Below are 242,133 nucleotides of genomic sequence, written 5' to 3' on the forward strand. Positions count from 1 at the left end.
AAGTTATACAAAAAAAACCCTACCAAGATTTTAATTGGAATTGATTTATATTTAGAGATTAATTACATTTCTTTATTAGATTTATTCCTAGGTACCTTATATTCTCTGTGCCAAGTATTTTTTATTTAAAGATTTGTTTTTAAGATAAACAGTGCCTTTTTAAAAATTCATCTTCTAGCTATTTGTTGCTATTTATTACTGATATTATTTCCACAGGTTCTTTTTTATATACTAAGTATGTTACACTCACATTGTTCAAAAGTTAATAGATATATAATGACATACAGTGAAAGTCTTCCTCTAACCCTGGAGGTAGCTATTCAGTTCTTTCCCAGAGGCAACCAATATAACTAATTTCTTACTCACTCTCCAGGAACTATTTTATACAGATACAGTAATTGTGTGCATGTATTTATATACATGGTATGTTACTATTAAATAAATGGCAGGGCTACTAACAGAAATAAAAGCCAGAGAGAAGGCCTATTGTAGAAGGTTTGGTTTGGTTTTTTAATTTGATGTTTGCAATGATATAAAGCTTCCCAAACACTCTGGAAAAAGCAAATGATTGAATGGAAAATTCCAAAATACACAACAGCCATTTCTGTTCAGTATGCTTTGCCACAATGATTCCATGTGCTTAGAAAAAGGAAATAGGGCTCTTTAAAAACAGCAGATCATAGGCCTTCATTGTGAAGCCCTTCTTCACTCTTCTTTCAGCGCATATAGAACATCATCTTGGCTGACATTGAGCCGCACACGAAGAAGCAGGTCATTCCTGCTGGGCTCTACAAGGAGGAGGCGGCAGGAGCCCAGGTGAAAGCAGACCGCCATGGTCTCTGACATGGTGGGGTATGGGAGTCCCTCCATCCTGCACAGTGCCACGTGTTGACTGTATACCTAGAAACAAAAATCAAACCTGAGGTCAGCTGCCAGAAGGGTAGTCCTGGGTCTGTATCTGATCATTTATTTCTTCATTTGGGAAAATGAGACACTTCTTTTCCAGGGTACTCAGTATCAAGGGGTACCCACTGGAGCACAAACAGGGGCAGAATGTAGTACTGGCCTTGGAATCGGACAACAGTAGGTCTGAACCTTGGTTCTACCAATTACCTAAATAAGCAACCCAGGCCAGTTATTTCACTTTTTGAGCTTCAGTTTTATCTATTAAATATACTACAATACCCCTCATGAGTTAATAGATATAATATTCCTAGTAACTGTCACAGTTATACAAACAGTCCTCATCTCCAGGGGCTGGGCATTCCTATTGAGATTGTCATAATTCAAATTGTCATAAGTCAAATTTTGCTATAAGGGCATTTTCCTTGGCAGAAACAGTTAGCAGGTGCCAAGGCATGACCCTTGGGAAAGTACAAAGGTCCAGAGAGAATACTGGTCATTCTCTGCAAAAGAGCTGTCTCAGGCTTTAGGAAAACAATAACGGGTAAAATACAACTAGCAACTAAATGTTTAAAAAAGAATTTAAAGAAGGAAAGCTAAAAGGAAATAAGTAGACAGAAGGAAAATGTTTTCCTGACCTATTTGTCTAAAACATACTCATACACACACGCATACAAACTCCCAGGTATATACTCAAAACACCTTTAATAATTCATCTTCGAAGGCAGCCCAGTACCTATGGACACCAGTTTTAAATAAACCAGTAAGGCACAAGCCCTAATGATTCCTTTTACTTGATATAATTTATTTTTTAATATAAATTTATTTATTTATTGGCTCTATTGGGTCTTAGTTACTGCATGCAGGCTTTCTCTAGTTGCGGCGAGCAGGGGCCACTCTTCACTGTGGTACACAGGCTTCTCAGTGTGGTGTCTTTTCTTGTTGGGGAGATCCAGCTCTAGAAGAACAGGCTTCAGTAGTTCCAGACTCAGTAGTTGTGACTCACAGGCTTGAGAGCACAGGCTCAGCAGTTGTGACACATGGGCTTAGCTCCTCTGTGGCATGTGGGATCTTCCTGGGCCAGGGATGGAACCTGTGTCCCCTGCATTGGCAGGTGGGTTCTTAACCACTATGCTACCAGGGAAGCCCATTTGATATAATTTAAATTATACTCAGAGTGTTTGGATTGACCTTTGTGATTTGTCTGTATTTATTTATTTATTTGGTTGTGCCAGGTCTTAGTTGTGGCAGGCAGGCTCCTTAGTTGCAGCATGTGAACTCTTAGTTGCAGCATGCATGTGGGATCTCATTCCCTGACCAGGGCTTGAACCTGGGGCCCCTGCATTGGGAGCATGGAGTCTTAACCACTGCACGACCAGGGAAGTCCCTGTGATTTGTTTTTAAACGAGGCTTGTTGTGAAAGCCTTGCCCCCCACTACATCATAAGCTGTATCAGGGCAGTAACTTTTGTCCTGTTTACCTCTGAATCTCCCACTCTCAGAATAGTATCTGGCACATAGTAATGCTTCAATCTAATATGCAGAAACCATTTGCTAAAGGTCTTTTCTCATGCAACTCAATAAAAAAATCACATTAAAAACAGGTGCTGGTTGCTGGTTTGATATTCTTTAGCATAATTAGGTTGGCACAAAATAGAGACAGACTATTACACGGTGGTTAAAATTTCCACATATTTTAAAGGCACCTGACCAAAATATAGGATTTTTTAAAAAGTAGATCAATCACCTGTTGAAATGTTGCTTCCTCCAGTCCTGATCGACGGAACTCTGCAAGGATGGCTCTCAGGAAGCTCTGTTCCAGAACGGAGGAATTTCTTAAAGAAAATGAGATGTGAATTCTCATAAGTAGCTGTACCACCAACTCAGAGGAAAGCCAAATAAAGCTCCTCTGTGTCTTTAGAGAAGAGAAAATAACTTGGGACTACTTCCTCCTATATTCCTATATTATTTGGCAAGGACTCCCCTTCCCCTTGAATTCTCAAAATGATATGAAAAATACCACTTTGGAAGTGTGGGAACACAACAGCTCTATCTGGACATGTACCAAAACCCCCATTTCATGGCTGAGTATAACACTCAAAGTGAGACAAGTAGCTACTTCCTTCTTGTTTCCACAGCACTTTACTTCATAAACACCTACAGTGTAAGTCAATACATGGTAGTTATTCTTCTATTATACCAGGATTACATTTCTGTCTCTCTAACTAGACTATGCCTCTTAAGAAAAAGGGCAGCACTGTCAGTAAATGCAGGTTGAATGAGTAAGAGCTCTGAAAGGGAAACATGCTTCCATGGCCTTCTCCAGTGGTCTTCCAAGGGAAATTCAGGGGCAGGAGGCAGAAGCGTCTTACTTGATGGCAGTGATGTATGACGATGAAAACATCTCATCTACTGCTTCCAGTAAGTGGGCTGTAGTGACCAGGCCTGGGGAGTCAGGCTTCTGGCAGGAGAACTCACAAATCTCTGTGGCACGCCTACAAATGTCCAGGCAGCGTCGTGCATCTCCAGAGAGGGCTGCTACCTACAAGAGGGAACATTTTACTCCTTGAGATCCCCTTGCCATCTAAACCCAACAGAACTGATTCGGTGTTCAGCTAAAATGGAAGGGCAAGGCTGGGAATGGATTTGAGCCTGAAATTAGGTACTTAGCCCTGGCTGGGAACCTGGTGGGAGCCCAGATATAAATTATTATACTGTGTCTGGGACTCTTCCCCAAGTTCACACCTTTGTCTTGGCTTTACCGATAATTCCAGAATGGAAAAGACAGATGTTCTCAGTTTTATTTAATATTAGAGAAATGAAGAAATCTAAAAGAAGAGACCCTTGGCCTAAGATCATTATTGAACCATCTGGAAACACAAGGGTCCTGTTCCTTGCACGAAGATTAAAAGCCAAGAGGCTGAGGTGGAGCCTATTTTGGAGATAAAACCACAGCCTAAGCCTCCCTAAAAGCATGTGGTGAATTTTGGAATCCACCTAGTCAATGGCTAAATGAACCAGAATCAAGAGGGAAGGAAGCCATAAAGCTGGAAGACCCAGAGGAATCTGTGTTTAAATGAATCAGACCAACCCCCATGCCAAGGGCTCTGCTTTTGTGTCCTCCTTTCCGTGTGCACAGAGGCTGAGGGGCTCCTGGACTCCTTTCATGGGGAATCCTATACTCTCTTTCAAGATGATATAGATCTTTCCTTGCCTGTAAGGATCTCTGTTTCTATATTCCCAGTGCTTGCCAGCAACCCCATTATTCGACTGACAACCATCGCAGGCGATGACATCCTGCCTGATGGCATCCCAAAATAACTATTTTCTTCCAAAATTTATACAGCATTAAGTTTCAAAAAGCAAATTGTGCAGGCACGTGCAGGCACGCGCGCACGCGTGCGCGCACACACACACACACCAAACTAAGACATTAAAAGGAGTCATTTCTGGGAAGTGGGATTATAGGAGGTTTCTTTTGTTTTTTTGGGAGTTTTTGTTTGTTTTTCCTTTTTTTTTTTTATATTGGGGTATAGTTGCTTTACAATGTTGTGTTAGTTTCTGCTGTACAATGAAGTGAATCAGCTGTATGTATACATATATCCCCTCCCTTTCAGACCTCCCTCCCACACCTTCCCTCCATCACACCCATCTAGAGCACCAAGCTGAGATCCTTGCGCTATACAGCAGTTTCCCACTAGCTATCTGTTTTACACGTGGTAGTGTACACATGTCAATCCCAATCTCCCAATTCATCCCACTCCCAATGTCCCCCCATGGTGTCCACACATCTTTTCTCTATGTCTGTGTCTCTATTCCTGCCCTGTAAAAAGGTTCACCTGTACCATTTTTCTGGAGTCCACACATAGGCGTTAATATATGATATTTGTTTTTCTCTTTCTGACTTACTTCACTAAGTATGACAGATGGGATTATAGGAATTTTTAAATGTTTTGTGTCTATTTCTGTTTTCAGAATTCAAATATAAGACATTCAAAACAAAAATCACTTTTCCAGTAACCCAAGACAGAAACGAGCACCAGTGTACATTAGTCCCTCCCTCTAATCTTGTATGTTCAGGGATTTCCCTGGTGGCACAGTGGTGAAGAACCTGCCTGCCAATGCAAGGGACACGCGTGCGATCCCTTGTCCAGGAAGATCCCACATACCGCGGAGCCACTAAGTCTGTGTGCCGCAACTCCTGAGCCTGCGCTCTAGAGCTCGTGAGCCACAACTGCTGACGCCTGTGCTCCCTAGGGCCTGTATGTCACAACGACGGAGCCCACGCACCTCAACTACTGAAGCCTGCGTGCCTATAGCCCGTGCTCCACAATAAGAGAAGCCACCACGATGAAAAGACGACACACTGCAGCAGAGTAGCCCCCCACGCGCCACAACTAGAGAAAGCCCTTGCGCAGCAACGAAGACCACACGCAGCCAAAAATAAATAAATAAATCTTAAAAAAAAAAGAAAAGAAAGAAAAGAGAGGCTTGAAATTACAGGCAAGCGTTCTGGGTAAAAAGAGCAGCCAAATGTGAAGTCTTCTGCAACCTTATTTAAAGACCAAGAACCCTAAATAAGAAAAGGAGGCAACGGGAGAGCAGTAAACAATATAATTCTGAAAGCTGGAAAGAGGTGGCAGGGAGGCGGGTGACTGAGCAGACTGCAGAAAGCCCATTCCTAAGCCAGCAGTGCGGAATCCAAGAACAAACCTAAGTTACCCTAAAGAGTTTCAAAATGCTCAGGAGTGAGTGGTACTGGAACTGGAGATAAAGGGGGGAAGTTTGGCTAAAATGAGGTGGACTGGTTGAAAGTTAAGAAACTGATGCTGATGCTCTAGAATAGAAGTCAGCAAACGATGGCCTGCCACATGTTTCTGTAAATAAAGTTTATTGGAACACAGCTATGTGCATTTGTTTACGTATTCTAATACTACATGGCTGCTTTCACAATGCAAAGGTAGAGTTGAATAGTGGTAACAGACCATTATGGCCCACAAAGCCTAAAACATTTACTACTGGCCCTTCACAGAAAAAGTTTGCTGACCCTTGCCTTAGACTCTCCCCCATTTCATGCTGTTGGGTGAACATTAAGGCCACTGAGAGAGGGTTTAGGGCTCTGTGAGAAAATTTTGTGCCTTGATAGTTTGTACTGTTTCCATAAAACTTTGCCCCAGAGATTATCCCTCTTATACCATGGCAGGAGACCAGAAACTTATTCTCAAGCAAGGATAAACAAAGTCTCTGGACCAGTAACACTAGGTATTGTTGCAGAGGAGGGGATGTCCCGTACTAAATATAGATGGTTACCGTTTGCAGGCTGAATTTGAAGACTTCCACCCTCCCTGACTCCAGCCCACCTCCCCTGATCCTAGAACACTGCCCTCCAGGCAGGACAAGGGAAGCCTACTCTGACTATCCTAGAAAATATGGGAAAGAACTGAAAATACTGAAATTGGCCCTATCAGATTACTGCACAGTGAAGCTCTCAGTGAACAAGCCCCACTCATATACTCAGAGCTCCCAATCAGCACTGTAACCTCCAGCCTTAGACCTCAGTGGACCACAAAGACAGTTGAGGAATGTCTAATAATGCAAGATGGAGACCAAAACCAACAGACAAAGCATGTTAGAGGAAAAGGGAGAAAACAACCTCAAATAAATAGCATGGTATATAAAAGGACCATTAGGAGGAAAAAAAGAACTTTTAGAAATTGCATGATTGCAGAGGTGGAAAAACTCTACTCAACAGTAGTAAGTTTAAGGATCTCCCTCCTAGAGAGCAAAGCTTGGAGATAAACACCGTAAATGGCTCACCTCTGACCCTAATACTCAATATAGTACCCAGCTTTAGTAAGTTTAAGGATCTCCCTCCTAGAAAGCAAAGCTTGGAGATAAACACCATAAATGGCTCACCTCTGACCCTAATACTCAATATAGTCCTCAGCTTTAAGCAGGTGTTACAGACGTGTGTTGCTGCTATAGGCATTCAGAGTTCACATCGTTTCCAATAAGAAACTAGAAATTTGTTTATAATAGTTTTAAGTGTTGAAATATTATGGATGTGTGGTTTCTTTCATTCAGCTCAAGGTGGATATTTAACCTGCTCTGTATCTCAGCAGCCTCAGAGAAGTCTTAGTGGAATCTCATTTGGCATTCTCCCAGTGAGCCTGGAAGGGGGAGGCATCCCACGCTCCATACCTACTACGGATGCACTCTGCTAGGCACATTACAGACACGGTCTCATTGAATTCTCACAATGACCCTACGAGGTAGCTATTATTATTCCCGTTTTTCAGAGAAGAAAACTGAAGCCCAGCAAGTTTTTAAGTAACTTTTCTATAACCTGCCACATGCTTATTAAAGTGTTAGAGCCAGAATTCAAACCAGGTTTGTCTACCTCACTGCCTATGTTGCCCTTTTGATTATACAAAGCTCCCTGAATCAAGTAATCTTCATTTGTATTATAAGCCCACCACGCTCAGAGCCTTCTAATTAATTATACAATAAGACGGTTAAGGAATATTTCAGAATTTTGTTCCTATTTTTTGGTATTTGTTTTTACAGGACATCCTAATTTTTTCCTCATCTCCAGAGCACCCAGCATAGGGCCTTACATGGTCAGGTACTCGGCAAAGACTGTCAGTGTAGCTAGGAGCTCCCTGAAGGCAACTTACCTTCCTGGCTACCAACTGGATGGCATCATCCTCAAAGGCCTTTAAATGTGTGAGTCGGGACACTAGGATCTGTTGCAGCTGGCTGTGAGTATAGGGCTGGAAGGACATCCTGGTTAGACCCTAGGGAGTCAAGACAACAGAGAACAAGTTCAGGGATTTCCCACTCTGAGAGTGCTGGCAGAAAGCCCCAAACCTGATTTCCAAGTCCCATGTAACAACTTACACGTTTCATCCCAGGCCTATCACTGCTTCCAGCTCCTTTCTATACTGATAATGGCCTGTAGGATCCTGTAGGGCAGTAGTTCTCAACTATTTTTTCATTTAGTTTAAAAGAACCTTTTAGCTACCGGAATCATTTACAAGTAGATCCGGGCAGAGGTGTTCTCACTAGTGGGTGGGAGGATCTTCGGCTCTATAACGTGCGCAGGCTCGGCTCCCGGCTTCACTCTGCTGAACCACAAGGTCCACGAGGGCAGAGACCACGTCTGCCCTGTTCATGGCCAGACTCCGTGCATCTAACACTGCCTGACAAGGGCAGGCACTTAAATATTTTTTTAAATAATTAAACCTTTAGGGCTCTGTGCAGTTTAAGAGTGCAAAGGTAGCAGAACATCAAGAGGATATATGTGCAGAAAGCCATATAATGGTGACCTGTTTAATTCCAACTGAGAAATTATAATTATTTCAGAAATCACATTTCTTACTTTGCCTATTTATTTTAGATTCCAACGTATTCATTTTTGCAGAACTCCTTGGCCCAACTTATGGGTCTGTAAAAACAGCTTGAGAATGGCCCTACCAGTCGGCTGGACACGCGGTTCATCATGATGCGCTCCGGCAAGTCCATGGTGTTGGCGATGGTCAGGACCACAAGCTGGGCCTCCTTGTGAGTGGGCCAGTCAAAAAGACTGTACATTACGTCTTGTCTCTGAGTCCACAGAAGGTCAAGCTGCCAGGAAATGGAGAGAGACGTAGGGTCAACCACAGAGACCGAGCCGGGGCCCTGGAGTGAAGCCTGTTACCACTGCTTTAGCTGCATGTGCTCTCAGGTCACACCACCAAAGTGGCAAGGACATCAGTGGACATATGCCTCTCACCACCAGAGAATGGGACCAAGTGAAGGAAGAAGGGCGCCAGGACATTCCTCCCACCTGGTATTTGCTCCCAGAACACTGCAGTCAAGAGCCATGCCACTTCTTCTCCAGTCCTCTCCTACCTCATCCACAAGCAGCACAGTGGTTTCCTGAGAGGACCCTTGCTTGCGAAATCGCTTAGCTAGCAGTTCTGCCGCATGGTGAGCTGTTGCCCTTTGACCTGTCAGCTTCTGCATTGGGGGTTAAGAAAACAGCTGTGGTAAACAGTAAGGATTTTACTCCCCTGGATTTAAAGTTAAATCTGCATATAGAGGAAGCTATTTAGCCTGAGGACTTCAGTATCCTACCCTCTGCCTTCCACTGGAAGGAGAAGAAAAGGCAAGGAGACAATAGATCCTATTTGAAATGCAAATAAGCCACAGGCTGGTCCCAGAAGCCCCTCCAAAATCCTTACTGCAGGATGCTCTACCTGGACATTACTTGTTCCACGATAATAGCTAAAAAATGAGAAAGTGAGATTCAAACTCCCTTTTCCAGTTTGCCACAGTGCCTGCTGTGTACAAGCGATTTCACCGTGTTGCTAAGTACTAGCTTCCAGAAATTCCTATCCAGCTCCTAGACTTCAAGATCCTTGAGGGTAGGAAGTATGCCTTCTTTGCCCTTGCTACTGCTACACAAAGGATAATGCTTGGCAAGTTGTAAACATGTATTATGCACAAAATTAAGTATACCTCTCCTTTTTCATGTGCCACCCAGAAACTGTATTTTTCAAAAGCCCAAACAGGGGAATTCCCTGGGCAGTCCAGTGCCTGGGCCTCTGCACTTTCACTGCCGAGGGCCTGAGTTTGATCCCTGGTTGGGAAACTAGGATCCTGCAAGCCGCGTGGCCAAAAAACAAACTAAAAAGAAAAACCAAAAAACCACCAAACAAACCAAAAAAAAGTCCAATCAGCTTTGCTTACCTGCAAGATTTGCACATAGACTTGGTGGGGCTCTGTCAGCTTCATGCCATTGACCTCAATGTATTGAAAGGGAGGAACATCATTTGCTTGGGCTGCCTGCTGCAGGCAGTGTATCACCTCGTGCACGGTGGCAGTCTTCCCTGTCCCAGGGACCCCGGAGATGTACATGCACCTGGAGCAAAAAGAGAAGACCCCAGGCTAGGTCTGTGCAGCTGCCTCACACTGCCATCGGTTCTGAGTGTGAGAGTGTGCGCTGAAGGAAGGACAGAAGCCCCTGAAATGTGGAGGTGGGCGCAGTAAGGACCATCCTTGGAAGCTGATCAGAGCAGGACCTGTTTATATGGAATCATTCATTCTATAAGAAATGCTGTATGCAAAGTGCCCACTCAAAAAAGGCCAGTGTCATTTTCTTTGTAAGAGAATTTCTATAGAATTACTTTGACTACAAAAGCTGCTTCAGAAGTTTTAGGCTTCAGCAATGACCTTGCCCATTCTCTTGATTCTAGGGAAAGACCACTTGGTTGAACTACAGCACCTGAGGTGGTACACTAGCAAGGGCCTTCTGCCCTGACCATCCTGCCTCCTTCAACATGACTCACCCTCCAGTATGGTCAAGGAGTTTGCTCTCCACAAAGTTGTAGATGTCTTGGAATTCCTGTTCCCGACAGGGAAGAAAGTCAGGTACAGCAGAAACATGCAGCCTACAGTTCATGGTAAATGAGGGAAAAGGAGGATGTTAGAAGCATTTTACTATCTACTCAACAAACAGAAAAGACTTATCTATAGTTTCTATTTGAAACCTTAATCACGCATCCAAGGGAATGCCTTCATTCTCAAACCTCTTCATTTGGCCTTCCTCCACCCAGACAAATCACCCAACTCAGAGGTTCTAACCAAGAGTACATATCACCTGGCGAGCTTTCCCCAAATCCCATGGGTGGCTCATCCCACATGAGATTCTGATTCAACTGATTTCTGGCAGGATCTAGGCTTAAGTATTTTGAAAAAGTCCCCATATAGTTCTAAAGGGTACCAAACTGAGAACTATTGTCCTGACTAATCACCTTTCAATCCTAAGAAAGCAGTGGCAGTGGACTCCAGACTCCTCCCAGAGCCTGTCCCCAGTAGCTCACCCAGACACTGCTTGAGAGGTTTCTTCTTTCTAAACACACACGTTCATTTTACTTTCTACCTTTATTATGTACGCCAGTGACTATAAAGTACTCCCAGTTTATGTGAATGAAAGTGGAGGCCCACTTCTGCCTATCTGAAAGGGGTCCCCCCCGAGTGGCGTCACCTCAGCCGGGCCTCCTCCAGCACGTTGGCGGGCTCCTGGGCAGCCAGGTTTCGGCTGCGGATCTGGGGAGTGGCATGACGTGGTGTTCTGGGCTCGGGCTGTATTCGAAAGAGAGAACATATAATCAGCAAGGACCTACTATATAGCAAAGGGAACTCTACCCAATATTCTGTAATAACCTATATGGTAAAAGAATCTGAAAAAGAATGGATATATGTATGTGTATAACTGAATCACTTTGCTGTACAGCTGAAACTAACACAATGTTATCAATCATCTATTCTCCAAAATAAAATAAAAATTAAAAAAAGAAAGAGAGAGAGAGAGAACACATATTTCAGAAGGGAAAAACAAAGCAAAACTCCATTCAGGACATATTAGCAAAACTGATTCATAATGATCTGATAAAAGTAAGAGTGAATTCTTAGTTCCTTCCTGTATAAAGTACCAAGATTCTCCCTTTCTCTCCTCACATTACACATAAACTTTGTTCATAATCCAAACACAATTTCTTATTCCTAATTTACATATAGTATTAGGATTTGAAAACAACGTTAGCCTGAGGAAAGAATGAATAAAAGTATGGATTAAATACTTTTTTCAGAGTAAAATACTACTTGCAAGAAAGGCAAATTATTAAAAAATCCTAAATACTCTGCCCAAATATAGGGTACAGTAGCAGGCATAAACTGGGTTTGATTCATAAGATCCTCCTCTATTCCGCCCCTGTGAGTTGCATTCACTGATTAAAATAAAAAAGCATCTTTAAAAAAGAAAAAGAAAAAAGATCTTCCTCTAGCCTTCTTTGAAAATATGGTCAACCTTTAGCTCAGAACTTCCACAATCCACTACACAGTACTCGGAGAAACTTCCCAAGATTCTTTCACTCCAAACCACAGGGTCGCTGTTCAATTTAGGCCAACAGACCGATTTTACAATTCTCTTTTTTTCCCTTGCTAATGGCTCACTAGAGCAAGCCTGCTACCCAGTAGTAATCATGGTGTTTCTACAATGCAATCCCTTTTGCAGGGGCATTTCACCTACCCAAGCTCTGCTTCTAGCCAAGCTATAAAGTGATAATCTCTGTACCTCTCCCCCAAAGCAGAAAAGCATTTAGACCCTGCCTAATAACTTTACATCTATTAACTCTGGAGAAAACAGGAAAATAATAACAAAACCTTGCTGAGGAGGTATTTAAAAAAAAAAAAAGAGGTGGACTTCTGACCTTTTTTATTATGACCCCCACATACCCTAAATCCCTGGTCTCACCCAGAAGATGCAATCAAACCAGATCACTGGTGAGTTGTTCCATAATAAGACTGCCTCGAGTCCAAAGGTGATCTACTGGATTTTCTTCCCCAAAGGCCTTTCTTTGACTTCAACCCATGCCCATTCACATTTTTCTTGATATGCAAAAATCGAGATCAGCTTTAGAAAGTCTCCTAATTAGGCATTTCTAAATTGTTCTAAAGAACAAGATGCTCCACAAAAAAAGTTTCTTAATATACTAATGCTCTCACAGTAACATTAATAAGTTAATGGCCTTCAGAAGTCATGTGATAATGAAACCAATTTAACTGTTTAATCCAAACATTTCTCAAACATATTTGAACACAGTAAGACCCCCTTTTTAAGACCCACTTTTCTTAATAGCTTTCAATGTTCTGCTAAAGTTCCACAGAAAGCAAAGAGACATCCATTTATCTCTTCCATCTTTCTGTTACACAATTCATTACCAACACCTAGTAGCGCTCACTATTCCTCAAGTGTATTGAGTGGCACAACAAAACCAACCACACAGCTCAGCAGCCCTGGACTCAATACCCACTGAGCACTGACTATGCACAAAGCCTTCTGCCAGCTTTCATGGGAAATGCAAAGACAAGGATTCAGTTCTGATAGTTCTTGTCCTTCCCTCAGGCAGTTTGGCTCTTGGCCATTCAATTCTGTATCTTGAAAGGAACTTGGACTCAAAAATCACTGTCTACTGGGTTTATTTTCAGTCCTAGGGTTCAGTTAGAGCTTTTCTTCCATGAATACACAAGGAACTCTACTCAGTATTCTGTAATAACCTATATGGGAAAAGAATCTGAAAAAAGAATGGATATATGTATATATATAACTGAACCACTTTGCTGTACACCTGAAACATAACATTGTAAATCAACTATACCCCAATATACAGTAAAAATTAAAAAAAAAAAAGAAAAACCTTTCCTCCATGAATATTCCAAGTCGCATAGCTTTGAGTATGACAGACCTGTGCTCAAAATCCAGCTGTTACTAGTTGTGTGAACTCGGTCATCACAGTTTCTAATTAAGAGAAGGATGCTTCACTGGAAATAAACCTAAAAGAATCTTACGATTTTCTTTGGTGTCTTGGAGGGGGTCTGTAAGGATGACTTCATGGAAGAGCGTAGATTTCTGGACACACTGCTGGGTGTTCTTCTTGGAAGAGGGGGTGTGGAAGTCTCTTCCTCCTCACTGTGAGAGTCTGAAATCTCAGCTGCCGGCAGAAACTCTTCCTCTTCTTGGTCACTTTTATCATTACCTAAAAACCTGAATGGTAGGACACATTATTTTCTGATATTCAATGTCTGAAGTCTACATAAGAGGCTCCTAACAGATCAGTGTGGATTCGAGGTATTGCAGGGTCTCTCCTGCAATCAAGCAAGATCGGATGTGCTCCACTTCTTGGGCCCTTGCTACTGAGAAGCTCTACTAAGGGCTCTAGTCATATTATTTCATTAAACCCTTCAACAACTTTGTGACTTGTTTATTATTATTTCCATTTTACAGATGAGGAATCCAAGGCTTAGAAAGGTTAAGTATCCTTTCCAATGTTACACAGATAGTAAATGACAAAGCCCAGATTCAAATTCAAGTCTATTAGAATCACAGTTCATGTCCTTAGGCACCCCACTAACAGTCTTGCTGGGTGTGATGATTATGGGACCCTGGAAGCCACCTAAGGCCAGGGTAGTGTTTCTCGTCCCTTTCAAGCTATGACGTTTATGTGAAATCACCATAATTCTAGACATACTAGGTAAAGGTGAATTTCAATGCGTTAGCAAATAACAAACAAGAAATAAAAAGAGGATTTAGGAAATAGGATTATAGATTTCACATATGGCAGGAAGTTTTTCTGCCTGCCAAGGAGCAGTCTTACCTAAGCTGCTGCCTAATCCGATTCAAAGTCAAGAGAGAACTCTTCCTGCGGTTACGATGGGGAGTAGAGGTAGTTTCATTCTGAACTGATTCTTTGGCCTCCCTGCAAGATATCACAGCAAGGTTATGGAAAGCAGTTTTGGGCGCCAGGGATCAGTAGCGGGACTAAAAGATAGTCAGGTGGCCTGACTGGCTCCTATTCTTTCTGCAGTTACTTTGGAAGGAGCTAATCACAGTTTGCTAAAAAGTTTGTAACTGAAGTTTGACTCAAACCCAGAGATTAAAGTTTGCCAAAAGCTTCTCATTTAAATCAGACTCATCACTTCCCCAACTAGAGATCAGAATATACTAATTCTAGGCAGAGTTTCTTATCGTTTTTTAATTTCTGACAAATCCATGGACATACTGTCCACTCAAGATTAGCAGAAATGCAGCAATATTTTCAATACAAAGCATTTATCAAGCAAACTAGGTAGGCCAGGTTCTAGAGTTTCTGAGCAGGAAACATTGAAATTTCAGGCTTGTCACGTTATCTGTGCAGCCCATTATTTATAAACATTGTCCAATGTCAAACTGCAGAGTTTGTTCTAGATGCATTATCTTCTTGTACTTTATGTATTTGAAAACGGTTTCCAGTTTAAAAGAAAAAAAAAGAAAAACTGACTAAGAAAATCACTGTTAAAATGTGGCAAAGAGCCACAGCAAGTAATGAAATCCAGGATTGTGAAGTAATTCAGGTTTGGGAAATTATCTTCTGGAGCAGTGATCCCCAAAGGACAGCTGGGTATATCAGAATCATCCAAAGAGCATCTCAAAAATGCAGATTCCTGGGCCCAACACTTAGAGATTGATTTGCTACATCTAGGAAGAGGCTCAGAAATCTGTATTTTGGAAAAGCTGGTGATTCTGTGACACAGGCAGATTTACTGGCTGTGACCCACACATTTCATATCATATGAAGGATCTCGATTTGTTCTGTGGGAGGCAAGGTATCATCCCCAGTCACCTGTTTTTGATATTTTCTGGTTTCAGAATCACAGAAGGCACCACCGAGGATTTCTGTCCCCCCCTAATAGGAGTAAGTGTTTTTTCTTCACTAGTCTCCGTCGTTTTTGAAGCTGGGACTCGAGTTCTCAGGATCATGCAACAATCAGGTGAAGCCTTCTTGTCATCCTTGGCACAAGACTGCTGAATCCCTCCAGTTTTCTTTGGGGCTTTCAGAGCTGGAGATGAGTTCTGAGGACCATCAGGCTGAGACCTCTTTGAAGGTGAGGTGATATCCGAGAAGGCCACTTTTCGTTTCGTTCTTCCAGGAGAACCCAGCGAGGCCCACGAAGTCTGCTGGGAAATCCTAGTGTTAGGTGTCCTAGGGGAATCTAAGTTCAAGAGAAATTGCCATAGACAATGTGTGAATTTTATAACTAGCACTATACACACCCCGAATATCTTCACAGATAAATTCATTCATTGAGTGATACAAAGACATGAGTTATCCATATTTTGAATTATTCTATGCTTTCTTTTCCTGGGCCAGGAGCTCTTATTATTTTTAGTTTCTGTCTTAAATTCTATGAGTAATTTTGCTAGCTAGAACCATAGGTCAACAATTAAGTCAGCTTTTATAGATAAATGTTCAGATCAGGTTTTCTGTGAAGTCATCTACCAGAACAGCGGTTCTCAACCAGGGTGATATTGCACATTCTCAGGCCCCATTCAACAACATCTGAAAAAATATATACCAATGGCTCTGTTGAGTAACACCAAGTCTTAGATTTTTCTTAACCCAGATTATATCTGCCAATGGAGACAAGATGGGTCTCAGGGTGGGGGGCAGAATCAACTGGGTGCTAAGAATACACAGAACCCCATTTGGATCTGCTCCTGTCTCACCGTGACCAAAGGCACCAAGAACCTGGACATTCATTCATAGATATCAACTGAGCTATTAAAAGGTATGTGCCAGGTGCTAGAAGGAAACAAAAGTTGAATGAGACTCAATCCTGGTCCTCATCCACAAGATACTCTAGTCTCACAGGGCAGATGACACACATAGCTGTCTGTAACATGCAGTTTAAAAACTGTCCTAAAGCACCTAATGGCTTTTGAGACAGACCTTGGGAAAAAGGCAAAATTTCAACAGAGTTGAAAGGGGAAGGAGGGGTATAAGTGAAGAGAATAAATGAGATTGATGTGAGCTAAGGCAATGAGGCAGGAAGGCACTGGGCAGAGGAGTTCACTTTAGTCATAGCACAGGGTGTGTATGGAATAGCTGCAGACAAGGCAAGAAGTCATCTAGTACCTGTGTGGTAATTATGAGGATAACTCATGTCTAGATTAATGTAAAAATGTCCCCAAATCCTGGTCTCCCTCATGCCTCATTTCCTCATCTTTCTGTCAAAAACAATCCAAAATATTTTCATCATATCTGCCTCATCTAATTATGTAACTGTGTCATTTAAATTTTTTACCCTAACTTTCAAGGTCCTACAAAATCAACAGTGAAAAAAATACTGCAATTATTTCTAAATGGTGATATTACAAATTATTTCTTTAGTAGTCTTCTGCTTTTCCAAAATGCTTTATACATTTATATTCACCTCCTAAACATTTATAAATAACTTATACTCAGTGAACTTGGCACACAAACAAAAAAATTAAGGACACATAATAGGATGAGGATAAGCTCTCAGAATGGCCATGGAGTAGCTTTCAGATACATTATTAGTGAAAAAACTTAAGATGAAAAGAATACATCCAGTATAATACCCTGCTGGGTAAGAAAGAATGGGAAATAAAATATATGCATGTTTGTGTATGACTGTGTGTATATGTCTGTAGTGTGTTTAGATTTATCTGTTGATTTTTGCAAAAATCAAAGGAAAAATAAACCAGAAACTAATAAAGTTGATTACCTACAAAAGATGAGGTAGAAACAGGGTGGGAGGGTAAAGAAAGGAATGGGGCTTATCAGAGTACACTTGTCTTAAATAGTTTTGACTCTTTATGCTAATGTTTCACATGTTTTAAAAATCAATCAAAGATAGGAAAATCCCTAAAATTAAACATAAATGAAAGAACCTAACTGTATATCACCAATAAAATAACCAATAGCAGAAGAAAAAAATTTAAAGTAATGTTCCTCCCTCAGTGGAATATATTCTAAAGGCATAAAGAACTGCAAATCAATTTTGATTTGGAATTATGCAATATGGGAAGGATGGGAAGAACTCCATGATATAGATTAGAAGTATCAGTATGAACTTAAGAGTTTTAACACTATATTATAACAAATATATATATTTCTTAGCTCTTCCATTAAGGATCTAAAAGCAATGTCACCTTAGTAGCTGAGCTCTTGAAGAATTAGCTGATTACAGGGCTTAACATCACTAATCATTAGGGAAATGTAACAATGACATACTACGTCACACCCATTAGCATAGCTACAATCAAAACCACAGAAAATAACAATAGAAAACAACATAATAACAAGATCTAAATAGTTGGTGACGATGTGGGGAAATGGAACTCTTGTGTGTTATTGATAGGAATGTAAAATGATGCAGCTGCTATGGAAGAGTATGATGGTTCCTCAAAAAATTAAAAATAGATTACCATATGACCCAGCAATTCCACTTCTGGGTACATACCCAAAATGAAGGCACAATCTTGAGAAAAAAGAACAAAGCTGGAGGCATCACAATCCCTGATTTCAAACTATATTACAAAGCTATGGTAATCCAAACAGTATGGTTTTGGCATTAAAAACCAGACATACAGATCAATGGAACAAAATAGGAAGCCCAGAAACAAACTCACATATATATGACCAATTAATTTACAACAAAAGAGCCAAGAACATACAATATGGACAGGACAGACTCTTTATTAAATGATGCTGGGAAAATCGGGCAGCCACATGCATAAAATGAAACTGGACTACTATCTTACATCATACACAAAAATTAATTCAAAATGGATTAAAGACTTGGATGCAAGGCTTGAAATCACAAAACTCCTGGAAGAAAACATAGGTGGTAATAAGCTCCTTGACATGGATCTTGATGATGATTTTTTGCATCTGACTCCAAAAACAAAGGCACCAATAGCAAAAACAAGTGGGACTACACCAAACTAAAAAGCTCTGGACAAGTGGGAACAAACAAGTAGGCCTACACCAAACTAAAAAGCTCTGGACAGCAAGGATCAAAATGAAAAGGCAACCTACTAAATGGGAGAAAATATTTGCAAATCAAATATCTGATAAGGGGTTAATATCCAAAATACAATAAGAACTCATACAATAGCAGAAAAACAAACAATGAGATTTAAAAATGGACAGAGGACCTAAATAGACATTATTCCAGGAAAGATATAGAGATGGTCAATAGGTACATGAAAAGGTCCTCAACATCACTAATCATCTGAGAAATGCAAATCAAGATGAAACATCACCTCACACCTGTCAGAATGGCTATCATCAAAAAGACAAGAAATAACAAGTATTGGTGAGGATATGGAGAAAAGGGAACCCTTTTGCACTATTGGTGGGAATGTAAATTGGTACAGCCACTATGGAAAACAGTATGGAGGGGCCTCAAAAAACTAAAAATAAAACTACCATATGATCCAGCAATTCCACTTTTAGGTATTTATCTGAAGAAAACAAAAACACTAACTTGAAAAGACAAATGCACCCGTATGTTTATTGCAGCATTATTTCCAATAGCATAGATATGGAAACAACCTAAGTGTCCATCAATGGATGAATGGATAAAGAAAACGTGGTATGTGGGACTTCTCTGCTGGTCCAATGGCTAAGACTCCATGCTCCCAATGCAGGGGGCCTGGGTTCAGTCTCTGGTCAGGGAACTAGATCTCACATGTTACAACCAAGAGTTAGCATGCCACAACTAAAGATCCCACATGCCACAACCTAAGATCCTGCATGCCACAACCTAAGATCCTGCATGCCACAACTAAAGATCCTGCATGCTGCAAGGACGATCCCACATGCCACAACTAAGACCCAATGAAGCCAAATAAATAAATAAATATTAAAAAAAAGAAAGAAATCAAGCCAATCTTACACAAACTTTAAAAAAAAGTGGTATGTATATACAATGGAATATTATTCAATCATTAAAAAGGAAATCCTATTATTTGGGACATGGATGGACCTCGAGGGCATTATGCTAAGTGAAATAAATCAGACAGAGAGAGACAAATACCACATGATTTCACTTATATATGGAATCTAAACTAAAAAACAAAAACCAAGCTCACAGATACAGAGAACAGATTGGTGATTGCCAGAGGTAGGTGTTGAGGTGGGCAAAATGGGACAAGGTAGCCAAAAGGTACAAACTTGCAGTTATAAAATATAAAATATAAAATAAACAAGTCACAGGGATGTAATGTACAGCATAGTGACTACAATTAACACTGTGCTGCATATTGGAAAGTTGCTAAGAGCGTAAATCTTAAAAGTTCTCACCACAAGAAAAAAATTGTAACTACATATTGTGACAGATGTTCCCTCCCTTTTTTTTTGAAGTATAGTTGATTTACATTTTTGTGTTAGTTTCTGGTGTATAGCAAAGTGATTCAGATATGTATATAAGTATATATCGTTATATATATATTCTATGGCTATATATATATTTATTATATGTAATAAACCATCCATTATGATTTATTACAAGATGTTGAATACAGTTTCCTACACTACACAATAAAACCTTGTCGTTTATTTTATATATAGTAATTTGTATCTGCTAATCTCAAAGTCCTAATTTACCCCATCTCCCACCTCCTTTCCCCTTTGGTAACCATAGGTTTGTTTTCTATGTCTGTGAATCTGTTTCCATTTTGTAAATAAGTTCATTTGTGTCATATTTTAGATTCCACATATAAGTGATATTATACGGTAGTCGTCTTTCTCTGACTTACTTCATTTAGTATGATAATCTCTAGATCTATCCATGTTTCTGCGAATGGCATTATTTCATTCTTTTTTATGGCTGAGTAGTATTCCTTTGTATACATATATACAAATATATTATATCTTCTTTATCTATTCATCTGTCAATTGACATTTAGGTTGCTTCCACGTCTTGGCTATTGTAAATAGTGCTGCTATGAACGCTGGGGTGCATGTATCTTTTCAAATTAGAGTTTTCTCCAGATATATACACAGGAGTGGGATTGCTGGATCATATGCCAATTCTATTCTTAGTTTTTTAAAGAACCTCCATACTGTTTTCCATAGTGGCTGCACATAAGGTGACAGATATTAGTTAAGCTTATTGTGGTAATCATTTCACAATATATACAAATATCAAATCATTATGTTGTATATGTGAAACAAATACAATATTATATGTCAATTATATCTCAATTTTTAAAAAAAGGAAAATTTGACACATGCTACAACATGATGAACCTTGAGGACATTATACTAACTTTAATAAACCAGTCAGAAAAGAATAAATACTGTATGATTCCACTTACATGAGAGAATCTAGAGTAGTCAAATTCAGAGACAGAAAGTAGAATGATAGTTACCAGAGGATGGGGTATGAGGGAACGGGAAATTATTGCTGAATAGTTGGAGAGATTGTTTGGAAGATGATGGAGATGGTTCAAAAACAATGCGAATGTACTCAGTGCCACTAAACTGTACACTTAAAAATGACTAAAATGGTAAATCTTACGTATACATATTTCAAGATATGTCCAATTAGCACTTGGCCCACTGCTGTACTAACTCAATACTGTAGCATGAATTAATATTTTATCATTTTCCTTTAGCCTCAATATTGCCCACTGTGACCCATTTTACACTTACTGCTGAGCTCCAGCCTCTTCCTTGCCCTTGGGGTGACAGGATGGGAAGGAGTTTGGCGAGATTTGGAGGTAGAGTGCCTTGATTCAATCCTTTTGACTGCATGTTCTGCTGTGGTCCAAGAAGGGCTTTCTGTACTCTTAGTTTTGGCTTCCATGGACTTTTGGCATCTAGGGTTGCCTTCTTGTAGCTTATCCAACTGTGCAAATAGTTCTGGAGGTAGTGGTTTGAATTTTTTCTCATTCCAAGACAGTTTCACAAAAAATGTCTTCTCATTTCTCAGATCCATAGGTATCACTTCATCTGGGGCTAAAGCTATTACCTGAATTTAGGAAGTATAGATGATAGAAAGAAATGAGGACCCAAAGAGTCAAGGAAAGCTCTATGAGAGCTATGATTAAAAAACATTTAAGTCTGCATTCTTACCTGGAACATCACTTTTCTAAACAAAACAGGCATGGACATGGCATAGCATATTTCCACAGAGTCCTCTTTCCTGATATCCATACCTCATGTCATTTTCTAGTCCATTCTATTCAGCCATGCCAAATTTCCCCACAAAAACTTCTCTAAGCACGCACCCCCCCCACTCAATAGTCTACAGTCTGCAAGATCAGATTGCTTAAATTACCTCCTGAGTGCTCGATGCTCTTCAAAATGGCTTTCCACCACTAGTTGAACTTGGCTTGTCACAGTCCTGCTCACTCCCACATTGTGCTCCTGCCTAAACACCCTCTCTGCCTTTCCAAATTCCCCCATCTTGCTGCTTCAACTTCTATATCTGCCTTTCACTTCTTCACTCATTTAACTCAGAGATAAATTATTTTGTGGCATATGATACGCTGGGCCCGTAGAGTGGAAAAATCTGACTATAGTCATGCCAAACCATGGTCTCTCTGCCCTAACAACCACCTAATCACCATGTTACCACACTTCACATCATGGTCTAATCCCATTTTGGGGGTCTGAAGTAGTTTGAGAAATAACCCATATCCTAGTCTCCAAACCAGTGTCTCAATTCAGCCTACAACTCATTAGAACCTGATTTATCATAAAATCCCATAACACACTTTTGCCTGTAGCAATTAGCACTCATTGAACTGATTTACTCAAGGTGAAGTCCTCATTTAAGCAAGCATAACCAGCCTCACAATGCTTTATGCCTGTCACAATCATAGCTAACTATAATTTCCCACTGAGATACATTTGCTAATTCCTGCTCATCCCTCAGGTCATAACCTAGATGTCACTTACGCTCTCAATAAATATTTGTTGTTGAAAGGAAGTAGGCAGGCAGGCAGAGAAGATGACAAACAGGAAAAATTCATTTCTGTGAGGTAAATTACAGCCAGTAATATCTTGGGTCATGCAGTTTAGGAATCAGCCAGAAATAAGCTTCAAGATAAACCTGAGGATCAAGGCATCACCTACCCGCACGTGGCCAATGATGGTCTCGGCATTAATGTTGCTGTTACAGGCAGGGTAATCATACCAGAATATCTCCTGTGCATCAGGCTTCCGGCCCAGCAAATGCTGTTTACAGACAGCGATTTCACAGAATCGGATAAACCATTGTACTTGAGCACGTTTCTTGGAATAAGGTTCAGAATCTAGGAGGGATAAATGGAAAAGGTAAGGTTAAAGATAATAAACACTATCTTTAATCCTTACAATAATCCTACAAGGTAAGTACTATGGCTGTCTCCCTTTTACATCTGAAGTAATCACATTTCAGGGACCTTAAATAATTTGTCAAAGGGTCACAGGACCAACCAGCAGCAATCTGACTCCACCCAGCACCCACATTCTTCTCACTTTGCTCTACTTCCTAATGGTGCCATCGGTCATCAAATAAATTGTAAAAGGCATCTGAGAGGAGTAATTCTAATCACAGACACTGAACAGATTTTGCACATCAAAACAAAACTCCTGGCAAGACTCAGAGCATCACCCACTGAGATGACTTTCAACAAACATATGCTCGCAATCTTCAGCTTTATCATCGTAATATACCATTAACATCACTCCATACCAGTGTTGGCTCCTAGTGAAAGGACATACATTCATTAGTGCCACCATCATCATTGCCTCTTCTCTTCCTTAGCTCTCTTCAGAGAAAGACTGAAGCCACCAATGTAGCACAATACACAGATTCTAAAATCTATACACAAAGGCCCAAACCTCATATACAAAAGCTCATCCTGCTGATGTGCTCCCCCTAGCGGATGTTAGTTGGATGAAGTTTTCCTCCATACTTGTCAAATATCCTCCCTATCTCTACAACGTAAAATACCTTCAGCCACTCTATCTTCCATCCTTTAGGCATACAAACTGCCACAGGACTAGGACTAACTTTCACACACTCCTCTCCTAGCTTTTGGAAGAAGCAGTTTTGTATAGTTTAAATTGCTGTTCTTCATTTTCCTTTTGGAGTTCTGCCCCACTCCTACTATTCTTTGCTCTTCTCGGCTCTGCAGAAGGTTAATAGCTGAGAAAATCGGCTGCGGCTGTGAGTGTGGCCTTGCAAGCATCAGTTAACACTACCTTCCCTTTTGCTCCTCTAGCCTTAAGGGCACTAGCGGCTTTCTGCACTTACTGATCTCTGGGAAACACCACCATTTGCTTCTCCAGACTTTTCAACACTTATACACAAGTCCCTCTGGGTAAATAAAACACATAAAGTGTTTTTGTTTTTCTGACTGAACATCAATCAACTGATACACCTTCCCAATACGACTTACCTCCTCTCTGGTAAAAATAACTTTGCATTTGCAAAATCACTAACTTCCTCATGCCAAAATTAAAGGACACATCTCTGGGACTTTCCTGGTGGCGCAGAGGTTAAGAATCTGCCTGCCAATGCAGGGGACACGGGTTCGATCCCTGGTCCAGGAAGATCCCACATGTCACGGAGCAACTAAGCCCCTGCACCATAACTACTGAGCTGATGCTCTAGAGCCTATTCTCTAGAGCCTGAGTGCCACAACTATTAAGCCCACATGCCACAACTACTGAAGCCTTCGTGCCTCGAGCCCATACTCCACAACAAGAGATGCCCCCACAATGAGAAGCCCATGCACTGCAAGGAAGAGTAGTCCCTGCTCACAACTAGAGAAAGCCCACGCATAGCAACAAAGACCCAACACAGCCGATAAATAAATAAATTTATTAAAAAAAAAAAAAAAGACACATCTCTACTAGAGTGCAAATCACCTATTTTTTCCCTTCCCCCTTCTTCCTAAATTCATCCTTTCTCTCCATGCCAACAATCCTGCCTTCATGGCGACTAAAAATAATGGAAAAGCCAAATTCTTGAGCCCCCCAATCTCATTTTTACCCAATATTGCTCTAGTGAGTAACGATATTCACTAGGTGGAAGAGGGTACAGCTGGTGCTTAAGTGACCCCTCTATGAACAGAGGAATCAGTAACCACCCCTGTTCCCCACCATGGAGCACTTCCCAATCATTCACGACAAGGAATGCTTTTCATTCCAGCCCCAAACTCACCGTCTTCAAACAACTGAACCAATTTAGCAATATATGGGTTTTCATCGTCATCCCCTTCAATCAACACAAACTGTCCAACTTGGATGTGAATCTCAGGCAAACAACCTTCTATTTTCACACTCATTTCTCTAGGAAATAACAGAGAAAGCATGTTAGGAAATCTCTTAGGGTGGGCCAAGCTCTTCAGACCCCTGGGCACAGAGGAATGTGCTCTTTAACTGGAAAATCCCCCGAATAGCTTCCCCCTGCTGACCAATTCTACTAGAAACCAATTTATCAGTAAAGCCATATGCAAGAGTAGATGAAATGAGTTGAATGAATTGTTTTAGCACGGATGATTAATCCAGAGGCCTTGGTATGAACCCTAACTTCCCTGCTATTGACAAAGAACAACAAAGGCATCCGAAGACATGAAAGTCGCCTAATAACAACATCAGTTTGTTCAGAGATCTCTCAGGCTGAGGGGATGTAGTAAGAACATTGAATCCTACCCTGTTATCATGCAGAATTACACAGAACCTATCTTAAATAGATATGACATTATCATACATATCAAATTTTATTAACCTGACATAATGTCTTCCTGTATCACTAGCTGCTATATTTATGCTACCATCTTCTTCTATCAAACAAACCCACACTCCCTTACAATCAATTCATATTTACTGTCCCTCAATCCTCAACCTATAGTAACTAGAATACCTTGGATACATGTTATTAACAGCTTAGCTTGGAGAAGCTATTAGTTCCAGGCTACCAAAGGACTCTATCACTCACTTGTAGGTTTGGTAGTGTAGTTTTCGATCCAACAATGGCTTGCCAACCCACGAATAAGTTTGTCTGGTCCTCATCCTTGTAGGACAGTACGCCATGGCTCCTGTGTAAAAGTCACTAACTCTGAGTTAACATGACATGCTCTGATGGATTCTAGGGCACAGTCCCTGCCTTCAATGGTTTCAGCCTTCTTTTCTGCCCCTGCTACATTCCCACACATTTTATTTATTTTTTTAAGCTCTTTATTAGAATATAATTGTTTTACATTGTTGTGCCAGTTTTTGCTGCACAGCAAAGTGAATCAGCTGTATTTACACATATATCCTCATATCGCCCCCACACACTTTAGACTCAGGAAAAAAAAGTTTTTTGAGGAAAAAGTCAAGCTCTATGAAGATTAAACATGGGCAACTCAATATCATCTGGTGCTATGCCTTATCTCTTCCTATCCAGGGAAACAGAAAGGTCAACATGTAAGAAACTATAGGCGTTTAGAAGTACTTACTAGGTACAAGGCATAATGATAGGTATGAAACACCTAACAACATGAAACTAAAAGACAGTGATACAGTAGTTGTAAATATCTTTATAACACCTATAATCTAGGTAGGGATAAAATATAAACACACAAAAGGACAACTAACAGTGCAAAGAGCCAAAAGAAAGAGCCAGAGAGACTACTGCAAGGTAGAGGACCAGGTCTTGCGACTGTTCAGGGAGGAATGGTTTCTTAACAGGATTTTCTAAACTGAATATTGAATAATGGGTAGCTATTGATAAGATGGATGAAACGAGGATTTCCAAGGGATGGAGGCAAAAACATGCAACGGGCATTTGGGGGAATGGCAATGGATTTTATCAAATGTATCATTCCACTTACATTAAAAACAAAACAAAACAAAACCCCAGTGTCACTAACCTGTAGTGCTCTGGCAGTTAGAAGAGGTATTTTACTTTGCAGCTGACAGGTCCTAGATATAAATATCGTGAATAGCTGAAAAGACACAATTGTATTAAAGTACATGGAAAAAAAGACAATTTTACTGACAATACTGAAAAGTGAATGAAAAATCCAAACATATTTGACAATCCTCTTTACAATTTGGAAGCTACAATCTATTAGTCCTAATAATAATGTCAATTCATCATCTTAAGTTTAAGTTATTACGAAAATAATCCTTTCCTCTAAATGTATTGCTTTTCTTATAGAGTTAACGTTTGATGAAAACGGGTTAAAAAAAAAATTTTTTTTAATCCAGTCTGACAGAATTACTCTGAATTACTGATAGAGGGACAAATAATGTCAGTCCATTTTGAAAACAACAGAGTTAGAATAGCATATTGACATCCTGATTAAACAAGCTAGTTTCCTAAAGTTCAACAGCATTATGTCCTATATTCTACTTGGGAACATTTGACCCATAAGATTTTCTGCTTTTAAAAAAGGTATTTTTTAATATACTTTGAGGAAACTAATTAGCAAAAAGAAGATATTGAGTCATTAGTAAATGCACAGCTTACAAATGATGCCTGAATAATTATTATTAAGAACATTTAGAGTACAATTGACAACAGAACTATTAAAATCAAACTAATTTTAATTACATTGTAGAAATGAACAAACAGCATACTGATGAGTTAAAACAAGTAGGAGACTTGTGCTCAAGTAAAAAATGCACTTGGATTCATTATATCCAATAATCTTTTGGTAAAAAGTTAGTCAAAGTGTTTGAATCTCAATAAATGTTCAAGGAAATTATTAACTCAAACTTACCTTCAACACATGTTCCTTTCAATGGAAGACGTAACATGGAACTATCAGAAGGTAAACCTCGAACTTTTCACCCTTCCACAATGAAATCAGGCAAAATAGGCTACTGAGATAAAGACAAAAGATGCAAGTAAATAAGCACCATCATTTAAAAAAATTGGAATATCACTGAGTGCTTTGTAGCAAAGTAGAATCTCCCAACACATTTTCTACAATTCTCAAATAATCTAACTGCAGGATAAATGCTCTGATTTGTTACATTGTCTATAATATTTAATTACACTGGCACAAGGATCTCACTTTTTCAAACTGGCCTACAGAAGGAATATCTCCATACTCCTAAGGTACTCATGTGTACCTGAGAGAATCAAATCCATGCTTTCAATGCTTTTAAACAGAAATCATATTCTAGCTTACTAAAGCAGACACCCTCCTTCAAAAACTAGGCCAAGATAAAGTTTAACACTCCTTTTCTAGATCATGAGCTATGTTCGCTGAGACCAGTATAAGCATATGTGTGCAAAGGTGGGCGATTTACCAAAGGGTTAGCAGGCAGGGGTATCAGAAGGCTTTCTGGGCCTGAATCACATAACCTGTCTCAACTCAGCCTGTCACTATGCTCCAGGCCTGCTTTTCCAAACCTCAAGCAGACCAAGGTTGTTAGTGCCCTCAGACTTATGCAGTTGCTGTTCTCTCTTTCTGCATATCTTTGCAGGGATGGCTCAGGTCTCAGCTTCAGTGAAACTTCCTCAGATAGGCCTTCATTGATACCCAATGGAAACTTACTCACCACCACCTTATACTGCCCAGGGTCATGTCCTATTGTACCAACCTATTATCAAAGCAATAACTATTATATTACTTTGTTGTACTTCCTACATCAGAATGTTAAATTCCAAAAGAACAGGGATCTTGGGACCTTGTCTATCTTGTTCATAACTGCATTCCCCAGGGCCTGGGGTAGGGCTTCGCATGTAAGAGCTGAGAAAATGAATGAACGAATGCGCTAGTTTTTTGGGGGGGTTGTTTTGTTTTGTTTTTTTTTAATTCCTTGGCCATGCCAAGCAGCATGTGGGATCTCAGTTCTCCAACCAGGGATTGAACCTGTGCCCCCTGCTTTGGAAGCATGGAATCTTAACCACTGGACCACCAGGGAAGTCCTGAATGAACTGGTTTTAAAAAACCATTAGGGTGTTCCTATTACCATTTTCTTAATTGTTTTGGGTTTGTTTTTGTAATAGGTCTTCTCCTTCTCTTGTGTTTCCTACTTAGAAAAGTTCCTTTAGCAATTCTTGTAAGGCTGGTTTGGTGGTGCTGAATTCTCTTAACTTTTGCTTAGGAACACACATGTCAATAATCACCTTAAATGTAAATGGATTAAATGCTCCAACCAAAAGACACAGACTGGCTGAATGGATACAAAAACAAGACCCTTATATATGCTGCCTACAAGAAACCCACTTCAGACGAAGGGACACATACAGACTGAAAGTAAAGGGATGGAAAAAGATATTCCATGCAAATGGAAGTCAAAAGAAAGCTGGAATAGCAATATTCATATCAGAAAAATTAGACTTTAAAGACTATTACAAGAGACAAGGAAGGACACTCCATAACGATCAAGGGATCGATCCAAGAAGAACATATCACAATGGTAAATATCTATGCACTCAACACAGGAGCACCTCAATACATAAGGCAAATGCTAACAGCCATAAAAGGGGAAATCAACAGAAACACAATAATAGTAGGAGACTTGAACACCCCACGTACATCAATGGACAGATCATCCAAACAGAAAATAAATAAGGACACACAAGCTTTAAATGACACATTAGACCATCTCGACTTAATTGACATTTATAGGACATTCCATCCAAAAATGACAGAATACACTTTCTTCTCAAGTGCACACGGAACATTCTCCAGGATAGATCACATCTTGGGTCACAAATCAAGCCTCGGCAAATTCAAAAAAATTGAAATCATATCAAGCATCTTCTCTCACCACAACACCATGAGACTAGATATCAATTACAGGGAAAAAACTGTGAAAGATACAAACACATGGAGACTAAACAATATGCTATTAAACAACCAAGAAATCACTGAAGAAATCAAAGAGGAAATCAAAAAATATCTAGAAACAAATGACAATGAAAACACAACAACCTAAAACCTATGGAACGCAGCAAAAGCAGTTCTAAGAGGGAAGTTTATAGCAATACAGTCCTACCTTAAGAAACAAGAAAAATATCAAATAAACAACCTAACCTTACACCTAAAACAATTAGAGAAAGAACAAAAAAAACCCAAAGTGAGCAGAAGGAAAGAAATCATAAAGATCAGAGCAGAAATAAATGAAAAAGAAAGAAAGGAAACAATAGCAAAGATTAATGAAAATAAAGCTAGTTCTTTGAGAAGATAAACAAAATTGATAAACCATTAGCCAGACTCATCAGGACAAAAAGGAGAAGACACAAGTCAACAGAATTAGAAATGAAAAAGGAGAAGTAACAATGGACACCACAGAAATACAAAAGATCATGAGAGACTACTACAAGCAACTATATGCCAATCAATTGGATAACCTGGAAGAAATGGATACATTCTTAGAAAAATACAATCTTCCAAAACTGAACAAGGAAGAAATAGAAAGTATGAACAGACCAATCACAAGCATTGAAATTGAGACTGTGATTAAAAATCTCCCAACAAACAAAAGCCCAGGGCCAGATGGATTCACAGGTGAATTCTATCAAACATTTAGAGACGAGCTAACACCTATCCTTCTCAAACTCTTCCAAAATATAGCAGAAGGAGGAAACTCCCAAACTCATTCTAAGAGGCCACCGTCACCCTGATACCAAAACCAGGCAAAGATGTCACACAAAAAAAGAATATTACAGGCCAATATCACTGATGAATATAGATGCAAAAATCCTCAACAAAATACTAGCTAACAGAATCCAACAGCACATTAAAAAGATCACATACTATGATCAAGTGGGGTTTATCCCTGGGATGCAAGGATTCTTCAATATATGCAAATCAATCAACATGATACATCATATCAACAAATTGAAGGATAAAAACCATATGATCATCTCAATAGATGCAGAAAAAACTTTTGACAAAACTCAACATCCATTTATGATAAAAACTCTCCAGAAAATGGGCATAGAAGGAAATTACCTCAACGTAATAAAAGCCATATATGAAAAACCAAAAGCCAACATCGTTCTAAATGGGGAAAAACTGAAAGAATTCCCTCTAAGGACAGGAACAAGACAAGGGTGTCCAGTCTCACCATTATTATTCAACATAGTTTTGGAAGTTTTAGCCACAGCAATCAGAGAAGAAAATGAAATAAAAGGAATCCAAAGTGGAAAAGAAGAAGTAAAATTGTCACTCTTTGCAGATGACATGATATTATATATAGAAAACCCTAAAGACTCTACCAGAAAACTGCTAGCACTAATCAATGAATTTAGTAAAGCAGCAGGATACAAAATTAATGCACAGAACTCTCTTCCATTCCTATACACTAACAACAAAAGAGCAGAAAGAGAAATTAAGGAAACTCTCCCATTCACCATTGCAACAAAAAGAATAAAATACCTAGGAATAAACCTGCCTAAGGAGGCAAAAGACCTGTATGCAGAAAACGATAAGACATTGATGAAAGAAATCAAAGACGACACAAACAGATGGAGAGACAAACTATGTTCTTGGATTGGAAGAATCAACATCGTGATTGCTACCCAAAGCAATTTACAGATTCAATGCAATCCCTATCAAATTACCAACAGCATTTTTCACAGAACTGGAACAAGAAATCTTACGATTTTTATGGAAATGCAAAAGACCCCAAAGAGCCAAAGCAATCTTGAGAAGGAAAGATGGAGCTGGTGGAATCAGGCTTCCTGATTTCAAACTATGCTACAAGGCCACAGTGATCAAGACTGTATGGTACTGGCATAAAAATAGAAAGGAAGATCAATGGAACAGAATAGAGAACCCAGAGGTAAGCCCAAACACATATGGGCACCTTATCTTTGACAAAGGAGGCAAGAATATACAATGGAAAAAAGACAGCCTCTTCAAGAAGTGGTGCTGGGAAAATTGGACAGCTACATGTCAAAGAATGAAATTAGAACACTTCCTAACACCATACACAAAAATAAACTCAAAATGGATTAAAGACCTACATGTAAGACCAGACTCTATAAAACTCATAGAGGAAAACATAGGCAGAACACTCTATGACATACATCAAAGCAAGATCCTTTGTGACCCACCTCCAAGAATCATGGAAATAAAATCAAGAATAAATAAATGGGACCTAATGAAACTTAAAAGCTTTTGCACAGCGAAAGAAACCATACACAAGACAAGAAGGCATTTCTCCCTCAGAATGGGAGAAAATACTTGCCAACAAAGCAACGGACAAAGGATTAACCTCCAAAATATACAAGCAGCTCATGCAGCTCAATACCAAAAAAGCAAATAACCCAATCCACAAATGGGCAGAAGACCTAAATAGACATTTCTCCAAAGAAGACATACAGATGGCCAACAGACAAATGAAACGATGCCCAACATCACTAATCATTAAAGAAATGCAAGTCAAAGCCACAATGAGGTATCACCTCACACCGATCAGAATGGCCATCATCAAAATATCTAGAAACAACAAATGTTGGAGAGGGTGTGGAGAAAAGGGAACTCTCCTGCACTGTTGGTGGGAATGTAAGTTGGTACAGCCACTATGGAAAACACTTTGGAGGTTCCTTAAAAAACTAAAAATAGAACTACCATATGATCCAGTAATCCCACTACTGGGCATATACCCAGAGAAAACCATAATCCAAAAAGAAACATGTACCGTAATGTTCATTGCAGCATTATTTACAATAGCCAGGTCATGGAAGCAACCTAAATGCCCATCAACAAATGAATGGCTAAAGAAGATGTGGCATATATATATACAATGGAATATTACTCACCTACAAAAAGGAATGAAATGGAGCTATATGTAATGAGGTGGATAGACCTAGGGTTTGTCATACAGAGCGAAGTAAGCCAGAAAGAGAAAAACAAATATTGTATGCTAACTCATATATATGGAATCTAAAAAAAAAAAGGTACTCATGAACCCAGTGACAGGGCAAGAATAAGGATGCAGATGCAGAGAATGGACTGGAGGATACGGGGTTAGGGGGGCAGGGGGCGAAGGGGAAGCTGGGACAAAGTGAGAGAGTAGCATAGACATATATATACTACCAACGGTAAAATAAAATAAAATAAAATAAAAAATTAGGGCAATACCAAGTGTGGGAAGGATGTAGATCAGCCAAAACTCTCACACACTGTTAGAGGGCATGTAAATTGGTAAAACCACTTTGGAAATTTGGCAGTATCTACTAAAGCTGATCATATGCATATCCTATGACCCAGTAATTGCAACAGAATATACCCAACAGAAAACCAAACGTATCATCAAAAGACATGAACCAGAATGTTCATAGCAGCAATATAGAGCAATGAAATGAAACCAACCACAACTGCACACACGTGGGTAAAATCTCACAAAATAACAATGAGCTAAAGAAATCAGACACCAAGAGAATACATGCTATATTGATTCCATTTATACAAAGGTCAAAAATAAGTAAAAGTAACCTATGGTGTTATAAGTGAGAATAGAGGGAAACCATGCTGACTGAAAGGAAGCATGGTGGGGGAGTGGGGTGCTTCTGGGATGCTGGTCCTGTTGTTTCTTGATCTGGATGCTGGTTACACAGGTATGTTCTCTTCAAGAAAACTCACTGAGCCATACATAACTCATGCATTTTCTGTATGTAGGTTGTTTTTCCATGAAAAGTTCAAAAAATTAATCAGGAGTCCTTCTGAAGAAGCAACATAAGGAAAGCATGTATATATCAGGCCTCTTTATACTATTACCCCACTTTCCTACCCTCGACCCAGCATTGCATCTCATCCATCATCAGCAAAGAGTTTCCCCAAAAGGGGTAATGAATGGAGTGGAAAGGCAGGCCAGACTTGGTCTAGCAAAGGCTTTGGCTTCTAGGAGATACACACCACAGGTTCTCAATGTTGCAGATACCAGAAATCTGGAACACACACACTACCCAGTCCAGGAGCCACACCCAAGGAAAATAGTTAAGGGAGTTGCGATAAAAATATTTATAGCAGATATTTATTGATTCAATAAGACAGAAGGTAGAACCAAAACTCTTGATGTGTTTATTTCGTTTAATCCTCACAATAATCCTAGTCTATACCAAGTGCAAAGTAGGCACTCAGAAATAAATATTTGCTGAATAAAAGGTAGATGCTATTAGCACTTCAAGATGGTAAGTTGTCCCAATATTATACAGAATAGCACAGCCTTAATTCAAACCCTGAGCAGCCAGATTTCAATGACTGTGCTCTTAAGCACTTCACCTTAGAATACTTTGTGTGAAAGTGGGTAGTGTTAATACATGTCTAAGAGAGCTTGCTTCTGGTATGCTTATTACAATAAGCCAGGCTTCCCAGCCACTGACTGAAAGGTCAAATGGGCCTCAATTTCCTTATACACAAAATGGGGAATGATAATGTTGGGTAGGCCAAAAAGTGCCTTAGGGAATTTCCATGTTACTGAAAACCCGAACGAACTTTTTGGCCAACCAAACAAGCCTTCTTTTATTCAACCAATATTTATTTATTAATCATCCATTCTGTGCCAGGTACTATTCTAGGATTACTGAGGATTAAGTGAGAAAATGCAAAATGGTCAATTCCCCAGTCCCTTGCATTTATTTGTAAGGAACACTGGTTCTTTTTTTTTTTTTTTTTTTGCAATTTGATGAATGTTATGAAACACATACAATTCACACAAAATTTTGCATTTAATTTCAGGGAATTCATAAACCGTTTAAAGTCCACACATTGCCCTTTGTTGCCTTAAAAACTGTTGCAGATGGACTTGATAAACATGATCTCACACCAGAAACCTCCAATGACATTCACAGGCACCCAGTACACCAGGGAAGAGAGTACCACTTTTATAGACAACTAAAATAGAAAACTGCCATATCTAATCATTGCAATTTGGCAAATAGTCCAAGATAAGAACCTCGCGTCTCATGCCTCTAAGTCCAGTGCTTTTTCCAACTGTCAAAATAGAAAGTCCTTCTATTCCGGGATTAGACTAGAGAAAGTAAAAGAGATGCCTTTACACTCCCCTCCTGGAAAGAAAGTGGATGAGAGTTAACAGCAACTCATCTGGAGAAGGAAAGACCTGGGCAGGAGCTCAGGCCGCTTAGTCACCTAAAGGGACTCTCTCTGGGAGCATTGCTACATCCATAAAATCGGGTAATAACTTCTGCTGCTCTGCTTTCCCTGTGGTGCTTGCTACACTACGCTGAAATGAGAAACAGATGCAACTGCTGCACAAGGGCCGTGCAGATAGAAGATTCATATGGTTCAGATCGTTACTGAGACTCTCAGGGCGCTGAGGACTGGAGTGTTCAAGCGTTTCTGCTGTTGGCTTCCGGTTTCCCCACTGCAAGGTCGCAGTCCCCGGCAGGTCCGGAAAGCTATTAAAAATCGCGACGCGTAAAGTAAAACGCTCCTAATGGGCTTAGAACAGTGCCTGGCACTTAACAGGCGCTTAGTACACATCTGCTGAATGAATAATGGCTGAATGAGTCCACAGAGAACAAATTCCTCAGTCCCGCGGCTCAGGTCCCCCTCCAGCCCGCGGGACGCCACACTCACCGGGCACCGAAGCTTGCTGGAGCTGGGTGCAAGCCCTCCGCTTCCCACCGTCCCCACTTCAGGAGCTCGTGGAGCTGCAACAAATCTACCTGCCCCAGGAGGACTCCTCTTATAGCTGCCAGCCGCGCACCGCAACCGAAACAGGCGCCTCGCTAGGAAAGGGGATGGAGAAAAGGAAATTTCGCGCCAAACGCCGTAGCCCCGCCCCCAGGGTGTCTCCTAGTTCCGTCAGCAGTCAGCCCTTCCGCCCCGCCCATCTAAGGAGGGGACGCATGACGTACATCCGCCAACGTGCAGCGGCCATCATTGATTCGGTCTGCGACGCCGTTGGTGGAAGAAAGTTCATGATTCGAAAACATTTCCGGGTTCAAGATGGTCGCCAAAGCTATTTAGTGAGTTTTCTTCCAACTTAACTCCATTCGTCTCCGGTTTTTTAACCTGGATGTGACGTCCTAAAGGACCCGACGGAAACAGAACGGAAGGCGTTCTAAAATGGCGAACCGTACTGTAAAAGATGCGCACAGCATCCACGGCACCAACCCTCAGTATCTGGTGGAGAAGATAATTCGGACGCGAATTTATGAGTCCAAATACTGGAAAGAGGAGTGCTTTGGCCTTACAGGTGAGCAAGAGCGCGCCGATCCCCCCGCCCCAACCCCGGCCTTCATGTGACCCACTTCTCCACACCAGTCCGATAGGACTGGCCCTCTGGGGGAGAGACTAGAGGGGAATCTGTCAATCATTCAGAAAAATCTGAGCGCCTACTCTGTGCCTAGTCTTGTGTTGGGCTTTGCGAACACACATGGATCTGATAGGACCTTTTTTCGGAAGGGTGTCACAGTTCGGTTCTTTGAGTCATTCCATGTTTAATGATAACTTGCTGGATTCTAAACAGTGTTAAGCACAGGGACCCTGAAGGTCTTAAAGGAACGTCAGTATGCCTGAAACCAAATTCATGATCTTACTGTGCTCAAATCTGGACCATTTGCAGTATTGCCACATCCCAGTCCTCATATAAATACATGCTCTTCATAGAAATCATCCAGGTAGTCTTTGATCTTTGTTGAATTCTGGCTCCTCTTTTTGGTAGCTATGTTACCCCAGTAAACCATGGCTTTCTCTACTGTAAAACGAGCATAATACCCACCTCAAAAGTCAAAGCGTTGTTCTCAGGATTAAATGAAATAATGTATAAAATGTGTTTGGTATAATTGCAGCTATATATTAATAAAAAGCACTCAGTAATCAGTGGTGGTGGTGGTGCTAATTGTTACCACTACTCCTGTGCTATTACTGCTCTGCCACCACCCTAGCTGTGTGTCCACGGACAAGTCATATTGTTTCTCTGAGTCACCATTAAATTTTGGAGCCATGTAAGATTTACTTTTGAGGGCTTTTCTCATTCCATAGTTTTCTTCTTGGATGATCTCCATACCACAGTAACATCATATGTGTAGACGCCTTTAAATTTATCTCTGCAACCCAAATCTCTCCCTGAGATCTAAGTCTGATTCCAAGGCATGCCAATTCCATATGTCCAAAAGTGAACTCATGACCTTTTTTTTCCCCCAACACTAGGTTACTTTATGTTCCCTTGTCATATATTTTCATTGCATTCTGCATCTTCTTTCAACTACTGACACACTTTCAATTATTTTTTTCAGTTCTTTCTGCCTTGCCTGACTGTCAACGCTATAAGAGTAGTCATTGTGTCCCTCTTCTTTATCTGTCTACCTGTGTCTCTAGAACTTGGCACCTAATGATAAATTGCCAACTGTAATATGGACTGAATTAATATAGAATTTACCCTAAAGGAACTTGAAGAAGTCTGATTTATAAGTAATTTCCCATTAACAGTGCCTAACATTTATTATTTGCTGTGTGTCAGGTACGTATTAGCATTTGTTTGTATTATCTCACTTGATTCTTACTATAGCCCTTAACTCTGTACCTGTTATTCAGGCTCAGAGAGAGGTGAAATGACTTGCCCTAGTTCACACAGCTAGTGTTTGCTTATTTTTTAAATATTTATTTATTTGGCTGTGCCAGGCTGTGTTGTGGCATGCAGGATTTTAGTTGCAGCATGCGAGATCTTTTTCATTGTGTCATGTGGGATCTAGTTTCCTGACCAGGGATCAAACCTGGGCCCCCTGCATTGGGAGCACGGGTCTTAACTGCTGGACCACCAGGGAAGTCCCTAGTGTTTGATTTTGACAACAATATTGGAAGGTTATTATTCCCATTGTCTATATGAAGTTTGCTCAAGGTTGTGTAGTTATTGAGGAGTTGTTTGTTTGTTATTGTTTTGTTTCTTCTCTAACTCTTAATCTGGCAGTTTTTCCCCTAACGTGATGGTGACAAGCATGGACTCTGAAGTTAGACTGCTTGTATTAAAATCCAGGCCCTGTCATTTTCTGGCTCTGGACCTTGAGCAAATCATTTAACCTTTTTTAGCCCTCATTTTCCTTAGCTGAAAACAAGGACAGTGCTAGAACTTACCTCGTGGCTTGTTGTGAAGATTAAATGAGATCATAGGAAATGCTTAGCAGAGTACCTGGCATATAATAATCTTTCAGTGTATATTGGCTGCTGCTATTATTATTATTATTAATTATTATTATTGCACACTTGTTCTCCTAATATTAAACTATTAATTCAGGAGCACCAAACGTTGAACTAACTTTAACTTCTCTCCACTTCAAACCTGAAAAAGCTTTGTCCTAATATGTCTGAGATGCCACTCTGTTTTTGTTTTTGTTTTTTAGCTGAACTTGTAGTCGATAAAGCCATGGAGTTAAGATTTGTGGGTGGTGTCTACGGTGGCAACATAAAGCCAACTCCCTTTCTGTGTTTGACCTTAAAGATGCTTCAGATTCAACCTGAGAAGGATATCATTGTAGAGTTTATCAAAAATGAAGATTTCAAGTGAGTGAAATGTTTGCTAGATAATATAAAAACTTCAATTTCATGGGCCAGAATTTGGCTTTCGTTAAGAGGAGTGAAAACAGTGTATCTCATTTCCACAGAGTTCCATTCTGGGATTTTGCTCTTGAGCCTCTTGAGTTTGTGTTTTGTCTGTTTTGATTGTATTGACCTTCTCCTTTACTTTCTCAGTCTTGATGACTTTTCCCCCCAAAAACTATTTCACAAACTCACTGAGCATATAATAAGCAGAAGTGAGTGCCTAATATGTTGCTGGCACTGAATACTTAAGGATGAAGAAAACAACATAGTGTGGTAAAGAAGAGGGAAACTTTGGTATTAAATGTAGGTTCACATCCAGATCCTATTACTTATTAACTGTGACTTTGGAGAAGTTACTTAATTTTCTAAATTTTACTTTCTTTACCTGTAAAATGGAAACAGTAATACCAACTCAGGATAGATGTAAGGATTAAGATAGAGCTGTAAATCTCAAAACACAGTGCCTGTTGCATGGTATACGGCCCCAAAATATAAGCTGCTCTTATTATTTTATTATCCATTCTCAAGGAGTTCACAGAGAAGTATAGGAACAGACATAATAATAGATTATTATGTGCCATGCCTCTATTCTAAGAAATTTACATATAATAATTTATTTAACCTTCACAATAACCCTGTGAAATTATTATCCCCATTATATAGGGGAGGAAACATAGGCACAGAGAGATTGATTTCCCTGAGGTCAAATGTTGGTAAGTAGCAAAGCTGGTTTCGGAGTCCATATCCTTTGCCACTCTATTGTTTGTCATATAAAGAAACTGTTGAGTTTCAAATGCCTATCCAAGTGGAGATTTGAGTGGGTAGTTGGAATATAGGAGAAAGGGAAAAGAAAGGAATCTTACAAACATTAATGGCTAGGAAACAGCTGACTTTTATTAGGCACTTACTATATGCTATATATGTGCTATATGCTATCGTTAGCACCTTACATACGTTTTTTACTTAATACACCATACCATCAAATTAGGGACTGTCATCTACATTTTACAAGGATTGAGAAAGCAATAAATTGCCCAGTGTTACAGAGTTAGTAAATAATGGAATCAGAATTTGAACCCAGATGACTTTGACTTTTTTCCATAACCAGCATTCTTCTTTCTAGCAACAGTTTATATATTCATGTCTATGTCAGTTAGTTGTATTGTTAGTAAATAAATCTTATACTTTCTGTTGTTAAATTCAGTGTCTCATTTGAGTCTTAAAATAATCCCATGAAGTAAATAGATGGTATCTTATTTTTACAGATGATATAATAGACTCTGAAAGTTGAGCAGCATATCCCAACTAACCACGGCCAGTAAGTGGTAGAATGAGAACTTGAACCCAGGTGTCCATATTTTAGCTATGTTTCTACTGGCCCATGCTGTCTCTAAAAATGTAGCTTTCTCATCTGCCAAAGAGAAGAAAGAACTTGTTTATCCACTAAGCCAGTTGTAAAACTCAGGAACTTTTTTTTTGTAATAAATGTATTTATTTTAATTTTTTTTTATTGGCTATGTTGGGTCTTTGTTGCTGCACACGGGCTTTCTGTAGTTGCAGCGAGCGGGGGGCTACTCATTGTGGTGGCTTCTCTTGTTGTGGAGCATAGACTCTAGGTGTGTGGGCTTCAGTAGTTGCAGCACATGGGCTCAATAGTTGTGGCTCACGGGCTTAGTTGCTCCGCGGCATGTGGGATCTTCCTGGGGCAGGGATCGAACCCATGTTCCCTGCATTGGCAGGCAGATTCTTAACCACTGCACCACCTAGGAAGTCCATCAGGAACTTTTTAGGATGGCCTGTTGTTTCACTGTCATCTATCTCTCAGGTATGTCCGCATGTTGGGAGCACTTTACATGAGGTTGACAGGCACTGCAATTGATTGCTACAAGTACTTGGAGCCTCTATATAACGACTATCGAAAAATCAAGAGCCAGAACCGAAATGGAGGTGAGTATGGTGCTGAATTACCTTTATCCCTGAGCCAGTTTTTATTTCACCAGTATCTCTAGCATCACATTGTCACATACATTGTGAGTGTTCCTCTTAATCCAGACTGTTATTGTCTTCAGTCAGGTCCTGCATCTCTCTCATGGGGAGTAGTACTCCATTAGACTAATAGCTTCCTTTAGACCTTACCCAGTCTGCCCCTGTATCCCTATCTTTCCAACTGCATCTTATGTTAATCCCTGCTTTGCATCATATGCTCCATCCAAAAGACCTAGCTCCTGAGCGACCTTGCCGTAAAATTCTTCCCCAAACCTCCCAGACAGTTATCTTTCCATATGTTATACCTTCACAGTTCTTTCTACTGGCCTCTCTTGTACGATACTTCACCCTACAGTATATAGACTGAGTGTGCTCATACTTAAGTAGTAATTCCACTGAAAAATAATAAGTGTATCCAGGAGGGGCAGCTCCATATCTTTTATAAAGAGACACATCTTGTGGTAAAATGGGATTCAGGGAATGCAATCAGAACTTTTTCTCACTTAGTATCATAACAAAAGATTAGTAACATTTGCCTTTACCCTCTACATATTACATTAAGGAGTAGAAGGTTAAGAATTTGGTATTATTCTTTAAACTTTTATTAACTTATTCATTCATTGAATGAATACATATTAGGTGACAGTGTTACAGCAGGTAATATGCTATGTACTGGAAATAATATGGTGAACAAGATGGACATGGTCATGGCCATCATGAAATTACTTATTTATGACTATATTATGTTAAACTAAGATAGGGTTTTTAAACCTAGTGATAATTTGGGCCAGATATTTCTTTGTCATGGGGAGCTGTCCAGTGCATTGTAGGATGTTTAGCAGCATCCCTGGCTTCTACCCCCAGAGGCCAATAGCACTGCATAGTTGAGGTGCTATACCCCTGGTTGAGAACCACTGAACTAAGGTAATGTTTACCATAGAAACTGTAAAAAGCTATTGCTCCACCATATAAGATACATGATTTTTTTTAAATTAATTTATTTATTTATTGGCTGCATTGGGTCTTCAATGCTGCACACGGGCTTTCTCTAGTTGCAGCAAGCAGGGGCAACTCTTCATTGTGGTGCACAGGCTCCTCATTGCAGTGGCTTCTCTTATTGCAGAGCATGGGGTTCAGTAGTTGCAGCACACAGGCTCAATAGTTGTGGTGCACAGGCTTAGTTGCTCTGCAGCATGTGGAATCTTCCTGGAACAGGGATTGAACCTGTGTCCCCTGCATTGTCAGGCAGATTCTTAAGCACTGCACCACCTAGGAAGTCCTAAGAAATCCGATTCTTAAAAATAGCAAATCACTGTGTTGTACACCTGGAACTAATAAAATGTTACAAGTCAATTATATATCAGTTTAAAAAAAAAATCTTGCTGACTCATGCAAGGGAAAAGATACATTTTCTATATTCAGGAACTTAGTGGGTTCACATGAGAAATTGCATTTGAGTTGTAAGTTTTATTCACAAATATTGCTTCTTTACAATTCAGGATTCTTTGTGCTTGTTTTTGTGTTTGTCTCTCATGCTAATTGGGACAGCTTCATTCATCCCTTTATCCGCAGCTCCTAGAAGAGGCATGGCACAAAAATGGCCTCAGTAAAGGGGAGTTGAATGAATGAAGGTAGGTGATGATGACGAGGGTATGAAAGGCTGTAGTTTGAGCCCAGGTTTGACAGTAGTCCCTTCAGTATAATTGCCACACTGCAATAGCTTTATTCGTGAATGTGTAGGCAAAGGGAAGCTGCAGAGAATTCATACTTTCTGTACCAAGTACCCTGTTAGATATCTTACATAAAGAGTCTTAACTTCTTTTACTTTTTGGCTGTTTAAATTTATTTTCAAGTTACTTGAGCTTATGATTTTTCTTTCAGAGTTTGAGCTGATGCATGTGGATGAATTTATTGATGAACTACTGCACAGTGAGAGAGTCTGTGATATCATTCTGCCTCGGCTACAGGTAAGAGATGAAAATCATACATACACAGTACACAATAAGGTATGTGTAAAGAAATCTCAGAATCTTTTCTTTAATTGAAATATAGTTAATATAGAATATTATGTAAGTTATAGGTGTACAGTATAGTGATTCACAGTTTTTAAAGGTTATACTCCATATATAGTTATTTTAAAATATTGGCTAGGACTTCCTAGGTGGTGCAGTGGTTAAAAATCCACCTGCCAATGCAGGAGACATGGGTTCAAGCCCTGGCCTGGGAAGATTCTACATGCCGTGGAGCGGCTAGGCCCGTGCGCCACAACTATTGAGCCTGTGCTCTGGAGCCCATGAGCCACAGCTATTGAGCCCGTGTGCCACAACTATTGAAACCCATGCACCTGGAGCCCGTGCTCCACAACAAGAGAAGCCACTACAATGAGGAGCCCGCACACCACAATGAAGAGTAGCCCCCACTTGCAGCAACTAGAGAAGGCCTGTGTGCAGCAACGAAGACCCAACGTAGCCAATAAATAAATTAAATAAATAAATAAGTAAATTAAAAATATATATATATATTGGCTATATTCCCTGAATTGTACAATATATTCTTATGGCTTATTTTATACCTAATAGTTTGTTCCTCTTAATTGCCTGCTCCCCTTCCCTCTCCCCTCTGGTAACCACTAGTTTGTTCTCTATATCTGTGAGTCTGCTTCTTTGTTATATTTACTAGTTTGTTGTATTTTTTAGATTCTACATATAAGTGATATCATACAGTTTTGTCTTTCTCTATCTGATTTATTTCACTTAGAATAATATCCTCCAATACTGTATAGCATAGGGAACTCTGCTTAATACTCTGTAATGACCTAAATGGGAAAAGAATTTGAAAAAGAATAGATACATGTGTATGTATAACTGAATCACTTTGCTGTACACCTGAAACTGATACAACATTGTCAATCAACTATACTCCAATATGAAATAAAACTTTTTAAAATAAATAATTGTTTATAAAAGGATAATATCCCACAAGTCCATCCATGTGGCTGCAGATATCAAAATTTCATTCTCTTTTATGGCTGAGTAGTATTCTATTGTGTGTGTGTGTGCGTGTGTGTGTATGTGTATACACACTACATTTTCTGTTTTTCCCAAATATATATGTATTATTTTATTTCTGTATGAAAATATAGCTATGGCAATATACTTTATTTTTTTAATTGCATTATAGTTGATTGATAATGTTGCATTAGCTTCAGGTGTACAGTAAGGTGAATCAGTTATACATATACATATATCCACTCCTTTTTAGATTCTTTTCCCATATAGGTCATTACAGAGTATTGACTAGAGTTCCCTGTGTTATATAGTAGGTCCTTATTAGTTATCTATTTTATATATAGTAGTGTGTATATGTCAATCCCAATCTCCCAGTTTATCGCCCTCCCGCCTTCTGCCTGGTAACCATAAGTTTGTTTTTCACATCTGACTCTATTTTTGTTTTGTAAATAAGTTCATTTTTACCATTTTTTTTTAGATTCCACATATAAGTGATATCACATATTTGTCTTTCTCTGTCTCACTTACTTCACTCAGTATGACAATCTCTAGGTCCATCCATGTTGCTGCAAATGGTATTACTTTGTTCTTTTTTATGGCTGAGTAATATTCCATTGTATATATGTATCACATCTTCTTTATCCACTTCTCTGTCTATGGACATTTAGGTTGCTTCCATGTCCTGGCTATTGTAAATAGTGCTGAGGTGAACATTGGAGTGCATGTATCTTCTCAAATTACAGTTTTTTTCAGATGTATGCCCAGGAGTGGGATTTCTGGATCAGATGGTAGTTCTATATTTAGTTTTTTAAGGAACCTCCATACTGTTCTCCGTAGTGGCTGTACCAGTGTACATTCCCAGCAACAGCGCAGGAGGGTTCCTTTTTCTCCACACCCTCTTCAGCATTTATTGTTTATAGATTTTTTGATGATGGCCATTCTGACTCATGTGAAATGATACCTCGTTGTAGTTTTGATTTGCATTTCACTATAATTAGTGATGTTGAGCATCTTTTCATGTGCTTTTTGGCCATCCATATGTCTTCTGTATACTACATTTTCTTCATCCATTCACCTGTTGATGGACACTTAGGTTGCTTCCATGTCTTGGCAATTATAAATAATGCTGTTGTGAACACTGGAGTGCATGTTTCTTTTTGAATTAGTGTTTTGGAGTTTTTTCGGTTGTATACCCAGGAGTGGAACTGCTGGGTCACATGGTAGTTCTGTTTTTAGTTTTTTTGAGAAAGTGCCATAATATTTTCCAGTGGCTTCACCAATTTACATTTCCACCAATAGTGTACAAGAGTTCCCTTTTCTCCACATCCTTGCCAACATTTGTTATTTGTGTTTTTTGTGATGACAGTCATTCTGACAAGTGTGAGGTGATATCTCATTGTGATTTTGTTTGAATTAGCATTTCCCTGATGAATAGTATTGTTGAGCATCTTTTCATGTGCCTCTTGGCCATCTGCATGTCCCCATTGGAAAAACATCTATTTAGTTCTTCTGCCCATTTTTTAAATGGGGTTGTTTGCTTTTTTCTTATGATCCTCTTAATAAGCAGTCTTCATGTCTATGAGAAAAATAGGAGATTGAGAGTGAGAAGAAAACAGATAAAGTATTTGAAGGATAGGGCTTTAAAAGTGAGTAACACAAGAAAATTTTGTTCTTTAAAATGTTATGTTAAGGAGATTTTAGTAGAGTAGGTTTTTAAGCTTTGTGAGCAGCTTTTTTCTAAGTTGATCTTCATATAAAAATCCAGGATATAAAATAGATAAAAGGAAGGTCGGGAATGGGAGACTGACCCACCTTAAATATCATCTTTATCATCTTATTTCTCTTTCCTAGTGAGAAATGATTGTTCGTGAAACACATTTCGAGTTTTACAGCGTGTGATTTTAAAACTACTATTGTGAAATACAAAGAGAAAATAGACATAGTCGGTAGCCCAAAGAGAAAGGGAATGGTCTATAGTGAAGCGGTGACTGAACAGGGAATTAGGAGACTAGTTTCTGGGTTAAAACTATCATCACAGTCAAGAATAGTAAACATATCCATCACCCCCCAAAGTTTCCTCCTTTCCTTTTGTGTAATCTCTCTCTCCCACTTCTCTCTCTCACCCCTCAACAACCACTGATACGCTATTTGTCACAATAGGTTAGTTTGCATTTTGCTGTTAATATAGTACATGCTATGTCTTTTCTCACTCAGCATAATTTTGAAATTTATCCATGTTGTTGCATGTATCAATAATTTTTTCTTTCATTTGTTGCTGAATAGTATTCCACTGTATGGATATAGCACAATTTGTTTACCCATTCATCTGTTTTTGCAGAGTTGTGGGGTACAAAGTCAGTGTACAAAAATCAGTTGTATTTCTGTACACTAGCTATGAAGAATTGGAATTTGAAATTTTATTTAAAAGATACCATTTACAACAGCATTAAAAAATATAAAATAATTAAGGGTAATTTTGTCAGAAGATGTGTAAGACATACTTAAAACTATAAAACATTGCATTACTGACAGAAGTTAAAGAAGACTTAATTAAATGGAGGCATATCATGTCCATGGTATATCTTATACCATGACTTAGAATTTGTTCTCCCAAATTCATCTATAGATTCAGTTCGGTTCTGATCAAAATCTGAATAAAACTTGATAGAACTCTCAAACTGATTCTAAAATTTATATGAATATGCAGAGGACCTAGAATATCCAAAACAACTTTGAAAACGAACAAATTAGGAAAACAAACACTACCTGATTCCAAGACAGCATTGTATTGGCATAAAGCTAGACAAGTAGATCAATGAAACAAAGTAAAGAAACTAGAAATTAGTGTACATATATATGGTCAGTTGGTTTTCTACAGAGATGTTAGGACAATACAATACAGAAAGGATAATCTTTTCCACAAATGGTACTAAAACAATTGAATAACCATATGGAAACAAATGAATCTCTACCTTTAGCTCACATTACATATAAAAATAAATTTGCAGGAGATAATAGACTCATAAAAGCTAAGAGTATAAAACTTAAAGAAGAAAAACATAGGTGAAAATCTTAATGACCTTCGGTTTGACAAATTCCTAGAAGACATAAAAACATAAATTATTTATTAAAAATTCATAAAGTGGCCTTTATAAAGATTAAAAACTTGCCTTTCAAAAGACACTATTACAGAACTAAATAGACAGGCCACAGACTGGAAGAATATATTTGTACAACATATATCCACCAAAGTTCTTGAATCTATACTATATAAAGGGCTCTTGAACTTAATGACAAGAAGACAACCCAGTGGAAAAATGAAGGAAAGATTTTAACAGACATTTTACCAGAGAAAATATATAGTTAGCCAATAGCACATAAAAAGTTGTTCCATACCATTAATCATATGGAAATGCAAATTAAAGGCACAGTAATATACACTACATACCTAGTAGAATGTATAAAATCAGACTGACCATATCAAGTGCTGGCAAGAATGTGGAGGAACTGGAAGTCTCCACATCCTATTGGTGACAATATAAAATGGTATAGCCACTTTGTAAAAGTTTGGCAGTTTCTTAAGATGTTAACCTGATAGCTTAAGATGTTAAGCTATTCCACTTCCTAGGTATTTACTGGAAAAATGAAAGCACCTGTCCACACAAAGACTTAAGCATGGATAATCATAAGTTTTATTTGTAATGGCCAGAAACTGGAAACAACCCAGATATCCATTAAGTGAATGAATAAACAAATTGTGATATGTCCATACAATGGTACTACTCAACAACAAAAAAGGAACTATTGATACACAACAGCATTGGATGAATCACAAAATAATTGTGCTGAGTGAAAAAAGACAAAAAAATATGTACTGTATAATTCCTTTCTAATAAATGTAAACTATAGTAACAGAAAAGAACAGTGGTTGCCTAGGTGCAGGGTGAGGAGTGGAGAGGAGAGGGAATGAGAAGTCACAAAGGAGCACAAGTAAACTACTGGGTGAGGTGGATATATCCATTATACTCATGTAGTGGCTTACAGTTGTATACAATACAACATAACACTCATCAAATTGTATACTTCAAAAATATACAGTTTATTGTGTATCAATTATACCTCAATGAAACTATAACATGTATTGCAAAAATCACTGGAATACCTGTAGACTAAGGGTCTTTAGCTCTTAGTGCTCTACTGTTCTCTTATTCTGATGTCTGTGTAAGAATCAGTAGCATTAATGAAAGAGTCCCAGAGATAGTATTTAAGATGGAGGATGGGAGCAAATTCTTAAGTTTGAAGCAACCACAGATATCCAAGCTGGAAGGATCCAGAACTTCAGGTCTCCGTCTTGATACTACTGCAGCTCAGTAATTCTGAAGCGATTTGCTATATCCCAGCTGCTTTGAGGTGCTTATTTCCTTGCTAGATATAAACCAAAAGGACTAATTTAAAGATCAAAGGTCACATAGTATATGATTCTTTTTATATGTTATATTCAGACTAGGCAAATACATAGAGACAAAGCAGATTAGGGGTTACCAGGGGATTCAGGGAAGGGGGAATGAGGAGTGATTACTTAATAGGTATGGGGTGTTTTTCTGGTGTGATAAGAAAGTTTTTAAACAGGTGAGAGGTGCTGATGGAATAGCACTGAATTTTACACTTTAAAATTGTCAGTTGTGTATTATGTGAATCAACGAAAAACAGATCAAAGGGATCTGAAAAACTTCAAAGTAGAGAATAGAATGGATTGCAGATATATGATAAATGGGTGAGGTAAATTTGCTCAAGGCAGCAAACCAGATGGGTAAAGGTAGTTGGTAGATGAGTGCTCACACTTAAATGAAGTGAACCAACTCTTCACAATGACTCAGTTACAGAAAATCCTAGAAAGTGATTCTGAAAATTATTTCTCCTTTTCCATATTGGCTACTGTAGTAGTGAAAAGAATGACATTTCAAATCTGAAAACCTGATTTCAGGGCCCAATTCTCACACTTATTATCCTTAGCTGCTATTATCATTTTTAGAAATACTGCAAGAAATGGAATACTCTGAAGTGCAATTGGGTTGTAACTAAGGGTTCCAAAGCTCAGTCATCTCTAAGCAAGCATACTGATACAAATGAAGTAGTCTGCCTGGAGTCTAGAAGCAAAGACCACAAAGCAAATCTCACTGAGGAGAGAGAAATTGAAATATGACTGATATATGTTATCATATCACCAAGAGCTGTGTTCTGGTATGGGCCTCTCTATGTCCTGGATGAAGTGACCCTGAAGACTACCTTTTGCTTTGATTTCTGTTCCTGTTAAGCAACCCATAGGGCATTAATTTAGCTTCTCATGTGCCCTAACATTGGCAAGAGGCTGCTCTGGAATGAATTCTAATTTTATCAAACACAAATACTGTAAGTAGTACATTGCCTTTAGTCACTTCCAAGTCTGGTGAGCATTAGGGATTCTGGATGCCCTGTCTGATGCAGTCCTAGATCCCACACTGTGGTGATCCTTTCCAAGGAGCTCTTTTTCAAGGGATTGACTTCACTGAGTGGAATCTTTGTCTCATTTCTCCTCACCTTTATAGAATTTTGTTAGGGATGAGTAAAAGCAAAATAGAGTACAAATATTACTATTTATTTTAGGGCTACCTAGTGATCTTTATGTCCTTGGCGCACACACACACAAAAAAATGTAAGAGGTCTTAAAACCCAGCCAGTCCATTTGTCAGTTTTGAACTCACTTTTGCCTTTCAGGTCCTTAGTCACTTGGTAAGGACTGCTGAGCCACATCTTAAAAGAAATGGAACCAGGAGATGGATTGTTTGTGTATATCCTGAGCCTTGTTCAAAATGCATGACTGTAGGTAGCTCCCCTAAATCCTGGATCTAGTAGAGAGTTGGTGCTACTTTAGAGCAGTACCCAAACTCCCAAACTAGGCTGAGTCTCAGTGGATCTCCTAGAGTAGATTTTGGTCTGAGCCTCTCCTGGCAGAACTACAAAGCCAATATAGTCTCGAACTATTGGCCCTTGTGTGTGAAGCCCATATTTTTTATTCAAGGCTACACCTATACTGATTGATATTCTAGTGATCTTAGAGTATAAGATCACAGGGAATAGAAGCAATAAAAAATGGTATTCTCTTCAAATTTGTATTTATCTCTTTACAGGGGAATTTAAAAAAATATATAGATTCCAGGTATGCTAAACTCCTTAGGAAAATCTTGAACTATCTAGGATGTCTTTGAAATGAAATTGCCTCAGCTGTTGCACCATAGGTTTTCTGTCACTCCCAGAAGCCCAGTGTTGGAGCTTCAGGACATAGAGGAGATAGCAAGGACCCTTAACTCTCATTGTGTTCTCTGTAGAAACGCTATGTGCTAGAGGAAGCTGAGCAACTGGAGCCTCGGGTTAGTGCTCTAGAAGAGGACATGGATGACGTGGAGTCCAGTGAAGAGGAAGAAGAAGAGGATGAGAAGGTCAGGCACCTGGAAGCCTAAGGGTTGAAGGAGGGAAAGTTATAGGGAATGGGAATGGTTTTTTTTGTTTTGTTTTCAAACTTTAATTTTTAACTTTAACCAAAAAAATACAATATTTAGTCATTAAGAGTATGGGTTTTAGAGTTAAATAGACCTTGATCCATGTCTCAACTGTGCTATTTACTAGTGATATAATCTTGTGCAAATTACATAATCACCATTTTCTCTTCTATAAAGCAAGGATTATGATACCTTTCTTTTAGGACTCTTATAAGTATTAAATGAAATGATATATACAAAGCCCTTAGCTTTGGGACATTATAATTGCCTAATAAGCAGTAGCTATTAAATACTTGGGACAAAAATAATACTGTTCATAATTGAATGTATACTAAGGAATAAGCCTAGTTTAGGAGAAAAGAAAAACCACCTACTGCATGGTCATGTTCTTTCACTATTTGTTAAAATGCTGAAAAGTTGAAAAGCAGACTGTCAGGGAGCAGTCAGGTAAACTATTATATCAGTTCAACAGACTATTAGGCCGGCATTAAAAATATTATGAAAAGTATATGATAGGGACTTCCCTGGCGGTGCAGTAGTTAAGACTCCATGCATCCGCTGCAAGGGGCGTGGGTATGATCCCTGGTTGGGGAACTAAGATTCCCCCGTGCTGTGTGGCGTGGCCAGAAAAACAAAGAAGTATATGATATTGTGGAAATGCTTATGGTAAGTTAAAAAAAAAAAAAGGATCTAAAACATTTGTGATTAAAATTGTAAGAATATGTATAGAAAAAGGCTAGAGGGAAATACAAGAAATTCTGGCCTATGGATACAGAGACAGTGCAGATGGAAGTGTAGCTCTGAGCTGGTAGGCTCCATTTAAGGTAAGTGCTAAAGGAAGCACAATCATTCATGAATTGAAAGCCAGGCAAGGCTGAGGTGCTCTTCTGTGGTGAGTAAACCAAAAGTAGGCATTCTTTTTTCTTTTTTTTAAATAGAAAATTTAATCACATACCAAAATGGAGAGAATGTGCCTCCATCTACCCATCACCTAGCTTCAACAGTGGTCAACTCAGCTGTTTTGTTTCCTCTACATCTCTACCCAACTGTGCCCCCACCAATTATCTTGAAGCAGATCACAGCTATCGTATATTTCATAATATTTCAGAAAAGACAATGGCCTCTTTTTTAAGCAAAACCATACACCATCATCACCCCTCCAAATCAACAGTGATGCCTTAATATCATTAAATATTCAGTGTTCACATTTCCCCAGCTATCCTACATTTTTAATAGTCTGAACTAGTATTCAGACAAGCTCCATAAATTGTAACTGGTTCATCTTGTAGTCTGTCAGTTCCATCCATTGTTAATTTTTCCTCTTGCAATTTTTAAATATATCAGGTCATGACATTCTATACAAATTTTCACAATCTGTATTTCTGTGATTGTGTCCCTGTGGTGTCACTTAACATGTTCATTTGTCCCTTGTATTTTCTGTAAACTAGTTCTTGAATCTAGAGGCTTTAATTGGATTTGGGGTTTTTATCCCTTTTGGAGTGGAGCAACACTACTTCATAGGTAGTAGTGTTTACTTCCCCCAGGATGAGTAGAATCTGGCTGTCTCTCTTTTTGTAATATTAGGAGCCATTGATGATCTTTACCTAAACCCATTAGGGGTTGTAAAATGGTGATATTCTGATTATTTCTTCATCATTTGTTACCTATAACGCTGCTGTGAAGAGAAACCTCCCAAATCAACATTTAGTTTTTTCATAGGTACGGTTTATATAAGAAAGGTAAGATAAATTATTTGATTATTTCCCTTTATCAGTTTTTAAAATAATGAGTTGATTTTATAGTATCTTCCCAAGGAGGAAACATTGTGAATTCATGAATTTAAGCATATTTGGTATGTTTTGGACCATTATTGTCCTTATTGATGCTCAAATTGTCCCATCTTTGGCCAGTGGGAGCCCCTCAACTTGACTTGTGAGGCTTTTTGATACAATCATAGTAGTCTCAGCCTGTTGCTTTCTGATATGATGATATGTTCTAGCCATGTCTTGTTACCTGCTAGCCTGGATCTAGAATTAGCCATTTTTCCAAGAAACCCTTTGTTCCATTAATTTGGATATGGTATTTAGAGGCCACAGTCTGGGCTCATTGCTATAGGTTTAGTGTTTCTAGGACTTCACAGTTAACAAAGCTAGGGGAAAATTTTTCTTAAGTTTAAAGTACACTATGAGTTTGTACTCTTTTTTTTTTTTTTTTAAGAGCATAGGCTCAGTATTTGTGGCACACAGGCTTAGTTGCTCCGTGGCATGTGGGATCTTCCTGGAGCAGGGATCGAACCCGTGTTCCCTGCATTGGCAGGCGGATTCTCAACCACTGCGCCACCTAGGAAGCCCCATGAGTTTGTACTCTTAACCTTATCGATCTTACATCTGTATTTCTTTTCTTTCACATTGGAAATCCAACTTTTTTTATATATATATAAATTTATTTATCTGTTGGCTGTGATGGGTCTTCGTTGCTATGTGCCAGCTTTCTCTAGTTGTGGTGAGTGGGGCTACTCTTTGTTATGATACATGGGCTTCTCATTGTGGTGGCTTCTCTTGTTGCGGAGCACGGGCTCTAGGTGCGCTGGCTTCAGTAGTTGTGGCACATGGGCTTTGTTGCTCTGTGGCTTGTGGTATCTTCCTGGACCAGGGATCGAACCTGTGTCCCCTACACTGGCAGGCAGATTCTTAACTGCTGTGCCACCAGGGAAGTCCCTGGAAATCCAGCTTCTTAAGGAGATAAGCATACTTACTTATCTCTCACTACTCTCACATATTCCCAGAATAATGGTACCAGCACTAGAACAATAATGGAGTTGGAAATATTTTAATTTTTTTATTTGGTAGATTTTTTGTCCTTAGGGTTATATCCCTGGATGTATTCGAATTACTGTGTTTTAAAGTCTCTTGGGGGGCTTCCCTGGTGGCACAGTAGTTAAGAATCCGCCTGCCAATGCAGGGGACACAGGTTCGATCCCTGGGCCGGGAAGATCCTACATGCCACGGAGCAACCGAGCCTGTGCTCTAGAGTCCACGAGCCACAACTACTGAGCCCATGTGCTGCAGCTACTGAAGCCTAAGCACCTAGAGCCCATGATCTGCAACAAGAGAAGCCACTGTAATGAGAAGCCCACACACCGTAAGGGAAGAGTAGCCCCTGCTTGCCACAACTAGAGAAAGCCCGTGCACAGCAACGAAGACCCAACACAGCCAAAAATAAAACTAAATAATAAATCTTTAAAAGCAATAAATAAATAGTCACTTGGAGGTGGAATTTGGGATGAGATGGGGAGGAGAGTGTAAACCATGTTCCTAGATGGCTCTCTATAAGCCTGTGCTCATCACTGACCCAATCTATCCCTTTTCCAGTTGGAAAGAGTGCCATCACCTGATCACCGCCGGAGAAGCTACCGAGACTTGGACAAGCCCCGTCGCTCTCCCACACTACGCTATAGGAGGAGTAGGAGTCGGTCTCCCAGAAGGTAAGGCCCTAGTCATTGGCTTCTTCCAGGGAGACTTTAAGCATTGTAGTATGTGTTTGGACTTCATGGAAGGAGAAATGCCAGCCTATGGAGAATGTTTCCTTACCAGTGTATTAGTTGCTACAAAACAACTACCCACAGAACCTCCGTGGCAGACAGCATTTATTTAGTTCATAGGTCTGTGGTCAGTGATTTAAGCTGGGCTTAGGCAGTTTTTTGAGTGTAAGCTATGGTCACTCACCTGTTTTACAATCAGCTGTCTACTGGCTAGTGTAGGATGGCCTTAGCTAGGATGACTGGAGCAGCTCATCTCATCCCTGTGTGTGTCACATTGTAGGCTGGGTTAGGCCTGTTCCCATGGCAGTGGCAGAATACAAGAGCAAACAAGCCCAACCATGCAAGTATCTTTCCAGTATCTGCATCACATGTACAAATATCCCATTGGCCAAAGCAAGTCACATGGCCAAGCCCATACTTGGAGTCAGAGGGTATTAAAGTTATATGGGAAAGGATGTGGATAAAGAATTGGGGCAATTTTTTGCAATTTACAATATCCAGTGCACCTACTAAGGTTCTTCTTTCTCTTTTTTTCTTTCCATATAGGCGGAGTCGGTCTCCCAAAAGAAGGAGGTAGGCCTTTAGTGACTTGTGATGAAGGATAGGGATTTGGGGAGGGGGATACTGTTGTGTTTATATTGTCAGACAGATACAGGAGTCTGACCAGTCATTTCCACAGTCCCTCCCCTCGCCGAGAAAGGCATCGGAGCAAGAGTCCAAGACGTCATCGCAGCAGGTCCCGAGATAGACGGCACAGATCCCGCTCCAAGTCCCCAGGTATAGCATTTGGGCCTTTTGCTATTGGTTGTCTTAAAGAAATGTAATAGGAGCAATTAGCCTCCTGCAATACAGGAGTACCTTACTTTATTATTGCCTAGAAAAAAAGAAAGTGGACGTAGGATTTGAAAATTAGAGTTCATACCTTAACTCTCACTTACCAGCTCTGCTGATAGGATGATGAGCTTGTTTTTTCATCTGATATTATAGGAGTAAGACTTAACAGAGTAGTGGTAAATACCCAATGTGATGTTTGTGAAATATAGCCATAAAGCCTTGAATGCATATGAAGTAAGTTCAGTTCTCCTCTACCAACAAGGTGTCCCTATCACAGGCCAAAAAATATGAAGCCAGTGAAAGCCATTGGGGGAAATGACAGTGAAGGAATAGGAGGGAAGAATCTCATTCATTCAATAGCCTTTTCTTCCCCAGGTCATCACCGTAGTCACAGACACAGGAGCCACTCAAAGTCTCCTGAAAGGTATGGATTAACCTCTATTTTGACTTAAGAATTTCACTCTTTATTCAGAAGTTAAAGTCCCAATTACAGCTAAGTTGGACCTGAAATTTTTCTTGTATTGATGGAGATACTTAGGAATTCTCCTTAATTACAGGACAAAGTTGAGCTGTTGCCCTGAAAATTACTTGAATTATATATATATTCTGTGTTGTTATATTTTGTTTTTCCTTGTAGGACTGCAGCTTTGGATAAAGGCATGAGCTTTAATCCCAGGAGATCTGGGGTTCAGTCCCAACTTTTAACAGTTGAGTGACATTGAACAAGTCACTTTCATTTGATAAACTTTCATTAGAAACCTCTATATGCTATTCTTCATTAGGTGCACTCAATCCCTCAGAGGTCATTTCCTCAATGGTAAGTTTTGGAGAATAATGCATAACTCAATGTTGCTCTTAAACATAAAAATACCAAGGACATTTAATGAATATTGGGTATCATCTCTGTCCCCATCAGTGTTAGCATACCCTAGTCTTTCTCAAAAGTCCTTGCCCAGCTCCCCAAACAGCTGTTAAATTTAATGATTTGTATGTGTTGCCATTTTAGATCTAAGAAAAGCCACAAGAAGAGCCGAAGGGGGAATGAGTAACGGACTCACTGAGTTTGGTTTTAGTCCAAGTGGCCTTCTGTGGAGATGAAGGCATCTGTCTTTGTGGAAGAATGAAGATCTACTCCCCAGGCAGCTATGAGAATATTTTAATTTTTTTTTTAACCAGGTTTCTTCACTTCTTTTTTTAAATGAAAGAGGTGCTGAGTTTTGTATCTTTTTTGAATAGTAATCCACATTTGAGAGATGATGCTTCCTGAGGGCTGCTTTTGACCTCTTTGTACAACCAACCTTGTTTGTACTCAAATTTATGAGGGTAGAATGGATTTGAATAGAGGATATAAAACAAGGAGAGGATGTGGCCACCTGGTGCCTCTTGTTATTAAATTTGACACCCATTTCCTGTTTTTCTGTAGTTTAGTTTTGGTTTACACTGTGATGAGAACTGCTATGAGCATCCTGAGACTTGCGCTGCTGCTTGCTGTTTCGTTAAAAAACCAAGTCAGTAAAATATATTAGCTCTAAGTTTTATTTCCAGCAGCAGCAAGTGGTAATAAAAATGAAAACTGGTTGGCAGCAGCTTTATAAAAAAAGAATGAATTCAATTGTAAGGCTTCTTCTGGATCATTCAATCCAGTTGCACTGAAGGTTCAACAAACAGTAAAGCTTAACATCTTTTATATAGCAAACTTACATAGTGTTGTTTCTTCTTCCCCACAGCCTTGAATTCCAGGTTAAGGTGCTCAGCGCCTTTATGCTATGAGCACTGACATTATCAAGTCTAGGCAGTAGCAGTATGGCAACTAGGTTAAAAAAAGTTTGATGGAGAGAGAAATATCTAATGCCACTCAGGGTTTTTAACCTGAGTTGCTAGACAACAGCACCATTCACAAAACCAGAAAATACAGCAGGAAGAGACCATGTTTTAAAGGGGCAGGTAGTGAGAGTCATGGTAGTAGTGAAAATGATGTGTTCAGTTTAACTTGAAGTTTAATTTGAGACAGCTATGGTATATCTAGATAAAGCCCAGACATTGTAAATAACTAGAGTTGAACATAGTGACCTAACCCTGAATTGACAGCGTTTAGGTAATTATGGAAGGTACAGGATTGAATGCAATGCCCACGGAGTGTGTGTATATGTAAGAAAAGCCAGTAATAGAATCATAGGCAATACCAACACTGTTGAGGAAGAAGTGCAAACATCAATTAAAAACTAAAATGAATCATTCAGAAAGGTAGGGAAAATAGGAGAGAGTGGGTTAAGAAGCCAAGGACACAGAAGCAAAGTAAGGACTGAACAGTCCCTATGGCTACTGATAATCAAGAGGGTGTTGGGATCTTTGCTAGAAGAGTTCTACCTGTACTTACCTTTCCTCCTTTAAAAAGGAAAAAAAATGATTGAATGATTTCCTGTAGCTCTGCCCCCAGCAATAATTGTGAAGACCAACCGCCTCATAGGATCCAGTTTCTTGGGAAGTTATATCTGGTCATAGGATAAACATCCTGTTGCTTGCTGTTGAACTTTTGCATCAATGTTAAAGCATTTTGGGATTGTATTTGAGATTTCATGTTCTTCACTGATTGCTCTCCTGATAATATTTGAGCTAATAAAAGTTGTCCATAAGAACTGTTATGGTTCATCACAGAACTATATATAGGGCTGCCTTTAAAAATTAAACATAAGCACCTCTGTTTGTAGCTGTTATAGAGTCCTAGCAGTTCCTTCTTTATTATAGTGTTCTAAATGGAAAGAAATGCATTCTGGCTGAATGACCTAAGGACCAATCAAGTCATCATGCAGTATATTGTTAAAATAAAATTTTAAAAGTGTATTTTTAAAGTATAAAAATTTAGAAACCGGACTTCCTAGGTGGTGCAGTGGTAAAGAATCTGCCTGCCAATGCAGGGGACACAGGTTCGAGCCCTGCCCTGGGAGGATTCCACATGCCATGGAGCAACTAAGCCCATGTGCCACAACTATAAAAAAAAAAAAAAAAAAAAAAAAAAATTTAGAAACCCACCCCCAAACCCCAATAATTTTTCATATCAGAAATAAACCTCCCCAAGCATAAACTATAAACTTAAAGCATACTTAAGAGTGGGACATGTCAAACCTCTCTCTAGAGATCATTTTGATAAATTACAGAATTGTAGAGGAGATGAATTTAGGACAGTCCTTGCTGAAGGACCATTCCTGTCATCTATGTGCTACCCTACTGGATGAGTGAGGCCTTGGAACTATAGCTTTACAATTTTGACTAACCTATGTTGAGACACATTTTACATCTTACTTCTGTACTCATACATATTCTGCGCTAAAACAAATTTCAGGAAAAAATTCTTTGTGCAAAATGCATTCTGATATTTCTTATGCAAGATCAGTTTTACTATCAGGTGCAAACCACTAAATTGATTATACTTCCCACAATCTGAATTACACTGCTTTTAAAAGTTTTGCCATAGGGCACAATGACCTCTTAATACTGAGTGAAAGGATATGTGTTCTCAGGGGCAAAGGAAATAATGGATTTGGTGAGAGGCTTCCAATATAATAATCTAACTTAAATTTCATTTCTCTAGCCCCCTTCCATTATTTTTGGTAGACTGACTTTAAGTTTAAATAAGCATTAATACGAAAAGAATGATCACAGATGCTGGCCACTCCCAGCCAAAAGTTAAAGTAACAAGTTCACAGATTCACAAAAGATAAAATGATCTGTTTTTAAAAATGCAGGAATACAAGTTCAAAGAGATTAAAAGAAAAGAGATGGAAAATAAGCATGGCAGAATTTAAGAAACAAAGATCTGAAAATTGGGAAACTGAAAGCCTTATTAGAAAACCCAAAATACAAACTAGACAAGACATAGAGAAAATAGGTTGGAGGGGAAAAAAAATGGAAAATAATAAAAGCTATAGAGATAATAAAAGACATGAAAAGAAATCCTGCATGTGTATAAAATGACATTTTATAAAAAGTTGAGCAAATCAAACTTGAAAAATTCAAACAGAATATGCAGAATATAGAAAAATGGTACAAATCAACCAGTTTGCAAGGCAGAAACAGAGAGACAGATGTAGAGAACAAACATGGACACCGAGTGGGGAAAGCGGGGAGGGTTGGGGGGGAATGAATTGGGAGACTGGGACTGCCATATACACATTACTAATAAGAAAAAAAATACCAAATTGTACACTCCAAATATATGCAGTTTACTGTATGTTAACTGTATCTCAATAAAAGTTCTTAAAAAAAAAATTCAAATAGAAAAAAAATCACCTTGATTTAAAAGATAAAGAATTATATGAGCATCCAAGCAGAAAAATCAAGTCATGTATAGTGAGGGAAAAGATCCGGATGATCTCAGGTCTTCATTAAGGCAGTGAAGCAAAAGACTCTAAACATCTCAGGAAACAAAGTGTGCCAGGGTCTTTATACCCAGCCAAAGTTGTCCTTAAAATATAAATGGGATAGACATTCTCAAGTATGCAAGTACTTAAAAGCATACAACCATGTGGGAAAAAAACTGCCTGATAATGAAATTTACTCAACAAGAAATGAATCAAATTAAGGACTCAGGAAAAAAAGAAGCAATAAAAGAAATGGTAGTAAACATTTTAGAAATTTTAAATAAAAATAATGGGAAATTATCATAAGACAAATGAAATATTTGAACGTTGTCTATATATGAATAACATAACCAGGAAATTAGGGGAACTCTTAAATGTGGTTTCATTTTTTATGACAGGAGTCATAATACTGTCTCTAAAACATACAGGAAGCTAGAAAAAACATTACACCAGCCTCTATAATGTTTTCTATAACTGTGCTTCGTTTTGAAGGAGTCTTTCAGAACTAGATTCTCTTGCAGAAAAAAATTAAGTTGAACATTTCTTCACTTTTACATTTTTTCCTTTGTTAAATCCAAGTAAAATTAATTTGCTCTGTGTACTAAATACAGTATATGAGCTCACTTTTGTAAAACTTTTCCTGTATGTGTGTATATGTGTGTATATTTTTATTATATATATATTTTAAAAGAGATGGTTTGAAGGAAGTTCACTAGATATTAATAGTATTAATTTCTGGTTTATGGATTTTTGAGTGATTTTTATACTTTGTTCTTTTATTTAATGCTTTTTTTTGGGTAATAAGCAGTTAAATTATCCTTTACAAGGAAAAATTGGGTTGTTTGGAGTTTAGAGCTTTTATAAGCTTACCAACACAGTTTATATATCGTTTCTTGGGAACTACAAATTGGTAACCACTTCCTGGCAATAGAGCCGTTTAGCAGCATATAGCAGGAAACTTAGAACTTTTATCCTTTTTATCTAATAATCCCATTTACAAGGATTCATCATAATAGAATACAGTTGACCCTGAATATTGCGGGTTTGAACTGTGTGAGTCCACTTGTATGCAGACTTTTTTCAAATAAATATTACTGTCCTACATGATCCGAAGCTGGCTGTATCTGCAGATGTGGAACCATGGATATGGAGAGCCGACTATGGGATATGAGCATCCATGGATTTTGTTATCTACCACAGATCCTGGAACCAACTCTCTGTGGATACTGAGAGATGACTATAATCAAATACAAAAATAGCCTTAACCTATCATCATTTTACATATATTTTTTATACATGAGAAGAACTGGAAATAGCAAAAATGTCCATGTGTAGGGGACTGAATAAATAAATTACATAGTATGTAATTAATATTCATATTTTTGAATAATCTTCAATGGCAAGGGAAAATATTAATCTTTCCATGTGATTAAACATTATACAAAACATTTCAAAGCAAGGTGATCTTGTGTGTGTGTTCTCTGCAGAAGATTGATAATTTTACACTTTTCAACTGATCTACAATGAATCTGAATTCATAATCAAAAACAAGTTTGTAATTTATATGAAAAGTTTGTAAACTTATAAAACTCAGCTACTATTGCATAAAGTATCAATACAAACTAAGAGTTTTCTATTTTTCAACTTGGAACAGTTTTGCAATTATTGAACACTGGCAATTACTGAAGGAGAAGTGAGATGCTGAAAATTACTATATAGAACAATCTTATATAAGTAAAACCTAGGTTACTGGGGTTTACTGCCCCATAAATACCTTTTGCCAGGTGGTATACTGCCTTCCTTTGGGAAGGAAGGCTAAACTGCGGGCGGTCTCTTGTTGCAGATTGGCAGATTGTTTTGTTTTTTGGCCATGCCCCACAGCTTGTGGGATTTTAGTTCCCCAACCAGGGAGTAAACCCACGCCCTCAGGAGTGGGAGTGTGGAGTCCTAACCATTGGACCATCAGGGAATTCCCAGACTGTTTTCTGTTTAATGAATATTTCAAATATATACAAAAGTAGAACAGTAGAATGAATATTCTCCAAGACCTGAAAGGAGAAGAAATACTTAGAAAACAGATTTTAAAAGAAAAATCTTAAATTCTCCAAGTCATAGTTTAACAGAAAAACATATGTTGGGCCAGGTGTCTCAATAACAAAACAAATAAGCTAAACTCCACCACTTAGTAGGATTCCACAGGATGCTGAATGAAGTGTTTCTTGTTTTAAATTGAAGTATAATTGACGAACAACACTGTTAGTTCCAGGTGCACAGCACAGTGATTCAGTATTTCTGTATGTCACAAAATTATCCCCATGGGATGCTGAAGCTTTAATATAAAAAACTAACAGTAAACACACTTGATCTTAACATTTAATAGATGCCTTTCCAGGGTTACAAATACAACAGGAAAGCCTTCAACCTCCTGCAGTAGATTTCAAGCATCTTCCTTCCATGTTGGAAAATATGGCAAAAGCCCAAGTGCTCTCTCCTATTTAAGGAATGCATGTGAGGAAGCAGAACAAAGATAATATACTGTTCTTAAAATACATTTTCTGTATTTACTTACTCTGCAGATTGCCAAATCTAAAGCATCATTTAGTCTAAAATCCCTGGCAAATATCTTTGAGTTGTTTACACAAGATGACCTCACCTCAATGTATAGTACCAAAAACTAGAAAATCTCCCACCAACAACACAAGTTTGAAATCCAACTATAATCACTGATCACAAGGCATTATTGGTAAACACCATCCTCAAAAGTGTACCTTCCAGGCAGTAGTACAGGACTCAGAATGGATAGTCTGGCACATATTAGTTCCTCAGTAAACAAGAATTACCTTCCCTCCACTCTGTCAGTATCAGTTTCAGTATTTAAAAACTCTACTTCAAAAGATCTGTTTCAATTCTATTTCCAACACATAACTGTACTAACTTTAGAATTCATTTTGTTTTACACCTCAGTTTTTCCAATGATAAAATGTGATAGCACCTGCTCATATGGGTGAAGATTCAATAAAATAACGAAGATTCTTAGATATTTTTCTAAAACTAAGTCTGTGATTTAGAATACTCACTGAGAGTAAAACCTCTGAACTGTTATATTCCTATCATCTATACAACCAGATGAATTAACCAAATTTGACTCTTGTCAAAAAGATTTATTAACTTAAAATAGAATTACTTCAAATACAGACAAAAGCAAATTTCTGTTCAAGTCTGAATATTTTCAATATACAAGAATGTAAAAGAAAAAATTCTAAATCTTCATGTTGAAGTTTAATTTTATTATTTTTTTTTTACCTTTTAAAAAGTTTTTGGCACTACAAGGTTCTGTAAAGAATAGAAGTGACAAATTTAAAACACATGAAAGTCTTTCCTAATTCTTAAGAACAATATATATAAAGTCTGAAGCAACCAAAGTATGAATACAGCTAATAGAAAATAAAGAATGTAATTTTTAAATTCTCTCTTTATACAATTCATCAAGGTTAAACAAAACATAAAATTCCCTTAAAAATAGGGTAATAAAATAGATGAAATTTGTATCACTCAATTTGGTGATACTAGTAAAAACTATAGTCCATATTTATATACAAATAATACAGTTTTTAAAAACAGTCTTAGAATTTAAATAAGCTATCTAAATGTGTTAAAATTTTAAATCAGGACCTGATTTGTTTTGCTTTCCATTAAATGTCACTTTTTCTGCTGAATGTAACTGACACTGAGGTACGGATACCCTTGAGACAGCAGGATTGGCTGGTTGCTGTGCATCGGTAGACCAGCTGAAAGAAAATGGACTCGCATTACTCCGACACGTTTCCTCTTGGTGGGTGGGGACAACGCTCTCTACACCGACGGGTGGCACATCTGTCTGTTGGATACAACACAGACAGGAAACTGAAAGGCTTGTGCCTATTTACCTGACAACTCCTTAGAATTAACTTGTAGCTAGTTCTCTTTTTTTCATTAATATACTAAAGAGGAGATGCAACATGTCAAAACATTTAGTGAGGGGAGAAGGAAGGAAGGAAATTGGGTATGTGAAAGAAAAGAGAGGAGACAAAAAAGAGAGATGGGAGGGGAGGAATTAGGGGAAAAAAAAAATCCACCAGGGAAGAACTTCAGACTTTCTCCCTCCCCAAAAAGGGCTTGTATGACCAACAGTAATTGCCCTCAGCCCCAGTTCTTTGCTCAGAAGAAACCAGCCATAGTCAAGGTTCTGCCATTCTATATAACACAGCAATGCCCCACCAAGTACATGGATAGTTTAGGAAGGCTTAAGTGTATCAAGCCTGATAATCATACCAGGGGCTTCCCCTTAAAAGTTATTTAGTCAAAATTCCCAGAGTGCCTTTCTTTAATTTCTTGAACTCCTAGTTTAACTGTATTAACTCTGACTCTAGTTTTTTTAACTCCTAAGTTAACCAAGAGCTGAAGGCCAGACTCAGACATTCCCTATTTGAACTGAGGCAAGTAGGCTAGATAAAATGCTATTCATTACTTAGATCAAAGCCATTATTGGTACATTAGCACCAACAGAATATAATCATTTCTAATGTCATTCAAGACTTAGTTTTACTAAACAAATCTGACGTCACTACTCAACTCAAAAACTTCTATTAGATCCCCACCACTTACTAAGTCCAAACTCCTTCATAATATGGCCTCAGCCTACCTTCTCTAGCCTCACCACCTACACATTTTCCCATTTACCTCATCTAGTCCTATTATGTTCTTTTCTCTCCTATACTTTTCACTGAGGCAAAACTCAGTGACTTTGCATATATTACTGCCTCAGCTAAGAGCACTCCTCCTCTCTAATCTCTACATAATCTCTAGGAAAAACAATCCCATTTATCTCTTTCAAGATCTAGTTCAAATGTCAAAATATTGTGTGATTTGATTCCTGGTGTCCATATCCTGCTCTCTCTGCTAGGGCAAAGTTAACTGATTCCTCTAAGCTCCTATTCTTGTCTATTTTACATGTCTGGCTTCCCTAATAAAATATACATTAAGAATAGGGGTTTTATTTAATTCTTGCTTGAGCAATAAGTACCCAGCACAATCTGACACACAGTATGCTCTCTCAATAAGTATCTACTAAATTCACAAATTTTCACTCCTAGATCCTGGCCTTTACAAAGGCTCCTTGTCCCAGAACAAAACCCACCCAGCCTGTAACAAATACATAAGCAATGGTACCTTGAGTATAGAAAGGTTTGTTGGGCTGAAATCTGGCACTTCCCTGATGCATGAAGTTCTGATGCAAACCATAAGGCCACGAAGCTGGGACAAGAGGGAAATGGGGTCGTGGTGCATGTTCCCAAGGAATTGGAGGATTTAGTCCTGGAAATCCTGGTTCTGCATTTCAACAATAAAGGAAAGACATATTTTAAAACATCACTTTGTTCATTCAAATTCCTTCATTCCACAAACACTGAGTATCTACCACTGACCAAAAAATATGTTAAAAGCAGATGATACCAAAAAAAATTTTAAGGAATAAAACACTGCAATTGTTCTCAAATTATTCATTAAAAAAACACTTAAGAAAACACACACAATAAGTGGTAATTGCTATAACAGATTGGTGGAAGATATCTAAAGAGGGGACTAACTCAAATGTTCAAGGACAGAGAGGATTTTTCTAAAATGATTGAGTTTTTTTAATTAATTAATTTTTTTTAAAAAATTTATTGGCCGAGTCGGGTCTTCGTTGCTGCATGCAGGCTTTGTGTGGTTGCGGACAGCAGGGACTACTCTTCGTTTCAGTGTGCAGACTTCTTACTGCAGTGGCTTCTCTTGTTGCAGAGCAAGGGCTCTAGGCGTGGGCTTCAGTAGTTGTGGCACATGGACTCAGTAGTTACAGCTTGTGGGCTCTAGAACACAGGCTCAGTAGTTGCGGCGCACGGGCTTAGTTGCTCTGTGGCATGCGGGATCTTCCCGGACCAGGGCTCAAACCCATGTCCCCTGAATTGGCAGGTGAATTCTTAACCACTGCGCCACCAGTGAAGCCCTAAATTGAGGAACAAGTTAGGCATAATAGGACAAGGAGGGCATTTTAGACAGAAGGAACAGTGTGTTCAAAAGCCAGGAAGCAGGAAAGTACAGCAAGTTTGGGAAGCTGCAGAACAACTGGCAATACAGAGACAGAGATAAAGGAAGGAAGCAGTAAGAGAAAAAGGCTGGGCAGGCAGGTAGGATCTATATTTCCAAGAACCTTAGTACGTCATTAAGGAGCTTACATTTTATCCTAAAGACAATGTCAACTGTCCTAGAATCAATTATATCTTGGCCTGGAAGGAGATCCTACTAGATGCTGGGGCATTGTGGTGAAATGGTTGAAATCCTGGCATTGGCGCCAAACAGGTCTAAGTTTAAACACCAGTTACAAAAATTACTAAGATTTAATTATGAACCCAGGTTGTTGTGAGGATTAAATAAGACAACAAAAATAAATTGTCTTACACAAATTCTGGCATATTAAGTAGGAGGAACTCAAAAAATATGAGTCATATTCTTTCAATGGCAAACCACCCCTAAAACACCCCCACCAATCTACTTCCCTTTAAGATCTATCTTTAAGTACGTCTTTCAAACAGCAGTCCCTGAATCTTATGGATCATTTCTGGTGGCTTTTCTCATTCAGGACCACAATGTGGCAAGAAATAACCTGAAAGACACTGCCCTTATTCACTAAACATCCTAGAAGGAAGTTAAGAGGTACAGGATAGGGAGGATACTAGCCCACAGTCCAAGCTCAGTCTTCTCAGGAGGTAACCAGGTAAACAAAGCAGCTGGTTCACTACAAGTTCAAAAAGTCAAGTTACAACTAAGAGCTGAAACTGTAGAGCTCAGAGTTTACAAAAAATAAGACTAGGTATACATTATTGAGGTCCGGACCAGTTGAGAATTGTTTTAACATAAAAGGGTATTTTTTAGAATATACTGCAACCTCTCTTGGCCACTGTTCACAACCAAATATTTTCATAATACAATTAGAGATAGTCTGAAAAAGTATCTTTAAAGATAATTTGAAAAATGGGGGGAAAAACTCACACAACCTTCTACTCTAATACAACCACTATTATCATTTTAATATATCCCCATCCACTTTCCATTTTTAACATAATGTTAACTTTAGCTGTAATATTAACTAAGAGTTGTGTACCCATCCAACAAATAATAAATATTTGCTGAGTAACAATTTATAACAATTATACATTATACAAATAATGTATCTGCCTTACACCAGGCACTATACTGGACACTAGGGAGACAAGAACAGACACGAAACAATTCATAACCACGAAAAGTTCAGTCTAATGCGTTATGCAAACAAGTAAACAGGCGATTTCAGCACAGTAAGACAAGTGTTATAAGATGGATATTAAGGAAACATGGAGGAAAGAAATGATACCTAATACAACTGGAGGACAGGATCAACAAGAATTAAATACTTCCTGAAAAAAGTAATCTAAATTGTAAAATAGAGGATGAGTAAGTTCACCAAGCTCTGGAGCAAAGCAGGAGGTGAGAGTGAAGAGGAGAGTTAATGGAGAGGACATTTCAGGTAGAGGAAACAACTCAGGTAAATAATCAAGGGTAAGAGTACCATATGTTTGGGAGGAATCAAGATGGCGGAATAGAAGGACGTGCGCTCACTCCCTCTTGCAAGAGCACCGGAATTACAACTAACTGCTGAATAATCATCGACAGAAAGACACTGAAACTCACCAAAAAAGACACCCCACATCCAGAGACAAAGGAGAGCCGCAATGAGATGGTAGGAGGGGTGCAATCGTGTTAAAATCAAATCCCATAAATGCTGGGGGGGGGGGGGTGACTCACAAGCTGGAGAGCAGTTATACCACAGAAGTCCACCCACTAAAGTGAGCGTTCTGAGCCCCACCTCAGGCGTCCTAACCTGGGGGTCCAGCAACGGAGGGAGGAAATCCCAGAGAATCAGACTTAAAAGCCAGCGGGATTTGCCTGCAGGACCTCCACAGGACTGGGGGAAATGGAGACTCCACTCTTGGAGGGCACACAAAAAAGTATGCTCACCAGGACCCAGGGGGAAGGAGCAGTGACCCCAAAGGAGGCTGAACCAGACCTACCTGCTGGTGTTGGAGGGTTGCCTGCAGAGGTGGGGGGCAGCTGTGGCTCACCGAGGAGACAGAGACACTGGCAGCAGGGGCTCTGGGAAGTGCTCACTAGCGTGAGCCTTCCATGAGTCCGCCATTAGCCCCATCAATGAGCCTGTAAGCTACAGTGCTGGGTAGCCTCAGGCCAAACAGCCAACAAGGTGGGAACACAGCCCCACCCATTTCCAGACAAGCAGATTAAAGTTTCACTGAGCTCTGCTCACCAAATAGGATTAAAGCTTTACTGAGCTCCACCCACCCAACCCAACCCATCATCACTCCCTCCCATCACAAAGCACCCACCAGTCTCCTAGATAGCTTCCTCCACAAGAGGGCAGACAGGAGAATCAAGCAGTATCAGCAGTATTTCATTTTGTGGAAATGAAAACCACAGCCACAGAAAGACAGAGAAGATGAAAAGGCAAAAGACTTTGTACCAGATGAAGGGACAAGATAAAACGCCAGAAAAACAAGTAAATGAAGAGGAGACAGGCACCCTTCCAGAAAAAGAATTCAAAATAATAAGGGTGAAGATGACCCAGGACTTTGAAAAAAGACTGGATGCAAAAATCAAAAAGTTGCAAGAAAAGTTTACCAAAGACCTAGAAGAATTAGAGAACAAACAAAGAGAGATATGCAACACAATAACTGAAATGAAAAATACACTAGAAGGAACCAATAGCAGATTCACTGAGGCAGAAGGGCGAATAAGTGACCTGGAAGACAGAATGGTGATCATCACTTATACGGAACAGAATAAAGAAAAAAGAATGAAAAGAACTGAAGACAGTCTAAAAGACCTCTGGGACAATGTTAAACACATCAACATTAGCGTTATAGGGGTCCCAGAAGGCGAAGAGAGAGAGAAAGGACCCGAGAAAATACCGGAAGAGATTCTAGTTGAAAACTTCCCTCACATGGGAAAGAAAATAGCTACCAAGTCCCAGAAGGGCAGGGAGTCCCAGGCAGGATAAACCAAGGAAAAACACGCCAAGACATATAGTAGTCAAATTGACAAAAATTAAAGACAGAGAAAAGTTATTAAAAGCAACAAGGGAAAAAGGACAAATAACATACACAGGAACTCCCATAAGGTTAACAGCTGATTTCTAAGCAGAAACTCTATAGGCCACAAGGGAGTGGCATGATATATTTAAAGTGATGACAGGGAAGAACCTACGACCAAGAATACTCTACCCAGCAAGGATCCCATTCAGATTCGATGCAGAAATCAAAAGCTTTACAGACAAGCAACAGCTAAGAGAATTCAGCACCACCAAACCAGCCCTACAACAAATGCTAACGAAACGTCTCTAAGTGGGAAACATAAGAGAAGAAAAGGACCTACAGAAACATAAACAAAAGAATTAAGAAAATGGTAATAGGAACATACATATCGATAATTACCATGAATGTAAATGGACTAAATGCCCCAACAAAAAGACACAGACTGGATGAATGGATACAAAAGCAAGACCCACATATATGCTGTCTACAAGAGACCCCCTTCAGACCTAGGGAAACATACAGACTGAAACTGAGGGGATGGAAAAAGATACTCCATGCAAATGGAAACCAAAATAAAACTGGAGTAGTGATACTCATATAAGACAAAATAGACTTTAAAATAAAAAAATGTTACAAGAGGCAAGAAGGGACACTACATAAAGATTGAGGGATCAATCCAAAAAGAAGAGATAACAATTATAAATATATATGCACCCAATATAGGAGCACCTCAATACATAAGGCAAATGCTAACAACTATGAAAGAGGAAATCGAGAGTAACACAATCATAGTGGGGGACTTTAACACCCCAGTTACACCAGTGGACAGATCATCCAGACAGAAAATTAATAAGGAAACACAAGCTTTAAATAACACAGTAAATCAGCTTGATTTAATAGATATCTATAGGACATTACATCCAAAAACAGCAGATTACACATTCTTCTCAAGTGCATGTGGAACATTCTCCACGACAGATCACATTTTGGGTCATAAGTCAAGCCTTGGTAAATTCAAGAAAATTGAAATCGTATCAAGCATCATTTCCAACCACAACACTATGAGATTAGAAATCAATTACAGGAAAAAACTGTAAAAAACACAAACATATGGAGGCTAAACAATACACTACTTAATAACCAAGAAATCACTGAAGAAATCAAAGAGGAAATCAAAATGAAAATGAAAACACAACGATCCAAACCTTATGGGATGCAGCAAAGGCAGTTCTAAGAGGGAAGATTACAACAATACAATCCTACCTCAAGAAACAAGAAACATCCCAAATAAACAATCTAACCTTACACCTAAAGAAACTAGAGAAAGAAGAGCAAACAAAACCCAAAGTTAGTAGATGGAGAAAAATCATAAAGATCAGAGCAGAAATAAATGAAATAGAGACAAAGAAAACAATAGCAAAAATCAATAAAACTAAAAGCTGGTTCTTTGAGAAGATAAATAAAATTGATAAACCTCTAGCAAGATTCATCAAGAAAAAGTGGGAGAGGACTCAAATCAATAAAATTAGAAAGGAAACAGGAGAAGTTAAAATGGACACCACAGAAATAAAAAGCACCATAAGAGACTACTACAAGCAACTATATGCCAATAAAATGGACAACCTGGATGAAATGGACAGATTCTTAGAAAGTTATAACCTTCCACAACTGAATCAGGAAGAAACAGAAAATATGAACAGACCAATCACAAGTAATGAAATTGAAATTCTGATTAAAAATCTCCCAACAAACAAAAGTCCAGCACCAGATGGATTCACAGGTGAATTTTATCAAACATTTAGAGAAGAGCTAACACCCATCCTTCTCAAACTTCCAAAACATTGCAGAGGAAGGAACACTCCCAAACTCATTTTATGAGGCCACCATCACCCTGATACCAAAACCAGAAAAAGATACTACAAAAAAAAAAAAGAAATTACAGGCCATTATCACTGATGAATATAGATGCAAAAATCCTCAACAAAATACTAGCCAACAGAATCCAACAGCACATTAAAAGGATCATACCCCATGATCAAGTGGGGTTTATCCCTGGAATGCAAGGATTCTTCAACATATGCAAATCAATCAATGTGATACACCATATTAACAAACTGAAGGATAAAAACCACATGATCATCTCAATAGATGCAGAAAAAGCTTTTGACAAAATTCAACACCCATTTATGATAAAAACTCTCCGGAAGGTGGGCATAGAGGGAACCTACCTCAACATAATAAAGGCCATATATGACAAACCCACAGCAAACATTGTTCTCAATGGTGAAAAACTGCAAGCATTCCCTCTAAGATCAGGAACAAGACAAGGATGTCCACCCTCGCCACTACTATTCAACATAGTTTTAGAATTCCTTGCCACAGCAATCAGAGGAGAAAAAGAAATAAAAGGAATCCAAATTGGAAAAGAAGAAGTAAAACTGTCACTGTTTGCAGATGACATGATACTAAACATAGAAAATCCTAAAGATGCCACCAGAAAACTACTTGAGCTAATCAATGAATCTGGTAAAGTTGCAGGATACAAAATTAACACACAGAAATCTCTTGCATTTCTATACACTAACAATGAAAGATCAGAAAGAGAAATTAAGAAAACAATCCCATTCACCTTTGCAACAAAAAGAATAAAATACCTAGGAATAAACCTAACCAAGGAGGTAAAAGACCTCTACGCAGAAAACTATAAGACACTAATGAAAGAAATCAAAGATGATACAAACAGATGGAGGGACATACCATGTTCTTGGATTGGAAGAATCAACAATGTGAAAATGACTATATTACCAAAAGCAATTTACAGATTCAGTGCAATCCCCATCAAATTACCAATGGCATTTTTCACAGAACTAGAACAAGAAATTTTACAATTTGTATGGAAACGCAAAAGACCCCGAAGAGCCAAAGCAATCTTGAGAAGGAAAGACAGAGTTGGTGGAATCAGGCTTCCTGACTTCAGGCTACTACAAGGCCACAGTGATCAAGATAGTATGGTACTGGCACAAAAATAGAAATATAGATCAGTGGAACAGCATAGAAAGCCCAGAGATAAACTATGGTCAATTAATCTATGACAAAGGAGGCAAGGATATACAATGGAGAAAAGGCAGCCTCTTCAATAAGTGGTGCTGGGAAAACTGGACAGCTACATGGAAAAGAATGAAATTAGAACACTTCCTAACACCATACACAAAAATAAACTCAAAATGGCTTAAAGACCTAAATGTAAGGCCAGACACTATAAAACTTCTAGAGGAAAACATAGGAATAACACTCTTTGACGTAAATAACAGCAAGATCTTTTTTGATCCACCCCCTAGAATAATGGAAATGAAAACAAAAATAAATAAGTGGGACCTAATGAAACTTCAAAGCTTCTGCACAGCAAAGGAAACTATAAGCAAGACGAAAAGACAACCCTCAGAATGGCAGAAAATATTTGCAAATGAATCAACAGACAAAGGATTAATCTCGAAAGTATATAAACAGTTCACGCAGCTCAATATCAAAAAAACAAACAACCCAATCAAAAAATGGGCAGAAGACCTAAATAGGCATTTCTCCAAAGAAGATATACGGATGACCAAGAGGCACATGAAAAGCTGCTCAACATCCCTAATTATTAGAGAAATGCAAATCAAAACTACAATGAGGTATCACCTCACACCGGTTAGAATGGGCATCATCAGAAAATCTACAAACAGTAAAGGCTAGACAGGGTGTGGAGAAAAGGGAACGCTCTTGCACTGTTGGTGGGAATGTAAATTGATACAGCCACTGTGGAGAACAGTATGGAGGTTCCTTGAAAAACTAAAAATAGACCTACCACATGACCCAGCAATCCCACTGCTGAGCACATACCCAGCAAACACCATAATTCAAAAAGACACACGCACTCCAATGTTCACTGCAGCACTGTATACAATAGCCAGGACATGGAAGCAACCTAGATGTCCATCAACAGATGAATGGATAAAAAAGATGTGACACATATATACAATGGAATATTACTCAGCTGTAAAAAGCAATGAAACTGGGACATTTTTAGAGACACAGATGGACCTAGAGACGGTCATACAGCGTGAAGTGAGTCAGCAAGAGAAATACAAACATCGTATATTAACACATACATGCACAATATAGAAAAATGGTACAAATCAACCGATTTGCAAGGCAGAAATAGAGACACAGATGTAGAGAACAAACATATGGACACCAAGTGGGAAAAGTGGGGAGGGATGGCGTGGGGGGAATGAATTGGCAAACTGTGATACCAAATTGTACACTCTAAATATATGCAGTTTATTGTATGTTAACTGTTCTTAATAAAAGTTCTTAAAAAAAAAAAAGAGTACCATGTGTTTGTAGGATGTTAATTACTTCATTAAAGCTGAAATAGAGATCAAGGAAGTAGGGAGAGGAAGGAGTTAAAACTGTTAAAACTGAGTCAATATATCAAAAAGCAAAGCACTGGGTCTGTCGTCATGGTTACATAACTTAGTAACTATCACAGTGCATATCGTGTGCACACAGTAATCTGTTGAATGAGAGAAGCAGAGGCTGCATTAGAATGACCGTTTATGACATATATCCTTTGATCCTGGAAATCTAAATGAGTTCCCACATTCTGGAATTTCTGCTCAGCAAAATATATTATCTGTATTATTCAAAAAGAGATCAGAGATTCCTCCTTCATCATAGTGCTTTAAGGAATAACATATTTAAACATGTTCAAAATTATCACTAAAATTATTTTGTAAACTGATAAAGGGAAAGAATCAAGCTTTTAGTCTACATTTCCTATACAAACAATATTTCAGGATAATCAAGTAGTTAATAAGGAAAAGAATCACAGTAAATTATAGAAGAATCACAAACAGTAAACAGAAAATATTGCTAAGTGTTAAATCTGGGTAATTGGGGGGGGGGGGTTCATTATACTTTATTCTCTCCTGATGACATTTCAAACTATCCATAATAACAGATTTTTTGTTTCTTTTTCCAATAAATTTATGTATTTATTTATTTATTGGCTGCATTGGGTCTTTTTTGCTGCGCACAGGCTTTCTCTAGTTGCAGCAAGCAGGGGCTACTCAGTTGTAGTGCGTGGGCTTCTCATTGCAGTGGCTTCTCATTGCGGAGCATGTGCTTCAGGCGTGCAGGCTTCAATAGTTGTGGCACATGGGCTCAACAGTTGTGGCTTGTGGGCTCTAGAGCACAGGCTCAGTAAGCATGGGCTTAGTTGCTCCACGGCATGTGGGATCTTCCAGGACCAAGGATTGAACCCATGTGTCCTGCATTGGCAGGCGGATTCTTAACCACTGAGCCACCACGGAAGTCTCCATAATAAGAGTTTTAAAAATAAAAATAATTATCACTAAAAATCTACATATAAAACTAGATTAATGCACTTATCAACTATTTTTAAATATACAAAGATAAAAAAATGACTGGATGGTAATATACCAAAGTATTTCCGAGCAGTTCTGTCTAGGAATTGAGATTATATATGATTTTCTCTCTCTTTTTTTTACATTAATTAATTGGCTGCATTGGGTCTTTGTTGCTGTGCACATGCTTTCTCTAGTTGTGGTGAATGGAGGCTACTCTTCATTGTGGTGCATGGGCTTCTCACTGCAGTGGCCTCTCTTGTTGTAGAGCACAGGCTCCAGTAGTTGTGGCACATGGACTCAACAGCTGTGGCTCGTGGGCTCTAGAGGGAAGGCTCCGTAGTTGTGGCACATGGGCCCAGCTGCTTCACAGCATGTGGGATCCTCCTGGACCAGGGATTGAACCTGTGTCCCCTGCATTGGCAGGCGGATTCCTAACCACTGTGCCACCAGGGAAGCCCCTATATATGATTTTTTCTTTTTCAAATGCTCTACAAAAAATATGCATTACTTAGATAACAGTAAAAAAACTATTCTTTCTTAAGCTACAAAGTACTACTAATCTTTTTCTTTTTAAAAGATTGCTCCTTACTAAAAGATAGTAAGAGTCTAGGGCAAAGATTACAGGTTTTGAAGAAAGAAACTGGTTTAAATCTTGGATCTACTATGATTATGATAACATGATAGTTAAGTTTTTTTTGGTTTTTGTTTTTATTTATTTATTTATTTTATTGGCTGTGTTGGGTCTTTTTTTGCCGCACGGGCTATCTTTAGTTGTGATGAGTGGGGGCTACTCTTTGTTGTGGTGCGTGGGCTCCTCATTGTTGTGGCTTCCCTTGTTGCATAGCATGGGCTCTAGGCACGTGGGCTTCAGCAGTTGCAGCACATGGGCTCAACAGTTGTGGCTCATGGGCTCTAAAGCAGCAGGCTCAATAGCTGTGGCACACGGGCTTAGTTGCTCCTTGGCACGTGGGATCTTCCTGGAGCAGGGATTGAACCCACTTCCCCCGCACAGGCAGGCGGATTCTTAACCACTGTGCCACCTAGGAAACCTGATAGTTAAGTTTTTTAACCCTTCAATTTCCTTAACTATAAAATGAGTGCTAATAATACCTACACCAAGCAAATTTAAAATAGTAATAAAATAATAACTAACATTTATGTTTCTTACCCCACTTAATATTCACAACATCCCTGTGAGTTAGGTGCTATTAATGCACCTATTTTACAGATGAAACCAATGCATGAAGAGATTAAGCAACTGCCCAATGCCACTTAATAAATGACAGAACCAGGATTCAAATCCAGGCAGTCTGAATCCACAGCCCATACTCTTTACCCTTTATCTAATGTTATACTACCCCTCCACAAATATTACTTGCCATCCTTTTCCTCACATTTACTTCCCAGGTTCAACCAATAATACCAATCATTCAACCTTTCTACAGACAGACAGATACAAAAGAAGAAAGGAAGGGTTACCCGAATTCCCCACTGTTCCATTGTTCACCAGGGAATTTGGAGCCACTGTACGAGGCCAGTGTCCATCATGAGAGGTGCTAGGGATCGCCACAGGTCTGGCAGCAGGCTGTGCAAAGATGATGCTGGGATCGTTCAGGCCAATATTGCTGGGGGCACTGCCTGGTGCAGAATGGATCACTGGGCCATGAATAGGCCAGGATGGGGCAGGGATCTGGAGGGGATGCATTGGCAACAATCCCATATTGTGCATGGGAGAATACTGAGCTGGTGGTGACTGAGGAAAGTTATACATAGGCATCTGGACCTGATGAGGGGGCTGGCCTCCCTGCTGAGGAGGACCAAGCTTGGGCTGGGATCCTGGCTGGGACGGAGGCTGGGTAATGGCAGTGGATTGGGAAGAGTTCTGAGGAAATGGCTGGGGCTGAGGAGAATAAGATGGTGAATCAGACTGCAAAGAGAAAAAAAAAAAAGATATATTTTAAAATTAATTTACAAACATCTTAATTTTATAAAAGCAGAGATTATCAAAATATAAAACTATGGAGTTATTTCATTAGACTATTATAAATAGACCTCTATGATATATATAGTAACAAATAATAACAGAACCTCCTTTTATATGAAGGTAGAGTTTTTCCCATGGTTCTCAAACCCTTTCTCACATAAATTTTATCTCATAAACCTTTTCACTCCCCAAAGAAGAGAGAGCCCAGACATCACAGCCATCATGGAGAACCCACAATTCCACTTTTAACTAGAAATTTACATTTAAATATCTCACAGTCACTTTCATTCAGCTCCTCAACAAGCACTTACTGAGTGTAAATTATGTACTGGGCATTGTTCTAGGTATTAAAAATACAATAGTAACATATGCCTTCATAAAGCTTAAAGTCAATGGGAGGAAAAGAGGAGGAACAGATAAATATTACATAAGCAGTCATAATAAAGTATAATAATTACTATGATAAAGACTGTATAGTGTATAATGAAATCCCAGAGCAGGAACACCTAAAACCCACTTTGGGAGAAGGAGGGAAGATAAGATGAAGGAAAGTGGAAATCAAGGAAATATTCCTAAAGTGACCTTTAAGCTAAGACTCAATATAAACAGAAATCTGTCTGATAAAAGAGGGTATGGAAGAAGGGAAGATTCAGTTAGAGGAAACAACATAATTAAAGGTCTACAGGTATAAAAACACATGGCCTTTCAAAGTAATTGGAACCTGAAATGATGGTTGCCTAGGCTAGGGAAGCAAATGGTTGTGAGCTATTTTCTACAGATAGAAACAACAGGACCTTGTGACTGACTGGATGTGGAGGTTTAGGGAGGAGTAGTAGTTCAGGAAGCTAGATAGATAGCAAGATCATTCAATGAGATGGAGAACACAGGAGGAAGAGGCAAACCTGGGGAGTTGGAAAGAAATATAAGCTACATTCTAGACATGTTGAAGCTGAAGTGCTTTTGTGAAACCTCCAAATAGCAATGTCCATTAGTCACTCTTACCCAAATCTCAGGTGAAAAAAAAGTGAGCACTTGGAAGCAGAGGATGAAAGTTAGGGGCACCATAAAAAAGTGGTTAGAACACAGGTTTTGGAGACAGAACCTAAGGATACAAGTTCTGGTTCCAAGTGTCTGCTGACCTCATGCAAGAAACTTAAATCTCAGTTTCTTCACCCATAAGGTATAAATAATAATAGAATCTACATCATAGGCTTTTGTGAAGATTAATTACAATACATGTCAAAAATATAAACACCAAATTCAGAACAGCAGATACATCTTAGTAGCAAGGAAGGAATGGTAGGAAGGTTTTAAGATGGGCAACAGCATCCAAGAGGAATGCATAGAGGTTGTCAACTGTGGGTAATTTTTTAATAAATCAAAAATAACAAAACATTAAGAATTGTTAAAGCCTGGTGGTAGTGCATGGATGTTTATTACTTTCTGTACTTTTTCAATATTTTTAAAAATATTTTATAATAAACGGGAAGAAAGAATGCATATATAGCACACAGCACTCAATAAATATTAGTTAATATGATTGTTATTATATAACTTTTATGAAACTGTCAGGCATATAGTACTAAATATTCAAATGTTTGAGGTAGGGTTAGTGGCCTCCTAAATGTTTTTCCAAGTCAAGCCCTACTACCGCTCTTCAAATGCTCTAAGAATTTTTCTAAAATACAGATCACATCAGATTTAGCATGTTTAACAGTGAACAGCTTTGAAGCTACATAGACCTGGGTTTGAATCTTTTAATTTCTGTTATTCTCAGCTTCCCAATTTGCAAAATTTCATCATACCAATACCTCCCACTTCACATGGCCATTCAAAGGATTAAACGTGATAATAGGTGTGAAGCCCTAAAGCACAGTATCAGATTTAGAGTAACCATTCAATTAGTATCTAACTATTAATTTAAGAAATGCAGAGAGGCCGGAGGGGGACCTGAGGCCCAAGGAGACCCCAGGAACCCCAGAGCAACTGGGTAGGACCTGGGGGAAGTCAGGGGGGTGGGGAAGGGGAAGCCTGACGGAACCGGCGCCCCTGGGGGATGGCTGGCTGAAGGGGGAGGTTCCCGCCTGGAGGGACTGTTGGGGGCTCGGGAGATCGCGAAACCACAACTGGGTTTCTCCTGCCCAGGAGGACAGGAGGCCAGGAGGCCTGCTGAGCTCCCAGGCTTGGGAGCCTGCTGGGATCCCCAGCAGGGTCCCCCACCCTCCAAGGCCCCCTCCGGGCCACCTGGGTCCTCGGAGTGTGGGAAGGAGGGAGGAGGAGCGAGGAGGTGGAGAGGCCTACAGGTGGGGGCTTTGAGATGGGGGGGCGGGGGAACAGGGAGGCATGAGGTCGTTTCGCCTGCCCTCTTGGCCAGGGAGGCCGACTGGACTCCCAGGCCCGGTCCTTCACTCTCTGGGCCCACCTCCAGCACAAGGATCCTGGGGGTGGGGGGGGGGGGGGAAGGGGGACGGGGAGGGAGAGATGCCAACAGTGGGGGTGGGAAGGGATCTCTCCAGGGCAGAATAGGGGAAGAGCCTCTGGGTATTTCTTCCGGGCGGGTCCTCCACCTTCAAGGGTCCTCCGGGCCGTTGGTCCTAGAAGTACAGGAAGGAAGCAGTGGGGGGAAAAGAAGAGAGGCAGAAAGGGGGAGGGACCCTCTGGGATCAGAGGATGGGGGAGGAGTGGAAGGCATTTCTGCTGCCCACTGGCCCAGGAAGCCTGCTGGGCTCCTGGGCCTGGTCTCCCAACTCTCCAGGGTCCCCTCCCAGACACGCTGGTCCCAGGGGCACAGGAGTGTGGCAGGGGAAAAGGAAGAGAGGCAAACGGGTGGTGGGACATTCCAGGAGCAGAGGACTGGGGAGGTGTGGAGGACCTTTCCCCTGCCCACTTGGGCCTGGCAGGCCTGCTGGGCTCCTCAGTCTGGTCCCTCGGCCTCTCCAGCTGAGTGGGTCGTACAGGCGTGGGAGCGAGGGAGGGAGGGAGGAGAGAAGAGGAAGAGAGGCAGACAGCACTGGGGGGAACCCTGCAGGACCAGAGGATGAGGGAAGACACTGTGGGAAATCTCCCTACCCATTTGGCACCAGGAGGCTTGTTGTGCCCCCAGGCCTGGTCTTCAGTCCTCCAGGGGCTCCTCTAGGTCTCACTGGTCCTAGGGGTATACAAGGAAAGCAGAGGAGAAGAGGAAAGGCGGGCAGGGGAGGGAGCCTTCTGAGATTGGAGGATCAAGCGAGGAGGAGAGGGTATTTTCCCTGCCCACTAGCCCTGGGAAGCCTGCTAGGCTCACAGACCTGGTCTTTCACACTCCAGGGCCCCCTCCAGCTGCTTGGGACCCAGAAGAGTGGGGAACAGGGGAGAGGAAGAGAGGCAGACAGGGACCCTGCAAGACTGGGAGATCTGGGGAAGTGCCGCAGGCATTACCCTAGCCCAGTTGGCCCTGGGAAGCCTGTTGGGTGTCAGAGTCTAGCCTCTTGCCTTCCAGTGCCCCTTGCAGCTGTGTGGGTCCTAGGGGAATAGGAGGGAGGAGGTGAGAAAGAAGAGAACCCAAGGGGGAGTGACCCTCGGTGACTGGAGGACTGGGAGAGGTGCCTAGCATTTCTTCCACCAACTCAAGCCCAGGGACCCTGCTGGGTACCTCAACTGGTCCTTTGCCCTCAGTACCAGAGGCATTCCTGGGCCTCTCTGCCTCAATGGGCCTAAGCCGCATTCCCCACCACCCCTAGGGTGTTTTCAAAGTGTAGGCCCTGCCCACTGCCTAACCTCTCCACCTCTTGCCTAAGCCCCACCCCCACAGCCACAGCCCTTTCTGGCTTTTTTTTTTCTTTTTCATTTTTTTTTCTTCCCACCTCCTCAATTAGGCTATTGCAGTTCTTTTAACTTCCAGTTGTTGCTCCATCTTTTTTGTTTTTTTTTTTTAATTTTTTCTAACACATCTGTTAGTTTCCTATTATTGTATTTTTTTTATCTTGCTATTGTTCTGCTGTTCTTTTTTTTTTTTTTTTTTTTAATTTTTTTTGTTTTCCTGCTCCACACAGCTTGTGGGATGTTGATTCACCAGCCCAGGGTCAGGCCTAAGCTCCTGAGGTGGGAGCTCTGAGTCCAAAACATTGGGCTAACAGGGAAACCCAGTCCCCAGGGAATATTCATCAGAGTGAGGTCTCCCAGAGGTTCTCAGCTCAACACCGAGACCCAGCTATACTCAACATCCTACAAACTCCAGTGCTTGAAACCTCAGGCCAAACACCCAGTGGGACAGGAACACAATCCCGCCCATCCAAGGGTGGCGGGGGAGAAATGAGGCGACAAAAAAAAATGTCACAGATGAAGGAACAAGGTAAAAATACACGAGAGCACATAAATGAAAAGGAAGTAGAAAAATTGCCTGAAAAAGAATTCAGAGTAATGGTAGTAAAGATGATCCAAAATCTCAATAACAAAATACAGAAAATACAAGAAACAGTTAATAAGGACTCAGAAGAAATAAAGAGCAAACAAACAGTAACAGATAACAAAATAACCGAAATTAAAAATACTCTAGATGGTATAAACAGCAGAATAACTGAGGCAGAAGAACAAATAAGTGAGGTGGAAGACAGAATGGGGGAAATAACTGCCACAGAGCAGGAAAGAGAAAAAAGAATAAAAAGAATGGAAGACAGTCTCAGAGACCTCGGTGACAACAGTAAGCGCACCAACATTCAAATCATAGGCATCCCAGAAGAAGAAGAAAAAAAGAAAGGGTCTGAGAAAATATTTGAAGAGGTTATAGTGGAAAACTTCCCCAACATGGGAAAGGAAATAATTAATCAAGTCCAAGAAGCACAGAGAGTCCCATACAGAATAAACCCAAGGAGAAATACACCAAGGCACATATTAATCATAATAACAAAAATTAAACACAAAAATATTAAAAGCAGCTAGAGAAAAAGCAAAAAATAACATATAAGGGAAAATCCATAAGGATAACAGCTGATCTTTCTGCAGAAACTCTGCAGGCAAGAAGGGAGTGGCAGGATATACTAAAAGTCCTGAAAGAGAAAAACCTACAGCCAAGAATACTCTACCCGGCACGAATCTCATTCAGACTCAACGGAGAAATCAAAAGCTTTACAGACAAGCAAAAGTTAAGAGAATTCAGCACCACCAAACCACCCTTACAACAAGTGCTAAAGGAACTTTTCTAAGCAGGAAACACAAGAGAAGGAAAGGACCTACAACAACAACCCAAGACAATTAAGAGAATGGTAATAGAAACATACATGTCAATAATCACCTTAAATGTAAATAGATTGAATGCTCCAACCAAAAGACACAGACTGGCTGAATGGATACAGAAACAAGACCCTTACATATGCTGTCTACAAGAAACCCACTTCAGACCAAGGGACACATGTAGACTGAAAGTAAGGGGATGGAAAAAGATATTCCATGCAAATGGAAGTCAAAAGAAGGCTGGAGTAGCAACACTCATATCAGAAAAATTAGACTTTAAAGACTATTACAAGAGACAACGAAGGACACTCCATAACGATCAAGGGATCAATCCAAGAAGAACATATAACAATGGTAAATATCTATGCACCCAACACAGGAGCACCTCAATACATAAGGCAAATGCTAACAGCCATAAAAGGGGAAATCAACAGAAACACAATAATAGTAGGAGACTTGAACACCCCACGTACATCAATGGACAGATCATCCAAACAGAAAATAAATAAGGACACACAAGCTTTAAATGACACATTAGACCATCTTGACTTAATTGATATTTATAGGACATTCCATCCAAAAATGACAGAATACACTTTCTTCTCAAGTGCACACGGAACATTCTCCAGGATAGATCACATCTTGGGTCACAAATCAAGCCTCGGCAAATTCAAAAAAATTGAGATCGTATCAACCATTTTCTCTGACCACAACGCCGTGAGACTAGATATCAATTACAGGGAAAAATACAAATACATGGAGACTAAACAATACGCTATTAAACGTCCAAGAAATCACTGAAGAAATCAAAGAGGAAATCAAAAAATATCTAGAAACAAATGACAACGAAAACACAACAACCTAAAACCTATGGGACGCAGCAAAAGCAGTTCTAAGAGGAAATTTTATAGCAATACAGTCCTATCTTAAGAAACAAGAAAAATATCGAATAAACAACCTAACCTTACACCTAAAACAATTAGAGAAAGAAGAACAAAAAAAACCCCAAAGTGAGCAGAAGGAAAGAAATCATAAAGATCAGATCAGAACTACATGAAAAAGAAAGGAAGGAAACATTAGCAAAGATGAAACTAAAAGCTACTTCTTTGAGAAGATAAACAAAATTGATAAACCATTAGCCAAACTTATCAGGAAACAAAGGCAGGAGATGCAAATCAACAGAATTAGAAATGAAAAAGGAGAAGTAACAATGGACACTGCAGAAATACAAAACATCATGAAAGACTACTACAAGCAACTATATGCCAATAAATTGGATAATCTGGAAGAAATGGATACATTCTTAGCAAAGTACAATCTTCCAAGATTGAACAAGGAAGAAACAGAAAGTATGAACAGACCAATCACAAGTACGGAAATTAAGACTGTGATTAAAAATCTCCCAACAAACAAAAGTCCAGAGCCAGATGACTTCACAGGCGAATTCTATCAAACATTTAGAGAAGAGCTAACACCTATCCTTCTCAAACTCTTCCAAAATATAGCAGAAGGAGGAACACTCCCAAACTCATTCTACAAGGCCACCATCACCCTGATACCAAAACCAGGCAAAGATGTCACAAAAAAGAACATTACAGGCCAATATCACTGATGAATATAGATGCAAAAATCCTCAACAAAATACTAGCTAACAGAATCTAACAGCACATTAAAAAGATCACACACCATGATCAAGTGGGGTTTATCCCTGGGATGCAAGGATTCTTCAATATATGTAAATCAATCAATGTGATACACCATATTAACAAATGAAGGATAAAAACCATATGATAATCTCAATAGATGTGGAAAAAGCTTTTGACAAAATTCAACATCCATTTACGATAAAAACTCTCCAGAAAATGGGCAGAGAAGGAAATTACCTCAACATAATAAAAGTCATATATGACAAACCAACAGCCAACATCGTTCTAAATGGTCAAAAACTGAAAGCATTCCTTCTAAGGACAGAAACAAGACAAGGGTGCCCACTCTCACCATTATTATTCAACATAGTTTTGGAAGTTTTAGCCACAGCAATCAGAGAAGAAAAAGAAATAAAAGGAATCCAAGTTGGAAAAGAAGTAAAACTGTCACTCTTTGCAGATGACATGATACTATACATAGAAAATCCTAAAGACTCTACCAGGAAACTGCTAGCACTAATCAATGAATTTAGTAAAGTAGCAGAATACAAAATTAATGCACAGAAATTTCTTGCATTCCTATACACTAACAACGGAAGAGCAGAAAGAGAAATTAAGGAAACTCTCCCATTTACCATTGCAACAAAAAGAATAAAATACCTAGGAATAAACCTGCCGAAGGAGGCAAAAGACCTGTATGCAGAAAACTATAAGACACTGATGAAAGAAATCAAAGACGATACAAATAGATGGAGGGACATACCATGTTCTTGGATTGGAAGAATCAATATTATGAAAATGACTATCTCACCCAAAGCAATTTACAGATTCAATGCAATCCCTATCAAATTACCAATGGGTTTTTCACAGAACTGGAACAAGAAATCTTACAATTTGCATGGAAACACAAAGGATCCCGAATAGCCAAAGCAATCTTGAGAAGGAAAGACAGAGTTGATGGAATCAGGCTTCCTGACTTCAAACTATACTACAAGGTTACAGTGATCAAGACAGTATGGTCCTGGCACAAAAATAGAAAGGAAGATCATTGGAACAGAATAGAGAACCCAGAGGTAAACCCAAACACATATGGGCACCTTAACTTTGACAAAGGAGGCAAGAAAATACAATGGAAAAAAGACAGCCTCTTCAATAAGTGGCGCTGGGAAAACAGGACAGCTACACGTCAAAGAATGAAATTAGAACACTTTCTAACACCATACACAAAAATAAACTCAACATGGATTAAAGACAGAAATGGAAGGCCAGACACTATAAAACTCTTAGAGGAAAACATAGGCAGAACACTCTATGACATACATCTAAGCAAGATCCTTTGTGACCCACCTCCTAGAATAATGGAAATAAAATCAAGAATAAACAAATGGGACCTAATGAAATTTAAAAGCTTTTGTACAGCGAAAAAAACCATAAACAAGACAAGAAGACAACCCTCAGAATGGGAGAAAATACTTGCCAACGAAGCAACGGACAAAGAATTAACCTCCAAAATATACAAGCAGCTCATGCAGCTCAATACCAAAAAAGCAAATAACCCAATCCACAAATGGGCAGAAGACCTAAATAGACATTTCTCCAAAGAAGATATGCAGATGGCTAACAAACACATGAAAAGATGCTCAGCATCACAATCATTAGAGAAATGCAAGTCAAAGCCACAATGAGGTTATCACCTCACTCCGGTCAGAATAGCCATCATCAAAAAATCTAGAAACAATAAATGTTGGAGAGGGTGTGGAGAAAAGGGAACGCTCCTGCACTGTTGGTGGGAATGTAAGTTGGTACAGCCACTATGGAAAACAGTTTGGAGGTTCCTTCAAAAACTAAAAATGGAACTACCATATGACCCAGTAATCCCACTACTGGGCATATACCCAGAGAACACCATAATCCAAAAAGAAACATGTACCATAATATTCACTGCAGCACTATTTACAATAGCCAGGACATGGAAGCAACCTAAATGCCCATCAAAAGATGAATGGATAAAGAAGATGTGGCACATATATACAATGCAATATTACTCAGCCATAAAAAGGAACGAAAGTGAACTATATGTAATGAGGTGGATAGACCTAGAGACTGTCATACAGAGTGAAGTAAGCCAGAAAGAGAAAAACAAATACTGTATGCTAACTCATATATATGGAATCTGAAGAAATGGTACTGATGAACCCAGTGACAGAGCAAGAGTGGAGATGCAGATGTAGAGAATGGACTTGAGGACACAGGGCTGGAGTGGGGGGCGAAGGGGAAACTGGGATGAAGTGAGAGAGTAGCATAGACATAGATACACTACCAAATGTAAAACAGACAGTTAGTGGGAAGCTGCTATATAACAAAGGGAGATCAACTTGATGATGGGTGATGCTTTAGAGGGCCAGGACAGGAAGGGTGGGAGGGAATCGTGGGAGGGAGGGGATATGGGGATATATGTATAAATACAGCTGATTCACTTTGGTGTACCTCAAAAACTGGTACAAGAGTGTAAAGCAATTATAGTCCAATAAAGATCTTAAAGAAAAAAAAAGAAATGCAAGGTGAGTACAGATTTAGACAAAGTTTAGAGCAACTCAGCAAAGTTAATATGAGACCCGTGAATCTGAATTCTAATTAATTACTGTCTTTTATAGGATATATTTCACTAGGTATCCATACCAACAATGAGAAGACACACAAAATTTCAAGCAAGTGAAGTGCCATGCATGTACTAAACCCTAACAGTACTAAACCCTTAATACACACCTCAATTTGGGGGTCTATTTTTAATTAATGGTACTCATATTCTTCTATTACACAAAACCTAAAACCTCAAAGTTATTACTTTATTTTAATCCAACAAACAACCTTATTTGGTAGTTACCTTATCTTACAAATAAGAAATAGGTTTGCTGAAGTTAAGCAGCTTGCCCATAGATACAAACCCAGATCTACATTACTCCAAAAGTAATGCTCTTTTTTAGCTGATGTGCCTAGTAAGCAATACTCTAGAAAGCACTGTGTAATCTGGAAGACTGTATTTACCAATCTGAAAGATCAGCCCTATCACCCACCAAAATCAGTGCTATCTTCCTGCCAAGACCAACCCATCTGCAGGCAGAGTACTTACACATTCTGAGGACTGTCTAGTCCTTATGGACTGATCACCTTGCTGCTGGGCTGAACCAGCCACCTGTTGGGCATTTACAAGATTGCGGACCAGCTGGGCTGCTAAGAGAGGACATCAAAAAGAAATTCAATACATAAGAGACAATAACAGAGAAATGACAATCAATAAACTCCATTCTTCAGTACAACAGTCTCAAATCTGAGATTTTATAAACTTGAACTTTCAAACTATGATTATGTTAGTGAAGGACTTTTAACAACTCTTTTTTTGTTGTTGTTGTTAAGCCATTTCTCAATCCTTAGAGCATTATAAGAAAATACAGTGATCCTGAAAACAAGAACAAATGTCATACTGCTTTTCTAAAGGAGACGATATATTTATTTAAAAAAATAACTTCTGCAACAAGAATATTTTGTTTTTTTCTTTCAATAAACTCTCATTTGGGTTTCTAATTCATAAAATTCCTTATGAAATATAACAGGAATAGAGCTCCCTCTCATAAAAGCAGTGGGAAGAGATATAATTTCTCCTATACGTTCCCAGAAAAAAAATCTCTCATTTATTTTTGAGGGGAAAGAAGGTAACTTCTGTTAACTTTTCATAGCAAGGGAAATAAAGAATATGACTCAAATCCAAAAAATACTTAGAGGTAGTTGACTGAATACAATAGACTGTACCAAAATACAATTCAAAATAAAAGCCTGTTTAAATTTTCTCTCTTTAATAAATTATAAGGTCCAAAAGCATACAGCTATGTTTAGAATAGAGAATAATCTGGGTCCTTAGAATGACATCAAGATAAATGACTTTATTTCCATCAAAAACTACTTTTGGCCTTTTCTATTTACCTGCCACACTGCTATTCCTCTGACGGGCCAGCTTGACCTCTGGGCACTCCCTTCGCACATGTCCTGCATCTCCACAGATAAAACATCTGAGGTCTCTGGGGTCTCTAAAGTCTCGAGTGTCGTGGAGGTCTCGGGGGTCAAGAAGGTCTCGGGAGTCTTTGTCCTCTTCATTACCTTCCTTTTCTTCTTCACTGTCTTTCTTCTTTAGTCTAAACAGTAAACTGCTGATACCAATAATGTGGGGCTAGGGACTTACAAACTGAGTGAGCTACAGAACAAACTAAACTATACAAGAGTCTCACATTAAAGGGACTAACATGCCCATTGTTTCATGCATCTTTTTGAAGGCAAGCATTCTCACATTTATAGCGCACCTGCTTCTATGGCAGAAACTGAATATTCTAGTAGTTTTATAATACAACATCAATCTTTAAATGTTTAATATCAAATTTTAATCTTGCTAGCAATCCTTAGAGGTTGGTATTTATTATCTCCATTTTATGGAGGAAGGCACTTGAGGCTTAGGGAAGCTAAGTATCTTCTCTAAATTTAACAAAAGCAGTGATGGAAACTAGGAGTTTATTTGGTCTGAAAAGTTCTAAGCTCTTTATATAAAGCAAGACTTGATGACTAAAGAAGGATTATAACATAGTATAAAGAACGTGGGAAAGTATGTTTCATAGATATATTTTCAGGGGGCACAGAGGATGTATACTCCTTAAGGTAAATATTATATAGATATATCTCACAGCATATACTTAAAAGATTCAGTTAATTGTATTTTAATTATTGGTTTTCATAACTGTGAGGTCCTCAACAAGAACCCCATATCTTGGTCTTTTTTTCCCCTTGGATTCTAGCACAGTTTCCAGCACACAGTAGGTGTTAATAAATGCTTCTTCAGTTAAAAAAAAAAAAAAACCCTGAATGAATTAATGAATAAATGAACAAATAAACATCATGACACCACTGTACCAGAAACAAATCTCACTCTTTCACAAAATGCTACTCAAATATACATTAACCTAAGGTTCAACTGAAAGCCCTGAACTTTCTCAACTTAAACATATCTGAACACAGTTACTGGTTCAATTTGCCTCACATTTATTTTCCCTGCAATGTTGATACATAATCATTAGCCAACCTTCTCCTTTTAGGGCAGTCTTTCATGTAGTGGCCTATTTTTCCACACACACGGCAACATCGATCATTGGGAGCCAGTTCTCCATCTGTTAGTACTCTGGAATCAAAGAAGTACTCCTAGGAAGAAAATACAACTTTACTAGAAAAAAAATCACTATAAACTTTTGAATCCAAATGGAAAGGAGACCAAGATGCAAAAGTGATTTTTTAAAAAAGGAAATAAATATCAACAAATATTTCACTGTAACTAAAACCATTATATGAAAACAAGATTCAGAATTATCGTCAGTATCACAGATGCTAACAGTACTAATGACTTCACATCCACGTTATTTTCTCATTCATCTGTAGCATCTTTGTGTAATATCTTAATGAAGTAGATACTATTTCCACGCTCATTTTAGAAATGAGGAAACTGAAGCTCAGAGGGTTCAAGACATTTGCCCACAGCAAAAAAAGCTGAGAAGCAGCAGATAAAGGATTTAAAGCTACGTCTGTCTGACTGCAAAGCTCATGTTTTCTGCCCCGCCAGCAGAAAGGAATCAGTCTCTTTACAAAAGAGCTCTGTGTAAATAAATTAATCCTCTGGTTTATTTAAAATCTCATTGGATTCGCATTCAACATTTCAAGAATATATAACATTTACTATATAAAGCAGAATATACCTATAAAGACTGTAGAGAACCAAAAAGAATTAAATCATTTTCCCAAGTCTTAGAAGACTCAGGCTCAGTTTTGCTTTATCCTAGTACCTTGCTTATCCTTCTAAGCTTTAGCTCAGTTTTGCACTACCACAAAGACTAGTTTCTCCTGGGCTTCCCTGGTGGCGCAGTGGTTAAGAACCTGCCTGCCAATACAGGGACACAGGTTTGATCCCTGGGCCGGTAAGATCCTACATGCCGCAGAGCAGCTAAGCCCATGCACCACAACTACTGAGCGTGTGCTCTAGAGTCTGCGAGCCACAGCTACTGTGCCCACGCACCGCAACTACTGAAGCCCGTGTGCCTAGAGCCTGTGATCCCCAACAAGAGAAGCCACCGCAACCGCGCACCGCAGTGAAGAGTAGCCCCTGTGCGCAGCAACGAAGACCCAATGCAACCCCCAAAAATTAAATAAACAAATAAATAATAAAATAAACCTTAAAAAAAAAAAGACTAGTTTGTCCTGACAGTACCTATATCTTTGGATGGCAAGAGAACAAGTCCACTTAGCATTCTCTGATTTCTTCTTCAAATCTATCTAATGTCAGGGATAAAAGTTTAAAAGACACACTCACTGGGATGGCTATTAAAAAAGATAAAAGACAATAACAAGTACTGGTGAGGATGTGGAAAAACTGGAACCTTCATATATTGCTGGTGGGAATATAAAACAGCTCTTTTAGCAAACAGTTTGGCAGCTCCTCAGAAAGTTAAACATAAACTGATCAAAATGACCCAGACAATTCTACTGTTATGTATATACCAAAAAAAAAAATAAAAACATACATTCACACAAAATTTTCTACACAAATATTCACAACAGCACTACTCATAAGAGCCAAAAAGTAGAAACAATCCAAATTTCCAACAAACTGATGAATGAATAAATAAAATGTAATATAACCACACAATGAAATATCATCCAACCATAAAAAAAAAAATGAAGTACTGATACACGTTACAACATGAATGAGCCCTGAAAACATTCTGCTAAAGGAAAGAAATCAGTCACAAAAGGCTACATATTCTATGATTCCATTTTTATAAAATGTCCCCAACAGGCAAATATACAGATGTGAGAGGAAAAAGGAATGAGGACTGACTGCTAATGGGGAGGAGTTTCCTTCAGAGAGGACAAAATGTTCTACACTTAGATATGGTGATGGTTGCACAATCCTGCGAATATGCTGAAGACCACTGAACTGCTCACTTTATATAGGTGACCTGTACATTATATGAATTATTTCTCAATAAAGTTGTATTTCTAAAAGAGGATGCAATATAATTCTTTACATTTACTATTGATAAAACCAATAATAATTAATTAAAATCTTTATCAGCATATTTTCTAAGTGAAGTAAATCAGAGAAAGACAAATATCAGATGATATTGCTTATATGTGGATTCTTTTTTTTTTTTTTTTTTTTTTTTATTTATTGGCTGCATTGGGTCTTCGTTGCTGCGAGCAGGGGCTACTCTTCATTGTGGTATGCAGGCTCCTCATTGTAGTGACTTCTCTTGTTGTGGAGCACAGGCCCCAGGCACATGAGCTTCAGCAGTTGCGGCATATGGGCTCAGTAGCTGTGGCTCACGGGCTCTAGAGCACAGGCTCAATAGTTGTGGCGCACGGGCTTAGTTGCTCCGTGGCGTGTGGAATCTTCCCAGGGCAGGGCTCGAACACATGTCCCCTGCATTGGCAGGCAGATTCTTTACCACTGTGCCACCCAGGAAGTCCCTATATGCGGATTCTTAAAAAAAATGATACAAATGAACTTATTTACAAAACAGAAACAGACCCACAGACTTAGAGAACAAACTTATGATTACCAGGGGGAAGGGCTGGGGGGAGAGCGAGATTGGGCATTTGGGACTGACATGTACCCACTCATATTTAAAATAGATACCCAACTGTATGTATCTGTACAAGGACCTATAGTATAGCACAGGGAACACTGCTCAATATTCTGTAATAACCTAAATGGGAAAAGAATTTGAAAAATAGACACGTGTATATGTATAACTGAATCACTTTGCTGTACACCTGAAACTAATACATTATTAATCAACTATGCTCCAAAATGAAATAAAAATTTTTAAAAAAGAGATATCTGAAGGTGCAAGCAGATTTACAGATCTGGTAGCAGAAAGTTGAAGGAATATTTATCTGATAACATCTCTGTCTCAAAGGGAAAACATCTAAGCGTGAGAAAGGCAGAGAAGAAAGATGTGACAAAGCAAAATGGGTACTGAATTTTGAGCAAAATAAATAAAATCTGAAATAGTTCTTACTGAATGGGAGACACAGGTAACTAAAGAAATGTAATAAAAATGTCAGATAGTATTGAAAGTCCAGTTGAGGCTGGTAAACATTAATTTATAGTTGTGCTGTATAAATAAAACTGCCTAGCTTTAAGACTTTTTTCCCATCAGTGTTTATTAGCCCAAGCATAGAGAGATGGTGGGTGGCTGAGTTCATGTAAGGCTGAACACATAAAGGTACAAAAGAAGGACAATGGTACAAAGGAATATAAAGTATATGCCTGAGGTAGACGAGGGAATCAAAGTTAAATGGGGAAAAAATGAAGGCCGGATATAATACACAGATTGGGAGAAAATGGGTCAGTATGTCAGAGGATCTAATGAATAGAAGAGTAGTTGAAGCGGGAATGTTTGAGTGAGCAAGAAAGGTGAAAGAACAGAAAATACACTTGTCTTCATTTTCATTAGAATCTAAGGGGATGAAACACATCTATTTTGTATGCTGTTATTATCCCAGTACATAGCAGAGAAATAGGTACAAAGCAGAAATTCAGTACATATGTATTGAAAGAATAAACTTTCCTATGGAAAATATAAGCATGAAAGACTACGTAAAAAGGTTATTTTTCTACAAAATCAGTTACAACACTGATATATCAACCTAAACGTCCATCAAAGGAGAACAGTTAAACTGGTATATCCAAGCTATAAAATATCATATATTGACTTTTAAAACAGAATAAGGCAGATTGAAAGATGACTGGCAGACTCATAGGCCCCTTGTGACAAGCTCCAAACTGATGTTTGGTTCTTACACCAAATTACATTCAAGACCAAAGACTTTGATATCTATTAGGACTACTTATAACGTTCTGAATAATTGAGTTACTATAATTTTGTATTCACAGACTAAACTTAGCACATTTCCAATTTACTGAGGACTCTACATTAGTATTTATTAAAAAGTCTGACTGCATGAAACTGCTAGGCTCCTACCAAACACATGCACATATACACACTAAGAGAATTCCAACGATTTTCAGGTAAATTGCTTTATCAGTGTATCATCAGATTTGTTGTGATCTGACTGTGCTTTTCATTTATTGCTATCTTAATTAATATGTTAGTAAAATTATTGTTGTATTTTCCTTTTTTTTAAATTTTATTTATTTATTTATTATTTTTGGGGGGGTACACCAAGTTCAATCATCTGTTTTTATACACATATCGCCGTATTCCCTCCCTCCCTTGACTCCCCCCCCATCCTCCCCGTCCCAGTCTGTATTTTCCTTTTGTTAGACATTTTGTTCCTGTAAGACTTTTGTGTTGTTTCAAACTTACTGTTATTTTATTTCCATTATAATTATTATCACCCCCACCCACTATGAGGCAGGACTATCAAAAATGCCCCAAGGGAAAAAGCTCTAGACTTTTTCTGCTTTTCTTACCCCATACCCCCAAGAAAGACTGATGAAACTGGACTGAACAAGATCAAGGATATTCATTACGCAAAAACAAAGACATGGTTTCTCTTTTGAGATTTCTTCTCATTTCTTTTTCTGTGAAACTGTGACATCCTCCCATTAGAAAGCAACCCAAAACCAGAGTAAGAGCAAGAGGAATGGGGGACACTACACCACCTTGTTCAGGCAAAAGGAATCCTCTTAGTTTCATGCCATCTAATTCAGCTTACCAAGGGGCTATACCACAATTAAAGCAGAAGCCTCAGCAAATAATAAAGTATTAATTTGGTGTTGACCTCTCTGTTTATATTTTCATCAAGATTTCTAGAGACAGAAGAGAGGCAGTGCGTAGCACCTAAAATTCAAAATGAAAAGACCTTGAGTCTTGACTATCACCCTCATTCGTTCAACAAATGCTTATTTGATGCATCCTATGTGCCAGAAATTATGATAGGCAGTGAAAATACAATGGTGAATCTTACAGACAAGGACCTTGTCCTCATGGGGCTATACAGCCTACTGGGGGATACAGAATTTAACAAATAGATTAAATGAATAAACAAAATTTAGCAAATAGATCTCACTATAGACTATGATAAGTGCAATAAGAAAAAAACAGACCCCACTGAGCCAAATAAATAAATAAATATTAAAAAAAAAAAAAAAAACAGAGGGAGTTATAACCATCTTTTTCCCTATTCCTAATACCAACTTGCAACAGGATTAGGTTTCTTGTGCCACAAAACAAAACAAAAAAAAGTTCTATTAGAAAAAAGAAAATATTCAGAATTCAAATTATGTAAACTTACAGCTTCTCTGCCAATGAGTGGATAAAAGGGGGTACCAAAAAGTTTCCTTCCATTGATAAATGCTTTCATGATGAAATTGGTCACTATTGAAGAAAGAAGAAAAACAATAAAGCTGCAGACCTTAATGTGCAAGAGCTTTAAAAGCAGGGGATTTCTATATTTAAAACTTACTTTTTCTAGAAACTCCAGCACCAAGGTTATGATTCAAATCAAAAGGGTCTAGAAAAGAAATATTTTATTTCTTAATTAAGAATCATGCTCATTGTAACATAAATATACTTACTAGCCATAACCAGTCTAATACTATATAACTCAGACCATCAAAGTCAAAAAATTATTCTTTTATAATTATAGACTAAAGGATGGAAACTGATAAAAATCAAAAGGAAGAATCTTCCAAATTCTAATTTCAGTTCTCCCCTCAATTTCACTGGCCAAATAAAACTCTGGCTTTTTGTTTTGCTTTGTTTTGTGTTGTTCCTGAATTAATATCAGCTGAATGATTACCTTCAATCGCAATGCATTTGGATGTCCACTGCTTCTCAAAAGTTGTCAATAGTTTTTTCTGCCGAATGCTAATTACATATTCTTTGAAATCAAATTCTTCAGTATAGAAGCGAAGCAGTCCCAACCAAAGCTCTCCTAATGTTTCTGTGTTCTTTCCAAGTGAAGGCAAACGTTTTTTCTACAGGTAAGAAAAAAGAAAAAAAGAGAGAGATGTCTATACTTATCCAAAATATGGACCCCCAAATCCAAGTAAAATTATTAAATTATGCAAATCCTAACATGTATCAGTGAACATTCCATAACATAAAAAAACTATGAGAAAATTACCAGTTCTTCTGTTTTATCAAAGAAAAAAGCATTCCATCCATCAACCATTCTCTGTGGAATTTGTTTTCCATCAAAGATCTGCATTAAAAAATCAATTTTATTATTAGATGTCAAGCCTTCCAACTCAAAAGCCTAAATACCCTCATACTGTTTTAGAATTCACCTATAACAGACACACTGAAATACTTATTCCAAAAGGAACATGTCAAGATGGTATAATTTGATGTCAAGTTATTAATGAATAAAATGTGTCTGAAAGACCAAAGCTGGGAAAGGATATCTTAAGAGCACCAGACTCTCCGAATGATACATGTGATATTATCTATTTGGCCTATCAAAATGAATCCAGCCCAAGTTTAATGAAGTAAAACTAAAGAAAAAACAAATGAAAATGGCATTTTCATCAAAGGATCACAGATGCAGAAATATATAAAAGATCTTATTGACTGTACACCTTAAAGGAAATCGAAGAAGCTGTTTGTTGTGGGGAAGGGCTCTAGTACCTTTAATCAGTTATCTATATCAGATGAGGCTGAAAAGGACCTGGACATTGATTTTTCTTAATAGATAATTAGGTAGCTTTCCTTGACATTTTGATAAAGATTGTGAAATCTTCATGATTGACTATGAATAGTAATTCACTAACCTAAGGAAAGGGGGGAAGCTAATGCTACTTTACTAGAAGAATTTCGTAAGATGATTGTATAGACACAGCTGACCTCTACAAGCAATTTTGAGACTTACTTTCTATAGGAGTTTTAAGAAAGAGATGCAATAAAGTAAAAGGTTGGAATAAGTTCAGAGTCAGAAGACCTCATTTCTAGTCTTAGTCCTGCCAAGCAGTGACTCTGGACAAGACAACTATACTTCCAAATCCTCAATCTTCCCAATGAAAATAAGAGATTAGATTAATTAGGTCAGTTTCTTTCAAATTTTAGTTTTCTTTTAAGCTGTAGAACCCCTTCCTAAAATGGAACCTTCCTGGAAGTTCAACATGTAAAACAGACAAAAACAGAGGTACTCTGATAAAAGCCGAGTGGAGAAAACTATACCCTATCTTTTTCTTCCTCCACTCCTCATACACACTAATGAGCTCCTAGAGCTTACCAAAACATACTTTAAAATCACTAGATAAGGTGGTACCCATGGCTCCTTCTATTTTAAATGAGACAGTTATTTACAAAATTAACTACGTCTGGCCCTCTAATTTCACTCTTAGGTTTAAAGTTCCTTGTGGGCAAGGACTATAAGTTATCTCTAGAGACAAAATTCCTACTACATCAAAGCCTGCCATATAAAGAATACTTAATATGTTTGTTGAATGAATATATTTACTCTGAACACAATGTTTACATAAAGACCAGGTTTCCAGGGACTTAAGCTAATACTTTGCTTTTTAGTATTTACATATAACTTAAACAAATACAATTACCAAAAATCATCTAGCATAAACTCCAACATTTCATAAAATAATAAAAAGCCCAGCAATTACAGATATTAATATCTAAAATAAAAGACATGGAATCCTATTCTTGAGAAAATAGGTTTTAAAGAGGCCAAAGTATAACATTCTGCCTTCATAGATTAAGATGTTATTATACAAGCTGCCTCTTTAGACCTTGATTATTTTAAGAGAATTCTTACTTCTAAGAAACAACCAACATCCAAACCCAATTATGCTGGCTAATAACACAGTGAACTGGACCTGTGGGCTTTGGAGGGCATTTAATCATTGATTTGCCATGAGTTTTAATGAAATATTTCATAGTGCCTAACTTTCCACTCTTTCAGCCCTTAGAAGTACTAATACTATCTCTCTTACACACACACACCCCAACACATTTACTTTCTGTTTCTCTCTTTTCTTTCTCTCAACAACAATCATCCTCTACTCAAGCACTCAAGCCCTCCCTCTAAAACCTCACCAAACGAGTTTGTTCGAAGAGTGACCCTACATTTCCATATTTATTTTCTTATTTTATTGTGATATTTTAATATCTACTGCTATATATATATATTTTCATAATAAACTGCATATATTTAGAGTGTACAATTTGGTATCACAATCTCCCAGTTCATTCCCCCCCCAACCCTCCCCGCTTTCCCCACTTGGTGTCTACATGTTTGTTCTCTACATCTGTGTCTCTATTTCTGCCTTGCAAACCGGTTGATTTGTACCATTTTTCTATAGTCCACATATATGTGTTAATATACGATATTTGTTTTTCTCTTTCTGACTCACTTCACTCTGTATGACAGTCTCTAGGTTCATCCGTGTCTCTAAAAATGTCCCAGTTTCACTGCTTTTCACAGCTAAGTAATATTCCATTGTATATATTCTACTGCTATATTTTAAATTGCAATTTTTTAGTTGTGGTAAGATACACATAAAGTTTACTACCTTAAGTCATTTTTAAGAGTATAGTTCAGTGGCATTCAGTACATTCACATTGTTGTGCTACCATCATCACCATCCGTCCACAGAATTCTTCTCATCTTATACAAATGAACTCTGAATGTATTAAACAATAATTTCCCATTCCTGTCTCCCTCCAGCCCCCAGCAACCACCATTCTACTTTCTGTCTCTATAAATGACTACCCTAGGTACCTCCTATAAATGGAATCATATAGTATTTGTCCTTTTGTGACTGGTTTATTTCACTTAGCATAATGTCCTCAAGGTTCATCCATTAAATTGCAATTTTTAAGTTGATATAAGCTAATAAAACACAGAAGTTCATAATATCAAGTGTGACTAACACTCCCTAATCCTCGCTTAGTATTAATTTTTATGTGGAAATTTACTCTTACTTATGATGATTGCTAGAATACAGCAAAATCATTCTGCTTAGAAAAGCTCCTTTTGGCCTACAGAACTCTGTACTGTCGATCATAAATAACACTCTTAGCAGAGCCTTACTTATTACACCCAGTCATTTAAAGTCTAGGTTCAATTACAAATGGAGTCAAAGATCATCAGCTTCATTAAACATATCCTTACCCTTAAAAGTTGATCGATGCCAATGATCAATAGTTAAATGATGCCAGAGCAATGGACAATGGGGTCCCATATGACAAGCAAAAAAGGCCAGAAGCAAAAATCCATATATCATCAGTTCATATGTATCACAAAGCCCCCCAACAATCAGAGCTCATTATGATGGAAAACATTCCATGGACTGTCTCTCATTTCATCAATCACTGTCTGTTAAGCAGATAATGGAACAGTTCTTGAAGTTGGCTATAGCAATCCTACCTACATTTTTCCAATAATAATATTAATAAAGCTGCTAATGATAATAATAAAAAAAGTAATAACAAAAGCAACCACCATTTATAAACTCCTACTTTAGCATCTACTACATTTAAAGGCATTTGATGTCTCTGCTCTTCATATCAACACTGAAATAATACTACTATTATTACATTTTTACTGATGATAAAATTAAGACTAGTGGCAGTCAGGCAGCTTGTTGAAGGCCAGATGTCAAAATTAGGATTCAGACCAGTTATCTCTGGCTCCAAAATCATGCTCTGACTGCTCTTTCCATTATATAATGCTGCCTCAATGGTTCCTCATCCATGGGTAGCATAATGAGAAAACAGAGACAAACCACAATGAAAACAAAATTTGTGTTCCATTTGGGTTAATCACAGTATTCTATCAAAATCAGCAAATTATAGCAAATGGCTGCTATAGTATTACTGGGGCAATTATGCATAGGATCCCCAAATTTAAAGCCTTAACAACAATCAGACTACACAGAGAATAACCTTGGCCTTGGAAGCCTTATTAGTTCATGCAAAATTTTAAGTATCCTATAGTGAACAACCTTGTTAAAAAAACAAACATCACTCAACACAGATTCAAGCAACTTAAATCTTTCTGTTAGGAAAGGATATTTAAATTTTTTATTTCTCTCCCACTATTTGTTTAAAAGAGGGAAGGAAATGCTGTTAAAACCACATGGCATTCATTAGAACTTTTAAAAACTTACTAAGGCCATCTGACATGCACATATGGCTTGCTATTTTGTGATATTCTTTGCCATGACTATCAAAGTTTATGTGAAATCAGAATATGTGATTTTCCAAACAATTCTGATGCTTCTTGCCTACCTCAAAATAACCACTTTTATAAGAAATTAGAACTTGATCCACCCCCAATGCTTGCAAATCCACTGTGTACCAAGAATGAGGAGGAACAGATGGATGATTAAGAATTTCTTTGTATCTATATTAGAGGGTATAAACTGGTTACAAAAAGAGACTCTATGAGTCACCAAATACGAATTTAATGTGTTTCTTTTGATGTGCATTCTTATGCTTAATGCAATTAACATGACCTTGCAGCGATAAGGAAGGATTTCCTTGTGTTTTTTTTCTCAACCAAAATTCACAAAGTTGACCAAAGTATATACAGGAATAAATGAAACTTCATTGCCAGGCACAAGGAGGGAGAATACTCTGAAAACAAGAAACTTATGTATTTGCATCTGAGAGACTATAATCTATAAGTTCCTGAATGGCTACAAATTTCATAATCATTGGCAGAACTCTAAGACTGAAACACAAAAATGTTGCAAAAGATATTCAATAGTTCCATTCATCTAATATTCTTTTGGCAGTCTATATTCTCCCACAATAAGCTTTTCAAAAAGATTTATTATTTGATTATACCATTAATGGAAGAAGAAAACTTAGGACATTCATGATGGAAAAATCCTTCATGATCTCATGAGCTGAGCAAGATCTACTATACTTAGTTCTACTGTTGTCACAGAAATGCCTTTATAGTTTTCTTAAACACTTACCTCTTGTAGAACTGGGATAACAGGTGGTTTTCTCTGCTGCAGAAAGTACAGCACCATAAGGATATAAGCATATGAAGATAAACTTCCTCTGGAAGCATCTCCAATGTCACATCGCTAAAAAAAACATAATGATTGAAAATAAAACTTCAGAATCTTATTCCATGAAGTACTGACTACCTTAAGACACCATTGCTTAAACCCATCAAATGGTCAAATTTCCAAAAGTTCAATAACAAACTGTTATAGAGGGTATGGGTACATGGGCACTCTTATACATTACAGATAAGAGTATACATTAGCATAAATTTTATGAAGAATAATTTAGCAATATCAAAATTATAAAAGCACATCTCCTTTAATGTATCAATTCTAAGAATTTACCTTGCAAATATGCCAAAAAACATGTGAAATGACTAAAGATTTTTATTGTAGTGCTATTTTTTTAAATAACTTTATTATTTATTTATTTAATTAATTAATTAATTTGTTTATTGGCTGCATTGAGTCTCCGCTGCTGCACACAGGCTTTCTCTAGTTGCGGCGAGCGGAGGCTACTCTTCATTGCGGTGCATGGGCTCCTCATTGCAGTCTCTTCTCTTGTTGTGGAGCACAGGCTCTAGGCACGTGGGCTTCAGTAGTTGCAGCACACGGGCTGAACTGTTGTGGCACCCGGGCTCTAGAGCGCCGGCTCAATCGTTGTGGTGCACGGGCTTAGCTGCTCCTCAGCATGTGGGATCCGCCCAGAGCAGGGCTCAAACCTGGGTCCCCTGCATTGGCAGGAGGATTTTTAACCACTGCGCCACCTACGAAGTCCTATTGTAGCGCTATTTTAATAGCAAAATATGAGAAAGAACTTAAAGCTCATCAGTAAAGTACAGGTTTAAAAAACTGATGACTATCCACACAATGGAATAGCATGTAGCCGTTAAAAAAACAAAACAGGGATTTCCTAGGTGGTGCAGTGTTTAAAAAATCTGTCTGCCAATGCAGGGAACATGGGTTTGATCCCTGCTCCAGGAAGATCCCACATGCCATGGAGCAACTAAGCTCATGAGCCACAACCACTGAGCTTGTGTGCTGCAGCTACTGAAGCCCACATGCCTAGAGCCCATGCTCCACAAGAGAAGCCACCACATGAGGAGCCCACGCACCACGATGAAGAGTAGCCCCTGCTTGCAACAACTAGAGAAAGCCTGTGTGTAGCAATGAAGACCCAATGCAGCCAGTAAATTAATTAATTTTAAAAACCCAAAAAACACCACAAAACAAAAAAACAAGGAAACTCCTAGTATACTAATAGGAAATACTCTCCAGTATCTATTGCTCAGTTTAAAAAGCAAAGTACATAGCAATGTTTTCAGTATGTTTATACCTATAATAAAAAGAGGTAGGAAATTTATGTATTTGCTTTTACAGGAATAATATATTTCTGGAAGGATACAGAGGATCATTTAACACTGTTTGCCTCTAAGAAGGGGCAATGGTTGGCCAGGAGAGAGATGTGGAAGGGAGATTTTCTGCCATAAATCCCATTAGACCTTTTAAATTTTGAACCATGTGAATACGTTGGGTATTCGAAAAGCTTTTTTTTAATTAAGAAAAAAACCCTAAAAGAATTCTCAGAGACTTCCCTTGAGTAAGGCCTTAGCTGATATTACATAAAGGGAGAGGAATGATTTCTCTGACATGAACCACTTGATTTCATTACCCAATCTCCATGAGAGTAAGGAACTGTCATGTTGGAATTATTCTGTGAGGTGAATGTAGAAGACTAGCTGTATCAAGTATGATTTGTAGTACGTGGCTGGATGCCTTCCTTTTCTAAGATGACCTCTGTCCATGAAGACATGTATAGGAATATCTAAACAAGTATATCTCCCTTTTGGAAGAATGGGCTTCATGAAATGAAAATGTAACTGAGTCACTCCCTTATTAAAACCCTTCCACCAACACATTCACAAAATTAACTATTTACTGAGCAATACCATAAAGCAGGCACTACACTGAAATAAAGATACAGAGGCCTCAACCCTCATGGAGTTTACTCACTTAGCAAAACAATCAAGAAGACAGAATTCAGTATTTTAAGTGTTATAATAGGGGAAACATTAAGTTTTATTGGTATTGCTTTGTTTTCTTTTTTTTTTTTTTTTTGGAGCTTTGTTTTCTTGACCAGAAAAATTTACCATTAAACCCAAATACCAGATCTCCTAACCCAGTGCTTTTTAACTAGGATGGTATGCCAACTCCCATGCCTGGGGTTGAAAATCATTACTTCATTGAGAAATTATACTATGAGAAATTTACTACAGTGTTACCTATGAAAAGAGAGCAAACACAAAAAAACTAAGAATCACCCTACTCTGATTAGTATAACTTTAAACAATTTAATATTGACAGTTTCTTCTTAAAAGCTCAGGTAAACAAAACTGAGAAAACATTCTTCACAAGTCTGACACCAGCATATGTTACTTTAATATCATGTGTATTATAACAAAGCAGATCATTAACTTTTTCATAAATACCTTAGCAAACACTTTCATAGTATATCCCAAGTACTGCACTCTAGGATCAATAGCTGCATATGTAGCTAGCATTCTTGTGTTATGCTGAGCCTGAAAAATAAATCACATATTTGAAAGCATTTCAAATTTATTAAAATTACACTTACAGATCAGATAAAAAGATATAATGAATTCCAAACAGAATATACATAAATGTTACACTTAAAATATTTGTAAAGGAGTCAAGCAAAAACTAATCTTCAATCTGAAGAAATGTCAAGATGACTGATAAAATTTTTTTCCCTATACTGCCCACATTCGTAAGTTTTAAACATGAAGGTATAGTCAGTGATCTTTAAACTGTTAAACTGACAACTGTAAACATATTTGGGTCTTTAAGACAGCAAAACTTACCAACGTATTATATAAACTGATATCGCCTTCTAAACCACTTCTTCTGTGTTCAAATTTTACTATAGGCACTTTGGCAGTAGTTATAGGCAAAATGTTTCTTAAACCTGATTTAAAAAAAAAAAAGCTTCACTAGGTTAAATAATCTTCATAAAATTAAAAAAAATTTTCTGTTGCTTTAAAGTTCATACCTGGATGTCTCTTAAGGATTTTCGCCAAATTCTCAATTATTTCCTTACAATTTAATTTCTAAAAAACAAAAGAAATAAATAATAAATTAAAGTTTGTCTGACTCAACTTGTCCCTGTGCAAATTCTATTTTAATCTAGACATTTAATACTAGCATTTGAAATCTCCAGCCAGAAGGTCTATATAACCTTGCTAGTCAAAGAACATGGTCCAGAGACCTGCAGTATCACCAGCACCTGGAAATGCAGAATCTCAGTCTCCACTCCAGTCTACTGAATCATAACCTGCATAGCAACAACATTCCCAGGTAGTTCACATCCACATTAAAGTTTGAGAAGCACAAAAACAGGAGAATAATGTTTTCAAATACATGGATAAACAACTAGAGATAGGTCTGGTGAAAGCAAAACAGTCTAGTGATTAAGAACACAGGCTCTGAATTTAGACAAACCTGAATTCAAATCTTGAACTAAGTATTGACTTAGCTGCGTGACTGACCAGATCCTTAATCCTTCTGAGCCTCATACTACTACTCTATAAAATCAAAATAATCATAAACTCCTGCTCTGTAAAGTAGCTGGAAGGATTATGAGACACCTATGTAAAGCATTCAGCGGCATATTTCATATAGGTAGCACTTTAAGTCTGTCAGCTATTTATTATTATATGTTGATGAGGAAAAGAAAAATAATCCTGCTATTACCAGCACCTACTTCTTCAAAAAAAACCTCTTACCTCTGCAAATTTAAGTATGTTGGTTATTTAAAAACTACACAGCAAAGCTGATACAGTAACAATAACCATAATATAAGGAACAGGGAAGATAATGGCATAAACTAACTGCATTAAGCTCAATGCCCACACCTACTACTAAAATCACTTTTGCATATCCCCAACATGCTCTTTTTAGCTACAAGAGAGCAGCAGCCATTGCAGTTTAACCTGGGGATTTCAAGGGAATCTTTAGAATTAACACATAATAAAAGAGGTTGTTTTTCTCTTTATTATACAAAGATACAATTTATGCTAAATTAAAAGTTTCCATTATGGCTCATCTGGAAGAAAATAATTTACTTGTTTTCATTGTTTTAACCTTCCAGAGCGAATGGCACAGATAATATATAGTATACAAACCCTTAGTGATTAGAAGTCTGATTATTAAATTTTACATGGAAGAGATCTAAACCCCTAACCTCCCTTCTAGGTAAAAACCATTTCCTATTCCCTCAATTTCTGCCCTTCAGAATGGTAAGGGGATGCCTCTTTCCAAGTAGCTGGTACTGAGTAGATGTTAGTTAAGGAGAACTAAAAAATTTACCACTTTTCAGCTTCTTTATAGAACAAGAAGATATTAATTAACACCAGAAGCAATTTCTTAGGACCAGAAATAAGCATCTACCAGGTGTCACTGCCATCTTTTCTTTGGTTCTAACAATTTAAAAAACACCTTTTGAAAAAACTATTCTAGAAATGCATAGGTACACTATTCTGCTGAATTTTTTTTATAATACAACAGAGGGTATACTGACACCACTAAAGATGCCAGAAGCTTGGCCTCACCCCAATCTTGCAAGCAATCCCTGATTTTGAAACATAAATACCAACAGCTATGCTGGTAAAGAAATGAGCAACTACAGGGATACTCTCCTTTTCTAGTTGCTGCTAGGAAGGCCTGGGACATTTCTTCCCTGTTAACACAGTCCCTTTCTTTACTGGTACTTGGACAATCTCACTCCCACTGTTGAGGTCTGGTACACAAAGAAGGAAAACATAAGTACCCACTCTCACTGCTGAGACTGCTCTGGGGGAAGGTTTGCTCCTGGCATCTCATGGTGGATCTCAGAAAGCTTTCAATTTCAGAAAGTAGTGGTTAGGTTCTACAGTACTATTAGTACTATATTTCAACTACATTATGGGTTAAATAAATTACAGAGAAGAAGCTGGGATACAATGGAAAGAGCATGAACTCTGGAGTCAGACAGACCTGGGTATGAATCCCGGCTCCAACATTTACTAGCTGTGTGAACTTGAGCAAGTCAGTTTATCTCTCAAAGCCTCAGTTTCCTCATCTGTAAAATGGGGGAAATTATCTACCTCGAAGGTGATGTTAAGAGTGAAATGAGATAATGTATGTAAAAGTGTATACTGGGGACTCAGATGTTAGTTCCCCTCTCCGCCCAAAATGAGTTTCTAAGCTATCCTAGAACACACAATTTATAACAATGCTTCTACAGAAAAAAATGTGTTTTGAGTGCCCCCAAATTATAATCAACTTGTAGAACACAATTCATTTATAGATTAAATGTCCACCTTTATTTTCTATCTTTAGTGATACAGAAACATCACCTAATGGAAGAGATATGAAAAAACAGAGTAAGTGAGGTCAATGTTCACTACCAAACTGAAGCAAGTTTTTCATTGGCTCTAATGAAAAAAATTCGGGCTTCCTAGGTGGCGCAGTGGTTAAGAATCCGCCTGCCAATGAAGGGTACACGGGTTCAAGCCCTGCTCCAGGAAGATCCCACATGCCGCGGAGCAACTAAGCCCGTGTGCCAAGAAAAAAAAAAAAAATTATCCGCACTCTAATGAAAAAAATTCCAACTCTATGGTATATTTTTTCCACAAATTCATCAAAAAGCACTTGTAACTATCAGTGACGGTTTTTGCATTATAAAATCACTGAAACAGTAAATTTACTTCAATACTTGAATGTCTTCTAAAATGATAATGCTAATGTTTTCACATTTCAAACACAGCTATTGCTAAAATATTTCTACAAAGAATGACACCATACATTATCAATTCTATACATAAAATTAAAAACAGACTCATCATTGGAAGAAAATAAACTTCCACATCACTTTGCAAACAATAACTCTTACCTCTGCATTTTCATGGCCTTCCAGGGTCATACAAATATCCAGGTCACTATCACGAAATCCAAATCCATTCTTAGAAGAGCCAAATAAGCACAATCTTGCCTTTTCTAAGCAAAGGAAAACAAAAGTCAAAAGTTTTATAATTATCAGGAAAGAGGAGTCTTCTATTAACTACTAAGGGCCTACCACAGGATAATCTTATCAATTCCATGGCTTAAATTACCTACCATTGGCAGATATACTGAGAAATTCCAAAACACTCACCTAAAGCCCAGATCTTATGCCCAAAATCTCACACCCATGTATCTAATTGGTTTTTCCATTTTTCCACAGACATCATAAATTCAACACGTCAAAACTAAACTAGCAACTTCACCTCAAACCTACTATTATTCCAATAATCCTTATTTCTCAGAAAAGAGTATCATCATCCATTCAGTTGCCTACACTCATAGATGTGGTTCTTAACACCTCTCAACTTGCACATCCAAACATTTACCAAGTCCTTTAGCTTCTTCCAACTTAACTATCTCATAAATTCTTCTACTTTTATTCATTCTCAACATCAAGACCAATAGTTAAGATCAATATTTAGAGATTTATCTCTTGGAAATAAACTAGTTTTTTCAGGGCACAATTCAAGCAGTTTTACAAAGATCACCTTAGTATACAGAATTAATTCTCCTCTAAAAGTGAGGGATTCATCCAGTTGATATAAATTCTATATATATATATACATATACACATATATATATTATTAGGGTTATTCCTTCATGCTTAGTGTCACTCAATAACAGGTGCCACTTCATACAAGCTGTGGCTTAACAGGATTGGATTATTCTCCCTATTAATTCTTATAGCCTACACATTTAGATAACAAATTCTATATTTTCAAAATTTTATCCTCCTATTCAGTTCTGATGCCCTACTTGAAATCGATGACAACTGAGAGACATAAAAGAAGAAGCTACATTCATCAGCAAATAAAAAAGTGCATGGTATTCATATAACAGGAACTTAGATTTGGTCAATACTTTATACACTAGCAAATATAATTAAAAATAGAAACTTGTAGCATAAAAACAGATCATCTTTTAAAGGTATAAACTCATTCCAATTACAAATCAACTCTTTATCCTTTTCTAAAATATTTGGCCACAGAACTCTTGATTCTTCACCCCCATGCCCAAAATCTGCTCCCTTCTGCTATTTTTTTTTTGCCATCTCAATTAAATAGCATCACCCAACTAGTGCAGGAAAACCTTAAAACCGTCCTTGACTCCTTTCTTTTTCTTACATCTAACATGTAATGCATCAGGAAATCCTGCTGACTCTATATTTAAAATATATTCTCAATCTTACCACTTCTCATCTATCCTTCCAAATCACTATTATGTCTCATCTGAACTTACACAACAGCTTCCTAAATGTTCTGCTTGCTTGTATTCTTATGGACCTGTACTCCATTCTCTCAGATCATGTCACTTATGTGTTAAAACCCTCCAGAAGCTTCTCATTAGACATTAAAAATAAAATTCAAAGTCCTTCTACCAATATCTATAAGACTCTAATCATCCAAACTCTAGGTTAATTCTCTGACCTCACCTTTCTATTACAGTCTACCTCACACACTCCACTCAAGCCACACTAACTTTCAAGCATGTCAAACATAATTCAGTCATGGGGTATTATACTTGCTACTCCTTCTCTCTAGAATGTTCTCTCTTTGGAAATTCATAATAACTTGCTCCTTCATACTATTCTGCTCAAATGTCACCTTATCAGAGAGAACTACCACAACACCTCATCACTATCCTTTTAACTCTTGTACTTTAACAGTATTTATTATTTCCTGATATTATATAATTTACTTATTTGTCAGCTGACTGTCTGTTATCCCTCTTAATATAAACTTCATGAGAGCAGGTTTCACCTCTTTTATGAGCACTGTATCCCCAGCACCTAGAATAGTACCTAACACGTAACATGCAATAAACACTTTTTAAACAAATGAACAAAACTCAGATCAGGTGACTATAATAAGCAATCAATTTTGACATACGACATACCATCATATTCTTTTTGAATAAACTTTTCCAAGCCAATTAAAATTTGCTCCCTGTTGTGTTGTTCAGAAAAAGGTGGTGACAATTCATCTAAGTTAAAAAAAGAAAAGGAGAAAGAAAAGAAAAAGAAATCTGAAAATGTCTTCAATTTTTTACCATAAAACTTTACTTTTCTTCATTATTTGTTGACTTCTCTGACATTAAAATCACAAATGTTACTGGGGAAGGAAAGAGCAGAGAAAGAGCAGAAAAAATAATTTTATAGATTTATGTACATTTCACATGATCATTTTCCTTATGAAACAGCTACAAGATACACTTTCTTCTACAAATTATTTAATCTTTTTTTCAGACAATCCACTCTCTTCCATATACATGCTGGTTTTTTCCCTCCTGTTAAGACTATTCGCATCTTGTTACACCAGGTACCCAACTCAAATCTAACAATTCCCTCAAATGCCTGGTCAAGATTCATAAATTCTCGATAAGCCGCTTTGTCCAATCACAGCATTTAATGACCTCTCCTTAATTGAATTTCCTTAGTTCTCCAAACCTTTTGTCAGTTTAGTTTATACTGTCCTTTCAGTTTTCTAGTTGTTTTATTTATATTCATTTTATTTTCCAAATAAGACCATACACTCCTTAAGAATAGTCTTTTTTTTCTTCTATCTCCTCCTCCAGACTCATCTCCAAGAGTTAATATGGTAAGGAATTAAATATTCAGCTTTTGAAAAACAAATGCAACATCAGTGGTTACAAGCTGAACTGCTGAAATACAGGTGATTTTTTTTTGGAGTGGAGAAACTGTTCTATATGATACGCTAACGGTAATATATGACATGATGCACTTGTAAACATCCATAGAACTTTGTAGTACAAAGAGTCAACTTTATGGTATGCAAATTTTTAAAAATCATCTAGGAGGTCAGGGAATCTCAGGATGGAATGCAGTCTATAACAAAAGACTCCAACTGTATTATAAATGTATAAGAAAACCTCACTCAAGGGAGTGGGGCAGAAAAAGTGCTAATCTAAGTAACTTTTAGAATAAGTAGTCTGTAAGACTAAGGGTTAAAGGAATTGCACACAAGCACTATACTCTAACTGATAAAGTTGCTTCCCACTGGGGTATAGGATAACAGTTCTGATAATACTATACATGTGTACTTAAATGGAACAATTAAATAAATGGGTGGCACATGGTGGGAGCCAGGTTTCTCACTATGGGCGTTGAATGTTTACAGATAAGCAGAAAGAGGAGGCTGGAAAAAGCCATGTGGTAATGTATTAGAGTTGGAGACACCAGTACAAAGTCATGGTTAGCTTAATAAAGGTAAGATGGTCACACGGAAATATTTCTAGCCATGTGTATATACATGGGTTAGTATACATACATAAATTTTCTTGCTTGGAGAGGACCTAGAAACACCACCACCCAGTAATAACAAGCACTCTAACACCCAGATCTTGGTTAGGCGATAAAAATAGTAGTATTGGATTTATAACCCAAAGGATAAAATATCCATGAGTCTATATTAAGATAAATAAATGAGTCAATAAATAAAAACAAATGTAGTAACTTATATCTTAATTAAGCTGCTAAATAAGAATGTGCCATGGTCCAGCCATTCAACTCCTAGGTATTTTACCCAAAAGGAATGAAAGCTTATGTCCATACTCAGGCCCAAATATGAAATGTGCACAGTAGGTTTACTTACAATAGCCAAATTTTAGAAACAAACAAAATATTCACCAACAAGTGAATGGTAAACAAAATGTGGTATAGCCATACAACAGAACACAACTCAGCACTAAAAAGGAATGAACCACTGATACACACCACAACATAGATGAATCTCAAAATAATTATGCTAAGTGAAAGAAGCTAGATCCCCTCATTTAAAAAAAAAAAAAAAAAAAGTACATTCCATATGATTCTATTTACCAAAACTCTAGAAAAATTCAAATTAATCAACAGTGACAAAAAGGAGGTAAGTAGTTGCCTGGCAGGAGGCAAAGACAGGCAAGGGTAAAAGGGAGGGATTACAATGGAGAACTAAATGTTATGACATCAGGAACTTTATCTTACCTGGAACACAGCAAGTACTGAAAAATTGTTTGCTGAGTGAAGGTTTATTCCCGGTACACCATAAATGTTTGTTGAAAAATGGTATGTAAGGCTTTACCCAAAATCTTTATAGCCTTATCTCTCTCTATTACCTTTCTTATACTCTACCAAAGTTAGGGCAATTATTCTCCCAAACAAATTCTATACCCTATGCTTTTATGCATAATCTCTTATGTCTGAAAATGCAGTCCATCTCAAATGCCACATCATTAATTCCAACTCCTCTGATCTACTCCAGTTAAAATTAATTGTGTTTGAGCTGCATTTTGTTTACCACTGCTATAGGATGTAACACATTCTGCTTCCAATTACGTTTCATACATGTCTTATACATCCCTTCAGAGCAACACCGTGCAAAAAATTGCAATGATGGTAATGTTCTCTGTCCAGACTGTCCAATGCAGTAGCCACTAACCATATGTAACTACTCAGTACTTGAGGTGTCGTTAGTATAACTGAGGAACTTAATTTTTTATTTAATTTAATTTTAGTTAATTTAAATAGCCACAAATATCGAGTGACTACCATATTAGACAGCACAAATCCAGAGTCTAAGCTCCTTAAAAGCAACACTATGGACTCTGCATTCCCCTTGGCATTTACCACAGTGCCTTGCGCATAGTTGGCATTTAATAAATAAAAATGGTTGGCTCTCCAAACTATTTAAAAACCTCTACCCAAACAAAATGTAAGAAACTATTTTCAAATAAAAAAATAAATATTCAAAATCTAAGAAATAATCTAGTCTCAGTAAGTCGTTCTAGTAATAAAAGACTTACCAAAACATCTTTTACATACTAAATCAAGTATTTCCCGAAATCGATTTGTCATTGGTGGTAGAGGCTTTAGATCAATTTTCCTGAAATCCTCTGGGCAATCATTTTTTGAATGGCCATCCTTTTTGCAGATGCTGCATACTATTGTTGGCGGCTATACAAAGGTAAAAAAAAAATCTAATAATCAAATAAACTATTGAGGGACTTCATCATCACTTACAAAGCAGTACAAAAAGAAACTTTTATGTAACTCAGTCTGATAACCTGTACTTTCGAGAGGTTAAAGAAAAAGCATGTTAATGAAATACGGTATTAAATGTAAAAAAAAAAAACATTTTTTTGAGCCAACCACTAATTTTCTTCTCCACTAAAATGATATAACCAATGATTAGATTTACCTGAAGATGTAAGATAAAGGGATGCAAAAGGTACAGGTTAATTCAAACAGTGTGATCAGCTCCCAAAATGAAATGCATGCATCACATTTTAATCTATTACGGTCTTTAACAAAGTAGATTATAAAGAAATTTCAAGTGGCACCTTTCATTTCACTCCAAACATTTTCTATCTTCAGAGTCAATCAATTTTAGAACCACTGCTTGACTAGTTGGTTCAATTTCATTACATTAGTATGGTACTCAAGAAACCAAACTGAAAGGCTGAACTCTAAAAGTAACTTACCTTCACACAGGAACAACTCTTATGCAATAGCCACAAACAACTTTCAAACCCTGTAACACCATTTTAAATGTACTCCAATGGACTACCAGACAGGGAACCAAAACAGTAAAAATTCATACCAATTACTTGGAAAAAAAAAAAAAAACACATATGGTTAAGGAAGAGGACTACTATTTTCTTTATTGTAATATGCCTAGGAACTTAGCTTCTTCCTCCAGGGTTCTCCTGGACATCTACCTAGGCAAATATATACAGAAACCTCTATTTGTGGGAATGCTGTGCTGTGGGCTTATTAACAGTACCACTGAAATTTTTATCAGCTTTCTAAACCTTTTTTAAAAATGACATCTTTATCAGGAAATTTTAGAAAAGTGTTACAGATAACTAGAGAAGAGAAATAAAATTGGAGAAATAGTTACCCCTAAGATACGTTTCCAGGAAAAAAAAAAGTATAAAAAATGTAAACTGCAGTTATACTATTAAGAGGCCTTTCTAAAATTCTGCCATTTATGTCATCCTTTTAATAATCCACGTGCCCTACATACTACAATCTAAACAAAATGGGACAGAGTATCCTTACAAAGGATGAAGAAATACAGCTTAGAAATTAGGTTAAAATTTTTAATGCCTGTCAATAAACAACTATTGATAAAACAATAAAACTTGATGACTTTTCAGAGTTTTTGCTGTATTCTACTTGATTTACACATTATCTATAGAATCATTTTTTCATCCTAGGTGTTCATACTATTTCAATTATGTACACTGCACTTGAAGCAATGTAACAGCTAAAACTTTTATTAACAAAGTAATTATTTTCTACTACAAAGTAGCTTATTTTCTGTTTGCTCGTCTTTTTATCTTCTATAATTTATCAAGTTAAAGTTCAGACTATCCCACTTTAAAAGCAGAAAAGTTAAGACTCCTGCAACTCATAAGGGATATGCCAAAATCCAAAGAAAGCTCAGTGGCAGACACAGGATCTGAATTCTTCACTGCGGCAGGGGGAGGGGCGGTTCCTGATCTTAGTTTTAACTCAGCTATCTTTAGTTAAGTTTATACACCAGCCACTGACGCCCACCAAAAAAACTTTGAAATAGAATACTATTAAAGTTTACAGACATTGTATTCTCCTTTGTGAAAGTAAATACAATCATATGTATAAAAAATAAGCAAAATTTAAAATATATGCTGCCTTTACAAAACTCACTTTCATAAAATAATCTGATGAATCCTTTCATATATGAGAAAGTTAAGCAAACCAACAGTAATAGAGTGCTGAAACCTTTCAGGGTTTCATATACATTCTTAAAAGGTGACTACAGGCAAAAATACAAAAAGTAAAAGAAACATATACACCCAAATACCATCCCTAAACAATAGTCTACCATCAAAGAAGCTATTTTTACATTTCTTAATCTAAAAACTGTAAATATAGAGTCATACAACAACCACAAAACCTTACAGATTATTTACAAACTGTACCCTACCTTGCCAGAGGTTAAAATAAACTTATCAAACACAAAATATAATTCCTGGGTGGGGTGGTTATCATCACCAAGGTCAGAAGCATCTTCTGTAGTTTTGCAGTTGCAAGAGGTAGCAGATGTGTCAGTGCACACAATCTGATGTGAACTTTCTGTTTCTAAATTTGACCTGCAGTCTGTCCCAGCAGATTCATCTGGTTCAGGGGATTTATAACCAATGCAATTACACTGGCTGAGCTCCTTTTTAAAACAAGTCTCTGAAGGTGCTAAAACATCTTGTTTCTTAATTGATTTTGGCTCTAATTCACTGCTTTCACTGGTAGAAAGAGATGAAGATTCCTGTCCATGCTCAGCCAAATCTAGTTCATTTATCAACAAATTATCATCTTCAGTAATACATCTCTGTGATGTACATTCCATTTCATCATATTTATCAGATTGACCTCTTTCTGCACTTATTTTTTCTGTGCTTTCCCCAAGTAGAATGCAACAATTGGATGCCATATTTTCAGAGTTCACTGGTTTCTTACTGCTTATTTTCCCCTTCTCCTTTTTCATGGAATCCACTGTAGATTTATCTCCACCCTTCCTCTGAGGACAGGCAAAATACCGATAAGCTGCCCTGAATCTCTCCACAACATATTCATAAACAAGTTGGCTGTTTAAGCTCCGTGCAACATTCCTCTTGATTGAAAACGGATCTAGTAAAAAAGAAAATGGTCAGTAACTAAGTATCTACTAACAAACTACATTTCCAAGCTTATACAAACAGCTACACTGTCAGCAGAGTACATTTTCCCAAAATTTTTCTAATGTAAACTCCCAATGACAGTTCCTGCAAACTGAGTAGTGGAAATAAAATAGCAACATCTTTCCTTTGTTTCTGTCATAAAATAAAAAGCTAAAAGAAAAAGAGAGAAAATAAAATCAGGTAATTAATGAGAGCATGGCAAAAAAGGCCAACAGTAATTACAAAATTTCAGTGATGAAATTGCTATAAAAAGCTCTGATAATAAGCTTCCCTATACTGTTTTTGAATGAAATTTTTCAAGCTCTAGGACCTATTAATAATTTTCATCTCTTGTCATAGTATTCTTTAGCTACATACTGCTTGCAATTTAAACAAATAAAATATAACCTAAAACTCTCCAGGCTTCAAGTTATACTGATTTTAAGATTTAACTTCAGTAATACCAGAAAATTAAAGAGAGAAAGAAGGAGAAATAATAGAAAGAAAAGTAGAAAGAAACCTAAGAACATAAAAATTAAACCAAAATTTAAATTCTGATCCAATCTAAAATGGCTATGCTGAGAAGACCTGCATCAACTGAATCCTCATTATTAAGAGCATAGAACAGAGTTCCAAAAATGTTTATTCTTTTTACATCTTATAAGCCTTAAATACAAATATGCCCCAGGAAAAAAGAATGGAAAAAAGACAATACACATTTTTCCTCACTACTGAAAATCATTAAGTAAAAGGATTAACAGGCCAGGCTTCAGATTGTTAATATTGGGGCATCTGTTACTTTTTACGGTTACCTAAATCCATAGTCTTTAAAAAGCTTTATCTAGACTCTTTCCCTTTTCTAGAAGAAAAAGAAGGCAAAGAGAAATTATGATGGCTGCAGGCTTCAGAGATCATTTATTTACCATACGTAAGGGAGTACAAGATTTGAGAGTACGTGTTTGAGTGTATGAGAATACCTGTAAATTCAACACACAGTAGAGAAGGACTGCAGAGGATGGAGGGAACAGAAAAATGTGTAGTCTAAAACAGACTAAAATGATGCAGAGAAATTCCACTTCCTACCTATAAAAAGTGAGCAAGATGTTATGGAATTTAATTTTTTATTAAGAATTTAGAAGCCATACTATTTATTTCTGTATCTTTAAAGATCTTAATGTTCTTGGGATTTGATGTGAAACCTTAGTTGTCAACATCAATTGTTCGTTTTTCCTTTAGCTTAGCCACATTTAACAGATGAGGTACTTGACAAGACGAAAATTGAATTTTAAAATTATACTTTAACATAATTTTATGACAAATCTATTCAAAAATATCTTACAGTATTCATATAGCTATTATATTTTTCTATATTTCTGAAATTTTTCACAACTAAAAAATAAAAATAAAGGCCTGTAAATAAGCTAATTACCCTAGCCATTATAATACTTACAGATTGGAAATTTTTAAATAAGTGTTAATTCTATAAAGCTATCATGGACTTGATAAAAGAATTTCTCCAAATTCTTGGCTACAAAGCCAAGGGATAAAATTTACAACGTTACATTAGAAATAGATGATGAGAAGCACACACAAAAAATTCTACAAACGAAATATAACATATCTCACCTTCAATGGCTATTCGCCTTTTAGGCCAGTTTTTGTTTTCTCTTGTTAAAATATCTTGTATCCGTACACATATGACATATTCCTCCAAAGCAAAATCCAGTGTGTAAAATTTTAGCAGCTCTAACCATAACTGTCCCAGGGACACCTGATTTGGTGTTTCCAATGTTAAAGGAGACTGGAAAAGAAAAAATACCTTTCATTTAAGCGTCATACCTTTCATTTAAGCTTCATAAAATTATAGAATCATTTAATTTTCAATTTTAAAAACCTTAGAGATGACCTTTTCAAAAATGGAGGCATAAAGGAGTAAGTTACCAAAAAGCAATCTGCTGTACAGCTGGGAACAAAGTGTCCCAGATTACTGACTCCTAGAATTTTGTGTTCTTTCCACTAAACCAGTGATTCTCAACCTTAGCTGCACATTAGAATCACAGAGAGCACCAAAATCACTAATACCTGAGTCTGACACCACTCCCATCTCCCACACCCTTCCCAAGATTGTGATTTAATAGACTGAGATTTTTAAAGCTTGCTAAGTGATTTTCCTGTGCAGCCGAGGTTGCTAACCACTGTGTAACAACTAGTATAGCTCCTCCATTGCAGCGATTACTTTTAAAATCTATGTAAATGCCCAGGGCTTTCAAAAGCTAATTTCTTCATTCAACAAACATTTTAGAACCCACTATGTCCCTGAAATTGTGCTGGGGATATAAAAAAGTAATGGGAGCTCCCACTTAAACCATGTATCACTCACTCTTCCAAGTGCTGCACGTATATAACTATTAATTCTAACAACTATAAAGTAGATACTATAGGGCAAGGATTTGACTCAGGACCACCTGGCTACTGGGTCCACGTTGCTAATCATTATAGCATACTATCACTCAAACAAGGTGAGGTCCTATTTCATAGACTACTAGGAGAGGAAGAGACCATTTAACAATTACAGTAAAGGCTACATGCTAAAATGGTCTCTAAATCAGGGGGATCTTAACAGAAAAGGTAATACCTGAATTCTAAAGGGATTACCGAGATGAATGCAGGCTAAAAGTGACCACTAAGGCGTATAAAGGCAGAAAACAGTCATTCACTCATTCCATTATACAACTATTCATTGAGTGCCTACTATGTGCCAGGCACTTGGGATATATATACGGGGAAAAAGAAAAAAAAAAAACAAAGATCTTTGCCTTAGTGAAGCTTACATTCTAGGGGAAGAAGACAATAAACCACAAACTTAATAAGTAAATTACACAGTAAGTTAGAAGTGCTGTGGAAATAAGAAAAAGTTGCGTAGGTTTAGTAGAAGGGATGAGATACGGGAGCAGAAGATTTCAGTGTTGAATAGAGTGGTCAGGACAGGACTCATTGAGAAGGTATGATATGAAGAAGAGGGAAAAGGGTTCTAAGAATAGGAAATAGAGCAAACACACTAAAGTAGGAGTGTAAGTAGCATTAAAAAGAAAACGAAGAAAACTAGTGTGGCAGAAAGGGGAGAGGAAAACAAAGAGCTAATCAGTAAGAACTCTTTGGCTTTTATTCTAAATTAAATGAGGAGCAACTGAAGCATTTCAAGCGTGGGGAGGGAGAAGGGCATGATCTGACTTCAGTTTTGCAAGAACCATTCTGATTGTTGTGTCGAGAACAGACTATAAAGGGGGCAAGGGTAAATGCAGGGAAACTTATTATGAGGCTGTGGTAGTAATCCAGACCAGGATGGTAACAGGGAAGGTGGTCAAATTATGGATGTATTTTGAAATAGAGATGACAGGATTTCCTGACAGACTTGGTATGGGCTATGAAAGAGCAAAGTAAAAGATGACTCCAAGGTTTTTGAGTGAAGCGCCATCAACTGACATGGGAAAACTGCATGTGGAGCAAGGGGAAGACACAGAGTTCAGTTTTAGACACATTAAGATTCAGACATCTACTAGACATCTAAGTAGAGACATTAAATAGACTTTTGGAGATATAATTATAGAGTTCAGGAGAGAGGTCTGGCCTAAGATTTAAACGTGGGACTCATCATCATACAGATGGTACTTAAAATCCATGGGATTGAATGAGATCACCAAGGGAATGTAGACACAGAAAATGGGGGGAAGGGGAATGAAGGACTGAAACCCAGAATACTCCAACAATATTAAAGAGATTGGAGAGGAAAGGAGGGACCAACAAAGAGACTGAGAAGGAAATATCAGCCATGGGTATGGTATCCTGTCAAGTTAAGAAATTTTTTAGAGAAGGAACTAATCAACTGGCAAATGTTGCTGATAAGTCAAAAAAGATTAAAATTGAGAAATGACTATTGGATTTAGTCATGTGGAGGATACTGACACTGACGATACAAGTTTTGGCAGATTGATGGGGGTCAAAGCCTGAGTAGAGTGAGTTAAGAGGAAACAGAAATTGGAAATAATGTATATAAACAATTCTTTCAAGAAGTTTTTCTACAAAAGGAGCAAGGAAATAGCTGGAAGGGGAAGTGGTATCAAAATTTTCCTTTAAAGCGGGAGAAATAAAAGCATGTATGATTCAGTAGAGAATGAAAAATAGGTAACTTAGGATGGAAAGAGAAGAACTGCTAGACCTATGTTCTAGAATAGACTAGAAGGGATGGGACTAAAGACGCAAGTTAAGAAAATGACTTCAGATAGCAACACAGGAACTTCCTTCATGAAAGCAGGCAGCAAGGCAGAGTATTTAAGTACAGACAGTGGGAGATGGTGGTGGGAGTGGGAAGTTTTCTTTTGAGTGCTTCAGTTTTCTCAGAGAAGTAATAATAAGAGAGATCATTAGCTAAGAGTATTGATGGTTTGAGAAGAGAGTAGAAGGTAGTCTAGGAAAGTGGAAGAACTGAACATGTGTTCAGAGAACCACATATAATTCAGTATAGCTAAAGCAATGATTTCTGTAATGTTCACATTTTTGTAATAATACATCTGACTACTTCAGAAGACTACATGCTTCTGGAGGACACAATCTATGAATACTCATCTTGGGTTCTCTAGCACTCAAGATAATGCCTGGCACATAGCTGGTCCTTAATAAATGAATGTTGAATGATTAAATAAGCAAGCCACCCCCTAAAGGAGCACAAGGCCTTTATTTCTCCACCAATCTGGCAACATAGTCCCCACATGCCAAAGCTCTGGTCACAGCCCAACTCCTGAAGAAAATTTTTCTTATCTGAATGAAAAAGATGCAAGGAATTACCTCGATATGATTCAAACAATACAAGTCTTTCAAAATGAGGTATAAATTCATTAGGGAATCTTGGTACTGAAAAACTAAACCAGATCAACCCCTCACTTTACAGATGAGGAAAATGAGGCCAAGAGGCTTACTCAAGGTCAGTCAGTCAATCTACTATTAAAATAGCTTCAATTGAAGGCATCACAAATTCTACAGATAGAAAAACCAAAAACAAAAACAAAAAAAGCTTACTTTGCCATGTTTTTCCTTCATGGCATTACTTTGGTTGTCTGTTTCTGTCTTCTTGGTATCATCTTTTGGTTGGTCTGCCTTAGCTTTGTTTTCCTCAGCAATTGAGTTTTTCTCAGTTGCACTACTTGAATTATATTCCCACTTCACAAACTTCTCTTCTACTATGCCCTTCAGCTGAAAGTCATCCATTCTTTTTGGGTCAAAGCCTTCAATCTACATGAAAAGGCATTCCAAATTGGTAGTGGAAAAATTATTAAAAGAAAAAAAAAAGATGGACAAACAGACAAACCAGAATTCCAGCTTTAAATGTGTGAACAGAGCACTCTGCAAGAGCAAATTGCATATATACATGTGCATACAAGTTACAAACTGATGCTTACCCAACTTCCAAGTAAGCAAGGAAGAAGAGGGGGTTTTCTTTGTTGTAGGAAAAACATCACCATTAACGCAAAACAGTAAGAAGGGATTCCGCCATCAGTTTGGGAGTCAATATAGCACAACTGCAAAATGAGGGAGAAAAAAAGTACCACAATTTAACTTTCTTTCTGTTCCCCTCAAAATGAAAGTAGCTTTTACTTTCCTACCATAATCACTGTTAAAAGTTCAAATAATGAAAAATATAAGGAATGACCTGAAATCACAACACCCTGAAATAACTTTATATATGGTAACCATCTTTCCATTCATTTCCTTACTGCGTATGAAGACATATATATACCTTAGTTAAATGGAATCATATCACACATAGTGCTTTTACTGTGGACATTCATCTTTCTTCTACTTCTGCCTCAATGTTAACAATCTTCTATGTACTCTTCCATGTCTTTTTCTATACTCAAATAACCATATACAAATATACATACATCCCTATTTTCTATATAAACACAGGGAGGAGTTTATAGTTTTTGTCACTGTTTTACCAAAATTCTGTATTGTAGACATCTCTCTGTATATTATTCTTCTCCCTTAACAATGCACCAAGAAAGTCCCTCTTGGTCAATCAGTATATATCTAATACATCTTTTAAAATGGTTAAATTATAGCCTATGATCTGGATGGTTATTCAATAGCTCCCCCACCCAAGGACTTCCACATTTTGTTCCCAGTTTTTGCCACTTTAAACACCGCTGTAATATTTACCCTTATATGTTTTCCTAAATACTGGTGCTCATTTCTTTTTTTTTTTTTCATCATCTACCAAAGTTATTCTTTTTTTTTTTTTGGGGGGGGTACACCAGGTTCAATCATCCGTTTCCACACACACATCCCCGCACTCCCTCCCATCCCCGACCCCCCCCCCCGAGTCCCCCCCACCCTCCCCGCCCCAGTCCCCCAAGGCATCCCCCATCCCCGAGTTGAACTCCCCCTGCTATACAACAACCTCCCACTGACTATTTTGCAGTTGGTCTAGTGCTCATTTCTATGAGCTATATTACCAGGAATGTGTTTGCTGGATTTTAAAATGTGATATATTTAAATCCTAATAGATATTACAAGATCATTTTCCAAAATCAGTACAAAAACTTCTCTTTTCATCAGTAACAAGAATGTACACACATGCTTTCCAATACTAGATGTTACCACTTTATTTTTTTATTTTTTCTTTTTAATTATAGTTGATTTACAAAGTGGTGTTAGTTTCAGTTGTATAGGTGTTACCACTTTAAAAAAATTGTCAACAATTCAATGTGCATTTCCTTGATGCTAAGAGGTTATGCAAATTTTCATGTCTTTACTAACCATTTGGATTTCCTCTTTTCTGAAGTATTAAATCTTTTGCCAGTTTTCCTGTTTACATCAATACATAGCGATTTGTATGCATTCTTTTTACATTATACATAATAACCCTTTATATCCAATATATGCATTTGAAAAATGCTATTTTTCCTAATCTGCTTTGGCATTATTTATGGTACTTTTTATCATATAAAATGTATTAATGTTTATATAAATAGTTATATATGCTTTATCTTCTAGGTTTCCTACCATGGTAAAAAGGTTTCTCCAATCCACAGGTTATATATACATACTTTTAAATTTTCTTCTAAAATTTTGAATTTTCATTTAAGTGGATTTATTTTTGCATTTAGTGTGCTAAGGGTCCAACATTATTTTCTTCAAGAAAGATAGAGCTGTGACAGCACCATTTAGTAAATAAACCATTGTTTTCTCACTGAAATGAAATCTTTTTTTTTTCATACATTAAAATCTCATTTACACTAGGACCTATTTCCGGCTTTCTATTCTGTTCCACAGATCTGTCTATTCCTATGCAATGGTATACACTTGACTAAAGCAGTTTTATAGTGGTAAAGAACATCCTCCTTCACTAGTTTTCTTTTTCTGAATTATTTTGGCTACTTTCAAACATTTATTCTTCCATATTAACTTTAAGATTACTTTATACATTTTTTTTACTTTGTAATTTTTAAGAAATTCTTGATAATTCTAATTGAAATTACTGTACATTTGAAAATTAATTTAAGGAGATTTTACATTTAAGGGATACCATCTCCCTATCCCTATCTCCAAGAACATGGTATATTTGCATTTTCCAAAAATTTAGGGGTTGTTACTCACTTTCCCTCACCTCTTACATCCATTACCTCTGCAAGTCCTACTTTCAAAACTTAGCCCAAATCTTTCTACTTGGCTTCACATCCACTCTAACCTTGAACAGATAATTATCCTCTCTAGCTGATCTACCACAACAGCCTGTTCACTGGCTTCCCTATTTCTACTCTTTACCTCCAAAAGACCTTTTCCAAGCATAAATCACATCAAGTCAATCATTGCTTTTAAAACTCATCCTGTGCTTTCCCACTGCAATTAAAATACAAATTCCTTACCAATGAAGTGTCTGTCTAACCTCATCCCTTACAACTTTCACTCTCACTTGCTTCATTCCAGTCACTCTTGCCTTTTTCTGCTCCTTAAGAGCTCATTCTCACCTTGGAGGCTTTTTATTAGCTATCCCATGGATGCTATTCCCTCAAATGTTCAAGTGGCTGATTATGCTGGTCTGAGTTTATATATAACATTCTCAAAGAGACTTCCCTGACCATCCAGTGAAATGTCACTCTCTTATCACATTATCTCATTTTAATCACACTAAATTCTACCAGATATTGTGTTATATATATCTGTTTACTGTCTGATTCTTCCAGAAGTATGTAAGTAAGCTTCATGACAGCAGGACTCAATATATCTTGTCTATTAGATGTTCCCAGCACCTATGAATAGTATCTAGCACACAGGAAGCATTTAACAAATGTTTACTCAATAAATAAATGTGTTCAGATTTTGTTTTCACCATTCAATAATATAATTTTCTTCCTGTACCTTTCCTGTTAAATTTATTCCTTAGTATTTTATAATTGTGCCACTGTCATGAAGGTAATATTTTCCTCTGTTTCTATTCTATAAGGTTATTTTTATGACAGAGAAAAGCTACTGGTTTTTATATGTTTATAGTGTATTTAGTCATCACAAATTCTAGTAGTTTTTAACTAGGGTTTTCTAGTTATACAATCATATCATTAGTAAAGAGAACATTTTATTGTTTTTCCAATATTTATTCATTACTTCATTTTCTTTCCTTGTTGCATTTTTTAAATCTCCAAAACAATGTATAACATAATTGGTGAACATCTCTGTTAATATTCCTTATTTTAACATACATGGCTTGAGTAATTCAGTTTTTTGATGACGTTTGTTACTGTTTCGTTTTGGGGTTTTTGAAAATAGTCTTTATCATTAAGTTCCATTTCTAGTTTGCTTAAGAGTTTTTCCTTTAAAGGAAGAACATGTCTTATCAGCATCTGTGATGTTTTTTCTGCTTCAAATTGTTAATCTAATAAATTATGTTAAAAAGATTTCCTGGGCTTCCTAGGTGGCACAGTGGTTAAGAATCTGCCTGCCAATGCAGAGGACATGGGTTCAATCCCTGCTTCAGGAAGATCCCACATGCCACGGAGCAACTAAGCCCGTGCGCCAAAAAAAAAAAAAAAGATTTCCTGATATTAAACTAGTCTTATATTCCTGAAATAAATCTGCATGGTCACGGTATATTACTTCTTAATACACTGATATTTTCCACTTGCTTATATTTTATTTAGACTTTTGCATTTACTTAAGTAAGATCAGTCTATAATTGGATTGTTGTTATTATTTTCTTCTTAAGATAATAAAGACTTAGCATGATCACTAAAGCCTTAATGGCTTAGTAAATTTAAGAATATAATTTAAGAGAGGATTAAAAAACACTTATAAAAAGAACTTGAAATATTCCACTAGAATAAATTCTCATTTATCCAGAGTATTAGGACAAAGGGAGAGCTGCCTAATGAATAAGTCAAGCTAACCAGAAACTTCTTTGCAACTATAAGGAACTGCTCATGTAAGCTGTTAACACTATCAGACATCTCACAGAGAAATAACATTAAGGTAGTTTAAGAGAAAGTTCTTAAAACACAGAGATCTCATAGCTGAGGTGTAGAAATAACCTAAATAAATGGATAAAGGAAATGGGCTATATACCACACAATGAAATGTTATTCAGCCTTAAAAAGGAAGGAAATTCTGCCATTTGCAACAATACAGATGGACCTACAGGACATTACACTAAGTGAAATAAGCCAGGCACAGAAAGACAAATGTTGTATGATCTCATTTATATGTGGAACCTAAAATAGTCAAACTCATTAAAAGCAGAGAGGAAACTGGTGATTACCAGAAGCTGGCGTAGAGGGAAATGGGAAGATGTTGGTCAAGGGGTATAAAATTTCAGTTACACAAGATGAATAAGTTCTGGCAGTCTAATGTATAGCATGGTGACTACAGGTAATCATACCGTACTGTGTATGTGAAATCTGCTAAGAAGTTAGATCCCAAGTGTTTTCTCACCACCCCCACCCCCCCACACACACAAAAGGTAACTATGTGAGGTAACAGATATGTTAATTACTTTGACTGGTGATTATTTCACAATGTATACAAACACCAAATCATCAAGTTGCATACCTTAAATATATACAATAAAAAATAAAAATAAAAACCCTAGGAATCTCTTTTAGATGCCAGATACTGCTAAAATTAACTCTTATGTTAACCACAAAAAGTGGCTCTAAATCAGGAAACCTGTCTATAATGGACTGATAAGGCTAAGAGTTTTGCTGCCCAGAATATTAATAAGCTTTTCCAGAAAACAATTTATTAGTTGATCGCTAAGAATATAGCTACTTAAGAGTGGAGACAGCCAGAGAACAATCAACAGCAATCTCATCAATTACAAGAATAAATTATATTCATATACTAGAATTTTTCTGAACCCTCAAATCATGAAAAATCTGTGCTTTACTAAATAATGTACAAAGTGGATTAAAACTTCAAGATAAATAAAGCTGTTGAAAAAAATCTTTGAGAGGAATTATTTGAGAGGAATCATTTCTAGGTTTCTTACAACAAACAGAAAATGAAAACCAAGGAAAAAAGCTCTTTGCAACTAACAAAGCTGTCAAAAATGAGACACATTGTTCTGTTGGAAACAGAAAGGAAGGACTCTGCAACCAGCTTTGTAACATGTTTTCTTAGTATCTTTCATTGATTGGTATGTGTAGAATGAATATAAATTTGAGCAACCTTTTCAAAGAGCCACTTTAGGAAACAAAGTTTATAGGCTATTTTTTTTTGCTAAATGAAAACAAGCTACCATTTATTAGACTATAAATGCAGTCTACTTACTTAAAAGAACAAAAGAAGTGTTTGAGAAAACTAAGACTGTTTAGGACCACTAAAACATTAAGACATAATTAAAAAGTACCAGCCAGAGGCAGCTATTTATTCCTTATGAAGCCACTAACCTTCCTAGAGTTGATAAACTCAGTTTCCTGAGTAATGGCTAGGCCTTGTCTACCAGTCTCATTCCACATGCTGAGAAACTTTAGTTACTAGGGTTGTCACACCAGTCTTGTTCCTGTTAACTTATCGTTTAAATAATCTCACTTGCCAATTGAAAAAAAAAAAAAAAAGATTTGTGCAGCATTTTAGAATTCAAAGTACATTCTCATTCATTTTCTCATATCACTTTTGAAATAATCTCTCCAAAGGGAGAAAAAAAAAAGGCTCAGATAGATGAAGTGTCTTGCTCAAAATGATGTAAATATTTAGCATAAAAATTAGAGTTGGAATTGGTTTATTCCATTTCATAGCACTAAATTTCTGTAGTATGCCAGGCATTATGCTAGGCACAGAATATAATGAGATAAATATAAGGAGGTACTCACCCTCCCTCAGACTGGTTCACAGCTCCCAGTCACTTCCAAGGGTTAAAAATCTTTCTTAAGAACTGGGCCATGTATTCAACAAATATTTATTAATTTGCCTACTCTGCAAAAGGCACAGTAAAATAAGAAGCACTGGGACCAGCTGTGAATAAATAAAACAGACTAAAATTCCTATCCTTGCAGGGCTTATAATTTCATGGAATAAAACAGATCACAAACAAATATACGAATTTATGTATGGCAGGTGGTAGTAAGTGCTATGAACAAAATAAAGCAGGGTAAAGGCAGAGAGTGATGGAGGCAATGCCATCTTACACAGGGTGGTCCAGGAAACTCTGATAAAATGAAATTTGAGCAAAAACTTGAAAAAAAGTAAAAGTGAACCATTCTGGATATGTGGGGTAAGAACATTTTAGATGAAGGGAGCAGTAAACAAAAAGGCTTTAGGTATGAAGACACCCCAACTTAGGCTTTCTGACTGTTCCTTACTTTTTAAGCTGTTCCTTACTCAGCCAGCTGGCTCCGTCCCAACTATGGGGAGAATCCTCTAATCAAAAGTCAAGACAAAATATTTCAAAAAGAATCCTCTGGCTGTTTTTGTTCTCAAGTTATCACTCCACCACTACCCACTTAATTCATCTTCTTTGTGTAAGACAGAGAATTTACTCATCACTAGTCTAACAAGTAATGAATACTATACTGATGAATACTGTACAGAAAAGCTAACATCTCTCTAGTCATTTGGACTGATATTAGTAATTACCACTCCTCACTACCTCCAAGGGGTAACCGGGAGCACAGGGGGAACCACAGCTTTCAATAATATAAGTTAATTCTAATTTAGGAAACTTAGATAACTAATTCTTAGCAGTTGCCCATTCAGAAATTGCTGCAAGTTATCAATAATTTAGAGGAAAGAGAATGATGTTCTAAGACAGAGATTGGGAAAAAACATGCTAACAAAAGAATCTTAACTTCTATAACCATATCTCACAATCTTACAACTTTAACTTACAATAAGAGTGAAAACTTGAGTCTCAAATACTAAGATGTGAAAGAGAATATTTCTACACTGCATAAAAGAAAATAAGGTATAATAATTAAACATTCTAAAATACATTAATAACCACATGCCTATGAAACTTTATTGTCATGTCTATTATCAGAACCTCCCAGACCACTTTCTGTCCAACACAGATAACTATTTTGTCCCCACATTATTATGATTTATGTTATATGTTAGTGCAAGAAAAAGCCTGAGTTATCTTAAATATTAGGTACTTTTTTCTTCTGTTCCACTTACCTTAGCCCAATAGCGAAAGGCTAACACCAAAGGAGTAAAGACAGGTTCCAATTTGCCAAGAGCAGCAAGTAAATCAGTAGTGAGGCATGCCATATCATTTCCTGCGCTCACTCTACAAAGTAAACCACTGTGAATGAAAAAGAAACAAATTTCACTGTATTAATACCTTAAAAAACAGAAAACTTCAAATCCTGTGGCTGTTCTTTCCAATCACCACAGTTAATAGCTAAGAAGTCATAATAAAAACAAATGATTTAATAAACTTAGAGCTAACTGAAAACTATATGTCATTTCCATCACTAGAGTTCCATACAAATTAAAGATGTTTTAACTGTTCATTTATATTTCAGAAATAAATTTTAACCTCACTTAGTATTTAATATTCAAGTTCACACCAAATTAATTTCAAAAGCAGTGCTATGATTCACCAAAATCTGACTTATATGAGGGAAAAGTCCCTGATCTCATCAATGTCAAACAGTGCAACATACCTTCCTAGTCCATTCATTTTGCTTTGCACATGATAAAAACAAAAAATGAAATACTGAACTGAACAGCTATACTTCTTAACTCTAATTTTTCCTACCTAAGCTTTCATTATTTTACTGATATGCTATTTTCAGGTTAGAGATTAGAAAGAATTTATCTATAAATCCACAAGTAATGCTTATATTTAAGTGAAAACAGGAGCTACCTTAAACAGAGTGACAATTGTAGCAGAAACATTTTGGTGGAAGGGAAAAGAATGTTACTGAGGTTGCCACAGAGGCAATCTGACACAATGTGGTAGAAAAAAACACGAAGTCAGAATACCTCTATTCCAATTTTGATTTTCCCCTGAGTAATTTGAATTTGGACAAATCACTTAATCACTCCACGTCTCAATTTCCTAATTTAGAAAGTAAAGAAGTTGAACTAGATCTCCACAGATGCTTCTAGCTTTGAATAAGAAAACACAGTAACCTTAAAATGTAAGAAATAATGATTAATAATCAATAAAAGAATACTTTATTATTTCTGTATTGTTTCCATCTCTCCCACAGTGGTTTCAAATAAGATTATTTTAGTTTCCTTTGTCAAAAGGCATGTTGCTCTCTCAATTCTATAAATATCTGAATAGAGAGCCAAGATTAATCTTCAATGACTCCAATTTTGGTGACCTAAAAACTAGATTCTAATAGTGAGCTCCCTGAGAAGAGAGACTATTTATGTTAGAAATAAGCAAAGCAGTACCTAACATATAGTAAATGTTCAATACTGTTGGGTGAATAAACAAATGAAAAGTTCTGCATTAGAATGTTTTATTTTTAACTCTCTGATAACTCTATTTCTTGTTCACATGCTTTTAGTAGGCTTGCTATTTTTAATAAATAGAAACTAGCTTAGTCAAATTAATCCAAGGAGAAATCTAAAACAAAAATTTTCTCTCTTAGAGATATTCACTGCATACTTGGCTGTTGTTATTTTTTTTAAACAACAATTTCTCTTCATTGTTACCAACCTTTTCCGATCTTTGCATACCACAACAGGAACTTTAGCGTGAAAATCAGATTCCACATCTACATATAATACTAATAAGAGAAAAAAAACATGTAAGATAATGTCAACATCTCTCAAATGTTTGCTCTATGGTAAACATTAAGTAATTGTTTCCTTCTAAAAATCACTCTCACTGTTTCTTTGGGATAATCCATTCTTCTTGTTATGAGCATCAACCCAACAGAATCTCTTACCTCTCTTGGTGCCATCTGCTGTATTATCACAAACCACATACAGGCAGAGTCCCAAATACTGTCCAAACATTATAATTACCTTAAGAAGAAAGGTTTTAACATCCCTAAAAGTTCGAGTATTTCCAAGTAAATAAACAATCTAGTCAAAGTTGTTAAACCTTCATAGATACAGCAAACAGAGGACACCACTTACTTCTTAAGGCTATTTCCACAGGAGTCACGAAAGGAGAACCTACCATGCTTTGACAATATAGTTTTTTTTAATTATCTATGGCAGTAAAAGGCTAACTCTACTGGCCCCATTTCCTATTAAAGTATGAAGAATCTGCCCAACCAAAGCTCCTAAGGAAAGACTAACAGGTGAAGCACACTTCCATTCTGAAGTCTTTCTCTGCATCTCCAGGTTAGGCCCCATGCCATAAAATATCTAATCTAAACAAAAACAGATTGGTTAACATTATCTCATTTGAAGTTTAAAGAAAATCTCTTAGTAGTACTTGCTGGAATTATTAATTTATTCAAAACAAATGTGCTGAAGAGCTATATGTCAGGAATTGCATTATGCATGATGGATATGACAATGAATAGATACAAAGAGCTCAATTAGGGATTTGTAAAACAAATATATAAACAAATCCTACAGATAACAGGATAGAGGTCTTTAAAGAGTACAGAGGGCATAAAGGAGGGAATAATCAATTTTACATTCAGACTGAATTTTGAAAACCTACATTATGTGACTCAAGATGATCTACTCATGTATTTCAGTGGAAAGTACATATTTAAAATATTTTTGCTAGGTTGATAGTGTCCAGTGAGTCTTAAAAGGTAAAAGCTCTTATCAATAATATGCTATAGAATTTTTGCACAATGAGAGTCAACTATTTATTACAAAAGAAAATGATATTAAAATCCCTTTACAGGTTAAACTGGACCAAAATCATCCCTTAAGTATTAATTTTCCAGGAAATGGCCAAAAAGCTAATAAATAATGGAGAGCTGATAGAGCAGACAGAGAGAAGAAAAGAAGTTCACAACTGACACTAGAGCCAATGAGAGGCTAAAGTCAATGGCTAAAGTCAATAAGCTATCTCTTCTAAGCCAAAATGCAAATACTTTTAACAGGTAATTTTGATTCATAAAATTTAAGATGACAATAGTAATAATAATAACAAGCACAGCAACAGAAATTTAATAAGAAGTTACTGTATACCAGGTACTTTTCTATGTTATGGCTTAAGCCATTTCATCCTCATAAACAACCTTCTCAACAAAAAGATACTATATTATTGCCATTTTGCAGATAAGAAAACTGAAGCATTAACACAAGTAATCTGTCAAAGGACACACTACCAGTAAGTGGTACAAACTAAAATTTGAGCCTGTAAAGTCTGGCTCCAGATTCTGAGCTCTTAAGCATTTACTTTATAACAAGAAAAGCAGTAAATAAAACCAAGAAAATAATATTCCAGATTGTACTACACGACCTGAGATGTGCTTTGAGAAAGTTGTAATTTTAAAAATTTTTATTTTAAAAGTATTTTTACCTATATGAATATCCTTTTTACATAAAAATTAATCCAGACACATGAGCCACATATGAAAAACTTACTAGGTACAATTTGATTGATGTACTATAAATGATTAATATTGTTTTCAGTGGGAAAAAAATATATTTTTTCCCCAAGTCTCTCCCTAAATCTTCCTTCATCAACAATCTCCTAATGATTGTAGGTTTTCTGTCTCTTTTTACACAAGAAATGTCCTTAACACTCAAAGGTAACATTTTGAAATTACCCAAAAGGCAATAGTTTTTAATATATCAATTTTAAATATATTTTTGATCTCACATATGTAAATGTTCTAGTACACCTATTATATACATATGTAATACAATGACTCAAATACGCTAGCAGTTTTACTTTAACTTGGTTAGCCATACATAAACAACACAATGCATACATCTTTAAAGAACTTTCTTTAGAAAAACAACTTTAAAAAGAAACTCACCACTTTTTTTTAAAATCCCAAGCACTTGTATCAGAAGATCTGGATGATTCATCTAAAAAAAGTTTCAAATTAAATCAACATACTAACTTCAAAGTTCAGGTTGCAGAATTTTAGAGATAATTCAATTTCATTAAACACAAGTAAAATCATGCTCTGTATTTTAAAATAATGAAAACCAAATAGTGTTTTACTTTTATATTAAGAAATCTTGTCCATGGAAGTAGGATATAATAAATCATGTAGTGCTATTATTCCAGCAACACTTTTAGAATTAATGAGTTCTTAGAGTGGGAAAAAACTCTGCAATTTCACATCCAAACAAATGAAAAAGAAATTCGTTTACCAGATTATTTCTAAAGAAAAGTTGTTGAGATAAGAAATTTAAGGGATACTGACAACTGGAAGCATGGCCAAAAGGCTTAGATTAAAATACTACTTTTTAAATAACAAGCATGTTAAATATTTGGCTTAAATGTATACTTTGCTGTTATTTAAAAAGTATTTAATAATCATACCTTACTTGTAAGTTAATGACTGTATCAGACTAGAAATTAAAGCATCAAATTTTCAACCAAATCAAACCTCCTTGAGCATAAATTTATTATTCAAAAAATTAAAAACACATAAAATGTCAACTTATTATTTTAAATGTTTGATATGTCAGTAAATAAGCAATGTTAGCAATGCTAAGCTAATGGTCCTAGCCACCACTTATTAAAAGCACCCATAGTGTACCAGGTATTATACAAAAATATTTGGTATATATCATCTTATTTAATATAAAAGTTATTATCCCTATTTTGTAAATTAGGAATTGAGGCTCAAGAAGGTTAAGTAAGTTGCTCATTGCAGCAAGATTTAAACACAGACGTATGATTTCAAATTTCTTTCCTTTCTATGCTGCTTACCATAAGCAATAACTGTTCAACCTGCTCAAACACAAGCATCTTCCCTTTCTTTTTTTTTGACTGCCTTCCTCTTCTTCCTTTTTTCCTGTCCCTTCTTTCTTTAATTCCACCTATGTCTGATACCTAAAAAGTACTTTCCAAAAGCACTATTAAATCATGATGGTAACATTCTACAAGCCAGAATTTTATATTCCTCTATATCATCTCTAAAAAGATAATCAATAAACAGTACCAAGTACTAATTAAGAACTATACAGGAAAGGTTCTTGTCTAAGTACTTACCTTGGGAGGAAATTTTATATCTATATTAACATCACTACTTTTCAGAGCAAACTTAGTCAGAGACGAGCCATACAACCTAAGTGAACACTCTGGAAATGAACGAAAAACATCACAGGATAAAATAGTATGCAAATATGAGAACTTTAAAAAACAATGACAGGAAAATTGCATATATTTCAATTCTGTGTCTTCCAATTCTAAAACAGCAATTATAGAAGAATAATATCCTTTTCCAACTGATTTACAAAATAATAAAAAATGTTTCCCAGTTATAGAGTTCAAGAAGAGAGAAATAACTCATTCAAGTTCAGTGTTTAAACATAATTTTAGTAATAATTCATTTAGGAATGACTAGAAGTACGTTTCGCATTTAATATGTAACAGTAAATAATGTACTAACCCAGCTACAGCTATTGTCACAAACTACATTTTTTTTTTAGATATTTACATTTATGTAAGAAATAGCACTTTAAATGGGGAAGGGATCACAGACATTCAGCCAATGCTCTTTAAAAACAAAAAGTCAAGTCAAGTCAACTGATATTGCAGACCTAAAACCAAAAAATCTCTGGCTTTCAAGAGTTCACAGAACAAAATAAACAGGAACAATAACATGCTACCTATATCTTTTGCAAACGATCAAATATGTTATTTCAAAAATCATAATAAGGCAAATTTTTAAAGGATCTCACCAGAGGGCAAGTTGAAAAATAACATGATTGGGATTGATGAAGCATGTCTACTACGTTAGAAAGTGTAAGTTTATACTCAGTTGTATATATAAAAGTCTACTTTTCAAGTTCACAAAATGCCTGAAAGTCATCCGAGTCACTGAAATCATAAATATTTCATTTCTATTCTTATAATAATAGCAAATTATTCCTGCATATAATTTAAATTAGTATCAGTGTGTTTTAGATAGAAAACTACATTATTATGGAAATAATAAAGAGAAATTATAATTTTTCAATTTCAATTTTATATTTTCTTATAAACTTCACAATGGCTTTATTTAAAACTATAATTTATCAACTATCTAAAATCCCTTTGGTGGTAAGAAACAAGTCTTATTTAATATACATTTACTTAAATTTAGTATAAATGCAAAAAAATCATTAGGGCTAAGCAAATAATCTATACATAAATGTCTACAATAAACCTGACCCAACTCCCCCTTGCACCAAAAACATAAGCTTTCTGTAACGAAAGATCAAGAGTCGACAAAAGAAATAAAAGTGCAAATTTTACCTCTAACATCCTTAAAGTAAATTAATTTTCCCCACTATCAAGCAACAGTAATTTTATTCAGTGACTAGTTTGAATGTATATACTGAAATAAATATGACTAAAATATCCATTCAGAAGTCAATGATAATGAAAATTTAATATAAAATATAATATTCAAGAACCAAGCAAATAATCTTGTATCTGACATTTTAAAAATCTTTTTTTCCTTATTACAAAAATTATGCTGGGCCATAATTCTCCATTTTCCTTTTCTGAAATATCTCCCCCCAAAAGTCATTTATAAAATAATTAAATTCAACTACTTTGAAGATAGAGAAGAGAAAGAAAAACATTAAGAATTTATTCTAAGCTCAAGAGGAAGAAGCAAGAGGAAGACTTGTATCATTTTAAAAATTAAGTGTAAAATGAAGTTGTACCTGGTAAAAATGTTGTTATAACCTTTGACATTTCCTCCACAATTTCCTGACGGACTCTGAGGTCATCATCTGTTATTCCTTGTTCTTTTGCTAATTCAATAACTGCAACACTTAAAGCAGCCAAGTGGGCAAGGGAAGGAGGTGGCAGAGAACGAAGCTCACTTTCTTCCTGTTTTTCCTATTAGTGTAACATTTAACAACAACAATATTAAAAAAAGATTTCTATTTTAATGTCCTCATATTTAGGAGAGAAGGACACACCCAACCAACATATAATCGCCTTCTACTGTCAGATTTCAGACATCTAGGATATGGAACTGAACAAAAAGAGACCGAGATCCCTGCCTTTGAGAAGCAGGATTGAAAGAATGAGAGGTGCTGTGGGGGCGTTTGCTATTAAACATATAAAAAATAATGTTTGTTTTATTTTACTGTCTGTGTAACTTATGAAATGCTACATCAAAGCCAAGCATTCCATAAGCACAACATTTAGCTGATCATTTTGTTGCAGCCAAGAGAGACTGTCTTAGATGCAGCAGAAGGTCTTGAATGACTGTGATTAGCATGTACAGTACCAGATTAAATGGTCACGGGAAAACATCCTAAACACTATCATCATGTATTTGATTTACTGCCTACCATTTAAAATTGATTTCACTCTTATTTTATACAAAACTAGGCAAAATGTTAAAAAAAAAAAAAACCCTCTATTCTGCTAAAAGTTTGAAAGCCAGTTTAAAGCAAGGAGCTAAAGAGGGACTATACTATATATGCACAATGACTTTTTAAAATTAATTGATTACTCTGATTTTTAAAAAACACATGCTAACTGCAAAAGCTACATGAATTACAGGAAAAGAAGAAAATAAAGCCAACAGCTCACATCCTACTATTCCATATATTTTTCAACATAACTAAGACCATACCATTTCTCTCATTTAGTATCATAACAAAGACATTTTCTATTACTACATTTCAGTCAAGAAACAATCTCTTATTTTTTTGAGATATAGAGCTCCCAACAGAATAATCAAAAGTAGTTTGTTCTTTCCCCTTCCCCCACTCAATATAGTAAAACAAAGACTTTGGTCTATTCCTAATTTTATTCTTTGTTACCATATTCAGTCTTAACATAAATAAAGTTTACCTATGGTACAGAATAATAAAACATGGGAAGTAAGATGACCTTGTTTTTATAAGCTTCTGAGATCATTTCTGCAACCTTAACTATAAACTACATCTTAGATGAGTACTAAGTTTTCGGGACTATTTTTTTTTTCAGGATTTATCCAAGGTATTAACAGCAATATAATGAAAAAAATGATACAAAATTAAGATGCAACAAAATTATTTTTATATACACAGAAGTATTTCTAGATTGAAAATAAGAGGATGAAAAACAGTGAACACACTCCTCTATCTATGCTATCCCTCATGCTGCAAATAACAGCAGAAATAAGCAATGTAATATACCACCTTAACAGCATGAAAGGGAAAAAATGACAGATAACCTCAATTGATGCAGAAAAACTACTTGACAAAATTCAACACCCCTCTGTGGTAAAAAGACTCAACATGAAAATGAAACTACTGCTACATAAGAAAGACAAAACATGGCTTAAAGAAATTAAAGACACAAATAAAGAGAAAGATATTCCATGTTCATGGATTGGCAGACAATATTGTTAAGATGTCAACAGTACCCAAAGCAATCTACATATTCAATGCAACCCCTATCAATACCCCAATGATATCTTTTGCAGAAATGGAAAAAAAGATCCTAAAATTCACATGGAGTCTCAAGGGACCCCAAATAGTCAATCTTAAAAAAGAGTAACAAAGTTAGGGGACACATTTCCTGATTTCAAAGCTTACTGCAAGCCACAGAAACCAAAACAGTATGACACTGGCATAAAGATAGACACAGAGCCCAATAAAACAAAATGAGAGCCCAGAAATAGATGTTCGTATATAAGGTCAAATGATTTTTAATTAAAATGTCAAGAACATTCAATGGGAAAGAACTGTTTTTTTCAAAACATGGTGCTAGGAAAACTGGATATCCACATGCATTGTGGACCCTTACCTTACACCATATACAAAAACTAACTCAAAATGGATCAAAGATCAAAACATAAGACCAAAATTTTAAAACTCTTAGAAGAAAACAAAAAAGAAAAGCTTCGTGACATTTGGACTTGGAAATGATTTTTGGACATTAAACAAAAACACAGGAAACGAAAAAAATAGACAAATTGGACTTCACGAAAATTAAAAACTTTTGTGCATCTAACAACACTACTAATAGAGTAAAAAAGGCAACTCACAGAATGGAAGAACAACTTTGCAAGTCACGAGTAGGATAAGGAATTAATATCCAGAACATATAAAGAACTCCTAAATTCAACTACAAGAAAATAACTCAATTCAAAAGTAGTCACAGGATTTGAACAGACATTTCTCCAAAGAAGATAAACAAATGGACAATAAGCAAACGAAAAGGTGCTCAACATCACTGATCATTAGGGAAATGCAAATCAAAAGCACAGTGATGTACCACTAAGATGGTTATTATCAAAACAATAACAACAGGAAAAAAAACAACAAGATTTTGTGGATGTGAAGAAATTGAACCCTTGTGTATTGCTAGTGGGAATGTAAAATGGTACAGCCCCTGTGGAAAACAGCATGGCAGGTCCTCAGAAAATTAAACATAAATTTACCATTTGACTCAGCAATTCCACTTCTGGGTATATACACAAAATAAATGAAAGTAAAGATTCAAACAAGTATTTCTACACCAATGTTCATACCAACATTATTCACAATAGCAAAAAGTAGAAACAACCCAAATATCCATCCGTGGATGAATGGATACATAAAACATAGAATATACTACATAGAATGGAATATTATTCTACATTAAAAAGGAAGGAAATTCTGATTCAAACTACAATATGGTTGAATCTTAAAAATATTATGCTAAGTGAAATAAGCAGAAAAGGACAAACATAAAATTCCACTTATATGAGGCATCTACAATAGTCAAATACAGGGACAGAAAGTAGAGTGGTGGTTACCAGGAGCAAGGGTGAGAGAGCAATGAGGAGCTATTGTTTAATGGATACAGGGTTTCAAAATAAGTTAATGAAAAAGTTCTGGAAATAGAAAGTGCTGATCATTGTACAAACAATGTGAATGTACTTAATGTCACTGAACTGTATACTTAAAAATGGTTAAAATGATAAATTTTATGTCATATATATATTACCACAATAAAAAACATTGCTTTAAACTTTCAATGGCAGCAATAAGATAATGTACCATCTTCTTAACATGCAATATACAGCAATTTAGTTTCAGCATGCCTTTTTAGGCCCTCCTCCAATCATTCCCTCTCCGCAACATCTGGGGCAGATATCCACAGTTAAACGGTAAGCAGCCTCCAAAGACTATATGTACAATTGGGTCTTCACATCATTACTCACTTCATGACACACTTTCTTGTACTCATCTGGCGAAACTCTAATCCTTGAAGTCGTAACTTAAATGTCAAATATTTAGTGAAGCTTTCTTAATGTCTTCCCTCTCCAACATAATGAAATGCTCCCTTTAATTCATGCTATGAATTTCATCACTCTTTACCTCCTGCGGTAATCAACTTATTCTCCTCATTTTAAACATTGCCCCATCTACTGGCTTGTGTTCTCAACAAGTAAGCACTCTCTAGCTCTATAATAACAGCAACAACCACCACCATTTATTGAGTATCCACTATGGGCATGGCACTGTGTCAGGAGCTTTAGAGATATTATGCCACTTAACTCTTAAAATACACCTCCCTAGGGGTCTACTATCAAAATTATTTTATAGATAAGAAAACTGAGGCTCAGAGATGTTAAATATCTTTCTACAATCACAGGGTGGAAATGAGAATTAAATCTAGGTCTAATTCCCAAGCCTGTGCTCTTTCCATTTCCAATGTAATCATTAGTCAACAAATAATTATAGAGCAACTATGTGTCAGGCACTGTGCTAGGCAATGGAGTTACAATGGGAAAAAAAGAATGCACATTATTCCTGCCCTCATGGAGTTTACAGTCAAGAGAGAGATAAGATTAATTAAACAATTATTCAAATTAATAAACAAATAAAGCTGTGAACCATGATGTGAGTTCCACTATGCCATATTAAAAAAGATTAAAAAAAAAGATCCTGTGTGACACTTCAGCAATCTTCCTTCCTTTTTATCACAATGAAGCTTATTGAAAGTTGCGTCTATACACCATTCCTTTAACCTGCTCACTCAAAACTATGCCATTAGCTCTAAAACAGAAACTGCTCTTACAGGATTATCAAAACCTCCTTAGTTACCAAGTCAAACATTTTTACATTCTTAGATTATTTATATCTATATTACCAGACACTTTGGACTATTCTCTTAAAACTCTCCTTTCTTTTAGCTTCTGTGATATTTTTCTCCATTTTTCCTATTTTTCTGATCATTTTCCAGTCTGTTGGATGCTCCTCCTCTACTAGTTCCTAAAATGTTTGTGTTCTTTGATCTTCTCTCCTTCTCACTCCTTTGAGTGATCTCACCCACATCTATGACTTAGATATGCTGAAGATTACCAAATCTGATTCTCCAGCTCCTAAAATAAATTCCAGATCCTTATATTCAACTGATTGGCGAACATCTCTACCTGAAATGTCCTACAAATGTTTCAAACTCAGTATGTTCTAAAACATCTTTGGGGCTTCCCTGGTGGCACAGCAGTTAAGAATCTGCCTGCCAAGGCAGGTGACACAGGTTCGAGCCCTGGTCCAGGAAAATCCCACAAGCCATGGAGCAACTAAGCTTGTGTGCCACAACTACTGAGCCTGTGCTCTAGAGCCCGCAAGACACAACTATTAAGCCCATGTGCCACAATTACTGAAGCCCACACGCCTACAGCCCGTGCTCCACAACAAGAGAAGCCATCGGAATAAGAAGCCCCACCTACTGCAATAAAGAGTAGCCCCCACTCTCCACAACTACAGAAAGACCACGTGCAGCAATAAAAACCCAATGCAGTCAATTAAAAAATTAATTAAATTAAAAAATTTTCTTTTAATATTTCCTCTAAGTAAATGGCATCACAATCTATAATAACATCTCAAATCAGATACCTTATGATCATTTTAGACATCCTAGGTCTCTTTTCCACAATTCTATATCCTATATCACTCTTAAAGCTCTAACATCAACTCCATTCTCACTAACTACTACTTCATATCAAACGCTCCTCATTGCCTGACTAGATCATCATGAAAAAATAACTGGTAGGACTTCCCTGGTGGCCCAGTGGTTAAGATTCCGCGCTTCCAATGCAAGGGGCACGGGTTTGATCCCTGGTTGGGGAACTAAGATTCCGCATGCCGCAAGGCATGGCAAAAAAAAGACTAACTGGTCTCCCCAACCTAGACCCTTCAAAGGCTTCTTTCACACTTATATGAGCCTCAGTAATGTTGCAAAAATACGTGATATTAAACTCCACAAACCTCAAAATAAAATCCAAACACTCTAACATAGCATACATATTCATTCATGATCAGGCTTTTGCCCAACTCTCCAACATCATATATTTCATTCCTCCCTTTGCCAGTTTTATTCAGTTATGCTAAGCTACCAGTTTTTCCCTGAACACAGTCTGCCATTTCTTGCTTCAGTAACTCTGCACATGCTGGTTTCTCTTCTGTAAAGATGCACTCTCACTTCTTTACCTGGCTAATGTTTTTAAGAATTAGGATCAGGTTCTCTAATTCACCATCTCTACTAAGCCTTCACTGACTCACTACACAAACTTTATTACATAAGTCCCAATCTGCTGTCACAGCATATTCTAAAAACCATCTACTATCACACTTAGCACATTCTTTTTCAATCATTTGCTTATATGCCTGTGCCCAATACCTGTGAACTCCCTACACCCACATGTTATGGTGCTTTGTTTTTTTAGATCTCTATAGTATCAGTGCTTAAGATAGAAGCTGAAGATACACAATCAATTATTTATAAATCAAAAATCTGTATCAGTCTTTTAACTGGAAAAATATAGCTCATTATCTTTTTTGGATATGTGTAAGATAAATTTTGATTGAGCTCTCTTTTTGATCTGCTTTTGCTGACACCATCAGTCCACCACCTTACCCCATACAGCTACCCGTTCTTTAGGATGGAGGCTTTTTCATTATCTTATTTGATCTTTCTTCCTATACTAGTTTGGAAGCTTTACTCTACCATCCCTCTTTTACTGCATATCTAGGTATTTCAACATGTATACTTAACCTAAAAATATCTAAAATTAAGCCAGCATCTTTATTCTCTTCCCAAACCAGAAACTTTTTAAAAGCTGATAACCGTCTCCAAACTTACATCCTATTATTGTCGAGTATTTTAGTTCTAGCCCGCATTTCTGTCCCTCACAAATTGAACGCTGCTGTTATGGTTGCTGTGACTGTTATTTTACTAAACCAATATGTCTTTAACTCTCCATTCCCTCTCACATCTCTCATGTTCCCTGAGGATCATTTTCCTTTAATCTAAAAGACATCCTTCAGAATTTCCTTTACTGAGGGTCCCTTGGAGGTTAGCTCTCTTGTTTCATTTGTCCATCAATATATTCTGTGCTCAGTGGTGCTGGGAAAGTTGGACAGCCACGTGTAAATCACACCATACACAAAAGTAAACTCAAAATGGCTTAAAGATTTAAACAGGGACTTCCCTGATGGCACAATGGTTAGGAACCCACCTGCCAATGCGGGAAACACGGTTTGATCCCTGGTCTGGGAAGATCCCACATGCTGTGGAGCAACTAAGCTTGTGGGCCACAACTACTGACCCTGCATGCTGCAACTACTGAAGCCCACGTGCCTAGAGCCTGTGCTCTGCAAAAAGAGAAGTCACTGCACTGAGAAGCCTGCACACTGCAACAAAGAGTAGCCCCCACTCGCCACAACTAGAGAAATGCCCACGTGCAGCAACAAAGATCCAACGCACCCAAAAAATAAATAAATAGATAAATTTATTTATTTACTTTAAAAAAGAGAGAGAGAATATCACTTCTCCAATGAATTGCCTTTGAGTCTCTGTCAAAAATCAGCTGTTCATACAAGTGTTGTCTTATTTCTAGACTCACTATCCTGCTCCACTGATCTGTTTGTCTACTTGATGCCTATACCACAGTCTTGATTATCATAGCCTTATAAGTCTGGAAATCATGTGTTGTTAGTCCTCCAACTTTGTTCTTTTTCAAAGTTGTTTTAGATTTTCTAGAGCCTTTGCATTTCCAGATGAATTTTAGATTTTCTCTTCTTTTCTTTTTTATTTTTTTTTATTGAAGTAAAGTTGATTTACAATGTTTCAGGTGTACAACAAAATGATTCAGTTATACATACATATATACATACACACATTAAATACAGTTAGATTCTTTTCCATTATAAGTTATTACAAGATATTGAATATAGTTCCCTGTGCTATACAGTAGGTCCTTGCTGTTTATCTTTATATATATATATATAATAGTGTTTATTCTAGATGAGTTTTAGAATCAGTTTTTCAATTGGGGATTTTGATCAGGATTATATTGAGTCTATAGAACAGTTCAGAAAGACATTTAACAGTATCAATTCTTCCAACACAGAAACAAGGTTTCTTTCTGCATTTCTTTAGCTCTTCTTTAATTTCTCTGAGAAATGTTTTGTAATTTCTGTACACAAGTTTTGCGTATTTTTGATGGTATTGTAAACAGCAGTTTTTTTAATTTCAATTTTATACTGTTTATTGTTAGTATATAAAAATACAATTGATTTTTGTATATTCAGTGTGTATTCTGCAACCTTGCTAAATTCACTCATTTATTCTAATAACTCCTTTCTAAATATCACTGAATTTCTATATAAACAATCATATTACCTACAAATATAGTTTTACTTCTTTTCCAGTTTGGATAGCTTTCCTTTCTCTTGCCTGACTGCACTGGCTAGAACCTCTAATGAGATGCTGAATTAAAGTGGTAAGAGTGAACATATCTTTTTTTTCCAATTTTTTTATTGTAACAAAACATACATAGCATAAAATTTACTACCTTAACCATTTTTACAAGTACAATTCAGTGGAATTAGGTACATTCATTTGTTGTGCAACCATCACCATAGTTCATCAGCAGAATTCTTTTCATCTTGTAAAACTGAAACTCTATACCCTTAAGGATAACTCCCCATTCCTCCATCTCCCCAGGTCCTGGAAACTACCATTCTACTTTCTGCTTCTGACTACTCAAAGTACCTCATATAAGCGGAATCATACAGTACTCATCTTTTTATGACTGTCTTATTTCAGTTAGCATTAATTTACTCAAGGTTCTTCCATATTGTTAACATATCAGAATTGCCTTGCCTTTTTTTTTAAAAGATTTTCTTTGAAGTGGACCATTTTCAAAGTCTTACTGAATTTGTTACAATATTGCTTCCGTTTTATGTTTTGGTTTTTTGGCCACAAAGCATGTGGGATCTTAGCTCCCGGACCAGGGATCGAACCCACACCCCCTGCACTGGGAGGTGAAGTCTTTTTTTTTTTTTTTTTTAACATTAAACTGCATATATTTAGAGTATACAATTTGGTATCCCAATCTCCCAATTCATTCCCCCCACAACCCTCCCTGCTTTCCCCACTTGCTGTCCATATGTTTGTTCTCTACATCTGTGTCTCTATTTCTGCCTTGCAAATTGGTTGATTTGTACCATTTTTCTATAGTAAACATATGTGTTAATATACAATATTTGTTTTTCTCTTTCTGACTCACTTCATGCTGTATGACAGTCTCCAAGTCCATCCATGTCTCTAAAAATGTCCCAGTTTCATTGCTTTCCACAGCTGAGTAATATTCCACTGTATGTATGTATCATATCTTCTTTATCCATTTACCTGTTGATGGACATTTAGGTTACTTCCATGTCCTGGCTATTGTACATTGTGCTGCAATGAACATTGGAGTACATGTGTCCTTTTGAATTATGGTGTTCCTTGGGTATATGCCCAGCAGTGGGATTGCTGGGTCATATGGTGGTTCTATTTTTAGTTTTGCAAGGAACCTCCATACTGTTTTCCATAGTGGCTGTATCAGTTTACATTCCCACCAACAGTGCAAGAGCTTCCCTTTTCTCCACGCCCACTCCAGCATTTACTGTTTGTAGATTTTCTGATGATGCCCATTCTAACTGGTGTGAGGTGATACCTCATTGTAGTTTTGATTTGCATTTCTCTAATAATTAGGGATGTTGAGCAGCTTTTCATGTGCCTCTTGGTCATCCGTATGTCTCCTTTGGAGAAATGCCTATTTAAGTCTTCTGCCCATTTTTTGATTGGGTTGTTTGTTTTATTGACATTGACCTGGATGAACTATTTATATACTTTGGAGATTAGCCCTTTGTTTGTTGATTCATTTGCAAATATTTTTTCCCATTCTGAGGGTTGTCTTTTCGTCTTGCTTATAGTTTCCTTTGCTGTGCAGAAGCTTTGAAGTTTCATTAGGTCCCACTTATTTATTTTTGTTTTTATTTCCATTACTCTAGGGGGTGGATCAAAAAAAGATCCTGCTGTTATTTACAACAAAGAGCGTTCTTCCTATGTTTTCCTCCAGGAGTTTTATAGTGACTGGCCTTACATTTAGGTCTTTAAGCCATTTTGAGTTTATTTTTGTGTATGGTGTTAGGAAGTGTTCTAATCTCATTCTTTTACATGAAGCTGTCCAGTTTTCCCAGCACCACTTATTGAAGAGGCTGCCTTTTCTCCAATGTATATCCTTCCCTCCTTTGTCATAGATTAGTTGACCATAGTTTATCTCTGGGCTTTCTATCCTGTTCCATTGGTCTATATTTCTGTTTTTGTGCCAGTACCATACTGTCTTGATCACTGTAGCCTTGTAGTATAGCCTGAAGTCGGGAAGCCTGATTCCACCAACTCTGTCTTTCCTTCTCAAGACGGCTTTGGCTATTTGGGGACTTTTGCATTTCCATACAAATCGTAAAATTTCTTGTTCTAGTTCTGTGAAAAATGCCATTGGTAATTTGATGGGGATTGCACTGAATCTGTAAATTGCTTTTGGTAATATAGTCATTTTCACATTGTTGATTCTTCCAATCCAAGAACATGGTATGTCCCTTCATCTGTTTCTGTCGTCTTTGATTTCTTTCATTAGTGTCTTATAGTTTTCTGCGTGGAGGTCTTTTACCTCCTTGGTTAGGTTTATTCCTAGGTATTTTATTCTTTTTGCTGCAGTGGTGAATGGGACTGTTTCCTTAATTTTTCCTTCTGGTATTTCATTGTTGGGGTATAGAAATGCAAGAGATTTCTGTGTGTTAGTTTTGTATCCTGCAGCTTTACCAGATTCACTGATTAGCTCAAGTAGTTTTCTGGTGGCATCTTTAGGATTTTCTATGTTTAGTATCATGTCATCTGCGAACAGTGACAGTTTTACTTCTTCTTTTCCAATTTGGATTCCTTTTATTTCTTTTTCTCCTCTGATTGCTGTGGCAAGGAATTCCAAAACTATGTTGAATAGTAGTGGTGAGAGTGGACATACTTGTCTTGTTCCTGATCTTAGAAGGAATGCTTGCAGTTTTTCACCACTGAGAACAATGTTTGCTGTGGGTTTGTCATATATGGCCTTTATTATGTTGAGGCAGGTTCCCTCTATGCCCACCTTCCAGAGAGTTTTTATCATAAATGGGTGTTGAATTTTGTCAAAAGCTTTTTCTGCATCTATTGAGATGATCATGTGGTTTTTATCCTTCAGTCTGTTAATATGGTGTATCACATTGATTGATTTGTGTATACTGAAGAATCCTTGCATTCCAGGGATAAATCCCACTTGATTATGGTGTATGATCCTTTTAATGTGCTGTTGGATTCTGTTGGCTAGTATTTTGTTGAGGATTTTTGCATCTAAATTCATCTGTGATATTGGTCTGTAATTTTCTTTTTTTGTAGTATCTTTTTCTGGTTTTGGTATCAGGGTGATGGTGGCCTCATAAAATGAGTTTGGGAGTGTTCCTTCCTCTGCAATGTTTTGGAAAAGTTTGAGAAGGATGGGTGTTAGCTCTTCTCTAAATGTTTGATAAAATTCACCTGTGAATCCATCTGGTGCTGGACTTTTGTTTGTTGGGAGATTTTTAATCAGAATTTCAATTTCATTACTTGTGATTGGTCTGTTCATATTTTCTGTTTCTTCCTGATTCAGTTGTGGAAGGTTATAACTTTCTAAGAATCTGTCCATTTCATCCAGGTTGTCCATTTTATTGGCATATAGTTGCTTGTAGTAGTCTCTTATGGTGCTTTTTATTTCTGTGGTGTCCATTTTAACTTCTCCTGTTTCCTTTCTAATTTTATTGATTTGAGTCCTCTCCCTCTTTTTCTTGATGAATCTTGCTAGAGGTTTATCAATTTTATTTATCTTCTCAAAGAACCAGCTTTTAGTTTTATTGATTTTTGCTATTGTTTTCTTTGTCTCTATTTCATTTATTTCTGCTCTGATCTTTATGATTTCTCTCCATCTACTAACTTTGGGTTTTGTTTGCTCTTCTTTCTCTAGTTTCTTTAGGTGTAAGGTTAGATTGTTTATTTGGGATGTTTCTTGTTTCTTGAGGTAGGATTGTATTGCTATAAACTTCCCTCTTAGAACTGCCTTTGCTGCATCCCATAGGTTTTGGATCATTGTTTTCATTGTCATTTGTCTCTAGGTATTTGTTGATTTCCTCTTTGATTTCTTCAGTGATCTCTTGGTTATTTAGTAGCGTACTGTTCAGCCTCCATGTGTTTATGTTTTTTACAGTTTTTTCCTGTAATTGATTTCTAATCTCATAGTGTTGTGGTCAGAAAAGATGCTTGATACGATTTCAATTTTCTTGAATTTACCAAGGCTTGATTTATGACCCAAAATGTGATCTATCCTGGAGAATGTTCCATGTGCACTTGAGAAGAATGTGTAATCTGCTGTTTTTGGATGTAATGTCCTATAGATATCTATTAAATCAAGCTGATTTATTGTGTCATTTAAAGCTTATGTTTCCTTATTAATTTTCTGTCTGGATGATCTGTCCATTGGTGTAATTGGGGTGTTAAAGTCCCCCACTATGATTGTGTTACTCTCGATTTCCTCTTTCACAGTTGTTAGCATTTGCCTTATGTATTGAGGGGCTCCTATACTGGGTGCATATATATTTATAATTGTTATCTCTTCTTGGATTGATCCCTCGATCTTTATGTAGTGTGCTTTCTTGTCTCTTGTAACATTTTTTATGTTAAAGTCTATTTTATCTGATATGAGTATTGCTACTCCAGCTTTCTTTTGATTGCCATTTGCATGGAGTATCTTTTTCCATCCCCTCAGTTTCCGTCTGTATGTGTCCCTAGGTCTGAAGGGGGTCTCTTGTAGACAGCGTATATATGGGTCTTGTTTTTGTATCCATTCAGCCAGTCTGTGTCTTTTGGTTGGGGCATTTAGTTCATTTACATTCATGGTAATTATCGATATGGATGTTCCTATTACCATTTTCTTAATTGTTTTGTTTTTGTTTCTGTAGGTCCTTTTCTTCTCTTATGTTTCCCACTTAGAGATGTTCCTTTAGCATTTGTTGTAGGGCTGGTTTGGTGGTGCTGAATTCTCTTAGCTGTTGCTTGTCTGGAAAGCTTTTGATTTCTCCGTCGTATCTGAATGAGATATTTGCTGGGTAGAGTAATTTTGGTTATAGGTTCTTCCCTGTCATCACTTTAAATATATCATGCCAATCCCTTCTGGCTTGCAGAGTTTCTGCTGAGAGATCAGCTGTTAACCTGATGGGAGTTCCCTTGTATGTTATTTGTCCTTTTTCCCTTGTTGCTTTTAATAACTTTTCTCTGTCTTTAATTTTTGTCAATTTGACTACTGCATGTCTTGGTGTGTTTCTCCTTGGGTTTATCCTGCCTGGGACTGTCTGCGCCTCCTGGACTTGGGTAGCTATTTCCTTTCCCATGTGAGGGAAGTTTTCAACTAGAATCTCTTCCAGTATTTTCTCGGGTCCTTTCTCTCTCTCTTCTCCTTCTGGGACCCCTATAATGCAAATGTTGGTGCGTTTAACATTGTCCCAGAGGTCTCTTAGGCTGTCTTCAGTTCTTTTCATTCTTTTTTCTTTATTCTTTTCTGCATCAGTGATTATCACCATTCTGTCTTCCAGGTCACTTATTCACCCTTCTGCCTCAGTGAATCTGCTATTGGTTCCTTCTAGTGTATTTTTCATTTCCGTTATTGTGTTGCATATCTCTGTTTGTTTGCTCTTTAATTCTTCTAGGTCTTTGGTAAACTTTTCTTGCAATTTTTTGATCTTTGCATCCAATCCTTTTTCCAAAGTCCTAGATCATCTTCACCATCATTATTCTGAATTCTTTTTCTGGAAGGGTGCCTATCTCCTCTTCATTTAGTTGTTTTCCTCGTGTTTTATCCTGTCCCTTCATCTGGTACAAAGTCTTTTGCCTTTTCATTTTCTCTCTCTTTCTGTGGCTGCGATTTTCAGTTCCACAAGATGAAATACTGCTGATACTGCTTGATTCTGCTGTCTGCCCTCTTGTGGAGAAAACTATCTAGGACGCTCGTGGGTGCTTCCTGATGGGAGGGACTAATGCTGGGTTGGGCTGGGTGGGCGGAGCTCAGTAAAACTTTAATCTGATTTGGTGGGTGGAGCTCAGTGACACATTAATCTGCTTGTCTGCAAATGGGTGGGGCTGTGTTTCCACCCTGGTGGTCGTTTGGTCAGAGGTGACCCAGCACTGGAGCTTAGAGGCTCTTTGGTGGAGCTAATGGTGGACTCTGGAAGCGCTCACGCCAATGAGCACCTCTCAGAACTCCTGCTGCCAGTGCCCCTGTCCCCTTGGTGAGCCACAGCTGCCCCCCACCTCTGCAGGCAACCCTCCAACACCAGCAGGTAGCTCTGGTTCTGTCTCCTATGGGGTCACTGCTCCTTCCCGCTGGGTCCTGGTGAGCACACTTTTTTGTGTGCCCTCCAAGAGTGGAGTCTCCATTTCCCCCAGTCCTGTGGAGGTACTGCAATCAAATCCCGCTGGCTTTCAAAGTCTGATTCTCTGGGGATTCCTCCTCCCGTTGCTGGACCCCCAGGTTAGGAAGCCTGATGCAGGGCTTAGAACCCTCAGGACTTCTGCGGTATAACCATTCTCCAGCTTGTGAGTCACCCACCCAGCATTTATGGGATTTGATTTTAACGCGATTGCGCCTCCTACCGTCTCACTGTGGCTTCTCCTTTGTCTCTGGATGTGGGGTGGGGTTTTTTTGGTGAGTTCCAGTGTCTTTCTGTCGATGGTTGTTCAGCAGTTAGTTGTAATTCCGGTGCTCTTGCAAGAGGGAGTGAGTGCACCTCCTCCTACTCCGCCATCTTGATTCTTCTGGAAGGTGAAGTCTTAACCACTGGAGTGCCAGGGAAGTCCTGCCTTGCTTTTTATTTAGTTATTTACTTATTTATCTATCTATTTATCTATCTATCTAGGCTGCTCCAGGTCTCAGCTGTGGCACACGCAATCTTCGTTGCAGCACGTGGGGTCTTTAGTTGCAGCATGTGGAATTCTTAGTTGTAGCATGAGGACTCTTAGTTGCAGCATTCATGTGGGATCTCGTTCCCTGACCAGGGATGGAACTGGGTCCCCTGCATTGGGAGCGGGGAGTCTTACCCACTGGACCACCAGGGAAGTACCCCCTGCCTTGCTTTTTAAGGCAGTATAATATTTCATTGTATGTATATGTGATATTTTATTTATCCATTCATCTGTTGATGGAAAACTGAGCTGCTTCCATGTTTTAGCTATTGTGAACAATGCTACGATGAACATGGCTGTACAAATATCACTTCAAGGCTCTGCTTTCAATTCTTTCAAGTATATGCTCAAAAGTGTAACTGCTGGACCATACAGTAATTCCATTTTTAACTTTTTGAGTTACTGCAATACAGTTTCCCACAACAGCTATACCATTTTCATACTGGTCTTTTTTCCTAATCTTTCTGAGTACTCTACCTAATGCCCCACAAAGTATGAGGTTTTCCAGTCTGGATAGTTGGAAGATACTATTCCCAGCTCTGTGTGAGCACCAAGCATTGTTCTAATTTCTTGAAATTTCTCAGTTACAATCTTCTAAACTACCACTCTGTTCTATTAGGTCTTCTGAAATGCTAATTAAATCAAAATAATACGCTGATAAAATTTGAATGGTTTCTTTTCCCTGCCGAATTCTTTTCCTGAATTTTTTCAATGCATTCATTTTTTTCAGCAAAAATGTACTGAGCAAGTACTATGTGTCAGACACTGTAGTAAGCAATGCAGAATCAAAAATAAATAAGAAATTAAGCCTGTCCTCTAAAATATTTGGATACTGAAGTCTAGAGGAGGAGAGAAGGCAGACATTTATAATACAGTGTATAAGTTTTTCTGATCAAGCCACTATGGGAGCACCAATAAAGAGTACCTATAATACAGACTTGTTGGGAAGGTCAAGTAAAAGAGTATTTCTCAGAGAAGATATCTTAGAGATAAGTAAAAAGTTATATAGAATTAGTATTATAACTTTGAAAAGAAAAAATTAAATAGCTAACATTCTAATGAATTTTAAAAAGAAAACATTCTACTTATACTATGTCTATATGAAATGTTCTAATAAAAATAACTGAAAACTTATGAATTCCAAAAGTCTAAATCTTAAAAGGCCCTGCATGGTCTGGACTTTTCCTCCTAGCTCTCTTTGCTCCAATCATACTAGACTGTTTCAGTTCCTCATATGCTATATCCTTTCATAATTTAGAGTCCTTTATTCATGCTGCTTTTTTGTGTAAAACGCTCTCAACTCACCCCTTTATGCCATTCAGCCTTCTGCCTTTTAAACCTCTACTTCAAGTTTCAACAAATGTCACTTTCTCAAAGAAACTATCCCTCTTCTAGATTAAGTAAAATATCCTTGTACACTTCCTTAGCACCACAATTCCCCCTTTAATAAAACTCAATCATACTTAAATCCTTATTCAATGCATGCCTTCACCAATACTTTAGAAACTATGAGGGCAAGAACCATGACAATCTTATTCACCACTCCCTAGACCTAACACATGAGAACTCAATAAATATCGGTTGGACTAACTGAATGTACCTTTAAGCTTATGAATCAACATACTTTAGGATGAGCAAACTGGTCTCTGAGAAGGTCCCCTCCTGACCACAAAGATAAGGAAGGCAATCACAGTTTTCAATGCTATCATTTCAGTTACTACTATAAGACTGGACAAGTACTTGATTTTTAGTTTCATTAATAAAAAATATTTGATACAGTTTTACCATTCTATAAATAAATTAAATATTTTGTAAAAAGACTTACCAAAATGTTTTTCTTATGTCGTTTCTCTTTTATATGCTTATGAGCTCCCTGGATGTTTTCAATGTGAATTAAGCAAAGTTTGCATAGATATCGGCAATTGGTATATTCTGGTGAACGCTAAAAAAAAAAAAAAAAAAGTTAATATTTTTCAGAAAACAAAAAAAGTAAAAATTTTTACTATATATGTGAATGATACAACTATGTAAATACATGAGACAAAAATAAGCAGTGAAGGAACACTTTTTAATAAACAATGCAATATTCTTATACCCAAGAGATAGCTGTCCTTTTCAAAATACTCATCATAGGAGATAATACACTAATTTCAAACAGTATCACGATAATCATAAATGTTTGATACTTATCTAATATATAATATAGTCTTTAGAATCCAATGTAAGATAAAAAAAAGGCAGTATTATTAGTCTTATTCCAACACTGTCCCAAAAACTGGTTTCAAAATTTGTCTTTTTGATTATTATAAAAAATAAAATCCACCCTCAAATTAGGCATTTCAAAAGAATGAACTGCAAATATGGAAGACAATTCCAAAAGCTGAGTTTTGAAAACACTCTAATCATTTACAATCACATGGGAATAAATGGATAACCTTGAGTTAACTACTCTGAAGGGAAAAATTACGACATATGAAAACTATCAGGCACAACACTTAAATCATACTTTATATATGTATTCTTGAAATAAAAAATTAGTAATTCCAAAGTGCCTGTTATATGCTAGGCACTATGCTAGATGTTTAACGTACAATTTGTCATTTTAACTCCCCTAATGATCCAATCAGATTGGTATTATCTTCATTTTATAGATATGAAAAAAAAAAAAAGCTCCTAGAGCTTGCAACTTTCACAAGGATACAACAACAATATTATGTGGTAGATGCTGAATTTAATTTCATGTATATCTGAATCCAAAGCCAAGAATCTACCCATAACACGATACAATAAAAAAATGACAAATACATGTTGAATTTTAAAACAGTTTCTAATGCCTTACACTGCAATTGCAGCAATGCTTAATTTTTTTTCTTTAAGAACTTTTATTGAGATACAATTGACAAACATTAAACTGCATATAAAGTGTACAACTTGATTTTTTTTATCTTAATGCTTAATTTTTACCTCAGATTGACTTCAATAACCTCCAAGTCCTGAGAAAAACATTCTCTCACTTCAGAATATAACATAATTTCCTTTGAATAGGAAACCTGCCCCAAATTTAGCAACAATCCTGCCACAGACTAAAAATAAATATAGCCTTCACTTACACAGTATCTATGAACCTTATAACATCCCTATGAGGATTCCCCATTCTACTGGCAAAGCAAATAAATCCCTAGAATTAAATAATCTGCCCAAGGCAACAAACAAACTAGAAAATTCAGCTCAATCTAGTCATTTCAATTCTTTAGTTTAAAATTTTTTCAAATCTGTCTTTATTGGGGAATGAACTAAGCCCTCACAGAGACTTCTATCTCTCAGTTTCCAACCACAACTACTTCTTAATTCAGCAAATGTTTTCTGAGCACTTACTATATGCCAAACATTCTTCTGGGAGCTGATGATAACAATGTAAACAAAACAAATGAAAATCCTTGTCCTCATGAATTTACATTCTATTGTAGGAAGAAAAGTAATAAATAAACAAATGCACAAACAAATAAATAGGAATTTGTGGGAGATGTTATCTCCTTTTTAAAAATAGAGTCATCACTTATTGATAAAATGACTTAAAGGAAGTGAAGGATTGAGCTGTGTGGATACATGAAAAGACTTTCCAAGCATAGAGAAATGTGAACGCTAAGGCCCTGTGGCAGGAATGTGCTTAATTTGTTTGAGAAATTGCAAAAACACTACTATGACTGAAACAGAGACGTAATGGGGTCAGATGACAAGGCCCCTTATAAGGACCTCAAGTTTTATTTCAAGTGTGGGGAGAAGGTATTGAAGGCTTCTGAGCAGAGAATTACGAGATCTAATCTAATTTTAAAGGGATCTCTTGCCTTCTATATTAAGAACAGAAGCAAGAAAAGCTTACTGCCATTATGAGCATACTGCAATAATCCAGTTGATGTTGGTTGGCCTGGTTCAAGGTAAGAGTGGTGAAGTGGCAAGAAGGGTTGGATTCAGGGGTTGAAAGCATAAATACAGAATACCTAAAGCCATGAACACTGATGAGGTCAACTAAGGGAGCCATGAGAGCATTCATTAGACAACTTTTTCAATTATAAAATGTGAGCAGACAAGGACGTGTCTGGAATATTTCAGTAAAAAAGAAGCTTGATATAACACTGAATGGGGAGCCAGAAGGCCTGAAATGACATCTCAATTGATCTTGGATATAAATCTCTAACACTTGAGCCTGCTTCTATATCCATAAAATGCCCTACTTGGTAAAATAATTCTACAAGTAGCTAATCTTTAGTGCTTAGCACATACCAGGTGCTGTGCCAAGAACTTTATTTGTATTATCTTACTTAATCGTCACAGCCCAATAAGCGAGGTGTCATTATTTTTATCAACTCCATTTTAATGATAACAAAACTGAGATTTAAAGAGGTTAAATAACTTATCCAATGTCATCTGACCAGTAAGTGGCAGAGCTAGACCCAGTGACTCCAAAACCCATACACTTAACCACTAAGCAAACTACCTCTAATTACTGACCAACTATGTACAAGGCACTGTATTAGGCACAACAGTAAATAAGACAAAAATGTCATCACCATCATCAAGTTTCTAGTTGCACAGAAGGGACATGTGAAAAATCTTAAAAAATTCCTTGGGACTTCCCTGGTGGCACAGAGGTTGAGAATCTGCCTGCCAACATAGGGGACATGGGTTTGATCCCTGGTCCGGGAGGATCCCACGTGCTGCGGAGCAACAAGACCTGTGTGCCACAACTACTCCGCTCTAGAGCCCTCAAGCCACAACAACTGAAGCACGTGAGCTCCACAACAAGAGAAGCCACTGCAATGAGCAACCTGGGCGCTAAAACAAAGAGTAGCCCTCACTCTCTGCAACAAGAGAAAGCCCTCGCGCAGCAACAAAGACCCAGTGCAGCCAAAAAAATTTTTAAAATTTAAAAAAAAATCCCTTTATTATAGTTATAATATTTTAATTTTACCATTAGACAAACACACTGATAAGTCTTGTTTAAAGTTTCTGCAGACCAGCTAGAATAAAGTTTTGCGTCCTGAACAACCAATGGATCAAAGAAAAAATTAAAGGGGAAATAAAAGTTTCTTGAGACAAATAAAAATGGAAAAACAACATATCAGAACTTGTGGGATACAGCAAAAGCAGTTCTAAGAGGGAAATTCATAACAATAAATGTCTACATTAGGAAGGAAGATCCCAAATAAACAACCTAACTGTATACCACACGGAACTAGAAAAAGAACAAACTAAGCCCAAAGTCAGCAGAAGAAAGGAAATAATCAATATTAAAAATCAAAATATCCATTCTACCCTCACTTCTTCCTCCTCCCAAGAATTGACTTTTCCTGCTTCATATACTACATATCTTCCCATCCAGTCCCCTACTTATATTTCTTGAAAACACATTTTTCACATTTCCTTTACACATCATACAATTTACCTACACTACCACTCCCCAATCCACTAGTCAACTCCTAGCCATTGCTTCAGACTCAGTTCCAACGTCACCTCCTTATAAAGCATTCCTCAAACTGATGCCTCTATAGCTTAACTCAAGTTGGTTACACCTTTGTCTAAGATCCCATTTTCAAACAATATTGTTGTTATTATTATTATTTGCTTATGTCTTTCTCTAAAATAAAATCCTAGAAAGGCAGTATGATGATTTTTAAAACACCACACATGCCCCAATTCAACTTTTTATCACAGATCATCATACATGAAAGGCACTCTTGTGCCTTTACCTTGATAATGCAGAGATCCAGACTAATTCCAGACTTAGGAAAGAGAACGTGAGTGGAAAGACAGAAGTATGTAAAACAGTACACTGCAAAAAAGACTTCCTTCTAACTAGGATCTTGTGAAACTATGTAAGTCAAACTCTTTCCTACATTATGGGCCTCTAGTCCTTGATATTCCTTCCTATTCACAGGGTGAATACCCTGTCATAAGTTCTATTAATGACTCAGGATTGCCTTCTTCAACTTAGATATGACCTTGTTTTTCAAAGCTATACGAAATCTTTCCTTCCTTATCAAAAATGATGACCTATTTCCCTGTATGCATACTAACAAATATCCCAAGTAACTATTTAAGAACAGACTGATTTATGATCCTTTCTTTTAATATCTAGCAGTGTTTTTAATTGTTAAGGCTGAAAAATGTGTATTCCTAGGTTAAGAAATTAATTAGTACTCAGTAACAAGACACCCATGGCTAGAACAGTTTCTAATACACAGAAGATATTCAGTAAACGTGGGAAAAAAAAGAGGAAAGAGAAAGAGAAAGCCAAAGGGGGAAGGAGGAAGTCTAGTATAACCTGTAGTACTTGTTAATTTATTTGTCACTCCAAACAGAGCATTAAATTCTAGTGGGCAGAAACTGTGCCATTTTCACCAATATAACCCCAGTGCCTAGCATAGTATCTAGAACGTAACAAGCTCTCGGTATCTATTTGATAAGTGAGTAAATCAGGGATCAGCAAACTTCTTGCAAAGGAACAAAGTAATATTTCAGTAAATATTGTATGCTTTGGTCAACAGTAGATACTTTATGCTTTGTGGTCCATATACTCTCTGTAGCAATTACTCAAAACTCAACTCTGCCATGGTAAGAAGAAAGCAGCCATAGATGATAAGGATGGCATGGCTGTGTTCCAATAAAACTCTGTTTATAAAAACATGAGGTATTTTCCACAATTTAAAAAAACAAAACACAAAAAAACAAAAGCAAGGTGGTAGGCCCTTGTCTGTCAAGCCCTGGGATGAATGAATGAAGTGAGACTTACAGATGTAAGGACTGGCTGAACAAATGGAGGGAAAGAAGAGAGAGAAAGAAGAAAGGAAAGAGGGAAGGAAGGAAAGATGAATGATATCTCTGCCTAAGGAATATAATAGGAAAAATAAAAAGAGCTGTACTTGGGAAAGAAAAGTTTTGAAACATGCATTTTCCTCCAAATAACTAAAACAATATAGTATACTTTTTCTAGTCGAAAGATGTGATCTCTTTCTAAGCGTTCTTCTGCTTGTTTCAAGCCTAGCCTCTGCTCAGGTGTCAATGTAGATTCATCTATCACAGTGGCATTTTCTAAATAGTCCATCTCTGAAGAATTTTCTTTATTAGATTCATCACTCTTCGTTTTACCTAAAAAAGGAAGCAATCACTTAGTTACTATCACCAGAATTGGTAAATTAAAAATTTTTTAATGAAAAATAGACATTCAATTTATACACATACAGAAAAAATATTCCTCCTTTATATTTTCCTTGGTTGTACAAGTTGGCATACCTAGGTAAAATATAAGTAAGAGATATATGATATCAAAATTCACAAAGAAAAATCTACTTCATGGGTCAAATGCCTACCTTCTTCTTCCAACCTACCTATATCAAAAAAGACAAATATGACCGAGATTCACTATGCAAGGCAAACATAACATAACCATCTTGTAGAATCTCGGAAGTAAATATAATATAAAGCTACTTTAAGTCCCAAAGATGACTCACTGAACTAAAGTCACTTCAGTGACTTTATTACTATACAGCAGAAGCTAAAAGAACATATATACTCCAGACCACAAACCCACATGAGACTCCTTCTTCTTTGCTTTCATTGAACTCATGGGTATCTCCACCACACCAATATTTTTTCTTTGCTCCTCTGCCTCCTAACTAGATTGTAATCTCTTTAAGGCATAGACTATGTGCTTTTAATCTCTGCATTTCCAGCACTTACCAATATATACTTGGAATACAGTAGGTTCCACCACCACTGTGATTTTTTAAAATACCAATTGAATCATCTTACTCTCTTGCTTAAAATACTTAACAGGCTCTCACAGAGTTCAGAATAAAGTTTAAACTCTCTAACATATAACACACAGTCCTTGCCCACTTAAAGGCAGTCAACAGTTTAAATACAGTAATTTCAAGTTGTAGTAAGTGCTACAGAGGGAAAAAAAAACAAGTAACTGAGAGGTAGACAAACTTTAGATATGGGGGTCAGGGAAGGCTTTTCTGAGATTTTAAGCCAAAACCTCCAAATAGGTGAGCTAAGTTGTATATATCTCTAATCTTATATCTTGCCCTAACTCTTTTCACTCATTCATACCAAACGTGCTAGAGTGGATCACTGCCACTCCAAGTATCAATGACTGTACATGTTCTGGTTCCCACCACCATCAAGGCCCTTCCCACTTCAATTAGTAATGTTTACCCATCCTGAAAAATTCAGTTTAAACATTACCTGTTTCACAAGACAGTCATATTCTTTATATTCTCATAGCACCCTCTATTATCTCACATTTTCATAGTAATGTAATATGTATTTATTTATCTACCTCTTACAATTAGATAGTGAAATCCTTGATGCTAATGACCAACTTTGTACCTTCAGATTTTAATACAATGCCTAGACCAGAGATGACACTTAATAATAGTGCTGAATAAATAAATTGATTTGGTCGTATCTAAAAACACTTCTAAAAGTAAATGCTCATAGATAATCAATAAACCTCTCCTCTCTGCCCTCAAAAGCCACTCTACATGCCATCTACAAGAACCCTGAAAGTTAGTTTTCTTTTGACAGCATTAATTTTCTGAATAAAAATAGTGTGCCTCTGGAGGTGATGTCCCTCCTACCACAAGAGAAGCACATGAGGGATATTACTCAGCAATGAAAAAGAATGATGTACTGATATATGCTACAACATGATGAATCTTAAAACATGCTAAGTGAAAAAAAGCCAGACACAAAAGGACATGTTATATGATTTCATTCATATAGAACAGGCAAATCTAGAGAGACAGAAACTAAATTAGTGGTTGGCAGTGCCTAAGAGGAGAGGGTAACGAGTAGTGACTGCTAATGGGTATGGAGTTTCTTTTGGGAGTAGTGAAAATATTCAGGATTTGGACAGTGGTAATGCCTACACAACTTTATAAATATATTGAAAAACACTAAATTGTGTATTTTTATTTTTATTGTATATTTTTAAATGGTAAATTTTATGGCATGTGAATTATATCTCAATAAAACTAATATAAAAGGGTAAATAAGAAAAATTTTAAATATGACAGATAATAAGAACCATGCAGAAAAATTTAAAAGGTAAAAGGAATAAGGAGTGCCAGAGGTGAGGGGAGATTTGTAAATTTTAGGTAAGTGACCCAACAAAAGGCTCACTGAGAAGGTGAAGAAGGTAAGAGAGCTAGTCATATGGACATCTGGGGGAAGAGTGTTCCAGGCAAAGGAAAAAGCAAATGCAAAAGCCATCAGGTGAACATCTGCCTTTACATTTGAGGAACTGCAAGGATATCGTGCAGTTGGAACAGAGAGAAAGGATGAGAAGTAGACAAATGAAGGCAGAGAAGTGAGGAAAGTGCCAAAGATCACAAAGGTCACAGCAAGGACACTAGCTTTTACTCTGATATATAGGAAGCCACTGAACCATTTTGAACATCAGTAACATGACCTGAATAATTTTAGCAGGATCATTCTGGTTGCTATGTTGAAAACACAAGGAAGGGTAGTATAAGTGAAAGTAAGAAGATGAGTTAGGTTCTGCTGCTCAGATGCATGATCCTGACCAGCAGCATCAGCTTCATTCAGGAGCTTGTTCGAAATTCAATATCTAGGGACTTCCCTGGTGGCACAGTGGCTAAGAATCTGCCTGCCAATGCAGGGGACACGGGTTCGATCCCTGGTCTGGGAAGATCCCACACGCCACGGAGCAACTAAGCCCATGCACCACAACTACTAAGCCTGCGCTCTAGAGCCCGTGAGCCACAACTACTGAGCCCACGCACCTAGAGCCTGTGCTCCGGAACAAGAAAAGCCACTGCACGGAGAAGCCCACGCACCACAATGAAGAGTAGGCCCCACTCGCCACAACTAGAGAAAAACCCACACACAGCAATGAAGACTCAACGCAGACAAAAAAAAAGAAAGAAATAAAGATATCCAGTATCTCAGGCTCTAGATTTTCTAAATCAAAAATCTCAGAGAATGGGGTACAAGAATCTGAATTTTAATACAATTCCCAGGTGATTCATATGCACATTGAAGTTTTGGGAAGCCCAGATCTAGAATATTCTCCCTTTAAATATTTACCAGGCTCACTCTCTCACCTCTTACCTTCAAGTATTTGCTCTGTCACATCAGTCACAATTTAAATTTGAAACACCACCACCAGACACAGAAGCATCATTCCTTATGACCTTTCCTGTTTTTTCTTATAAGATTTATCACCATCTTATTATATACTTTTGTTATTTACTATGTTTGTTGTCTGTCTCCTCCCACTAGAATATTAACTCCGTAAGTGCAGTGTCATCTGCTTTGTTCACTGTCATATTCTGCTGATTAGATCTGTACCTGGTGCATACCAGAGACCACCCAAAATATTTACTGAATGTATGAATGGCAAAAGGAAAAATGGTGCTAGGTGGGAGCTAAAGTTGGACCCAATGGAGATTAATCCATTAAATCTCAGGTGGACCTGAGATTCATCAAAATTCTATAAACTCTGTTAAGTACAAATAGACAATGACCTAGATATAAAGATTTTATTCTATGTAATTTACAAAAGGGAAATCATTAATTCAAACATTAAGTTGTATTTTTTCATATGAGAAAAAAATACTAAATAAGTATGTATGAACATGATTTCAAGGCAAATATTACACATATTGAAGAGAATTCTTTAAAACATGAGAAGCACTTATTTATGGAAAATGACTGCTATACTATAACTCATTCTTTAATTTTTTTTTTTTTGGCTGCACCACAGGGCTTGTGGTATTTTAGTTCCCCTACCAGGGACTAAACCCAGGCCCTAGGCAGTGAGAGCAGAGAGTCCTAAACACTGGGCCACCAGGGAATTCCTATATAAATCATTTTTGGGTTGTTTTTCTGGGGGGGGGGGGGGGGGGAGGAGCACACCACACAGCATGTGGGATCTCAGTTCTCTGACCAGGGATCAAACCCATGCCCCTCCAGGGGAAGCATGGAGTCCTAACCACTGGATCACCAGGGAAATCTTTCATTCTTATTAGTTTGTCAAAACAAGTCTCCCAAAAGGACCTCTACTTGGTCTACTAGCTTCCTTGAGCTAGTTCAACTTGTTCTCCATGTTAACAAATAACAAAACTGCATTTAACTGAAGAAATAATAATAATAAAGGATACACACTGCCATTTCAGGCCTACTGTGTCAGGGACTACATGAAGCACTCTATTGAATTATTTCACTCAACCTTTATAACAAAGGCAGCAGCATCCCCACTTTTAAAAATTGTGGAAACTGAGACATGTTTTAAAGGATAAGCAGCTTATCCAAGATTACAGAGTTATTAAGTGGGGAAGATAAGATTCAAAACCTATGAAATTTTACTCCAGAGCTCACAATCTTAACCACCTCACTCTGTCACCTTATTTTGTCACCTTTTTAAAAAAATAATCTTTAAATCATATTTTTCATCAATTCAAGTGATCAGACCCTTTTAAGTGATCTTATGCACCAGTATTTCCCAACTTCAATCAATCGCATACTATCATGTTTAGATTTGCCATATATAAACACTACCAGTACTACTATTTGTTTGCTATTGTCTTTATTTATTTATTTATTTATTTTCTGGCTGTGTTGGGTCTTCGCTGCCTGCTCTCGGGCCTTCTCTAGCTGCAGCAAGTGCGGTCTACTCTTCATTGCGTTGCCCAGGCTTCTTAGTGCAGTGGCTTGTCTTGTTGCGGAGCTTGGGCTTCTATAGTTGCAGCATGTGGGCTTCAGTAGTTGTGGCTCATGGGCTCTAGAGCGCAGGCTCAGTAGATGTGGTGTACAAGCTTAGCCACTCTGAGGCATGTGGGATCTTCCCACCCATTTCCCCTGCACTGGCAGGTGGATTCTTAATCACTGTACCACTAGGGAAATCCCTGACATTGTCTTTAAATAGACTTACTTTTTTGGGCCTTGTCCTAAGCCGTATCTATAAAATTATTAACATTTTTTCTTACATACATAAAGGTACCTCTATTAAATGAAAAAAAAAAAAAGGTCTGTCAATAAACCATCACCTGTGTGCCACTCAAAGTGTGGTAAATAATGATTTAGAAATAGCTTTTCTGTTTATACATCAAGAAAAGGATTTATTCTTTTACCCACAGAAACATCAGGAAAAAAGACTGCCAAGGAAAATTCATTAATTTAAACAAAATTAGGATTAAAGTACTCAAAAGACATGGACAATATTTATAAACAATTAATTAAAGCTAAGATCAAGATCCCATAAAAAAATGAATACTGATAGTTTACACTGATAGTGCTCAAGTACACTGCAACAGCATCCTATCGAATCTCTATTTCCAGCTTTTGCTCTGTCAAAGAATTTGCTGCACTGTACTCAAAAAGATAAACATATATATATATGTTTTGTGTAGTAGTTATATATATATATATATATAAAATCATAGTGCTACCTTGCTTAGAATCCTTCAGTGGCTTCTCAAAACACTCATAATAAAGTCCAAACTATCATACCCTAAAAGGCCCTTTACTCTCCAATTCTGTGTGCCTTTTCAGCTGCATCTTTTGCCACAATCCCCCTCAGGTCCCTGTTTCTGTTCCAGTCATACTGAATCTCAGTCACACTTGCAGTCTCACATTTATATCATGCATTTTCTCAACCCAAAGCCTAAATACCTCAATTAAACCATGCACACTCTCAATTCTAAGTTTTTGCCACTGAACTAAATTACCACCTTACTTACCTGTATCACCCTCACCTAATGAGAAGCTTCCTTGAGGTCCAGGGCTGTGTTTTTTTGGTTTTCCACTGTAAACATTTGTATGACATATAACAGGAACTCTACATACATGTTCGGTGAATGAATGAGTAATGTATTACCAGGACTATTTAAAAGGAGAGAGACAGACAGACAGAGAATACACCAACTACAGGAGCCACTAAATTTGTATTTGCACAGGCTTTGTACCTGCCATAATAAATGTTTTTCAATCTAAAGAACCATATTATTAATGTCCTTTCTGTCGTTAAAATAGTTAAACTAAGGATAATCTAAAGAACATTAATATTAAAAAATCTCTCCAAAAGTGTGACTTGTGGAATAATCTAATTTGTACTTACTCAAATCATCCGATATGTCTTCAGTTCCTGAAGCACTCTCATCAGAATCAGCAGTATTATCTGTACATGTTTGTTGCTTCTGAGATCGTTGTGAGTTTTCCAGAGCAGATTTTTCTCCCTCTACAACACCAATATTCACTTTGTCCAGGGAAGTAAAGGAGCTTGGAACTTTTTTTCCAATCTGCTGTAATTCTGTCTGTCTCGTGTTTTCTTTCAACAGTAAACTGGGTACCTTCTCAGCTTCTGCTGGTAAGCTGGGCACCTTTTCTGATTTCATCTGAGAACCAGGTACTTTTTCAGCTTTCCTCTGTGAATTAAGTGTCTTTTCTGCTACTGTTGCCTGTGAGCTGGGTACCTTTTCTGTTTTCACTGGTGAATTAGGTGACTTTGGTGATTTTTCTGTTTTTGCCTGTAAACTGGGTGCCCTTTCTACTTTTGCCTGTGAAACAGGTAACTTTTCTGCTTTCGCAGGTGAGTTAGGTGATTTTTTTGCTTTACAGTGACTTTGATCTCGAAGGACTAATCCCAAATCTTTAGGGCCTGGAACGCTGGCAGCATTTATTTTACATGATTTAACTTCTGTTTTTTCTATACAAATATCATTTTGCTTATATTTTTTACTACTATTCCTATTTGGAGAGTTGGTCCTAATTTCTTTTATGGATTTATCATTTCTAGCTTTCAAAGTTTGATTAGTTATAACTTTAACTGCTTTGCTTTCTTCAGAAAGAGCCCAAGCATTCTTCTTTGGTTCATGATTTTCATTTTCAGAGGTCTTAGACTCTTCCATTATTTGAAAACCTGCTTCTTTCCAATTGTGATATTGTAAAGTGGCAGATCTCCAGTAGTTTGAATTGCTTCAAATCCAGTTTAGGCAAGCAAACTATTGGATTAAAAAAAAAAAACAAAATCTGTTATTTAAAATGTAAAAGCCATTTTTTAAAAATTGGTTAGACATAAAAAAAGCTTTTACAATTTATTCTCAAAACTGAATAGTAAAAAATAAAAAATTTTAAACTCTGAAAACTATATGAGAAGCAGTTGAAGTCCACTTAGTAAATAACAATAAAATGCCCATAAAGGAGGTTCTAATGTAATTCTGGCAATATGACATCAAAACAAGGGAAATTTAGAAGTAAAATGCTATTTTACATTACTCAGTAAGAATTGCAACTAAAAGGGAAATAAAACCTGCAACTGATGTACCACAATTAACATAAAAGGAAATGGAACAAAAATAACACAAGAATTCCAAACTATATGCAACACAGGACAATCAGTTTATAGAAGACTAAGCGGTAAGATCTTTCCCACATGACTTTCCTACTAAACACTACCTATTTATACCGCTAACCTACTTTAACTTGATGCTCTAAAGATGGGGAATCAATGTCATCAGACTTTCTCCACCTCCAAAGTACAAAGGAGTTTAAATAAATTCTTCTGAGCTAAGAAAATTTTAAAAAACCAACAGGAACCCAGAGTTTAAAAGTGATAGTAATATTCTGTATGATGATATAATGGTAGATACATGTCATTATACATTTGTCAAAAACCACAGAAAGGATATCCCTAAGAGTGATCCCTAAGGTGAACTATGGACTTTGGATGATAATGATGTGTTAATGTAGGTTTATCAATTTAATAAATGTACCACTCTGGTGCAGGGATGTTGATAGTGGGGGAGGCTATTCCTTTGCAGGGGAAGGGAGTTAGTTACATGGGCACTCTGTACTTTCTGCCCAACTTTGCTGTGAAACTAAAACTGCTCTAAAAGAATAATAATGTTTACAAAAAAGATAACAGTAAGAAAGAACAACAACAACAAAAAATCAGAACCCACTTTTGTTCTAAAATATAATAGGAACAATCACTTTTACCACAGAGCACAAACTATAAATAAATGAAAATACTACATTTTGTTAAATAATTTCTATACTATAAACAAATGAAAATACTACATTCTGTTAAATAATTTCCATATTAGAAATAGCCTGTATACTACATATTGTGGAAACTGGTTGGATTTTTTTACTTTTCACTTTGCCCTATATGCCTTAAATTCATGCTTATATTCATGCCTCTAAGCAGAGATTAATTACATGCATAAAAAGTACAGTCACCAAAAGCAAACTACATGTAGCACCTTTGATTTTACTTGGTTAATTTATTAAATTATAAACTTGGGTAGTCAAACACCTCTAAGCATATAACTACACATCATATCAACACAAAAATATTACCTAGATTCAAAACCCCAGAACACAATTCATTTACTCTCAACTATCTATGTTTATGCCAAAGCATATTTCCAAAAAAAAAAGAAAAAAGGAATTAAACTTACCTAGTTATGTCTCCAATGAAACATCTTACTTAACTTGGACCTAGCTTTTATAATTCCTGTTGTAGTACAGTCCTCTACATTCTCTGCCTCAATCTCTGTCCAGATTAATATTATCTTTTATTTTTAAAAAAACCTACTAGATAGATAAGCAAGAAGGATATATTGTATAGCACAGAAAATTACAGCCATTATCTTATAATAACTTTTGAGTATAATCTCTAAAAACACTGAATAGTGATTCAGTGCTGTATACCTGAAACTAATATACTATTGTAAATTAACTTCAATTAGAAAAATTTACTAGGTGCTTCTTCTAAATTATTTTACAAAATAATATTTTTTAAAAATTGTGATAATTAAAATTTAAGCCAAAACCATACTAGATTTTCACCATTAATCTGTTTGACTATTATTTTCCAATAAGAAGTTGTAGCACTTTTATCTATAAAAGAATGTTTTTGCTCCTGGTTTTTGGATAAATTTATTTAATACATTTTCCTTTCATTATTCTTTTTTTAATTTTTTTTTTTTTTTTTTTTTTGCTGCGTTGGGTCTTTGTTGCTGCACGTGGGCTTTCTCTAGTTGTGGAGAGTGGGGGCTACTCTTCATTGCAGTGTGCGGGCTTCTCATTGAGGTGGCTTCTCTTGTTGCAGAGCACCAGCTCTAGGTGCACGAGCTTCAGTAGTTGTGGCACGTGGGCTCAATAGTTGTGGCTCACAGGCTCTAGAGCACAGGCTCTATAGTTGTGGTTCACAGGCTTAGTAGCTCCTCGGCACGTGGGATCGTCTAGGACCAGGGCTTGAACCCGTGGTCCCCTGCATTAGCAGGCGGATTCTTAACCACTGCGCCACCTGGGAAGTACTCTTTCATTATTCTTGATAAATTTTTTTTTACATAACTGTGAAAATAGCTGTCAAATATATCTAACTTCTTGTAGAAACTACTGCAGGTTCCTAATTTTAAAAATAAAAATGGGTTTCATTCTAAAAGATTACTTTAACCTTATTCAGTAACTAAAATATTTTAAATCTTCCAATGCTATTCTATGATAATGACTCTACTAATTTTGTAGATGTCATCTTACTGACAAAAGCCTAGGGACTTCCCTGGTGGCACAGTGGTTAAGACTCCACACTCCCAATGCAGAGGACCCCGGTTCAATTCCAGGTCAGGGAACTAGATCCCACATGCATGCCATAACTAAGAGTTTGCATGCCACAACTAAGGAGCCCTTGAGCTGCAACTAAGGAACCAGCAAGCCACAATTAAGACCCAGCACACCCCCCCCAAAAAAAAAAAGCCTAAACAAAAAAGACGATATAGCAATGGTGAGCCACAATTCTGTTTATAAAACTTTTTAGACACACTATTCTCCCACTCAAAAAGGAAAAAAAAGAAAAACCTCTAGAAACCAAGTCTGTATGAATAAATAAAAGCCACAAAGATTTTTTAAAAATCAATCTACTTAATATAGATAAATGCTAGTGAGGAGTTAAAGACTCAGAAAATTTCCAGGTTTCACTTTGAGTAATTTGTTTCACATAACTGAAATTACATTTAAAGTTTTAAAGGAATATGTGTTAGGAAAAAACAGACCATGGTTGTTTTCTAATCTTTCCCATCTTTTCTTATATGAGTAGCAAATGTCCTCGCGCTTCCAAAAAAAAAGTGTGGTAATTTTACAGCAAAATAGCTATTTTTAACTTTTTCTTTTAAGCTATCAACAGTACAAAATTTTCCTCAAAAAGCTATAGTTCCTAGAAATGAAGTTCTCTCTGAGAAGACAGTGTTTTGAAAATAAGGTTCACTGCTTCCCATTGCACACTTAGCAAAACTGGTTGAATCAAATATAAATGTCAGACCTACTTTCTAGTCCCTGGTTATATTTTTATAATGCAGTAAATGAGTATTAAATAAGATTCTAACCTTAAATAATCAATTATTAACAAGAAAATAGAATTTTTAACTTATTTTAAAATTGTTTGAATACATAAAATGATAGCATTTAGACATTTTCAGTAAATCATTAAACATCAGTTCATTTCCTACTCCTAGTTTTAATCACGTCTTTTATCTTCCTTGAATCCTTACCATCAATGCCTACCACAATGCTAGCTACTTAGTAAACATTCAAAATCACTAGCAATTAAAAGAATGTCTCCTCCAAACTGATGTCTTTACATCACTCTCTTCCTGCTGCAAACTCAAGTCCTTAGCAGAAACTGGAATTTTTTCAAATTTTTGATGCCTTTCTGAAATATCCATCATTCAGCTGGAGACTGACCTACAAGTTCTGGGGCCTGAGACTTAAAAGAGTTGTTTCAGTATACTAGCTGAGAAAGTTTACCTGAAATAACTGTTTCATAACTAATGGAAAAGCTAGTCACAGAGAAAGTTACTACTCAAGTAACCCTTAATGGGACAGACAAGTGAAACTATTGTAAGGCATAATTACAGAAAGCTATCACAGGCTCCTACTACTTTGGAAAGAAAAATCACATAATGAACCAATTTCAGCTAAGACCTCCAACCACTGAGGCCCACTAGCTACTTACTGAGTGACCTCAAACAAGACACACTGACCCCCTCCAAGTCATAGATTTCTAAACTATAAAGTGAGTGGCTGAACCAGAGTCTACTCCAAGTAAGACTTATAATTCAATGCAAATCCTAAACACAGTAATGTTAATTTTATATTGGTCCTGATAATTTTACAATTATAGAAAATCACCAGGGACCCATAAAGACACGACATTTGTATGGACGTGACTTGTTGTGATCATTTCCCAACATATTCAAATATTGAATCATTATGTTGTACACCTGGAACTAATATAATACTGTGTGTCAATATTACCTTAGTTAAAAAAAGAAAAAAAAAAAAGCCTAACATTTGCAGACAATGCTCTCCTACAGGAAAAAACCTTGCTAAGCAAAAACTTGCTAAGCAAAAGGAGTCCACATAAACTAGGACTCCCAGAGACTGAATTATTATACATGGTGCGTGTTTAATAAATACTAAATTAATAATTATTAAACATTTTCAAAATCACTAAATGCTTAATAATTATAAAATTGAGCACTTGCATTTGGTTATTTTTAAACAATGAAATACTAGCAGTAACAAACCAAGTTTAAAGTATTGATTACCTTTAAGGCAACAGCTCTCAAAGTTTAGCATTCATTAGAATCACCTGGAAAGTCCCATTCCCAGAGTTTCTGATTCAACAGGTCTGGGATTGGGGCCTGAGAATTTGCATTTCTAACAAGTTCCTAGGTGATTCCCATGTGGCTAGACTGGGAACTACACTTGAAAAAAACTCAATGCTCTAAGGAATGTTTCTGAAAGTATAAGTGAAGGGAAATCAAACTCTTCTGTACAATCTTATACACAAGATTATAAGCTCCAAGCGGTAAGAAACCATTTCTCATTTAGCTTACCATTATACCTTCAACACCTATTACAGTGCCTAGTTCAGAGTAGACAATAAATTTGTTAAATGGGTTAATAAAAACTTAGCTTAAATTATTTTTAATTGTTCACACTTTAAAAACAAAATATAATAAATCAAAAAGATATTTAATTGCCTCATACTTTATACAGACTACAATGTAACTAGAAAATGTCTCTCTTCCAGAAAACCTTCCCCAATACATTCCCTAGCCTCCTACCACCCAGGTTGGCCTGGATAAGTATGCCTCTTTCTATGAACTTTGCTCTTACCTTTCTCATAGTACTTAGCAGGAAACACATTTCATGTGTTTACCTCCTATTTAGACTACAGGAACTTTTCTTCCAATTTGCTTCTTATAAAACAAATACATTTACACAGTTGAAAAAGGAAATGGCAAAACAAAACGGCATTCTCCTACCAACTACCAATCTCTCTCCTCAGAAGCAAATACTTCCAACTCTTTCAGCTGTTTCTTCTGAGATTTACCTCCATACTTCTAAATTACATGCTTAAGCTGATACTTCCTATTCTGCTTTAGCTTTAGATATTATCTACTGACTTCCTACAGACAGACAGAACTGTATACACATTTATGTTCCCATCCCACCATTATCCTCCCAGGATGACTATAATATGATATGCCAATATTATTCATGGCCAAATATACCATAGCACAGAATTTTCTACTTATCTATCAAAATTCATTTTCTCCTTTTTCCTAAGCACACAGCTAGACTACATTTCCCAACCTTCTCTGCAGTTAGGTGTGTCTTTAAGATCAAGTTCTTACCTCCTCCACGCTCTCCCCTTTCTCACTGGATAAAATTCTCAATCATCCATCTTCAATCATATAGCCAACAATTAAATTCCAATCCAGACCAGTAAGTCTTAAACTTCTGTGCACAGGAATCATCTAGTTCCTAAGTACAGATTCTGATTCAGTAGGTTTGAAATGAGGACAAACATTCTGCATTTAGTCTAATGAGCCCAGGGAAAGTCCATGCTGCTAGCCCTTGGCCATACTTTTGGCTGGACAAAATCATCAATCAAACTTGGGACTCCTGAATGACCACACACAATAAACTATTCATCTGGATCTGGTGACCACTCACCTAGCAACTACTATATGAGAGAGAAATAAAGCTGTTTTGTAAGTTTCTATACTACTGGATCTCTTTGTCACAGGAACCTAGCCTTTTGACTTAACATATACACTATATAATCACATTTCCCTTTTGGTATACTTTTCAGTTTTACCTGGAATTGTCTCATTTCTCTTAAGTTTTTTATATACCTGTCAATAATTTATTGACAGAACTGTAAATCTTTTCTCACACATCAAGCATCCTGTGTGTTTTTGCTATTTCTCTCTCCTTGACCGTTCCCTGTCTGACACTTTCTGGTGACTACTAGATTTCCAACCACACTTGTCACCTTGAGACTTTCCTTTTGCTATCATCCTACCAATTCTCATCTATTCTCTCATGCTGACTGACTCTTCTATTTTCCTCTTCCATGAGTTACTCCCTCATTTTTGGTGTAACAAATCCTCCAGTAGCTTTCTGAGAAAGAAAACAAGAAAGGCATTGAAAAAAATAATTATTCCCTGCTTTTTGCTCTGACATTTCATTCTATATAGGGGGACATCCATTATCATAACATTCCAGATTTCTTTCCACTCTCCTCATTCATTCCTTTCCTAGGGAGATGGGGTAACTTATTTCACCAGTGAGTTTAGGAAAATGATCTGGGCAAAACTTAGCACCTTCCCCCTCCTTCCTCTTTGCATCCAGCTATTCTCAGGAAAGAAAATTTCACTCTCTCATTCACACTCTTACATTACAGTTGCAAGCCCCACACAAGGCCTGTCATTGTTCAGCTCTGCCAATGCCCGAGTAGTTAAATCTGCCTAATTCTGGCACTGAGTAGTAGCAAGCCACTTGAAAATATAAGTCCAATTCTCCAATATGAATCTTATCCGTAATAAAAATATTCTGGTCTCCATATGCTTCCTTTATCTCTCTCAATTTGTTCAGAATTCAGAAAGGGAAAGAGACTGCTATTTATTGGGCCCCCCTTAAGCCCTAATAGGAGATAAGTTTTATAAGACTCTGAATGTCTGAAATGTCTTTATTCTTTCTTCATATTGTTTAATTAGCTTTAAAATTTGTAGGTTAAAAATCATTCACAAAAAATCTTACAGGTATTGTTTCAACAATTTCTAGTTTCCAGTATTACTACTGAGAAAATTATGCCATTCTTTTACTGATTATGCCATTCTCCATGTCTTTTACTGAACTGGTTTTGGTTGTTTTTTTTTTTTTAAGGAAATTTTTGGATATTCTCTTTGCCCAAGCATTCTGTTATTTACAAGTGATAAGCCCTGGTGCAGATATTTCTTTATTCATTTTGTTGTGCATTTAGCTGGCTCTTTTAATTTCTAACAGAAGTCCTTTACTTCTGGAAGTTTTTTCCATATTATATCTTCCATAATTTCCTCCTTTCCATCATCTCTGCTCTTTTTCTAGAGCTCCTAATAACTGAACTTTAGGCCTCTTACACTGATCCCCCAATTATCTTCCCTTTCTCTCCATTTCCCATCACTTTTTTTTGTCCTTCCTGAGTGATTTCCTCAAATTTATCTTCCAACCCTTCTATATTTGGACAGGGGGCATGGAGAAAATCTTTCATACTTTCACTTCTAAAAACTCTCTAATTCTCTGACTATTCCCTTTCACAGTACTCTGATCTTCATCTCTTATTTCCTAAAACACTAATAGTTTTTCTGGAACTTTTTTCTGCTCCCTGTATTGTTTGGTTCCTGCGTTCCTTACTTGCCTTCCTTCTTCTCTATCATGCATACTAGCATACGCATAAAAGGAGTCTCAAAAGGGAAAGAGAGACGAGGAAAGAAAAAATACTTGAAGAGGGAATTCCCTGGTGGTCCAGTGGTTAGGACTCTGTGCTTTCGCTGCTGTGGGCTTGGGTTCAACCCCTGGTTGGGGAACTAAGATCCCACAAGTGTAGCAGCACAGCCCAAACAAAACAAACAAAAATACGTGAAGAAGTAATAGCCCAAAACTTCCCAAATCTGATGAAAGACATAATTAAACACATCCAAGAAGCTCAATGAACTCCAAGCAGAATAAACTCATACGAATCCACACCAAGAAACATTATTGTTAAATCATTAAAAACCAAAGATAGAAGACAGAAAAAATTTTGAAAGCAACAAGAGAGAAGCAACTTCTCATACGTGAAGAATCCACAGTAAAATTAACAGCTGATTTCTCCTCAAAAATCATGGCAGCCAGAAGGCAAAGGAATGACATATTTAAAGTCCCGAATGAAAAACAGTCAACAAAATATTCTCTAGCCATGCAGAAAAACTATCCTTTATGAATGACAGAGAAATTATGACACTTCCAGATAAACAAAAACTAAGAAATTTCATTAGCAGCCTTGTAGACTAGCTCTACAAGAAATGCTAACAGGAATTCTTAAGGCTGGAATGAAATTAGGTAGTAACTCAAAATCATAAGAAATAAAGGACACTGGTAAAGGTAACTACACAGGTAAACATAAAAACCAAAACATGTACTCTGAAAACATTACACTACAAAAAATTACTGAAAGAAACTAAACACTTAAAAATGCAGCAATATCCCATGTTCACAGATTCCTTCCAGTCTACTTTCCCTGCCTACCTCTTTCTTGCTCTTCCCTTTTAAGACTCTGATCACTGCCTACGGGTAACTAAGGAATCAGGAAGTATTTTATTGATAAGTTCACGTGACCTACAGCCCAAGGGAGTAGAACATTGGAAAACACACCTTTTACAGTGTTTATCACTCACTTTAAAAGAATTAAGTACTCCACCCCTTGCTTATTGTTACTAAGATCAAGAGTCCCCAAAACTATTTAGTCTGCTTTCCCAGAGCTGCCAAGAGCTGGAGACCAGGCAGAATTCATAAACTGCAGCCCAATGTGCACTCACCCATTTGTTTCCTTCACTTAAGTCATTGCCAGTGACTTATATTCTTAACAATACTGTTAAGATGCAAATACTACCCAAAGTGATATACAGATTCAGTGCAATCACTATCAAAGTCACAATGGCATTTTTTGCAGAAATAGAAAAACCCATCCTAAAAGTCATATGGAATTTCGAGGGACTCTAAATAGGCAAAAGAATCTAAAAAAAATAAAAAATAAGTTGGAAGAGTAACACTCTTATTTCAAAACTTACTACACAAAGCTACAGTAACCAAAACGGTCTGGTAATAGCATAAAGACAGACATATACCAATGGAACAGAATACAGATTCCATAAATAAAACCCCACATGCATGGTCATTCAATTTGACAACAGTGCTAAGAGTACTGAATGGGAGAAAGGATAGCCTTTTCAATAAATGGTGCTGGAAAACTGAATACACATGTTCAAAAGAATGAAGCTGGACCCTGACCTTACACCAGCTACAAAAATTAACTCAAAATGATCAAATAAGATAAGACACTAATTACAAAAGCAGCAGACAGGAAAAAAAAAAAAACCTCAAATGACCATTTGAGTCATCTGAAAAATTATAAAGAAACTATCATAAAACAATAAAATATATTGCCATACAGATGAAAAACAGAGTGAGGAAATCTCTATTCTGTTATGCAGAGATAGTGAAGATACACTGTTAAGTGAAAACATATACACAGGCATGTGTAGTAATCTAATTTTTTGTAAGAAAGAAGATAATATATATACTTATATTTTCAGAAATAAACGATGTAAGGATAAAAACAAAATAACAAAGACCTAAATTTAATACCTATACTAAAACTATACCTTACACTCTAAACTATACAAACACACACATACATATAACCACATAAAAACTATAAATCTTCATGACCTTGGATTTGGCAACATTTTATTAAATATGACCCCAAAAGCATAAACAACAACAACAAAATAAATTGGATTTCATCAAAATTTAAAATTCCATCCTTGACATCCATCTTAGCAATGATTTTTTTGGATTTGATACCAAAAGCAAAGGCAACAAAAGCAAAACAAAACAAAAAGCAAAAAACCAAGTGGGAATCCTCATGCAACTGCTGGTGGGAATAAAATGATACAGCTGATGCAGAAAACAGTTTGGAAGTTACTCAAAAAGTTAAATATGGAATTGCCACATGATCCAGCAATTCTACTCGTAGGCATATAGCCAAAAGAACTGAAAACGGACTCAGATATTTGTACACCATGTTCACTGCAACATTATTCACAACAGCCAAAAGGTAGACACAACCAAGCATCTATCAACAGATGAATGGATAAGCAAAATGTAGTATATACATACAATGGAATAGTACTCAGCCACTTAAAGGAAGGAAATTCTGACACATGCTACAAGGATGAACCTTGAGGACATCATGCTAAATGAAATAAGTCACTCACAAAAGGACAGACACTGTATGATTCCAATAATATAAGATATTGAGAATTAGTAAATTCATAGCAGCAGAAAGTAGAACAGAAGTTATCAGGGGCTGGGGGGAGAGGGGAATGGGGAGTCATTGCTTAATGGGTACAGAGTTTCTGTTTGGGATGATAAACTTTTGGAAATAAATAGTGGTGATGGTTTCACAACATTGTGAATGTACTAATGCCACTGAGTTGTACACAAAAAGGTTAAAATGGTAAATTTAATGTTATGTATACTTCACCACAATAAAAAAAACTTTAACTCAAAAAAATTAATCAAAATAATGTGTATAAAGCTTAAACAAAGTATCACAAACCTCAAATTTTCAATGTTAATCACTCTCAGGACTTCCTTGGTGGTGCAGGGGTTAAGAATCCGCCCGCCAATGCAGGGGACACAGGTTTGAGCCCTGGTCCAGGAAGATCCCACATGCCATGGAGCTACTAAAGCCCGTGGGCCACAACTATTGAGCCTGTGCTCTAGAGCCCGTAAGCCTGAGTGCCACAACTAATGAAGTTCACGCACTTAGAGCTCGTGCTCTGCAACAGGAGAAGCTACTGCAAGGAGAAGCCCATGCACCACAACAAAGAGAAGAGTGGCCCCCACTTGCCGCAACTAGGGGAAGCCACTGCATAGCAATGAAGATTCAATACAGCCTATAAATAAATAAATAATTTTTTTAAAAAATAGGAAAAAAAAATGTCAGTCATTCTAAAATAGCTAAATGTTTAAAAAAACATAACTTTTTATATGGGTAAATCAACTGAGAGTTTTTATGATCAAAGGCAAGTAGAACTGTGCCCCCTTCTCTCAAATCCAGTTTTGTAAATAAATGGGATTTCCAAACTAAATTGCTAGATCCTCATCTAAACCCCAATTAGTTAGGTTTTCTGGATTACTCAAGCCTTTTCCTTCTATGTTCATGTGATAAGCTTTTCTGGCCACTGGTTAAAGAAGTCATGCTTCTTTTCACAAGCAATTTTTTCATTAAAACAGCCTGAGGTTGTCAATTGTTTTTTGGGCTTTTTTTTTTCTTTTTTTCTTTTTTTTAAAGATGAAGGTCCGTGTCCTTCATCTGGTGGTAATTTTTTTTTTTTTTTAATGTATTGGCAGCATTGGGTCTTCGTTGCTGCACGTGAGCTCTCTAGTTGCAGCGAGCAGGGGCTACTCTTCGTTGCAGTGCTCTAGCTTCTCATTGTGGTGGCTTCTCTTGTTGAGGAGCATGGGCTCTAGGCGAGTAGGCTCAGTAGTTGTGGTTAACACACCATAGAGCACAGGCTCAGTAGCTGTGGCTCACAGGCTTAGCTGCTCCACGGCATGTGGGAGCAACCCACCCATATCCCCTGCATTGGCAGGCAGATTCTTAAGCACTATGCCACCAGGGAAGTCCTGGGCTTTTTTCTAATGAGATATGGAGATCATCTGGATCCCCGAATTATCCAAGCCACACTTTTCTCTTTTCCCTTATAAACAAATAATCAAGAAGGAGTTCTATCTATATAGAGTTCTGTGAGGGAAGATACACTAGAAAGTTCTTGATTTTTCCAATATCAAGCAGCTCCTGGGTATTTATGTATAATAATGTAGCTAACACTTTTTAAGTGTCATTTGTTGGGGAGACATAGTTTGTCCCATGGGTCCAAAAACTGTGCTGGTCCTACAATGCTTGTGCTTCTAACACGACACTCATTTTGAAATTTCATATACTGTATCCCTTGGAATGAGCCAGGCTACGCTGCAATAACAACCTCTACAACTCAATGCTTATCACAACATAAACTGATTTAACAACTCACGCAAAATCCTCTGTGAATTAAGGTGACTCTCTAAGGAAGCTGTCCTTCATGCACTGGTTCAGCATTCCAAGGGGCTTTAATCTCACATTACCTCCCGTATGAGCAAAACAGAGGGAGAAGGAATAGGACTGGTCACTCTTTTGCTCACATTTCATTTACCAAAAAAAGCCACATGGCTGCACCTAACTCCAAGGCAATAAGGAATACAACCCTCAGAATATCTCAAAATAAGGTAGTAACAAGGCTTATCACATTAGTACAAAGTGAAATAAGGCAATCTCTTTGTCTTGACGCATGTTACTATTTCCCTCCAATCCTTGTGTTCAAGGCTAATTTCATTGTCATGTGATCTGTGAGTTATACAGGGCTCCATGCTCAGAAAGATGCTGTTTGGTTTAAAGCTCTCCTGTTACCAACTTGAAATTTTTAATAATTTTATCTTTGAATCTGTGTTCTGTAGTGAAGTCTAACAGGACAATGGAATGTGTACCTAAGCAGAGGAGATACATGCAAATGTTTATGTGCCATTAGTTTACACCTCGTTCTCACCTCGTTCTCACATAGCTTTGATGATGCCCCATGAACAAAGAATATCAATGGATCCATGATGTGTGGGGAGTTCAGCAAGACTCAAAGTTCATATAAAGTAAGCATGTTGTCTACAACTAAGCAAGCAAGGGTACTAACAGCCCAAGAAGCCACATTTTCTGTTTGAACCATAATTTGCTTCAAACACAGAGGAAAAGCAATGGAATTCTAAGAAACATGAATGATCAAAAAGCCTATCATGCCTTTTCTTACTCACGTTACTTCCCTGTATGAAACAACCACTTATGCTAAAAGTGACAACACAGAAGCAAATGGAAAGATACAGCAAGCCATAGTTCCTTTTCCTTTCAGTCCTGCCAAATCAAAGGTAGAGACTGTTGGTGGAATGTGTAAGTATAAGAAATGAAATAAAAACAGCTGAGTAAGTTTCGTGCAGTGTTTTCCCTGTTCTGGTAAGAATGAAATATGTATGTACAAACTATGAAATACCAGCAATTCCACATAAAAGTTAAATAATTATATATTTGCATTTAAAACTGGCATTGCACAGTATAAAGATGAACAGTAAAATCCATGCTTAATAATTTAAAATTTTCAATTGTTCTTTATTTAGAATGACCTTAAAAAGTAAATAAACATGACAAGCTGAGAAAAAGATCAAAGAAGAAAGAAAAAAACTTTATGTTTTAGTAACTTTAACAGTACTTTTTCCTGTTTTTTTGAACTAGGGACCCTGCATTTTTATTTTGCACTAGGCCCTGTAAATTATGTAGCTGGGCCTGTATTTGTTCAGGTAAACACATACAAATCTGGAATTAGTTTTAACAAAGATCAATTGTCAACATTCACATACAAGGTGCTCAGTTAAAAGCTGGGGATACAGAGATAATAGGCTCATGTCTAAAAGGGGTGACAGTCATAAAGAAATAATGACAATATTATGCGATACATGCAAAGGAAACTATGCGGAAAGAGCCTAAGAAAAAGCCTTCGTCATGGAGATAATAATCGAGCTGAGAGAAAGAATTTTTCACTTGGGAGAGGTAGTAAGAAGGAATAAGATTTTGTATGTACTAGACAAAACATACATAAAATATTCACAAATTTTTTAGAAGGTAAAATAGCATGCATAATGATGAATACAGGAGATGAACTGTGAATGTAAACTGATGCACACATTTGCATACCAAGTCAACTTTAGACTTTAACAAAGAAGCCATACATAGATTATAAACAGAAGGGCAGCACAGTTTCTGCTTTAGATCAACTTCTGCAGAACAGGAAGACAGAGAAGAGAGAAAAAAAGAGACGTCACTAAAGAGAATAAGAGTAATTATCAACAATAGTAAAAAAGTATTAGGAAACCTATGGGACGCAGCAAAAGCAGTTCTAAGAGGGAAGTTTATAGCAATACAGTCCTACCTTAAGAAACAAGAAAATGATCGAATAAACAACCTAACCTTACACCTCAAACAACTAGAGAAAGAAGAACAAAGAAACCCCAAAGTGAGCGGAAGGAAAGAAATCGTAAAGATCAGAGCAGAAATAAATGAAAAAGAAAGGAAAGAAACCATAAGAAAAATAAATAAAACTAAAAGCTGGTTCTTTGAGAAGATTAACAAAATTGATAAACCATTAGCCAGACTCATCAAGAAAAAAAGGGAGAAGATGCAAATCAACAGAATTAGAAATGAAAAAGGAGAAGTCACAACGGACACCTCAGAAATACAAAACATCATGAGAGACTACTACAAGCAACTATATGCCAATCAATTGGATAACCTGGAAGAAATGGATACATTCTTAGAAAAATACAATCTTCCAAGACTGAACCAGGAAGAAATAGAAACCATGAACAGACCAATCACAAGTACAGAAATTGAGGCAGTGATTAAAAATCTCCCAACACACAAAAGCCCAGGACCAGATGGATTCACAGGCGAATTCTATCAAACATTTCAAGAAGAGTTAACACCTATCCTTCTCAAACTCTTCCAAAATATTGCAGAAGGTGGAGCACTCCCAAACTCATTCTATGAGGCTACCATCACCCTGATACCAAAACCAGGCAAAGATGTCACAAAAAAAGAAAACTACAGACCAATATCACTGATGAATATAGATGCAAAAATCCTCAACAAAATACTAGCTAACAGACTGCAACAGCACATTAAAAAAATCATACACCACGATCAAGTGGGGTTTATCCCTGGGATGCAAGGATTCTTCAATATACGCAAATCAATCAACGTGATACATCATATCAACAAATTGAAGGATAAAAACCATATGATCATTTCAATAGATGCAGAAAAAGCTTTTGACAAAGTTCAACATCCATTTATGATAAAAGCTCTCCAGACAATGGGCATAGAAGGAAATTACCTCAACATCATAAAAGCCATATATGACAAACCAAAAGCCAACATTGTTCTCAATGGAGAAAAACTGGAAGAATTCCCTCTAAGAACAGGAACAAGACAAGGGTGTCCACTCTCACCACTGTTATTCGACATAGTTTTGGAAGTGTTAGCCACAGCAATCAGAGAAGAAAAAGAAATTAAAGGAATCCAAATTGGAAAAGAAGAAGTAAAATTATCACTCTTTGCAGATGACATGATACTATATATAGAAAACCCTAAAGACTCTACCAGAAAACTGCTAGCACTCATTGATGAGTTTAGTAAAGTAGCAGGATACAAAATTAATGCACAGAAATCTCTTGCATTCCTATACACTAACAACGGAAGAGCAGAAAGAGAAATTAAGGAAACTCTCCCATTCACCATTGCAACCAAAAGAATCAAATACCTAGGAATAAACCTGCCTAAGGAGGCAAAAGATCTGTATGCAGAAAACTTTAAGACATTGATGAAAGAAATCAAAGATGACATAAACAGATGGAGGGATATACCATGTTCCTGGATTGGAAGAATCAACATTGTGAAAATGACTGTACTACCCAAAGCAATTTACAGATTTAATGCAATCCCGATCAGATTACCAATGGCATTTTTCACAGAACTAGAGCAAGAAATCTTACGATTTGTATGGAAACGCAAAAGACCCCGAATAGCCAAAGCAATCTTGAGAAGGAAAAATGGAGTGGGTGGAATCAGGCTTCCTGACTTCAAACTATACTACAAGGCCATAGTGATCAAGACAGTATGGTACTGGCACAAAAATAGAAAGGAAGATCAATGGAACAGAATAGAGAACTCAGAAGTAAGCCCAAACACATATGGGCACCTTATCTTTGACAAAGGAAGCACGAGTATACAATGGAAAAAAGACAGCCTCTTCAATAAGTGGTGCTGGGAAAATTGGACAGCAACATGTAAAAGAATGAAATTAGAACACTTCCTAACACCATACACAAAAATAAACTCCAAATGGATTAAAGACCTACATATAAGGCCAAACACTATCAAACTCCTAGAGGAAAACATAGGCAGAACACTCTTTGACATCCATCAAAGCAACATCCTTTTTGACCCACCTCCTAGAATCATGGAAATAAAATCAAGAATAAACGAATGGGACCTCATGAAACTTAAAAGCTTTTGCACAGCAAAAGAAACCATAAACAAGACTAAAAGGCAACCCTCAGAATGGGAAAAAATAATTGCCTATGAAACAACGGACAAAGGATTAACCTCCAAAATATACAAGCAGCTCATGCAGCTTCATACCAAAAAAGCAAATAACCCAATCCACAAATGGGCAGAAGACCTAAATAGACATTTCTCCAAAGAAGACATACAGATGGCCAACAAACACATGAAAAGATGCTCAACATCACTCATCATCAGAGAAATGCAAATCAAAGCCACAATGAGGTATCACCTCACACCAATCAGAATGGCCATCATCACAAAGTCTGGAAACAACAAATGTTGGAGAGGGTGTGGAGAAAAGGGAACTCTCCTGCACTGTTGGTGGGACTGTAAGTTGGTACAGCCACTATGGAAAACAATTTGGAGGTTCCTTAAAAAACTACAAATAGAACTACCATATGATCCAGTCATCCCACTCCTGGGCATATACCCAAAGAAAACCATAATCCCAAAAGAAACTTGTACCATCATGTTTATTGCAGCACTCTTTACAATAGCCAGGACATGGAAGCAACCTAAATGCCCATCAACAAATGAATGGATACAGAAGATGTGGCATATATATACAATGGAATATTACTCAGCTACAAAAAGGGATGAGATGGAGCTATATGTAATGAGGTGGATAGAACTACAATCTGTCATACAGAGTGAAGTAAGTCAGAAAGAGAAAGACAAATATTGTATGCTAACTCACATATACGGAATCTAAAAATGGTACTGATGAACTCAGTGACAAGAACAGGGAAGCAGATACAGGGAATGGACTGGAGAACTCGAGGTATGGGAGGGGGCGGGGGGTGAAGGGGAAACTGAGAAGAAGCGGGAGAGTAGTACAGACATATATATACTACCAACTGTAAAATAGTCAGTGGGAAGTTGTTGTATAACAAAGGGAGTCCAACTGGAGGATGGAAGATGCCTTAGAGGACTGGGGCAGGGAGGGTGGGGGGGAATCGAGTGGGGGGCGTCAAGGAAGGGAGGGAATATGGGGATATGTGTATAAAAACAGTTGATTGAACCTGGTGTACCCCCCAAAAAAATAAAATAATAATAAAAAAAAAAAAAAAAGTATTAGGAGGTTATTTAGGGCCTTATCACAAGCAATTTTGGTGGGATTGCAGATAGGGAAAAGCTGTGTTAAAGTTAAATGGGTTTCTTCCCAGAAGATGCTTCAATATCCTAATAAGCACTGTAAATCTCAGAGAGATCTATTGCAACATTTCTCAGACTTACATGACTAAAGAAACATTTTTTGCCAGGAACACCTATCAGTACCTCAAAGAACTGTGAGGAACACAAGTTTTATAACACTGTTCTATGAAACAGAAGGCCAGCACTGACTGAGAAAGGCAGAGGGCAGTAGAGGGCTTAAGACCAGGGTAAAACAATACCAAACGTGAGAAACAGGAAAGAAATCTGACTAAAATACTGCCAGGCTGTGTTAAAGACTGAACTACATATATAAAACACCAGTCTACTAGTTTACACAATTTGCAGATATTTAAATTCATAATGGGTAGGGAATTGACATAATATTTCAATAGGGTAAGGGAACACAACAGTAATGGTACTCATGAGGGGGAGGAATAAAGCCCAAAAGGTTATATACAAAGAGCTTAGGGATAGATGAGAAAACTAAAGAAATGAGAAAGATGCACATATAGATAGTTAAGGAGATTTTGGTCAGAAGTAGAACCATTTTTTAACCACATGAGTAGGTGTGTCAAGGAAAATAGATTTGAATACCACTGGAATACAGAAATTAAGGAAAAACAAAGTTATTAGGTAACCTTCAATGTTATGCTTCCAATTGGCTCATATTATATCAAGAATTATACCAAAGTATCAGTGAATATAGGGAAGTGACATACAGGTTCCTAGACTGAAATGACAAAGTCAGGTAAGAGACAGTAGGACACCAGTCTTAAAAGAATAGGAATTTTAGAGGAGGACAGAAGAATAAACAGACATGATATAGAAAAACATGGGTCTGGTTTTCTGGTTTTGAGGAAGCAGGTGTGAGGGAAACAAGCTACAAAACCCCTTAAAGGATTTGGAATAATGGTTCTCAAGCTTTTTTCTAACACATATGAGAAACAGAAGACACACCTAACAGAAATAAAGAGGAAAACAAGAATGTGGGGTGGGAGAGTCTAGCTGTGAGGGTTTAAAAGACCTTCCAAAGCAATTATGAAATACCTTCCTAGGGTAGTGTACCTCTCATATAATGAAAACCACTAGTTTAAAACTGGTACTATCACAGAAAGCTTAAATACAAGTTTCAAACACTAACAATTTTTTACCTATATGACAGAATTTAAGACCCTGTCTCATAACAATACCATAAGTTTCTACAGAAAGTCCTGGAGCTCTTACAAATTTTTCAGTTTAAAAAAAAGATTTGTTTTGAAGATGCAGCTTCAGCTAATATACATCTAATATGCCCATTCATTTATTGTTTTGTACCTGTAAAGTTAATACAGTCTTGCTAAGTGTTTCTACTTTATATATTAATGAGGCCTCCTAAGTGTAGGACTTGCCTAAAATGACACAAATGGGATTCGTTTATGACAAGAAAGAAGAGACGTATTTTTTGGTTCAATGCTTAGGCACTAGGATATGTCCTTAGCCTAAACCAGCAGTTCTCAAACTTTCTGACCTCAGGATACATTTACACTCCTAAAAATCACCAAGAATCCAAAGAACTTTTGTTTTTGTGGGTTATAGCTACTGGCACTTACATCATTATATATTAAAACTGAGAAATTTTTCAAATATAAGAATACACTATTAACTCATTTTATGAGGCCAGTATTATCCTAATAATAAAACCAAAGACATTACAAGAAAAGCACAGTTTCTTAACTTTCTTCAAAGTCTCTTATGAATATAGATGCAAAATTCTCAACCAAATACTAGCAAACCAAAAAGTTATACATCAGAATTAAGTGTATTCTATCCCAGGAATTCAAGGTTGGTTCAATATAAAAATCAATCAATATAAAACACCATATTAATATAATAAGCACAAAAACCACACAATAGTCTCAACTGACAAACAAAAAATTTGATAAAATTTAATACCCTTTTACAATAAAAACACTCAACAAATCATGAATCGAAAGAAACTTTCCTCAATCTAACAAAAAACCCACATGTGACACCATACTTAATGGTGAAAGACAATGTTTTCTCCTCTAAGAACAGAAACAAGACAAGGCTGTGTGTTGTCTTCACTTTTTTTAAATGTTTGTTTGTTTGTTTGTTTTGGCTGCATGGCTTGTGGGATCTTAATTCCCCAACCAGAGACTGAAGCCAGGCCACAGAAGTGAAAACACCAAGTCCTAACCACTGGACTGCCAGGGAATTCCCTGTTGTCTTCACTTCTATTCAACACTGTACTAGCCAGGGCAATCAGGCAAGGAATAGAAATAACAGGCACTCAGGCTGGAAAGGAAGAAGTAAAACTATATTTGCAGGTGACATGATCTCCTGTACAGAAAATCCTAAGGAATACACAAAAAATTATTAGAGCTAATAAATTAGTCCAGCAAGATTGCTATCCAAGATCAATATACAAAAATCAATTTTATCCCTATATACTAGCAATGAACAGTCCAAAAGTGAAGTTAAGAAAACAATTCCATTTACAATTGGATCAAAAAGAACTACTTAGGAATAAATTTAACAATAGAAGTACAAGATTTTCTTCAAAAATTGACAAGCTGATCCTAAAATTCACATGGAAATGCAAGGGACTAAGAACAGCCAAAACAGTCTTGAAAAAGGAAAGTGAAGTTGGAGAACTCACAACTTCAACTTTGATTTCCCAATTTCAAAACTTTCTACAAAGCTACAGAAATCAAGACTGGGTGGTACTGGCATAAGGACAGACATACAAATCAATGGAGAATCCAGAATCAATTGAGAATCCAGAAATAAACAGAGACATTTATGGTCAATTTATTTTCAACAATGATGCCAAGACCATTCAACAAGGGAAAGAACAGTCTTGTCAATAAAAGGTGCTGGGGCAACTGGATAGCCAAATGCAGAAGAAGGAAGCTGGACCTCTACCTCACACCACATACAAAAATTAACTAAAAATGGATCAAAGACCTAAATGTAAAAGCACAAAACTATAAAACTATTAGAAGAAAACACAGGTGTAGATCTTTATAATTTTGGCTTATATTTCTTAGATATGACTCCCAAAGCACAAGAAAAAAATAGATAAATAAGACTTTATCAAAATCTAAAACTTGCCAGAGATAAACCCATGCACATATGGGCACCTTATTTTTGACAAAGGAGGCAAGAATATACAATGGAAAAAAGACAGCCTCCTCAGTAAGTGGTGCTGGGAAAATTGGACAGCTACATGTAAAAGAATGAAATTAGAACACTTCCTAACACCATACACAAAAATAAACTCAAAATGGATTAAAGACCTAAATGTAAGGGCAGACACTATAAAACTCTTAGAGGAAAACATAGCCAGAACACTCTGTGATACAAATCAAAGCAAGATCCTTTTTAACCTACCTCCTAGAATAATGGAAATAAAAACAAAAATAAACAAATGGGACCTAATGAAACTTAAAAGCTTTTGCAAAGCAAAAGAAACCATAAACAAGATAAGAAGACAACCCTCAGAATGGGAGAAAATACTTGCCAACGAAGCAATGGACAAAGGATTAATCTCCAAGATATGCCAGCAGCTCATGCAGCTCAATATCAAAAAAGCAAATAACCCAATCCAAAAATGGGCAGAAGACCTAAACAGACATTTCTCCAAAGAAGACATGCAGATGGCCAAGAGGTATATGAAAAGCTGCTCAACATCACTAATCATCAGAGAAATGCAAATCAAAACTACAATGAGGTATCACCTCACATCAGTCAGAATGGCCATCATCAAAAAATCTAGAAACAATAAATGCTGGAGAGGATGCAGAGAAAAGGGAACCCTCCCTGCACTGTTGGTGAGAATGTAAATTGGTACAGCTACTATGGAAAACAGTATGGAGGTTCCTTAAAAAACTAAAAATAGAACTATCACATGACCCAGCAATCCTACTACTGGGCATATACCCGAAGAAAACCATAATCCAAAAAGAAACATGTACCATAATATTCACTGCAGCACTATTTACAATAGCCAGGACATGGAAGCAACCTAAATGCCCATCAACAGATGAATGGATAAAGAAGATGTGGCACATATATACAATGTGGTATTACTCAGCCATGAAAAGGAATGAAATTTAGTTATCTGTAGTGAGGTGGATGGGCCTAGAGTCTGTCATACAGAGTGAAGCTAGCTAGAAAAACAAATACCGTATGCTTACTCATATATATGGAATCTAAAAAAATGTACTGACGAACCAAGTGACAGGGCAAGAATAAGGATGCATATGTGGAGAACGGACTTGAGGACAGGGGGCTGGGGGGCAAAGGGGAAGCTGGGACGAAGTGAGAGGGTAGCACTGACATATATATACTAGCAAATGTAAAATAGATAGCTAGTGGGAAGCTGCTGTATAACACAGGAAGATCAACTGAATGATGGGTGATGACTTAGACTGGTGGGATAGGGAGGGACGGGATATGGGAATATATGTATAAATGCAGCTGATTCACTTTATTGTACAGCAGAAACTGGCACAACAGTGTAAAGCAGTTATACTCCAATAAAGAGCTTAAAAAAATAAAATAACATAAAATAAAAGAAAATCCCAGAATATTTTTTAAAAAATCTAAAACTTGGGTGCTTAAAAAAAACATACTCAAGAAAATGAAAAGAACAAAATGGCAATTCCTCAAAAACTTAAACACAGGTTTACCACATAATCCAGCAATTCCACTTCTGGGTATATTTCCAAAGAACAGAAAGCAGGGGCTGAGATATTTGTATGCACACATCCACAGCAGCAGTATTCACAACAGCCAACAGCCAGAAGCAACAGAAGTGTCTATCAACAGATGAATCGATAAACAAAATATGGTACAAGGATAAAATAGAACATTACTCAGCCTTAAAAAAGGAAGGAGATTCCAGCACATGCTAAAACATGGAAGAACCTTGAAGACACTGTGCTAAATGAAATAAGTCACAAAAGGACAAATATTATATGACTCTAATCACCTATAGTAGTCAAATTCATAAAGACAGAAAGTAGAATGATTCTTGCTAGGGGTTGAGGGGAGGAGGGGCAGGAGGGAATGAGGAGTTATTGCTTAATGGACACAGAGTATTAGTTTGGGAAAAAGGAAAAAGTTCTGGACATGGATAATGGTGATGGTTGTGCAACACTTAAAAATGGTTAAAATGGTAAGTTTTATGTTGTATATATTTTGCCACAATTTTTAAATTTAAAAAAGAAAATGAAAAGATAACCCACAAAATGGGAGAACATTTTCGCGTATCATTTATCTGATAAGGATCTAGTATCCAGAATGTGTAAAGAACTCTTACAACTCAACAATAAAAAGACAATCCATTTTTTTTTAATGAGCAAAGGATTTAAATAGACATTTCTCCTAATAAGATATACAAATAGCCAACAGACACATGAAGAGATGCTCAACATCATTCGTCATTAGGGAACTACAAATCAAAACCACAATGAAATACCACTTCACCAGCTAGAATGGCTATAATTTAAAAGATGGACAATAACAAGTGTTGGTGAGGATGTGGATAAATTAGAACCCTCATACATTACTAGCAAAAATATAAAACAGTGCAGCCTCTCAGGAAAATAGTTTGGCAGGTCCTCCATAAAGTTAAACATAAACATATTGAAACACTAAGTAATAAATGTATTGAAACATTCAGCAATTCCACTCCTGGGTATATATCCAAGAGAAATGAAAACATACATCCTCACAAAAACCTTTGCATGAGTGTTCAAAGCAACATTCGTAATAGCCAAAAAGTGGAAATAACCCAAATGTCCATTAAACAATGAATGGGTAAAGAAAATGTGGTATCTCCAGAGAATATCCACAGAATGTAGTATTATTCAGCCATAAAAAGGAATGAAACAAGAACGTAAAGCAATTATATCCCAAAAAAAAAGGAATGAAATGCTAATACATGATATATCATGGACAATCCTTGAAAACATTATGCTTAGTGAAAGAAGCCAGGCACAAAGAACCACATATTACATGACTCTATTTACATGAAATGTCCAGAATCAGCAATTAAAAAGACAGAAAGAGAGAGAAAGCTGTTTAGTGGCTGCCAAAAGCTTGAGGTGGGGGGATGCAGAGTGATTGCTAATGGGCACAGTGTTTCTTTTGGGAAGATGAAAATGTTCTGGAATTAAATAGTAGTGATGGTTACATAACCTTATGAATATACACTAAACAACTGCATGCCTTTTTTTTTTTTTGGCCATGCCACGTGGCATATGGGATCTCAGTTCCAACCAAGAATCAAACCCATTGCACTGGAAGCACGGAGTCTTAAACACTGGACTGCCAGGGAAGTTCCTGAACTGCATGCTTTAAAAGGGCAAGTTTTATAGTGCTGTAAACTATATCTCAAAGAAAAAGAAAAAAAGAACACACTATTACATATTCCAATACCATCAAAGTAATAATGTTTATGTACCTATCACTCTACATTCCAGATGAGAAAATGAAAGAGGAAAAGGTAAATATCTTAATATTACTATGAAAACAGTTATGACTCAGAGACCCCCAAAAGGTCCCCAAACATAGTTTGAATGCCATTGACCTAAACTAACACTTAGCACAAGATTGGAGCTTAAAAAGTTAATGACCAATCAATTTTAATGATAATTAAATTACTTAAACTACACTGTACAGCTAAGACTAACAAAATGCAGATTTCCTTATCATGTATAATTCATACTTTATGTTCTTACAAAATATTTTTTGACAACCTATGTGACTATACTGAATTTAACACTCTCTGCATACTAAATTTTGACAACCTAAGCTTAAGGTGCAACACAGTATAGTGGTTAAGAGCTCTAACTCTGGACTCAAGACACCCTTGAGTTCAAATCCGGCCCAGCAGTGAACTAGCCTTGAGATCTGATCCAAGGTATTTAGTCTTTCTGCAGCTAATTTCCTCGCCTATAAATGCCAATAATATAAAAGGAGGTGCTGTGATTATGATTAATACTTCTAAGATCTTTAGAAATCAAATTAACACATAGTAACTATGCAGTAACTTACCTATTATCATTACAAATCAAATACCCTTTTAAAACTACCAGACTATTGTGTGTCTTAGACAATACCTAATTTTTTGAAGTACAGACTGCTTTATATAAAGATCAGTACCACTTTGCTCATCTTTACTGATGAACACTGAGCTTGTATGAATCCTGCCTCTGCTTTCCAGCCCACATTCCCCAATGCCCTATCCTATTGCTTTCTAGTGGTAAACTAGAAAGTTGTCAACTAACCCAAGCCAAGGAGTGAAAACACTTCCTGTGTAACCATAACAAGGTGATTTCTCCCAGAAGTATTTTCACCTCAAAAGACTCTTCTAAGAAATTAAACATTCTTAGACAATAAGCCTTGGATCACAGGATCCTCAAAAAACCAGCCTGGAATACAGCAACTAGAGAGAGAAGAGAGGAACATGGAAAAGATGGCTTGACTATCCAATGAAAACAAGGGTAAATCTATCGATATAGAAGCCCAGGAGAAAGAAATACTAAACTAGGAATCAAAAAACATAATTTTAATTACAGCTCAACCACTATCCCACTTGGTAATCTCACTTTACAAGATAAAAATCCAAATGTCTTCACTTAACATACACAATAATCTTCACAATCTGACAGGTACTTCAAACTATTTCTCTAACCACTCTATCTGTAACTCCTCAATTCATGCCACACTGAATTTCTCACTCTTCCCTAAACACCAAGCACTACAATAACCTACCATCTTCACACACATTATTCCTTTACTTTGGAATGGCCTCCAGTCTATCCCCTTCTCCACCTGGAAAACTCCTACTCATCCCTTAAGAGCCAGCTTCTTCCCTCTGAACTTGCATAATCTATGGGGGTGAGTCAAGAATTATCTGCATTCTGGCTGTAGAATTTATTTTAATTAACTTTTAGAAAAGACAAATACACCATTTTTTGATATAATCTTCTTACTTTTCAATATACTTTGTTCATGTGTCAACAAACTTTCATATTCCCTCATTTAAAAACGTTTTAAGCTGAGCTGTGAGCCATGAATGCACTGCTGTCCTCACTTCTTCGTCAGAAGTGAATCTTCAACCTAAGTAGACATTTCTCCAAAGAACATATGCAGATGGCTAACAAACACATGAAAAGATGCTCAACATCACGAAGCATTAGAGAAATGCAAGTCAAAGCCACAATGAGGTATCACCTCACACTGGTCAGAATGGCCATCATCAAAAAATCTAGAAACAATAAATGCTGGAGAGGGTGTGGAGAAAAGGGAACCCTCCTGCACTGTTGGTGAGAATGTAAATTGGTACAGCCACTATGGAAAATAGTATGGAGGTTCCTTAGAAAACTAAAAATAGAACTACCATATGACCCAGCAATCCCACTCCTGGGCATAAACCCTGAGAAAACCATAATCCAAAAGGATACATGTACCACAATGTTCACTGCAGCACTATTTACAATAGTCAGGACATGGAAGCAACCTAAATGCCCATCAACAGATGAATGAACAAAGGAGATGTGGCACATACACACAATGGAATATTACTCAGCCATAAGAAGGAATGAAATTTAGTTATCTGTAGTGAGGTGGATGGACCTCGAGTCTGTCATACAGAGTGAAGTAAGCCAGAAAAAGAAAAACAAATACCGTATACTAACACATATATATGGAATCTTAAAAAATGGTACTGATAAACCCAGTTGCAGGGCAAGAATAAAGATACAGATGTAGAGAAGAGACCTGAGGACATGGGGGGTGGGGGCAAAGGGGAAGCTGGGACGAAGTGCGAGAGTAGCACTGACATATATACACTACCAAATGTAAAACAGATAGCTAGTGGGAGGCTGCTGCATAACACAGGGAGATCAACTGGATAATTGGTGATGACTTAGAGGGGTGGGATAGAAAAGGTGGAGGGAGTCTCAAGAGGGAGGGGATAGGTATAAACACAGCTGATTCACTTTGTTGTACAGCAGAAACTGACACAACAATATAAAGTAATTATACTCCAGTAAAGAGCTAATTTAAAAAAGAAAAAGAAGTGAAACTTTTACCTCATAGGGCTGCTTTCAGGGAACCGAAGAGGTGAAAATCCGATGAAGCAAGATTGGACTACAGGGAGGATGCTTTAACACCTCAAAACAAAGTTTTTGCAGAGTGTCGTGTCGACAGTGTGGGCAGAAGTGTGTGGACGTGCATTGTCATGCAAGATCACAACACCCTTGGATAGCAGTCCTCTGTGTTTAATCTGAAGTTTAGGCTTCAGCTCTTCAATAAGCATCTCACTGTAACAAGCACTGTTAATTGTTGAACCTTTTTTCTGATAATGTTCCAGTACTGGCTCGTGAGAATCCCAGAAAACTGCAAGCATCAATTTTCCAGCTGATGGTTGAGTTTCGAACTTTTTCTTAGGCACTGATTAAGGATGTTTCCATTCCATACTCTGGCATTTACTCTCAGGCTTGCAATGATGAATCCATGTCTCATCACCAGTAATGATTCTCTTTAAGAAACTTTCACCTTCCTTATAGTATCGGTCCAAATTTTGTTTGCAGGTAGCCAAGTGTTTCTGTTTATGCTCTTCTGTAAGTTGTCTCAGTACCCATCTCACGCAAATTTTCTGAAACCTAAGTCTGTCGTGGATTACTTCGTTTTGAGGTGTTAAAGCATCCTCTCTATAGTCCTGATCTTGTTCCATCAGACTTTCACCTGTTTGGTCCCCTAAAAGCAGCCCTAGGAAGACAAAGGTTCATTTCTGATGAAGAAGTGAAGACAGCAGTGCATTCATGGCTCACAGCTCAGCCTAAAACATTTTTTAATGAGAGAATACGAAAGCTTGTTGACAGATGGACAAAGTGCATTGAAAAGCAAGGAAATCATGTCAAAAAAATGGTGTATTTGTCTTTTCTAAAAGTTAATTAAAATAAATTCCACAGCCAGAGTGCCGATAATTTTTGACTCACTCTCCTAGTGTGTTGCAATTTATCTGTACGTATTATATGACTGAGTTCCCTGAAGCAAGAGATTGTCTTCAATAACTTTGGATCTCTTAAACCTAGCAATGTCTAGCATAAAGTACAAACACAAATGTCTGATGAAATAAAGTATTAAATGATGAATGAAAGAGCTACCTTAAACAGTTTCCCCTATAAAATTGGGAGAACACGATACATCTGAGAAGCAACATGGCATATATAATAAGAACACATAGAGCTGCTTTCAATCTAACTCTATGATCTTATGCAAATTATCCTGAGTCAGAGATTCCTCATTTATAAAATAGGTTTCATAGGGTTGTTACATTGAAAAGTGAAAAAAAATACATAAACATGTCTAGCACAATGCCTGAAACTAAAACAGGTAAAACTTAGTTCAGTGTAAAAATTCTAATTTACTTAGTTCAGTGTAAGCAATCTTAATTCCTCTAAGATCAAGAAGAAAAAATACATATCCTGCTTTACTACAATGTCCCTTTCCCTTGCCTGTTTGTCTTTCTAGAATTGCTCTTTTTCAGAACTGCTCTTTTTTAGAACACATTTCTATCTGCGGTAACAATTAACTGAATTCAAGCATCTGTAGTTTATGTTAGGAAGTAACATATCTTACTGAATTTGTTATATTAAAATGGTCTTTTTTTTTAAGGATAAACAAAATTTACTGGCATCAGCATTTACAGGTAAGATTTACAGTTTCTCTGAAACTAGAAATTTCTGCAGAAAAAAAGTTCATACACCTTTCTCTACCCAAAGATCCTAATTCGACATTATACAAAGAACACAACATAATTAATCCTGCTTACTATGCATGTCAAGGTTAACTTTGAGGTCAAAAAGAGTTCTCCAATTACTTACTCTTACTAAAATGACTCTACTCTGAGAACTAATAAAAATTCTCTTTAAACAGCTTCTTATTAATCAGAGACATTTATAATTACAAATACAAATTTTTACTTTAAAAGGTCTAAAATTATAATGTAGACACCGTACTGTTTCAGCTACATTAACTAAAAATAAATGTAATTCTAGATGTGATTTAGAATTTACAATATTGAACTAAATTTATGTGCATGATAACATCTTGTTAGTTTATCTGTATTACTAACTTGACCTAGGACGATGAGAAAACTTTAATTTCCTTTTTGTATTTAGATACTTGCTAGACTTAAAACATTAAATGTCAATAACTTTCACTTCTGCCTCTGTATTATTTCAAGAAAGCTTTATTTTTTCGTTTTCCACACAAGTCAAATGAAAAATTGCAAACAGCAGGAAAATTTATCTAAGAGAACTCTTTTTTTTTAAAAGTAACCTTTCTTTTCTTTGTATTAAACATCATCTTTTTAAAGCATAAAACTTCTTAAAATTCTTATCTTCCCCCAGTATACAGTTTTTAAGAAGCACTCTTTAAATTTTGTTTATAAAGGGACCATAGTACACTGGACACTAGTGAATTTATTAATTATCTTAAACACAGTTTTCCAAATGAATCAATATTTCATAATTTTACAAGTTGTGACTAATCAGTACTAGGATACAATACAGTGCGGCAATTTCTAAGGAGACATACAAGGGTTCTAAGCCTAAAGAGAATTTCAGCGTACATTTTCCTCATATACAGAACATGCTGGCTGATAGTAACAAAAAAAAAAAAAAAACTTTAAAAAAACCATCCCACAATTCACCACCTTGATACGGCATTCTCTCTAAATTATCATATCCAGTTGGGATTATCCAATTTTATTAGCTAACAGTTCTCATTACTTTAAAAACAGAAACAGGATATGTTCTGTTTCACCAAGTGTTACACATTTCGCTACTACAAGACTGGGTGGGGGGGGGGCGATCTTTGGAAACAAAAGGTAACCTGATCCACTCCAGCTAATTATTAAATGCATGCCAACAATACACAATTCGAACTACATTTCTGGACACTAAGGAGATCACAAAAGGGAGCAGAACCTCAAATGTGTAAGGAACTACTTTTGTATCAAAAATAATATCAAAACGAAGAAACACGGTATACCGAAACTAAGATCTCACGCAAGGTACAAAATTCATCTGATTAAAGATCTGATAATCTTATAAAAAGAAAGTACTTAATCAACGTTGTTAAAATAACTAATTCATCACATTCGGGTACGACTTGAAATCTCGATGTCTTCCTTCAGGTCTCAATATCTCATTCTTTTGCAATCCGGATACCAAAAAGACCTGAAACCTCTCGCGGAGGCGTACACCACACACTCTGCGAGCGCTGTCTGTTTACAAATAGGAATCTCACTGTTTCCCACGTCAAAAGCGTTCATTACCACCGTTCGACTGGGGGTGGGGGAGAAAGAAGGCGGGCGATCAAGAAACGAAATCCTCACAGACAGACACCTCAGCCTTCTCTCCTCCCGACCAGGGCGAGCCCGGAGTAAATATTTATTATGTATTACATGCGTGTGTGTGTATTTATATGTTACAGACATAGGTCTATATCTAAGCAGGGATGAAAGAAAAGGCACACATGACAGGGAATCGTACTGGACGCCAGAGAATGTTCGCTTCTATCCTGTTAACTCAAAATCCGCCGCCCGGGTCTACAGGTTTCTGCTCGCGGGCCGCGAGCCCCAGCCTTACTGTGGAGTTCGGCCCCAAAGCTCCCCGATGTCCTCTTCAGCAAGCCCAGGCCGCCGCCCCTATCTCCCTTAGCTCTGCCTTCCCCTGGGACACCCGAAGCCCATTCCGGCAAAGAAAGAAGTGTCAGGCCCCAGGAGGGCGGCTGACACGCGCTCGGGCCGGGCCCGCGACACCTGCGAGGCGCGGCACCTGAGGGCGAAGAGGGGGCCGCCCGGCCTGCCCTGAGCACACCCCCTCGGGCGCCGGGTGCTGCGCCGCGGCCGGAACCTCCGTACCTGCGAGGCCCGCGAGCTACAGGCGCGCGCGGCGCCTCCTCATCTCAGTGGCTCCCGCTCCCCCTCCGCCTCCCGCTGCCGCCGTCACCGCCGCCGCCGCTGGAGGCCAGGACACGACGAGCTCAGGACTCCACCGCCATGTCCGCCGCGCCGCGAACTGCATTGTGGGGGGGAAGGGATGGGGAGGGGGAGGAGAGAGGGGGAGAGAAAGAGGAGGACCCGCTGAGGGGAGGGGGCCGAGGGAGAAGGGCAGCCAGGGGAGAGGGGGAGGGGAGAGAGGGATGGACCCCTGAAAGGAGTCCTGACCCGGGCGGGGGTTGGGAACAGATACGCAGGAGACCCCGAAGAAAAAGCGCAGAGGGAAGGGTTTGGGGGTGCCCCCTCCTTTCGTTCTGGGGGCCCCTGGGCACTGGTTAAACCGGGGCGGGGGGGGGAGTAAACACTGATGGGGGAGGGGCTGCGTTCGGGGACTGCTGGTGGAGGCGAGAAACAATAGGGAGGGGCCCGAGGTGGGAGGACAGCGCACTCACACTCACGCTGAGGGAAGGGGCGAGCGCGCGAGGACACTCGTTAGCCCACGAGGAGGGGGTGGGGCCCTCCAGCGTTGGGGGAGGGTTGAATTCTCCACAGGCTCGTGGGGAGGGGCGGGGCCACGGAGCGGGGGTCGCGAAGTCCAGCTCCCCGCCAGGGCCCCACTGCGGAGCCGGGCGATGACGCCGCCCTGCCTGAGGAGGCCGGGGTCGCGGGCACTGCCGCCGCGTTCAGGTCGGCTTCCTGGGCTGTGGACCTCCCTGCGGAGGCCCTCAAGCGGGAAGAGGGCCGGAAAGCCATCCCCCAGGGGAAGGAAGCCCTGGCCTTGGACGTGCACCTCTGGCCTGGCATGCGGACCCTTGAAGGCAAGCGCGGGCTTCTAAACACCAGCGAGAAGGTAGACAGATGAATCCTCCGGGATCGCCCCCACCATTCCCCGCCTATTCACTTTGCCACCAGCCCACCAAAGCTGGAATCCTTTTCGTTTAAAATGCAGCCAACTCTGGAGTTGAGGAGCTCGAGAGAAATCTCAAGAGTATCCCCCCCAGAAAAAGATTTTAGAAACCATTTACTTAGTTTCACGTGGGTTTGGAATCAACTACTACCCATGAGCCTCCTCCCCTTCTTGCTATTAATGTAGTCCCTCCACATAGTTAAAGTCTCCATCCGAAAGGCCTTACGGTTTGGTTAATTTTTTTAAGATTCCAGCCTTGGAGATTCAACCAACCTCCAACCTCAAAGCTGGACACGTCACACAACTACAGTCCTTGCATTTGATACATGCTAAGGCAGGAAAAGGATATGATAGGGTGGACGTGAGGGAAGATGCAAAATCTTAAGTCTTTACAAGATACTGCCTTATAAAATTTCTCGTAATGTGACTCTGACCTGGAACCTGTAAAAGTTTACAGAAGGGCCTTCCTCTCTGCAGAATCCATCTTCTTTGCACCCCAGAACTGGATGCTTCGTATTTATCTGTTTATGCCTATATGAATTGGAAGCTTGGTGAGAAGGGACCACTAGCTAATCGAGCTAGTGATTTCACATATTTTACCATTTAATTCTCATAGCAAGGAATTACCTGCTGGTACAGTGGTTAGGACTCTGCACTTCCACTGCAGGGGACTCGGGTTCCATCCCTGGTTGGGAACTAGGATCCCACAAGAGGTGCCGCCAAAAAAAACAAAAACAAAAACCGCCTTATAACTATCAATACATTTTACCCCACCTGTCTCATGCCAGGGCACGCCCATATAGTGTGTGCAGTAGTGGATTTCAAGTCAAAAGAGCCCTACCTGGCTTCAGCACTTATCAGTTGTTTGACATTAGCCAAATACACCCTCTGAGTTTCTTTATCTGTAAGTTTTCAGTGACAAAATACCTGCTTCGCAGAGATGATGTAAGGAAAATAGCAGGTCCCAAATTTAAAGCCTGTAGAGACATTAGGATGATACTAATATGTCCTTCTCTTTAGTGAGTGATAACGGGGTCCCTGGAGCAAGGTCAATTGAGTAAAATTTCCTGGTTACTTAATAAGAGCAAAACATTGAGTTAGAGTTACAAAGACAAACCAGATTCCTGTCTTCAAAAAATTCACCATTGAGCAAGGAAGGTAATTCTGTTGAGCTACAATAAAGGCAATAGGTCATTATGAACAAAGAGCTGGACTAATGCAGAGAAGAGCATTATAAATTCGAGGGTTTAATGGAAGAGGTAGAAGCTGAACCTTGAAGGTTTACCTACTATGTGCCGGACGCGTCTGTGATTCAGAGAACATCATGTCTGGAGTGTGCAAGAAGATAATGAGTCTGAAAACAGGCCAGGGCCAGACTGAGAATCCCAGTGCCTCTCTGCTCTTATCTCTTCCAGATAACTCTCTTCTACCGCTGTTCCTATTCCTCCAGATCCAGCTCCACTCCTACATCCTTTATTAACGCCTCTTTATCACCAACCCTGAGCACACCACTGGATGTGACTCCCCCCTTCTCTGAATCCCTACATATTACTTTTGAGTCTGACTCCAATAAATTATAAACTTGAGTCAAATACTTTTTTTGTATTCCTTATAATGCCTACATAATTGTTGAATGGGAAATTTTGCAAATATACCCTTGTTTATCATCACAATAAAACACTTTTAGAGCAAGTATTTCTATGTGAAAAATGAGGGAATTTAGGGTATTAAGAGACTTAATTAGTGGCCAGAGTCATACAGTCAGAGGCAAGCCTAGAATACCAGTTCTGTGTTCTTTCCATTGAATCAACAATAGCTTAATGAGAAATTAAATGGTAAATATCTGAGGGCTCTGTATAAATACACTAAGGATTATATCTGATATTGCTCCATATATATATGCTGAGAACTTATACCTGATACCTTCAAGGAGACATGTGGTTAAGTCTCCAAATTTAACCTTCCAGTTCAGAAGTTCTGGGAGCTCAATTTCACCCAAACTCAGGTGAAAATTATTTACAGAAAAGATCTTATTTCATCATCAATATTCGTGTTCTATTCTCTTCCTAGGTGATAGGAAAACCCAATCCAAAAATCATCATATTGGATGAAAAGGTGATTTAGTGAGTAAATTAAATCAGAGCAAGAAAAGTACCTTAGAGATAAGTCTGCTGAAACCAAGAAGATCTACTGGTAAATCATAAAGGGAACAAATCATAAAGGGCCATGTATCTTATTCAGAAAAAACCAGGTTTTATCCTATAGTTAATGGGGAGTTACTGAACATTCATAAGTAAAGGAGAGATATGATCAGATCTGCTAAAGTCTTCTTCTGAGACTTTTTTTCCATATATCTGATTTCTTCAAGGACAGAGACTTCAGTGGTTGGTAACCTTTCACAGACCCTGGCTGATGATGAGCTTCAGTCAAAAAGAGTCCCGTGATGTGGTCCTAACCATGTCTTCTTCACCTGTGTATTCCCAGCACTCAGAACAATTCTGATACTCAGAAAGTCCCTAGAATTGCTTGTTGACACTCTAAGTTGTCTATAAAGCAGAAGATAAGTTCAAAGTTTAAAATTTTTGTGATTCTTAGAAATAGCATGCAATACCAGAGCCTCTAAGGCTCACCTCAAAGATAGTGTAAAGGATCAATTTCTTTTTGTCTTTTTACATTCTTGAAATTAAATAAGCTAATATATGTTAAAATGCCTATTTCATAGTAAACATTAAACAAAAATTAATTACCTTTCTCCTTAAAATCGAGTTTCTTCTCAGCTGCCCCAGTTTGGATTTTATGTGCCGATAGACTCACACTAGCACATGTGAGTACTTGCTACCCATTGATTCGATTTACTTTGTTCTGAGGATTCAATGTGTGGAATTTTTAACTACAGCCACACCCTTTAGTGTACTTCTCTAAAGTGTTAAGAACGGTCTGTTTTTTTTCAAGGTGGCTTTTTCTTTAATGTGAATAAGATCTGAGAGTTAGAAAAGACACTAGAATTCATATAGTTGGATATATCAAGAACATAGATACAGGCCAGGAGATGATACTTTGATTGTAGCCTAGGACCACATCACAAGGGCCATGTATGCCATTTTAAAAAGCGGCCTTTTTCCTGAAGTTAATGTCGCAGAACATTTCCAAGCAAGGCAGAGAGGTGATCAGACCTGCTTTCTACAGCAAGACTTACTTATGTGCTTATGCAGTCCAGGCACAGAAACTGTTGGTTTTCTTGTTTTGTTTTTTGGGGATTCTTTTATTTTTATTTTTTAACCATACTAGCTAGTTGTATTTTATCAACAAGATGCCACAAAGGACCCCAATAAAACAAGATCGAAACAGCTAGATCCAAGATGGCAGGCAAAGTTGGCTAAGGGTTACTGCTTTCCTTGCCTTGATTTATCCCTGTGTTTCCATACCAACCCCTGAGAGCTGAAATACACTTGCCCTGATTTATCTCTGTGTTTGTTCAAAATAACTCCTGGTACTGGCAGAGATGCTTTGAAGCTGTACTTTAAGAGACACGTGCTTTGAGAGATATACAATGGTCAGCCGCCCCTAACCAGCTCTGACTTGATCACAGGAATGTTCCTACTCAGATGAAACCTGAAGGTATCTAAAAGTTACCTTTGCTTCGTTACCATGCTAAGATCTCCACCCAAAGAGGGGATTTGTACTCTGCTAGGCACTGTTGGTGCCGAATGGAAAGGAACATGAAAGACTGTGCATGCCTCGACTGCCTATGAAAATCTCTGCTCCTTTCCTGGAGCTCTGTTGACCTGTTTGCTTAAAATTCCCTTACTCCTCTCCCTTTGGGGAGCAGTGCTTTTAGAGCATGAGCTCCCCTTCTCCATCCTCTGACCGTTGAATGAAAGCCTGTCTTGCTTGTACCAAACTCAGTCTCATTATTGACATCGCGAAGCTGAGCGAGAAAGAACTCCCTGACTGAGCCAGGGAATCTTCAGTTCAGCCAGGGCCCCAAGAGGGTGGCCTCATGTCTAATTCAGTAACACAACTTCTGTTTGAATATTTGTAGTTAATACAGAGCTCATTTCTTCCCATTTTTATCTATGCTAGATGTTAGAAGTTCTTCATTTACTGAGCTGAAATCGTCCTACTATAGTGTCTATTTTTTAGTAATTCTTACCTCAGGAGTAACACCATGCCTCTTTTTTCTTCATATATAAAAACAAGAATATGAACTAGATGAACTAGGGCAGGAAAGGGGCCTAAAGTTCTATAATTCGGACATGGACTCCCTTTAAGTCAGCTATTTTACTTTCTCTAAATCAAATCTCTCCCCTTTTTCTCCAAAACAAAAATGAGATCCAACTCCATTCTACCAATCTCCCTATGACCAATTCTAGTGTGTTAGGACAGTCTGTACTCTGATTCATCTTTGTATCCTATAAAATGTCATGCATTGTCCGGAAATAAATTTTCACATATGTGGTCAAATGATTTTTGATAAGGGTGCTAACACCATTCAATGGGAAAAAGTCTTTTTGACTGGGAAAAATGGTGCATGGATAGTCACATTGCAAAAGAATGAAGTTGGACCCTTACCTAACACCATATGAAAAAATTTAACTCAGATCTGAGACCTAAGTGTAAGACCTAAAATAATAAAACTCTTAGATAAAAATAATGAACAAAATCTTCACAACATTGGATTTGGCAGCCCTTAAATATGACACCAAAGGCACAGGCAACAAAACAAAATATGGACAAATTGGACCTCAAGAATATTAAATTTTTGTGCATCGAAAGACAGCATCAACAGAGTTAAAAAGGCAACCCACAAAATGGGAGAAAATATTTGCAAATCATATATCTGATAAGGAATTAATATCTACAATATAGAGAGAACTAAAACTCAACAACAGCAAAAAAAAAAAAAACCTGATTCAAAAATGGGCAAAGGACCTACGTACACATTTCTCTGAAGAAAATATGCAAATGACCAGTATGTACATGAAAAGATGTTCAACATTGCCAACCACTGGGGAAATGCAAATCAAACCTACAATGAGATATCGTATCTCACACCTATTAGGATGGCTTACTATCATAAAACAAAAAACAAAAAAACTAGAAAATAACAAGTGTTGGTGAGGATGTAGACAAATTAGAAACCTTATTCTCTGTTGGTTGGAATGTAAAATGATACAGCTGCTGTGGAAAAAAGTATAGTGGTTCCTCAAAAAATTAAACATAGAATTACCATATAATTCAGCAATTATGCTTCTGGGCATATACTCAAAAGATTTGAAAACTGATATCTCAAAGAGATATTTTTACACCCATATTCATAGCAGCATTATTCACAATAGCTAAAAAGTGAAAGCAATCCAAGTATCCATTGACAGATGAATGGATAAGCAAATGTGGTATATACATACAGTGGAATGTTACTCAGCCTTAAAAGAAAGGAAATCCTACATATGGTACAACATGGGTAACCTTAATGACACTGTGCTAAATGAAAATAAGCCAGTCACGAAAAGACAAATACTGTGTGATTCTACTTACATAACGTGCTTAGAATAGTCAAAATCATAGACAGAAAATAGAATGGTGCTTGCCAGGGGCTGGGGAGAGGGGAAAATGAGGAATTACTGTTTAATAAGTATAGTTTCAATTTTGCAAGATGAAAAAAGTTCTAGAGATGAATGGTGGTGATAGTTGCGCAACAATATTGAATGTATTTAATGCTACTGAACTGTACACTTAACAATGGTAAAGATAGTAAATTTTATATTATATGCATTTTACCAGAACTTTAAAAAATTCTTTTAAAAAAATGACGTGCACTCTGATAAGTTTTGGAGCTGCAAAGCTCTTTTCCCTCAAGGGGCTCTCAGAAATGTAAATGGATGCTAATAGAACATGATAATTGCCATGAAAAGGTTATGTGTGAGAACACAAATAAGAGATAACTAATTTTGTCTGGGAGAGAATAATCTTTTGTTAGGAAAGAATGATCAAGAAAAGTTTAGATAATAAATATTTTTGAAATATCCTTGAAGGGTGAGTGAAACAGCCATATAAAGGAGAGGAAGAGCACTCACGATGCAGAAAAGGAAAAGGGCAGGGCATGTTTCAGGAATCTGCAAGAGGCTGGCATACTGGAGGGCAGGGTACAGGAGATGATACTAGAGAGGTGGGCAGGGCCAGATCATGAGGCCTGCAATACCATGCTAAGCACCTATCCTTAACCTGAAAGGTAGTCCTTAAAGGGTTTCAACCAGGAGAATAATGTAGTCATATTTGGGTCTTAAAAAAGATTAATTAGCCGTGCACAGTTAAGAACAGAGGAGCCAAAACTGAAGGCAGGGAAAACAGTAAGGGGTTGTTGTAGAAAATCAGGTGAGGGATTATGAAAGCTTAAAATAAGCAGAAGCAGTAGGAATAGAAAAAAGGGACAGATTGGAGAGATGTTACAGTAATAGAATAACAAGACTCAAATGACTTATTAAATGTACTGTGAATGGTAGAGATGAAAGTTCTCTTGTAGAAGAGGTTATTCTTATCTAGGGAGGTTTTCACTAGCGCCAACTCTGAACAACCAGTGGTCACTACTGGTATGCAGTTTAGAAAAGGAGCCTAAAACTCAATCTAGGCACAATAAGAAAGAATGATGAATTAGTAATGTCTGTCATGGATGCTGAATGGGAGAACAGTAGCACATGACAGATATTTAACATTCCTATTCTCAAGCAGAGGAGACATTAAGATATACTGTGTGTTTCCATTTTTTAAAACTCAAGAACAGGCAAAATTAATATTTGTTGATAGAAGACAGAATAGTTCTAATCTCTGGGTGGGGATGTAGATACAGACTGGAAAGGTGTACAAGGGAGTCTTTTAGAGCAGCGGTCCCCAACCTTTTTGGCACCAGGGAGGGACCAGTTTTATGGAAGACAGTTTTTCCATGGGAGGGATGGTTCAGGTGGTTATGCAAGCAATGGGAGCAATGGGGAGCAGAAGATGAAGCTTCATTCCGCTGGGTAGCTCGCTAGCTCACCAGCTCACCAGGCCGCCTCTCACCTCGTGCTGTGCCATCTGGTCCTAACAGGCCGTCCCTGGCCTGGGAGTTGGGGACCCCAGTTTTAGAGCACTAGAAGTTTTCTAGAGCTTGATTTAGGTGGTGGTCACACAGGTGTATACATCTGTGAACAATCATTGAGTTGTGCACTTAAATTTTGTGCTTCTTACTATATGAATCTTATATATCAATAAAAAAAAGTGAAAAGTTAATATGTGTTTAAGGAATGGCAAGTAGTCTGATGTAACATAGGGTAAGGAAGAAAGAAAAAGGTTAGCAGATTACTAGGAGATAAAAGTTGGAGAAGTAGAATGGCAATAGATTGTGAAGGGTTTGGGGAGCCATACTGAAGAGCTTGGACTTATTCCTGTAGCTGTTGGAGAGTATCTAAAGTTTTAAATATTCCCATATCTCTGTTTTGACTGTGCAGACTCTGCTTTGGAGAGAAAAACAGTTTTGGAGTGAAGAACAGTTTCTCTGATCCAACTAGGATATCAGACACAGTATCTTCTTGACAAAAGGTTTATCAGTTTCATATCCATTCTTGGAGATCATGAAAGCGAGGGGAATTCAGTAACTACCTATGAAAGTACTTGGCAAGTGACTTTAATTCAAACTTTAAATATTTTTTGTTATAAACCTAACATAACCACACTGCAAAAATCTCAAACCTAAAGAAAAGTGGCATAAACTACGAATAATCCTACTACAGTACTCAGTATTTTGGTATACTGGATTTCCTACCAGTCGTTTTCCCTTTTTTAAAAAACAGTTTCCTCTCCGAGATAAGGCAGCTGGCCTATGCTGATAGCAAAGTACCAAGGACTAGGTCAGATATGGAGAAGCATAACTAAAAGTAGCCTATGAACATATTATGTCAGGAGCAAGGCAGAATCGAAAAGAAAACCAAGTCAGACATACGTGTCTAAAATGAGGAAGTAAAGGGCAAGAGGGCAAAGGGTGGAAAGGTTCAAGTGCTAGCTGCTGTAGGAGGGCAGTGTGTATACGGAAGTTCCTTTAACTGGGTGCCTACTGTGTACTGTGAGCTGAATGTAGTTGCTTACAGTGTTGGACTGCATAGTTGTAATCTTAATGGTTTAGTCTTATTTTCATTTAACCTTAAATCATACACATTTCTTATGTTGTTATATAGTCTTCATAACCACTTGCATTTTCAGAGGTTGTTTTATTTTTAATAAAATAAAAAGTAAAAACAAATATTTTAAAATAAAAGTTTTATATTATTCCTTTTTAACAATTTTGCTTTATTTCCTTTAATATTTTTTACAACTTCTAAATCTTTGATAAAATTATTTTTGACTAAATGACTTTTATGTTTGTAAATATTTATTCCCCTGTTTTCTTAAACTTTTAAAACTAAATTTTTTTTATTATGATAGAATTACATGCCCTTTGCAGAAAATCTGGAAAATTTAGGAAAACATAAAGAAGAAAATAACAATAACAATAGACCATACCCCACCATCTTAAGATAATCAATCTAAACAACTCTTTGCCATATTTCCTTTCAGTCTTTTTTTTTTAATGCATTTTAACATAGTTGAGATCACACTTTGCACATAATATATTTTTTACTTAATGTTTTATCATAAGTATTTCTCCACATCATTAAGAATTCTTTCTAAATACAGTTTTAGCAACTGCACAATATTATATAAGAGAAGGTGCCAGAGTTTGCTTAACCAGTCCCTTATTGTTGTGTATTTAAGTTACTTCTCATTTTTTTCTATTCTAAATAATGCTTTTGGCATAAATGTATAAAGCACTATAAGATTATTTCCTCAAAGAAAATTCTCAGATGTGGGATTTCTATATCAAGTAGTGTGAAATTTTTAAAGGTTCCTGATGTGCACTGCCAAATTGGTTTAAAAGGTTTGTCCTAAATTCCACTTCCACTATTATGTGGGAGAGAAAACCAACCAAATATTTACAAGCTTTTAAAATGATAGGCATCTCAGAATCTCTGAGCAAAGCTATAGTATCTACAAGAATATTTTCCTTCAAAAAAAAATACTGATTGGAAACATAGAAGTGCGAGACTGGGGAGAGGGGCGACTTGCCACACTTTACTTACTTTGATGTCCCCCAAGAGCCTGAGAAACACACCTTCTAAATAGCTAAGTACCCATACCATGCAAGACAACAATATTTTAGAGAGAAACTTCCTTAAGATTAGACAACATCAGCGAAACATCTTGCTGTGTCTCCAAAGTTCCCCAGAGAATATGACCCATGATCACGTACAACTTTGGAAGGGAGCTCTCAAAGGGACCCCTGTAGGGATCACCAGTTCAAGCAGATCTTATATGCAGCTCTGAATTTTTCTTCTTTAGACAGCCCTTGGTCCAGTTCCAAAATCCTTGCCCTTATCTTCCCAACACTCCTCCGGGGGCCCTCCAGACTTCTGCAACCTTGAGAGAAACCTCAAGGTTCCCCTTTGTCGCTCTGGCGCATGCAGGCTTCCTTGCTCTAGCTCTCCTCTACCCATTCTCACTTGCTTTTCTGCTCTTGTTCTCCCTAGTCCTTCTTCTCTTTCTCTCTCCTCACTTTCACTCTCCCAAGTCTTTTAAGTTTCTCTCTAAGCTTCTTTTTTAATTTTCTCCCTCTCTGTCCTGGTTTTCCCAAACTTTCAGCCCTTTCCTCCTCTTCAGCAGGGACACAATTGACCTTCACTAGGAACCACCTTTTTCTGTTTTGTCCCCAAACTTCTCTCCCCCAGACTTTTCTGTTCTCTTCAAATGGCACACACATCCTCAATTTTGCAGAAGTTTCTACCAGCCTTTTTCACACCCAAGACAACTTTCTTATACCCTGTTACCAAGGAATACTCTTAAAAGGGCACTGTTATCCCTCTAACCCAAACATGACTTCCTTCTGGTACTTATCATAAAGTCCCAGAAAGGATCACTTATATTATACCCATATTTTCCTCTATTCAAATTAGGATACACAAGAGCACATGCTTATAGTTATAAGATAGGATGTTTGAAATCTGAGCTGTCCTCAAAAATCTGGGACATAATGTTGCTATAAATTCCACCCATCCAGAATCCAGCTCTCAAGCAGTTTCACACGCAAGAACACTGAACATCCTCAGAGTTGTCAGGAAGTTTGTGTTCTGTATATTACACTCAGACTAAAAAAGAAGTGTTTTCTTCTTTTTGTCCACTCTGGAAAACAGAATTTTGACTACACATGAAGTTAGTAGTCTAGCCTTCCAGGTTGCGATCTATAGGTCATATATAGAGGGACTCTTTAACTGGAGATTTTATGAAGGTCACAAAAGGGTCCACTGAGAAAGACTGAGCCCATGCTCTGAAATGAGAATGTGCGGTTTACCACCCATTGACTTACACATAAATCTGTATAAAGATCTTCAAAGGTGGTTTAGTAGGTTCTGGTTTAAACTTTCAGTTCCTCCTTTCTAAAAAAGAAAAAGAAAAAAGAAAAAATTAGGGAAAGCTCTTAACCAACATGAATTCCTCAGGTCCAACTTGGACTTTCCTTTTTGCAGTATCCGGATTCTATAAATTATCTTCTGCCTGGAGCCCTTAATCTAAATCTCCATGGTTGTATTTGCTTAAGGTTCACTTTAAGTACAGTCTTTATCGTATTTCTGAGGAAGTTTGCTTCCTCCAATAAGCCTGCAAAACTCTTCTTATTCCTGATTGTCCCATGAAATGCTACTCTTTGTGAATTAATATGGCTCTGCCTAGCTCTAGATAAAATCCTAACTTTTGTTGTGTGTCTTGTCTGTGTTGCATTTTCTGCCCACTTTCATCTTCCCCAACAGTGAAGAGAGTATTTGAAACTTTTTTGTTTCCAGAGAGAGCAACTTGCCTGTTGGAGGATCCAAGTTTAAAATGGACCCCCAGAGAAACATGTGTGGCTTGAGACATCCTGTGTAATCCAATAAATATCCACCCTACCCCCCACCCACGTTTGCTGGCTAAAGCAAATGCGAGAGTAAGAGAGGGGAAGGAGTTATGTTCAAACATTTTTATGTACAGTCCTGTGCAAACCGCACATGCTGGAGAGTTCATGCACTTTTCTCCCAGAAGTGACTTTCAGCTCTTACTTTACAAGCAGTTCCAACAAGCTTGGATATCTAGTTTCCATAACTATAGCAGATCAGAAACAACAACTAGTGGGTGGGAGTTGGAGGTGCAGAATAAGTTAGCAGATAAGAGCACAGATTCTGGAGTCACAGGTTTGAATTTTGGCTCTGCCACTTCCTAGCTGTATGACTTTGAATGAGGCACTGCACCTTTTTTGCCTCAATTTCCTCATCTGTAAAATGGGAATAATAATAGAACCTGTTTCACACAGTTGTCATAAGGATTAAATGAATTAATATATAAAAAGTGACTGCAGGCTTTCTAGGTGGCACAGTGGTTAAGAATCCGCCTGCCAATGCAGGGGACATGGGTTCGATCCCTGCTACAGGAAGATCCCACATGCCGCGGAGCAACTAAGCCCATGCACCACAACTATTGAGCCTGTGAGCCACAACTATTGAGCCCATGTGCTGCAACTACTGAAGCCCACACTCCTAGAGCCCATGCTCCACAACAAGAGAAGCCACAGCAATGAGGAGCCCGAACACCACAACGAAGAGTAGCCCCCACTCACCACAACTAAAGAAAGCCCACGCACAGCAAAAAAGACCCAAGACAGCCAATAAATAAATAAATTTATTTTTTAAAAAAATGACTGCAACAGTAAGTACTATATGAGTATCAAGTAGAGTGGGTACACTGGTAACACTTCTTATGAAAAGTAAAAGAGAACTTTTTAAAAATGCCTAGAATAAAAAAAAAAAAGCCTAGCATAGACCTTGAAACATCAAAGATTTCTCGTGTCCCTTGCCATTTGCTAAACTTGCCTTAAGCTTGCATCCTACTAAACCTTTGCAACATGGTACTTCCTTGGCCTGATGAACTCTATTGCCTTGCTTTGCTGGCAAACTGTTTGTTCTTCTTCACCCAGCTTAAATGCATCCTTCCCTCTGTAGCCTCCCTTGGCTTCTTTGGAGAGAATGAGTCACTCCCTCTTCTTTGATTCTGCAGCGCTTACTGCTATCACCCCTCTTGATGGCATTGTGTTGTAATTATTTATGAATCTTCTCCCTCACCAGACTTTATGGTCCTCCTCCATGATGGAGCCACATCTTATTTTCACAGTATCTATCACAGTACTTGTCCCTCAATAAATGTTTTGATGAATGGAGGAATAATAATAACAAACACAGTGCTTAGTTCTAGGCTCCGTTCCAATGCTTTACAAATATTAACTTGTTTAATCTTGACAACAATCTTATGAAATATTATTATCATTTCTAACTTACAGATAAGGAAAATGACACAAAAGAGTTTGTGTAATTTGTCTAGGTCACCTCAGCTACTAATTGTCAAAGCCAGGATTCAAATCTAAGTAGTTGGTACCAGAAACCAGGCTTTTAACCAACCCAATACAGTGTCTGCCAGAGAACAAGAGAAGAAACAATCACATGCAAACTTGGCTTTCCCAAGGGTCTCACTTCCTCAGATGAAGGAGTCATTCATCCAACAATATTTACATAGTGCTTTTATGTGTACACCATCATGTTAAGCACCCAGTCTCTAATTGCTCCCCTCTTCCTCCCATCACCCCTGCACCCAATCGCTATTGTCTCTTCCCATTGTTTCTTCCCATTAATTTCCCCAACTCACCAAATCCAACTAACTCCTACTCATCCTTGAGGTTTCGGCTTAAACATTACTTCTGAAGGAAGCCTTCCCCAGCCCAGAGACAAGTTTAGACCTTCCTGTTATATGGTCCTATAATACTGTATATTTCTCACTTGTGTCATTTATCACACTTGTAAATACTTGATCATTGTCTCACCAGTAGATCAAAAGTTTCATAATTCAGTGCTTGGAACAGAATATGCAAGATAACAGGTGCTCAAAAAAACTCTTTTGAGTAAGTTACTGAATAAATGAATAAAGTGCTATTACTTGTTTTTAATAAATTTTGTTTTTATTTTAGTGGCTTAGCTTTCAGGAGGCTCTATGATAGATTGGAACTAATTAAATCAAACTAGCAAATCACCCTTTAGTATTTGAAGCATGTCCTTTGCACCATTAAGAATCAGCGTTGTTGCTCCACAGAGTAAACAGTTGAAGAACAATGCCTTAACCAAGAAAGTTTACATGGACCTCTGCACACACCACCTTTTTCCCTTTGCTCTCGAACCATTTCTGGTAATCCCTTCCTTGGTATCAAAATCTCCTCCTGAGCTTATTTTCCTATACTAGCTTTCAACTCATCTTTTGTTCCAAGTCCTCCTTCCTGGTTCTTCAAAGGCTCACCTTATTTAGCCAGCTCTAGGATTCATATCAGCCTTGCCCAGAACATCAGAATATTATTGCTCCTGGTCCCAGGCCATCTTACTGAGCACCTCTCTGGCTCCTATCAAACTGCCTTTCTCATAAGCTCCGGCACAAAGTAAGGGGCTACGTGGTGTGGAGGAGCCAAAGAAATGAGAGTTTCTCAGTGAGCTCCAGGTCTATTAAGGAGACAAACGACAAGCACAAAAAGCAAAACAACCACAGGGTACTGTATATGCTTAAATGCCAAATAACATAAATGCACAGAGAGCATTGTGAGGAAATTCAGAGTCATCACCATCCTTGAGTCTTCCTTCTTACCACACAACTAATCACTCTCCAAGTATTGTAGCTTCTATTTTCTTCTTCTAGGGCATCTTCTTCTAAGATAGCTCTTCTGTTTTTCCCTTTCTCAGTATTCCCACCACCATCACCTTGGTTTAGACCCCATACACTCTCCTCTAGACTATTGCAATAGCCTCCCAGTTTATCTCTTTGCTTCTCTTCTCAACCCCTGTTCAATTCATTCTCAGAGTCATATTCTTTTTCTCCCCTTCTCTATGATTAATTTTTTATTGGATTATAGCTGATATACAATATTATATAAGTTACAGGTGTACAGCATAGGGATTCACAATTTTTAAAGGTTATACTCACTTATAATTATTATAAAATACTGGCTATATTCCCTGTGTTGTACAATATACCCTGCAGCTTATTTTATACACAATAGTTTGTACCTTTTAACCCTCTACCCCTATATTACCCCTCCCCCGTCCCTTCTCCCCACTGGTAATCAAAAGTTTGTCCTCTATATCTGTGTCTGTTTCTTTTTGTTATATTCATTAGCTTGTTGTACTTTGTAGATTCCACGTAGAAGTGATATCATACAGTATTTGTCTTTATCTGTCTGACTTATTTCACTTAGCATAATGCCCTCCAAGTTCATTCATGTTGTTGCAAAGGGCAAAATTTCATTCTTTTTTATGGCTGAGTAGTATTCCATTGTATATACATATACCGTATCATGTTTATCCATTCACCTGTTGATGGACACTTAGGTGCCTGCCACGTCTTGGCAACTATAAAAAATGCTGCTGTGAACATTGGTGTGCTTGTATCCTTTCGAATGAGTGTTTTTAGTTTTTTGAGAAACCTCCATACTGTTTTCCACAGTGGCGGCACCAATTTACATTCCCACCAACAGTGTACAAGGGTTCCTTTTTCTCCACATCCTCACCAACATTTGTTACTTCTATTCTTTTTAATAATAGCCATTCTAACAGATATGAGGTGATATCTCATTTTGGTTTTGATTTGCTTTTCCCTGGTAATTAGTGACGTTGAGCATCCTTTCATGTTCCTGTTAGCCAACTGCATGTCCTTCTTGGAGAAATGTCTATTCAGGTCTCTTGCCCATTTTTTAATTGCCTTGGGGTTTTTCTCAATGTTGCTATTTGAGCTATCTATATATTTTGGATATTAACCCCTTATCACTCCTATCATTTGCAAACATTTTCTCCCATTCAATAGGTTGTCTTTTCATTTTGTTTATGGTTTCTTTTCCTGTGCAAAAGGTTTTAAGTTTAATCATATCTCATTTGTTTATTTTTGCTTTTATTTTCTTTGCTTTAGGAAACCAATCAAAAAAAAATATATTGCTACAATTTATGTCAAAGAGTGTTCTGACTATGTTTTCTCTAGAAGTTTTATGGTTTCCAGTCTTACATTTAGGTCTTTAATCCATTTTGAGTTTATTTTTGTGTATGGTGTTAGAGAATGTTCTTATTTCATTCTTTTACATGTAGTCATCCAGTTTTCCCAGCACCACTTTTTTTTTTTAAGCTCTTTATTGGAATATAATTGCTTTACACTGTTGTGCCACTTTTTGCTGTACAACAAAGTGAATCAGCTGTATTTATACATATATCCCCACATCCCCTCCCTCCCGTGACTCCCTCCCACTCTCCCTATTCCAGACCTCTAAGTCATCACCCATCATCTAGTTGATCTCCCTGTGTTATGCAGCAGCTTCCCACTAGCTATCTATTTTACATTTGGTAGTGTATGTATGTCAGTGCTACTCTCGCACTTCATCCCAGCTTCCCCTTTGCCCCCCCCCACCAAGTCCTCAAGTCTGCTCTCTACATCTGCATCTTTATTCTTGCCCTGTCACTGGGTTCATCAGTAACATTTTTTAAGATTCCATATATATGAGTTAGCATATAGTATTTGTTTTTCTCTTTCTGGCTTACTTTGCTCTGTATGACAGAGTCTAGGTCCATCCACCTCACTACAAATAACTCAATTTCATTCCTTTTTATGGCTAATATTTCATCATATATATACAGCACCACTTATTGAAAAGACTTTCTTTTCTCTGTTGCAGATTCTTGCTTCCTTTGTCATAGATTAATTGACCATAAGTGTATGAGTTTATTTCTGGGCCCTCTACTCTGTTCCACTGATCTATGTGTCTGTTTTGTGCCAGTACCATACAGTTTTAATTACTGTAGCTTTGTGGTATAGTCTGAAGTCAGGAAGTGTGATTCCTCCAGCTCTGTTCTTCTCTCTCAAGATTATTTTGGCTATTCAGGGTCTTCTGTGTTTCCATACAAATTTTTTAATTATTTGTTCTAGTTCTGTGAAAAATGTTATGGGTGTTTTGATAGGGATTGCATTGAATCTGTAGATTGCCTTGGGTAGTATGACCATTTTAACAATATTAATTCTCCCAATCCAAGAACACAGTATATCTTTCCATCCATTTATGTCATCTTCAATTTCTTTCATCAGCATCCTATAGTTTTCTGAGTACAGGTGTTTTGCCTCCTTACATAAGTTTATTTCTAGGTATCTTATTCTTTTTGATGAGACGATAAATGGGATTGTTTCCTTAATTTCTGTTTCTGATAGTTCATTGTTAATGTATAGAAATGCAACAGATTTCTGTATATTTACTTTGTATCCTGCAACTTTACTGAATTTGTTGATGAGCTCTAATAGTATTTTGGTGGTGTCTTTAGGGTTTTCTATGTATAGTATCATGTCATTTGCAAACAGTGACAGTTTTACTTCTTCCTTTCCAATTTGGATTCCTTTTATTTCTTTTTATTGTCTGATTGCTGTGGCTAGGACTTCCAAAACTATGTTAAATAAAAGTGGCATGAGTTGGCATCCTTGTCTTGTTCCTGATCTATAGGAAGAAGGTAAGGCCTTATCATAAATGTTCATTTTGGCATTGAACTATATGTTCCATTTTAATGAAATATTTCAAATATACCAAAAAATTATAGAAAAATAATATAATGAATACTTGTATTCCCATGACCCACTTAAGAAATAAAACACTGAATCCTCTATATACATCTCAGTTGCCTAATTCTCTCTTCCCCTCCACCAGCATCTCAAGGTATTTACCATTGTGAATTTGGCGTTTTTCATTCCTCTAGATTTTCAATGCATATTTGTACCCCTGAACAATATATATCATTATTTTGCATTTTTAACTCCCTAATTTGAAATAATTTCAAATTTAAATTTATAGAAGAATAGCACAGAAAATTCCATATACACAACTTTCCTTTATATTAACATACTGCACAATCATGGTACAATTACCAAAACTAAGACATTAACATCAATGCAATACTATTAATTAGACTAAAGTCTTTATTCATACTTCATCAGGTTTTCCACTAATATCTTTTTTCAATTCTAGAACCCAATCTAGGACTGTACATGGCACTTAATTATCATATCTCCTTAGTCTCCTTCAATCTGAAACAGTTCCTTAGCTTTTCCTCTTCTTTCATGATCTTGACACGTACAAAGACTACTTGTCAGGTATTTGGTAGAATTTCCTCAATTTGTTTTTGTCTAAGGTTTTCTCATGATTTGATAAGGCTATGGATTTTCAGGAAGAATATCACAGAAGCTATGTGCCCTTTTCAATGCATCCGATCAGCCATACACAGTATCAATACATCTTATTACCTGTAATAATTATTTTGATCACTTGGTTAAGATGGGGCTGCCAGGTTTCTCCATTGTAAACTTACTATTTTTCCTTTTGTAAAAATAATATGGGGAGATATAATTTGAAGCTATGCAAATATCTTGTTTCATCTTAAACTTTCATCCACTAATTATAGTATTTATCGGTGGATCTTGCCTGATGCAATTAATACTATGATGTTCTGATGGTGATTTTCTCATTCCCTAATTTCTTCTATTTTATTAATTGAAATTCTTCTGTAAGTAAGACTTTTTCCTTCTCCCTCATTTGTTTATTTATTCAATCATTTATTTATATCAGTAAGGACTTGGTGATATTTATTTCATTCTTTGGGTTATAAACCACACTATGATTATTTATTTTGTTGCTCAAATTATTCAAGCTTTGGCCGTTGGGAGCTCTTTGGATTCTGCATCTTTTTTGACGTCTCTCTATCCTAGTACCACAAGATGCTCCAAGCCCTGGAATCATTCACTTCTCCAAGGAGCACTGATTCTTTTTATTGAACACTAGTAACTAGAAACTGAGATCTGGGTACTAGGTGTGATCAGTGCTACTGGGGTATCACTGCTTCTAGGCCCTCTAAGCAGACAGAGCTAGAAAATATTTCTATGTATATTAACACATATATACATATATATATGTATGTATACATCTATTTGAGATATATATATATATCTCAAATATATTTATACGCACACACACACACACACACATATATATATTTTTTGGCTACACCACGTGGCATGTGGGATCTTAGTTCCCTGTCCATGAATTGAACCCATGCCCCCTGCATTGGAATAGTGGAGTCTTTACCACTGGACCACCAGGGAAGTCCTATTTGATATATACTTTTAAAAACAAGAGTTGACACTGATAACTTGCATTTTTTTAACTTTATATAAATGGTTTCATATATAAATATATTTTTACAGCTTGAGTTTTTTTGTTTGACATTTTTTTTTGGTTGCGCCACTGGCATGAGGAATCTTATTTCCCTGACCAGGGACCAAACCCATGCCCTGTGCAGTGGGAGCACAAAGTCTTCACCACTGGACTGCCAGGGAAGTCCCAATTTGACATTTATTTTTGAGATGTAACCATATTGATGCATATAGCTCTGGTCTGTTCATTTTAACAATTATCTTAATAGCAGCCTTTTGTGTGATAAATCATCTGTATTTTTTTCTAAAAGCCATAGAGCTGCCAACTGTAAAGATTATTGTTAGTCATTCATAGTTATTTATAGGTGGTAGGCAGTTTCCTTATGAAAAAGCAAAATTGGTTGCCCAGCTCACATTTTAGGGACATCAGAACTGTCACATTCTTGTAGTGATTCTTTTTTCAAGAGCACAGTAGAAGAGTATTATTGAACAGCCAACCACTCTATTCTTCTATTAACAGTTCTTTGTGAATTATACCTGCTATTGTGTAGCTGCATCAACAACCAGTGAGTTGTCTTCTTTTAGTTTATTTCTTTGTTCCAGTTTTATGTTTCTTAATTTCTAATCTGCTTCATAATAATTGTCCTTTGTAGTTACTTACTTTTAAGGTCATTTTGTAATCTTGTAATATTCCTACAGCTTTGCCATTTGATAAATTGCCATTTGCTGTTTTTCAAATTCACTCTGAATTTTCTAAATTCAGACCTTATTCAGGAAATAATTTAGGTAAAACAGTATACAAACAAAGTCTAGTATACTTTGTAGAAATTTAAGTACTATAGTTTAACATGTTTCTATTCACAATATAACAATTTTATAACCTGTCACTTTATTCTTTATTCAAAAATTTATCCTCTGATTCTAACTAAAATCCATCACCATCAGTGTGGATGAGAGTGGCTGTGAGAAGCGTCAAAATGAAAACCTGGCCACGTTTCTTTGGGGGTTGTGGGGGTCTGTTTATCACACTGCATGATAATTGCCTGTATTCCTGCCCTGGTAGCTCCATGAAAGTGTAGACATGACTGATTCATTGATGAGTCCCCAGCTAACAGCCTTGCACAAAGAATATGTTCAGTGAGTAGTTGTTAAGTAAATGGATGACTGGATGGATGGATGGATGGATGGATGGATGGAGAGGTAGGCACAATCTTCTCAAACTCTGGTATCAGAAGGCTTAATTGAGGACATGAAAACTGTCATTTTAAGGATGGGTAGGACAAACAGAATTGATGAAAGAGGAGGGCATCTGTCTACTTTCATTTTTTGTCCTCACCCTCACTTGAAGTGTCCAGAGCCTCCCATTAAAAACATAGATGACCCATTGGTGTCAGTTGACAAAGGCAAGGCAGAATCAGGCTAATGGGCTCATCTTCGGTCTAGATCTGTTGTAAGTCTCATCATCATACTGCACTGAAGAAGAGAAAGTATAGGTTGAGAAGTATAAAGTCTGAATTCCAGTCCTTGCTGTGCCACTAACTGTGTGACCTTGTACAAGCCATACCCCCTCTCTGAGCATCCAATTGCTAATGTGTAAAATGAGAGCATTGGGTTAGTAGGGCTTAAAGATATATTCCTACTCTAGACTTCTATGAAACATCAGACTTTAGCCAAGTAGGCCCCCAGTCACAGAAGCATATCAAAGCAGCATTATTCAAGATTCACTCTAGGGATGGAAAAGGACCTTGAACACGGTTGCTCTAGTCCACTTTCCCACAAGAACTTGAAGTCCTGCAATAACCTCCATAAGCAGCAATTCAAACTTAGTTCTTACATATCTTTTTGCTAACAGCCCAAAAAAAGGAAAACTACCTGCTTGCTCATTCACGAATCCAATCAGAGGAGCATAGACTGACAAAGCTGAAAGGACTCATTTTCTCCCTCATTTGCGGAAAATGAGGCCCAGAGAGTAACAGGGTCTTAACCCAAGGTCACTCAGCAAATTACAGGCAAATAATAAATTCTCTAGCGATACTATCAAAAGAGAGATTAATCCTGATCAAATTGTTGAATTTCACAGATGAAGAAAGAATTCTTTCTTCAAACAGAAAAAGCAAGTTACTTATAAAAAGGAATAAAAGCAGACACTTCAGACTTCTCCACAGTAAAAGTTTATGTCATTCTGAGGGAAAGTGTAACCCATGAATACTTCACCCAACTATGTTGCCAGCTAAATAAAAAAGCAAGAGGTGCTTTAACAATTTAAAATTGTTAAAACTATTATTAAAATTGAAAGAATTGAAAGAATCCATCATCCTTCTTGAAAAAACCTTCTTGATGCTGAAATCCAGCTAATCAAGACAAGAATGTAAATAAAGAAGCTATCATGAAACATTGCTGATGAACACTGCATCTTTTTGAATCTAGAATTTAGCCTAAACGACTCGAGGAATTATAGTTGCAAAATAAAATGTAAACATTATGAATATTGGCAAAGTAAAAATAATGAATAACAAAAATTAGGCGACAGGAGAAGAGATAAGAGAAGTATAGAGTATTAATCATCCTTGTGATAGACAATAGTCAATATTGTTTAACATTAAAAAGTGTAGTTAAAAAAAATGACAACTCCAATTATTTTCATAATCTTTTTCATAACTTATCATTCATCAATCCTTTCATCATTTTTTATTTGTTAAGTTCTATAAGGCTTTTTAATTAAATATTTTATTTGAAACATCTTGCTCAGTGTGAGCCCTTTAAAATTATTCCTCTGTGTCAATTATCCTGTACAAATACATATAGAGATGTTCATAATGATTTTCACCATATGTTAAAGATGTTATTTTGAGTGTTAGAATTAAAAGTGATCTGTTACTTTCTTCCTTGTATTTTTTTCTGTACTGCTTGAATTTTTTATAAGCATGTATCTATTCTTAAAGCATGATAAAATTACTATTCTAAAAAACTAAAGAGAGAGGGAGTTTGGTTCTGAGGAAATACTCCCTAACTTTTGAAAAACAAATTCCTTCAATAATATCAGTATTAAAAGTTATTTTCATTGAGTGCCTACATCATACTAAGGATTTTTCATACAGTATTTTTATTGCTCACCACAAGTCTGAAGGCTAGGCATGACAATCTGCAGGTTATAGATGAGGCTCAGGGTGATAAAGCCTTTTGCCCAAAGTCACATACCCCGAAAAGATCAAAACCTCTCTGATTCTTTCCACTGAGCCACCACTTACGTGCATGACAGTCAGAGTTAACTCACTGTAATGAAACTTTCTCTTTGAATTTCCACAGTCTTAGATTATTCTCTGGATGCTCGATGATAAACAATGTGACATCCTCAAAAAGACCAAGAATAAGGTTGCCTCTGAAGTAAAATCCACTCTCCATAAATGAAATTAACCATCTGTAGGAAACTAAGAGCCCATGTGTAAAACTGCCAGAGAAGTTTGGGAACACACAAAACTCTCACCAGGATGCCAAGGTGATCTGGAAGTAGTCTCAAAGCTGCAGACCTGGAAACTGACTGCAATTTAATGAGTGGAAACCATATCAATTGTAATATATCCTGTTTGGAGAACATCTGTGTGAATAGAAAGTGGAGGATGGTCAACCATGGAAACTTGAAAAGGGAAAGTCACAGATGTCTTTCCAGGCAATGCCCTGGAATGAGAAGTCTTAGCTAAGCAACGTTAACATCATGACTTCCTTGACAAGACCTAGAAAGCAGCCCTTTGCAGCATGTTAGACTTGCCTCAGCTACTTTTAAAGTAAGATTCCTATTTGGGCTTTGCCGTAACCAATTGAATCAGAATTTCGAAGAGTGGGCACAAACATGAGTGCTTAAGAAATCTCCCCAAATGCTTCTAATGTGCAATCAAGGTTGAGAAATAGCTGAAATTAGTGGAGTGTCTAAGCTCACTGATGGAGAGGTTTCTATTGAGGTTGATTCACACCCCTTGCTCTGATTCCAGGCCTACCAGGCTACCCCCGATACTTGGCTTCTCGTGAAAAAATGAACAGATCTTCTGATGTGAGTGTTCTGGTCTGCTCTGCAAATTAAATTGGCTTTGCAAATAACACTTTCTTTTTACAAATTAATAAATGGACTTGTGGTTTACACATCAGTCACAGTGATCTTTGTTAGTGTGAGTCTGAGGATATGTCTCTAATCTGAGAGATGTAGCCACTTTTCATGTGCCTCAAAAATCAAGGTTCTGAGCCTGTCAGGATGCTGGACCATGGTAATGTACCAGTCTGTGGGAATGAGTCCAAGTGACCAGCACACCTTCCCTAGGACCACATCCCTAGCCCCACTGCAGGCCTCTTCTTCTCCACAGCCAGATTGTAAGCTTCTTAAGAGCAAAGACCATGGGAATTCCCTGGTGGCCTAGTGGTTAGGATTCTGAGCTTTCGCTGCTGTGGCCCAGGTTCAGTATCTGGTCAGGGAACTGAGAATCCCACAAGCAGCGAGGCACAGCAAAAAAAGAAAAAAGAAAAAAAGCATAGACCATGGCTTCTCTTTTTTCATGTCCTACCTCTGCCTAGCACAGAGCTGGGCTGTTCTAGAAACTTCCAAAAGAGATTGACAATATTAATGAAGGAATGAATGAATTCAGTGCATATGGGGTATGTCTCTGTATTATGGAAACGTGTGTCCAATCTCTGTCCTTAGATCAGGAAGCCAATTTCTCACCTCTGAACCTCTGAATCTCCTCCTTATGTTGGGAGACTCCTTGAGTCTTGGTGGAAGGCAGAGCCTTATAGAGAATCAGAAAACACAAGATGATTGTTTTCCCAGCCTCCTTTGCAAGTAAGTAAGGGCGTGGTCCCTCCAATCAGATACAGCCACCCCAAACTTTGAATCGGGAGCTGGTGACCCAGAGGAGTAGGGGCCATAGTGAATCTATTCTACAGGTAAAGTGGGAGCAGCAGCAGGCATGCCGAGTTTCCATGGGGGCAGTGGCAGCATGCAGGATCCAGAGGCGGCAGTTCCACTGGTCAAGCAGCAATGCCCTCACCAGGCTGGTTTGGTGATGTGATTTGAGTTATGGGCTAGATACTCACTGCCTCCCCTCTCACATTTTCCATGCCTTCCCTGAGATTTTGTGAAATCCTTAATGCCCTTTTAATTTTTTTTTTCCTGCTGAAATCAATGAGTGAGTTTCTGTTGCTTATGACTTAGAACGCTGTTATAGGCTGAACTGTGTCTCCTTCCATCAAAATCTGTATGTTGAAGCCCTAACCCCCAGTACCTCAGAATGTGACTATATTTGGACACAGGGCCTTTAAGGAGCTGATTAAGTTAAAAATGAGGCCAATAAGATGGGACTAATTCAAACTAAGTAGTGTCCTTATGAGAGGAGGAAATTTGGACACACAGTCACCAGTGGCATATGTGGACAGAGGGACGATCGTGTGAGGATACAATGAGAAGGCAGCCACTTGTAAGCCAAGGAGAGAGGCCGCAGGAGAAACCAAACCTGCAGACACCTTGATCTCAGAGTTCTGGCTTCCAGAACTGTGAGAAAATAAATTTCTATTCTTGAAGCCACCCAGTTTGTGGTGTTTTGTTATAGCAGCCCTAGCAAACTAATACAAACCCTGATTGCATTTAGTGATTGATCAAATATTTTCTGGTCAGTTACAAACCAGGCATTGGAACAAAATTATTATATGCACACAGAGCAAGATGAGAAGGAAGAGTCAAAATGTGAAGCCAAGCAGCACCCTAGGAAAGAATGGAGTAGGCGGTGCAAAGCAGCAGGTAGGAAGGGAAGCCTAGAGGAATTCCCTCACTCCAGTGAAAGTGTTTATACGGAACCCAACTGAGCTTTTGGTTCCAAGATATAACATTAATAGTAGTTATAATTTATTAGTGATTACTATGTGCCAGGATCTCTCATATGCCAATTCTCTCCAACGCATAACAATCCTTGGAGGTAGAAACTGTTATTTCAAAAAACTTTTTTATTTCTGAAAAAGAAATTGAGTTTCAGAGCTGATTAGGCAACTTGTCCAAAACTATGCAGTCAATAAGTGGTGGGGTCAGGAGACGGACAAGTTTCAAAGTTTGCCTGCTGAAGAAGAGGTTTTAATTGTTGGCAATGTGAAGAAATTTCTAGGAAGGAATTTTCTAATATTACAGCAGATCCTTTACAAGCACAATACACCTCCTTGGATCTCGATATGCGGCCCAGCTTTAAACCTTTGATACTTCTACCAGAAACTCATATAACAGAGGGCAGCCCTGTGGAGTATTTTCCACAGGAAACATCTGCCCAAATATTTCGAAGGCTGCAAAGTGTCCCAAGAGGGAGGAGGGAAAGCTGAGGCCAATCATAAGCGTGGTGATAAGTCCAGGTACCAGGTGGACCAAAGCAGAGAGAAAATGCAGGCTTCCTGCTTTCCGCTCCCTCTGGAAGCATGCTCTGGTAAAATAAACTCTTTCCAGGACTCAGGTTCCCAGGTTAGTGATCTGGTTTTCTTCTAATGGGAAGTGAGCTGTCTCTCAATCAGGGAGTGGGGGAAGGGGAAATTATTGCCAGTTACACTCAATACGTAGTAGGGAAGGTTCAGACATTTTGTGTCTTTACAATTAAGAGACCTCCACTTTATTCTTTAGAGTCAATCACAATCCAGCCACAGGACAGACATTCTTTCTTTGAATGTTTACAAGAGAATCAATTAAAAAAGATTTTTAAAATCCTTTTTTGTTTAAAGCAACTGACATAATAGGAAGAAAAGATTGAGTCCCTGCCAAGAAAAGGCTTTCTGAACCTTCTTTGGCTCAGATCGACAGCACTTTAAGGTCTTTCAATAAACCAAGTCACTGGCCCCAAATAGAAAATTGCTACCAGGAAAGAAGAATTTTTTTAATGGGATGTCTTTTGAGTTAAATTAGAGTCTGTAATCACCCTGAATGTATTATTCAACTCACTGTTCTTTATATTTCTCCTTCACATGTGATTAATGAGAAGCACTCCCTGTGTGCCAGGCATTGTACTAGGCACTGAGGAGCCAAGGTATTAATCTATTCCTGATCCTTGCTCTCTAAGGACTTCCATTCTGAGGAGGAGATGGACAGGTACAGAATGGTACAAGGAAGTGAGCAAAAGGATGGGGGAAATGGGAAGTTCTAAGGGAAACTGAGCATGTAACACTGAGTTAGTGGGTTCTAAATTGGAATTTGAGGCCCCTGAGTAGGAGGGATAGCCCTCCAGTCTTCTCCCCAGTGATGAACAGAAAAATTCCTCTTTCATTTGGAGATAGAAAGGGATAGTACCACTATTTACTAGTTGCTGTCACAAAGCAGAACAAGACATTGTCCCCTGCCTTCAAGGAACTTATGGTCTTTAGGAGAAAAGACAAATACAAATTATAATTCAGATACATGACAATATAATGTAATGAATCCGCTAAGAAAAAACATTGTAAGTCTTCAGGGAACAGGAGAGGATGCAAGTCTCCTTGGAATAACTGGGAATAGCTCCACAAGGAAAGGGGACATGTTTGAGTGGAAATTTGAAGAATGTGCAAGAATTTGCTGTGAGAAGCTTCTTCCAGTTGTCCAAATGCACAATGAGGTCTTGCTTATGAACATTTACCATGTTGTTCCTCTACCTAAGCCAGTTCCCTCTTCCCCCTTCCTGACCTGGTTAACACTACACATCTTTCTGATAACAGTTTGGATAATACTTCCTCCTAGAAGCCTTCCTTCACATGTCCTTTCTCCATCCCACATCTTGACTGACTTACTGCCATGGTTTGCCATAGAACTGTGTATGTATGCAAAGGTTGAAGGGGGCATAGGGCTTTTGTTTATTGTCTTAGGAACAGTGAGAAGTTCAGTGTGATTAAAGCATAGGGTACATGGCTCAACTAAGAAATGCTTGTGGAATGGATGAATGAATGAATGCTTAAAAGAACTTTAACTTCACCTAGGAAAGTAGGCTTCAACCAGATTATTAAATCTCTCCTAAACTCATACATGTAGACGTTTGAACTGCCTTCATCACATTCCCCTTGTGAATCTGATCTCCTGCACATTGTTCAAAATGAGTTCCTTTTTCCTAGAATCTTTTCCTGGCAGCCCTACTCTGCCCTTCCAGTCTGAGTCAAGTGCTCACAACTATGTTGTGCCTTTCTGGGGTCAGAGAGTTAGGCAGAGAGGCTGTGGGGTCCTGATGCTGCAGCTCTCTGCATCAAAGGCCACCAATTGGGACCCCAGATACCAGGTTGGAGGGAACCATTAAGGTCATCCTTTTCCCACACAGAACTGGTCTCCCAGCCTTCTCGTTCTTGCTTATTGCTGAAGCACCTACCCCACTGAAGGCTTGATGGGGAGGGCATCATGTGTGTGACCCATGAACTCCTGAATCACTCCACCTGATGACCTGTGAGCACCCCAGATCCAACTTGTCCAAAATCAAAATACGGGAAAGGGCTTGGCCTTCAAAATCAGACAAACCAGGGTTTAGCTCTGCACTTTACTTGTTCTGTGGACATTGGGCAAGTTATTTCAAATCTCAGAACCATAATTCCCTCAGCTGAGAGCCCAAAGGCTTTGGAATAGAGGAGTGCTGTGTCAGATGCCTGCTGTAGAAAGATCACTCCTGCAGCTGTGTGGGGGGATGGGCTGGAGGGGAGAAACCAGAGGCAGTTCAGAGGCTGCTGAATAGAAATGTTTCCAATTACCTCGGCCTCAGCCTCCTCCGCAGCATACTCTCCACTGTGACCCTAGAGCAAACCTCCATGCTGTTGCCTAGCAACTCACCTGCATCACCCAGGGATCTGAAGCTGGGGCCCCACCAAGGATGAGGAAATGACCAGTTTAATTACAATGTCTCAGGGGAATCATGCATCAGTTCATTCTTCAAATACTCCTTGGACTCCCACCAAGTGCCAAGCCCTGTGCTAGGTACTGGGGACTTAGAGATGAATAACACCCAGTCCCTTTCCTCAAGAAATTCATAATGTAGCAGAATGGACAGATTTCTTAATTTATTCAAGAAATATTTATTGAGTGCCCATCAACAGTAGAATGGATAAAGTTATAGCATACTCACACAACTTAGTATACCCACAGTAGGAGAATGAACAATCTACAACTATACACAAAAATATGAAATACTGATGACTGAGTGAAACATATGATGAGTGAAAGAAGCTAGATAGGAAAGAGTACATTCTATATGATTACACTTAGATAAAATACAAAAACAGGCAGAAGTAATCTACTCTGCAAAATCAGGATTGAGGACTTGGGAAGTAGTGACTAGAAGGGGATGTGAGGAAGGTTTCTGGAGTCCTGGAAATGTTCTGTTTATAGATCTGGATGCTGGTTACATGTTGTGTTCAGTTTGCAAAAATGTATTAAGGCTGTATGCTTAAGATATATTAATTTGCTGTATGTATATTATTCATCAATAAAAATTTTTATTTTTTTTAATTAATTAATTAATTTATTGACTGTGTTGGGTCTTTGTTGCTGTGTGTGGGCTTTCTCTAGTTGCAGTGAGCAGGGGCTACTCTTCCTTGTGGTGCTTGGGCTTCTCATTGTGGTGGCTTCTCTTGTTGCAGAGCACAGGCTCTAGGCATATGGGCTCAGTAGTTGCAGCTTGAGGGCCTAGTTGCTCCGCGGCCTGTGGGATATTCCCGGCGTAGAAATCGAACCTACGTCCCCTGCATTGGCAGGTGGTTTCTTGACCACTGCGCCACCAGGGAAGCCCCAATAAAAAGTTCTTAAATAGAAATGTTTATGTGTTTGTCAAAAAGACACTTGAAGTGGAATTTACAACACAACAGGATAAATACACAGGGGTCTGGGAGCACAGAAAAAGGACTTCCCATCAACTGCACCCCATCTGAAGCAAGGGGACTAAAGCATGACTTTCTGGAGAAGGGGATTTCTAATCAAGGGAGAGAAGGCATGGCTCTACAGACATCAGAAACAAGAAGGAAGAGGCAGGAAGTGAGACTGAAGGGTTACTGAAGTGAGACCCAAACTGTCAAGGGCCTACAAATAACAGTCATGATAGCTAAACATTTGTGGTATAACAGGCATTGTTTGAAATACTTTATTTAATCTGCCAACTACACAATGTGTAGGTGCTATTATGCCTATTCTATAGATGAGGAAATCGAGACACAGTGGGGTTAATTAACTTGCTTCAGATCCCATAGAATGTGGCAGAACTGGGCTACACACTCACTCAGACAACTCCAGCATCCTTAATCACTGCTCCACACTTCCTAGGTCATTTTGTCAAAGACTAAGCCACTGAAGGTATTTAAACAATGGAGAACCAGGATCAGATTCTTATGTGACAAAGATTGTCATGGTTCCTCTATGGAAAATTGCATTGGATTGGTTGGGGCAAGGGTGGAGGCAGGGAGACCAAGAGGAAAGCTGTTCCAGGAGTCCTGGTGAAAGAAGCTGAGGCCTAAATGAGGCTAGAGGCCAAGGAGAGGAGGGGGACTTTTAGAAATCAATGAGAAGCCTATGTGCTTTGCATTTTACACATATTGCTAGAAATAAAATCCACAAGAAAGCAGAGGTTATTTTGTTTTATTTATTTTTTGACTTCAAGTACAGAGAGTTGAGTTAAACATATTACTCAGTTGTCTTCTTTGGTCTTTCCTCTTATCTACTTATTTATTCCCTTTTACCCTCTTTCCTCTCCCAACCGCTGCAGGTAACTCTTTAATGTATTTATTGTGTAACTGTTTATATTGTTCTTGCAAATATGTATATTCATATTGTGTGCACATAGTTTACATTTATATCAATGGTGCCAGGTTATGTATCATTCTGTAGCTTACTTTTTTACACCACACTATATTTTTCAAGATCTATCCCTGCTACTATGTGTATCTTTAGTTTGTTCTCTGTTTCCTAGAATTAAAGAATTAGATTGACAATACAATGCCATAGAAAGTGCTTTACTATGGAGCGGAGAGACTTCAACTATAGCCCCTGCCACTCTACTAACTTGTGGTGTGAACTTGGGCAAGTCCCTTTTCCTAGTTGAGTCTTAGCTTCCCCAGTTATAAAATCAGAGGTGCCTTCTACCTCTAACCTTCCATGCAATCTCCCTTACTTTACACACAGGAAACTCCAGTCCAGAGAGTGGGAGTGACTTGATCAAGGTCACTCAACAGTTATCAACAGTTCAATTCAATTTAGCCTAAATTTACTGAGTGCCAGGGATGATGCTAAGTGCTTTGGATTCTTAAATAAGTAAGCCCTGCTGAGTCCTTCCCCCCGGGGCCTTTAAACAGAGCTGTGTTAATTTTCCAAGAGCAGATGCAGCGATAGCCTGTGGGCACTGGTCAGATGCAGTAGAGATATTAATAGGACAGAGCCTCAGATAGAATGTAAGGCAGTACCTCCACCACCCCACAGGCCCCACAAAATTCCTGGTCTCAAGAAAAGGAAAGAGGTTGGGTACACAGCTTCCTATTTGTAAAAGGTTATTTATTGCCATAGCATTTACCAAATTAACTGATCTGAAATAGTAAGACAAAAAGCCCTTATCTATTTGTATGCCTAGTATTACATAGCAGTAATTGCAGGATAAACAAAATTTTATATTCTGCTTTTTTTTTAAAATGTTTTTGTTGTTGAACAAGAAAGCAGCTGCTGTTGTTTATTTACTCTGCGCTAGACACCAAACACTTTACATATGTTAGTTATTTAATCTTCATTACAATCCCATGAGGTAGGAGGTACTATTATTATCCCCATTTTAAAGATAACAAAACAGAAGCCCAGGGAGTTATATTCCTTGCCCTAGGTCAGTGGATTTCAAGCATTTTGAATGCAACCCATAGCAGAAACATTGTTTACATTACAGTTTGGATCACATACACCTGTTTCACAGTACTATACTAATCCTTACTATATGGGACCCACTCAATATTTTCTATCCAATTTTTTTCATACTGCTCTGAGCCACTAAATTGATCCTATGACCTACTAATGGATTGCAACACACAGTTTGAAAAACAAGGCCCTAGGTGACATATATACCACAATCCTAATAAAATTACACAAAATGTGAAGTCACCATACTCTTTAATGCCCTGTATCAGGTTCTGTGCTGCACGTTAAAGACACAGGTTTGAATCAGACACAGTCCTGCACTCAAAGCACTTACAGACTCCTTAAGGAAACACAGGTAGATAGGCAATGACAGCATAGCAGTGTTTCTCAATCCTGGCTGCATCTTAGAATCCCCCGGAGAATTTTTTTTTTTAAAGCAAGAATTAATGTTGAGGGTCTATTCCCAGACTTTCTGATTCAATTGGTCTGGGATGGGGCCTGGATATCAGTATTTTTTAAAAGCTCCCCAGGTGATTCTAAGGTATAGCCAGGACTGAGGATCACTAACACAGCATACGTGCTATGTTAAAGGGAAGCGTAATGTAGGGAATCTAACTGTCTAAAGGTATTGAGAAAAGCCTCAAAGAGAAGTTGTTTTTTGAGCTGAGTTGTGTGCTGAATACCTTCTGTTTAGTGTTTTAGATCCACTGTCCACTCACTGACTGCCCAGTACACTGAAGCTGTACAGAGTAAGTCAATGGGCTTCTTTGCTCCCTGGCTTCTGCTTAGGTATGGGCCAACATCCTTGCAGGAGGTTGGTGAGAGGAAGGGGAGTGAGGGCCAGGTAGTAATTTCCTGGCTACCTCCCTGTAAGTTTGCCTTGGGCTAGCTGTGAACCTCCTTTGAAGGTAATTGCCCCTTTTAAGATGGCTTGATGAACAGGACTCTTTCCAGATTCTGCAATCTTTCCAGATTCTGCAATCTCTCCCCTCCGCCCCACCCATTCAAGTCAGGGGGTGTCAACAGCCCAGAAAGGTTCCTGAACTATCCCTTGCCTTCCTCTACACCCCACCCACATGTTTGAAATTAGTCCCCTTGTGAATAAACCTTTGTCTAATTATCCTAATCTCAGTGTGTCATCTGTTTCCTTTTGAGACTCTGACTGATAAAGCCTAGGAGCAGGATGGGAGCTTGCTATAAAAGTAAGGAAGGGGAAAAAAAACCTAGGCAGAGGGAGCAGCATGAGTAATGGAAAAAGAGGCATGAAAATACTGTATTACTCTTTGTTTAATTCTCTTTATTGGTGGAGGACAAATTGTTAAATCCAGTGTTCTGTTCTCAGTCCTATTCTTACTAGATTTATCAGTAGCATTTAACCCATTCGTCGCTCTCTCCTTCTTGGGACAAATGTGTCACTTGGCCTCTGAGACATTGTGCTCTTTTGGTTCTTGTTCTTCCTCTGGGTACTCTTGTTCAGTTTCCTCCTCTGGTTCCCTCTCATTTTTCTGATGTCTTCATCTCCCTGAAGCTGAATGTTGGAGTCCCAACGACTATCCTTTGTTCTCTTGTCCATACTAACTCTCCATCATCATCCAGTATCATGGCTTTAAATACTCAGTGCTGTCCACTCCCAAATTTCTATCTTTGACCTACATCCCTCCTCCAAGTCCAGACTCATATATCCAACCTAACTAGAGATAGCAATGGTGTCTGGAGCTGACTCCTAGAGCCAATGATTACATTTTCAGGAATTTTCTCAGCCTCTTGTTAAACAGAGCCATTACTGAAAAGGGCAAAAGATTCATACGCTCTGAAGAGGAACCAGAATATTAAACACAGCCATTACTGAAAATTAAGTTATGTAAACCTTAAAGATAAAATAAATTATATTAAAAGCAAAAGTAATATTAAAAACTCATCACTTTCTAATCATTTTATATATTTGATTATTTTTATACTTGGGGTTATTTACATCTATTCTGTCTGTATTACGGAAACACTATATAATGGTGTGCTACTTTTGCATCCCTTCCTAACTCTGTGTTCAGTGACATCATGTTGGTAGCTCAAAATCAACCATGGTAAGAGTATTACACCACAGAAATTGGCAAATACTACCAGTGAGAGTTTAATTTATTGTTTTGTTGACTGCCTAGATTTAAGAAAGTGATGGGAAAATATTAATAATGCAGAATAAATTTAGTGTATTGTATCTGTAGCTATTACATTGTAAATAACATTAAAAACTTGAGGAAATATTCTTCTAGTATTGGAAAACTACTATCCAATTCAGCAAAGAAGTCACTTGTGTCATTGACTAGCGAAGTTCCAACATGTCCAGCATTGTTTCACTTTCTTTTTACTATTAATGAAAATGAAAATGTCAACAAACATTCATCCTAGAATTATACTTGTTCAGCAATTGCAAGCATTAGTTGGCTACAGATACACGTTTGGCAAAAATCGATTAAAGCATTCTGTGAGGATAAATTGGCCATGTGGAATTTACAATAAGGAGTATTGTATATTTTATTATTGTTTGTGAATCATTTGCTATGCATCATTTATCAGCAAACTTCATAATAAACTTCTATGGGTACACACACACACAGAGCCCTTTTTCCCCTAGAGAGACAGTTGTTAAACATTTAGCAGTATACCACTGCTATCAGACAACTCAAGCTTAACACATCTGAAACTGAACTCTTGATTTTCCATTGCAAACCAGTTGTCCCTGCTGAATGAAGATGGTGTCTTCATCTCAATTAATGGTACCTTCTTCCTTCCAGTTGCTCTGACCAAAAACTTTAAAATCAACTGTGACTCTTCTATTTCTCTCACATCCTGCATCCAACCTATCAGGAAATCCTCTTGCCTGTACTTTCAAAATACATTCAGAATCTGACTACATCCCACTTCATGCGATTCCAAGCCCACGTCTTTACAATGACTTATAAGTCTCTGCCCCCACTCCCATTACCTCTCTAACCTCATTCCCTGCTACTCTTCCTCTCCCTCACTCCACTGCAGCTACACTAGCCTCCTTGCTGTTCTCCAAACACATCACTTCCTGCCTCAGGGCCTTTTATGTCTTTCCTCTAACTGGAATGTTACTTTTCTTCCAGTTTTCCCCACTATTTGCTTTCTGTCTTCAATCTTTGCCCAATTCCACTTTCCCAGTGAGGATTCCTGATCTTTTGAATTAAAATTGCAATCCCTCTCCATTCCACCACCACATCCTCCATCCCTTTCTCTTGCTTATCACCATCTAATGTCCTATATGTTCCATAGTATAAATTTTTTTATTCTCTTTCCTGCCCCCACTAGAATGTAAGCTCAAGAATTTTTTGTCTGTTTTATTGACTACTATATTCCTGGCCCTTAAATTAGTGTCTTGTACACAATAGGTGCTCAACAATTTGTTGAACAAACAAAACATTAATAGGTATTCTAAATACCCACAAAAAGCTTCTTTGAGCTTATTATGGGAAAGAGGAATATGGGGGATCCACAATTGAGTCTTCTACTCCTCTAGGTGCTCGGCTGAGACTGTGAGTGCACTTGTCTATACCTGTAGGTCTCCTGTTTGTGTAGGTGGACGACCTAGAAATAGCTGTGCTCTTTCAGAAATACCAAAAATTTATAGTGGACTGAAAATAAAATGATAAAATATACACTATTGGCTAAAATCAACATTCCATATTAGATTCCAGCATTGACAAGTAGTAAAAGTCACCAGAAGGTTTAAGAAATATGAGTATTTGTTTTGTTTCTTTAAGCTCTTTATTGGAATATAATTGCTTTACACTGTTGTGCCAGTTTTTTCCTGTACACCAAAGTGAATCAGCTGTATTTATACATATATCCCCATATACCTTCCCTCCAGCGACTCCCTCCCACGCTTCTATCCCAGCCATCCAAGTCATCACCCATCATCGAGTTGATCTCCCTATGTTATGCAGCAACTTCCCACTAGCTATCTATTTTACAGAAAAATGAGTATTTACTGAGTAGCTAACGTGTGCCAGGGGGCACAAAGATGATTCAGGTACAATCCTGCCTGCCCCCAAGGAGCTCACAGTCTGATGGGGAAGATAGACCATGGAAACAGACAACTATACAATATTATCATCAGCCCACTAACAGGAAAATGTCTTAAGCACAAAGGCAACAGAGAGGAGAGAATGATTAAGTGTTGTAGCAGAGGGGGATGATATCTGAGCTGGGTTCTGAAGCATGACTAGGGAGGAGGGAAAAGCCCAGAGAGAAATTTACAAGTGAGAGACACTTCGCTACAATTTTTTCTCCCTCTGCTTACTAGAAATGCCTACCTATCTGGATTTTAACAGGAAAGAGCTTAGTCAAGTTTACAAAACTCCAAGTGGTGTGGGACAGAACCTGAGAGCTCCTGATTATTGGGACTCCCAAGGAAAGGCTGAGTGAAAGGGACAGATGGCAGGAAGGGAAAACAGAAGATTCACAATGGCAGATCAGAGAAGAAGGGACCATTTAATTCCACAGTACCCATCACAGGCTCAAGACTCCCACAAGACAGGTACAAGGAAGGAGTATGAAGGGCAGGAGTACATTATTTCTGCCTTGGCCCTTGCCTAGAGCACTCTTTTTCCTATTCTCCACCTCTCCTTACAATGTTGTCTGCTAAGAGAGAGGCTGCCTTGGTAGTACAGAAAGATCTCATGTTTGGAATCCGAAGTCCTGGGTTTTAGTCCTATTAACTGTATAATCTTATGCCCAGCTTCTAAACCTTTGCTTGCCATAGTCTAGGGAGTGAAGTCCAAGATCCTTGGCTTGGCTCTCAAGACCCTTCTCCATCTGGCCCTTGATGACCCCTCCAGCCTCATCTACCCCATACCCCTTCTCAGCCAACGGCCGAGCACTGCTCTTGGGCTCTGTGTCTTCACAGACACTGTTTCCTCAGCTGACATCTTTTCCCCTCCCCCTTCCCAAACCAGAGAATTCCTATTCCTCTTTCAAGACATGATTCTGGTGTTACCATTTCCAGGAGCCTTTCCCTGATGGCTTGGTTAGCAATGGCCTCAAAACCCCAGAGCTTCCTCCATCCCAGCATGTGGAGCACATCTGTTCTTGACACTTCCTATCCAGAGGAATCTTTCTACAACATAGGACTCACTGCCTCTCCCCTGAATTAAAAAAAAAAAAAGAAAGAAGCTTCATTTCTTGGCTTAAAGACCATAATCTTCACTGTGGCATGCCAGGTCTGTGTGACCTCTCCCCTGCCTGCCTCTCCACCTTCTCTTCTCACCCTTTTCTCTGCTCCAGCCAAACTAGTCTTCTTTGTTTCTCAATGCACCATGTTTCTCTCTCGGGACCTTTGCACTTGCTTCACCCTGGCTAATTTCTACTCATTATTCAGAGCTCACCTCAAACCTTCTTTGCTCCGGAAAGCCCTCCTTGTGCCCCCCCCCCTCCAAGGCTAGTTTAGGTGGTACTTACCACCATAGTAATTTTAGAGCTATTTATGAATTATTTGATAACTGTCTCCTTCATGCTGTGTTGTTCATCACTGAATGAGGAGCACCTAGAACAGAACCTGGCTCAAGAAGTGTTTGTTGAATGACTGTGGAAGTGCTTAGCCAGTACTGCATTACATGAAAGCTCCAGTTTTCTCATGCCAGCCTGTGAGCTCCCGGAGAACTAGTACAGTGTCAGCACCCAGCTTGGCACTTAGTGGGGCTCCATAGGGGTTTTCCAAGTTTGGAGACATTGTGATGTGCTGCCTGGATCCCCCATCAGTGCAGACTTGGAACACCAGCTGTTGGGAATGCTGTCAGTGAAAAGCCTTTAGCTGTCAGCTCCCCAGGGACAGGGCCACCTTGGCTCCTGTCATACCCCTTCCCAGATGGCCCCACAACCCATGAAAGATGAGGCGGGGATATAAATGCCTGGTCTGGTTAGCTTATCTGGGGGCAACTCTGATGGGCCATTCTAGCTCCAGAGCCCCTGCCCTTGGGCCTCTGTCCTTGGACCTGCGTGGAGCTCTGGACTTCTGCCCACTCCTGTTCCCTCCCCTCCCTTCCACAGGTGTTGGTCCCAAGGGCACTCTCTCATAAACACCCTGTACTGCAATCTTCATGCAGAATCTGCTTCCCAGGAACCCAGCCTGAAATAGGCCCTCCCTCTTCTCTCTTCCTTCTCTGTTCCATCCCTTTCAGGGAATGTTTATTCATTCACCTAAAGTTCTTCGTAGGCATCATTCAGCTGACAAAACGTTTCACATCCATTTTTCTATTGCTCTCATTCAGTACTGTCTAGGTGCGTCAGGAAGGCAACAGCTGGAGAAACTGAGGCCCAGAGAGGTAGAGCGACCAGCCTAAGGGCACTGCACTAATTGGAAGCAGAGCTCCCCCATGCAGTTTTCCATCTCCCTTTCCCTACCCAGTCGCTGCATTCTGGAACAAGAGGGAGCCTCAATGAAACGAATTCTGGTCTCAGTGGTCAGAATCCTGAAACCATGGCTCTGGGGTCGGGAAGGGGCACGGAGTCCAGCGCTCCCGCGGCACAGATGCGGAGACTGAGGTCCAGAGCCCGGCGCTCCACCGCCCGCGGAGAAGAAGGGGGAGCGTCCTCCGGGTGGGCCGCGTGGCGCCGGGGCCGCCTCCTCCCGCCCCCCGCGCGCGTGCCCCCCGCCCTGCCTCGGCCCGCGCCGCGCCGCCTGCTCGGGAGCGAGCCATGGTGGCGGCACTGGCTGCGGCGTGGCTGCTCCTGGCGGCCGCGGCCTGCGCGCAGCGGGAGCAGGACTTCTACGACTTCAAGGCGGTCAACATCCGGGGCAAGTTGGTGTCGCTGGAGAAGTACCGCGGCTCGGTGAGTGTCCGCCTGCCGGGCCGCCCCGTCCGGGCCGGACGGGGGCCCCTGGCGGCCCGGGACCCTGCCGGGTGTGGCTCCGAGGGGCTTGGGCCGCCCGGCCGCCCTGCTCTGGGTCCCCACCCCCACCTAAGCATCCCCCCGCACGCGGCACCCCCAGATCCTGAGCCGCGTCTGTCCCTCGACTACGTGGCACGGCCCGGCGCGCGGTGAAACTCGAAACTCTGCTGGTGCCGATTTCCCTCCCAAAGATTTTGGGGAGCAGGGCCCAGCCTCTCACGCACCGGTGTAAAAAGTAACCCTGGCATCCTACGGCCTGTGTCTCTCCCATCCCCAGTTTCCGCGTCAGGAACAGAGGGAGTTGGTGATACTAAGTCCAGTGAGAACATTGTGGAAACGAAAGCTCGGCGCAGAGGGAGTTAACATTTCAGATGCTTGGGAATCTTATACAGATCATCCTTTAGAGAGTAGTACACTAAGGCCCAGAGAGGGAAGGTCACGCAGCGCTAGAAAGCACGGAGCTTGGCGGAGAACCGCCCATCCATCCCTGGTCTACTCTAGGCAAACTTTTAGGCTGGCAGCTCAGGCTAGGATTTGAGTCATCCAGTCTAACGGCTACCTCCTTAACCAAGAAGGATTTCAGCTCAAGAGGATTTGAGAGAGGAAGTGTGCCTGGGTGAGTCTTTGAAACAAGAGTGAGTTTCAGCAAGACCAAGAAGAGCATTCTAGGCAAAGAGAAGTGTCAATGCCAAGGCTCAGAACTAAACAGCAAGAAGGGTGATAAGGGGTGGGGAGGTCTTCACGCAGTTGTGCTTGAAGGAGTATAAAGCATGAGGGTGAAAGATGAGGTTGAAGAGGGTAGGGAGGGACCAAGAGGGGCCTTGAACACAACATTCAGAGATTATCCAGCCCCAATGTTGCACTGTGTGTAATGAAGAGCCCTCCAAGTTCACTTCTCAAGGTGGACCTGGGGCTGTGGTGTGGAAAGGGTGGGGAGTTGGTCTCTAATGGACAGGTAGGCGCAGCATCCAGATCTGGATGGACCACACAAGAAAATGGTTGTTAGCACTCTTCTCCCAGGAGCAAGGCCATCCTTAGTGAAGAAATTACTCTGTAAGCCTTGGAATTCTCAATTATGCTAGGAGTACTGGCAACAGTAGTCCTTGTCCTGATTGTCCCCCAAGGTATTGTTAGTTTCAAATGAAATGACGATGTGGAAGCACTTGGTAGAGCGCTCTATGCTTGTGTTTGTCGGGCCTCAGCAGGAGTCTCATCCAGGACTCAGGGCAAAGAGCTAATAAGAGCAGGGCCCATTCCCATCCAGGCCTTCCCTTCTGCCTAGTGCAGCTCACCAGAGAGCCCCAGGTTTAGCACTTGACCTGCTCTGCTACCCATTAATTCATTATTTTATTATTGAGCACCTACTGTATACCAAGCACTGTGCCAGCCCTGGTGACACAATGGTGAACAAAATAGCTAAGGTTCCACTTTAATAGAGCTTATATGAGGTGGAGAGGAAAGAGACAATAAGCAAGGAAGAGAGAAATGAACAAGGTAATTCCTAATAGTAATAGGTGCTAAGACAAAAACAGAGCAAAGGCTAATTGTTTTCAGAAGTAATAAGTTATCCAGGATTTGAGGAACAGAAATCCAGGAGAAAAATTACCTGGAAGGTGGTCCCAGAATTTTGAGTGTTTTCATACTCTAAGTCATTGGTAAATCCTTAAAAGTATTGGAGCAAGAGGCCTAGAAATCAATGAGAAAAACTGAAAAAAAAAAAAAAAAAAAGAACAAAGTCAGACAGCTGCTAAGAGGTAGAGTTAGAATTTGAACCCAGGCAGTCTAGTTTCAGACCCCATGTCTTAATTTGCAGCTCTAGAGGGGAACCAGGAACAGTCAGTTGAGGGAAGTTGTAAGTGATACTGTGAATTAACCCAAGCTTGGTCTGCCACTTGGGCGATATGGTCATTCATTCACCTGCAAATAGCTACTGGCTCATTATGCAGATACTACAGGTTTTTAAAAAATTGGAGGGAAAAGAAGCCCTGGCTTCTTTACAGGCACTACATGCCTGCCACTGGGTCCAGCCCTGGAGACATAGCCATGAGCAAAATTGTATGGTTCGTGCCCTCAGGCTAACTGGGAAGACAGTCATTTAGACCAGTGTTGAGTGTAGATGCATGGGTGACACTCAGGAATGCCCTTGCCTATGCTGTGAGGTTATGTACATGGGGGCCTGAGTGCAGTGTGTGTGTGAATGGTTTATTTGTTTGCTTGCTTCTGTGTACGTATCTGAACCTGTACCTGTGTTTATATATGTATATATGTAAATTAACTGTGTGTATTTGGGTGTATCTGTGTGTGTTTTGGTCACTTTAAAGATAAGCTTTTTGGATTCAGGCATGGAAATAGAAGCAGGATTTCTCTTCTTCCAAAAGTATGGGCAGACACACAGGATGTAGGTTAGGAATAAACAACCTTTAATACTCTCAATGCCCAGGGATCCAGCAGAGAAGAAAGAGGAAGACCTCTAACTAGTGAAGGGAGCTGAGGGTCCCAGTTTCTCACCACCACAGGCACAGTATGGCATATGCTGATGAAATGGGGGAGGTTGTTCTAACAGCCTTCGGCCCCAAGGAATGGGTAAGGGAGTTACAGCTCAGTGGTTCTCATCATCTAGCTCAGTGGTTCTCAGCTGGCAGTGATCTTTCTCCCCACGGGACATCAGGCACTGTCTGGAGACATTTTTGATTGTTAAGACTAGGCATCTAGTGGGTGGAGGCCCAGGGATGTTGCTAAACATTTTATAATGAACAGGACAGCCACCGCACAACAAAGATTATCCAGCCCCAAATGTTAGTAGTGCTGAGATTAAGAAACACTGTCCAGCCTGAGGAGTTTGCACATGTGCATGTCCCGTGCTCCAGGCTGCCTCTGGGAGTTGGCCCTCTTTATGGAGCCAGCTCCATAAAGCTGGTATAATCCCGCCTCTTCTGAAAAGTGGCCAGAGAGATAGGGCTTAGCCGCCCAGACACAGGGTAAGATTTTAAATCCTTTAATAGTATGTAACTAGAAGCTAAAAACATAGCATTGGTGCCAAAATTGTAATTGCGGTAATGTAATCAAGTCCATCAGCCAGATTTATATTTATCACCTAAAGGCAATAAATAAATGTATTATAAGGCAATCATAAATTTAAGTGTTAGTCTAGTGATAGAAGAAAGTAGTATTTGTCTGCTGGAGGGAGAGGGACAAAAAGGGATTGCCCTAAGGTTCTTGGGATCCTTTTATCAGGAAAACCATATCTGCCTATGTACCCGGTTGGCTGATCATATATATGTACACACATTCATTATTCATTCAGCACATACTTTCTGAGACTTTTCCATATGTCAGGCCCAGTAATGAAGTGAACATAGCTCCTGCCCTTTTAGAATGTGGGTTCACATTCTAAAAGGAAGACCAACACATATATAGGCAACTACAGTGTAGAATGAGTGGAGTTGACTGAGCCAGAAACTGAACCCAGGTCTGCCTTTTCTCTCTCCTATATCACTTGCCAGTGTGAGTTCACCAGTACATGTGCCTCTCTCCGTGATGGTGTTCTGTGTGTTTGGGGGCATGTGTGATGTATGCTGATGTATCTTTGTGTTGTGGGGCATAGGCATACCCGTTCCCGTGTATCGTGTGCTTTTTCTCATGAATGTTTACGTATGTGTATGCATACGTATCTGCATGTTTGATTTCACATGTGCCTATGTGCATGTGTCTGTGTATACGTGAGAGCATTGTTTACATGTTCACATGTGTGTACATTGTGTTCTTAAATATATGAGAGAGAGCATTAATTGTTGAGGGGAGATCACACACGTGGGCATGTCAGGCCATGTACAAGTGTGTGCGTCTTCACTGGGTTGTGTATGTGTCTGGGTTTTGTTTTTGCCACCCAGGTGTCCCTGGTGGTGAACGTGGCTAGTGAGTGCGGCTTCACAGACCAGCACTACCGGGCCCTGCAACAGCTCCAGCGGGACCTGGGGCCCCACCACTTCAACGTGCTCGCCTTCCCCTGCAACCAGTTTGGCCAGCAGGAGCCTGACAGCAACAAGGAGATCGAGAGCTTTGCCCGCCGCACCTACAGTGTCTCTTTCCCCATGTTTAGCAAGATCGCAGTCACCGGCACTGGTGCCCACCCTGCCTTCAAGTACCTGACCCGTGAGTCCTGAGCCTTTCCCTCACCTTCCCTCAGCTGGCTGAGGCCATGGCTCCCTGGGCAGCAGAAGCTACTGGCTGGCTGGGTGAGCCGGGGCCCCTGGTAGGCCCCCGCAGGCGGTGGATGTCTGTCCCAGCACTAGTCTTTGAGGATGAGCTGAGGAATATCCCTGCCTGAGAACATCTCCGCCCCGCTGCCTTGCAGTTCTCCCGCAGGGTCGCTCTTGCAGACTTCTCTGGGCTACCATTTCCATCTGCAGGGGCTCCTAGAAGGAGGCTAGACCCTCAGATTTTAGTCACTGTGAATTAGTTGAGCTTATGGACTTAGCTGCAGGCAGGGGACGCCACACGCCTGGAGAAGGCTGGCCCATATCTCCTTGTCCTGAGTCAGAGGCAAAGTCTATAGGCCACAGGAGGGAAACCTTCTGAGCTAAAATACCAGATCTTGGGAATTCCCTGGCAGTCCAGCAGTTTGGGCTCGACGCTTCCCCCGCCGGGGCCCGGGTTCAGTCCCTGGTCAGGGAACTAAGATCCTGTAAGCCACGTGGCGCGGCCAAAAAAACCCCAAAACAAAACAAAACCAAAAACACCCATCTTAATATTTGAGAAATAGATTCCTTCTCCAGAAGCCACAGAACCACAAAAGGGGGTCATTAGCCAAGCCTGTCATTAAGTCCTATTTCCTTTCTCAGGGCTTTCCCTTCCTTTGGGGCTCCATTTTCCCCTTCTCCCTCCTCCCACTCCATGCTCTGCTTTCCTTCATATCCCTCACCATCCCCCACCCCCAACCCCCCTCAGTCCCCCACACCCACCCCCTCTCCGCAACCCATTCACCTGGAAGAGTAGATGACAAACAACAGTGTAGCAAACAAAAGGTCCCTTACTGAGGCAATTTGAATTTTGCTTTGTAGGTCAATCCTAATAGTTTTTTTTTTTTCCCTGTGTGTTTTTATTAGTTCCTTCTCAGTTCCCATAGTTATAGATCAAACCTGGCCGTGCTTTAGAAGCACCTGGGGAGCTCTTTAAAATGCATTAGCCTGAGACCTACTGAAGCAGCCCAAGAATCTGTTTATTTTAAGCACTCCCTTCACCACCACCACCATGATTCACATGCAACCAGTCCATGGACTAACATTTGGAAACCATTAAGATTTAATGAGAAAATAGGATATAGACTATGCAGTAGTTTGAGGTCATTAATAAAGGAAGATCTGATATTGCCTTACCCACTAATTCACAGAATCCTTGAGTACTTCTCAACCTTGGTACCACATTGGAATCTCCTGGAAAGCTTTTGAAAAATACTGATGCCTGAGTCTCACCCCAGAGATGCTTACTTGAGTGGTCTGGGGGAATGGACTGGGCATCAGGATTTTTAAAAGCTCTCCAGTTCATTCTAACTAATAGAAGCACTACTTCAAGGGAGGGACGGACACCGATAGTGGAATTCCACAAGAGGGGACACAGAGAAGCACATTTTGCTCTCCTTCTTCCTTTTCTCTAGAGACTTCTGGGAAGGAGCCCACGTGGAACTTCTGGAAGTACCTAGTGGCCCCAGATGGAAAGGTGGTAGGGGCTTGGGACCCAACCGTGTCGGTGGAGGAGATCAGGCCTCAGATTACAGCGCTTGTGAGGAAGCTCATCCTGAAGAAGCGAGAAGACTTATAACCACTCTCCCTCCTCTCCCACTGTCCCTCCCCCCGCCCCCCAACCGTGCACAAGTGACCAAAGCAAACTCAAATGGTGCTACAAAGGGAGAGACTACTGACTCTCCTTCCTCCACTCCTATCCCACCTACCCCATCACTCCTATTGTGGGGGGGGAATTCTAGTTTGATTATTTGAATCTTAGAGCAACCTATAGGAACCCCTGACAAGTGAGAGCTCTTGACCAATGACTCATCAGCCAATAAGAACCTCTAGCCCATGAAAACGTGGGAAATAGAAGTATGTCGAGCAATAATCTCTTACCTGTTGTGAACTCTTTAAAATGGGGCCAATTCCTACCTCACAGGGCTGTTGTGAGGATGAGGATGAAAGGCCTATGAAAGTGCCTAGGGCAGTGCCAGCTAACTAGGAGGCATTCAATAAACGTTTCTTGCATATGAGCCAAAAAATAAGTTGTGATCAGTAAAAACTTGAACCCAACATGAATTTCCAGCCATGAGAATCCAGGCCAAACGTTTGTTGTTGTTGTTATTGTTTTCCTATGTATTTTTTTCAATTACAAAAGTAATACAGATTTCATTGTGAAATAATACAGATGATACAAAATAAAATGAAATTATCCCCCTCATTTCCTACACTCTCATTCCCTGGAGGTAAACACTGTTAGCAGTTTGGTACAAAGTCTGCCCAGATTTTTTTTTAATCAAGCAAATCATTATTGCCCAATGAGAATTCTCTGACCAAAAAAGTACACTACAAATACAAACAGGCAAAGGATATGAATAGATACTTCACAAAAAAAATAGAGATGGATCATGAAGATATAGAAAGATGTTCAGCCTCATTCAAGTTGGAAAAATTTTGTTAAATGATAATGTCTGTTGTTGGTAAGGATGGGCATTTGCATAAGCTGTTGGGACAACAAACTGCTACGAGTTTTTAGAGGATGACTTGTCAGTATCTCTTAAAATGTTTATATTCTTTGATCCATCATTTTTCCTTTTAAAAGACTCCCAAACTGTGCAACTATGTGTGTACAATAATGTGTATGTACATTGTTCATAATGGTGAAGATTCGATGCCACCCTTGTGTCCAATACGGTTTGGTAACAAATTATGGTACAAATCTAAATGATAATAATAATACAGTTATTCAAATGAATGAATTAGTTCCTATGCTACCATAAAAAGTTGTCCAGAAGTGAAAAAAGGGCAGGTTGTAATGAACACGTGCACACACACACAAAAATCCAATATAAACAAGAATAATATTACTAAAAATTCACAATGTTAAGTCAGAGAGAGAGGGAAGGAGGGAGGGAGGAAAGGATGTAGACCAAACTGTTAATGGTGGTTGTCCGTGAGGGTGTGGGGTGGGATAACAGGAGTCATTCACTTTCTTTGTTAAGTATTTTTGTAATGTTTGAATTTTGTATGCAAAATATGTATTTCACTTTTATATAAATATAAAAAAGAGGCATCTAAAAACTGAGGCGATGAGCAATCACTGATGGATAATTTATTGGCCAATGAGAATTTCATATCACTCTTCTAGAAGAAAGAAACTCAGATTCAAGTCCTGGCTGTGCCCTTGACTCACAGACTGAGCCAATTGTTCCCTCTCTGCTGTCTTCCACTTTCCCACTGGACAGTGAAAGGGCTGAACTGTGCTCACATTCCTCAAAGTCTCCCTTAATGATCCTTCCCAAAAGCTGCTGGAGTAAATGAAGGCTTTCTGCGGGCTGACCACAGACCACCCTGTGGTGGCCTCCAGCCTGTCCTTACACACCCACCTCCAAGTTCTGACGCTGCACGTGGTCATTTCTGCGCACACGCAGAATGAAACGCAGCTATCACAGAAATCTTTGTGGTGGACACCTGAGAACCACATTCTCCGTGGACATCTCTCTGACCTCACCCTCCTTGCCCTGTCAGCCATATCTGACATTGCTTGACTGTACTGCACTTCTCCCTGAGACGTTCTCTTCCCTTAGCTTTCCTGCCCCTGTCTTCACTTGGTTTTCCCCCATCTCTCTGAGTGCTCCTTCCTTCTCAGTGTCTATGGATGACGCTTCCTCCTCTGCCCACTCCTTCCCTGTTGGTCTTCCCTAAGCTTCTAGGCTTCCTTAGGTTTCTCACTCCATATACTCTTCCACTGCCATCTCGTTTTTTCTCATGGTTTTGACCACCGTCTACCCCCTAAACCTCTACCTTGTATCTATGCTGGACTCGTACCCCCTTGCCTACTGGGCATGACTAGAGACATCTGAATTCAGCGTCTCCAGAACTAAAGTCATCACCTCCCCCGACACGTCGCCTTTCTCCCCAGCCTTCGCAACCCCCCTGAGTCTTTCCGTTCACACACCACTCGCTCGCTCACCACATTCTCATTGTTTAAGCAACTGCCTTCCCTTCTCTCAGCACAGTGCTTGGCCCTTAGCGGATTAAATTTAATTATATGGGAAGTATTTTGAGCACTGCTCCATGCTGTCCCTGCCTAGACCCTATCTGGAAAACCAAAGATAAGCAAACAGTTTCTCCCAGAAACGTAGAGTCCAGCTGAAGATTTTGCACTCCCAATTAGATCTTCATTCCCAGGCTTTGTCAGCTTTCTGCTATTCCCAAGTCCCCTCTAATGTGCAAGAGTTCCCCTAGGAGAAATCTCACTTTAAGTTGTTATCAACTCTTACCTCAGTCATCGGTTAAGCAATATCTGCTAACAACTTAGTTTTAAAGTAATCCCTTGGTTATCAGGTAACACTTGAATAGTTGATTTTCTACTAATGCTTTAATTGTCTTCCAACACTTTACTTATAAGCCAAATACTCTATTTCTTAGGTTATATCTTAGCACTTACCGTTTAGCTATTTGCCAACACTTAATATTAATCAATATTTTAGTTGTCTGCTTAAATCATATTACTGATCCCTTAGCTCTCTGCTATTTGTTTAGAGTCGATTCGTAAGCCTGTGACCACCAGTTAGGAGTTTGGGAAAGGGCTTGTTTCTGGCTGTGGCTACGATAATAGTTTCTGTCTTTTGTTGAGCTCTCTTTTCACCCCCAGATGATTCTCACGCACTATCAACTGGTGCCAGGTCCTCAGAGAAAGGGTGAACCCATCCTAACTGCTTATTTACTTCTCTGAGCTGGGCTGGAGAATGGAGGGAGGAGAGCATGACTATGAGGGGAATTTACAAACTGCTTGCTATATTCTCTTTCATTCCTTCCTCCCATTGCACAGGTAGAAATTCTCTTCCTGTCCCTGATATTGCTGTGCACTTTATCTCTCTTGTATTCTTTGAGCATAAGAAATGCCTGGCCCATAGTAGGTGTTTAAAAGTCATATACTGACTGACTACCTCACTGTCAGTATCTGTGTCTGTTTCTGAATATCCTGGAGACTGTCTCAGCCCCTGCGTCAGCTAGGTTCCCCCTAAAAGGCTCAAATCCTCCCATGGAGGGGGTGACCAATCTCAGTAAGATGGGAAAGCCCAGTCGGAAGGCCCTGTCCTCTAATCTCTTGGAGTGTGAGTGCTCCCCTCTGAGCACATGACCAAGTGTGCCCTGCTGGTCGTTCTCCAGAGGGAGTCCCAGGGCCGCATTTGTCCCTGGTATTAGTGACAATTGCATGGAACAAATTTACATTTTAAAAAATTACTCATTTTTCAAATGACATTCAAATTTAACTAGCCATCTTGCATCTTATCTGGCAACCCTAATCCACGGGTTGAATACCATGCAGTAGGAAGTTGAACTAGATAGCCTCTAGGATCCTCTCAACTTTAGGCAACAAAGATTCTAACTCTTCCGATTCACCTTGTAACTCCCAGTGAAAGCAGAAACTCAGGATTAAAGTAGAAGAGCTGAGAACATCAGTTAACTGGTTAATTGGCATAACAAATGACAATATCACCTTACTAGCTGTGTAATACTGAGACAGTCACTTAATCTCCCCAAACCTCCATCACTTCATTTAGCCAATAAAAGGAAGCCAAGATTTTACCTAATAAGTGCTGGGCACTGTGCTACACACTTCTGTCTATGTGCTGTCTCCCTTGGGAAGTTCAGACAAACTCATGTGTGAAAAGGCACTTTGTAAGTGGAAGTGGGCTGCAACGAATGTGAAACAGTATTACCTTAGTGTAGTACCTATCTGTAGCTGATTTCCTTTACTGAAACCTTCAGGGGAAAGAAGCTTCCCTAGCTTGGTCATATTGTAGGGGAAAAACATTGTCTAGGACTCTAGTGTCTAGAGCAGTGATTCTTAACTAAGAGTGGTTTTGCTCACCAGGGGACATTTGGCAATGTCCGGAGACATTTTTGGTTGTCACAACTGGGTGATGGGTGTTATTGGCATCTAGTGGGTGGAAGCCAGGGATGCTGCTAAACATCCTATAGTACACAGGGCTGTCCCCTACAACAAAGACTTGCCTGGCTTACAATGTCAGTAGGTTGAGAAATCGTGGTCTAGAGTACTGCAAAGCAGAATTTATATCCCAGCTCTACCACTTAGCAGCTGGGTGACTCACGGACTTTACCTCTTGTGCCTCAGTGTCCTCTTCTGGGATATCAGGGGTATTAACAGCACTTACCTCACAGGCCTATTATGATGCTTAAATGAAAACACACCCATAAAGCACTGGAGTACCTGATACATAGTAAACATTCAGTAAATGATAGTTCTTCTTGTAGCTATTTAGGTATTATTGTCCCCACTTAAAAGATAGGTAATTGAAACTCAGAGTGGGGAACAGACTTGCCCAAGGTCAAGAGAAAAAGCAGTTCTAGTCATGGCGCTGGTAATCATCACCAAGAATCTTCTGTGGACAAAGGCTGCCGTTTTCCTTTGTGTAGACCTAACATGAGACACCATCCTTGCTCTTAGCAAAATGGAAGGAGAAGGAGAGTTAACTTTTACTGAGCACTCACATAACTATATCTCATCCCTTAAGGTAGGTATTATGATTTCCGCTTTACAGATGAGATTAAGTGAAAAGTCAAAAGTCTCCCAGCAAGTCAATTGCCAAGTATCAATTGAAATCCAGGCTGACCCAGTACCAAAGTCCCTGGTAACACTCCAGTAGGGACAGGGAGGGTTTAGGATTGGAGACTTTGATTCTGGGAGAAGGCCATTCACTCCAGGGTGCAGTAGTCTTGGAGTACATTGCAGAAATGGCTGATCGGAGGCTGAAAAAGAATCGTGAATGTGAAAAATGCTTAATAACAAATAAAGTGCTGGACTCATGTTGAGACCAAAGAAGGAGGTAGACAAAGGCAGTGTTTGTTTCCTTGAACTGTGGGGACTGGCAAACCCAGGACAAATCCTAGTTTCTGCCATTCCTGGCTGGTCCTTGAGTGAGAACTTAACCTCTCTGAGTCTCAATATCTTTATATATAAAATACCCGTATTTCAGAATCACCTATTCATTTATTAATTCTTCCTCCTCCCTTAACCCATATGGCTATGCAGATTTTGAAGGTGGTCAGCAGAAAGGACAATTAGGAGTTGAAATCTAGCCTGAATTCAGGAACCCAGCCTTGCCTTTGCCATGGAGCTACATCAGGCCACAGGAAAGGGCATTTAAAAATATATTTTTATTTATTTATTTATTTAGGCTGTGCCCAGTCTTAGTTGCAGCACATGGGATCTTAGTTGCCACATGTGGGATCTTTTAGCTGCAGCACTCTGGCTCATAGTTGCGGCATGCAGACTCTTAGTTGCAGCATGTATGCAGGATCTAGTTTCCCGACCAGGGATCAAACCCAGGCCCCTGCATTGGGAATGCGGAGTCTTACCCACTGGGCCACCAGGGAAGTCCCAAAGGGCAGTTTTTTCTGATTTGCACAAAAGCACACAAAAGAGCAAAGGTGGCACAAAGCAGCAGCCCCGCCTTTGAGAACCAGCCCTAGACTGAGTGAGGTGAAACCAGCATCAAAGCAGGTATAACTTCTGTCCTAGAGGAGCCCGTAGTCTGAAACTGTGGTTCCTAAGTGAGATGATGGCACATGGAAACGTTCAGTGAATGGTACACACAGAACAGCAGATGCTGCAAGAAAGAATGGTGCCCTGACTGTCGGTCACAGAAGGGCTTCCTGCGGGGGGTGGGGGGAGCAGGTCTTCAAGATGCACCTTGGAGAGTACAGAGGATTCAGATAAGCAGAAGAAGGGAACTACATAGGCAAAAACTTGGGAGAGGAGGTTCTTTTCCCAGGTCAGATTGGCTGAAACAGAGGCTTCCTGTAGGATAGTAGAGGCAGGTATAGTTGGAGAGTTATGGAGAGTTCAGATTTTAGAGGTTAGACTAGAACCACTGGGGCTACTTCAACAGCTCAGTCAACTCTTCAGAGGATCTCTCTGTTGATAAGTGTGTGGTGGGAGAGATTCAAATGCAGAGAAAAAAAGAATCATATAACTCTGGGACTTCCCGAGTGGCGCAGAGCTTAGGAATCCGCCTGCCAAAGCAGGGGACGTGGGTTCGAGCCCTGGTCCGGGAAGATCCCACATGCCTTGGAGCAACTAAGCCCCTGTGCCACAACTACTGAGCCCATGCACCACAACTACTGGAGCCCGAATGCTTACAGACCATGCTGCAGAAGAAGGGAACTACATAGAACAAGAGAAGCCACTGTATTGAGAAGCACCTGGTCGCCACAACTAGAGAAAGCCCGCATGCAGCAACGAAGACCCAATGCAGCCAAAAATAAATAAATAAATAATAAATAAATCTTTTTTTTTTAAAAAAGAATCATATAACTCTGCCTCAAAAGTCAAAAGAATTCTCTTCAGCATTATACTGGAAATCCTAGACAGTGTAACAAAACAAGAAAGAAATAAAATGCATCAACTGGAAAGGAAAAGTAAAACCACCTTTATTCACAGGCAACATATTATGTTCTTTTCATGTTAACATGAAAAAATCCTAAGTAATCTGTAAAAAAGCTACGAGAACTAATAAGTGAATTTAATAAGATTTCAGAATACAAGGTGAATATAGAAAAAAAGTTATATTTCTACAAATTGGCAACAAACAATTGGAAAATCACATTAAAAATGTCATTTACAATAGTATCAAAAATAAGAAAAAGGGAAACATTTTATAAAATATATATAAGGCCTGTACTAGGAACAGTATAAAACATTGCGGAGAGAAATTAAGAACTAAATAAATGAAGAGATATACACCATGTTCATGGATTGGGAAACTCAATGTTAAGATGTTAATTCTCTCCAAATTGATCTATTGATTCAATGCAATCCTAAGCAAAATCCAAGCAGGATTTTTGGAAGCAGAAATTGACAAGCTGATTCTAAAATGTATAGGGAAATGCAAGTGACCCAGAATCACTCAAACAATTTTGAAAAATAGGGACAAAATTAGAGGACTTATACCACCTGATTTTAAGACTCACGTATAATGTTTCAGTAATTAAGACAGAGTGGCATTGGCATAAAGATAGATCCAGATCAGGTCAATGAAATAGAATAGATAATTCAGAAATATATCCACACGTACACAGTTAATTGTTTTGCCAAAGGTGTCAAGTTAATAGAGAAAGAATAGTCCTTTCAAAGGATGGTTTTGAAACAACTTTGGCTTCATATTTGACACATAAATTAACTCAAAACAGATCAGAGGCATAAATGTAAAAGCTAAAGCTAGAAAACTTTTAGAAGAAAACACAGGAGAAAATCTTTGTGATCATGGGGTAGGCAAAGATCTTTTTTTTTTTTTTTATAACTTTGTTTTGGCCGTGCCCTGTGGCTTGTGGGATCTTAGTTCTCTGACCAGGGATCTAACCTGCACCCCCTGCATTGGAAGCGTGGAGTCTTAACCACTGGACAGCCAGGGAAGTCTCAGCAAAGATATTTTTTACACAGGACACAGAAAGCACCAATCTTAATAGAAAAAGAAATGATAAACTGAACTATCAAAATTCTTAATATCTGCTTTTCAAAAAACATCTTTAAGAAAAATGAGAAAGTAATACAACATTGTAAATCAACTATGCTTTAATTAAAAAAATGTAATGAGACGGCAAGCTACAGATTGGGAAAGACTATTTACAATAACATATTGATAAAGGATTTGTATCCAGAATATATAAGAACTGTTACAGTTCAATAAGAAGAAAACCCAATTTAAAAATAGACAAAACATACATTTTGCCAGAGAAGATACATGAATGGTTAATAAGCACATTAAAAGATATTCATCATTAGCTATTAGGAAAAAAACAAATTAAACTCACAATGAGGTACTATTTCACGCCTGTAAGAATAACCAAAATAAAAAATACTGACAAAACCAAGTGGGGATGCAAAATGGTACCAACCACTCTGGAAAACAGTTTGGCAATTTCTTATAAAGTTAAACATGCATCTACCCTATTACCCCAAAATTCCACTTTTAGGATTCACCCAAGGGAAATGAAAACATAGGCACACACAAAAAAGCATATATGCAAAACCTTTATAGCAACTTTATTCATGACAGTCCCCAACTGGAAACAACTCAAATACCTATGAACAGTTGAATGGACAAATAGCAGTACTTCATATAATGAGCATATTTCCATGTACTCGGCAATAA

General features: G+C 38.0%; 4 protein-coding genes across 13 annotated transcripts; 2 read left to right on the forward strand and 2 right to left on the reverse strand.

Annotated features, from left to right (window-relative positions):
- Window positions 1-487: 487 nt before the first annotated feature.
- Window positions 488-34,946, reverse strand: ORC1 (origin recognition complex subunit 1). Of its 3 annotated transcripts, none has more exons than XM_057744463.1 (19): window positions 34,789-34,946; window positions 27,004-27,103; window positions 26,149-26,223; window positions 25,233-25,332; window positions 24,456-24,583; window positions 22,379-22,557; window positions 20,951-21,269; window positions 15,107-15,476; window positions 14,102-14,203; window positions 13,296-13,491; window positions 10,933-11,030; window positions 10,235-10,336; window positions 9,636-9,807; window positions 8,796-8,903; window positions 8,379-8,528; window positions 7,580-7,699; window positions 3,275-3,444; window positions 2,650-2,737; window positions 488-900 (listed from the first exon to the last, which is right to left on the reverse strand). In XM_057744463.1, the coding sequence occupies exons 4-19, from the start codon at window positions 25,325-25,327 to the stop codon at window positions 706-708; spliced, it is 2,592 nt and encodes an 863-aa protein (XP_057600446.1). In that variant the 5' UTR covers window positions 25,328-25,332; window positions 26,149-26,223; window positions 27,004-27,103; window positions 34,789-34,946; the 3' UTR covers window positions 488-705. The 3 variants fall into 3 exon arrangements, with proteins under 3 accessions (XP_057600446.1, XP_057600438.1, XP_057600456.1); XM_057744455.1 differs by having other exon boundaries at window positions 27,004-27,106; XM_057744473.1 differs by lacking the exon at window positions 14,102-14,203 and having other exon boundaries at window positions 27,004-27,106.
- Window positions 34,947-35,061: 115 nt separating this feature from the next.
- Window positions 35,062-56,038, forward strand: PRPF38A (pre-mRNA processing factor 38A). The gene is made up of 10 exons (XM_057710832.1): window positions 35,062-35,410; window positions 37,554-37,713; window positions 39,578-39,699; window positions 41,620-41,705; window positions 49,112-49,222; window positions 52,654-52,766; window positions 53,370-53,396; window positions 53,503-53,600; window positions 54,033-54,081; window positions 54,664-56,038. Exons 1-10 carry the CDS (start codon window positions 35,281-35,283, stop codon window positions 54,704-54,706), a joined length of 939 nt encoding a protein of 312 aa, XP_057566815.1. The 5' UTR covers window positions 35,062-35,280; the 3' UTR covers window positions 54,707-56,038.
- Window positions 56,039-61,159: 5,121 nt separating this feature from the next.
- Window positions 61,160-189,789, reverse strand: TUT4 (terminal uridylyl transferase 4). Of its 8 annotated transcripts, none has more exons than XM_057710860.1 (30): window positions 189,649-189,789; window positions 158,298-159,180; window positions 152,136-152,299; window positions 146,979-147,095; window positions 130,534-130,711; window positions 128,870-128,958; window positions 127,680-127,731; window positions 125,438-125,507; window positions 123,937-124,063; window positions 116,730-116,849; window positions 116,350-116,562; window positions 112,903-113,077; window positions 110,550-111,247; window positions 108,382-108,532; window positions 105,478-105,564; window positions 103,412-103,515; window positions 100,532-100,589; window positions 100,344-100,447; window positions 99,951-100,040; window positions 97,426-97,539; window positions 92,610-92,687; window positions 92,283-92,460; window positions 91,947-91,994; window positions 91,776-91,858; window positions 86,545-86,660; window positions 85,401-85,624; window positions 84,553-84,653; window positions 74,064-74,511; window positions 63,224-63,382; window positions 61,160-61,892 (listed from the first exon to the last, which is right to left on the reverse strand). In XM_057710860.1, exons 2-30 carry the CDS (start codon window positions 159,085-159,087, stop codon window positions 61,825-61,827), a joined length of 5,004 nt encoding a protein of 1,667 aa, XP_057566843.1. In that variant the 5' UTR covers window positions 159,088-159,180; window positions 189,649-189,789; the 3' UTR covers window positions 61,160-61,824. The 8 variants fall into 8 exon arrangements, with proteins under 8 accessions (XP_057566843.1, XP_057566836.1, XP_057566852.1 ...); XM_057710853.1 differs by having other exon boundaries at window positions 61,340-61,803; window positions 85,401-85,609; XM_057710869.1 differs by having other exon boundaries at window positions 61,340-61,892; window positions 85,401-85,609.
- Window positions 189,790-227,209: 37,420 nt separating this feature from the next.
- Window positions 227,210-234,153, forward strand: GPX7 (glutathione peroxidase 7). The gene is given in 5 exon segments (XM_057746176.1): window positions 227,210-227,324; window positions 227,327-227,428; window positions 227,431-227,666; window positions 231,617-231,878; window positions 233,380-234,153. Coding segments are annotated over 5 exon segments (879 nt in total). The 3' UTR covers window positions 233,544-234,153.
- Window positions 234,154-242,133: the final 7,980 nt, after the last annotated feature.

This window comes from Hippopotamus amphibius, chromosome 1, assembly GCF_030028045.1.
Source record: "Hippopotamus amphibius kiboko isolate mHipAmp2 chromosome 1, mHipAmp2.hap2, whole genome shotgun sequence".
In the NCBI taxonomy this organism is placed as follows: domain Eukaryota; kingdom Metazoa; phylum Chordata; class Mammalia; order Artiodactyla; family Hippopotamidae; genus Hippopotamus; species Hippopotamus amphibius.

Coding starts and splice junctions, on each gene's coding strand:
- ORC1 (XM_057744463.1), bottom strand. CDS start 25,327: ATGGCGTACTGTCCTACAAGGATGAGGACCAGACAAACTTATTCGTGG. Junction 15,477..20,950: donor GAAGAGGCTGGAGCTCAGCA/GTAAGTGTAAAA, acceptor TCTTGAACTTAG/ATTCCCCTAGGACACCTAAC. Junction 9,808..10,234: donor CTCCTTGACCATACTGGAGG/GTGAGTCATGTT, acceptor TTTTTGCTCCAG/GTGCATGTACATCTCCGGGG.
- TUT4 (XM_057710840.1), bottom strand. CDS start 159,087: ATGGAAGAGTCTAAGACCTCTGAAAATGAAAATCATGAACCAAAGAAG. Junction 116,563..116,729: donor CTTGCTTACTTGGAAGTTGG/GTAAGCATCAGT, acceptor CTTTTCATGTAG/ATTGAAGGCTTTGACCCAAA. Junction 113,078..116,349: donor TGAAGGAAAAACATGGCAAA/GTAAGCTTTTTT, acceptor TTTCTTTTCCAG/TCTCCTTTAACATTGGAAAC.
- PRPF38A (XM_057710832.1), top strand. CDS start 35,281: ATGGCGAACCGTACTGTAAAAGATGCGCACAGCATCCACGGCACCAAC. Junction 39,700..41,619: donor GAGCCAGAACCGAAATGGAG/GTGAGTATGGTG, acceptor TTTTTCTTTCAG/AGTTTGAGCTGATGCATGTG. Junction 52,767..53,369: donor AGGAGTCGGTCTCCCAGAAG/GTAAGGCCCTAG, acceptor CTTTCCATATAG/GCGGAGTCGGTCTCCCAAAA.